Raw genomic sequence first — 243,793 nt, forward strand, 5'->3', positions numbered from 1 at the left:
CTAGAGTGAGAATGCTTCAGTTTAGATCCATTCTCTGCCCTTTTAATGACTAACTGTATGACCTTGAACAAGTCACTCAACCTCTGTACATCTCAATTTCACAACATGGGTTTGTGAAGAATTGTTGGAGGATTCAATGACATAATCTATATAAAACACTTAGAATAGCATCAAGGACTTATAAAGGGCTCAAATAATGTTAGTTATTATTATTATTTGTTCTCATTAATGAGTTATTACCAGTGGTATTCTATATGCAAAATATGAATGTCTGCTTTTTGTTTGTCCAAAACTGCTTGCTCATTCACTAATGTTAATTTTTGATGACTCCAACCAGTGGCTGTTAATATACATTAAATCATAATTATAAGTAATTACAAATCTAACTTCAGACTTCTACCCAGTGCACAAAGTAAATCTATTAATTTAAAGCTGTCAAACTGCCTTGACCCAATTCTTTGCTAGAATTATCAGAATCGGAACATATTCTTAGAAAAAGTATGGGATAGCAAGTTCCCTTACACATATACCTAAACTCTGAACCTCCCAACCATTATGCATTTTGACTTCTAATGATCTCTAATAATAGAAAAAAATAGCTGTTTTTGCCATGCTAATTAGCGTGGAATCATTACACCACAAACAACAACAATTACTCACAACATAGTGGCCTTACAATATTAGGAAAATGATAACATTTTTGGTTTTTTAAAAACTGTAGGTTAATTAAGAGTCAATAGGCTTGGTCAAGCTTGAAAGGATTTCCAAAGTATTGCAATATAGAGTAGGCAAATATTGATTAAAACAACACAGCCTCAGGAAATTTCGTAGTGATTAGTTTGAATGCTTTATATTTGAACAATGGAATAAATATCATAGAAGTTAATTGGTAGTCAATACATTCTATGCAATATAGCCCAATTTATTATGCACCTAACAAAGAAATGTCTATCTACATAAGTGCAAAGTATCCTCAATTAATACTCTTTCTTATTGTCCATTTACAATTTATACAATGTGCAATATAGTACTAATTGCATTAATAATTGATTAATCATGAATCACTCTCAAAGAATGCAGTGTTAAGACTCTTCTTGAACATTTGGAAAAGCCCACATGTACAACTCACAATCCTGTCACTATGAAGTTAAGGGATGAATCTACTGTAGATGCATTTACTGAAGTTCGTAAAATTTAGGTAATTTTCGTTATGTCAAACAGAATTTATTAGTGGTCAGATATAACAAATTCTTTGTGCAACTATTGCATTACAGAGTCATCCAGGCAATTCAAATGCAATTCACTTATATGCCAAGAGATACTGAGCTTTGAGAACTTCAATACGGATGACCTAGAATTTGGTAAAAGAATGCTGTGCAGATCATAGTTTGGGTTAACAAGCTCTTTGGAGTGGCTTTTATTATTCACTTTCAAGTTGCTTGTTTGAGTATTTCTAGTATTGGGCCAAAGAAAAAGAAATAAAGCCACATTTATCTCATGCAAAGGTTTATATGACCAACTGTAAATTAACTGTACAAATTGGGGGAGAGGCAAAAAGCACAGAGCTAATTAAAATACCTAGGTGATCCTTAGGTCTCATATGTGTTTCAGCTTATTCTCCTTCCAACTCCTTTGCAGAGATACAAAAATAAAACAAAAGGGATTGACTTATATATCACCATGACCTTTCTCTCTACATACTGATGAAGATAATGAGCAGTGAAACGGAAAGCATAGGCAGAAGAAGGGAAAAGAAGGGCTCAAGATGATCTGCTACCATGTTAGGCTTAGCATAATCGTAAATTGACTGCATTTGAATAATCCCTTTCCAAATTAAATGAGGATTCAGTGTCCAAATTTTACTTTGGAAAAAACTAAACACCCCCATCAAGCCCCACAATATGCAATCCCTACGCTTCCAAAACTGCCTGATTTCTTACACTAAATTATTCCATTAGCAATGAGGTTTTCATTGCCTTTGAGCAGGAAGGCAGAGAAGATTAGAGAATGTGGTCTGGTACTTATATACAACGCAGCTATGACTTTGCCTCTTGAGTACACAGTAGGAAAGAGTACTGCAATGGACTGTTTTCTTCAAACTGGTTTATACTCAGATGACACCAAGCCATATAAACAGGAAAAGAAATGTACTAGACATGTATGGGAAATGTACTAGACATTCCCCATCAAAAGTAAATGTAAAATCAGGGTTCATTGTAAATCAGAGACAGGGATTCTGAAATAAGGAGAAGGATAGAAAATAAAGATGATTTGTTGATGAGTCTTGTTTTTCTGTTCACATTCCTTTCAACTCATTTATGAGGGCTGCATTTTTGTAAAGGTCTTTTGTAATGTGCCTATTCTGAAATGGTGTGTGTGTGTGTGTGTGTGTGTGTGTGTGTTTGTTTGTGTCTGGTTGGTGTTGTATGTGCATGCTGTTTATTGTTGGTATATGTTATGAACTGCATATTTGCATCGCCCCAAGATTCCTGTGTTGAAACTCTAACCCTGATGAATGGTATTAGGTGGTGGGGCCTTTGGGAGGTAATTAGGTTTAGATAAAGTCATGAGGGTAGGGCCATTATGATGGCATTAGTGTCCTTAAAAGGAGAGAAAGAGACTAGAGCTCTCACTCTGGGCTGTCTGCAAAACAGGAAGAGGGTCCTCACCAGACACTGGATCTGCTGGTACCCTCACCTTGGACTTATCAGGCTTCAGAACTACATTTTTATTGTTTAAGCCACCCAGTCTGTGGTATCTTTCTCTAGCTTCCAGGACTAAGTATGTATGTTTGTGAATAGCAGTTGGTGGGGTGTTTGTGTATGTGTGGTGGTTGGTGATGTGTGTGGTTGTTGGTAAATATGTGTGTGTGAATGGTGGCTGGTTGTGTGTGTGGTAGCTGATGGTGTGTATACTTGGTGGTGTGTATGTGTGTGTGTGTGTGTGTGGTTGATAGGGAGTGTGGGTTTAACTTCTGCCAGGTAGGCCACTGAATTAATATCTGGCCATTTGAACAAATGAATCTTTAGCATCCTTAGTTTATGGGGAAGCACAGATCAATGCTGAGATACTGGCTATTTGCTTTACAGTCTTTATTGCTGGCCAGTGTTTGTTCTAGTGAGATTTTATAGCAGTCCTTGATGAAGTCCTGAACCTTCTCTAAAAGCAGCTGCCCTTGAGCTTAGCCTTCTTTAAAAGAAGCTGCCCTTTCAACTAGGGGAGATCCTCCTAGTTGAAAATCTTTTCAACCTTCTTTAGGAGGAGAAAGTGAATGATGAGAATGGAGTGAGAATGAGAAAAAATGGGAGGGAGAGGAAAAGAGGATTACGGAGAGACAGAGAACAAGAGAGACATCCTCTCTATGGAACTCTGTGCAACACTGACAACCCTAGCATGATCTTGGCTTTTTCCAAATGAGGTTCTCTTTTACCATCAGAGTCGGCTGGGTTCCCAAGGCTAACAAGAATATCTCTAGTGGTGCCTCTCTGATTATTTGCAACTTCTATAAATTAGCTGAGGACTAATGTCCTGGGTGATATCACAAACCAGCAAAAGACAGCCATCCCACCAACTTTATCTGGGACAAAATTAATCTTTTCAACTCTTTGACTAAAAAGACTTGATTCATACTAAGCCCTAATATCCCCTTTTGGACACATAATAGCCTCCCTTCCTTAGCTCTTATAACTTTTAAAAGAATCAAATGGAAAAGGGGAGAGTATCTTCACTACTCATTATCTGTTGTATATACAAGGTGACTCTACTTCAATAATTGCAATGGCCAGAGAAGAATTATTGCTTCCTTGATTCTGTGACTCTGTTTTGTCCTCAGAAGGTGTATCCAAAAAAAAATCAATGTCAGCTGGCTTTAGAATAAATGTTTTTAATGGGTCTGCTGCTGCCAAGTCTGCTCAGGATGCTTGATCAATGTCTCTGCACCAGTGATAGAGGCACTGCGACTTCAGCAGCCTTGTTCTGAGCAGACCTTCTCAGGGGCTCTTGATTTAAAATGCTTACAGGGGTCAGACAGGTATTATAAATAAGTGGAGCAATTAGGCATATGACAATAGGAAATATGAGAGACTGTGTGAAATTGGAGAGTGTATCTCTTATGTAAAGGAGGCAGCTGCCAGTCTCCCTTGTCAGTTACCATGAGGCAGTGAGGGCCCTGTGTTGCAGGAACATCTGATTTTTAAGATAAAATTTCTCATATGGTTTCTTTCTATATCTAGCATAATAAACAGACTAAGTTGGGCTCACATATGGTTAAACTTGTGAAGGGGTCATCTTGAATAAAAGAATTAGGGAAACTTCTAATATTAAAACTCCTTGTAGAAGCACATTTTTGTTTCCTAGGGCTGTCATAATAAAATACCACAAACTGGGTAGCTTACAATGACAGAAATTTACTTTCTCACGGTTCTGGAGGCTAAAAGTCTACTATCAAGTTGTCGGCAGGTTTGGTTTCTCCTGAGACCTCTCTCTTTGGCTGGCAGACGGCCACCTTCTCACTGTGTCCTCACATGGTCTTTTCTTGTACTCATGCATCCCTGGAGTCCCTTTGTGTGTCCAAATGTCCTCTACTCAGGACACCAGTCAGACTGGATTAGGCTCTACTCTAATGGTTTATCTTAATAACTCTCTTTAAAGGTTCTGTCTCCAAGTATAGTCATGTTGTGAGGTGCTGGGGGGTTAGGGCTTCAACATATGAATATGGAGGAGGGACACAATTCAGCTTGTAATGAGGCAACACTTCACTGTCTGGGTTCTGCAGAGGCAGGCAGCTCGGGCATCTGCACCCATTCTCCTCATTTGGACCAGTAGACAAGTACGTATTACAAACAAGGAGGGAACAACTCCAGCATCACATAGACAGTGACTTAATTAATGGTTTACACCTATCCCTAGACAAGAATCCCGAAAGAAACTTGTGATTAATGCAGATTATAAAGGCTTGCTAGAGAGAGTGTGGAAGTACTCAACTCCTGCAACAGAATCAACTTGTTTCATCAGTGCAAGGCATATTCCATTCTGGAGATGGCATTGTCCTTAAATAGTTAGTAATTGGTACTTCAGTGCATTCCAGCATTTGTTATCAAGCACAGATCCTATTCTGTAAGACAAAGCATCTGTGGAGAGAAGTGGTGGTTTATGCTCTCCATCTGTGTGTTGCCACAGTCTTAGAAGTCAATAACTGCTTAGCCTTCCAGATAGAGGCTCCCACATTAGTGATGAGAATAACTCCACAAACTGTTTTTTTCTGGTCAAGATGAGTTTACCTATTTTGGACAACAATAAAAAAAAAAGCACACTAGAAATTGAATATCCTAAGGAAGTGCTTGAAGCTCTTCACTTTACACAAAAGTTTATGTTCTTTTCGTTGGGTGGGAAGAAAACCAACAAAATAAATCTGGTAACTTAAGAATTTGATACTGACTTATACAACTCCATAGCATGAAAAAAAAACCCAATTGAAAAAAACAAGCAAAATACTTGAATAGAGATTTTTCCAAAGAAGACATACAAATGGCCAACAGTTATATGAAAAGGTGCTCAACATCACCAATCAGCAGAGAAATGCATATTAAAACAGCAATGAGATATCAAATTACACCTGTTAGGGAGGGCTACTGTCAAAAGGACAAGAGGCAAGTGTTGGCAAATGTCTGGGGGAAAGGGAACATTCGTAAATTGTTGTTGGGAATGTAAATTTGTACAGCCATTATAGAAGAGTGTATGGAGGTTCCTCAAAAAAATTAAAAACAGACCTACCATATAGCCCAGCAATTCCACTGCTGGGTATACAACCAAAGGACATGAAATCAGTGTCTCTAAGAGATATCTGCACCCCCATGTTCACTGCAGCCTTATTCACAATAGCCACGATATGAAAACAATCCAAGTGTCAACAGATGAATGAATTAAAAAAATGTAGTGCACACACACGAATATTATTTGGCCATAAAAAAGAAGAAAATCTACCATTTTTGAGAACATGAATGAACCTGGAAGACATTGTTAAGTGAAACAACTCAGTCACAGAAACACAGATACAGGATGATGTCACTTATTTGTGAAATCTAAAAACATCAAACTCATAGAAACAGAATAGAACAGTCATGACCAGGGATTAGGGATGGAGGAAATAGGGAGATGTTGATCAAATGGCCCAACTTCTAGTTACAAGATGAACAAATTCTGGGAATCTAAGGTATAGCATGAGTGGTGATGAATGTGTTAATTAATTAGATTGTGACAATTATTACATAATGTATACGTATATCAAATCATCACCTTGTATAATTTGAATATATGCAATCTTCAATTGTCAATTCAGTATTTTTTAAAAGAATTTGACTCAATGTTCTCATTTCACATGTCTATATCTCACTTGGTTACTGGCTGAATCAAAATGGTGTTGTAAGTGCTGCAGCATTTTTGCAATCCGATGAGTAGAGCATCAACATATGGTATTATATTTGGAGTCCTAGGAAGTAGGGTTTTCTGGAAAATTTCTAGGCATCAAACGGCTGTGAGTAGATTCTTGACTTCAGCTTTCTGAGTCAGTTTTTTCACTTAAGAGTTTGGATTTAGGTCTCAGAGGCTCTAGTTCATCCCCGTGAAGTGTGAGGGGATAGAAAAACAGGGTTGGGGTGAGAGTTGTCATATGTAGGCCATGTGTACCCCAAGACAGAGAAAGCTCATCTGCAGAGAAGGATACAAATAAAACAGACAAATCAAGAGAAGTAGAAAAGGGAGCCTCTTCACTCCTAAGGTAGTGATAAGTTAACCACCGCCCCTAATTCCCAATTCCTTGCTTCAATCTCTGGTGCAGTCCAGGTATATTTTCTGCCCTTGGGTTACATGGAATATCCATATATCTTTCTAGTAAATACCACTATTCACTTAAGATACATTGAAAGTTTCTGTTTATTGCAATCAAAATACATCCTAGATCAAATCAAGCAATCAATTAATCTTGAGAATCATTCAATTCTGAATAATCATCCCAGATCTTTTCATTTCTTCATTTCTAGATTGTCTTTGTAGTCAATTGTAGATTTTCCCACCAGTTTACACTCTTCCCAAGTTTTGAAGAAGCAAATGCGACATTTTTATTTCCCAGTTTATATTACTTCTGATCAGATTTTCTATAGTTTGAAAGTTTTACTTCTGAAATTCTTCTGAAATATGGAAGCCAAATATGCTAATTTTAACAATACAGTACTGGTCCACAATTAGCTTTCACTAAATAGCAAAAATTGATTCATTTTTACTTCTTTTCCCGTCTTTCATGTGGCACAAACCTTGTATTGTTGGGTAATACATTTCTGGTTTCTAGGTGGGTATTGATCTGGTCTGTGCTTCTAAATGCCTGTTAGAATTGGTGCAATAAATCTATCAATTACCTGAATTCAGATACCATCAGTATATATCAAATTTCTTATCTCTTTTTTTACTCATCTTCTGTGGAGAAGTGCAAAATAATCTAGTGCAGAAAAACGTAGGGCTAGATGAAGATTCATTTTAATGGGGAAGATGTGGGATGTGCTGTTTAATTAAAGGTATAGTTTAGATCTCCATTGCTCCTCTAAATTAAATGCCCTACAGTCACTTGGTATAAAAAGTCAATTGGATAAACAGGGCCAGACCTAAAGTAGACTGGCTGTCTCTGTCAGCTGTAAAGCCCATGGGGTTAACACTTCCTTTGGAAGAAAGCACCCTCCTGTTACTATGATTTGATAGCTCTGCCTTCAGCTCTAGAAGCTGTGGCCAGGTAATTAGTGGTACATCCTTAGGGTAGCCCCTGCATAGCTGTTACATGTAATTTAGGCAAGAATATGGCCTCCTTAAGTTAGAGCTTTCCTAATGCCTTTACGTGTTCTTTTTATTAAAAAAAAGACATAACACTAGTTTATACAATTAGAAGTGACTTATGTACAACAATGTGAATATACTTAACACTATTGAACTGTACACTTAAAATGCTTCAGGTGGTAAATTTTATGCTATGTGCATTTTACCATAATTCTTTTTAAAAATAATAAAAGTGGCTTGTGATCTTTTTCTTACCTGTGGTTTTCCTGAAGCCACAGGCAAGTGCCTATGTAGGCTAAAATTGTTCATTTGGTTTTAAATTTATATTAAAGGTTGTCTTAAATTAACTGCATTCTACCACTCACGTTAATGTTGAAGAGTCTCAAACATCTAGTAAATATCCCTGCCTTCCTCCTGTTCAATTTCTTTCTATGAACATTTATCAAGCATTGGTGTATCTGAGACTAGACAGAGGAATGAGAAGCAGGCTTTGCTCTCTGCCCTCAAGGACATGCAGACTGGTTGGGATAAGTGACAAGCAAATACTGGGCAACAATTCTGAGAAAGATGTCTGCACATGATGTTTAGGAAATCCAGGAAAGGATATCCAGCCAATTCTGGAGTTGGGGTAGAGAGCAGACATGCAGGGCTCACCAGACGTATTGTCTGAAGGAAGAGTTTGTAAGGAATAGCTAGATGAAGAAAGGAGAGCAGGGCATTGCAGACAGAAGGAGCAACATCTAAAAAAAATGCAAAGCATCTGGAGAGGGGGCATAAAATACTGCAAATAATTTCGTATCTTTGGTAAGTAGTATTTGTATGAGAAGGAACTGGGCAGAGGATAGGAAAGTGGGGGAAGTGGCAAGAAATGAGGCCTGACAAATAGTCAGGGTCTGATCTTGTATGCCATGTTCAAAAGATTGAACTGTGTCCTAAACCTTCCCCAAAATGTTTGAAGAAGAACCTTAGAAAGAATGTAAACAAGAAATTCCATCAGATTACGGTTTAGAAATATCACTTTGACAGTGCTGTTGAAATGAATTAAAATGAAAAAGCTGGATGACTTTCCAGTAATTCAGGAGAGAAGTGACAAAAGTCTGAACCAGAGCTGTGGGGCTGAAGGAGAGGAGAGGGAGTTGAGCAATACAGGGGTGATTAGATATGAGAGGAGTGAGGAGGGAGAAGGAAGGGTCAAGAAGAAGTAGCATTTTAAATGCTACACTGAAGATTTGTGCATTTTACTCTATGTAAATTCCCTTCACCCAAATAACTGTAGTTAATAATAGCTATGCTCAGTGTTGAGAGGTGAAGTGAACTGATGACTACAAACTACTTTGAAATAAGATGGATTAATAGAAGGCTAGATGGATTGATATGTGATAAAGCAAGCACAGCACAAATGATAGATGTAGAATCTATGTGGTGGGTTTATGGGTATTCACTATATAATTCTTTCAATTTTTCTATAAGACTGATAATTTTCAGAATAAAATATGAGGTAAAATGTTGCTCCTATTGTTCTTTATGCAGTGTAGAGGAGTTATAATATGCCTTATTTTGCAAAACAGTTATAATTTGAATAACATGAAAACCTCATCACATGCACTGCTTCAATAATATATAGCATTTCCATACTGTGGTCATATTGATAAACTAATGGATATTTTATTTCAATCTGTTGGATTTGTGAGCCATATTTTTTTCTTCTCCAAATTAGCTAGTATATTTGCAGGTAAATGACCAGAAAAACCATATATTGCTGTAAACATCAACAAATAAAATATATGCCCTACTGCTTACTCCAGAGTATGTTATTTCATTTAGAAACTGGTGTAGTTGACTTTGGGTACTATGTGTGGGGAATGGGGAGAGGGTGCTAATTATATCTGAGAAACAGATAAATAAACAAAGATTTCCTGATTTTTTTGTGTAAGCAGGCCAATGATTGTGTCCTTAAACAAAGTAGACAATCCAGGAAAAAAGAGTAGATAGGGAATGGGCGGGGGGAGGCAGAAAGGATTATTTTAGGTTTTACATGCTGAGCCTGAAGTGTTGCAGACAGTTGGACATATGGTTTTGGAACTCAAGAGAAGGTTCTGTGCTGGAGATGGGGAGTCATTAAAATATACCAGTGAGTCATTGGAATATATCCAGATGGTGATGTAGATGAGACCCTGGGAGAGCGGGGCAGAGTGTAAGAAAAGACGACACAGTTAGGACTCTGAGGAACATTTCAAAAAAACAGAGAAGTGGAACCTCACTTTGAGACTAGGAAGATATGTCCAGATAGGTAGGTAGGTAGGGAGAGAGAAAGAGAGAAAGAGAGAGCGAGAGAGAGAGAGAGAGAGAGAGAGAGAGAGAGAGAGAGAGAGAGAGAGAGAGATCATGGATCTGAGAGGAAAGAGCCAATCAGAAGGAGGGAGTAGGTAAGTGATTCGTAGTGTTAGGTGCTCCCCAGAGTTCAAGTGAGGTTAAGGCTAAGTAGTTACTACTGGGTTTGGTGGTTGTAAGTATTCAGAAATCATGGTGAGAACAGTTTTGGTGAAGAGATGAATTACAGCGTAATGAGGAGTTTACATGCAAATAGGACGTTAAGATGTGGATACAGCAACTATAGATTATTCTTTAAAGAAGTATGGCTATGACAGGTTAAGCAGCTTTTTTGTTATGATCAGAAGGACTCAAGTATGTCTGAGGGACAAGCTCCTTGGAAATAGATTAAATAAACAGAGGAGAAGGGGTAATAACTGGAATGGCTGTGAAGGGAAGGGACTCTGAGGCCAGGTGGAGGGTCTGGGGTTGGATGGGTTTAGGGAGACCTTCCTGCTCCTTCCACTGAGATGGGGGAAAGAAGGTGAGGATGGGTGTGACTAAGTTCCTTTTCCGGGTAGGGAGAGAGGATGGGCAGGAAGGTGAAGAAGCTCAGTTACGGCATCTTATTTGTTCCGTGAGGTACATTATGAGGTCACCAGGCAAAAGTGATAGGGAGAGTGGTGGGGTAAGGGACTTATGAAGAGAATAATATATGGAATTGTGAGCAGGAGCAGAATAGAACATGGAAGGAAATGCAGGCCATCAGAAGGCACAAGTTGCGTAGTGTTTTCCAAGAGCTCTCAGTTACCTAAATATAGAAGATGTCTACCTAGCCTTTTCCATTCTGATAAGCTTGTGAGCTCTCAGCTGCCTTCTGCTCTGGATTTAAGCCTCATCATAGGCAGAATGTACCTGGGGCTGATATCTTTTATTTTGTAAAGAAATTTTCCACCTGTACAAATTACAAGAAATAAACAACAACAACAACAAATGTGTTTAAACATGTTATTACTGGAAATCCCATTTGAAATACTGCCCATTTTAATGTTTTGATATTAGCATCATAGTCAGATTGACCCCCACACTAGTATGACCACCAAAGCTGGGCATGACCTAGTATGTATATTACATTTTATAGCTTGTCTCCTTGGGCAGGTTGTGTATTCTGCTTCTAGAAGGCTGAATGTTCCCTTATGGCAAGACAGAAGTTGCCAAGTCTAACCCTACCCCCTCGCTCCTATCTACTCAAGTGAGAGGCAAGATGTCACAGCTTTAAATCAAGATCACATTATTGACCTTTTTGTTTCCCACTGTCCAACTGTCATCTCAGTATTCTGCTTTCAGGATTGGAAAAATTGCCTCCAATCCTGATCTCTACTATTTCAAATGTGGTTCAAGTTAGGAATCAACCTATGGTCAGCCCCTCGTATGGGTCTTTCTGTGTGCAGCTCTAAGATGCCACATTTTGATATCATGTTTCTCATTCTGAATTGATCTCAACCTCAATTTCAGCAGCAAGTCTCTTTCTACAATCCCCAGCTTGTAGAGATCCTACAGGTAAGCAATTTCTTGTCTTCTTCAATGTTCATGTCACCCACTGCTCCTCGCTGGCATCAAAAAATCCTATCACTACATTTTTCCTGAGTCACTGCACTCACATGACAGAACTCCTTGGAAGCTAAACCAGACCTCACTCAGTTTCCCTCAGAGTAAGATAAGCAAATGTTTTCAGAAACAGTTTGTGAAGTATTGAGTCAATTCAGAATCAAGTTCCCATATTATTTCTAACATTTCCTCTCAACTTTGAAAATGGCATTTTTAATTTAATCCCGTTCTTTAGATTCAACTAAGTCATTCAGACTGAATGGCTTCACTTCTCTGTCTTCTGTTTATGTAATGGTGCTCCCCAGGGTCTTAGTCAACACATATTTATTGAGGACCAACTTGAGCTTGTCATTGGTGATAAGGAGGTGAATAAATTATAGTACCTGTCATCAGACACACTCATAGTTTGGCAAGAGACAAGATAACAGTTAATATATAGCAGCAATTCTCAAAATATAGCAAAGACATTAATCAACTGGAAGGCTAAATTCTTTAGCCCATCCTTAGATGTGGGGGAGTTGAGGATGTGCCAGAGAACGGTGGTGAGTTGATGCAAAAGATGTGAGAACTACACTTTGAGAACACTGAAAGACAACATGTAAGGGTTGCAATAAAGCTATTGACTCTGGGTGCTCTGGGAGCCACAGAGGAGCTGACTGTCTTGTCAAGGTAGGTGGTAGAGGTGGGGGAGGCTGAGGAGAGGTTTTATGGAATAACTTCACCATCTCCCCTCACATGGCCTGTGAGGATGAAGTGCCCCCTTTTGGCCCTTCGTCTCTAAAACCTCTTCTAAAGTATGTTCTACTTGATCTGTATTGTGCACCCTTCTGTCTTAACGTGTTTTTTTGTATTCTTGTTATTAAACAGTTATACTGTCGGCAACTTTGTGGGGTTTGTGTGTCTCTTCCCATTTCTAGATATGTTGTAATTAAGTGGCGGTTTCCTTCAAGACTGAGTTTCCCATACTAAGCTCCTTATTTCCAAATTTCAGTTGCTCCAAGTGCTTTTTGCCTTTAGCAAAGTTCTTTTTCTTAACCCCAAACTGAAAATCCCATTCTTACTTTTCCAGTCATTGAATGCATTGTTTGCTTCGGTCAGTTTGAAAGAAAGAGATGGGATATCATCTTGTGGAAGTGGACTGCAAAGGAAGTGTCCAACTAAGAGCAAAATATTTTCTTTCTAGGAATCTATTAGCTTTCATGGGCATGAGTTTGTAGTTTTTACTCTTGGAAATTTTGCTGAGAGAAGACTACACAAGCAGACCTGTTAGAGCAGTTGATGATAAATGTGTATGAAAGGTTATCAATAGACAACTTAGCACTTTAACATTTATGTCTTTGAATTTGCACTTTGATGTGGAGAAAGTGCAAAATGTATCACATGCAAATCTTTATGTAGCTAGTCTCTTATATAAGTCATCACTGAGAAATAAGAAACAATGTCAAGCTTTGAATTCTTTTTCTTTTCCTTTATCCAGTGTATTATTTCCCTCAAATTGAAATGTTGACGTATAGGAACAAGACTTGTGTTATGTTGTCAGGGGGGAGAGACATGAAAAAATTGTCATGCATTTTACAAAAGAAGATGCCATGAGCTTAATTGTGTCCCCAACAAAATTCATACGTTCAAGCCCTGACCCCCATTGTGACAGCATTTGGAGATCTGGCTTTCAGGAAGTATAATAATTGATGTTAAATGAGATCATAAGGGTATGGACATATCTGATAAGGTTGGTGGCCTTATAAGAAGATCTTTCTTTCCTTGAGCACATGCAGAAAAAAAGCCAAGTGAGCACACTGTGAGAAGGCTGCTGACTGCAAGCCAGAAAGGGAGCCCTCACCAGAACCTGACCATGCCAAAACACAGATCTTGGACTCTTAGCCTCCAGATCTGTAAGAAAATAAATTTCTGTTGCTTAAGTTACACAGTCTAATGGTATTTTGTTATGGCAGCCCGAACAGACTAAGACAAGACATGCTTATGAGCATCTGTGGATTCGGTCTCTAGTTCTGATTCTACCACCTTTAGCTCTTGTGGCTCTAAAAGTTTCAAGAGACCCCACTTGCCTTTCTGCAGAATGAGAGGGTCAGACTGGCTAACTCCTAAGATCTTTTCAAATTTTCGAAATCTTTGATTCTAGTTATATCAAATGAAGTTCTTTGTTGAAGATCATATAATACCAAGTCCGAAGCAGGCTTCAAGGCCTTTTTGCCTAACTCTGTCATTCAGTGGAAGAGGAAATTAAGGCCTCAATAGATTAAATGATATGGCTTTCCCAGTGTCACACAGATACTCCTGGCAATGCCTGGAAGTGTAGTTTTGTTTGTTCCTCTGCCTATTACACTGTTCAGTGGGTTGTCAGCTGTTAAATAAGAATAATATTTTCTATAATGGACCTATTTCACTGGGGAAATGTTAATGAGCTGGAAAATACTGAGCTTTTCAGAATAAAGATATTTTTATTATTGTGTTTGATTTATGATAAAAATATTCTGTAAATGTTTTCTTTTGAAGTTACGTATTATTACATCTAAATATTTTTCTCTAAATATTTATTAATAGTAGTGCCAATATAGATACATAGTAATATTTTGTTATAAATTCTGTATTTGAGAGTAACATATGAATATGGTAATCAAATAATACAGATGAGATGAAAAATTTCTTACCCACTCTTCTCCATTCCGAATTATGTTTTCCAAAGAAAACATCTTTAAGCTGTTACTTTAAAATTGTTTTTGAAGATTACCTTGATAATTTAGATAATGTGCTTATTCCTGTACTCCTCCATAAATCAATAGATTATACCCATAGACTTCCTATTAAGAAAGTCAAGACTTTTAACTCATTTACCTTACTCTTATATCTCTATCTTCCATGTCTAAGTTAGATACGTATATTTAGTTTTTCTAAATCTTTGTAACTTTAAATAATATAAAATTCTATTTTTTTTGTTGTTGCTGTTTGTTTTTGGAGATGGAGTCTCACTCTGTCGCCTAGGCTGGAGTGCAGTGGCGCAATTTTGGCTCACTGCAACCTCCGCCTCCTGGGTTCAAGCGATTCTCCTGTCTCAGCCTCCCACGTAGCTGGGACTACAGGTGCATGCCACCACACCCGGCTAATTTTTGTATTTTTAGTAGAGATGGGGTTTCACCATATTAGTCAGGCTGTTCTTGAACTCCTGACCTCAGGTGATCCACCCACCTTGGCCTCCCAAAGTGCTGGGATTACAGGCGTGAGCCACTGCTCCTGGCCAAAACTCCATTGTTTTGACAGAATTTCTTGATCTCTTTCTTTGTAAAATGAGTACGTCTATGTAAAAGTACAACCCCTACTCTTTTCTCATTTTTCCTTTCCTGCTTCTACATCCGCCTATCAGCTATACTTTTGCTATTACATTATCAAGGTTAGCATTTACGTTCCTTTCTGTAACCACATATGTTTCTCCTATGCTTGTTTTAGATTTTAAAAACCAATGAAACAATGCTTAACATTTTCTCTTTAAAGAATGCTTTGGGACCCCAGATATTCTGTGCAAATAGATGTTTTGTAAAAACAGAAGTTGGAAACTTGCCAGCTAGGCAATTTTGGATTAAAAATTGCGTTTATTTGAATTATGATGGGAGATAAATGCACTATTCTGCACTTTCTTTTTTTAAATGACAATATAATTAAATTGCCAGAAAGTATCATGAATATTTTTAATTTTTTAAAAAACCATGTTAATTTTTATTAAATCAGAATTTCTGGTTTGGTTCAAAAGATCTGATTTGACATTGCATTAAATTGTATTTCTTTAGGAGTCTTGATATTGACTCTTTAACTGTTTCACTCACTGCATTTGGTAAAATTCTACTTTTAATATGTTTCTGCTGTGCGATGCTTAAAATTATTCCATGTAATTAATCAGAACCTTATTGTAAATCATGCTAGTGTCACACCAAAAATATTTTATTATTGTTAAAAGCGTTAAGTATGGTAGTTGGTTTGTGATGAAGGGGAAATCTTAATCCTAGTATTCTCCCTTGTACTGAATTATGCTATGTCCAGTGAAGCTTGTTGGAGGTTTCTGTGGGTTTTGGGTCAAGTGTGTCAATATTTTAAAATTATTATAACACCTCTAATACATTGTGTGTTTTTTTGTGGTCATATTTTTCAGTATGGTTGCTAGGAAGTGTTTGTATAGCAGTGACTACAAGTCTCTATGCCTTTTTGATGAAAATATATTCTTGACCTTCCTTACCTATTTAGCATTTTATATCTCACAGACATAAATCTCGGAGCTAAGCTTAGCTCACATAGCTCTGTATATTTTCACTTTCCCAAGGGTAGCTATATCATGTCTGAGGTAAGAAGATCAATACAAAATAGGATTCTCTAAGTAAGGGCTAAACCAGCAGCAAATATAGCCCTGACAAAGCATTTAGTGGCTTCCTGTTTGTGATATTCGTCGACGCTAGAATGCTGACTAATACCAGGATTTGAGCTCCGCAGAGAACTATATGGGAGCAACATATCTGAGACAGTCTTTATACTTGTCATGGTGTCTGGAGGTTTTTATTTTTACAATAGATTGCAGTGGAATTCCCCTTTAAGGCTCTTAACTCCTGATTTAATCACATTTCTCATTATGACAAAATTTATTATGAACTAGTATCACTATAGTTTCATGGTCTCTCCTAGATTATGAACTCCTGAAGAATATTGATTATTTTCTTTATATCTTTAAGAATGTACTGCAGGATGTTTCTTATAAATGAGATATTTGGCAAATGCTTATTTTCTGTCTGATACTGTGCTAAACTCTTTATATGCATTATTATTATTATTCTTATTTTAATTCTCAGAATAACTCCATGAGGTTTAGTCCTATTTCACAGATGAGTAACTTAAGGAAAAGAGAGCTTAGGTCACTTGCCCAAAGGCATACAGCTAGTTAAATGATGCAGCTAGGATTGGTCTGTGTGCCTGAATTCTTCCAGATTGTCATGTAGTTGGACTCATACAGTATGTAGCCTTTTAAGATAGTTTCCTCCAGTTAGTAATATGCATTTAAGTTTTTGCCATGTGTTTTCATGGCTTCATAACTTATTTCTATCTAGTGTTAAATAATATTTCATTGCCTCGACGTACTACAGTTCATTTATTCACTTACCTACTGAAGGACATCTTGGATGCATCCAAGTCTTGATAATTATGAACAAAGCTGCTATAAACACCCAGGTACAAGATTTGTGTGGACATACATTTTTATGTTTTCTGGGTAAATACCAAGAGGTGAGATTGCTGGATCATATGGTCAGAGTTATATTTAGTTCTATAACAAACTGCTAAACTGTTCTATTTTGCATTGCCATCAGCAATGAATGAGAGTTCCTGTTGCTCCACATCCTTGTCAGCATTTGGTGTTGTCAGTGTTTTAGATTTTGGCCATTCTTAGATGTGTGTAATGGTATCTTGTTTTAACCTGTGGATCCCTAATGACATGATGTTGAACATCTTTTCATATGTTTATTAGTCATTTGTATATCTTCTGTGGTATCTATTCAGGTCTTTGGCCTATTTTTTAACCAGGTTGTTCATTTTTTTATTGTTGAGTTTTAAGAGATTTTTGCATATTTTGGATAAGATTCCTTTATCAGATGTGTCTTTTGCAAATATCTTCTCCCAGTCTGAGGCTTGTCTTCTTATTCTCTTGACATTGTATTTTGCAGAGCAGAACTTTTAAAATTTAATGAAACACAACTTATTAATTCTTTCTTCATAGATTATGCCTTTGGTGTCGTATCTAAAATGTTATTGCCATGTCCAAGGTCATCTAGATTTTGTCCTATGTTATCTTTCAGGAGTTTTATAGTTTTGTGTTTTACACTTAGGTCTATTATTTATTTTGAGTTAATTTCTTTGAAGGGTATAAGGTCTATGTCTCGATTGATTTTTTCATGTTTGGATGTCCAGTTTTCAACCACTTGTTGAAAAGACTATCTTTGCTCCATTGTATTGTCTTTGCTCCTTTGTCAAAGGTTCTTTGACTATATTTATTCAGGTCTATTTCTGGGCTATCTATTCTGTTCCATTAATCCATGTGTTTTATTCTTTCACCAATACAACACTGTCTTGATTACTGTAGCTTTATAGTAAGCCTGGAGGTTGGGTAGTCTCAGACTTCCAACTCTGTTCTCCTCCTTCAATATTATGTTGGCTACTCTGGGTCTTTTGCCTCTGGAACAAACTTTAGAATCAATTTATTGATATTCACAATATAACTTGCAGTGATTTTGATTAGAATTGCATCGAATCTATATATCAATTTGGGAAGAACTGACATCTTGACAATATTGAATCTTCCTATTTATAAACATGGGATAGCTCTATTTATTTAGTTATTTGATTTCTTTCATCAGAGTTTTGTAGTCTTTCTCACATAGACCTTGTACATACTCTGTTAAATTTAGATCTAAATATTTAAATTTGGGGAGGAGTTAATGTAAATGATAATGTGTTGTAAATTTCAAATTTTACTTGTTCCTTGTTAGTGTATATGGAAAAGTGATTGACTTTTGTGTGTTAATCTTGTGTTCTGCAAACTTGCTATACTTGTTTTTCAGTTTCAGAAGGATTTTTGTTGTTCTTTTGAAATTTTTCTATAGATGATGAAGTCGTCTGTGAACAAAGACAGTTTTATTTCTTTCTTCTTAATCTGTATACCTTTTATTTCCTTTACTTTTTTTGCATTTGCTAGAACTTCCAGTATGATTTTGAAAATAAGGTGAAAGGGACATACTTGCCTTGTTCTGATCTTACTAGGAAAGCTTAAGAGTCTCTCACCATTAAGTGATGTTAGCTGTAGGTTGTTTTTTGGTAATGTTCTTTACCAAATTGAGGAAATTCCCCTGCATTTTTAGTGTGCTGAGAGGTTTTGTCATGACTGGGTATTAGATTTACCAAACATTTTTCTGCACCTATTGATATGATCATGTGATTTTTCTTCTTCAGCCTGTTGATATGATGTGTTATATTAATTGATGATTGAATGTTGCCTTGCATGTCTGGGTTAAATGTCACTTGGTCATGATGTATAATCCTTTTCATACATTGTTGAATTCAATGTGCTAATATTTTGCTGAGGATGTTTGCATCTATGTTCATGAGAGATATTTGTCTGTAGTTTTCTTTTCTTGTAATGTCTTTGTCTGATTTCAGTATTAGGGGAATGTCTGCCTTATGGGATGAATTAGAAAGTATTCTCTTTGCTTGTATTTTCTGGAAGAGATGGTAGAAAACTGGTATACTTTCTTCCATAAATGTTTGGTAGAATTTACTGGTGAAGTCTTATGAGCCTCATGCTTTCTATTTTGGGAGGTTATTAATAATTATTCATTCAATTTCATTAAAAATATAGGTCTATTCAAATTGTTGATTTCTTCTTGTGTGAGTGTTGATGTATTGTGTCTTTTAGAAACTGGTTCATTTCATCTAGGTTGTCAAATTTGTGGGCATAGAGTTGTTCGTACTATTCCTTAATTGTCCTGTTAGCGTCCTTTGGACTCTTCAGTGATGTATCCTCTTTCATTTCTGATATTAGCAATTTGTGTCTTCTCTCTTTTTTTCTTAGTTAGCCTAGCTAGAGATTATTAATTTTATTAATCTTTAAAAAAAGAGCTTTTGGTTTTGTTGATTTTTATTATTAATGTCTTGTTTTACATTCCATCAATTTCTGCTCTAATTTTTATTACTTCTTTTTTTTGCTTACTTCAGATTTAGCTTGTTCTTTTTTTAGTTTCATAAGGTGGAAACTTAGGTTACTGGTTTTTGGATCTTTCTTATTTTCTAATATATACATTAGATGCTATATATTTCCTTCTTAGCACTTCTTTCACTGCATCACACAAATTTTGATAAGTTGTGTTCTCATTTAGTTCAAAATATTTTAAAATTTCCTTTTTGATTCATGTGTTCTTTAGAAGTGTGTTGTTTCTTAGTATTTTGAGATTTTCCATTTATCTTTCTGTTATTGATTTCTAATTTAATTCTATGATGATCTGAGACCATACATTACATAATTTCTATTTTTTACATTAATTAAATTAAACATTAAATTCTTTTCCTTTTAATTGTGTTTTATGGTCTAGAATGTGGTCTATCTTGGTGAATGCTCCATGTGAGCTTGAGAAGAATGCTGTATTCTTCACTTGTTGGATGAAGTAGTCTATAGAGGTAGATTATATCTAGTCAATTAGTACAGAATTCCAAGTTGATGTTTTTTTTCTCTCAACATTCCAAATATTTCACTCTGCTCCCTTCTTGCTTGCATGGTATGTGAAGAGAAGTCTGATGTAGCTCTCATCTTTGCTATTCTATATGTAAGGTGTTTTATTTTATCTCTGGTTTCTTTCAAGATTTGGTCTTTATTTTTGTCTTTTTTAAAGCTTCAATATAATATGCTGCAATAGACGGAATGTGTCCCTCCAAAATTCATATTCTGAAACCCTAATCTCAATATATTAGGTATTTGGATGTGGGAAGGTTGGGGTAATTTGATCATAAGGTTTGAATGCTCGCAAATAATATTGGTGTCCTCATAAGAAGAGGCCAGGGAACTAGCTAGCAGCTAGCTTTCTTCCGCTATGTGAGGATATAATGAGAAGATGGCAGTCTGCAATCTGGAGAGGGCCTTCGCTGGAATCTGCCCATGCTGTCACCCTTATCTCACTTTCAACAACCAGAACTATAAAAAATAAATGTTTGTTCTTTAAACTACCTGGTTTGTGGCATTTTATTATAGCAAGTTAAACTAAGATATATGCCTAAGTGTAGTTTTGTTTTTGTTTTTTGCACTTGTCCTGCTTGCTATTCTCTTTGCTTCCTACATCGATGGTTTGGTGTCTTTTATTAGTTGGGCGACATTCTGAGTCATTACTGCTTCAAATATTGCTTCTGTTCCTTTTTCTTTTTCTTCCTCTTCTGGTATTCTAGTTATGGGTATATCATACCTTTTGTAGTTTTTCCACCGTTTGAGTTTTTTCAGTCTTTTTTTCTCTTTGTTTTTCAGTTTTGGAAGTTTCTATTGCCATATTCTTAAGCTCAGAGATTCTTTCCTCAGCCTTGTATAGTCTACTAATGAGCTCATCAAAGATTCTTTATTTTTATTATAGTGTTTCCCATCACTAACCTTTCCTTTTTATTCTTTCTTAGAATTTCCATCTCTCTGCTTCCATTATCCATCTGTTTTTGCATGTTGTCTGTTTTTTCCATTAATACGCCCTTAGCATATTCATCATATTTTTCTTAAATTCCGGATCTGATAATTGCAACATTTCTGCCATATCTGACTCGAATGCTTATTCAGTCTCTTCAAACAGTGTTTTTTGCCTTTTAGTGTATCTTGTAATTTTTTGTTGAAAGGTGGACATAATGTAATGAAAAAAAAGAACTGTGGTAAGTAGGCCTTCAATGGTATGGTGTTAAGGTATGGAGTAGGGGAAGCATTCTATATCCTGTGATTCGTTTCAGTCTTTTGATGAACCTGTGTCCCTAAATTTTACCTGTACTTGTCAGTTATTTTTCCTCCATTAAGTGGGACAGGATGGCTAAAGGGGGCTAGGTTCGGGTATTTCCCTTCCTCTAGATAAGTTAGGCTCTGCTGAAACTCTTGCCGGTGAGGCTCTAGTAAACTAGTTTCACCTGAGAGAGGCCTCATTAAGAACGGAATGCTCCGGTATGTTTTAAGAAGTTTCCTTTTCCCCGCCCCCGGCCAGAAGCAAGGGATTTTCCTCTAATACCTACTGTGAGAACCTGCTCAAGCTCCTGGAGGTAAAACTCACAAAAATGTGGAGGGCCCCCTATGGCTGATTCCCCCTGGAATTTTTAACGCTCAGAGTTGTCTGCCCTGAGCCTCTGGTAATTTGTCAATTACAGTTTGTCATGGAGGTTCCTGCTCTAGTAAGTCACGATTCTCTATACTCGATTGTCTGTCTTTCCAATTTTTGGGGCAGCGGTTTGCCCTGTGACCTCAATTCTCTGAGGGATCTAAGAAGAGTTGTTTATTTTTCAGTATGTTCAGCTTTTTATTTGTTATGATGGAGTTGTGACTTCTAATCTCTTTACTTGCTGGGGAAACAGAAGTCTGTCTAAACTCTTGATAACCATTATGCCTCATGTCTTCCCACTGGTTATTTATCAAATTGAATTCTGTGCTGTGTGGTGTCTTAGCCTGGGTTCTTCAAGAAGGAAAGTCTGAGTTAAAGCTTTATGTGCTATTATTTTAGCAGGAAGTTCAATTCCAGCAAGCAAGAAGGAGAAAAAAAGGGAATGAGATAAGGAAAGGAGAGCCAATATTGTGTGCTATGAAACTGGCCACTTCCTGGTATTGAATTCAATTGACTGTTCATTTTCAAGAAGACTTTGAAAAGATTATATAAACAATTATTTTTCAGAATAGTCTGTGGGGTGGAGGTGGGACTTAAGACTATCTGATGTCTCAGTCTTCCATTCATCAAAATTTCACTCCATGGTTTATCTCCCTTCCCCTACATTTCTGGGTTGCACACATGTTGTTTAAAAAAAAAGGTCTTATGGTGTCTTAGTTTTGGTTTGCCTGGAAGCAGGGCATGAATAAGGGTTTGGTGCAGGTGCAGATAGTTTATTAAAATGGTGATCCAGGAAGCAGGAGTAAGGGAGTTGGGAGGAAGAGTGAAAGAGAAAAATACAATGTAAAAGTGCATTATTGAGGTTCCTACAGTAAGCAATAGGGGCTTCATTCCAGTACAGAATTCTTCTCAGAATTGTACATTCATAGGATGGGAGGCTGGGGCATTAATCCACTATCTCCCATCCCCCACTTATTGAGAGTTGCCTGTAGGGGCTATAAGTCTTTTCCCTTTCTGGGAAGTGCTTAAATATGCATTCACATGCTTACATGGACATCTGGGATTTTGGAGAAGGCTCCTAGCTTGAAAAGCAGAGACATTGAGATATCAGCATGAGTCTGTGCTTGTGTGCAACTGCCCACAACAGAGGTGGGCCAGAGAGATGTGACATACATTATCTGATGCCTCGGGGAACAGGGAAGCTGTGGGGTGGATTGTCAGAGCAGTATTTCTTTTGTGGGATGGTGTGAGATTATGTCTCCAGAATGGCACTGACATGCTGATTTCAGGTGACTCATATTGTTTGTATAGTCAGGGACCCTGTTAAAATATTTGCCTGCGACTTCACATACCCTAGGGAAACCCTGCCTGTGTGAGGTAGGCTGGAGTCATTCAAAGTTCACTGCAGTAGCTGCAGCTAGAACAACAGAAAAGTAAGACTCAGAGGACATATAGTGGCATATAGGAGGTAACTGATATCCTTGGCTAAGTGCTTCTTCAGAAGTTTTACAGAGGATTTTTAGAGTCTTTACTTTCTATATGAATAGAATAATGTTTGCAAAAATTTTACGAGTGAGTCCACATGTAGAGAGGATTGCACAATGTGGCTGCTGCAAATTCATGTTATTCTGATGTATATACTCCTCCTATTCAGAAGGTGGGGGTCTGTTTCTTCAGTCCACCCTTTTGAACCTGGACCAGCAGATAACTAGCTTATGAGTGTCTGTATAAGAGAAGGTGCACCACTGGAGCTAGCCTTGTGACTTCCTTTGACTAACAGAACAAGGCAGAAGTGATGTTTTGCGAATTCTGGGACCTGAGCCTTAAGTGGTTGTGCAGCTTCTGCCTTTATTGTCCACACTGAGGCCAACATTGAGGGAGGTCGTTCTAGCCTATTGTAGGATGAGAGGCCATATGGAGGAGAACTGGGGAACCCCCACTGATGGCCAGCACCCACTCCCAGCATGTCAATAAGGCTATGGTGAATCCACCATTCTGGCAGCCCCTCTCTCTCAATGCAGTCATAGAAGAAAGTCGAGGCAAAACTAGAGGTCACTGCACAGCCAAGCCACAGAATCGTGAGAAATACTAAATCGTTGTTTCAAGACACTATGTTTAGGTGGTTTGTTATACAGCAACAGGTAACTAATCTAACATGAGCAAAATCCTGATAGTCTTTGGAACCATTTTTATGCCTTAATGAGATAGATGACTAAATTAAATGATGTGTTAATAAGTTAGCAAATACTAATAAGGTTTCATGTTGAGTTTTGGAGAGTTCCTCTTCAGTATTTAGCCAATGAAGAAACCACAAACAAGGAGTTGCTGTTCTATGCAAAAAAGTAAACTTATGAAAATTACACTCAGTGAAATAAAATGGCAAATAGTGCTTTAAGTAGTTTGTGTAACTATAACTAAAAAGAACATTTTATATGTATGAACCCGTGGCTTATGGGAAAAGAAGTGACAGTCATAATGTCCTTGTGTAAATGGTGCAAGTTTGTACTCGAATTCTAAATTATTTTGTGGATCATAGAAGTTACTAACACTTACTGAAAGGGTTTGAGGGAAGGGGGCTCTGTTTTCTGAGTAGGAACTGAGTTTAGCCTGTGGTGTTGTGAAGGGGTTCAGAAACTGTCAATAATAGGAAAGGGGAGGAGAAGCCCAAGACAATAGATTCCTTATCTTTATCCCTTTGCTTGTGTCTGTAATGTCAAAAGAGCGAGAGATACCAAATTTCCTAATAATAATATAGAGGAAATCTCATAACCTGCCCTTTTAGCAGTAGAAATTTGAGTTTGATTATACAATGTAAAAAGAGATGTAGAACATTTTCATAGGATCCCTGATTGAAAGAAATCTTTCCTGTATAGTGTTTGGTACAGTAAGGCTGGTTCTTTGACCAACTGATAAACTATTTCTAGATTACACAAATTGGTAACTCATCTATCTAACTTTTCTTTAGCCTGCATTGTGTATGAACATTGTGTTTTACAACAATTGAGCTGCAATTGAAAAATTCAAGAGTTTTCACACAAAAATCTGTACTTTTAGCATCTCTTGAAATTTGGATGCTCTGACCATGGGTCTAGAGTGGGGCACAGCAACCGCTTTAGACAGATCCCACATTCTCCAATCAGTAGACTCCACTTACTACCCTATCAGTCTGGCTGCTGTAGGCATGTGCCAATTGTTATAGAATTATTTCAAAGGGGTCAAGAGTCCTGGTAATCTGGACTTGACTACTTAAACAACAATAAATAGCTTCATTTCTCATAGGTGGCAAATGACCAGAAAAAGTGATCTATTCATGAAATATCCATTTTAAAATCATTTCTCCTATTAAAAAACCTCAGTTCAGGCAGAAGATTAATGTGTTTAGATAAAAGGTCTTGTGTGTGTTCACAGCTGATAAAGAGATGCACTCAGTCTGAGGAGAAGAAGAGACAATGACAGTGAAAAAACACCCATGTTTCACTTTTGGTATCCTCTGGGAATAAAGATTTCTGTTGGGTCTGAGCAGAGAGAATCAGAGTCAGCCCTTTAAAAGAAGCAGCAAAGACAACTGGCTTGAAAAGACTTGTTGAAAACACTTGTGTATGTGTTCTCATCATTCAGCTCCTACTTAAAAGTGAGAACATGTGGTATTTGGCTTTCTGTTCCTGTGTTAGTTTGCTAAGGATAATGGCCTCCAGCTCCATCCATGTCCCTGCAAAGGACATAATCTCATTCTTTGTTATGGCTGCATAGTATTCTGTGGTGTATATGTACCACATTTTCTTTATCCAGCCTATCATTGATGGGCATTTAGATTGGTTCCATGTCTTTGTTATTGTGAATATTGATGCAATGAACATACGTGTGCATGTATCACATAGAAGGGAATGACACACACTAGGGTCTTTTGGAGGGTGGAGGGTGGGAGGAGGAAGAGGATCAGGAAAAATAATGAATGGGTACAAGGCTTAATACCTGGGTGATGAACTAATCTGTACAATAAACCCCCGTGACATAAGTTTGCCTATGTAACAAACTTGCACTAGTACCCCTGAACTTAAAAGTAAAAAGAAAAGGAGGATATACCTCAAAGACAACCTTTATGAATGATGACTAAAAAGAGGATACTCTACTCTCTACCCTCTCTCACTATACCTTAGCTTAATAGAACATCCTAGAACTTTAACAGAACCCTATTAAAGAAAGCGGGGAACCCCAAGAGAGCTAATATTAAGTTTTCCACCATCTCAGTGAAATGGTGCTTTAAGTTTGAAGCCACTATAGACAATAGACTTTAAAAAAATATACCTAGAATTTTGGACTGAGATTTATGTCCATTATGTTGTCAAATAATGTACTTATTTTAGGGAGTTAAATATATTCCAATAAGTACAGTTGGTTTATGTGTTAAAACTATTTTTTGTCCTCTAATACTATTAAGTTTATAAAATATGCCATGTGATTCTGAACTTGATTATTACACTGAATATTAGAGTCATGATCCCAAGACTTAATTGCCTTCACATGTGTTCAGTCATTTGCTGCCAACTCAGTGTCTTTCTTTTAAGAGCATCCTTATGTCCCTCCTCAGCAGCCAGAAATGTTTCCAGTGCTGTGCGCAGGTAATGACTCTTTAAATTACTGCCATTCAGTCATCTTCTGGACAGGTTTTCTTTAAGAGTCAGCAAATGAGCAGGACCTTCAAGGACTGCTCTTCAAACTAGTGGGTCTCCTACTTTGTATGGACATAGTTTCCATTGGGAAATGTTTCCTTTGGTTCCAGGTTTCTATTTCAGGGCACTGAAATAGAGACACATTGTTATTCTTTCTTAAAGCTTAGTTGAGAATTCCAATGGAAATTTTATTAATACGATAAACCACATTCATTCATTCATTTAGAAAATATATGTCAAATGGAAACTACGTGCCCAGGATATTAAATAAAATCCTCTAGCTTTTCTCTGGGAGTGCACAGTTTCCTGCATGAGAGATCAATAAATGCATGCTTATAAAAGCGTGTGAAAGTACTATAGTAAAGGTAGGAACTGTGTAACATAGGATAAAAACTGGAGGGAGTTGGGAAGTCAGATTATGAAGTGGGTCAGAAAGCATTCTGAGTGAAGTGACATCCAAAGTGTGTTTTGAAGTAACGAGCAGGAATTATTCAAGAGAATAAAGAAAGTGACCTGAATGCCATGTTAGGAAATTTGGACTTTACGTAGAACTGGGTGTAGTTCCATGTAACACCATTAAAGGATTCTAAACAAGAAAGAAGTTTGATATGAGTTCCCTTTTAGAATGAACACTTTGGTGACACATGTGGAGGATGAATTAGGACCAGTGCAAAGGCAGGAGAAAGGACATCTAGTAAGAAGTAGTTAAAATAACTTAGATGATACAGTATGAGAGCCAGAACTCAAGCACTAGAAATAAGAATATCTACATATGTCTATCTATATATCTCTGTGTCTATATCTACACATAAAGGAATAGACTCAAAAGATACTAAGAATGAAGAGGACTCATGCTCTGAGAACTGATTGTATGTGTGGGGTGAGGAAAAGAAAGGAGTCAAGGATGATTTCAGTTTTTCTGCTTGGGTGGCTGATTGTACAACTGGATTATCCACAATATTGATGAATAAGGTGGAGGGGCAGATCTTAGGAGACTGATGACGAATGAATCTTTGGACTTTTTGACTTTGAAGGGCCAGTGGAACACTCAGAGATTCAATTATCATTTGGATATTTGGGTCTGCCGAATAGGGAAATAGCGGGGCTGGAAATAAATGTTTTAGAGTCTTCAGCACATGGAAAATAGCTAAAACCTTGAGAATATATGAGATCATTCAGGGAGTGTTTATAGAAAGGAAGGAGAAGATTACCAATTACAAATGTATGGGGCACACTGACTTTTAAAGGATGATCATTTGAAGAGGAGTATGTAAAACCTTTTTCTAAAAACAACTACAAGGGCAAGAAGAAAACTAAGAAATGATGTGATCTGGGAGTACCAGTCTATAACAATCACAAAACCACTCTTCTTAAAAATTTTAATTTCTGTTTATTGACTGAAAAATAAGTTCTCTAATATCATCATGTTTTCCATTCAATTTTGTTTCAAAATGCACATATTTTATCATAGGCATATTTTTATTAATAAAATTATGGGCCAGGTGCAGTGGCTCATATCTGTAATCCTAGCACTTTGGGGGACTGAGGCAGGCAGATTGCTTGAGCTCAGGAGTTTGAGACCAACCTGGGCAACATGCCAAAACCCCGTCTCTACAAAAAATGATTTAAAATTAGCAAGGAGTGGTGCTGCGCAACTGTAGTCCCAGCTACTTGGGAGGCTGAGACGGGAGGATCACCTGAGTGAGCTTGGGGAGGTCAAGGCTACAGTGAACCGTGATCACGCCACTGCATCCCAGCCTGGGCAGCAGAGTTAGAGTGAGACCCTGTCTCTAAATAAGTAAGTAAATAAAGTTATGTAACTACATATGCCAAAAGAGGCATATTTCACTGATTTACTAGCGGGTACTGTCTAGTTGTTTTTTAAACTATGGAAATGATTATATAGGAGAGTAAAGACACCCCCAAATTCTTTGACACTCTTCCCATTGAGAGGTGGGAGTATGATATCAATGTCCCCCTTTTTTGAATCTGGGAGGGCTTTCTGTGTGCTTTGACCAAAAGAGTATGGCAGAAGTGAGGCTGTCCTCGATATTGGTAACTTCCACTTTCTATCTCTTGGAATAGTCTATAGGACCTCTGAGCTGTTATGTGAGAAGTCTACTACCCTGAGACTGCCATGCTGGAGAGGCTATTTGTAGGTGATTTGGTTAACAGTCCCCTTTCAGCCATCCTTGTTAAGGCACCGGACATGTGACTAAACCCATTTGGGATCTTTCATCTGCCACCTTAACACCACCAAGGGATCTTTGCTGATCCCAAGTGGAAGGTGATACTTATAGAAACATTTTCTAGATTTGATCTCTTGCAAATAAAAGCTATCAGTAATTTCAATGCAAAGAACTGCCTGAATGCATCTATACTCAAAATGAGAATGCTCTGTGTGAACCAACAAACTAGACCTCATTTTGGTTGTCACAGTTGTCATGGAATAATTGCATCTTAATCTAAGGGCAAAGATTATCTTTTATGCTTACAGTCATCCTATCCTCTAGTGTAAGAAAGAGGAAGCCAGTCTGTGGCAGATGGAAAATACAGGCACCCATGACACAGAGGCATCGCTAGATTTCTTGAATTGGGACCAGTATGCTTAGAGATTCTTATGTTTAAAGAGCCAATATTTACTCTTTTGCCTGTAACTTTTATTAATTAATTTATTAAGGATAAATGTCCCAATTGGATATCATAAAATATAGTTTTATTTTAGACTGTACATTTTTATTTCTCAACACCTGAAAAGAAGAGACAAAAACTGAAATTACCATTTTTACAACTATCCTTCCATTTATACAATGGTGGGCTCATAAGGGTGGAGTTTGACAATGATGTTTGACAACTGTAACAGTTCTGGTTCCTGTGATAAGAGCCTATATCTTCTGATGTCACATGCATATTCGCATTGATGCTTCACATGGGAAGCAGGAGAACACTGCAAAGGTATGCTGCATGCATTGCTGCTTTTTTGCAAAGTGGTGAGAAACAAATTGGCACTAGGAATGTTTTGCTGTGAATTTGGTGAATGAGAAAGAGAAGTAGAAATAGAAATGCGTGAAAAATATGTGAGGGAGTCAGTAAATAAAGGACTAAACAAATGCAATTTTAAAAGTGATAATCTTAGATACTTATGCATGTTTTGAAGAAAATAAGTGATATAACAAAAATGACAGGAGCTACTTGAGATAGGATGGTTGGGTCAGGCCCTCAGAGGATATGTAGCTGGGTAGGTAGGACCTGGAACTCAGCAGTTTGCGATGCTTTTCAAATATTTTTCTTCCCCTAGCAAGCTACCAACTTCTCCGTTTCCTAGGCACATGCATGGACATCTAGTTTACCAACTCTTGACTGGCTGCATTCCGTGGTTAGATTAACGAGACACATTCTAGGAGTAATGTAATTAATTGCACTGTTGGCTGACTCACTTTCTTTATTAATCATTTTTCAAAAAATAATGAATTTCCAAAAGATCAAATCAGAATAATGCAACAATTATTTTAGAAATGTAAAAAATAAGTTAATATTTAGCAAGCATTTACTGGATGTTTAGCACTGGCCTGAACACTCTATGTGTATTAATTTACTTTTTACAATAGTCCACAAGATTGGCGCTAACAATATGTTTATGTTCGAGACGAAACCAGTTAGGCCAAGAGAAGAAAATAATTTACCTCTTGTCATGCAGCTAGGAAGTAGAGGAACTGGGATACAAATGTCATAGTCAGACTGCTTTCCATCACACTGTGGATACTGTCTTCATAGAATAGCCATTTCATGTAGTTGAGACTTTGGTGGGATCATATCAGTTGAGGAATTTTTTGTATATGATGTGATTTTTTGAGGATGGCACTTTTTTTAGGGCAACTGATAATCCTTAACTTGACCTTGGGGATTCAAAAGAAAATACAGATGTGTTTTATTTATTTATTTTTTTCAGAAAAACTACACTGAGGAAAATGTGTTATATCCAAGCAATATTCTGTGTAAACAGCTAATCAGAAAAAAAAAGTTAACAGTAATTTAGCAACAAATGTGGTATTTGACCTGCAGCTCCCAGATGAATTCCCAAATGACATGAATAATTTATTTTAGGAAGATGAAATGATATGGGTTATGTAATGCTTGATGAGAAATTGCAGTCATAATTGGGGAAATTGCTTCTACTTACCAGGGTCACCAGTGGAGGAAGGAGCTGGTCCCTGGATGTCATTTTCCACCTTGAGAATCTTGGCAGAAGCAGTAAGTGCTTGCTGCCCAGCTGTGATCCAACTAGAGTAGCTCAAGTTAGTTCCATTATCCAGAGGCCTCAAAAGCCGTTTGAATATCTAGCACCCAAATGGCCTCTGTGCTATTTTCTAAGAGGTTTTGCTCCAATCACATCTCCTCATCTCAGAGCTGCAGTTACATTTCCTAGATTTGCACAGATCCAAGGCTCTCTTGGAACTAGGATAAGCTGTCAAGTTGTAAGGCAGCTCAGTTGCTTCTTGGAATTTATGTCCTAAGGGACAAACACTATATAGAGCATTTTGAAAGCTGACAGCTTAGTGTTGGCAGCTGAATTTTGACATTCATGCTATTATCAAAACTCTCTCAAACAGCTGAAACTGTAGGTATGTGACAGTTAAGCCTTCTGTGAGGCACGTTTATCTGGCAGGAAGAATGCTATCAGTTCCCTTATTATTATCCTGTGCATTTCAGTTGCGTTTTTGTTAATGAATTTAAATTAATGCATTGTTGAGATATCTAAAATGACAAGGCAAATGAAGGGTCACTGTTAAAATTTTAACCTCAATACTATCTACACTCGATTTAAAGATATGGCTTTCCTGCTTCAAAATATTTATCGGGAAAATTTACCATTGAGTTTCTGAAAAATGTAAAAAGCTATACAAGAATTCACACAATTGGTAGTCTCTATAAAAGCTTATACTTAGTCCTTCCCCTGTGGACTTACATGGAGGTAATGAAAAACAATATTTCTTCCCAGGCTAGAGCTGACATAATTGCTAATGTTGAAGTCTGAAAACATATTTTATCAAAATAAGGAGCTGAAAGTGGAGATTTTTTAAAAAAATACTACATGACCCTCTTAATTTTCATTCCATTAAATGCTGAAAAAAATCAATGTTTAACAAATGAGAAAGGACAGAGTTAGACCTATTTAGAGGAGGGCGTGTTAGAGTTGAGGGTTTTTTTTTTTTTTTGAGGAAAGAATGAATAGCACTCCTGTTGCTGTGCTTACTTCCTATGCCTATTTTCATTAGTAAAAACAAAAATGAAATTAGATTACTCATGATAAAAAAAATGGCTCTTTGGTTTCTAGAAAAATGGCTAAAAACACAATCCTTCTAGTTTTTGAAAAACCACACCTGTTAGCCTCAGCCTCTGAAGAAGCTTCACCAAAAAATGCAGCAAAGAATCCTCTCTTATGCTTAAATACTAGATGAGCACAAATTAAAATGTGTCATTAAAGTAATTAACCCAACCAAATCCCCCTGACTGGCACAAATAGAATGTGAAATTGTGAAAATTTTTGATGTCGTTTGATTTGTGGCTGGAACTGACTTTGATAGAACAGCTTCAAGGTGAGTCATGGTCATATTTCCCATGTGTGCACTCAACACCAAACAGTCCATTCAGTACATTAAACTTCCTCAAAACAATCCTCAGTGCAAAAAAATGAAATGTTCTTAATTGGGCTTTTCTCATAAGTTTTCCATAGACACAGATTTTGAATTAATCAGTGCCCCAGTCTGTTCCGTAGGCTAAGTTGTATGGTAGCTTTGTAATAATATTAATAATAAATAACAGTAACAACAGTATCTAACACTTAAAGAATGTGTATGATATGCTAGGTACCGTTCTAAGCCATTCATATACGTATATACATGCAGACACAAACATGCACATTATATATCCATATCTACATATATCCACACACATATGCGTATAGTCTTTAACCCTTGATGTTGGTAGATGCTATAGTTACCCCCATTTTGCAAAGAAGGAAATAGAGGATCAAAGATATTAAATTATTTGTCCAAGGTCACAAAGTGATGGGAGTGTTATTTAAGTCGGGACTATCTCTCACTGTAGTGCCTGTGTTATTTATTTTCTCATTATATTTCCCTTTGTTGGAGTCAACAGACCTTTTACATGTTGAAATATATTCATTTGAAGTTACCTGCACCACAAGAATTTCAAAATTCCATATGAGTTCCTTCAAAAATGTGGTCAATATAGTGAAGAGAAATAACCACAATAGAAGTGATATTTTCAAAGGTTCCATACAAAAATGTCTGGAGGCAGCCCCTCAATAATGGAAAAATATTGAGAGTTTAAAAGGTGATGAAATCAGGACCAACAGCAGCCAAATTTATATCCCTAAAGTTTCCCTCTCATATTTTCAAATTCCCCTTTCTACATTTGAAAAGCAAATTTTTAGAAGTGATGACAGAAGTATTACAGAGTCAGCCCTAATAGCAGCTGTCAGCTCAGATTAGCGCAAGTAAAAATTTCTGTTTCTTCTGCACATCTGTTGTAGCTTTGTTTTTTTTTTTTAAATCTGTGGATAGTGGGCTATAGCATGGTGTACGGTTTTTTTTCCCTATATTTAACGTATTTTCTGTATTTCCTTTTCATTCATTCATTACTTTCATTTCCTTTGCCTCATTTCCTGAAAGTTTTTCTATTAATGCATACTAAGTGATTGGCTCCAAGCAGGCACCAAAGAGTAAATAAAAGTATGAATGCTTGGCTTAAATAAAGGTTTATTGGGACTTAAAATATCTTGCCCTTATGATTTTTGTATATAAAAATTATTTTTTCTATATCATGCACCTCTGAGTTTTAGAGTGATTTATGAGAGCTATTAATTGCAATATTAAGATAAGCTAGTTTCGAGATGTAAATTTTGCTCTCTTTTTGTTAAGACATCTGTGTTTTTGGTCAGAAAACCATATCATCCTGTGTCATTTCCTTTATTAGTAGTTCGAAACAAATAAACAAAAACCAAGAACAATGAGCAAGCTAGTTGGGTGACAAAAGTTAAGATTTTTAGATTGCTTAATTTTGTCTTTGCCAAAGGGCTTTCAGTAAATGCTTTGAAGTGTGCGCACACTCGCACACACGCGCGCACACACACACACACTCAGTTCCTTATTTACATTTCTCACTATTGAGATAGAATGGAGCTTTATTTGGAATTTCTGCTAAAGGAGGTGACTGAATATTATCACCATCAGTTTCCTCTTAATTTCCTACTGGGATAGCTCTCTTAGGGCCAGCTGCAGCCATCATTCCACCACATGTGAGCTGCCTTGGGTCATGTGTGGTCAATATAGAGGAGGAATCACTTTAACAGAGGTGATATTTTCAATGTTTCAGATACAAAAATGTGTGGAGACAGAGCTGGTAATGGGAAAATATTGATTTGTGAGTTGAAGCTCATCAGGACTGATAACAGCCACCTTTACACCCCACGAAGCTTTCACAGAGTTTGGCTTCTGGCCAACTCTAGCTCTGTCTGGAAGGCAATCATAAGGAATGGAAAATAGAGGGGTTTATACTCAGACTTTAAAAGTTCTCAAATTCCATTCCAGATGGCACCAGTGATTTGAAACTTGTTTCTACAACATCTGAGCCTCAGTCTCCTTATCATTAAATTTGGAGTAAAGCTATGTATTTTTACTTTTTTCCAAGGACTAAAATGAGAAGATGAAAGCCTGTGAAATTTTCTGGGCCTCTCAGCAAATGTTTCTGAGCCTCTCAATAAATATGTCTGTTTCCAGTTTTCTAGTAGTCTGACAACAATTTCCATTTTTAGAATGACAATAAAAATAGAAGGGTAGATACCGATAAAAATATATCTTTCTTGGGTCAAGACATTTACGTTAGGACTCTTCCTTTTGGAATTTGTGATGCTTTACATCAGCAGTTTTCAAAGTGTGGCCCACAGATGGCCTATATCCGAACCACTTGGGGTGTTTGGTAATAAAGTCAAATCACCTGTCTCTATCCTGGACCTAGTGAATAAAGAGTCTCTCTGAGGAAAGCACCTGGGTGAATATGTGTTTAGCAACTTCCCCAGGAGAAATTTTCCCTACACTAAAGTTTGAGAAGGATTGCCTTACCTTATATACAGTGCTTAATACTTTATAAATGATAAATCACTTACACACTTATGCTGTCATTTGACTCTCACAGCAAAATTGTTAGATACAAAGAGCAGACACATTTCCTTTTTATAGATGGGGAATCTGAGACTCAGAGAAGTTTCCCCCACAAGGTTACAAAGACATTAAGAAGCAGGACTGTATTCAGGGTTTCCACCCCAGTTCTCTTTCTACCTCATCTCACCCATTCTTTTTCTACATAAGAAGATGCTAGCTGCAGATAATTTGGGGCATGCAGGTGAGTCTATACAATACTTTATTCTATAGGCAATAGAGATAGAACAAAGATTTTCAAGTAGTACAATGACTTAATCAGATCTATGAGGCAGCCTAGGGGATGGCTTGGAGAGAGGACAAACAGGAGCTAGGGAGTGAACTGGGAGACCGATGTCCTTTCTTCCACATCAGTAATGTTGACTAGGTTATTCATGCCAAAAGTTTTCAAATAGCAGTCTGAAAGGCACCAGAAATGAAATACTTTTCATGAACAATACATAGTTATGAAACCTCAGAAAATGGTTCTTTATGGTGCTTATTAAATTTTAATCACATTAACATGGCTCAATACTTTAACGGGTTGTGAACTCCCTGAAAATAGAACCATGTTTCATTCATCTTTGTATTCCCAGAATCTAATTTTGTGTTGGCTGTATAGTATCATTAAACATGTTCATTCTTTATTTAATGAACTTTAGTGAATAATAAAAACATTTGTTTTATATTGACAAATGATAATTATTTTGAATATACATAGTTCATATTTTTACATGCTTAATATATATCATCATATAGCCTTAGGCATGTTTACTCCTTTGACCATCGCAACCACTTGCTCTATTATTAATAATCTCTGTTTTGCACGTGAGAAGCACAGAGTGGCTAGGTAACTCCTCTAAGGTCGGTCACTTGGCCAAGTTCTAATCTTACCGGAATTTGAATTTGAATTTTGTAGCCTGCTTCCAAAGCCTTGCTATGCTACATTTTGTTCACAAATTTATCTGTATGTTTCAATTGCTTATCACTGAAACATTATTTCATGTTTGTATAAAGTTTAATAGGTATACCATATGCCATGCTAACTAACAACCCTAAAATATCAGTGGGTTGGCCCAATAAAAGTTTATTTCATAATTAAAGTTTGATGTGGCTCAAATGACTTTGCTGTGTGGCTCTCATCCAAGGCATGACTCTGAAACCTGGGCTTCTTTCAGCTTTTCCTATTCCAGATGGAAGAGGTGTCCTCCAGGGTTGAGCAGGCAGAAGAGAAATGATGGAGGCACTCCAGCTCTTAAATTGCCTTGGGCCATAAGGTCACATGTCACATATGCTCACATTTCATTGGGCAGCACTATTCACATGGCTCAATTTAACTACAAAGAAGGCTTGGAAATGTAGAGGAGCATATGGATCTTTGATGAGGATTACTAATTTCTGTCACAATAAAAAGGATAATAATAAATATATAAAAATAAAACATTGGGAGCAATGTATTTGCTTTCAGGCTCTGGCTCTATACTTAGTTCAACAAACTTGATAATGTAATTTCCCTGTTTTGAATCAGTTTCATCATGTATAAAATGGGTATAGTGAGTGAAATACAACTCATATGTTGTTGTATTAAGTGAGATGGTAGAAGTAATGATTATAACACAGTAGTGGGCACACAATAAGTACTCAATATAGGATAGCTATCACATTAGTCAGGGTTCTTGAGATAAACAGAATTAATAGGATCTATCTATCTATCTATGGAATTGGCTCACACAATTATGGAAGCTAGAAAGTCCAAAATCTGTAGTTTTGCGTCTGAAGGCCAGGAGCTGCTGTAGAATCAGGAAGAGATGATATTTTAGTTTAAGGGCACCCAGGTAGGAGGATTTTCCTGTGGGAGGGCCAGCCTTTTATTCTGTTCAGGCCTTCATCTGATTGAACGAGGCCTACCTACATTTTGGAGGCCAATCTGCTTTAATCAGTCTACTGATTTAAATGTTAATCTCATCCCACAGTCTCAGAAACACCCAGAGTAATGTCTGACCAAATATCTGGGTACCTCATGGCCCAGTCAAGGTGGCACATAAAATTAACCAACATAATAATTTTCATGATCATCACCATCATTAGATATAGTCAATAGAGTTTTCTCAATGAAGTTTATTTTTTCCTCAATGAATAATTGGATGTCTGTGAATACAGATAAGATTGTGGTGCCTAGAGTGGGCCGGTAAAGTTGGTAGCCCTTTTACTGGACTACCACCTTAACAGTCAAACAGCCACCCATGAGAAGTGAGCACAGTTAGATAATTTTAAAAGATGTTACATGGAAGACTAGACACAAAATAGTCTCATCGATATGGTTTTTCTCCTTTTTAGTACACTTTCTATAGTAATCATTTTGGTGTTATGTTTATTCAAATACTGTTTGTAATGTTTAGTTCAGTTTTAGCTAGACTTTCACAATCATATTAAAGCTAATCACATCTATAATTCTTAATTTTGCATTTCGTGAAGTCTTTACTGAAACAGTCTCCAAACAATCAGCAAGGCAAGGAGGAAGAAAAATCTGCCCAAATCACTCAGGTTGTTTAAATAAAACAATCAGCTGATTGACTTAATGTCTTACTTCAGCTGTTGTCATCATGGAGACACAGATGAAGAGACATTCCAGAGCCATGTTCATCCCTGAATCACATTGGACAGACACAGACGCATGGAAAGATACTGTATTCTTGTTGCCCAGAAGTCTAGCAGATATAGGCTTTGTTGAAATGGTGGAGAAAATAAACTCCAGACACATGGTTCTCTCCAGAAAAATGCCTTAAATTTTTGGAAAATCCAACAGGGAAACTTCCTTTGGGAGAGTTCATGCGGCCAGCTGTGCATGCTCAAGCTAGTCAATTTGTTGGACTTAAGTATTGGTCAATTAATAATTATTACTAACCAGTTGTTTGAACTCACGGAATGTCTTCCCAGTGAGTCACAGAGGCCAGATGAGTAGTGTAGACAAGAAGGAAGGATTAATTCCTACAAAGTCTTATTTCTTGGAGTATCTCCCAAAGTATATAGAATAATGACCCTAGATTGCTCAACTGATGTGGGCCTCGAAGTGCACATCTAGGATGTTAAAAAAGAAGCATCTATAATGAACTAGGCCAGAAGAATCTTATTTTTATTTTTATTTTTTATTTATAAATACGTTAAGTTCTGGGTTACATGTGCAGAACGTGCAGTTTTGTTACATAGGTATACATGTGCCCTGGTAGTTTGCTGCACCCATCAACCCGTCACCTACATTAGGTATTTCTCCTAATGTTATCTCTCCCCTAGCTCCCCACCCCCGCAACAGGCCCCGGTGTGTGATGTTCCCCTCCCTGTGTCCATGTGTTCTCATTGTTCAACTCCCACTTATGAGTAAGAACATGTGGTGATTGGTTTTCTGATCTTGTGATAGTTTGCTGAGAATGATGGTTTCCACCTTCATCTGTGTCCCTGCAAAGGACATGAACTCATCCTTTTTTATGCCTCCAGTGTAACTGTGGAATCAGGAAGAGATGCTCAGTAGCTCACCATTATAGGATATTCCCATCATAATAATAGATATAAACAACCCTGAAAGCATAAATAATAGTAAAATGTAATCAAATCTTAAGGAAGTGATGAGTTTTACATAGTTTCACTATGTTTAACCTTGATTGATTGATTTGAAGTTTAAATAACTTAATTTTTATGGTTGTGTTTAATTGGCTTTTATGAGCTAAGCCAGCTCTAGTGTACCAGTAGATGTGGGGATAACTTTCACCACCTCTCATTTTCCCATAATTGCATTTCTTTGACTTTTGAAGGCTTTAAAATCTCCAACAGTACTTTTTTGACATTGTAAATGAGATTGTAAATTTCATCAGGAAGCATGTACATTATTCTAATATTGGTAGCTAAGACAGCTCTTAGAACAATCATATAATATATATATACTAGGCACTTAGCAAATCCTTACTGAATACAAATAAAGATGCAGAGATATCTAAACTGAATTATACCTTAAACCTACCAATTAACAACTTAATTATTTTAGCAGGGGGTTCAGTGACAGCTGAAAGCAATGCCTATTGAGTGGAAATGGGGTGGGTGGGGAGGCGCAAAGTGTGGGACCCTTAAGGAAGAAAGCATTGACTTTCGCCATAAGCTGTTGCTTAAGTGGTGATCATAATAGGAATATTCACACAAACTTAGGATTCAGTGGCCCAATTCTGGTTGCTGAACTCTGGTTCATTCATTTATTCAACAATATTTTATTAAGCACATACTGTGGTTTAGACTATTCTAGGTACCATAACCATAGTACCAAAAAACCCCAAGCCTGTGCCCTCACAGAGCTTACCTTCTATTGAGGAGAGACAATTAACAAACAAGTACATACATAGTATGTTAGATGGCAAGAAGCGCAATGGAGAAATATAAAGCAGGAAAGGAGTTTAGGATGAGCCAGGGTAGGGGTGGGGACTTGCTAATTATATAGAATAGTCCAGGAAGACCTCTCTAATAATGGGACATTTGCGCAGAGGCCTGAAGGAAATGAGGGAAACAGCCATTTACATCATATCACTTATATCATGTATTTCCTATGCTTGGAAGGCTCTTGCCCCATATAAGATATATTTCCTGTACTTATGGGAGATAAGTACAGGAGTCTGAAGGTGGGAGCACGGTTGATGTATTTGAAGACAAGCATGAAGTCTACTATGTCTATAGTGGAGTCAGCAGAGAGGGAGTGGTAGGACATGGAGTCAGAGAGTAAGCAATGAGGCAAGACAAAGAGGGCAGATGTGTAAGCTGATCTGTGAGTCACCTTGCTATCAATCCAATCTCGGTCTCAGGCCCCTTCTAGGCTACTCCTCAGGGCCCTTGTAGGTTCCAGGATCCTGCCTTCTAATTTACCTTCACAACTCTTCTGCACACTAGATTTGGCTGAATCCTCACACCTGGACTTCTGCCTTTGCACTCATTTGGTCACACTCAAGTCTTGACAATCTTGGTCCAGTGCCTCTCAGGAGCATCTGCCACATTAGCGTGTTAAATGTCTCCCTTCATAACTGTGCACAGACTTTGCTTCCAGAAATGCCCATTCTCATAATATTTCATATATCTTGTTCTGCTTTATCTATTCACATGGTTGCTAACATGTCATAATAAAACATTTGAAAAATGTAAGTGATTTAAATGAAAGGAAACTTTAATTGGTTCACAGAGCAACACAAGTTTCAGGTATGTTTGATCCAGGGCTCAAATGATAACAACATGATCTGCTAATTTTCTAATTCCTGGCTTACCATAAAATTGGCTTTGGTTTTAGGCTTCACATGGTGGCAAGGCAGCAGCTCCAGACCTGTCTTTTCAGATAAAATCTAACAGAAAAACAGTATTTCTGTCTCTCTCTAGTGTCTCAGAAAAAGTATCATTATCTCTTTTCATCCTGATTACCCATCTCTGAACCAATCGCTATGGCTAAGATAATGTGAAGCCCTGATTATCTAGGCCTGAGTCACAGCCACTCCATGGAGGCAGATGTGGGTCATCAAACCCTTCCAAAGCATATGGACTAAAAGTGAGGGAGCAAGGTGTTTCCCAGAGGAATACTGGGGTATAGTAGCCAGAAGAATGAATTGATTTGGGTGGTAAAACAACTACATGTTCCCTAAACATGCTGCATATTCTTCTAGTGTGCTCACTGTCCCCATTCATCTAGAAGTAGTTTCGGTACTTAGGGCTATGATCTAAATTCCCAACTGGCTTTAATTACATTTATCCACTATAAGCTCCACATATTAGGGCAGTCAGTGGCTCATACATTGTAGTGTGGACTAGCACCATCAATATTACCTGGGAACTCATTAGAAATACTAATTCTTGGGCCCTATACCAGATCTGCTGGATAAGAAACTCTGGGGGTGGGACCAGCGATCTGTGAACGAGCCCTCCAGGTTTTCCTGATTCATGCTAAAGTTTGAGCACTTCAGCTTGGATCTATGTCTCTAGGTTCCTCTTTGTTATACTCTGTTTTAGGGCTCTTCTGGACAAATGACAGGGCTAAGGCTAGACCAGCACTCCATTCATCCACTAGGCAAGCAGGGCTGGTACATGTGTGCACATGAGTCCTCTTTCCTTCCTGCCTATTCCATACTGCCCCCAGGTCTGAATTTTTGCTCATTTCACTGCACCTGGTGGTAACAATTTTTGTCAAAGGGATGATGCCCAGTAGCTCAATTGATTCCGAAGGTAACTCTGTGATCTCATACTAGATTTGTAACATTTTAATCTCTTTAATGTTTTTCCATACATATACATGGAAATATATATATATTCTTAATATACATATTTATTCTTTTTATATATATTCTTAATGTTTTAGGGTTTACTTTATGACCCAATTCAGGCTGCCATATCTAAAATACCATAGACTAGATGGTTTAAACAATAAATGTTTATTTCTTTCTCGTGATTTCTGGAGGCTGAGGGTTCCAATACCAAGGTGCCGGTGACAGCCCACTTCCTGGTTCATAGATGGTCATCTCCTTGCTGTGTCCTCACTGGACAGAAGGGTCCAGGGAGCTCTCCGGGGTCTCTTTAATAAAGCCTCTAATTCCATCTTAAGGGATTATGATCTAATCACCTCCCCAAAGCTCAGCCTCCTAATATGATCACATTGGTGGTTAGGCTCTCAACATTTGCTAGGGAGTAAGGGAGACCAAAATATTCAGTCCATAACACTCTATATGTTTTAATTTATCAGAATCAGCTTTATATTTATACTAGTTTAATTCCAATGACATATAGAAACATTAGTCCTATATATCTCTATCCCCTTTCCCCACTTTTGGTGGTATTGTTATACATATTATATCTATTTATGTTAAAGACCCAAAATATATTGTTATAATTATTACTTTATAATCTGTAGTAATTTCCTAAGACCAATACAACTTTGTTTCAACTCCTTTCTGCTGTTATTGACATATATATATACATATTAAATATTCATTTTATTTTATTTTATTTTTTGAGGCAGAGCCTGACTCTGCCACCCAGGCTGGAATGCAGTGGCAGGATCTCGGCTCACTGCAACCTCTGCCTCCCGGGTTCAAACGATTCTCCTGTTTCAGCCTCCTGAGTAGCTGGGATTGCAGGTGCCCGCCACCATGCCCAGCTAATTTTTCTATTTTTAATAGAGACGAGGTTTTGCCATGTCGACCAGCTGGTCTTGAACTCCTGACCTCAGGTGATCCACCCACCTCGACCTCCCAAAGTGCTGGGATTACAGGTGTGAGCCACTACGCCCGGCCGATAAATATACATATATTTTATTTCTATGTCATAGAACATAATATAGCATTATATTATTAACAGGTCCAGGGCCATGACTACACCAAATGTCACACTCAGGGTCAGGTTCGGGGCCATGCTGAGGTCCGAGGGGAGTGGGTGGATGGGTGATAGCTGAAAGAACACTACGGATGGAGGAGCATAGGCAGGTGAAATGTAGTTTTATTCAGCAGCTCTCTCATTAGCAGCTCTCTCAACACTGTCTGCCTTTATCTTGGCTGTCTGCTGCGGCTCTGCGGATCCTCTCAGCAACCGGCTCACTGGCTCCAGCTGCTCCCACACACAGCTGCACCACCAGCCTGAGCAAGGCCACCTCTCCCTTGCCTTCAGGGTCAGCAGCTTAACTCTTTCTCTGAGCACGAGCATGAGCCTTGTCCAGCCGTGCTGTGCCCTGGCTCCCCTCTGTCCATCTGCAAGATGGACAGCTCTGGTACTCCCTCTCTTTCTCTGGGCACGAGTGCAAGAACCAAGTCGAGCCATACCCAAGAGCTGAGCTGAGCCATGTTCCCCATGCACAGTGTCAGCAGGGCAGTTATACCTTTTACAGACAATAGTGGCTCAGAGCCAAGTATGAACTTACACAAACAGATTATATAACAAGTGGTGTATGCGCCTGCACCCTCAACTTACTGACTCACTCTGGCCTGGATGTCCACCTTGGCCTATTCCTTGACCAAAGCACATCCATGTACCTTACAATTATATGTGCATTATTTTATACAATGCTTTTTAAAATCAGTTATTATATATATAAGGAGAAAGATATGCACTTACACTGCTTTTCATAAACTACCTTTACTAGTTCTCTTTGTTTTTTTGTGTATGGATTTTAATTACTGCCTGAGATTACACGCTTTCAGTCTAAAGAGCTTCCTTTAGTATTTCTTATAAAGGGGGTATGTTAACAACAAATTCTCTCAGTTTTGGTTTGTCTGGGAAAGTATATGATTTGGTTAGGTTTTGTGTCCCCACCTAAATCTCATCTTGAATTGTAATCCCTATAATTCCCATCCATCAAGGAAGAGACCAGGTGGAGGTAATTGAATCACGTGGGTGGTTACACCCAGGCTGTTCTCATGATAGTGAGTGAGTTCTCAGAGTTCTGATGGTTTTATGAGAGGGCTCTTCCCCCTTTGCTTGGAAGTTCTTCTTGCTGCCTTGTGAAGGTGCCTGCTTCTCCTTCACCTTCTGCCACGATTGTAAGTTTCCTGAGACCTCCTCAGCCATGCTGAACTGTGAGTGAATTAAACATCTTTCCTTTATAAAGTATCCTGTCTCAGGCAGTTATTTACAGCAATATGTAAACAGACTAATACAGTATTTCACCTTCAGTTTTAAAAAATAGTTTTGCTGGCCATAGGGTTTTTGGTTGAAAGTTTCCCTTCTTTGAGCATGAATATGTTGTCCCACTACCTCCTGGCCTCCATTGTTTCTTCTGAGAAATCACTGTTAATGTTATTGGGGTCTCTTGTAAAGAGCAGTCATTTTTCTCTTGCCGCTTTCAAGATTTTCTCCTTGTCTTTGACTTTCAGTACTTTTACTATCATGTGTCTGTTTGTAAATATCTTTGCTTGTATTCTACTTAGAGGTTATTGAGCTTCCTGATGTGCAGGTTTTTGCTTTCAACAAATTTGGGAAGTTTGTAGCTATTGTTTCTTTGAATATTTTTTCTGCTTCCTTTTCTCTCCCCTCTCCTCCTGGTTATCCCACTTATGCATGTATTCGTGCTCTTGATGGTGACATATATTTCTCGGAGTTTTTGTTCATTTTTCTTCATTCTTTTTTTCTCTCTGTCCCTTGATTTGCATATTTATCTGTCCTCAAGTTCACCAATCTTTCTTCTGCCTGGTAACATATATTTTTGAGTCCTTCTAGTAATTTTTTATTTCAGTTATTATGCTTTTCAATTCCAGAATTCTCAGGTGTGTTTTTAAAATAAGTTCTGTCTCTTTACTGATAGTTGCTTTGATGTAAATTTTCTTTACTTTGTTCATGATGCCTTCCTTTAGTTCTGTGAACACATTTATAAGTTTATAATGGCTATTTTGGAGTCTTTTTCTGTTAAGTCAACCTCTGTTGCCTGCTATTTTTTGTGTATGGGTTATGCTTGTTTCTTTGCATGTTTTACAATTTTTTTTTTTGAAACCTGGGCATTTTAGATAATATACCAACTCTGGGCTGTTTCCTCCCACCCTGAAGTTTGTTATTGTTACTTGCTGCTTTTAAAAATTTTTTTGCCACTGGCTGATTCTTTTAGGAAAGTGTATTTTCTACCTATAGTGTTAAGCCTCTGCTGTTGTGCCCCAAGGAGGTGTAGTTTTGGGTCTGCCTACAGTCACCCTGAGATAACAGTAGTATTAGTAGGGCTTTCAAGAAAGTCTATTTCTCTGAACTCATTTAGCACTGAAGCTACACTAATTGCCTGCTGGTTTCTCTATTGTTATCCAACAATACTCTGGAATTTAAATTGCTCCACAAACTAATCCAATCAAACTGTGGCTCTTTTGATGGAATATTTTCTGAAGTCCATGGCTGATATTTGTTCTGACCCCAGGAGAGCTCCTCTCTGTTATCCTATCCCCCTGGTTCCCTCCTGTAAACTAGCTGACCTACAGTCTAGGCTGTATCTTTATTAGGTCCACAAATCTCCAAATTGCCTTTCACCATAACCTTCACTGTTCTTGAGAGAGCACTTAAACTTGAACTTCTCCATGCTCTATTGCAAATGAAATTAATTCCTTTGGGGAAGCTATTCAACACTATCTGCTTTAAAGCCTGCTTCTCCCCTCAAGCAAAATCTCTAAATCAAGGCTGTAAAACTGGGGGTGGGAAAAATAGCAAGCTTTCCTTTGTGTGACAACCCTGCTCCAGGAGCTTAGTACTCAGTAAAGGAGAGAGATAGAGATCTGAGGTCCTCTCAGCTTGCCTCTTCTGAAGTGGAGCCACTGCCTCAAAAGCCAGGGGATGGCAATCAGGGTCCCAGTATTCTTAGTCTGTTGCACTCATTCCATAAGTGGGCACTTTGCAGAAGGTAGCCTCATTGCTCAACTGCTCTCACCTGGGACTTAGCCATGGCAACAGGTAGCTGGGGTAGGATGAGAAATACTGAAGTCCTGTTCTTCGTGGGAAGAAAACCCTCTGACTAGGTAGGAGCAGGGGTGGTGGCGGAGGGAACTCTGGGTTTGTGGCTGTAGCAGCCTGGAGTGGAGTCTCTGCCTCAGTGAACTGGGAGCAGGAAGGGAGGGAATGGTCTTGGCTTATATTCCACAGATTCTCATTTTTCTTACTAATTTTTTATAGTTTTTGTTCTCTCTCTCTCTCTCTCTCTCTCTCTCTATATATATATATATATACACATATACATATATATACACATATATATACATATACATATATATACACATATATATACATATACATATATACACATATATATACATATACATATATACACATATACATATATATACACATATACATATATACACATATACATATATATACACACACATATATACACATATACATATATACACACACATATATACATATACATATATATATATATATATATATATATATATATATACACACACATACATATATTTGTTTTCATTTGCTGTTTGTGCCTAGGAAAACATTCTAAGACTTTAAGTGGTTGTTTTTCTAAAAATAATTTTCTCCAGTATTACTGGGGAGCAGATCAGCAGAGCTCCTCACTCTGCTATGCCAGAAGTCTATGTCCTCTACAATAGATTTTAATCAATGCCAGTTGTTGTCTAAATGATGCCTAAAATTAATTGTGCACTTTGGACACCATGGGATCTGACTGCACACATCTAGAACATTACCTCTAGTCCCAGATCCAGATGCTTGGTCTCATGCCACATGTGACATGACCTGACAGTTCTGACCTCCCAAAAAGTTACATATTGCTATGAATGTCTTCCCATGTCATGAGCCCTTGGCAGGAACTGTGGTTTTAATTTTAATTACTGCCTGTAGGGATGATGCCAGTAGGGAAGAGAGAGGGATAAGAGTAGACTGCCTTTTACAGTTTTGTCCAACATCAACTCAGTCCTTGTCACTTGAAGTCAGCATGGATGCTACTTCTCAAATGTGTGTTGACTTCTTTTTACAGAATATGCATGTTTCTTTATTCTTGTTTTTCAGTAGTTGTGCAGAATTTTCTGTTCTTTGATAATTTTTTTAAACATCTATTATTCAAGGACACCAGCCTAGGATCACAACTCCCCTGAAAGGATAAATATTTGCTTCAAAGCCTGGGTGTTCTCAAGTGCAGTACAGGTGCAGCCTGTAGGTCATGGATATCTCAGAGGTACAGCCCTCAGAATGCCTGGGGCATGCCTTAACTGAATGGCCATTTGCTCATGCAGTTGGGAACAGGGACTATTTATTTATTCAGCCAACATAAATGGAATAACCACAGACTCTCAGATACTCTGATAGAACTGAGGACATTGGGGAAACATTCACAGTCTCTTCAGAGAGTTTATAGTCTAAGGGGAAGCAGAAAAGTAAGCAGCAGTTTTAATGTCATGTGACACTGTGACAGAAGGGGAGAAAGCACAGGCTGCCTGCCTCAGATACCACCCCCTCATGCTGGTATCCAGAAAGCAATGCCGAGATTTCATAGTAGGGAATGGGAAGGGTGGCAATGTGTATCCCTGTTTTGTTTTTTTATTTTTATTTTTTTATTTTTTTGTCGTCTTGAAAGCTGAGAAGTGAGAAGAGAGCTGAAAATGTATAAGAGTGTGCCCAGGCAACTGTTTTCTCTTTGCTTTTCTAATAAAAGCAGAAAAGGAAAGGTTTTATCATCAGCAGTGGAAAGCAGAGGTGCTGGCAGTGTGACAGTGGCTGTGACTTAGGAAGGGAGAGTCTCCAATCCAGGAAGACCTTCTCCTCAGCAATGTCCAGTTCAGGAATTGACAGCATTGGCACAGGCTCCTCTTGGCAGGATGGGGGTTAATTGTGGACCATGTCAGTTTTGCTGCTTGAAAATTTTGAGTGACAATACCTCTCAGGTGTGAAGAGAGGATGAGTCTTTCTCTTGGAAGGACTAAAAGGAGCCTGGATGTTATCTTACTGGAAAGAAGGAAACAGTGCATACCTTTGGGAATGGATCTACAATTTACTGTTTACCCCATCAAGCATGATATTACATTGAATCTGAGTAGCTGCAATGCTGAGCTGGTGTGCAGGAGGCCAACTCTGCAGGTTTACTTAGAAAGTGGGCAGAAATGACAGTAATCATAAAACAGATAACAGGCAAGCCCTCAGAAGTGGGCAGAGGCAGGAAAAATGAGCAATGGACATAGCGTGGCAGAGCCACCCAAGGCCAGAGAAGCAAGCTGGTTCCAGAGCATAGCCAGATATGGGTTGGTCTGGGCATTCAGAAAGTGTTTTCAGGAAGCACACTTAGGCAATTGGGGAGGCAATGGGCAGAGGGTGGGGGATGGATGGAACTTCCGAGCTTTTTCTCTTCTAGCTTCCATCTGCTTTAGGGGGACATTCCAAGGTTAGGTCTGGCACATTTTGCAATACTACATGGTGAATTCATTACAGTGGGTTAAAGGTTGATTGTGCACTATGCACAAATGGAGATGCTGGGGTTTCCAGACTGGATGGTCAACTATCTGAGGGCGCAGAAACAGGCCCTCATCATTATTTACCTTGCTTTTGAAATATACTTCTGTTTTCCCTCCCTTTAGTCTGGGTCCCATGAGCCCGCTCTCCCACACTGTTGCCAGAGTGGAAATTGATTGTCTCTCTCTTGCTCAGAGCTTTCAATCGCCCTCCCGTGTTTGCAGAATAACGCTCCTTAGCAGAGGTCATAGAGCCTTCCTTGACCTGGCCTCTGCCTGGCTCCCTGCTGTCTGGTTGCCATTACTGTGATGCACACACATTTTATGTTCCAGCACTAGCAAGCCACGCACACACATAGCATTTTACTTCATGATTTTACCTTTGCTTATATTTTTCCTTTTGCTTGAAATGCTCTTCCATTTATCACCCCCTTTTCTTTCCCAGGCATCACTTCCTTGAAGTATTTTTACCCATTTCATTCTGTCTCTCAAGACCCTGTACTCATCTCTAATCGTGCACTCACCATATTGTGTTATATGCATACTTCTCTCCCTTCCTTACTTACCTGTGAGTTCCTCCAGGCTATGTTTTATTTATATTTGTATCAGGCAGAGCTAGGTATAATGCCTGGGACATAGCTGGTACTCTAAAATATTTGGTTGTATAAATGAATGAAATGATATATATATATATATATATATACACGTGTGTGTGTGTATATATATATATACACATGCGTATATACGTGTATATATATATATATTTTTTTTTTGAGATGAAGTTTCACTCTTGTTGCCCAGGCTGAAATGCAGTGGCACAATCTTGGCTCACTGTAACCTCCACCTCCCAGGTTCAAGCGATTCTCCTGCCTCAGCCTCCTTAGTAGCTGGGATTACAGGTGCCCGCCACCACACCTGGGTAATTTTTGTATTTTTTTTTAGTAGAGATGGGGTTTCACCATGTTGGCCGGGCTGGTCTTGAACTCCTGACTTCAGATGATCCACCTGCCTTGGCCTCCCAAAGTGCTGGGATTACAGGCGTGAGCCACCGCGCTTGGCCCATGAAATGATCTTTAATTGTCTCCTAAGTGACTAATACTAGATAGCATCTGTTTGGTTTCCTACTAGAGTCTGGAAGCAATAGGTGCCTTCATTTAACCATTGGACCTAGAAAGGTAGCAACCCATAGCCTGCCAGGCTGAATGCACCTGAAAGCCTCAAGAAATCTTGTCACTGTGCATTCTATTATGTGACTACAACTTGAGCCGAATAGGGATAAATGAATCCTGGCTAGCACTGAGCATCGTGCCAGGAACAGAACAGTGGGGCCATTGCAGTCAGTAGAATGAAAGGTTACCATGGCGTTGTCAGGGAGTTTTCTTGAACTATGGCTGGACCATATTTCTCTTTCCACCTCAGCCACTGCTTCATGCTACTGAATGGAGAAGCCTTTGGCTTTCTGTACCCATGGAGGAATGCAGCATGCCTCTTATCTCCTAAACCTGTCCCTGCAGAAAGCTGCCTGCCCTTGGAGTTTCTCAGTAGAACAGTAAATGTGATCTCAGTCTCTCCCAGCGGCTCAGTAAATATCACGTGATACAGAGTGCCTCAGCCAGGTGACACAATGAGAGCTGAAAACACCTCGGGTCGTCTGTACTGTTGCATTCCTTATGCACAGCACATCCTAGTTGTCCCACTTAGAGCATCTCTCATTGTGATTTCCTTTTCTTTCTCTAAACGTAAGCTAGGTTGACCTCACTTAGTGGAAAGTCAAAGGTGTCAAGTGAATAATAAACTCTTTTCCTGTTCAGGTACAGTGTGGGCTGTTAGGTTTTCCACCCAAAGGGAGGATGGGGGCTGAGTAGGGCTGCAACAGAGGAGAGAGAATGCAGTGCACCTCGAAGATGTGAGTGACATGCTGCTTAGATGGAAAGTACACCATTTCCTTTCCTGTTCAGAGTGAGATATTTTTTACCTTCATACAAATGAGGTTGTTGAAAACCATGATATTTTAAAATACCCACATAAACAAAACCTTTGTTTTGAATGTAAACCTATGGAAATGAATACTCACAATCTGCAGTAAAAAGGACCATCTCTTGATCTTGGATGTTTCCTAGCAAAGCACATTCAGGGTGTCGTTGCTGGCAATGGAAAGCCCAGAGTGCCAGCAGCCTCCACACTGTGATTTAGGGAAGGGAGTGACTGAGATTATTTTAGTCAGAGGAACTGGTTCTCTGCTTAGCCTCGATATTTCATAAAAAGCTCATTGCAGCAAAATTTTCATTTGGCAGCATCTGCGGTGCTATCATCTTGATATCTTCACATTAAGTAACAATGGCACTTCAAGGTCAAATGAAAGTCAAATTGGCACGATAAATATTCATTGTCAGCCTCTGTTAATCCTATGTATTTTCTGTAAAGATACAGGCAAAGCATGTAATCAGTAGTGTTTGTAGGAAAATAAAAAGTTATAGAAATCCTGGGGTCATAGAGCAAATAAAACAGTTCAAATGTTAAGATATATATGGTATAGTGAGAAAATCAGTAGAATGAATACTGCACTCAATTCTGACATTGTCAGTTTCTGACAAATCATTTAAATGATATACCTCAATTTTCCCAACTGTAAAATTAGAATGAATTACATAATTATCTTTTATTCTTATTCCTATTCTAAGTGATAGCTTTTCTAGATGCAATTAGAAAGAACTTTCAAAGTGTTGCAAAACACTGAAACATATTAGGAAAAAAAAAATAATGTGTGTTTTTTTTTTCTTCTGAGCACTTAAATAATAGAATAGGTATCAGTTTCTTAAACAAATGGAATGAAAATCACAAATAGACTTTTAAGGTTAGGAAAGAAGCCTGCAATGTGAAGGGACTAGATTAAAAGAAAATTGACCTGTTTACATTTCTACTGTAGAGTATTGGATGCTGTAGCAATAATGGACCTTTATTGGAATTATTTTAGAGGTTATGAGATTACATAATGGCCTGTGTCACCTAGCGGCCAGAGGCTGGGATGTCAAGTGTGTGTACCTTTATCAATAGCCAAGCTTAAAATGACTGAGAAACAGCTACTTCTGAGAAGACTTGGAAAGTAAGGTATTCTATTTGAGGATAATGTAAGCATTTGTTTCTGGAATTCTGCCCAGTAACCCAGAGCACACAAAAAGGTCTTAGAGTAATTTGATCAGTGTTTCTGTAAAAGAACACCAAAGCCACAGATTCTGTTACTGGCAAGACAGAAAATGCATTATAAGGGAAGACAACATGTTTCATAGGATGATGGCTTGGCCTGGAGAGGGCTTGGGAGAGTTAACTGACAGCAGTTAGGAACAACGATTAATGCTAACCTGAACTTCTGGGACCCCTGCCTGAACATGCTTGTCAGGGTGTGTTGGTGTTTGCAACATTGCCTTTTGTTTTGTCTCTGGAGCCTGATGCAGTTTTGCTTGCAGTCCTTGTTACTGTCTATTGGCCCTGTTTTGAGCACTAACATGAGAAGATGAAAAGAAATCCCCAGAAACACCCTTTTTCTCACCTGGTCATCTTAGTATCCACAATTGCATTCCTAGAGGAATATTCATCTTCCTGGCATTATTGTTTTGATGTATTCACAGAAGTCTGTGGCCGTAATCCTTCCGTAAGCTGATCTGTTATTTAGCTCCTTGGATGAAATATTGGTAATCATTGTAAAAATGATGAGCCTATGTTGATATGTACATGGACCTTTCCCTGTTTGACTGGGGGATGGGGGGTAATGTGAGGGCTGGGGAGATTAAAAACAGATTCTAGATCCCTCCAGTGAGCTCCTTGGTTAAATATTTTGTTTACATTGGTTATATTGAGCAACTTTAGTAGAGGATATTGTTGAAGAGGTGGAGAGCAGTTTTCTGATTGGCGAGACCTGTAGTCATTAGGCTGCATTTATCAGTAGGCTTGCCTTGCAGTTCAAGGTTCATTGAGATAGATAGACTAGCAGCTTCTCAATGCTGGTTTCTCAGGCTACACTGGGTTGCTCAGGTTGAGTGGGCAATGAGGAACTTGGGGAGGTAGTAGAAGACAACCACTTGACTTCAGGACTAAACCTTTTTCTTTGGCTGCCTTTGTTGCTGTTGAAAAGTTGGGGTTATTTTGTAGTTCATGGGTTGGCAAACTATGACTTGAGCAAAAAAATCTGTCTTGCTGCTTGTTTCTGTAAATAAAGTTTTATCAGAACACAAACATGGTTATTTGTCTGCATATTGTCTGTGGATTCTTCTGCATGAAAACAGCAGAGTTGAATAGCTGCAAAAGCGAACCCTAAGACCTGCAAAACATAAAATATTTACTATTTGGTCCTGTATGGGAAAAAGTTTCCTGATCCCTGCTGTAGTTCATTGTAGGTAATCTGTTGCTAAGATCTTCTCTTGGTCTTTGGTGTTCTTTAATGTTGCTCAAATAAATTTAGATGTGAATTTCTTTTTATTTTTCCTGCTTGAGATTTGTTGTTCTTTCATCAATTATTAGCCATAAACTCTGAATATTGTCTCTCCCCATATCTTCTCTGCTCTTGAAACTCTGGTTGAATTTCTTAGAATCTCTCATTCTAGTCTCCATTTTTCTTAACTCTATTTTTCGTCACATAGGATCTCTGTGCTGCATCCTGGGTATTTCTACAGATCTGTTTTCTGATTCAATTTCCTTACTTATTATCAGTTAAGATTTTCTATTTCTTCGTGATTCAATCTTGGTAGATGTGTAAGTTTCTAGGGCTTTATTCATTTCTTCTAGGTTATCCAATTTGTGTACAATTGTTCATAGTAGTCTGTTTAGACTCTGTGTATTTCTGTGGTATCAGTTGGCTTTTTTATTTCTGATTTTATTTGGGTCTTCCCTCTTTTTTTTCTTAGTGTAACTAAAGGTTTGTCAATTTTGTTTTCCAAAAACCAATGTTTAGTGTTGTTGGTCTTTTCTGTGGCTTTTCTAGTCTCAATTTCATTTATTTCATCTCTTATCTTTGTCATTTTCTTCCTTTTTTTTTTTTTTTTTTTTTTTTTTGACAGTCTTGCTCTGTTGCCCAGGCTGGAGTGCAGTGGCGTGATCTTGTCTCACTTGCTGCAACCTCTGCCTCCCAGGTTCAAGCAATTCTCCTGCCTCAGCCTTCCGAGTAGCTGGGACTACAGGCGCCTGCCACCACACCCGGCTAATTTTTATATTTTTAGTAGAGATGGGGTTTCACTGTGTTAACCAGGATGGTCTCAATCTCCTGACCTCGTGATCTGCCTGCCTAGGCCTCCCAAAGTGCTGGGATTACAAGCGTAAGCCACCATGCCCGGCTATTTCCTTCCTTTTTTCCAGATCTAGAAGTCCTATTTAGCTTTTTTTCAAATCTGCCTAGTCATCTTATTTGTATTTTCATATCTCCTCTTTTGCTTCTTTAAACATATCAAGGATATTTACTTTAAATTCTATGCAATTAATTCTAGTATATGAAGCTATTGTAGGTTTGATTCTGCTGTTTTATCCTCATTGAATTACAAGGTACTGGTGTACTTGTGAGCTTTGTATTGTTTCTAGTGGTGAACTCAGGTTCCTTGGGTATTTTCTGTGGAAATTCTTTGAGTATTTTTATGTGGTGTTCAGGGTACATAGTGTACCATACAGCTAGAGAGTTGTTCTAAATCATGTTTGCCATACCATCTATACCCAGAGATCCTTCAATGTTAGAGGTTATTGAAAATTTGCCTGGACTATTAATAAAACTAATGCTTTGATGTTAAATTGTCTGTAACTTTCTGGAATCTCTTCTTACTTTTTATTTCTTGCTTATTGAAGGAAGAAAAGTGAATCTTACAGTCTCCCTGGGATCCACAGAGACATGATGAAAGCCAAGAATCATTTCATATCTAGAAATCTTATTTGGTTGTTTTCTAAATATAACTTATCACAATTGTCCTACTTCCAACATTCCTCAAAATTGGATGTAAAATCTGCATCACCTTATCCCTTCAAGCTATTCTAGATGATTATTCTTGCCCCTTCATGCAAATTCCTCTTGTCTTGAGGCAGATGACATTGGTATACCTTCTCTGTTACCTTGTCCCTGAAATCTACCCTTGGAATAATCATTCCCATTCAGTCTCTAAAGGCTCTGGGTCTGCCATGGTCTTTTGTTCTACTTTTAGTTCTGACCTCATCTTGGGTGACTTCAAAATCTCAGATTTCTGGCTTTTTCATCTTCAAAATAACCTTGTCAACCATTGTATAGTTCCATAGACACAAAAAACTTCTCCATCTTGAAAATCAAAAAACTAGATTTTCTTCCTTTTGACCACAACTTCCTGTCCATTTAGGTTACTTACTAAGCTGTTGCTGATATACCAATCCTTTGACCTCACTGAAACCTCCATTCTCTTTACCCTCTATTTTCAATGTTTCAAACATTTCTCATACTTTTATTCTCTTCTTATCCTTCTCATGTTTTATAATTCAAGACTTCAAACACTGCTGTACTAATACCCTAAGCTGACTTGCCACATCCTCTTTCTACTATTCTAACTTGGCAAAACCTCAGTCCTCGATGAAACAAAATGCCTATTTTTTTCTACTTCCATATCTGTGCTGATGAGAGAGTTCCTGAAGAAATATCATGATTTCCACTTTGCTAATGGTCGACTAGATTATTTGGACGCATTCCTCCTGCTGAAAATGACAAGAAATGCTGAATATAATATAAAAATGTCTCTTTTAAAACATTGAGGAATTAAAAATACATTAAGGAATTACCAAACCAAAATTTAGGGAAAAATAACTCAAAAAAGAATCTGAGCACTGAAGCCATGTGCTCCAGAGGTATTTTATAACATGGTAAAAATTACACTTTGGTTTTGGTAGCCTCATTGGGTAAGGGATCATAATTTAAGGTCCAGAGCCAACTCAAGTAGAAAAATTTAATAAGAGACTAACCCTGTTCCATACACACACACACACACACACACACACACACACACACACATACACACACATATACATACATATGTGCTTTATATCAATAATGAAGCTAGTCATGGGCTAGTTCTACTTCTAAGGGAGTGCAACTTAATCTATTCTGATTGGTAAAACAATATTCTTGGGAACAGAATTTACAAAATGCTTAGAAATAGTTGCATTAATTATTCCACATCATAAGCCCATCAAGTGGGTTATTAACTCAACTCCCTTGCTTCATCCCTTTGTCATACTTACCTGGTAAAACCCCACTTAAGTTCAACCCAACTCCTTGCCTACTACTATGCACAGGTTGAATGTGGTTTGAGAAGCACACATACCCAGGCTGACTGGCCACACTTCCCATCACTGCCAAGAGACCTTTACGCAATTCTTAAATATATATATATATGTATATATGATACTTTAAGTTCTGGGATACATGTGCAGAACATGCAGGTTTGTTACATAGGTATACATGTGCCATGGTGGTTTGCTGTACCCATCAACTCGTCATCTATATTGGGTATTTCTCCTAATGCTCTCCTTCTCCCTGCCCCCCAACCCCTGACAGGCCTCAGTGTGTGATGTTCCCCTCCCTGTATCCATGTGTTCTCATTATTCAACTCCCACTTATGAGTGACAACGTGCAGTGTTTGGTTTTCTGTTCCTGTGTTAGTTTGCTGAGAATGATGGTTTCCAGCTTCATCCATGTCCCTGCAAAGGACATGAACTCATTATTTTTTATGGCTGCATAGTATTCCATGGTGTATATGTGCCACATTTTCTTTATCCAGTCTATTATTGACGGACATTTGGGTTGGTTCCAAGCTTTGCTATTGTAAGTAGTCCTGCAGTAAACATACTTGTGCATATGTCTTTATAGTAGAATGATTTATAATCCTTTGGGTATATAGCCAGTAATAAGATTGCAGAGTCAAAGGTGTTTCTGGTTCTAGATCCTTGAGGAATAGCCACACTGTCTTCCATAATGGTTGATCTAATTTACATTCCCACTAACAGTGTAAAAGTGTTCCTGTTTCTCCACATCCTCTCCAGCATCTGTTTTTTCCTGACTTTTTAGTGATCACCATTCTAACTGGCATGAGTTCATAGCTCATTGTGGTTTTGATTCGCATTTCTCTAATGATCAGTGATGATGAGCTTTTTTTCATGTTTGCTGGCCACATAAATGTCTTCTTTTGGGAAGTGTCTATTCATTTCCTTCACCTGCTTTTTGATGGGGTTGGTTTTATTTTTTCCTTGTAAATTTGTTTAACTTCCTTGTAGATTCTGGATATTAGCCCTTTGTCAGATGGACAGATTGCAAAAATTTCCTCCCATTCTGTAGGTTGCCTGTTCACTCTGATGATAGTGTCTTTTGCTGTGCAGAAGTTTTTTTACTTTAATTAGATCCCATTTTCAATTTTGGCTTTTGTTGCAATTGCTTTTTGTGTTTTAGTCATGAAGTCTTTGCCCTACCTACGTCCTGAATGGCATTGCCTAGGTTTTCTTCTAGGGTTTTTATGGTTTTAGGTCTTACATTTAAATAGTTAATCCATCTTGAGTTAACTTTTGTATAAGGTGTAAGGAAGGGGTCCAGTTTCAGTTTTCTGCATATGGCTAGCCAGTTTTCCCAGCATCATTTATTAAAGAGGGAATCCTTTCCCCATTGCTTATTTTTGTCAGGTTTGTCAAAGATCAGATGGTTGTAGATATGTGGTGTTATTTCTGAGGCCTCTGTTCTGTTCCATTGGTCTATATCTCTGTTTTGGTACCGGTACCGTGCTATTTTGGTTACAGTAGCCTTGCAGTATAGTCTGGTCAGGTAGCGTGATCCCTCTGGCTTTGTTCTTTTTGCTTAGGATTGTCCTGGCTATACAGGCTCTTTTTTGGTTCCATACGAAATTTAAAGTAGTTTTTTTTTTTTTTTCCAATTCTGTGAAGAAAGTCAATGGTAACTTGATGGGAATAGCATTGAATCTATAATTTACTTTTGGCAGTATGGCCATTTTCATGATATTGATTCTTCCTATCCATGAGCTTGGAAGGTTTTTCCATTTGTCTGTGTCCTCTCTTATTTCCTTGAGCAGTAGTTTGTAGTTCTCCTTGGAGAGGTCCTTTACATCCCTTGTAAGTTGTATACCTAGTTATTTTATTCTCTTTGTAGCAATTGTGGGAGTTGCTCATGAGTGGGAGTTCACTCATGATTTGATTCTGTTTGTCTATTATTGGTGTATAGGAATGCTTGTGATTTTTGCACATTGATTTTGTATCCTGAGACTTTGCTGAAGTTACTTATCAGCTTAAGGAGATTTGGGGCTGAGATTATGGGGCTTTCTAAATATACAATCATGTCATCTGCAAACAGACAATTTGACTTCCTCTTTTCCAATTTGAATACCCCTTATTTCTTTCTCTTGCCTGACTGCCCTGGTCAGAACTTCCAATACTGTGTTGAATAGGAGTGGTGAGAGAGGGCATCCTTGTCTTGTACCGGTTTTCAAAGGGAATGATTCCACCTTTTTCCCGTTCAGTATGATATTGGCTGTGGGTTTGTCATAAATAGCTCTCATTATTTTGAGATACGTTCCATCAATACCGAGTTTATTGAGTGTTTTTAGCATGAAGGGCTGTTGAATTTTATCACAGGCCTTTTCTGCATCTATTGAGATAATCATGTGGTTTTTGTCCTTGGTTCTGTTTATGTGATGGATTATGTTTATTGATTTGTGTATGTTGAACCAGCCTTGCATGGCAAGGATGAAGCCAACTTGATCATGGTGGGTAAGTTTTTGATGTGCTGCTGGATTTGGTTTGCCAGTATTTTATTGAGGATTTTTAGATTGATGTTCATCAGGGATATTGGCCTGAGATTTTCCTTTTTTTTTATTATTATTTTTGTTTTGTTGTATCTTTGCCAGGTTTTGGTATTGGGATGATGCTGGCCTCATAAAATGAGTTAGGGAGGATTCCCTCTTTTTCTATAGTTTGAAATAGTTTCAGAAGGAATGGTACCAGCTCCTCTTTGTACCTCTGGTAGAAGTCGGCTGTGTATCAGTCTGGTCCTGGGCTTTTTTAGTTGGTAGGCTAGCTATTAATTACTGCCTCAATTTCAGAAGTTGATATTGGTCTATTCATGGGATTCAGCTTCTTCCTGGTTTGGTCTTGAGAGGGTGTATGTGTCCAGGAATTTATCTATTTCTTCTAGATTTTCTAGTTTATTTGCATAGAGGTGTTTATAGTATTCTTTGATGGTAGTTTGTATTTCTGTGGGATCCATAGTGATATCCCCTTTATCTTTTTTTGTTTGTTTGTTTGTTTGTTTTTGAGATGGAGTATTGCTCTGTTGCCCAGGCTGGAGTGCAGTGGTGCAATCTCAGCTCAATGCATGCAACCTCTGCCTGCCAGGTTCAAGCGATTCTCCTGCCTCAGTCTCCTAAGTAGCTGGGATTATAGGCATGCACTACCATGCCTGGCTAATTTTTGTATTTTTAATAGAGATGAGGTTTCACCATATTGGTCAGGCTGGTGTTGAACTCCTGACCTCGTGATCCACCCGCCTAGGCCTCCCAAAGTGCTGGGGTTACAGGACTGAGTGACAACACCTGGCCCCCTTTACCATTTTTTATTGTGTCTATTTGATTCTTCTCTCTTTCCTTCTTTATTAGTCTGGCTAGTGGTCTATTTTGTTCAACTTTTCAAAAAACCAGCTCTTGGATTCATGGATTTTTTTTTTGTTGTTTTTTTAAGGGTTTTAGTGTTTGTCTCCTTCAGTTCTGCTCTGATCTTAGTTATTTCTTGTCTTCCGCTAACTCTTGAATTTGTTTGCTCTTGCTTCTCTAGTTCTTTTAATTGTGATGTTAGGGTGTCAATTTTAGATCTTTCCCACTTTCTGTTGTGGGCATTTAGTGCTATAAATTTCCCTCTAAACACTGCTTTAGCTGTGTCCCAGAGATTCTGGTACGTTGTGTCTTTGTTCTCATTGGTTTCAAATAATTTTATTTCTGTCTTAATTTTGTTATTTACCCAGTAGTCATTCAGGAGTAGGTTATTCAGTTTCCATGTAGTTGTGCAGTTTTGAGTGAGTTTCTTAATTCTGAGTTCTAAATGATTGCACTGTGATCCGAGAGACTGTTATTATTTCCATTCTTTTGCATTTGCTGAGGAGTGTTTCACTTCCAATTAGGTTGTCAATTTTAGAGTAAGTGCTATGTGGTGCTGAGAAGAATGTATGTTCTGTTGATTTTTGGGGTGGAGAGTTCTGTAGATGTCTGTTGGGTCTGCTTGGTCCAGAGCTGAGTTCAAGTCCTGAATATCCTTGTTCATTTTCTGTCTCATTGATCTGATTAATATTGGCAGTGGGGTGTTAAAGTCTCCCATTATTGTTTTGTGGGAGCCTAAGTCTCTCTGTAGGTCTCTAAGAACTTGCTTTAAGAATCTGGGTGCTCCTGTATTGGGTGCATATATATTTAAGATAGTTAGGTCTTCTTGTTGCATTGATTCCTTTACCATTATGTAATGCCCTTCTTTCTCTTTTTTGATCTTTGTTGGTTTAAAGGTTTAAAGTCTGTTTTATCAGAGACTAGGATTGCAACCCCTGCTTTTTTTTTTTTTGCTTTCCATTTGCTTGATAAATATTCCTCCTATGTGTGTCTTTGCATATGAGATGGGTCTCCTGAATACAGCATGCTGATGGTTCTTGACTCTTTATCTAATGTGCCAGTCTGTGTCTTTTAATTGGGGCATTTAGCCCATTTACATTTAAGGTTAATATTGTTATGTGTACATTTGATCCTGTTATCATGATGCTAGCTGGTTATCTTGCACATCAGTTGATAGAGTTTCTTCATAATGTCATTGGCCTTTATATTTTGGTATGTTTTTTTCAGTGGCTGGTATCAGTTTTTCCTTTTCATATTTAGTGCTTCCTTCAGGAGCTCTTGCAAGGCAGGCCTGGTGTTGACAGAATCTTTCAGCATTTGCTTGTCTGTAAAGGATTTTATTTCTCCTTCACTTAGGAAGCTTAGTTTGGCTGGATATGAAATTCTGGGTTGAAAATTCTTTTCTTTGAGAAAGTTGAATATTGGTCCCCACTCTTTTCTGGCTTGTAGAGTTTCTGCAGAGAGATCTGCTGTTAGTTTGATGGACATCCCTTTGTGGGTAACCTGACCTTTCTCTCTGGCTGCCCTTAACAATTTTTCCTTCATTTCAACCTTTGTGAATCTGACAATTATGTGTCTTGGGATTGCTCTTCTCAAGGAGTATCTTAGTAGTGTTCTCTGTATATCCTGAATTTGAATGTTGGCCTGCCTTGCTACGTTGGGGAAGTTCTCCTGGATAATGTCCTTAAGGGTGTTTTCCAACTTGGTTCCATTCTCCCTGTCACTTTCAGGTACACCAATCAATCGTAGATTTGGTCTTTTCACATAGTCCCATATTTCTTGGAGGCTTCGTTGGTTCCTTTTCATTCTTTTTTCTCTAATTTTGTCTTCATGCTTTATTTCATTAAGTTGATCTTCAGTGTCTGATATCCTTTCTTCTGCTTGATCGATTTAGCTATTGATACTCGCGTATGCATCACAAAGTTCTCGTGCTGTGTTTTTCAGCTACATCAGGTCATTGATGTTCTTCTCTAAACTGGTTCTTCTAGTTAGCAGTTCCTGTAACCTTTTATCAAGGTTCTTAGCTTCCTTGCATTGGGTTGGAACATGCTCCTTTAGCTCAGAGGAGTTTGTTATTACCCACCTTCTGCAGCCTACTTCTGTCAAACTCATTCTCCATCCAGTTTTGTTCCCTTGCTGGTGAGGAATTGTGATCCTTTGAAGGAGAAGAGGCATTCTGGTTTTTGAAATTTTCAGCATTTTTGTGCTGGTTTTTCCTCATCTTCATGGATTTGTCTACCTTTGTTCTTTGATGCTGATGACCTTTGAATGGGGTTTTTGCTTGGATATCCTTTTTTGTTGATGTTGATGTTATTGCTTTCTGTTTGTTAGTTTTCCTTCTAACAGTCAGGGCCCTCTTCTGCAGGTCTGCTGGAGTTTGCTGGAGGTCCACTCCAGACTCTCTTTGTCTGGGTATCACCAGCAGAGGCTGCAGAACAGCAAAGATTGCTTCCTGCTCCTTCCTCTGGAAGCTTTGTCTCAGGGGGGCACCTGCCTGTATGAGGTGTCTGTCAACCCCTGCTGGGAGATGTCTCCCAGTCAGGAGGCACGGGAGTCAGGGACCCACTTGAGGAGGCAGTCTGTCCCTTAGCAGAGCTTGAGCACTGTTCTGGGAAATCTACTGCTGTCTTCAGAGCTGGCAGTCAGGAACATTTAAGTCTGCTGAAGCTGCACCCACAGCCACCCCTTCCCCCAGGTGCTCTGTCCCAGGGAGATGGGAGTTTTATGTATAATCCCCAGACTGGGGCTGCTGCCTTTCTTTCAGAGATGCCCTGCCCAGAGAGGAGTAATCTAGAGAGAGGCAGTCTGGCTACAGCTGCTTTGCTGCACTCAACACTGCCCCCATGTTAAGCCATAACCTCAAAAGGCTAGGCTGTCAAGGAAAAGGGGAATCAGAAAGAAACTGCTGGAAAGTTTGCTTTGGAACTATACAGTGGAGAAGAAATAAAGGAAAGGAAAAATTACTCTTTGAAAGTTTTGGACACAGGCTAAATTTTGTGCAGATTTGCAGACTGAGTTCATATATTTTGGGTGGTCCAGGGAAATCTCAAGCCATGAATTTGTTTCAGGGTGGTTCTAACCTGGCATTGCCTTTGGTTTCCAGACAGAAGTAAATTCACATTCTCTTAGGAGGAAGGTAACTATATTCTAGACCTCAGGGAATCCCCATAAATATTTTTCTGGACAAATGAAAATTATATTGTCAAAAATAAAGGCAAGTACATACGGCAATAGAAAATCATAAGTAGAAAACATTAGGACTAACAGAAACAATTGGTCTACAAAGATTTAACATATCGAAATAATTGGGTATAAATTGTAAACATCTATGCTTACTCTATTTGAAGAAATAAGCAGCAAACACAAAACTATAAAACTTGACCTACTAGACATGAAAAAGAGCCTAGTAATATTTCTAGACATAAAAAAAAGGTAACCCAAATTAAACCCAATGTCTGGATCTACAACTAGAGGGAAAGTGAATGGAAATATAGATGAAAAGAAAAGAAAATACATAAAATAAGTAATGGGGAGACAAAAAGGAGAAAGGTACAAAAGGAGAGGTTAAAATTCATGGAAGAAGGTATAAGGAGAGGGAAAATGAGGACAAAGGCAATTTTTGAGGAAATGATTGAGAGTTTTACACAACCGAAATAAACTAACCCAATTATTCAAAAATCAATCAGATTCAAAAACCAAGTAGATTAAATATGAATGTCATACCTGGTTATTTTACAATAAAACCTCACAACACCAAAGAGAATCATTTCAAAGTGGCTAGAGAATTATGTCAGTACTTTCAAAGGAGCAATATTTAGCCCTATTGCTGACTTCCACAATCAGCAATGAAAACCAGAAGTCATTGGAATGATATTACCAAATATTTGGGGGAAAAAAAACCCTGCCAAGTTAAAGTTCTATACCCAGAGAAAAATCTGTAAAAAATAAAGATGAAATAAGATCATTTTTAGACAAATAAAAATAGGGCACATTACCCCTAGCATACCATCACTAAAGGAAATTCACACTAGGAAAGGGTGAGCCCAAGTGAAAAACCTAAAATGAAAGAAGAAATGAAGAATAAAGAAAGTAATAAATACAGGGTAAATATAAATGAACACTTACTGTAGATAATAATGTAGAGTTAAAGCATAGTATAAAAATACATGATTAATAATGACATGTTAAATGAGAAAACTCAGTGAAAGCATTCTATGGTCCTTCATTATCTGGCACGAGTGTAAATGTATTGATAAACTTTAAAATATACATATTTATCGTTAAATAGTTATAACTTTTGGTTTCGGGGTACATGCGCAGGTTTGTTCTATAGATAAATTACATGTTGTGGGTGTTTGGCATACATATTGTTTTGTCACACTGGTAATAAGCATAGCACCCAATAGGTAGTTTTTTGATCCTTTCCCTCCTCCCAGCCTCCATCCTCAAGTAGGCCCCAGTGTCTGTTTTTCCCTTCTTTGTGTTTTCGTGTACTCAATATTTAGCTCCCACTTACAAGTAAGAACTTGTGGTGTTTGGTTTTCTGTTTCTGTGTTAGTTTGCTTAGGATAAAGGCCTCCAGCTCCATCCATGTTGCTGCAAAGAACATTATCTCATTCTTTTTTATGGTTGCATAGTATTCTATGGTGTATATGTATCACATTTTTCTTTACTCAGTCTACTGTTAATGGACATTTAGGTTGATTCCATGTCTTTGCTATTGTGAATAATGCTGTGATGAACATAAGCCTGTATGTGTTTTTATGGTAGAATGATCTATATTACTTTGTGTATATACTCAGTAATAGGATTTCTGAGTCAAATGGTAGTTCTGTTTTAAGTTCTTTGAGAAATCTCCGAACTACTTTCCACAGTGGCTGAACTAATTTACACTCCCAACAGCAGTGTATAAGCATTCTCTTTTCTCCATAGCCTCACCAGCATGTTATTTTTTGACTTTTAAGTAATAGTTGTTTTGACTGGTGTGAGATGGTATCTCATTATGGTTTTGATTTTCATTTCTCTGATGATAGTGATGTTGAGAATTTTTTCACATTCGCTGCATATATGTCTTCTTTTGAAAAGTGTTTGTTCATGTCCTTTGCCCCCTTTTTATTGGGGTTGTTTTATGCCTGTTAATCATAAATATATATGTACATACATTTTAATATGTATATTACATTTCATAATAAAGTTAATAAAATGTTTAATCCAGTGATTTGGTTCACTATAAATTGATGGTCTTCAACTTGAGTTAGCAGTACTCTCGATGCTACCTAGCAGTTCTGCCTGTTCTCAGTCGTCATATCCCTCACATTCCCCTTAGGAACTAACTCAAATATTCCCCACATTTCTCCAATCTCCTACTCTTCCCCTGCTCCCAGCATCTCCTCATCTTCAGCACCTTACCTTACCTCTCTGTTTCCTTTCTTCTCAATCTGCTAAAACAGTGGTTTTCAAACATTTTGATCTCAGGACCCCTTTAAACTCAAGAAAATTGACCTAAAAGAACCCTTGTTTAGGTGGATACTCACAAGGCATTACCTATTCTGAAATGCTGAACATTTTCAAAATGGATAGTCTGTCCTATTTATTTTCACTGAAGAGAAAACATCACAAGAGCAGAATTTATGTGTTACTAACCTTGAACTCCCTGGAACCTGACTCAGAACTTGATACTTTTTTTTTTTTGGTTATTATTAATTCTATAGGGTCATTTTTCTGTCCTCTCTAATTATTTTGGTAAATGTGAGAGTTAGCTGGTATTTCAGCTGAGTTTCTTCTAAGATTCTCCTTTAGGTGATTTGAGTATATTTAAAACAAAATGAAAGAATAGTTTATGAAACAAGTACAAAACCAATTCACTCCATCCTTAGGAATACTCAAAAAAGAAAAAAGATCCAATTTCACACTCCAGCTGAAGTCTGTCCTATATCTGAGAAAATTGCCCCAGGTGTCCACAATGGAACTTCTGCTTGAGATTCTAATATGATAAAGATGATTTCTCAGGAGATGTTATTTCTCTGAGAAGTGACTGAGAAAAAAGCTTTGTCAACAGCAAATTAAAATAAAGCTGTGGTACAATATTATTATTCTGGCCAAATGTAGTGATTTTATTCCATCTCTAGGAAAAGGAAGAGATCTGTAAGTATGCCCAGGAGGAAAGCAGGGCTGATCAGGGATGCACATGACCTGAAAGTGAGTGTGTGATGGCTTTGCTGCAAGACTGTCTGCCCCTTGCCTCTATTGAATGGAGATTTGTATTTTAGAATTTTAATCTCTCAAAGCCCTTAAAAAGACTACGTAAGACAATGACTTGCAGCAAATTTCATTATATGTGTGAATAGTGCTGTAGCCAGATTCTGGTGTCATTTCACACATTATATTTGTACTATTGCTAGGTAGGCTGCTGCCGGCCCTAAGGCAATGTGTGTGTGTTTCTGTGTGTGTGTGGGCAGGGGGCTGGGTTTGGGGAAGTCTTTAACAGGGAGGATGGGTGAAAGGCAGTGGGGAGGAAGAGGCAGGTAGGGGCAAAGCTGGGAAGAGGTATATGTGACTTGTCCTTGCAGATTTAATATCTAGGCCATCCTGGGAGACAATTGCCCACATTGAATTTAGATGTTACAAATGGGATGGCATAAAATGGGTTGGTATGTAGCTGGTGATGTCTTAGTAAATAAAAAATTGGTGCTTAATGCCACCCAAGAACTTACTTGCTTTAAAAAGTAAAGTTAAAGGGACGATTTCATTCTTCATAAGTACCCCTAGTAGAAACAAACAAAAAATAGAACATGTTTCACACCTGAGTCTACCATTAAATCTGAAATATGGTTTGAGAGGCAGAGAGAACCAGCTTCCCTGCAAAGCCTTAAGCGAGCCCTTTGTGCTCTCTAGCTTTCATTGAGTACACGGGTTGCCCTAGTGATGAATGTCCTGCTTTGTGTGGTCTCAGCATTTTTTTCTAGAGAGGCTGTTTTTAATGAGAAGGTGAATAGAGGGGGCTTCTTTTGAAACTAGGATAAGAGGAGGGCCACTTCTGAAAATGCAAGCATAATGGTGCCATTCCTTCTCACAGAGATCTGACAATCGCCCCCTCTCTTTCTGTCTGTCTTTCTCTCTCTCTCTCTTTCTCTCTCTCTTTTCTCTTTTTATTACTAAGTAGCTTTCAGTAGCCTGCTTCGGCTAAGTACTGTTTTGGATTGGCCTATGGTCTCAATACCCTGGGATCTTCTTTTAGAAGTAAAGAGTAACCAATTAGATCTCATTTTGTCACTCTGGCCTCATCTTCTTTCCTCTAAAAAGGGACTATTCTTGATGTTTTAGGGTAGGACACACCCCTGCTCCTTTCTCCTACCTATTTTAAAATGCTGTACTTTTTCAGATTTACCCACGCACTAAGAATTATGCTTCAGCCTGTTTGAAGCTTTCTTCTCCTTCAGGATCCATTGTGCAAGGCAGGAGTGGGAGAAAACCATGTAATTGCTATATTTTAGGACTCGCTTGAGGCTAGCTTTGATTGAACACACACAGTAAACTCTTGATTATCCATGCTAATGGAAGGAATAGTAATTCAGACCAGACACATTGTTTCTATCTGACTTTGAAATGTGTTGAGTGATTTTTTTTTGAAAGCAGTAGCAGGTGGTTTACTTAGACTGTATTAATAGTGAAATTTCTTTTGTGATGCCACTGTTTTGGTAGACAAAATTGTGAGAGACACCACTCTCCTCCTTCCTCTTTCTACTCCACAATCTTACCTGGCACAGACTCCCAGTGCCTTCACCTTACATATTCCTTTTTATGTCCCCCTTCTCTTATCAAAATGAACTCTTAGGAAACTGGTAAATTGGTAAGGCCAAGTAATTAATTAAAGGAGCGTAGTGTCATTTAAATAGGAGTGAAATCCCAAAACTAAGAAAACAAAAATGACTAATATTTGTATCATATTCAATATTTGCATTAAAAGGGTATCCAGTTTCATGATGGTAAGGTATTTGCTGTTTTGATGTTACATATTTTTATTTGTTTTGCTTATTGCTGCATCCCCAGTGCCTAGAATAGTGCCAGGCATGTAATATGCACATAATAATTTTTTGTGGTATAAATGAATGAAAAATAATTTTCTTATTTATTGAGACAGGGTCTCCCTGTGTCACCCAAGGTGGAGTGCAGTGTGTGATCATGGCTTACTGCATCTTTAACCTCCTGGGCTGAAGCAATCCTCCCATTTAGGCCTCCTGAGTAGCTGGGACCACAGGCATACCCGATGGCACCTGGCTAATTTTTAAAAAATTTCTGTAGAGATGGGGGTCTCTGTATGTTGCCTAGGCTGGTCTTGAACTCAAATAATCTGCCTTCCCTGGCCTCTCAAAGTTCTGGGATTACAGGCATGAGCCACCGTACCCAGCCATAATTCTCAAAATGCTTCTTCATGTACTTATTTTTTTTTCCTATTCCTGCAACTCTCCTAGAATATAGACGTCACAGCTATTATTAAAATAATTATTGATTTATCTTCCCTTTTGTTTATCGGTAACTAATTTACATGTAAACATATGTAATGTTCCTTATAAATTCTAATTCCCTATAAATAGAATATATAATAATGGAAGTTTTTTTTAATGGACAGTCTTTTTGAGCTTATGCTATTTTGCATTTTGCATTTTGCACTTTGCTGATTTGTCAGACAAAGTACATCATCACTTTGGAGACATCATCTTTGTGGAGACAGCTTTTCTTTGGCGATAAGTGACAAAGTGGTATGCTGCTCGCGGGCCATTTCTATCACCGGAACTAATCTGTCACGGTGTGGTTGTGTGTGATAAACCACTTACTGCACAGAGTAATAGGAATCCCACCCAAGCTATGCTCACTCCAGTCTATTTTTTCTTAATAAATAGAGTTAAGCAAAAGATCTTCCAGATTGTGCCATTTTAGTTGAGAGAAAATAAAACAGAAAAGTCAAAATGGAATGGCACTCCTTTTCCTTTGTGATCCTCTGTAAGGAATGTAAGATGGCAATGGAATATTAAGGTACATGGCTTCTGATTTATCCTGAGGTGGTGGGAATTGGCTTGGATTCAGGAACTCCCCGCATACGCATGTTGTGCTAGTGGAGTGAGTTAATTGCTTGGCTTTGGAGCCAGATTTGGGTTGAGTACCAACTCTTTTACCAACTTTACCAATGGAGCAATTTACTTAGGGCCTCTCAGCTTCTGTTTCTTCATCTTTAAGATGGTGATAACAATAGCATCTATTTCATTGGGAGAGTTAAATTTTAGTTAAATTTTTAGAAGTCTGCAAATAATTTCATACCTGGTGCACACACACAGTTGTTATGGCTTTGATGAACACTCCTTGAGTATCTACTGTGAGCCCAGAATCATGCCAGGTAATTTTCATATGCTCTGCAACTTCATACCTACATCAACCTACTTTTTCCCAGTGAGAAAACTGAGGCTTATAGAAGTTAAATAATACACTCAACGTGACACAGCCATTGGGGTGCTGGGAATTTGGATCTCTCTCTCTTTGCATTATACCATGTGGCCTTTCCGGGGTTTTGGTGCCCAAACAAGTTGAATCCATTCCACAGCTGTGTCCTCAATCATAAATACCTCACCTTAAGATATTGGGGAGATAAGACACAAGAGCATTTATCAAAGCACAGGTTTATCGAACTCTCTGGACATTTCTCCTCTTTCATGTTCTTTGGGGAGTATTTTTGGTGCCGAGGCTTGGCAGGGCTCAGCTGAAGTGACACTTCCTCAGAGAAGCTTTCCCCGACCACCTCTCTGGGGTTGTTATTAAACCATGCCACAGCTGCTATCGTGACATTTGTCATGGCCTGAAACTATATGTGTATTTGCTTGGGTCCTCGCCTGTTTAACCCCAATGCACTGTAAGGTCTCTGAGAAAAGGAGCTTTGCTTTGTTTACTGCTATATTTTCAGTGCATGGCACAGTGCTCAGACACTGGGAGGGACTCAATAAATATGCGATCAACTTACAAATGAAGAAGTGCAACTGCTGTGAAAAGGCTGCAGTCCTGGGAGGCAAGCTTTGTGTTGGAGCAATCACACTGCCAGGCTTTCAGTAATAGATAAAAAGGTGGGGGTGGGGTGAGTAAGAGTTGCCTGAATTCTCTGCCTGTAGGTCTGCTTCATGCCCTTTTGATGGCAGGAGGGAGCTGTCCTGATTTTTTTTTTTTTTTTTTTTTTTTTTTGGCCAGGGAATGAGGCCTTGAGGTGCAGCCTGTGGCTAAATATGTCACAGCTCAGCCTCTGCTTCATCCTCATTAACTCCACTTCATAGCTGGCCAGAGGCAAAGATTAATTTAGTGACCAAGCTTAATAAATAGTTGCTTCTGGTCTTACATTTCAGGCATTGCTTTCAGAGGCTGAGAGCTCATTGAAGTGCCAGTTTCAAGATGTCAAGGGCAAGCAGCTGGGCTTGAGGGAAGTGCAGAGATATTTCTGCTGAGCCTTTGTTCCCCAGCCCATCTTGAAATCATCAAAACTGCAGCGACGACAGGAAAAGCCTTCAACATCCATTTCCTGTGTAGCCTAAAAACCATGTTTCTCAAACCGATTGCCTTTGTAAGACATTGCTACATACATGATTCTCCACGCATGTCAAGCAACTCTTGCCTACAATGTAGTGTGGGAAAATTTTAATATTTGTCACCACATATACATTTTTATTTTATCACCACATGGCATCTGACACAGAAATCTCTAACCTCTTCCCTCTGGAAGGCCTTGGTGGAGTTTCTACTTTGAAGGGAGCTTGGCTCTGGGCAGCCATCTCTAGTGTAAATCAAGTCTGAGGTACTAGACAGTAAACAATATTGTACCCCACAGGGTCTGAGGTGACCTGAATAAGTTCCGCGGTGCGTCCACCATAGCGATGACATCATTACAGCATATGTGTATGCCCATATCTATGTGTAATTGTAATGTATAATTAATACGGAGCTAAAATTAAACTCCTGGGTGAAAAGAGATGGGCAGGCTGAAGAGGCTGAGGAATATTAACCTCTAAGATGCCGCTTGGTTGCAGCAGCTGTAGGATGGCAGTGCTCTTAGCATCAATGTGCGTGTGTGTGTGTGTGTGTGTGTGTGTGTGTGTGTGTATGTGTCTGTGTTCCTTTTTGTTGTTAATGTTTCAGCCTTGAGGAATGAGAATTTTGCAGTTTATCCACACTTCATCCCCTCCAAGCTCCCTAAGAAGCCTTTGTTTCATTTAATCTTGTCCTCGGGCCTCTCACTTACGTACTTTCATTTTTCTAGATAGTGTAATTAATTTCTCTCAAGTGGGGAGACTGACAAAGCAGGCAGAAATAGGACATAAGCATCGCTTTCCTGTGGCGGCAGTTCCTTCACTCTCTTTTGGCATTGACTTTGGACAAGAAAGTATGTGACCTGGAAAAAGTTCCTGACTCTTGTTTACAAATAGTGCTCACAGCACCCTTCACATTCTTTGACCTTGAAAAGAGGCGACCACGGAGCACAGTTGTTACCCTTGATTATGAATGAAGTTTGACTCTTGGAGAAGGTATTCTTTGAAACAGTTATCTAGGTAACGAAGTTTATTTTTGTTTATCAAACCCATACATCACTTCAGCCTCTGTATTATGAGTTGTGCTAAATGTACATTACTAAGAATATAGAGAAAGGTTATTTTCACTTCTTTTCTTCCCTAATGACTATGTTAAACTCGTGGGCAGGCATGGACTAAACAACCATCTGGCAAGACATGGCTCCTTAACTCCCACTTCCTGTTGTCTAAACATTGACTTCTATTTAGCCAAAGGCACTACCACGTTCTACCAGAAGTTATAGTTGTTTAAGTTCTGCATCTCTTGTCTACTCCTTGATCCTGCTTCTCTCCACTTGGACAATGATCTTATTTCTTATTAGTTTTAATAACCTCTGGTTTCAAAGGAAGTTTTCTAGTCCACTACTAGAGCACTTTCTAACAAGGCATACTACCTGCTTATCACAACATCTTACGATTCACCAATTCCAATGAGGGGTGTGTGTGAGAGAGAGAGATTTAACAAAATCATTCATTGACACTTGCTTGTCTGCAGCAGCAACTGTTACATGATTTTCAAGTTTCTCTGTGTTCTGCCTTTGTCACTTCGATCTCAAACAAGCTATTGAACAACTTTGAACCTTGGCCTCCTTATTAGTAAATGGGAATAGAGAAGCAAAGTTTAATTCTCACTGGGTGTTGGGGATTGGCAAAGCATCCAACATAGATGAAAATCTTCAGTATATTTTTTGTCTTTGCTGAAGTAGAAAAACCAATGCTGAAGTTGCAAAAATATGCATCTTGGAATAGATCAGAATGTATATTTAACTGACTGGAAAGTCCACTTGACAAAATTGGTTTGAATCCTACATCAAATCTGTTGCTATTAAATTGTTATTTTGACAATATAATTTTTGAACTATTTTAATTGCCTGTAATCCCAGTACTTTGGGAGGCTGAGGCAGGTGGATCACTTAAATAAGCCCAGGAGTTCAAGACTAACCTGGGCAACAGGGCAGAAATCCCATCTCTACTAAATATACAAAAATTAGCTGGGTGTGGTGGCACACACCCGTAGTCCCAGCTACTCAGGAGGCTGAGGTGGGAGAATCATCTGAGTCCTGGAAGTCAAAGCTGCAGTGAGCCGTGATCATGCATGGCACTGTACTCCAGCCTGGGCGATGGAGTGAGACCCTGTCTCACATACAAAAAAAAATTTAAATTAAAGTGACTCTTCTGAAAGATTCAAATAGAAAATAAAGCACTAAAAATAATACCACAAAATATATCACTGGCCAAGTATGGTTATTTTTATGATTCTTATATTATTGTTACATTATGATTATGGTGACAAAACTTATTTATATTTACTTATATATGGTTATTTAGAAAATTTAGAGAATTAAATGATAAATGGTAGTAGACCCAGAGTATCTATAAAAACAGGCTTAGAAGAACAATCTGATTGAAAGAGCTAGAGTTGGTATTAATGTTATGTTTGCATGGCAGGCCCACTGTTTTTGTGCAGTTTTCATGCTTATAGGGATGACTTTGATGCTGATGAAAATATGGCACTTGTGTTAAAGCTGCATTTGCATAGCAAGTCCAATGTTATTACTTAACTGGTATGCTTATTGGGGGCTTTGAGTACATTGATGAGCCAGTAGTGGGGCTGCAATTTGTTTTTGCCACCACTGTAGAGAGATTCTGTCCCAGATATATTTAGAATTTCTGTTTTAAGTAGAATTTGTTTAAAATATAGTGTGAAGAATAGACATGTAAAGAATTCAAATGTTGCCAATTTCACTCACCACTAATTCCTTGACTTGGAAAGATTTTTCTTTTCACAGAAACAAGGTGTTTGAGAAAAGTAGTTGAGAATTGCAAATGTGATATTGGAGTTATACACGTGCTGTGATTTTTTTTTTTTTCCTAAGACACAATATGTTTGCAGGATCTGTGATGTTTGCTCACTTTAAGTCTGGATGCTTGGATAAGCCGAGGGTTCTCTAACTCTATGTTGAAGAGACAGTAAGATTATAGTTTTTTTATATTTTCTAAAAGGCCACTTATTTTTTTTCATATTTTATGTTGGTATTTTAAAGGGACAGTAGTGTACATCAGGAATAAGGTAGATCTTGCATCTTGCACAGAAGATACACACTTTAGAAGTCATCAGACCAAGGTCTCAAAGCACTTATGTGATTTGACTTGAGGTCACTCTGTCCCCAAATATTTCATTTGTTACACATTCTACCCAAAACCCTAAGATATCTCATATTTTTCGACAAAATTGCTAAAATGATTAATCACTAAAAAAAAATCTGGAGAAATTGCAGTATCTATACTAACTTTGCAGACTCAAATTTATAAGACTTGTACATATGTGACTACCCCGGGAACTACATTTAACTTTGTAAATCAAGGAACTAATCTTTGCAAAGGCAAAAGAATGATTGACAGCACAGACTATACTACAGCACTTGTTACATCGTTTCTTATTTTATTCATTTCATCAATAATATTAATCAGTACTGTCTGTAAAAGTGGAAGATCTAAACACCAAGACTAGAGTAAAATTTGCATTTTTTACACCAAACATCAGCCATTGCAACTTCTATTGACCACTACTTTTGATCACTATGTAAATATAGTTACTCACTAAGAGTCTTGTTTTTAGAATAAGAACCCTTCTGGGACATTTACACAGAAGATACACAATCTAGAATTTATCAAAATCCATTCACAGATCTTACAACGACCAACATAATAACACAGTGTTTGTTCTTTTAACAGTCTTAGTTACAATTCTGAGAACACTGTCTATCAAGTCTGAGTTCTTATAACCACTCTTCCTTTTGATAAGCAAGAACAGAAGAAAAAATGAGAGATATTGTGACCATGACATGCTCACAGTCACAAAACAAGTATAATTAACTTGCAGTTGAAGCTTATCTCCCACTTGTCATATTTTTTCTGCCTAGATCCCTAAACACTGAATTTAGAATCACTATGTGAACATATTATGTATATTTCCCAGTCCATCATTATTCATTTCTGAAGTTTTCAGTTCATTTCCCAAATTTTTCCACATATTAAAAATGGCCACTGCTTTCTATTTGGGATTTGATGTGCCTAATAACACTATTCCCTCCCATCTAAGTTAGAACACACACACAACACACCATGTGAGATGTGCCACATGCCCACGCACCCCACACACGTACACGTAGAGAGGAGGGGACAGGAGAAAGAGACGGCGGGTCACAGGAGACGTGAAGAGAAAAGACTCAGATTTATTATGCAGATACAAAGTGGAGAGGAATGCTAAACTCATGGAAGCCACATGTGCTTGGTAACACTAAATTGAAGGGATTAAAAACACTGGTAGAGCTAAGACAAACCTAGGTCTCTCTTCAGCAGTACTTACTGCAGATTGTCTGGCTCTGAAGGAGAGAGGGACCCAGAAGCTCTGAGATGGGCATGTCAGTTCCTTCTCCCAGAATCACCAGGCAGATCGTTTACTTCATCAGGAGGATTGAGTGAGAGAGTGGAGAAATACCAGGGGTATTACTCTAGGGAAGTTTCCCATACTTTTACTGGAATGGGAACATGATTTCTAGTAATAGAATTTTATCAGTTAACAATCTTTATTTATAAAAAAGGAAAACTGACTCAGCAACTGAAGCCAATAAAAGGGAGAATTTAAAAACTGGATCCTATATAGGTGATTCATGGAGCTGGAAAGGGTGAACACTTAGGCACTGGGATGTGTAGACACAGGGAAGCTTCTAGAATGATGGCAGGAGGAGCATGGGAGCTGTCTCTATGGGTCTAGTACGGCTCTCCAAAGGATTCAGCCACAATTTCCTTCAGCTCTGTGTGTTTCTGCTTAAAATTCAAATTGTAGGAGTTTAAGCCTCATTACTCTAGTTTGGTTTAGATACCCACCTCTATTGTCAAGGAGTTTAATTATTGATAGTATAATTATTGATAATTTCATTAATTTCTCATTGTGTGGGGAGGAGTCATTCACTAAGGGAATTTATGCTGGAAAGTTTTTTTTTAAAGTAGTGTAAGCATTACATATTCTGATTAGGTTCTATTCTGAAAAAAGGATAATCTGTACATTTTATTAACATGGGATTATACCTATTTTCATTTAAAAAACAAAAATAGTATAATTTTTCCTTAAATTGTCATCAATATCACTTTGGAACGATAATTAAACTTATGCTCTAAGCCTTTTTGAAGGTTGATATAAAAAGGCTACATGAAGGACACCTTTATAGGAAATGTAAACATGTGAAGACAAAATCTTATTGTGTGGTTCAGAACACAAAACTGTTTATCATTCTAGATTAAGCATTTCAAAATTTGATAATGAAGGTTATCTAATCCATCATTTCTCTTTTTTGCCTTGGCTACAGGAAACTTGCAGCTTAAGTCTTTTGTTCAATTATTAAAGGTCTTAGCCTGGGTCTTTCTATCACGTGTCTCATGTGCTTTTATCCTTGATTAAATAGTATTTAGGCCTCTTACGTTATAGCTAATTTAAATTCCTTTTGGATGTAGGATGAATAGAGTAACTACAACTAGTTGATTAGCTGTATGACTAAAGTGGTTTAATGTATACACAGCTGAAACTTCACTGGAAAATGATATGGGACACTAAATGTGGATTGGTAGCTCTCTTGGCTGGATTGATACTTCACAATGCACTCAGTTGCTTTCCCAGAGTCCTATGAATTGAGTGAACTTCATTAACTTCTTCAGCTTAAGGAGGTGTGTGTGTGGTGGGGGAGGAGGAGCTGAGATCTGACACACAGAAAAGCTTTCCTGATAAGCCTAATGTTGTCAATAAGGAGCATTTCCCCAGCCCAGACCGTACTGTAGCTTCAGAACATAGGCCCGTGTATTCAGTAGTAAGGCTGTTCTTGGGTGAAAGAATGAAGTAAAGAGTTTCCATCCTCTGTTCTTTAGTGGTCCCACGTCTGCCCTAAGAGGTACTTTCTGCTATTGAGATGGTTAATTTTAGTGTCAACTTGACTGGATTAATGCATGTCTAGAGAGCTGGTAAAGCATTATTTCTGAGTGTGTCTGTAAGGGTGTTTCCAGAGGAGATGTATTTGTGAGTCAGTGGACTGAGTGGGGAAGATCTGCCTTGACTGGGGGAGAAGTGGGGGGTGGGCACCATTCAATCAGCTGGAAGCCAAGACAGAACAAAAACGGCAGAGGAAAAGCAATTTCCTCTCTCTATCCTGGAGCTGGGACACTCTTCTCCTGTGCTTGGACATCAGAACTCCAGTTTCTTTGGTCTTTGGACTCTGGGACTTGAATCAGTGTAGTATCCTGCCTCCTACCTCGACTCTCAAGCCTTCAGCCTTATACTGAGAGTTTCACCACTAGCTTCCTTGGTTCTGAACCTTTCTGACCTGGACTGAGCCACAGTACCTGCATCCTGAGGGTCTCCACCTTGCAGATGACCTGTTGTGGGACTTCTCAGCCACCAGAATCATGTCATCCGATTCCCCTAATAAATCCCCTCTCATGTATCCATATCTATCTGTATACCTATATTCTATGGATTCTGTCTCTCTGGAGAACACTGATTTATGCAATTATGAACTCTATCCAAACTCTGGCCTTTCTTCTGTCTGCCTCTTCAGTTTCTTTTTTGGGTGGCAGGAAAACAATGGCTCCTTCTTAGGAATACAATTGGATTTTTATGAAGGTGCCTTAGTGCCGATAAAGGATTATTGGTGTGGGACCTTTGAAAAGAATGAAACTGGTGGGAGTAGCTTAGAGGCCAATGTCTTTGATTGGGTCCCCACACAGCCTCTAGAGGAAGCAATGCAGGAAGGATTGAAATTAACCAAAAAAGAGGGACTGCTTTAGCATTTGCTATGATCTAGCACTATGTTCAGTGCTTGCCCCTTTGTTATTTTATTCAGTGGTGGAATATGTGATACAATATGTTCTCATGTACGTTTCCTGAGCCTGTCATGTCTTACATCATTTAGGTCCTTGGACATTCTTCTCAACTTGACAGTCTCATATTATGACACATTGGGTTTCCATGAAAGTAAAGTCTGAGACAAGGACCTGGGTGCAGGCAGTTTGTTTGGGAGATAATCCCAGGAAGTAGCATGCAGGAATGAGAAGAGTGAAAGCCAGCCTAAGGTTGTGGTATCAAGGGCATTGCTGTAGACAGTAGGGGCTCAATTCTGCTGGGATTGATGCTCAGAATGCTCCTGAGATTTGTTTGCCTGGAAGACAGGCAGGAAGCTGGGGCATCCATCCACTAGCCCTTGCCCCTTCTTGGCTGAGGATTTCTCTGAGAAGGTAACTCCCCTGCACTTGTGGACTATACCCAAGCAGACAAAATAGGCTCCTGCAGTATCAGAGAGGCTCTAAGCAGAAAAACACAGATTATGTTTGAGGTGGGGTGAGGAGAGATGGTTTCATCTAAGCTTTCATATATTATATACCACAGCTGTCCTAAAATCAGAGGTGGTTTGTGATACAAGGTACTTGAGGTGTCTGTCAATGAAATAATAGGAAATATATCTTGGTCTCTGCCCCCAGTTCCTGGCACAGAGCTCCTAAAACCCTTAGAGTTTCCTAAGCAGTAAGGGTGCTAGAAGTATCTTTTGTTCTAATATTTAATCTCTGCTCTGGTTACTGACACAGAGCTCAGAATTTCCTGAGTTATAGGAGCATCTTTTGCTCTAATGCAGAGACTCTTGGTGCGCTCCTAGATGGAAGCTTCTCATGAGAAAGGCGAAGCCATTACTATAAGTTTGGAGATTTCAGCCCCACCCCTATTCTCTGGAGAAGAGAGAAGGGCTGGAAATGGTTGATAACCCATCATGCCTATGTGATTAAACTGCTATAAAGATTCCTGAACTATGGTATTCAGAGAGCTTCCAGGTTAGTGAACACTTCTGAGTGCCAGGAAGGTGCTGCACCTCACTCAGTGGGGACAGAAGCTTCCACACTCAGGATCCTTCAAGATCTTGCCCTATGTATCTTCTCATCTGGCTGTTAACCTGGGTTTTTATTATATTCTTTATTAATAAACTAAGTATGAATAAAGTATTTCCCTGAGTTCTCTGAGCCACTCTAGCAAATTAGTCTAATCCAGGAAAGGGTTATGGGAATCCTGGATTTATAGCCCATCATAGGTCACAACCTGGGACTTGTGACTGGCATCTGAAGTGGAGGCAGCCTTGTAGGACTGAGGCCATAACCTGTGGGATCTGATGCTATCTCTAAGTAGGTAGTGTCGTAATCAGATTGAATTAGAGGACAACCTACTGGTGTCTGCTGAAGAATTGCTTAGTTGGTGTACGTGGAAATACTTCCACACATCTGATGTCAGAAGTGTTTTGTTAAGTGGTGTGTGAGTAGAGGGAAAACAGTTTGGTTTTTCCTCTTGCTGCTATCTTGCTTACTCTGATTCATTTACTACTCCTTTTATCCATCCATCCATTCAACCAAATGCACTTATTTAGCACCCATTCTATCCCAGGAAATGTGCTAAGCCCTAGGAACATAATGGAAAAGCAAGATATGATCCTCATATTTAAGGGGCTTATATGTTATTGAGGAAACAAATGAGTTCCTCAATAAAAAGTAGCAAGAGTCAATTTCCATTAAAAATATATCATGGACATTTGGTCTTGGAAGAGTCAGAGCAGGTTCTTCTTTCTGGAAGAAGCAAAATGTAAGGTGATGGAAAAGCTAGGTCAGGTATTACCATTAAGCCTCTTATGACTGGTCTTACGCTGTTGAATAAAAGTTAGCTGGATTGGTTGGAACTCTGATAGCTTTACCTATTAAAATTCAGCCTTTAGCAATTTCTGCCAAATAACTCATTAAGTATTAGAATTAGTTTTTTGCCATAGTTTGAATATTTGGCTGGGTAATTGTTGGTTAAGATAACATTTCCATTCTATGGCCATTTTTTCTCGATTACCATTTTATTTTTTTGGCTCTACATACACCTTTGCTGAAAAACCAAAAGCTCACCTCTGTGAATAAAGTGACCTGAGTGTTGCTGATTGTTAAACTTTTTGGCAACTTTGAAGTAAGCAAATGCCAGAGAGAACCCTTTAAGGAGGCGTGGAGTAATTAGGGGCTGCAAACTGTCAGCTACTAACAAGGTCCAAGAAGTTTCTTGCTGTGTGAGTGGATTTCCTAAGTTTGCCTGCATTGGAGTTTAAATAAAAAGCTGTTTTGGCTGCTGATGTCATGTTCCAGAATGCCCAGGTGTACTCTCCCACAGTGCAGTCACAAATGGAGACTGTTTAGCATCACTTGCTGCTGAGAGCAGCTTAAGCTTGCATCTGAGGTGTCACTTTCTGCCTACTGTGGGAAATTCTTCCCAAATGGTCCTTGGCTGGCATCTTGCCCCAGCTAAAATCGATGTAATATATAATCCTTTGAATCTGGGCATGGGGCCAGCATAGCAGGCACATAATTCTCATGCGACAGGGAAAGATGGACATGAGGGAGCTGTACAACAGTATTTCTACAGTCACTTACACACTCTAAAATGGCAGGATCGTACTATAGAATGGACATTCGTGTTAATGATCTTTCTTCTTACCTTCATGTGGAGAGAAGATTTCCTGGGCATATCGGGAGAAATTCATTCATTACTCAGTTCAACTATTCAAAAATATTTATTGAGTTCCCACAACCTGGTAGGCACTGCTGAGACCTGAACATATGGTAGTTAACAAGATTGAGAACATCCCTGCTCTCATGGAGATTATATTCCCATGGTAGAGGCAGGGAAGAGACATAAAACTATATAAACAAGAAAATGATCAGATTGATAAATGGCTATCTGTTAATAGAGAAGCAGGGTGATGTGATAGGTAGGGCATGGGTGGATTTTCTGAACGCTGGCAGGTGTGAAATGTTGGAGCCCATTAGTGGAGCTAGAGCACTGTGGGGCATAAAAGGCTGGGTGATGGTGGATGACCTGCATTGGTGACAATGATGTGACTGTGAGGAGTTAGGGGGAGGATCATCTGTTGGGAGAATGTGAGTAATCAACCTAATCTGGATGGGATGATCAATGGGTATGAAAGGCAAAGGGGATAAGTAAAAGTTACCTTTGAGCTGGGAGCACAAGCCTCTTAGTGGCCTGTGGTGTTGCACCTGTGAGGGCAGTCCCACTTGCTGTGAAGAGGCCAGGATGACCCTCCTCTCCTCTTATGCAGTGTTGTATGGACTGGGACACAAGATGCAGATGCTTATTCTCACTGTGAACTGGGTGACAGAACTGAGGGCTTCTCCAGTTTTCAGGACAAGAAATCCCTTCACACACTCTGTCATCATCCTTTCCTTCAGGGATCTATTCTCCTAACACTTACAGCATCTATGACTTTATCCCTTAGGGAGGATGCATGAGCCAGGAGATGATTTTTCCACTCTATATATATGCACCTGCTATGAATGGCAGGCTGGCAAGAAAATTTTCTGTCCCCTTCTATGGCACAGCAGAAGGCAAATGTGCATATAATTGATTATCAAAGATATGTTATAAATATCTTAAATTTTTCCTTCTTGCAAGTTTCTGTCCAAATGTCATCTCCTTAGAGAAGCTATTTCTCAACATCCTGTCTAAAATACCCACTTCATACCACCTATTTAGCCTCTTTTCTCTGTTATATACTTTTACTTCATTTGGGTTTACTTTTTAAATTTTATACTGACTTCTTGAGTTGAATGCTTAACTCATTATTTTCAATCCCTCTACCCTCTCTATATGTGAATTTAAGATTGTGAATTCTTCTGAAGTATGACACCAGCTGTATCTAATTCTGATATATCGTATTTTAAAAGTTGCCATTCAACTCCAATTTTTTTTTCAAATTTTCATTGTGCTTTAATATTTGAATAACATATTTAAAACTTTTAAGATTTTCAAATGCATGGAATTTGGGGGTTATTTTTTGCTGATTTCTAATTTAATTTTATTTTGCTCAGAGAATGAGGTCTGTATTATGTCAGTGTTTGGTGTTTGTTAAGTTTTGCTGAGTTGTGTTTTATTTGATTAGTTTTTGTAAATTTTCCACGTCTAGTTAGAAAGAATAGATGTTCTCTAATAGTACTGGATATTATATAAATCTATTGTGATATTTAAATCTTCTGTCTTCAAATTTTTTATACATTTGATTTCTCACTTTCTGAGAGAGTTGTATAAAATTCTCTCATTATGATTATTTTATTTCTCTTGAACATTTTTTTCTCATGTTTTTGTTTATGTATTTTCAAGCTGTCTCATTAGGTGCTTACAGGTTCAGCATTTACAGTGAATTCCTTTTATCATTTTCAAATGCCCCTCCTTTTCCCTGTAATACTTTTAAACAATCTTAAAGCTTTTTTTCCTAATATTAAAAATGTAACTCCATTTTTTTTTTTTTTTTAAAGATAGGGTCTGGTCCTGTTGCTGAGACTGGAGTGCAGTGGTGCCGTGATCTTGGCTCACTGCAACCTCCGTCTCACAAGTTCAAGTGATTCATTCTCCCACCTCAGTCTTCCAGGTAGCTGGGACTACAGGTGCGTGTCACCATGCCCAGCTAAATTTTATGTTTTTAGTAGAGACGGGGATTCACCATGTTGGTCAAGCTGGTCTGGAATTCCTGACCTCACATGATCTGCCTGCCTTGGCCTCCCAGAGTGCTAGGATTACAGGCATGAGCCACCATACCCAGCCAAAAATGTAATCCCACTTCTAGCAAGTATTTTCTTAGAATAACTTTCTACATAATTTTAGTTTCTATTCTGGGGGGGACCTTAGGGTTGAGTGTTTTCCTTGTTACCATATATAGGTGGATTTCTAATAAGCTATGTAATAGCCTCAGTTTAAATTACAGTTTTATTCTGGTTACTACTTTACTTGGATTTCTCTGCCATCTGAAATTGTGCTTTTTAATTTAGTTATCCTATCTTCTTCTTGTTTTACTTTGTCTTCTTTTATGCTTCCATTAAATTAAAAAACTTTATCCTTTTCTTCTGGGTTTCTAATTATACACTTTATTATAATCTTTAAGGATTTTGCCTTAAAATTTTAACACGCATTCTTAAGAAAATATAAATGTAATCAAACTCTCTGGCAAACTTTTTGCCATCATCAATAAAAGGGCTATTAGATGTTCTAATGTTGATTGCTCTCATATTCAATAATTACATTGCTTGGTTGTGTCAGTTCTATTTTTGTGTGTTTGGTTTCTCTAAGAAGCAGAAGCCATGACATGATTAGATATGCAAGAGATTTATTAGAGGAAATAAAGGTGGGGGGGAGCAGGAGTAGATAGGGTGAGCCTTGAGGCCATCATGCAGGATTGACAGTGGTGAAAGAAGAAATGGAAGGAAATTGAGCAGGAAGAACCTTGGACTTCAGTGCAGTTCTGAGAAGGTTTTGGTTAGGATAATGAGGAGTTCTGAGCAAACGTTACCCACCAGAAGAATTTCATATTGGACAAGAATGATCTGGCTCTGGTACCCCTGAGACTAGACCTGAGAGTAAAGGAAATAGTCCAAAGATTCAGTAGCTGGGGCTGTCAGTTAAATATTCTCTTCTCAACAAATTATCTTGAAAGGATATGTGAGTGGCACACCTCCATGGCTTCCACAGTCTTAGAAAAATATCTCAGACCCATATTCAAGCTAATTCTTTCCTCAGTTCTGTTTAACCTAACCATCAAATTTTTACTTTCAATGATTACATTTTTCAGTTTTAGAGGTTATATTTGTTTTTCAAATCTGTATAATACTCTTTTTCAGTATCTTAATCTCTTCTTATGTTTTCTATACTCTTTTTTAACCATTTTAATTGTTTATTTTATAATTTGTATACCTCTCACTCATCTTGGAAAGTTTTCTAACATGTCATAACTTTGTGAACTTATATTCCACTGGTATTTTTTTCTAAGGCAATACAGGGAAGATTTATTTGCTGCTGCCTGATTCTCTAGAGATACTTTTGGCTCAGAATGTACTTTCCTTAATTCTTAGCTTATAAATTATTATACCACTCAACTGGAACCCAAAACTCATGTGTAGTACAATCTTGAGCATATGGGATATTTATTTTTCCTACCCATGACAGAACCAAGCTTCCCTATAGTTTTCATTGGCAGATGGCTTAAGTTTTTCCAATCTTCCTTCCACTGAGGATGCAGCTCTTTTAGGATTTCAGGTTTATGCAGAGTCTCAGATTCAAGTTCTACTTCATATGGGCCTATCCTCTTTTCTCCTGTCCCTCTGTGTGTATTAAACCCAAAGCCCCTAGCTATCAAGTCCTATATCCAGGTCCAACTACCCTTATCTTGTTCCATGTCAGCTTGCACTGTTACTATTTTAGTTTTCAATTTCACCTTTGTTTCTTCAGTTTTGGGGTATCTCTTACTTTTTACAAGCTTAGCCATACTTTTAAAAGTAGTTTGTCTTTTTTTTTTTTTTTAATATGGCTTTTCTGAGTCTTTGCAGCATGAGGAATTTTTCATATTGTATCTCCTCTGGGTTGATATTCCAGACACTCTCTCTTTAACCTGCCTTATTTTCCTATTAGTACTTATTACTTTATCGTTTAGTGAGTTCTCCAGAAGCAGATGCTGAGATGGAGTTTATTAGGATTAACCTATGAAAGAAAGTGGGAAGCAGGATTGGGCAGAGGAAGAAGTCAAACTGCAATGTGGGCCTGCTGTAGCTTTTATCAACCCTTTGGGGAGCTCTGGAGCAAATACTGCCTGTCAGAGTGTCTTCTGGTGAGCTAAAATGACTGAGTCTCTACATCTCCTCTTCCCCACTCAGTTACCAGGTACAGACTTCCTTGAGAAAGGTACGACCTTGAGAAAGGTGGCTCTTTGCAGCTGGAGTGGATCCTGAAAGAGATAATAGCTGGAGCTGTCTGCTGACCACATTCCCTGCAGCTGGGAAGCAAGTCCTTCCTTGAAGAAGGATCTGGACAGCACCTCTCTGTGTTGACCGCACACTTTACAATTTATACTGTTTAGTCATTACTCACTTTTTTTCTTTTTCAAAGAATGTAAGCCCTCTGTACAAAGCAAAACCTGGCCTGGAAGAAATAGAAAGCCTCTGTTTCTATTTCTAGAGGGAAACTAGGTGGGATTGGTTGAGTAGACCTAGATTCTGATGGGTCTTGAATAGTAGAAGGAGAGTTTGGATTGATTCATTGGTGCAATCGTTTTCTATTGTTGTCATAACAAATTACCATACACATATCTGCTTAAAACAGCACATAGGTGTATCTCACAGCTCTGTAGCTCCAAAGTCTGAGTCCTCTGGATCTCACAAGATTGAAATCAAGGTGTTGGCGGGGATGGGCTCTTAGCTGGAGGCCTTAAGGGAGAATCCACTTCTAAAATCTTTTGGATTGTTGGCAGAATTCAGTTCTTTGCAGTCATAAGGCTGAGGTTTGTTTTCTTGCTGGCTGTCACCTGGTACCCTCTTTGAGCTCCTTCAGGTCCTCTGAGCGGAGCAGCAGTAGATAGGGAGAGCCTTCAGGCCATCATGCAGGATTGACAGTGGTGAAAGGAGAAATGTATTCCTTGTCACCTTGCCTTCCATCATTGAACTAGCAATGGTGAGTTGAGCCCTTGTCATGTTTTGAATCTCTCTGACTTTCTCTTCTGCTGTATTTCTTCTGCTTCCAGCTGGAGAAAGTTCTCTGTTTTCAAGGGCTCATGTGTTCCAACTGGATCTACCAGGATAATCCAGGATAATCTCCCCATTTAAAAATCTGTAGTTTTAATTACACATGCAAAATTTCTTTGTCATATGATATGACATGTCACACTATCTGGCATGGACATCTTTGGGAGCCCTTATGCTGCCTACCACTGCTGGAGAGCAGAGGCTTCAGAAGAACCTGACATGAAACACATGGCATTTTAAATGGAAGATTTATAAGCAGTCAGGCAGAGAATGGACTGTGAGAGGCTGCTAATCTAATAGAAACTGAAACCGTAAGGGTCTAGATGAGAGCAATGACAGTAAGAAGAAGAAGGATGTGGCCTTCAATTAAAACATCCCGAAATATCTACCCAGACTTGCTGGCAGATTTCCAGTGGTTGGGATTGGGAGTGGGTTACATGAGATACTGTGTTTGAAAGGTGACAAGTTTGGTGTTAAGCAAGTTCAGTATTCTCATCCTAGTGTTAGGCTATCCAGACATCAGAGATTTACCACAATTTACTCTCCTTGACACAAGGACAGCATTACATGGAACAAGACTTGATGTACATACGTCCATTTTTATTCTTGACACTAAGAACACTCATTCTAGAAAATGAGGGATGAGCAATAACATCCAATTATCTATCCAGATAGACAGTAATAAAAGTAAACATGATCCAAAGTAACTTTTTAAGGCCTAATTTATGTATCTTTGACTAGAGAATACAATCTGTAATTCTAAGCTACACACTTATCTTCTCCAGTGGATTTTACTTAGGTTGATGTTAAATAAGTTTGTATTCTCTTAGTATGAACTAATTGACTTGGGAATTTCCTTTGGATGCATGTTTAAAGAAAATCTGCTTACATAACAGTTTTTCAGGAGAATATACATAAATACAGACAATTAAGAATGTGCTATTTTAAAATCTTATTGTACAGTTGGTAGAAACAAAGATAAATCCTCCATGGGCTTAAGGTGAGTCTGACCAGGTATTATCTCAGATGTCATCTGCTTTCATCAATGAATTCCTGGCAGAACTGGAAAAAGTAGGTAGAATGAGTGATGTCCCAAAACAGAAAGGTCATGTTGCTTTGTTTCCAGTGCTAAATTCTCCAGAGTATCTGGATGAGCTGGCTTTTGGCAGCTTGCATGACTGGCAATTCTTCTTCTAATACCTGCAGGCTTTAACCTTCAGGTCACTCAAGTTAATGTTGTAGAAGGGTTAGAGAAAAGTATTCTGAAGTAGAAAACAGATGGAAAAAGGGCAGAAAACATTTGAGGGAAATGGACCAACCAGAGTGTCTAATTGTATGGAAATGGTATACTTTTCAATAGTTGATGAATTTGCTTTTTCATTCACTGTGCTTCTTTATCTCTCATCAATAAGTGCCAATTTTTATTCTGCTAATAGAGAAAAGCAGCATTACTTTCCAATGGGGTAGCCAGGTTAGGTTTTATGGTTCCTAAATTGACACCATGCAGCAAACTTACCTGCATTTATGGATAGAAATACTTTGTTTCATGGCTGAGACTGAATTTGGGCCAGTGGGAAGAAAGAAGGAGGAGGCAGTGTTGGATGTGTCAGGTGAGAAGTGTCAAACAGTAGCAGAGGAGAATAATTGATCGGCAAAGGCTGGGTGTAAGGCAGGGACCTGAACCTGGGGCCGAGGTGGGTATCAAGAGATCCACCATCCTTCTGATACACGTAAGCTGTCATCTTTGAGCACACAGATGCCTTTCCTGGAAGCTTTCATTAAAATTCTAGGTAGTACAGTGGGTCCAGAAGGAGCATTTAAAGAAGCAAAACAAATAGAAAACTAGGTCGATAGTAGGAAAACAATTCCTGAAGCACAGTGGTAGGACAAGGATGAGGGATGAAAGGAAAGAACTTCTTAAAGGCAACTTTCCTTTTCTGAAAGGATAAAAAAAGAGACAGGCGTTAGGGCAGTGGGGAGGAGTGTTAGCTATTGCACATCAGTGGAGTAAAAGGCTTTAGAAGATGAGCCTTATTTGCATATTTTCTGGAAATGTGTCAAGAAGAGTGAGAGCATCTCTATGCAAAACTTCACCCACAATAGATAATCTGAGTGAAGGAAATATTATCAAGGGAGCTAGCCTGCCTATTGACACTTATTTAACTCTTTCAGAAGAAAATACACTTTGGCAAGAGCTTTTTTGGGGAAAAAAGAATGTATCTAATTTCCAAACACAAGAAAAGGCAACAGATTCAAAGCCAAGGAGTATTCTTAGATTGAACTTTCATAGTGCCTTAATTTAGTCAGCTGGAAAAATGCTCTTTAAAGTATACAATTATTTAAATTTTCTAAAAGCTTTTCATTTTGGTTTTAAATCTGGAATTTATTGTAAAATTGCCCGTCTATTAATTAGTGATGGTGAATATATTACTGAGGGGACTTACTGTTGGATAGAGTAGTGAACTTGTCCCTATATACTTAGCAAGTAGCGCTATTCCCTTAGCAAGTCATGGCGCCAAAGATGTGGGGGCATTTTTGACAAAAGTATGAATGACAGTGCCCCAGATCTATATAAATCACTAGGGACACAGCTCAAAACTTATTGTTGAATAAAAAAGCAAGTGGCAGAAGGATATGTACAGTGTGCTATTTCTGGATACATATAAGTATAAAAAATTTGAAAGAAAATTATGTATATTGTGCTACTGTTTGCCTGGTGTGGGGGAGTTGCCTGTGGGACAGAAAATAAAGAGGAGAAATGAGAAACGAGGTTAGTGGTTGTTAAAGAAAATTTCAATTCCTTCCTTCCCTTTCCTTCTCCCTTCCTTCCTTAAAAGAATGCATGCATGAATTTCTTATGCAGTTTTATTTAAAATTATATGTGTCTGTGTTCTAGGGAAAAAGATCATTAACTGAAACTGTATTTGTATGTGTGTGTGTGTATGTGTATATATTCTGTCTGTATATAATATATATTAAAGTTCAGTGTATTAAAATGCCAGTATTATAACTCTGAGATGGCACTACTAATCTTCTATTTCTCAGCCATTCCTTAGAAGAAAATCATGATGAAAAAAAAGAAACCCAACCCATATTTCAGCAATCAAGGAAACACTTTGGGCAGAGAATTAAAAAAAAAAAAACCACATAAAGGGACAAATGGTGTAGGAGAAGACTGAGTGGAGAGAATATAGGCAAAGACAGCCATGTGGGACAGTCAAAAGCATATACATATACCTCCAGGCACACCAACTGCAGTATAAAGTAAGTCGACCCAGTTGGTCAGTATCTGGTAGGAAAACAAATCATTTGAAACTTGTGGATTTAAAAAAAAAATTAATTTGAACCATGTAAGTGTCATAAAAATTCATTAGGCTAAAGTGTGAGAAAATGAATCTGTAACATTGGGTAGATGTGAAGCATGTATATCATAAATTTGACTAAAACATTCTCCTGTGTGTCTGTGTTTTGTTTTAAAAGAGGGGCCAGAGAAGACAGTGACTCTAAGAGAGGGTGGGAACATGATCCACTAAGAGAGGCTTTGATCTGTGAACACAGACTTCAGCATTACAGGGACAGATACTCCTTTCTGGTTAAAAGACAGCTTTTGTCTGAAAAGTTCCCCTCTAGCAATACACAGACCAAAGCAAAAGATATTAATAGGACTGGTGTGGGCATGAATCTATCTCTCTTATAACTGATTGGTCTGTAATCTCATGCTATCCTGGGTCTTATAAATGAAGCTATGTAAGTGAGGCCATACGAGTAGAAAGTTGGTGTGGCAGGGAACACACATGTTGGATCACATTTCTTTCTTTGGTTTTGCATTTCCATGCTCTTCCTATTTCTTTTGGAACCTTTTCATCTAATCTTAAAGCTTCAAATGAAAATAGGCAGGTTAGCATTTGTAAATTGTCTTGGAGGCCTCTCCTTATCCACTTTGCACTTTAACTGGCCATTTAATTTCAGTGACTAATAAATAAATTGATATTGGATGTAGAACTGGGGGAGTTAGGGATAAGAAAAGACATACTCCAAAGAAAGGGAAGGAACTAACAGGTTTTGGTGAGAAAATTACCTTTGGTGCTTCAGTGCGTCCTACAGGAGGCATCCACCTCAGGTGGGTTTTGCATTGGTGACCTTGAGCCCCTCCTTCACTGTAGAAGCTGAGCAGGTATTCTGCTGAATAGAGCAGAAATAGAACTCCTCATGGAGAGTAGTAACCAAGCTGAATAAATCATGGTTTCAGAGCCTGACCTGACTTTTTTTTTTTTTTTTAGTAGAAATTTGTGCTCCTCTAATGGAAGGGTTTTGGAATACAAGGGCATATATAATTTTCTGAAAACAATTAGATCTCTGTAATACAGGCATGTCTAACAATAAATATAAATTCTTTGGCAAAAACAAATATGAAGTTTTATTGATAAATTGATGATTGCACAGGAACTCTAGGCCATATTGACTTTAATAAAACATTAAGTGGTTTAATTAAATCATTAATTCCACCCTAAGTTCCATTTTACAAAAGGCACTCAATATAAAAATAAAATGGTTTCTTTTTTTATCTGCTTCTCTTTCCTCTATAATTCATTAAGATGAGTCTATAGATTGGCTTATTGCTATTCTGTTATGAAGCAGTTGCTGCCATTTCAAGAATATCGCACTTTAAGCAGGATACAAGGAGGTATTGATCTGAAGGTGACATCTTCCTTCACTTTTCATAAAAGGGTTTTTTATTCCAGAAAAATCTATAAAATGTGTATGAATGCAGACGTTTATGTCACAACATTATTATAATACTAAAATAATTGTTAGTTTATTCCTCCAATCTGTGGGGAAAACTTATTGAAAGGTATGTGAGCAATCTAAAATGCATATAATGGTAGTTACAATATATTAGCTTTTAAATTTTTATTTAATGAAAGTAATATATGGCAATAATTTTTAAAATCGGGCTTACAATGGAAAGTAATAATCTACCTCACCTTCCCTATACTTCAGTTTCACTCACCAGAGCAGCCATTTCTTTGAGTATATATCTTTATATTTTAAAATAATCTGTCTTAGCTTAGATCCTCCAAAAACAGATACACTCAAGAATCAGCGTTTTGATACTTGTGTGGCATAAGCCCAGGAAGGTGAAGGTGAGGAAAAAGGGAAGTCGGCAACAAAAGCACAAAGCAATACCGTGTAATGTGTCACCATTGGAGATCAGCCATCACATCACCTCCGCATGTGAACTTCTCCACATGGCCTGTGATGAGGAACCCTGTCCCAAAATACTGTGGGGATGGGAAAAAGGAAGGATAATTGATCTGTTTGGCTTCCTCCTGTCTCCTTTTTCCCTTGAGTCAGAGTTCACTCCATGGGACATTCACTCTTTCATACGTGGGTATCATGTCATCTGGCCCCTGGTGGTCACTGGGGAAGACCTACCCCACTCCCTGTGATGTGGCATTCCACTGAAGTCCAGGAGTGGAAAGGTGACCCAGTATGAATGTGCTTCACATGTGGGGGGTGTGGGCCATACAGGTGTTGGACTTCATCATAACTCCAGTCATTTGGGGAACTTGACAAAATGGTGGAGGTGAGGATGGTGGTTCAGCCTGTGGGGAGACAATACCTTCAGAAAAGAGATGGTGGGGTAATAGGGATTGTACAATATACATACTATGTTTTATTTCCCGATTTACCAATTTATGACATTAAATATTAAAGTCTTGATATTGGCCAATGAGTATTTAACTCTCTTATACTTTCTTTCTTTTCATTCCTACTCCATTATAGTTATATAACAATTTTGTTTCACGTAACAGTCAGTGTTTGCATTATTATGACTACATAAATCGTTATTGCTAAGACAAGTGCTGAATATAATTATAATTTCTTTCTTATACAACTTTCACTTGAATATAACTATAATTTCTTTCTTATACAACTTTCATTTTTTGCTAACTACCACATTTTTATTTGCATTGTTTTCTAAGTACTTGTTCTATTTTTCATTACAACTGGAAATGAACTTTTTTTTCCTTAATCTTTACACATTTCAGACAGTCTATAAATTCCATTTTTTTTTTTTTTCTCCAGACCTCTTACTCGGAGCCCTCAGTCCTACTGCTTTAATATGGGCAGAATGTTTTTTTAGACCCAACGATGTGGAATCCTTGTTTCTGGATCTCATGTTTTACTTTTTCTTGGTTAACTTCCTTGTTTTGCTTGATCGAGTCCAGTCCACAGTGGTTACCTAAGCTAAATGTGGTAGACCCTTCCAGTGCCCCTCCCTAATCAGTTTTCCTCTTGCCCTGGAAAAATGGAGGGTGACAATTCACTGACTCCTTGCAGTCATGTAGGGTCATTGACCAGTTCTAGCTAATGGGCCCTGAGTAGAAGAGACCTGTGCCTGCCATAGGCCACAGCAATCTCTTTCCCAATGAAGGAAGCCTTGTGTTGAGAAGGTCACAGATCAAAAGCAAGCCTAGATTGCCAGATTGCCATGGGAGACATTTGCCCTGGGGCGTCTCCTGGATTCACACAAATTCTGAGCATGTGAGAGAGAAACTTGTGCAACAGTAAGCATTTGGCATAGTTTGTAACCTGGCCTCTCCTGACTGATACAAAAAGGCTTCACGGGAAATACAATTTTGAGTTCTTTCAGTCTGAAAACATTGTTATTCTGTCCTTACAGAACAGAATAACATTGACTGGATATAGAATTCTAGATTATAAAGAGATCCAATGTTATTCTAATTCTTATTCTCTTTTTGTATATAGCCTAGCTTTTCTTACTGGAAGCTTTTACGGTTCTGTTCTTTTTCTTCTTTTTTGAGATGGATTCTTGCTCTGTTGCCCAGGCTGGAGTGCAGTGGGGTGATCTCAGCTCACTGCAACCTCCGCCTCCTGGGTTTAAGCGATTCTCCTGCCTCAGCCTCCTGAGTAGCTGGGGTTACAGGCACCCGCCACCCCGCCCAGCTAATTTTTTGTATTTTTAGTAGAGACGGGGTTTTGCCATGTTGGCCAGGCTGGTCTCAAACTCCTGACCTGTAGTGATCTGCCCACTTTGGCCTCTCAAAGAGCTGGGATTACAGCGGTGAACCACCACGCCTGGCCAAGGGTTCTTTTCTTATCTCTTGTGTTCAAAAAGTTCACCATGTTGCGTCACGGTGCAGATCCTTTTTTCCTTTTTTTTTTTTTGTCTTTTACTTCACTGTGTTGGACACTATGAGGGTCAATTTAGAGATCTATATCATTTGTCATCTCTGCTAACATTTGTATTATATCTTTGATTTTCCTTATTTTTTTCTTTTTGTAATTTTTATTAGTTGGATATTATGTAGTCTGGAATTACTCTCCTTTTTCATCGTATTTTCTCTTATTTTTATTTCCTTTTCCTTTTTGTTCTACTTTGTAGAAGAAATCCTCATTTTGTCTTTCAATTCTTCTGCTGGATTTTAAAATTTAATTCATTCCATTTTTACTCATGAGTCTTTTGATTATATTTTATAGAATCCTATGTTTAATATAATAATACATTTAAATATATTTGAATTGTTCCTCCCTGTATTTCCTCTTTTTTTTCTGAGTTCTTTTGTCTTTCTGTTTTTTGTTTTTAAACCTTTCATTTTGGAAGTTTTCCTAAATATCTGGTACTTTGCTGTCCAATCATTCAAGTATTATGCACTAAGGTGCCAATTAGAACCTATGTGCCTGGGAGGTACTTTTTGACTAGCCTTTTTGGTGAAAGAGTGCTTCCAAATATCTGTAGATCTGTGAGACCATTCACTTGCCCCTGGGAAGATTCCCCTAATCACCTACCTCCTTAAGTACAAGCCTGATTGCCAACCTTTTTTGAAAAGAGTGGAACGAGGAACTCCCACTTATGAGTATGAAGACCTTCCCTCAGTTCTCCAGATGTGCAAATCTGGAGACTCCCCGGTTCAGTTTCTCAGATAATAAATGTCTGGCTTTCTATTGTGGGAAGAGAAGGTGGTTACTTAGTTGTAAACAGTGGGAGAAAGATGTGCCCATGGAAGGGTGGAATGAAATGTGTTTTGGGGCAAAAGAAGGGGGAAGAAGATGTCTGCAGAGAAGGGTGGTTCACAGGTGTGTGTGGAGGGGGAGTTGGAACCTAGATGGGGTGAGAAGAGCATCCATACAGAGCATGGCCCTGCATGAAAACAGTCTCCGCATGACAAGGAGGTTGTTCTCTAGAGGGCTTTGTACCTCAGGATGTTGGAACCCAGTGAGTGAGGGGGGCTTCACATTGGGTTGGGAAGGATCATTGTCTGATGTGGGATATTAGAGTCTGGGTTGGGTGAGGAAGGTTTCCATGTGGTAAAAGATGTTGAATTAGTTTCCTAGGGCTGCTGTAACAAATTACCACAAACTTGACTAAAACAATAGAAATTAATTTTTTCACAGGTCTAGAGACCAGAAGTTAAAAATTAGTTTCACTGAGTTAAACATCTAGGTGTCTTCAGGGCTTTGTTCCTTCTGGAAGCTCTGGGGAAGGATCAATTTCCACGATTTTTTCATTTTCTAGAGGCTGACGGCAGTCCTTGGCTTGTGGCTCTGCATCATTCTTCTATTTTTCTTGTCACATCTCCTTTTCTGATGCTGGTGCTCCTGCCTGTTTCTCATAAGGTCCCTTGTGATGATATTGGGCCAGCCTAGATAGTCCAGGATAATTTCTTCATCCAAAAAGCCTTAACTACATCTGCAAGGCTGTGCCTCTTCTTCTTTAAAAGCAAAACAAAACGTAAGGTGGTATTCACAGGTTCCAGAGATTAGAATGTGAATAACCTTTAGGGGGACATTTAAAGCCTACCACTGATATATACAGAAATATAAATGTTCATGTACACACACAGGCACACGTTAAGTAGTTCTGCCTGCTGAGAAGGCCTGGGAGGAGCAACACCCCAAAACCAACGAATACAACTAGTGACTAGGTCTTAGCTTCCACTGTATTTTGGGTTTTGCAGGAGGCATATTCAGGGCCATACTTTTACACCTGCCTTAATCGGGCTGCACAGGGTAGAGTGTAACCTTGAGCAAGGTGGCTATGTGTAGCTGGGGCACTCCCTGAAGTGTCTGACAGCTGACAGTACTCTTAGTTTCAACCAAAAGGAATCAGGGTTTTTTTGAAAAATGGCTGATTCCAGGACTGGGGAGGGAAAGTAGAGTGAATCTGGAACATCTTTTTATTCCAGAAAGTAAAGAAGCTCTCGAGGAATGATAAGACCATATCAAATAGGCACAGAAGACAGTTTAAAGGAACTCCCATTGACCAAATCTGAGATAATTTGAGCATCAAAATAAGTAATGATAAAGATAGATTATAATCTATTGAATAAAACCAGAAACCACTAATCCATACTGATATACATAGCAAATTGAAAATTTGAACTATTTACATAGTTCAAAAGTACCTCTGCACAAACTATTAGTTACAGGGGAATAAAGAATAACTTTGCATGGAGAAGCCTGGCAGACTTTAACTTAATCAGGTGATCAAAGTGTACATAAGTAATAAATAATAGAGAACATATGCCACCTGATGGGAAGCACAGAGAAGAATACAGCCCCACATCTGTGATATTTTTAATCTAATTATCAGTAAAATCAGAATAACCCAAATTGAGGATATTGTGATGCAATAACTGACCTGTAAGCCTCAAAAGTTCCCAGTTAATGAAAGTCAAGGAACTGTTCCAGACAGAAGACTAAAGAGACAACAACTAAATGCAATGTGTGGTTCTGAGGTGCATCCTATAAAGGACATTAATGGGACAATTGGTGAATGGGATCTGAGGATTAGTTGATGGTAATATATCAGTGTTAACTTCTTGATTTTGATGGTTGCATTGTGATTGTATAGTAAAGCATTCTTGTTTTTGGAAATACATATTAATGTATTTAAGTGTGATGAGCGTCATCCCGGCAACTTAAATTATCCAGAAATAAATTTCTTTTTTATAGGACTTGTAACTTTTATGTAAATTTGAGATTGTTTTAAAAAATTATAGTTGCCTCCCTGGTTTTTGCCAACCAGCTCATAGCATTGTTTCTAGATTGACTATTGATCCTCTCTAGGGGAAGGGAAGTATCTAAGAAGGCTAAAGTGCAAAATTAAAGAATAAAAAAATTTATGGGGAATATCTCATTGCCTCCTACCCACCCTGACAAGTGTCTCCCCAAGGTTGACATTTTTTCTAATCAGTCTTTCTTTCTCATTTCAGCTCCTCTAAATTCTCAGCATTAAAACTATAAGCTACTGATTTGCTTTCTGATATTTTATCCCCAGTCCCAGCCTAGTGCCAGGCACATAGGATGCTCAATGGACATTTAAAGAATTAATTAGTGGTGTCCTCAGGAAATGAAGTTAGCAACAACAAAGTCCTAGAAAATAACTTTTTTCAACCATCAATTAACTTTTTCATTAATATGAGAACTCAGCAGCAAAAGAAGTTTTTGTTTGTTTTGCTTGGTGTTATTTTTAATGAGATGATTCTATTTATGGCTCCTCCATCTGCACACATTTTCCTGAACAATCTCAGGCAATTAGCTTCCTGGAATATTGCTGTGTGGGAAGTTCCTCTATTCCATATTCTCTTACTCTTACCTGCTATAGTTACCATCTCTCGAATTTATGGAAGAAGATAACTCTTCAATTTCTTTTCAACATGTGACTCCAGATTAAGGGACTTTTCTTGGGTCTTCATAAGAAGAAAACTTAGTTTTATCACTGACCAAACAAACCTCCTCAATGATTAACTCTGGATTCAAATCCTAGTAGCCAATATTAAAATTCTAATAACAGCTAACACCTGATTCCTAGATTCCAGTCATTGTGCCAAGCCTTTTAATGTACCAGTTTAATCCTTACCACAAGTTTATAAGATAGACACCATTTTTTATGTACCTTTTGTAGCTGAAGAGACAGATATCAGTCTGAGCTTCTAGCAACAACTCCCAAATCTTCATGGCAAAACTGGGCTGCCAAGGAGCTGCAGTTCTGGCCACCATCAGAGAGCTGCCTGTCCAATTCAAGCTGCTTTCTACCTATCAGCTTGAGAATCAATCTTTCAACAGGAATACTCCTGCTCTGCTACCTTCCCACTTACTCAGTTCCAAACCAAGTCTTGTATTTGTGTATCTGATTGACAGAAAAATCATATCTGGAACCCAAGCTGCTAGGAATTCTGGGAAATAACTTCTTTAGTGTAGCTCTGTGGTATGGGAAGCAATACAAAAAGGACTTTGGAATAGATATAGAACAGGCTAATCCTCAGTATGTCACAGAGTGAACTTCACTTTTGGGATTGCTTTATTTTGATGTATGCCTACAGCAAATTTGCAAATGCATCCTGGAGTACGAATCACTTTAGTTTAAGCATCTGAGTTCACACAGCCCTCACACTGATTGCTTTTAGTATGCCTATCTGAATGAGATGTGTTTCAACAATTTTATGAGGCCACTTTTTCTTGTTCTCTTAAGAGTTCTGGTAGTTTCTAACATGAATAGTATGTTTCATTGATTTTTGGTTTAGTTTTTATAGAGTCACAGATTTCCTAATATCTCAGTCACCTGGAAAGTGTAGCCTTCCATCTCTCAGCTTCTTAGTGATACAAAGACTGTGAGGCACTCAATCTCCAGCCAAGACTTCTTGGAGAAGAAAACTCATGTTTCCATTGCTGTTTGTTTTTTCTCAGTACTGTATGCAAGTTATAGCTCAGCACTTTCCAGTAGAAACATGCTGTGATCCATGTACGAAAATTAAAATTTTCTAGTAGCTACATTAAAAAACTAAAAAGGAACAAGTAAGCTTATTTTTAATATATTTAATCCAATATATTCAGTATCTTATCATTTTAACATGTACCCAATAAAAGTTATTACTGAAATATTTTACATTTTTGTGGGACTAAGTCTTCTAAATCTAGTGTATATTTTACACTACCAACACTTCACAAACCACATTTCAAGTGCCTGATAGCCACATGTGTCTAGAGCCTACCTTATTGGACAGTGCTGCTATAACTAGAGAGAGAACTGCTGACTTTGGTTCAGAATGTGATGGCCACATATGTTTAGGTATTCATTGTCTTATTTCCCTGTAATGCAGAGATCTGTGAAAGGGGAATGAATCTATTAACATCCCTTCTTTTGGTGATGTAGAAATGTGGCAGGAGGCTGGTGGCACCACTGTGCCTTTATTCTGCCCTAAGTGTTTTTGGCCTTTTAACCATACATGGCTGAAATGTTCTAGTTAAGGATAAATTTATGACCTATATGATCTAGCCTCCACTTCTTTGTACCAGCTACCCTGGGAACCTTATTTCTTTCAAAGACATCCTTAGTTGGGCTGGATTTTGATGCAGTAACTATAAAGTGGAAAGTACTTCTTTTCCATTGCTCTATGGTGGTGAAATGGTGAAACTTTCAGACCCTTGGTATGGTGGGCCTGAATTTTCTTTCTTCCTAGGTAAAATAGTCCTTCATGATCTTTTGCTCCTCTTTTGTGGAACAGAAGGTCAGTGTTCACTAGAAATAGACATGTACTATTTGTCACATTCCTCGGCTGTATTGTCTTAACCTGTCATATCTCCTGTCACTAATGTCGTATGCAGGCACAACATACTTGCCATTTGGGGCCAGGAGAATCTATTCTACCCAAAATTTCTCGTGTTTTCTTGCTCTTACTTATTAGTGTCATTATGGGAAGCTCTCGATACAATGGTCAGTGGTCTTTAGGTTTTAGGAAAATTAATATTTGAATATCTTATGTGAAGGGATACAGCCATTCCTGTGGCATAATTCTTACCTCTGGAATTATGAGACCTGGTTATGAGACCAGAATTAGGTGACCTGGTTATTATGCCTTTGGGGATACATTTTCTTTAAACACATCAGGAACTCACCATCTTATGACTGAGCTCTCAGTCTGCCAAGGTTCAACCTACGGTTCTGTGTCAATGAACTGACTTCAATTTTTCAGGAGAGACTAGAAGGGAACCTAATACTTTTCTATGGGTCCCCATTGTTTCTATTCTCTATTTTCTACTTTCACTGAAGTTCCTTGCCATGGTACTGGCTTCTGAAAGTAAATCTTTGCCAGTCAGCTCACTTTCTATGCTATACAGGAGCTGTTGTCTCAAATTCCATTTTTCTTAGGTAACCTCCAGACAACAAGATCTTTCAGGTTGCAACAGACCAGTTTGTTTATCTTGAAAATGAGAGTAAAAATAATCACCAATTTCACTCCTTTTGAAAAAGAGGATGAAAACTTCAAATGAGTTGGTTACTTTGAACCTTTTCCTTCTTGTTCTATCACATTCACCTGTAAATGGACAGGCAGTTTCTTTCTGGGTCATGTTGGTAATCATTTCACAGGATTTATTTTTAAGGTAATTTTAAGGCAGTTTTAAGATAAAGCTCTTTACAGTCAGGGCTGGGTATTTATTTTCTTTTTATCACTTTTTTATGATCTCAGGAGTCATTTACTTTTTAAATTCTTGTTTTAGTACAAACCAAGAGTTTTACTATATGACAAGAGTATTGAATGTTCTTTGCATATGACACCATTGACTTATAATTTTGGGACTTATGCTTTGTGTTATTCTTGTATTGGCAGATGATTTTTTTAAAAGGCACCAAAACATGATTTTTTTTTTGAGAAAAACCAGCAGAGTTTTAGGGGTACAAGTTTAAGCCTTTGGAAAAGGGCAAAACTAACAATCATGAAGATGTTTAACCTATTAAAAGACCCATTACCACTGGCAATAATCAACTGAGCCAAATAATTGCAGAGTAAAAAAAAAAAAGATTTAGCATAAAGCACTTTACTATCTTAAAACTATTCCATGACTGTAGTTCAACTGTTCCATGACTGTAGTCCAAGGAGTGGTAGAGAATCAGATCCTTTAGCACCCTGTTCTACTCTCTCTCACTGAATGTTGACACAACAAATAGTTGTAGGGCTTTGGTAGTGTCAAGAATATGTCATGCAAATTTGCCATATTCATTTTTAAGCTGTTATAATTAGTTGAAAATAATGATGCAAATTTGAGTAGTGATGCTTTAATACCTAGTCAGTTTATTTAGGAATTGTCCTATCTCTTAGCAAAATGCTTGACTTCAATGCCAGAACAATGATTACTTTATGAGTCTATAACAATTAATTCAACCATGCCTCTCTTCCCAGTTCACCCCAGTGATGATATGAAGCCCAACCTTCTCAGGTATCCATAATTAGCTCATCTTCATACTGGGCTCAGTATGTTTGTTGATCTGGCTCAATCTCCTTTGCCCTTGGTGCCCTGGAGCTCCTGTAAACTCCTTTGCATCTTCAACCTCTTTTCTGAATTGTTCATTTGTTTTTATTGCTGCCACAGAAATCCAGCTGTTCCCAAAGAGGCTTCTCCTCTTCTGGGTCTTAATTTAATAGAACTTCCCTGCCTATCCTATATGACTAACATTATTTTTCTCCTCAGAATAAAGTGGTTATTTTCCTCCTTGTGTTCATCACTTTTTGTACTTATTTAATTAATTTTTTTACTGTATCATGAGTTTATTCCTAGACTCCTCTGACTAGGGAGAGATCCTCTTGGTCAGCTCCTCTATAAGGACAGACCTTGTTTACAAGGCAGCTGTTCTCCAGCACCTGGCACATGTTGAGAATGAATGAATCAGTAAATCATCCATGAGGCTAAAGATTTTAATACATTCTTAAAATCAATTTTATCATTTGGCTAAAAATATTAATGCTGTGGTCCTAACTTTTTCTCTGGTAAATTTAGTATTTATCAATTGTATTATGACCTATTGCTGTTTTTACCAATGTGCATGAGAAAAAATAAATCCTGCATAGTTTTATCAGGTGGCTACATTTATTTTATTTGGTTTCCGAAGCATTCTGAGTTTGAAGCAGGATATGATGGAACAATAATCTTAAATAAGTCATGACATGTTTGTTTATTCTCAGGGAAAAACCAGAAATGTTACCACTCTAGCAATCCATTGATTAGCACCTATATCTTCTTTAGCTGAACTGACACACACATAATTCTAAGCCACTCCTTTATTTGCAACCAAGTATAAGCAGTTCCTGAAGTAAAATGCTACAGTTGTGAACAGAAAAATGGATGTTGTCAGGGAAAAGAGAAACTTCCAATTGTTAATGATACTTATCTTTTCAGGACTGTAGTAGAAGGGGGACCTCCATTATTGCCAGTGCATTTCAAGGGTTTTTTGTCCAATTAAAACTCTGTCATGGAATTTTAAAATGTATTATCTCAGGACTTGAAAATGCCTAAGAAAGTTTTTTTTAAAAGATGATAAATACATACGTGCACACAAATTCCTCTAAAAAAATCAAGATGTTCTCATGAGAATAAGGAAAAAAAATAGCTGAAAACAATATAAGTATATTTTTGTGGAAACCTATAAATCACAATAAATGTTGAAAAAACTAGGGCTGTATGTAAGTATATTGGTCCAATTACTATCTGATTTCACATGCAATTAACATTCCAGAGAAAGATGAGAGAAGCTAGAACAAAAAGTCCATGTGAAAGTAGAGCAAAACTATTGGGTGACATTACCTCACCTTGCTGCAAAAGCTAGAGTGAAATTCCCAACAAATACATCCTAAATTATTTTACAGCATAGAAAAATATAACATGGATCATTTAAAGATAAAGTCATAATTACAGTGACTACAATTGAATGAATTCACTGAGCAAAACATTTTATTTATGTCTACAAGTTGAGAAACTGATGAAGCATAAAGGACAAATATGTATAATCAGTTGGAAAAATCTGAGAGGGCGATTTTAAAAAAATAAAGGATTTGGTGTGGTTCACTGGCATTTACCCAAGAGGGTTCCTGTTTCAAACTCACATTCACAATGTAACACTTCATTGCTTTTCTGCTGAATCAACACAGTAACGGGACTCTACAAAAGGTCAAGTTTTGAATCCAGTGTTATTTGAACAATGCCCACTTTATCTTGTTTTCTATTTATAACTTTAATTACAGATAACTTTTAATTACAGATACCTTCTTTATAATCTCAAACTAAATTGTAGTTTATTGTGTAACATAGTAACCTTTTAAATATGTGGGGTAATTGATTCTACTCTTATGAGCCCAGTAAAAATAATAGTTTCTCAAGAACTGTTGCTTAAAATAGTTTTGAAATCTATTTTGGGCCGTGTCTACCTAGTGCAAAAATAAAGGTGAGGACTAAATATCTGAAAAGCCAAATGACTTGTTGCAGATAATACAGCCAGTTGGTGTCAGAGCTGGAAACAGTGTTATGGGCTACAGCTTAGTAGTGGTGGGTAGTGACTGCTTTTGCTATGAGTAATAAAATTCTTTGTCTCTGACATAGGAACCTTGTGTCTTCTTCAAGCATCCATAGAATTGTGGCAAGCTAGCTCATTAAATTGTATAGTTACTTTGATGGGAATTCTTTGGCTTCTAGGTCTTCTCTACACCTATGTATTTAAACCTATGTAAGCAGGATAAAATCCCAACAGCTGGCTTCCTAAAAACTTATTTATTTATTTTTTTTTTTGGAACTGTAACCCTTCCTTCCCCACGCTATACTCCAAAAAACAAATACACACGGTGTTAGGGCTGCAGAGTTCCCAGGGTTTATTTATATATGTGTGTATAATATGACCTCATCTCCTTGGTCACAAGTAATTGGTCTTTTGGTTTGTTGGAATTGGGATTGAAAGAGAGAAATTATTGTCTCACAAGGACCTGGACCCGAGAACATACAAACTCGAAGCTATCAACTAAAATCATGTTACTCCATGTGGATGTGGAAACAGAGAATACCAGTTTGTGAATTATTCATAAAGTGACATATGTCCCACTTTGCCTGGGACATTCTCTGCTTACATCTGTTGTCCCAGTATAATTATTAATAGTGTCTTCTCTCAAAGTGTTCTGATTTAGAAGCAAAATTATATGGTCACCCTAATCACTCAAGATTCTTTGATGGCAAATGATAGTATTCAACTTGAAGAGCAGCTGCATAGGTATCAATCTGGGTCTCACCATCCAAGCCAAGAAACTCAACTTGTAAGAATTAGGAAAGAGTGGATTGACAGCATCTACTTCCATGAGGGAGAAAGTCCCTTGGAACTATGAAGGCTTCTATTTCTCATGTTTGGTAAAGGAGAGTCTCCCTTTTTGAGATTGGTTCTCCTATAAGCGTTACTGGGTAGGCCCTTGCTGTTGTTACTGGTCTTATGCAGAGTAACTGACCCTAACATGTTGATCCTAGATATGATTGCTACAAAGGTTTTGCTACCCCATTCTCTGGCCATAGGTTTTATGAATATGTGTGGGTGCTGATAAGAGGTTGTGACTGTCACTAGGATTTAACCCATTTATGCCTAGTGTTCCATTATTAGAACGCTAAGCTTGTGGGAGTTATTTATATCCTGCTCAAGGTCATCGTTAAGGTCTGATTTTTCACACAAAAATTTGCAACTTCCAGCATAAATGGCTCAAGACTCATGATTCATGTACTCATGCTCTGTATCAACTAAAGTCAACTTGCAGGGAGAAAGAATGAAGCAGATGCACAAAGAGTAATAGAGCAGAGAGAGAAGATATTGTGAGTTTCTTCTCATGCTCCAGTCACTGCTCAGGCTGCCCCTGCTGTGTATGCCACCATTTCTTCATAATTATAATATATTTAGGCTCAAGTTCTCCCTAAAAGCTTTCTGTAATTTTTCATCCTTAAAGTCCTGTTACAATTAGAATATAAACTCAAAGTTAGCAGATTCAAATTCCATCTGTGATCATATCAGTAACTATAACTGGAATTCATTTGTTTATGTTTTTACTAGATAAATATTTAAAGCTTAGTGTATGTTGTACATTGTGCTAGCTTCAGGGCATAGAGTAAGCAGGATCGACACATTCCTACCTCCCTGAAGATATTAAACCAATAATTACAAATGCCAAGATCCTTCCTAGTCTGCTTCAAAAGGTTGATCAAATAACCCACTAGCATATTTTAAACTAGTATGTTCAAAACTTTGTGCATCCTGAGTATTCCTCTGCTTTAGGCTAATATCCTGTGAAGAGTCACTGACATAAAAATTCTCTTAAGAATGGATTCCATTTTTAAAAGACAGATTTGGAGACACATGAAAGGATATTCATTCAACCAAATATATGTACATAAAATGGCATATATAAGATGTAAGTTTATTGTTATAATGAATGATTACTTTAAAAAATTGCTTGACATGTTGCTGAAATGAGTTTTACATGGTTCTTGGGCAAACTTGGATGGAAAACACAATTCTACTATGTTAGCTAAATCTCTCTGGAGAAAGTGGGGTTTTTTCCCTCAAAAATTGAGGGGATAAAAATTGTTCCAAACCCAGGAATAAGTTGGGAAGTGATTTGGAGACAAGGAGTCATTGAGAAAATTTTCTCAGGCTGAGTAGGTGAGACAAAAAACAAAATAGATGGATTGCTTTTAGCGTTCCCTTCTTAAGGAAAGAAATAATTGTGTTGTTTGATATTTATTCATTTATCCTCATAGAACATAATTCTACTGAGAAACCCAAACACCAAACAGTTGAGGGATTTTCCTTCTAATCTGCACGTTAAGTCAATAGATGAGGCAGAACAAGAATTAGAGTTACACCAGTACTACTTAGGCCCTGCAGGGACCTTCTGAGAACATTTTGGATTTAGGATAGGGCTTCTAGGAATACTGATGGAAAATCTTCCAAGTTTACCAAGGAGTTGGGCTAGCAGAATTTTGACAACCATAGGCTGTGGATTCTAAATGGCAAGATTATGTGGCATTTGACCCAGAAAGTCTGAAACTACACTTGGCCCTCTCTATTAGGTCCTCTTAAGACAGAAACCCTGATGGATCTCTCTTCCATCCTTTCTACCAGCAGACAGTGACATGAAAGAGACGAGATGTATTCCTTCCAAAGCTGTACACAGTGATGTGAGGTCTGTATATGGACTGACAAATCCTTGCTAATGATATTGAAAATAGAGTTCAGTGGGGCCACACACTCTCTCAGAGCTTTTCATACACCATTCATTTAATTCGTATAAGCATATGAGGCAGGTACTATAATTAACCTCACCGATGCATGAGGAAACTAAAGCAAGGAAAGTTAAAGTACCCTGCCCAAGGTCACAGCCGGGAAGTGGCAGAGCTAAAATCTGAACTTGGATGCTCTGGCTACTGAGTGTATGATTGGAATTTTTTTTCCTGACTCTCCTTAATGGTAGTAGGCTGGTAGCAGCCAGTAACTGTGGCCCACAGTAGTTGTTCAGTGAACAGTTATTGGCTAACTGATTATTGGGCTCATCAGGAGATCTCCTTGATTTAACAAAAGGCTAGCCCTAAAAGTGCAGTCAGATGCTGCCTATGTAGAAGACTGGTCTTGCACTTTTACCTTCCTATTGCATCTGTAGGAGATGGGAAACTTGTGGATTTTGGGAAATGTTCTTAAATTAGAACTAAAATTATTTTGGGGTCACATGTCTCTTTGAGAATCATATAAAAGCTAAGAATCCTCTTAACATAAAAATGCTCAATAACAAAATTTTTGCATAATGTCCGAGACTATTTCAATCTCTAGAACTGTCCAGGAACAGAAACAGTAGTTTTGGGTCAGTGACTCTGAACTTTGAATGTTGATACCTTTCACTTTTTTTTTTTTTTTTTTTTTTGAGACAGAGTCTCACTCTGTCACCTAGGCCGGAGTGCAGTGGTGCGATCTTGGCTCACTGCAACCTCCGCCTCCTGGGTTCAAGTGATTCTCCTGCCTCAGCCTCCCAAATAGCTGGGACTCCAGGCATGCGCAAGAACGCCTGGCTAATTTTTGTATTTTTTAGTAGAGATGGGATTTCACTATATTGAACAGGCTGGTCTCAAACTCCTGACCTCATGATCCGCCCACCTTGGCCTCCCAAAGTGTGCTGGGATTATGGGTGTGAGCCATTGCACCTGACCGATACCTTTCAATTTCAAGTGATTTATATGGATGCTTGATTCAGAGAAAACTGTATTCACATTTTCTGAGGTAGTTGCTTTGTTTTTCTCCTTCAAGGGAAAGCTCTGCTAATGTTACAGTTAGCTGTGGCCACTAACTGGCTGCCTGGTAACGGCACAGTTTGTGCATTCCATGGCCAGGGTCCAGAAAGGCAGAGCGCACCGCTGGGGAGCGGATGTGTGAGCCCCAGGTTTCTGACATGAACGTTACTGATGCTGCCTCTGCTGAAAGACCTCATTATTATCATGGCAAATACTGGGAGAACAAAGGGACCATTTTCAGAACAGAGGGCTATCTGTTGTTGTTAATTGAATATTTTCTGATTATGATATTAAGTTGGTCAGAGCATGACAGCATGCCTTTTTTGGCATCAGTTCATTTCAGCAGCTTCTCTTAATACATGAACTGAGTAGCACATCCTTACACACGCACAAGCCTCCTTTATCTGAGTTGTGGTGAACAACAGCTGCAAGCTGTAGCCATCTTTTTGAGGACTTCAGTCTTTTTGGTGGGGCAGAGGTGCAAAGTATAGGGAAAATAACATGCATTTCCATATCTTTTGCACATTTAATACTCTGGAAAAGTATATAATATGAATTAACATGAAGTCCTTCCATGAGATTGTAGAAATACAAGCAAGATTTATTGCTAGAATCGAGACGTGTCAGTTCTTACCTAAAGACTGAAAGTATTTGACAACTTTGGGTAGTGAGTGGTTTCATGATCTCTGTGAAACCATACCACATTGTTTTGGGTGCAATAAGGAGTAGAATGAGTATGAAAACACTGGAGGGAGTGATGAAGACCTGTTCAGTTTTGATTCTGCCATTAACAACTTTTTTCATCTTCAATAGACAAATTACCTCCTTGAGCCTCTTCTGCAAAGAAGAGGGGTTGAGCTATGAGGTCCTTGTGAGGTTTGAAACACAGTACTATTATTTTATAAAAAGACAAGTTTTCAGTTTTGTGAGTTTCTCCAGAGCATATGAATCTTACAGCTGAACTTCTTGAAATCTGTGATTCATGTTTCATTAGTTAGGCCATGGGACTTCTGAGTACATCACAATATTTTGGATACACATAGAGATTGTTCCACTGAGAAATGAAATCAATGGTTAGGGTTTCTTTTGAATTTCTCTGTATTTTACTTTCAGGATCAAGAGAAGAGTATTCTTCTTTTATATTTAGTTTGCACCGTGATAGAAATTCAGGTAGTACATAAGACCCATGTCTTTGAGTTTTCTTCTCTAAATTCAGCCTAATTCTTTATTTTATTATTTTTAGCAATAGCTATTATTTTCTTTCATCTGGGAAGTCTTGGGAGGAACTTGGGCCAGTTGATTGTAAATGGCTTGAGAGAGGAACGGCAAGGCATGGTGGCTCACGCCTGCAATCCCAGCACTTTGGGTGGCAGAGGCGGATGGATCACGAGGTCAGGAGATCAAGACCATCCTGGCTAACATGGTGAAACCCCATCTCTACTAAAAATATAAAAAATTAGCCGGGTGTGGTGGTGGGTGCCTGTAGTCCCAGCTACTCGGGAGGCTGAGGCAGGAGAATCGCATGAACCTGGGAAGTGGAGCTTGCAGTGAGCCAAGATAGTGCCACTGCACTCCAACCTGGGCAACACAGTGAGACTCCATCTCAAAAAAAGGGGGGGGGGGTGGCGGAAAGACGACCTTGTTTGGATGAATTATTTATCTTTTAAGCCACTTTATTTTCATGATCTTAATTTTCCCAAATATCAGCTTCCTGCATCATGGCCTAAAGACATTCTAGGAAGCAAAGAGCCTAAGCACAAAATGGAACATTTAGCAAGGAATGTAAAAGATAAAATTAGATAAGCTTTACTGTACTTATGCTCTCAAAAGAGAGAGTACAGTGCATACAATATTTTACTGCTAACATATGCAGCCTGAGGGGGAAAATATGAGGGTATTAGTGATGTTGATATAAGTTGTATACCTCAATGTCACATTCGATATTGCTGCGGTGCTTTGGTTCAAAAACAAAATTATAATCTCATCACACAGTTTTAATACATTGGAAGAACATTCATTTGAAAAGTTATATAATGATAGACATTTTGTTTGTTTCTACAAGTTGGTGATGAGTTTGTAGATCCTTTTAAGAGTTAGGGTCTCTTTCGCATTTTGGCTTGTCCGAGAGGTCAATTCATAAAGCCTTGAATAGCCTAATGCAAAGGAAGCCATTTTTTTTGATAAATGCTTTCAGAGCTGTAATCCAGCTGCAGAAAAAAATAGACACAGGACTGGTCATTACACAATTTGTTGGACTCTGGGGAGAAGAAATATTACAAAATCTTTTTATTTATTTTCTAATTGTTTCTCTTGGTTATTTAGTTTGAAATTAATAGGATAAACCATGCTCCTTAGATTGTTAGATTTAATAAAAATATAAAATACCAAATGTAGAATATGTTGTGGTAGTAATGAAATATGCTAATATAAAAGGATCAGAAGAGGGTATAATGTTTATAAATAGTGATTGAGCTATAGGGTTTTAAAAATTGTTATTAGTATTTTATTATTTCTATTTAACTTTAAAGCTTAATTGATCAAACACATAGTAAACAAATATTGCCATAAAGGCAAAATAGTTCTTTGTTAAACTCTTGACACTTCAGCAAACATGGGATGATGTTTTATGAAACATGCCTATATAACATTTACTCTAAGGGATGTTAATAGATGTTATTAAAAACACACACAAACACCAAAACAGTTTACCAGTATTCTTTCCGGAAGTCTGTCTCAGATTTCCTGGTTAATGTGCTTTGTTTCTCTGACAGGATATATGATTTGTGTCATTTCTTAAACTTACTTTAGGTGTAAGTGGGCTACTTTGTGGAACCAGAGTTTCATGTACTATGTGACACTCAGCTTTTATGCTTAGAAATATTTCTGTAATGACTCTTGTTTCTTATAAAATCCCCTATGGATTTGGCAGTGAGATCCAACTATTCAACCTCATCTCTTAGAGAACCCAGTGGATTTTATCAGATGGAAGTTAACTGTGTTTCATTGACCTTTTCTCTGATCTGCTGGCTGGATGGAGCCTCACCCTCAAGGGAACTATCATAATCTGTCACCCAGATTGTATAGCACAAGCTCTGGAAAGAAGATCCTGGCCACATATCTAGCAGTTTTATTCTCAAGATCCTCCTGCTGTAGCTCATCTTGAGAAATGAGTGGAACAGGCAAGGTTTATGCAATGGGAGAAGGCCCAGAGAGATCCTTTCTCCATCCCCCAAATGATCACCTGATGGAAATTCCTGAAATTCCACTTTTAGAGTGTTATTTCTTTGGGTTAGTATCTGGTTCTCACAAATATCTCTGGAGGTTTTACCATGTCATGTGTTTTAACAAATTACTGTGAATTTCTTTATTAGATCCTTTTTACTGGATGGGGTGAGGGATGGTCATGAAGCAGTTGCAGGTACGGATGGGAGATGGAGGACGCTGGATGTCTCGGGGATTAGAGTTAGGTCAGGGAGACTTGAGGGATGGAGATCCTCTAGGTACCAAAGAACACTTGCTTGGCCTCATGGCTTTGTCTCTGTGAACTTTACTGCCCTTTTTTATTTCAGTATCATTATGAACTAAGTGCCCATTTGTACATGACAAGCTTGATACTGAACATATCATGAATTAGACAGGTAAGTCCTGTGTCCTTCAATGGCTTATAACAAAACCAAATAACTGACCAAATTCAGATAGACATTTTAGTAAGAGTTGTGTGAAAAGAGGTGAAACAGCAAATCTGTGAATTAATAAATTATAATATTTACAGATTATGGCAACAGTGGATTTTTTATGTTGAAGCCTGAGTCAGCCAGTGCCTTGGGAAGAATTGTGGACTATTTTTCCATTTGAAAAAAAAAAAAAAACACTTCTAGAAGAGTTATCTAAGGATGCATTGACAAAAATCCTGGAGAGTATTAGCTATGAAGACTGCAAAGGAAGAGGGAGAATTGAACTGAAGATGTGAAGTTGGAGCTGGAAAGTAAGGATGAGAGTTTGCTAAGAAGGCCTTCTCAGGACTGGTAAAGGAGAAGAAATACAAAGATCTTGACTTACCGTCGGTTTTCTGTTTCATTTTCCGCACAGAAATAGAAAGTCTTGAACTCTTCGGATGGAGGCTAGAGTTCAATTACTAATTGTTTGGAACTAAGGGTCTGTTCACTCACCCTATATCCTTGCAGATATAGACCACCTAAAAAGGAAAAAAAAATGAGAAGAGGGAAAGAATAAGAAGGAGAAAAGATGTCTGAAAGGATGTCAAGAAAATTTTGTGTCTGAAGGAAATGCTAGTCCAGCTGTCTCATTTTACAGATGAAGAATCTCAGACTCCAAAAGAATATGTAATTTAAGGTCACATGCTAATGATTAATGGCAAGACTGGTAATGGAATTTAGATTTCCTGGTTTCCATTTTTGCAATCTTCTTATTTCATTTTCAGTGTTTAGCTTTGGGTTACTGTGTGCCCAAACTAGCTTCTTTACCTGAAGGACACATTTTGAAATACAATTTTCTGTATCAAAGAATGATACCTGCAATATCATATTAAAAGGAAAATTAAATAGTATTTGCTTGGGCAGAACCACTAAAGCATCCTTTATAATCCATGAAGAATTATAAAGATTTCTGGCCATTTCTGCAACATACATGATTTCTCGCCTTACTTGTGCATATGCAAAGCACATTTAAAATATGAACCCATAGAGTGATATGAGAGAGCCAACTGAATTAACAATGAAAAGAAATGACTGGCTTTAAAAGATAAGTTCTCCCTGGTGATCCTTTGAATCCATGTTAGTGGTTATAAATTGCTTGGCCTGAATCTTGTTTCCATTGTTTGGGGGTCAGGAGACAGATCTCAATCTAGGAGAAGATTCTGAAAAAATCAAAACCCTTGTTTGCTTTTCATAGTGTCTTCATGCTCTGAGGCCAGCCTGAATCTCATGCACAGGCTGTAGACAATATGAGTAATGGCGATGATTAGATGTTTAAAGCCCTCTTGCTCACTCCTATTCTCATCCCCCACATCCTCCCAAGAGCCACTTCAGTGCACTACTAACAGACAAAATATGAAAATGCCATTTGGATTTTTACCACTTTACCTGATAACTATTCTATGCTAATGCATTAATAGACTATGCAGGGAAAATGTAGTCCCTTTGAATATGGCTGGCTTTTGTTTTCCTTTTACTTACACTTGGTAACAAAGTACACTGTCAGAAAGACAGCAATTTTTCTTTTTAAACAGAATGAATGGCTTTTTGACTTTAAAAATTAGAAAAAATTGCTTGCTTTATTGGCAGGGGTGGGTGTTAGATGCAATATTAAATTTCTTTACTATTTTCATTTTTTAAAAGTCCATTTTAGAACCAACTTCAGAAAAAGCATTCATTTTAGAAATGAGATTTTTTAAAAAAACTTTAGTAGGCTCCAGTAATATGGTGTTTACCAAAACAGGGAGTGATTTGTTTCTTTGAGCTAGATGTCTGTATCTGTCTATATCTGTATCTATATTTGTATTTATATCTATATAATAGCTTTATTGAGATATAATTTACATACCATAAAATTCATCCATTTAGAGTGTACAACTCAATGATTTTAGTTTATTTATGGAATTGTGAAACCATGACCATAATCTAATTTTAGAACATTCTCATCACTTCAAAAAGAAACTCCATACCCACTGATGGAAGTGTCTGCTGCCCTCATGCCGGCTGCAGCAGGGAAGCACGGCAGGGGCTGCACACTTCATGGAGCCAGTGGGAGCCCTGCCCCTTCTGAGATGGAACAGGAGCTCCCTGTGCGGCTGCAGCCACCCAAGCTGTAGCTGCAGACCCAGGCCTCGGCCTCTATGGAATAAGCAGGAGCCCCACCCTCCTGGGCGGGGCTATAGCCGCCCAACCTTAGCTGTGAATGGAGCCTCCCTGTGCTCTTGGGGAACCCGGGAACAGGCAGGACCTGTCTTCCTGGGTGCAGCTGCAGCCTCCGCATTGGTGGCTGCAGACCTGGGCCTCCTGCTCCAGGAAGAAGGCAGGAGCCAGGGACAAGCGGGAGACCTGCCCCTTCCCATGGCGGGGGCGGGAGCTCTGGGGTGCAGCTGCAGCACTTAATATAAATGAAATCATGTAATATGCGGTCTTTTGTGGCTGGCTTCTTTCACTTACTATGATATTTTCAAAGTTCATTTACGTTGTATTATATATCAGTAACTTCATTCCTTTTTATTGCTAAATGATATTCCATTGTATGAATATACCACATTTTATTTATTCATTAATGATAGACATTTTAGTTTTCTCCTTTTTTGGCTATTATGAATAATATTGTCATGAATTTTTGTGTACATGTCTTTATGTAGATGTATATTTTCCTTTTAGTATATACTAGAAGTAGAATAAGCAGTAGGCTAGATATTTTAGGACTATAGGATACCTAAAGATGTATCAGAAGGTTATTTTGATATCATTTAAAGCTTTTTTATTTATTATTTTTTAGATACAGGGTCTCACTATGTTGCTCAGGTTGGAGTCAGACTCTTGAGCTCGTGTGATCCTCCCACCTCAGCCTCCTGAGTAGTTGGGACTACAGGCACACTTTATCATACCTGGCTGGTTTTGCTATCTTAATTTTCTACTCCAGACTATAGAATACACAACATTAAATGTTGCTGCACTAGTTTGTGGCTTCTTCCTACTTCTGAGATTTTTTTCTCATGTGTCTGAGGAGATATAAATACCCTCATCTATCATTATTCTTTTTAAGAACAGATAGGTTTGTCCAAGAAGTGTTTGCTACAAGGATTTTCTGACCATTTTTCTAACCAGTTCTAGGGAAGAAATGATTGGCAGTAAAGATATCCAATTATAGCTCCATTACCTCATTTGAGGTGACCTCATTGAGCTGATCTCTCTCTGTTATGAGATAGCAGCAGTAATTAGCAAGCTAATTTGGATAGAGATTTCTTACAAGAACTGTGCAAGTATTACATGTTCCATTTATTTTAATAATGTAAAATATATCTTTCTGAGACATGCACACAGACCTTGATGTGATTTATTCAAGAACGGTAGTCAACAGTCACAATTGGTTACTTCTAGTTTTATTCTGGAGAGAGGGAAAAGGAAAAAAAAAACCTCATCAAGTGTATAGTGAATGAAAAGGGGCTTCATGCTTAAATAGAAGACTAAGGGGCTTCTGGCATACTCATGCTGTGGCTTTTTCATTAGCAGGCACAGGCGAGCCAGCAATGCATGTTGTTAAAGTACGAACCCTCTCCTTGACAGTAAGGAAATCCTCTAGGGAACTGACGAGGCTATTTCTCCAACTCCCTCATTACACATCAGAGGTATATTTATCTAGCTGAAAGTAAAATGTGGGGTTAGTGTCTAATATAGTTTTTACAGGAAACCTGCTGTGTTGCTTCTTACATCTTGCTTTTTCCCCTTATATTACTTTTATCTTTTCCCTGCCTTACTTTGCTGTCCTCGGTATTCTCTCAGCATCTCAGGTGACTGTTACAAGACATAAGTCATGCCAACAATACTACAGATACCTCCAAAAATAGTAACTGTCATATAAGATCTCCCAGATCTCTAATGAAGAATATAAGGAAATAGACTAAAATACAAAATAAAATAAAAATAAAACAGTAAAGCATCTGAGATACTGCAGTCAAGGATCCAGGTCTCTATGTAGCAATGACCACAGAAGCCAGGATCTCAAGAACAAAGCAACTAGTAGCAGACACATTACAAATATAATTAAAAGGAAGTAACCATCTAAATACTGTTTCTAAGATTTTGAACATAAAACTGACCACTTGAACAAATACATATGCAGAGACTGTTTTTGAATAGTTTTTCAAATTTTTTGGCTGTGATCCAAAAATTTAATATGTACAGACCTTGACATATTTTCATATTAGAGCAAAAGCTTTGTGAAACATCATGGTGTACCATGACATTTTCGATTCAAACTCTATTCTGTTGTCATTAAAATCCTGGCCACAATGTACTATGTTCATTGCTGGACTTACTAGTGGGGGTCAAAACCTGTAGTTTGATAAATATTGATATAAGTGGTAATTAAGGCCTGCTTCAAGATTATGACCTCTGTAGGGCAGGAGATCAAAGAACCAGGCCAAAGTGGAATGTACAAGAGTTAAGCAGAGATTGAGCAATATAAGTAAAGGAATTATGGATCAGACCAGCATAAAGGTCGTTAGTTACTTAGCATCAGCTAGAAGAATTGAAAATTAGCATTAGAACTGCATAATCTTTGTGAATATAACAATGATTAGTATTCCTTGTATATCAATATGATTAAGTTAAACTGAGTATTTTAGTGCCTGTAGTGTTCATGGCATAGCATGGGTTCAGCCATTCTCAACAAATTCTTCGGCTGTCCTCATGACTCCTGTGGTTGTTATGACAACTAGCTGGACTGAGTAGACCCTGTCTATTGCAGTGAGTGTGCTGATATCCAGGCTGCAGAGATCAGACAAACAGTATTACTGACCAAGTGCTACTTTAAGAAGACAAATTTCTGCCAGGGGGTACTATACGTAACATTGTGGGTAAGAGTTTGGGCACAGGATTTAGGCATCATTTGTTTACATTTTGTCTCTAATCATTTAATTGCTGGGTTACCATCAGCATGTTAGGTAACTTCTGTAAACCTTAGTTTCTCACCTATGATAATATAATAACAGTGGATGTTTTGTTTAGATTAGACTTAGATAACAAACCTAAGTGCTTATCCTAATCCTTGACACATAGGAAACACTCAGTACATGCTAACTTTCCCACTCCCACCCTGCCTAAGCAGGATGATCCAGCCCTTTAAAAGATGTGGCTTATCAGGGAGTGATTCTTAGTGGAGGATGGAGAGGGCATATTTATTCTGAGAATTTCCCGCAGGAGATTTGAATATGCCTCCATGAGCCTCAGGTTGTAATTCAAGTGAAGAATGTACAGGAAGGTTGATCAGAACACTTAGAAAAATGATATAAACCTCAATTTATTCAAATCAAAAGAATGGTAAAGGGCTTCAGAAGAGCTCTTGCACAGACACCTTAACCCTAAAGAAGGGTTAGCAGCTGATCAGCCTTGGGAGAGCTTCCATCTGGACCAGTAGCAGTCAGAGTGGGAGTGGGGAGGGGGTGTGGTAAAGTTCACCTTCTGGAACAAGGTACATCCTCAGGCAAATGGTATTTTTTATTCAAGAGTAGAATCAGGTAAAAACAAAAATCACAGGCTTCTATTTTAGAACATGGCCTAGATATAAATTTTCTGTTGGAATTTTAGTAAAGGAAATGTTTTTTTAATCTGTATTTGAGATAATTTGGGCTAGAAAGTGAGGACCTGTGGAGATAGAAATATTCAAGAAGTAGGACTGGGAAAGAATGGATGAGTTTGGATTAAATATTTTTATTAACCACAAAATAATATATTTTCAAGAGAGGAGCTGAAAAAAAAGAGGGAAGGTCTTCAACATGTCAACAACAGGCATCTGGTACTCACCTTCTCTGCAAAGAGGAACCAAAATAGTAGATAATTACACTTCGAATAGATAACCCAAGAAGAAACAGTGGAAGTCAACAGAGAAGTGAAAGGAAACACCTAAGGCAAGGACGGAGCAGAAAAACGAGGCAACTTTCTCAGCCCAGAGCACTATTTCTTTCTGATTTAGGGTTTGGTTTATTCTTGCTTTTCTAGTTTTTGAGGTGCATAATTGTGTATTTGTTCCACTTTTCGATGTAGGTGTTTGTTGCTATAAACTCTACTCTTATCAGAGCTTTTGCTGTGTCCTCTAGATTTTGGTATGTTATGTTCCCATTTTCATTTAAGACACTTTTTGACTTCCTGCTTAATAAAGAGTTAATAGTTGCTCCAGAGCATGTTATGTAATTTCCATGAATTTGTACAGCTTCCAAAGTTCTTTTTGGTATTAAATTTTTAGTATTAATTTGGTATTGGTATTCTGTTGTGTTCTGAGAAGATATTTGATTTGATTTTAATTTCTTAAAATTTGTTGGATTTGTTTTGTGGCCTAACATATGCTCTATTTTAAAGAATGCTTTATTTTAAAGAATATTTCCTGTTCTGATGAGAAGAATGTGCTGTAGCTGTTGGATGAAATGTTCTATAAATATCTGTTTAGTCCATTTGGTTTAAAATGCAGATTAAGTCTAATGTTTCTTTGTTTTCTGCCTAGATGTTCTATCCAATGCTTAAAGTGGGATGTTGAATTTTTCAACTATTATTGTATTGGAGTCTTTTTCTTTCTTTAGCTCTCATAATATTTACTTTATCTTCTGTGTGCTCAGTGTTGGGTGGTGTATATTTCTATTTGCCATATCCTCTTGCTGAACTGACCCCTTTATCGGTATATAATGAGCTTCCTTGTCTCTTCTCACATTTTCTTTCCTTAAAGTCAATTTTATCTGATATAAATAGAGCTATTCCTGCATGCTTTTGGTTTCTATTTGTGTGGAATATTTTTTTAATCCCTTTACTTTTACTTTATATGTCTTTACAGGTCAAGTGAGTTTCTTGAAAGGAGCATATAGTTGGGTGTTTCTTTTTTATTTTAGAATATCTTTTGTTCTTTTATCTCTCTTTTATGGTTTACCTTTATGACTTTGTGGTCTTAAAAACTGATACAACTTTATATCTTTCTCTCATTTGTTATCTGTTCTACTAGTGACTTTTATACTTCTGTATCTTTTTATGATAGCTATTCTTTCACTTCCAGATTAGGGCTCCCTAATGCTTAACAGCTTGAGCATTTCACGTAGGGTCAGTCAAGTGGTGATGAATTCTCTCACCTTTTGTTTATCTAGGAAAGATGTTATTTCTCTTTCATTTCTGAAGAATAGCTTTGCCAAGTATAGTATTGTTGGCTAGCAGTTTTCTTTCTTTCGGCACATTGAATATATCATCCCATTCTCTCCTGGCCTGTAAGGTTTTCTACTGAGAAAACTGCTGTTAATCTGATAGACATTCCCTCATATGTGACTTGAAGTTTTTTCTCTTGCTGGCTTTAGAATTCTCTCTTTGTCTTTTACTTTGGACACTTTCACTATTATGTGCCTTGCATAAGACTTTTTTGGATTGAATTTATTTTGGAATCTTTAAGCTTCCTGTCACCTGAATTTTTATATCTCTTGATGTAGACGTAAAAAGTTTTCAGCTGTTGTTTAACTAAATAGGTTTTTGTCTGCCTTTGTTCATTTCTTCTTCTTTGGAACTTCCAAATTTTAAAAATTTGTTCACTTTTTGGTATCCCCCAAGTCAAACGTAGGTTTTCTGCAATCTTTTTAATTAGTTTTTATTCTTTGTCTGACTGGATTATTTCAAATGGCCTGTTTTGAAGTTCAGAAACTATTTCTTCTGCTTGATCTATCTGTTGTTGAAGCACTCAATTGTATTTTTTATTTTATTCATTGAATTCTTTTGTTCTAGAATTTGTTTGGTTCTTTTTTATATCTATGTCTTTATTGAATTCTCATTCATATCCTGAATTGTTTTTCTGACTTCTTTGTTTTATGTGTGTTCTCATGTGTTTCACTGAGTTTCCTTAAGATCATTGTTTTACATTATTTTTCATGCATTTCACAGACTTCTTTTTCTTTGGGATCTATTTGTGGATCCCAAAGATGTTTCTTTGGAGATGTCATGTTTCCCTACTTTTTCATGTTTTTTGTGCATCTGATATAACACTTTCCAATTCTATGGATTGGCTGTCATAAGGAAATACATTTTTCTGTAGGTCTACATATTATGTTGATTAGGTATGATGCTTTGGCTTTGATTCTGAGTGGGTCCAATAGCATAGTCTTTGTACAATTTCTTCAGCCCTGATAATATCATTGGTGTCTGTGAACTCTTCAGTGACTTAGGCTGAGGTTGTTCATAGAGGCTGTGGTGCAGCTTTGCTGGGAATGGGAACACCAAGTGGGATAGTCCTTTGGTCCCTGGATGGTATATGCTAGTGCTGGCAGTTGCAATGGGGTAGGATATATTTGCAGGACTGCAGGTGGCATGCATGGGCTCTGGAAGCAGGCAGCATGCCAATTCTTAGTCCTTTGGATGGTGCATCTGTCTTCAGGTCCCCAGATGCTGTGTATTGATTCCCACACCTGGGTGGGTGAGTGTCAGTAGTGGTGGTGGGGTGGGATGACCATAACCTTAGAGCTCTGGATGGTGCTTGAAGAAATTAGATAACTGTTTATATCTGGAAAGAGTGTCATATGGAAGAAAGGCCAGGCATGTGGTGAACTGAGTTCTAGTTTTGCCTTTGAACTGGCTTTTCAATTTCCTAATCTCCATTATTAAATGAGGGGATGACAAATTACTCACAATTCATAGCAATCATGGTCAGTTAAGTTAATTTGAATATTCTTTCATTAAGTACACATAATGTGTCATTTTTGGAGCATATAATACCTTAGAAAAGATAACCATTAGAAAATAAAACACAAGGTAAAGGATGATAATTGTCAAACGACAGTTAAGTTCAGAAAAGAGAGAAGGTTTATTTATCTAGGACCATCTGAGATTGCTTAATAGTAGAGATGGACAGCCCTTGAATAGATGTTTGAAGGACAGCTAGAATCTGGACAATTTATATTGGGTGATCAGTAGGTAGGAGACAGTTCAGGGGAGGGAACTAGCACAAATAAAATCATTGGGTCAGAAAAATATTAACAAGGTGGGGTGTGGTAAAGAAATAGAATGCAGCCCTGTTTGGGTGGAATGTAGGGTACTTTAGCAGAAACAGCGGAAGATAAGGCCAGAAACAGGAGCTTCTGGACAAAATATAAGGCCCTGGCGTGCTCTAGAGGCAACAAAGAATGATAGACATCTCTAGAAAGAGTTATGCAACGATAAGAGCTGAATATAAACAGGAATTTCATTTTCTTCTTCTTCATCAATTTTTTTCTTTTTATTGATAAGTTAGGCTACCTGGGTTCAAATTCTGTCTTCACCATTTACTATTTAGGAGAACTTAGGCAAATTATTTAACCTTGCTAAGCATCAGTTTCTAAACCTGTAGGTGGGATAATAACCTATAACCTACCTTATAGGGTTGTTGTAGAAATTAAATGAAATAATAAGTAAAAGCACTCAACAGAGTGCCTAGTACAAGAGCTGCTCTCACTGAATGACAGCTGCTGCTTTTGCTGTTATTATATTTAAGCTATTTAATAGACCAGTTTTTGCAGCTCTTTAATTAGGACTTTTCTGTTCAAGTAGGGCCTCTGACCTTTTGGGATAAGAAAAGCCACCTAGTGGCTGTCATTACTATTTTTAACCTCTTGTAATCAGTGGCAGTCTCTGGGCCCCAGGGGTTTAAAAGCACTTTGCTAACAGTTCTGAATTTGGAGTAATCTGTGGATTCGATCCCAAGCATTTTCTTTCTGTCTATGAAAACAGTCCCTTGAAAATTAGCTTAATTGATTTGGTAATTAAAGGAGTTCAGACGTTTATAGTGATATTTTATACTAAAAGTCCCAGTCAGTGACTACTTTGGAGGTTTAATTGTTTTGTTTACCTTAATTCCCATCCTGCTATCAGCTGTTTAAAACTAAGAATTTGGGGTTGAATAGAAACAGCCTGTTTTGTAAGGGCTTAGAAAGACTATCTCTTCATAGTGGAATGATGTTAGGGTCATGTTTTAAAATGGAAGGGAGGGTGGAGAAGACTCATTTCATTGTTCATCTTGAGTGATGAAAAACGGGCCATGGTGTGTTGCTCACTTTGTACCTCTTGTACACTTCCAAGGTCAAAATGGTCACTGGATGCCTCCTTCCAATTTGGCATGTCTACCTATCTAAACATAAGCATTAATCCTAAAAGAAGAAATTAAATGACTGAGATTCCAGGATGTTCACAATTGCTAATTACTGCTAATTATTTAAAGATTATTCATATGGGAAAAATTTAACTGCAAATAGAACACCAATGATATATTTTGTCAAAAATTATAAGAAAGTTAAGTAATTTATTTTGTGGAAATCAGGTGCAATTATTTTATTAAATTATATTATTTGTATGATCATTTGTACATATAACTTTAAACTATTATATATAATTTAATAAGTATAATACATAATAAAATACATACAGTAAAACATAAAATATATCTAATAATATATGTAAGAAAACTTTGTATAGAGCTTTCTTAAATCACTTTAATAGCAATGACTCATTTGATCTTCACAACAGTTTTGTGGAAGATTGATAGCTGTTATTCCCATTTTATTAATGAGGAAACTAAGTTTTAGGAAGTTAAGCAATTTGCCCAAAGAAAATAGTTAATATGTGTTTTTTTGTTGTTGTTGTTACTCACTTGTCCAAATTAGGACTACTATGTGCTATAATTTGAATATTTGACCACTTTAAACCTCATGTTGAAATTTGATCCCAATGTTGGAGGAGCGGGGCTAATGGGAGGTATTTGGGTCACGGGGGTGGCAAGGGATGATCGTATTTTGCAATATGAGAAGAACATGAATTATGGGATGTCAGGGGTGGAATGCTATGGTTGGATATTTGACCCCTCCAAACTGGAAAGATCCCCAGTGTTGGAGAAAGGGCCTAATGAGAAGTGCTTGGGTCATGTGAGAAGATCCCTCATGAATGGCTTGGTGCCGTTTTCGTGTTAATGAGTGAGTTTTGCTCTGTTAGTTCCTGCAAGAGTTGGTTGTTAAAAGAGCCTAGCACCTCCCTGTTCTCTCACTTTCTCTCTTGCCGTGTGATCTTTGCATATGCTGACTTGCTTTCCCTTTCCACCATGAGTGGAAGCAGTCTGAGGCCCTGACCAGAAACAAATGCTGGCACCATGCTTCTTGTACAGCCTGCAGAACTGTGAGCTAAATAAACCTCTTCTCTTTATAAATTACACAATAACAATGACTTAGGCATTATGAGAAAAGAGAGAAGTCACTACCTAAGAAAACTATTGGTATTGACTCTGAATGCATCAATGACAAAAAGAATAAAGGAATTTACTTTTCACTTTTCCAGGCAATAGAATGTGAGGTGAAGGGTACATTGGAGTTAGCCTGGCTGTCTTCAGATCCCACCTTCATTACTTACTACATGTGATCTTGTCAAGTTATGTACACTTTGCAGCCACTTTCCCATTCTAATTTGTAAAATGGGAACAGTAATAATACCTCTTCTCTGGAGGACTGATGGAAGAATTTAGGTAAAGCACATGGCACAGGGCCAGGTAGAAGATCAATAAAACTAATATGTTGCTACTATTATTATTGTAATTACTATTATTTCAAGTGAAATTTGAGTCCATACCTGAGGCTTGGGTAGAGCGATTGTTATCATAGAAATACAAGCCAACCATCCTTTCAAGATGCAATAGTGCAGGACCCACATGTCCGTGTTTATATCCAGCTGGTGCAGAAGACCCAGACACCCTGGGTTCTTGATAGCCAGAGGTGGGAGGCTACTGTTGTGCAGAGTAACATCTTCCCAGACATGGCTCTGCAGGTGTAACATAAAAGGGTCAGCTGAGTGGTCATCCTGTGCCAAAAGTCTTCAACTCCCAGACCAAGTCTGTCTGACACTAGGGAAGCCACTGCCCTACGTGGTTCTTGCTAAGACAATCTGAATACCCGAGCAACTAGCCAGAAAACCTAAACTTATCCATTGTCTATAGGGAAGTACTCTTTTTCCTTCTCGTGTCCATAGACATCCCTTCTTTTTGGCTTCTATTTTATTCTGAGGAAATCAAAAGTATATCAGTCAAAGAACAGGGAATCATGTATAGAAAGGCAATGGAAACAAGCACCTTAGCAAAGACTGTTTTTAATGCCCCTGTCTATAAGCGCTGAGCCTGATAAGTTAGGTAACATGTCTGGGAAGATGTTACCTCACTCACCATTGGGATTGTCTTCCTAGCCCTGTTCCTGGTATGTCCACTGTGACGAATAGCAATCCTTGGTTCGTGCTTTTCCTTACCTGTAACTCTCCTTTGTGCAATGGAACTAGTTAAATGCCCCAGGCCAACTCAGGTCTTAGGCTTTCACAGTCAGTGACATGAAGGCCAAAGATAAATTAAAATTCTCTTCTCTGGAGGGCAGCCCTTCCTCCACAGGCCTGGGAACTGGGAGGGAACTCTGGGAACTGTGACCTGAGGCTGGGAGCACTGTGCTTTATCTCTTTATCAGAATGCCCTGCCTGTACTTGCCAGTTCCTCTTCTTTGTTTGGTTTCATTTTTGCTCTTTAGTTTTAACATGGCAGGGCAAATGATTTCAGAAGGCAGAGTTTGCTGTGTTCTTTGCTGCGAAATGGGAGCCTGCTGGGAGTTTGGGTGTTCATTTTTTCCACTTTGCTTCAGACTCTGAGTGCATTAGCAGAATAAATGCCTCTTAAAAATATTGAGGCTCATTAGGATGACACATTGGAGAGATGAATGTGTGTGCTCAACGTTGTGTTCCAGGTAAAATGAAACACAAGTCCTGTTGTTTGTCAATGATGATGCTTGTTATTGTTCTGAAAGGACAGTTACAGGGTACCTGGCAGTACATTTAAGCTCAAACAATCCAAATTTTCCCAAAGGCACAGAGCCAAAATATGTAGAGAAGACAATTGATAATTACTTTTGCTTGTATACCATTTTGTGAGGAAATGAGCATATTTAAAGGAAATCTATAATCTCATTAGAAATCATATCTATATCATAAAAATGAAACAATTGGTATTAAAGCAATTTTTCCCCTAACAGTTTGTAGAACAAGTTCAGAAAGAGAAATATCAAATGCCTTAGACATTGAGGTGATGACTCGCCTGTTGATGTTATAAAGTTATCTATCAGTTTGTAGGTGAAATTTAAATTAAAAACCATCTTGCTCCAAAGCTTGGAATCATGAATGGGCAGGAATTGTGAAAATTGGCCTTATATGTCTACAGAACAAGGATGCTAACATAAAGCACTGTATTTCTGAATTATAACACACTCATTTTCTAGTAAGCTGCTCAATCAATAGCACCATCCTGAGATATCCCTGAGATCTTATATTTGGAGAGTAAAAAGAAAACAGCAGCAGTGGTTTGTCATCCATGGGGAACTACTGGACTTCTTCATGTGAAACAGAAATTCCACCCCAGTTTGTGACTCCCCACTGAGTCTTACTGAGAAGGATGGCATACAAACTCCTGAAAATGAAAAGAGCAGCAGGAATGCAAGCTCCCCCATAGGAACTGAGCAAAAAACCCTGTTGTCTTAAGATCCTCTTTCCCAGCTTTTAGAACACATCTGAGACGTCCCGGGGTAGACTGCATGACATCTAACATGTTCCTTTCTCCCTCTGAGAAGAAATGCAAAATGAAAGAAGAGATAAATATCAAGGAAATTTTACCTGGCGGACAAGACGGGCCGCTTTGTCCATTGCCTCAAGCCACCTGAAAGACAGTAAAGTGAGAGGAGATGTCCTTGGGGAACTGGATAAATATCACTTGGAGGAGCTTGTTGTTTCTACTGAACCCATTGTTGAGGCAGAACAGTCTTGAGGCTCAGATATATTTCATTGCTCTAAGTTTATAGTTGAAGGGTGACACATTTGCAAAATTGGTGTTACTAGGTGGCAAAATCGCACTTCCATTTGGCATATTTGAAATATTCTTATCCTTCTCCTTTACTATAGTTTACTTAATGCCTGAGAATAAATGTAGTCAGTCTTTACAAAGATATATGAATTTATTAACACCAACAAAGTTAATAACAATTGGTATATTAACTGTAAGGTACTGACTATTAAAATATGGAAAGACTGGTAAATAATCATTGTCCTGAGTCTTTCCCTAAGTGTTCCTTGGACATAGAGGCCTCCTTTAGCACACCATTAACGCCCCTCCCTGAGGACTGAATTTTCTTAGTTTTGCCTCCTTAGCTAGGCACCAGCCTATTCAGCCCACCCTATCTTGCTAATCTTTTTAAATTTTCTTTTAATCCCCTAACTTCCAATCAAATTATACTGCCTGCTACTCTCCCCAAAGCTTGATTTATTCCATTTGCCATCCTATGTTCTACTTCTCTGTTATATGCTTATCCAATCCTATACCATACCCTTTATAAACAACTCTTTCATACCCCCATCTAGAAAACCTCTCTTCCTACTCTCAATTCTTATGCCACTTTGTCTTTTCCTATTGCACTTCTCAATTTTTATTTTGGATTCAATATATTGAAATAAATGCCCTATCTTCTTAGTTAAGAGGGTTTTTTTGAGGGCAAGGATTGGCTCTTCACTATACTAATAATCTTTAGAGATCTTAAGACAGTGTCTTTGGACATACTAGATGGCCAATAAATATTTTGTGCATTAATTGAAGTACAATCAAATTGTTATCATGTTTTCTTGTTTGTCTTTTAGAGTGCCATGCTTTTGAATATTACAATGTTCCACAAATAGAGATGGTGTATTGTTTGCCTAATATGTTTCAGCCTAGGACTACCTTGAAGATTGGAGCTGGGCCCAAACGTTCTTCAGGAAATGTGTCATTGATACTAAACACTGTTGACCTGTGGCCTTTTTGTCATTTACTTTTTGTCCGCCACTATATCTCACCCCTCACTCTAGCATTACTTTCAATAGTTTTCAGTCGACTCATTGGATTGACCTATGATCTCCATTCCCTCAGGGACTGAGTAATGATTATGGTGGCTAAATGATCAGAGCTCATAGGCTACCCTCTTAGATTGTAAGCACAATCCTCCTCCATTTTGGTTGTATGTGAAGATATCAACTAGTTTCATTCCTCTGCAAAGCTACATTATTATGAGTATTTTGCTTTTCTCACTATATTTTATTAAGTTGTGATCCTGATAAATTATTTTTATACCTACAACTATTTATTCATCCAATTAGCTTAAAATACATACACTTGGCAAGTTTTGGAAATGCTAGATGAGATCTGCAGTAATAATTACATTTTTCAAGAAAAAATGGAGACCTAAGGTGAGTTAGCGTATGATCCTTACGTTCTTTGGAAATAGTTAGAACAAATCTGGAGGGAAAATGAAGAATCAAACTTTTCCTACCTAAGGGGGGTGGGTGGGAAAAAAGATATTTATTGACTCATACTGTGAATCTGTTGTTTCCTGCTTCCGATCTTAAGAATCTGTAAGTTTGCTGTGGAAGAAGCATTTCCCTCATTCAAAGTGAAACTATGTAAGATAAAAGATTAGTGAATTACCTTTTCATTTCTTGGTTTGAGGTTGCATAGAGGCAAAAAGTCCTATTTCCAGACTGAGGCACACAGTTAAACACAAATGGTTTTCCCAAGCTGCTATCAATGCTAACTTCTGCACCTTCTAATTTTATTACTTCTAGAGGTGGCCATTTTCCTTCATCCTGTAATTGATAAGAAAGATGTTCAATATGGGCACTGTCAGCAGATAAGGGAGAAAAAGAGAGAGGAAAGGAGGACTAAAATGATGGTTTTGATTGATTGTTTTTTGGATCTGAAATGAAAATAAAACCAATAAGATTTTTTTATGGATTATGTTCCATGAAACTCCAAATTTTCTAGCTATGATATTTTCCCACATCCGTTTTAAGTAGTCTATTTATGTGAAATTTTTTTTGTTTTGTTTTGTTTTGTTTTGTTTTGTTTTGTTTTGAGACCGAGTCTCGCTATGTCACCCAGGCTGAAGTGCATTGGCGCGATCTTGGCTCACTGCAAACTCCACCTCCTGGGTTCATAATTCTTCTGTCTCAGCCTCCTGAGTAGCTGGGACTACAGGTGCATGCCACCATGCCTGGCTAATTTTTGTATTTTTAGTAGAGACGGCATATCACCATATTGGCCAGGCTGGTCTCGAACTCCTGACCTCATGATCCGCCTGCCTCGGCCTTTATGCCAACTTTGGAGAGTATTATTCATTATTAATGTCCATTTTTTTCCCATCAGAAAAAAAAATCAAAAGAAATCAATATCACAAAATATATGTGGTTGGTAGTGACATACATCTCTAGTTAGTACCTATAATAAAACATATATTTCATGCTTATTGTATATCAGGCCCTCTTCCAAGTTCTTTACATCTATTAATTGATTTTTCTTCACTAATGCTCATGAGGTAGTTACTCTTATCTCCATCTACAGATTAAGAAACTGCCACATGCAGAGAATAAAAAGTATTTTTCTTTAAAGGACAGTAGTTTAAAATATCATACTATGTATGAAAAACTAAATCATTTTATAGGTAAATATTTTATTTGGATTTATTTTACAACAGTATGTCAAAACATCCTGTCCATTTTTCATGTCCTAAGAACATCTGCACTGAGACTTAGCTTACCGCAAAGTCACTCATTTTACATGTATAATTTAATGACATTTTAATAAATTTATAGAATTAGGAAACTATTATCATAAACTAGTTTCAGAACTTTTCCAATATTCCCCAAATTTCCTTTGAGTCTGTTTGTAAGTCAGTTGCTACTGCCTCACACCTCCCAATCACAGGCAACCAAAAATACGTTTTCTGTCATTACATATTTGCCATTTCCGGACATTTGATGTAAGTGGAATCATACAATATGTGGTCTTTTGTGACTGGCTTCCTTTACTTGTTATAATGCTTTCAAGTTTCATCCATGTTGTATCACTTATCAGTACTTCATTACTTTTCATTGCTGAATTATATTCTATTGTACGAATATGACACATTTTGTTTATCCATTTGCAAATTTATGGACATTTACTTTCCAGTTTGAGCTGTCTTGAATAATGTCTCTATGAACATTTGTGTACGGGTCTCAGTGTGGACATATGCTTTTATTTCTCTTTGGTAGATTACTTTGGTGAAATTGTTGGGTCAAATGGTAAATTTAACTTTAACTTTATAAAAAACTGACCAACCATTTGCCAAATTGGCCGTGCCATTTTAAAGCCCCATGGGCAGTATATGAGTTTTTCAGATTCTCCACACCCTCACTAATACTTGGTAATGTTTGTCTTTTTGATAGTAGACATCCTAGTGGGAGTTATCTCATTATGGTTTTTATTTGCATTTTTCAAAACACTCACTATGTGGAGTACCATGTAATGTGCTTATTAACCACTGATATGTCTTCACTAATGACATATCTCTACTTTGGTGAAATGTCTTTAAAATATTTATTCTATGAGAAATAATTTTCTGGGCAATCAAATGATATATGAAAAGGGTACAAGTTGGCAAAAAAACACCTTTTTTGGGTTTCTTATTAGTGTTATACCAATAATTGGGCACTAAATAAATACTTGTTGAATAATAAATATGTTCCTTTGAATCTAAGTGTCTTAGATTATATATCTTAGATTACATAGATATTGTAGACATCTCTGCATATGTGTATCACAAAGAGATGAGTCCTAACTTAAGTTCTTAACCAATTTTAGGTAATAAACTCCTTTAAGATGCTGATGAAAGCTATGAACCCTTTCCCTCAAAATACACATATATGTATATATGCCTGTACATAGACACATATGAAAAAATTTCTTGCAAGTCACAAGTACAGGTAGATGGATAGAAGAATATTATTCAACTAAAAATAGTATCTCATAGTAGTATGGTATTTTCATGGGCTCTTTTTTATTTTTCATAACAACTCTATGAAGCAGAAGCTAATATATCCATTTTCTAGAGGAAGAAACAGATTTGATGAGATGGTCCAAGGTTTAATGGACAGAAACACAGAGATAGAACTTATGCCCTGGTCTCCTAGCTCTGTCTTCCCACACTGTTTCTGTTGAATGTCTGGCTTCTTGGGCCACTGGAATTTGGAGAACTGCTGGATTTTAAAGTCAGCATTTGAAGGCTGTGATATTCAACATTTCAGTAGACAGAGTATTTCCAGACATCATCAACTTTCCTGGAATAGAGACAGAGATCTAGAACTTTGATCTGTTTAAATAAATATCCAGATGGGAGCACATCTTATAAAAATTGTATATAGCCAATAATATGACATTAGAAACCAGAATAATATATTTTCATTTGCTTTAATAAGGCTATAGATGTTGTATGCCTGCACAGAGTGGCTAATTATATGTAATTTTCCCAGAAGCATCTTAAACGATAAAAAGAAATGAGATAACATAAACAAGGCCTGGAGATTTTATTCTGTTGGTAAGTGGCAGGTATACTTATTTACTAAAAGCAAATACTCACTGGGCCTGCTTTCCTGTGGATCCATTATACTGATAAGATGACATAATATGTTGATCTCCCAGTAGCAATGCTGTTAGGTTACTCTGGGACTACCAGTGTTCTCCCACATCCTTTGCTGTAGGGAATGCAAAGGAGTTCTTTCATATGGCACAGACATACCAAAAATAGTATGAGGATCTTTCCCTTATGAGTCACTTATGAGGATCTTTCCCTTCTGCTAAAGTTGAAACTATGTGAGAAGAATGAATAATTACTGAATGGACTGAATTTAAAAACGAGGCCTATGATCTCCTACGTGGTCTACATCATGGCCCAGATTCCATTTTTACCAATCTCAGCTGCTGCCCCTGCTTATAAGCCTGCTATGGCCCTGGGAGCAGCTGCAATAAACCCATGGAGACAGATCCTGTGTAGCACGTGTGGGTGCTCTTACAGCTGTGCTTACCCGTCTTACTGTTCTTTCTGTTTCCCTCTCCCAAGCACCTCTAACCTCCACTCCTATGGATATACAGGTGTTGGAAAAGATTCCCCATTTAGTCTAATCCTAATGCTGCTTGGACTATGGTGCCATATTCCCCACTCAAATGTTTTCTGAGGATAAAGGACAATTAGAATCCTTCTATCTTACTGCCATGTCCTTGGGGTTTTTAACTCCTCCCTTAAACAAGCCCAATCCCTCAGTTTGGCAATAATTTTTAAATTGCTTCTGATTGATTCCTTCCCTCCAGTTCTGCCAAAAGTCTCTCTTATGTTGTTGCTGGAAACAGTGAAGATTTTTAAGACTGGTTTCTCTACAACTTTAAATTATCCTTTCTAAGGCACAGAAAAGCTCCAGCTCCATTTTTCTAGTCCTGAGCCAAATTGTAGAACCAGCTGTGTGCAGGATTGATTAAAATAACAGAGATGCTGAAAGGATTTACCAAGGAATTGTTTAGTGATGTCCAGAAGCAATAGACTGAGAATAAAGGAACCTGGGTTGTTTGTGCCAGACAGCCTTGGATAATGTTGACATTGTTTGTTATGGAAATAATACTTTCACAGAAATCATCCCAAAGGTCACACAGCTCAGAAAAAGGAAAATAGTAAACAATAATAATGAGAAAAACTCAACCCAGAGTGAATACACTTAATTAAATTATGTATATAAAGAAAAACACAGATAAAGGCATTTGTGACTCTCTGTAACGGGTTCTCTGCTAAAATAAAATCACCTACAAATGTTTTAAAATTATTGGCTGTGGTTAAAGTTTTGTTTTGAACCTGCTAGGAAGTTTTTATTGTTGTTGGTAGGGCTTCCTGTTTAAGAAAAGGGAAAAGTCTGGGACCCTCTACCAATATGTTTCATTTTATCTGGAGGCACAGCCATGAAAATCCATATACTAAAGAGGAGCGAAAAGGCATCTTTAGCCATGAGAAAGAACTAATTTTCAGTGGGGAAAACAGAGCCAGGATAAAATTTAGAGGGAAAGAAAGCATGTCCTAAAGCAAAACACCACATGAAAAGGTGCATGAAATACACATCTAGAGAGCTATATTTAAAGCTGGGAGTTTGAAGCAAAATTGAGGAATGGCTGTCCCTCAGAGGTTTATTAATGATGCTGAGAGCTTTATCTCTAGGTGGCAGTTTGGAAGCACCGCCTCCCTGTCAGTGACTGGAAACCATCACTCCTCAATAGCTATGAGAATGATGGCCTCTGTCCATGTCATAGCTGATAGGATCAGGGAAGGAAAGATACAAGAGAGCTTTCACTGGAGTGATCTTTGTTCTTTGTCCTGTGAATAAATAGAAGTCTCGACGTCCTAGGGATTGTAAGCCCCTCACTATACCACTCAAGAGTATTTATGTATGCGTGCATTTCCATAGGTATGTATATATGTATTTGTTTATTTATGCATGCGTTCCCTTTTTCCCTCCAGGTAGGAAAGAAAGAATGGACAAAGGACAATGAACAGAAAGTAAAATGAGCATGCAAGTCAGACCCTTGTTCATGGGTGGTACTGGGTTCCTTGTGTAAGCTTTGAGAATTTGACATTTCTCATATTGCTTTTATCAGGAAATTGAGACAATCTCATTGCTCCCAAACTTGCAGTGACTCTCTAAATAGAAGCACCTGAATAAGACACTTCATCTTTAAATATGGTCATGGCTCTTTCTTTGCTTTTATAAGGATGCCTGGCTGCAAACTCAGAATTTTGTGCATTTCTTTTAAGTTTGTCTGGAATGAGGAATCATTTTTTAGCAGTGATAAATTCATGCTGGCTGCACCGTGTCATTTCCTGGCACCAGGGAGACTCTAGGTTCCAGGAAACACAGGCAGCTCTTGGGGCTGAAGGAGTTCATGGGTATCAGACCAGCATATTACACTGTGCCCAGACAGGCTTCCTGCTGGAAAGGTAGCCAAGGGGGAAGGATGCTGATGGTATTGGAGTCTGAGTTGCCTAGGCTCTATAGCTTTGAAGAGACATTTCTGGCCTCAGTCACGTGGCTCAATTGTCACCTTTTTCCTTGGCTCCTAAATGATCCCTTAATAACTACCACCCAATACTTTCATCATGACAGAAAGACTATGAAATAATAAAACAATAACAGTAATGATCTTGTTAGAAGTTGTCAGAAAGTTACCAAGTGAACCTTAAAATCAAGACATTCTGCATCTTAAGCTCTGCAATTAGATGTTTGTCCCCCCTCCTCTGTCCCCAGAACTCATCATGTTGTTCATTTGTAGGTAGACTCTACAGCTAGATGATCTGGGTTGGAATTCTCACTGTACTGTTATTAGGTCACCTTTGTGACCTTAGGCTTGTGACTCTCTGTGCCTCAGTTTCCTTACTCGTAAAGAAGAGTTGTTATAAGGATTGAGTTAATATATGCATAAGGTGTTCAGAACACTGCCTGGCATGTCATACAGGATGTATAAATACTAGCTTCCATTATTATATAGAAATTTGATGAAAGTGAAGAGTGAGAACCTAGAGAAGAAGTTAACAGAGAAGCTTTAATAGGGGTGCCAAGGGTAAATTTATTAAAAGTAAATTTCTACATCTGCATTTTTTTCTCCAAGAATTAGACTATATGAAGAGTGTGAGGGCTTTCTCTCTGAATTTCAGTGACTTCATTTATAATGGAGGAAACAGCACCTTCCTTTGTGAGGATGAGATGAGATTACTTACGTAGTGTTTGGCCCATAATGACTGTTCAAGGAAGGTTTTTTCTTTCCCACATCTGGGGTCTGCTTTCAGTTTAAGCACAAATGAAGCATCACTACAATATCCCTAGGAATCAAAAAAGCTATGGGAGAAAAGATCCTCCAGAACCAGTGATGATCATTATTGGGAGGGCGGCTGGGCTGGAGGCAGGGCCAGGGCTAAGGTTGGGGTGGGATGGACAGAGAAGGCAGAGAGGTGAACTAGGCTGTGCATCATTTTTCTATTTGGAAAGGAGTTGCGATGCTCTGATTGGTTGGCTCCTGCGCCTGAATTTCTGTAATTCAGGTGGCAGAGCCCATTTAATGCTTAATCCTACACTATACTCAGAGATTTGGGGATTTAGTACTTGTCTCTGGTTAAACTTGGACTTAGAATCTCCCATAACCCACAGATAAAGGCTGACTTTCCTGCAGACTGAGTCTTCCTTCCTCTGTGATCACATTCTGAGAGGCTGCCTTTGGGCCTTGACCAAACTCTGCCCCTCCCACACCTGAAATAGCACCCTGGGCTCTAAACCTTCTCTCCTTTCCTTTCACCAGAGCTTCCTAAATATGTCTGTACCTTCTTGCCAGACACTGTACTAGGCACTCAGGTTCTACCTGGCCTTAAGTCTTAGATTGATTTCCTACATTTAGTTCTCTCTCATTCTTGACAAAATTCCTCAGTCCTCTTTCCTTGGATGCTCTTAGATCCCTGGATTTTTCTAAATCCAATGTGTCCATTATTACTTGTGGCCCTTTCCTTGCCCATTCTGCCCCTCATTTTGAAAGGAGTGACCTGGTTTTCCTGAGAGGAAGTGTTCTGGTTCTCAATGGACCCAGATGTTTATCTATCCGCATGATGGCTTACTCAGTGCTTCTGAGTACAGGAAGAGTGGTTCTCTTTCTCTCATTTGTTTTTGGATCCCTCTACTTTTTAGATTTTTAAAATTGAGGTAATAAACTGGAAGAAAAATTCTGTTTTTCCTTTGAAATATCACCCTTCTTTTTAATTCTACTGATACCACTTTGGTGCACAGCCTTAACATCATGCCTGTGTCAACACGGCAAACTCCTAGCTGAGTTTCTTCGATGTCAGACTCAGCAATTTAATCTAAACAGTCTGATAGTGCCCACCCAAAGTCTACTTCCATTGCACTGTCCATGGTCCTGGTTGCCACTTCTCAGCTCCAAATTCACTCTTTGTGGCTTGATTTGTAAAAATAGATCTGAACCCTTCAAATATTTTTCCTTCACCAGCAACATTCATCATCTAGTGGGCTGTAACTAAACTTTTCTAATGAGGTCTGAACCCTCACTTACAAATTTGTCCTGCCTTGGGTACTCTCTCTTTTTAAAGACACCTTTTAGAGTTCTCTTTTTATGATTATTCTCCTATCATCGGTTAATACTTCTTTATATTAAACTTCCTTCCTCTGTTTACATTAGTCTGCGTATGTTAACTTGGCTACACTGTGGTGTACAGATATTTGGTCAAACACCATTCTAGGTGTTGCTGTGAAGGGTTTGTTCCCACCCCCCACCCCCGAAAGGAGAGATTATAGTTTATTAGGATTTTCTTCACTTCCTGGGTTTGTCATTAATTTGTGTGAAGTAAGTATTTGGTTATTTTTTCCTTTTATTGATACATAATATTTTACATATTTATGAGGTATATGTGAGTGTTTGTTACCTGCATAGAATGTATAATAATCAAGGTAGAGTATTTGGGGTATGAATTACCTTGCATATTTATCATTTCTATGTGTTGGTATCATTTCAAGTCTTCTAGTTATTTTGAAATATACAAAATATTGTTGCTAAGTATAGTCACCTTGTTTTGCTAGCACACATTAGAATTTATTTCTTGTAACTGTATGCTGTGAAGGTATTTTTAGATGTGATTAACACTTAAGTCAATAGATTATGAATAAACCAGATTACCCTTCATAATTTGGAAGGGTCATTCAATCAGCTCATTCAATCAGCTGAGGTACTTAAGAGAAAAAGACTGAGGTCTTCCGGAGGAAGACAGAATTATGCCTCCAGGAATTCCCTTAATCTTTCCCTCTCCCTCTCTGTATATATATTTATTTATGTATGTGTGTGTATATATACAGATGACCCTTGAACATCACAGGTTTGAACTGCACAAGTCCACTTATATGCTAATGGTGTTGCTACTGTGGCAAGCTCAAGTGTCGTGAACATACTTATCAGTAAGCCTTTTGGTTTATGGTAGGTTATTAATACAAGTTGACTCTTGAACAACACTGGGCTTAGGGGTCATTGATCCCCTACACAGTCAAAAGTCTTCATATAACTTTTGATTCCCCCAAAACTTAACTACTAATAGCCTACTGTTGATAGAAACCTTGCCAATAATCACATACTTGGCAACACTTGAGCTTACCACAATAGCAAAAGAAAAATCCAGGTAGAAATGGACCCACACTGTTCACACCCAAGTTGTTCAAGGGTCAACTTGTAGTTAAGTTTTTGGGGAGTCAAAATTTATATTCGGGTTTTCAACTGTGAAGGCAGGTTGGCACCTCCAACCCCCAGGTCAATCGTATACAGACTCAGACACACACACACATACACACACGTACACACACACACACACACACACACACACACACACACTATTGACTCTGTTTTCTCTGGGAGAACCCTGTGTTATTTCTATCTCCTGAATGGACCCACACTGACAAACTAATGAATTCTTTAAAAATATCCAGTCAAGGCTCTTCTGTTGATTCTCAATGTCCTTTATAATCCGGCTCCACCTTAACTATTGAATTTGAGTAACAATCATCAGTGTCCCAGAACATTCCACAATCCCACACTCATTTCTCCTTGGCCTGTGCCCAAGTTTCCCTCACCACTCATGCCCTCCCATCACTCCTCCTTCCATCCACACCCTAACTATCCTTCAAGGTGCAGCCCAAACTCCTCTTCCTTCCTGAAGTCTTCTTTGCCTCCTGTAGTCAACACCAATCTCTCTCTTCCTATAAAGCGTGCCTGTGTCACACAATTCAGTGCACAATTATATAATACCTTGTGTGGTTCTTTCTTTCAGTATTCATTGAGATTAAATTCTTATGTACCAGGCACTGTGCTCTGCACTTTTTCCCCCCAAGAGGACTTTTGGGTGGGAAACCTGATGAATGATGATGCTGATGATAGTTTCTGTTTCCTTAGTGTCAATGACTTTCTAGACATTTTTAATGTTAATTCTCATGATTTTGTAAGATAAATTAGTCTCCACATTTTATATATGAGAAAACTGAGGCTTGAGTGTCTTATCTATGGGCATGCGAGTAGAAAGTCTTTGGCAGAGCCAGAATTGAATTCAAGGTCAGCCTGAAAACCTCTTTTTACTAGATCATAGCTATCATTCATGGAAATGTTTGAGATGGCAAGCTTACTCAGATCAACCATTAGAGAGAGTAAATATGAAAACTTCTTTTAATTTTAAATTTTAAAAATGTGGTAAAATATGTACAACATTAAAATTACTATTTTTACTATTTTAAAATGCAGCCATCACCATCATTTATCGCTAGAACTTCTTACATCTTCCCAACTGAAACTCTGTACCCATAAATAATAACTCCCTATTCCCCTCTGCCCCTAGTCCCAGACCACCATTCTACTTTCTGTGTCTATGAATTTGACTATTCTGGATACCTCATATAAGTGAAACCATAAAGTGTTTGTACTTTTGTTACTGGCTTTTTTCACTTAGCATAATGTCTTCAAGTTTCATCCATGTAATAGCATACGTGTTATAGCAGAATTTCCTTCCTTTTTAAGATTGAATAATATTCCACTGTATTCCATAATTTGTTTACCTATTCATCTGTCAATAGACACTTGGATTGCTTCCACATTTTTGCTATTGTGAATAATGCTCTTATGAGCATGAGTATATAAATATCTGTCTGAGTCCCTGCTTTCATTTTTGGGGGGTATATACCAAGTAGAGTTGCTGGATCATATGGTAATTCTATGTTAAAGTTTTTGAAGAATGGCCATACTTTATTCCATAGTGATTGTACCATTTAACATTCCCACTAGCAGTGCATGAGGGGTCCAGTTTCTTCTCCTCCTTGCCGACACTTGGTATTTCCTATTTTTGATAATAGCCATTCTCATGGGTGGGAAGTGATAGCTCACTGTGGTTTTGATTTGCATTTCCCTAATGATGAATGATGTTTAGCATTTTTTCATTTGCTTATTGGCAATTTATACATCTTCTTTGAATAAATGTTTACTCAATTCCTTTGCCCATTTTTTAATCAGGTGGGTTTTTACAATTTAATAGACAAATAAAAGTTGTATATAATATTATGTACAACATGATGTTTTGAAATATACATATATTGTCAAATGGCTAGATCAAGCTAATTCATACATGCATTACCTCACATACTTGTTTTCATGGTGACAACACAAAATCTACTCTCAGCAACTTTAATGATTTAGTCATCTCTTCAGGGAGATTGTTCATCAAATACTCTATGTATGGGCCTGTGTGTTTCCCTAATAGTCATCATGTAATTAAAGATTTTTTATATTTCTGAGGAACCAAATGAGATTAGCAAATTGGGAGTATGGTCTGTTATTCTTAGGTAAGACACCAAAAGATCAGGGTACTCCCTTTTCAGAAGGTGACCAGCAGGCATATGAGCAGGGCGAAAGAACATGTAATATGTGCAAAATATCTTTGGGCATCTGAAAATTATAGTTGTCAGGTGGTTTAGTATGTCTAGTAAATAACAGACAGAAGCCTTCCCACTGAGCCTACCTTAACTGACAGAACCCATCTTATGATCTACTGTGGAAGCCCAGGGACGTCATAAAAGGAGTCAGAACACCTCTCCCTCTCTGCAGTAGGTGCTGTGTCATACCCAAAGCAGTGACTGGGAGTTTCTAGTAAACTTCTTTATCTTTAAAATCAAGAAATGTGGATGGTTCAGACATTTGAAAAAAGGAAATTTTTACCTGCATAGTGCTAAAAATAGTTTAGGTGATTTCTGAATGCTGTTTAGCTTTGTCTCGAGGGAAAATGAACTCTGGCTCTGATTCTTCATGTCCATAAGGGTTTGTCTTGCTGATTTTGGCAAGGTTATAAAAAAAAAATCCACTATGAGGGCTACATCACTTACATTCTCCAAATGAGGAAATGGAAGCAAGTGAAGTTAAGTAATTTGACCAAGGAAATGCAGCTAATAGTTGGAAAATCCAGGATGTGAACTGAAGCTTTCCTAACCACAACATAGATTGTCTCCATGAAGTGAGACTTATTTCAGAAAGCCTGGATTTACTAAATGCCACACTCACTTTAATTCCAGAGGTCACAGACGTTATTATCTCTACCTTATAGTGGAGGGAAAAGGCTTCGAGAAGCTCCTTGAATTGTCCAGGTCCACTCAGGTAGCCAGAGCAGGGGTAGGGCCTGGACTCATCTGTAAAACTCATTTCTAATCTGTAATCTCTTCTTAGATGGACTATCTCATGTAGGTCTTATGGTCCCAGGTAGAAACAAGTTTCATCTCAGAAGGATTACATGTTTTTCTTTGAATAGTAGCTAGAACAGTGCTGGATCCAGGGGAAGAGCTTCGTGAAACACACGCTGGCCAAGGTGGACAGCTGTGAAGGAGCCTGTGATTCTGATACCCGGCATAAAGGTTTCTTCTGGAATTATGTTTCTGGTGTCTTGCTATGTTTCTTCATAGCTAGCCATAATGTAGCCTGTACAGAGAGAAGTCTTCTAGTTCTGTTTTTAGTAATCTCTTCCTCTCCCTGTAATTGGGTGAGGGGCACTTCTCTGGTGGCTTTTGCCTTCTTTCAATCCTCAAGGCTCTACTAAAGTAGACTGGCCCTGCAGGGTGTGCTATTCAGGACAGATATACTGAGGATGGAGAGAACCAAAAGGAGGCCTAACTTCAGATCGCATGAAGATGTGGAAGAGTTATTCTAGTCACTGGCTAGACCAGTGCTTTGGAATGATGTGTAGGTTTAATTTGTTATTCTATTCCACATTTACACAGAAGCAGAATAATTGACTTGGTATTAATTTTTTTCCCTTCAGTGGAAAAAACATGTAGAACCTCAAAGCTAAGTGGTATTTTCTTATAAAATGTTTTAACTCTATAAATGCTACTTTTATTCTACTCATAGGATTTTTAAAAATGGATCATTCCCTGGCTTTATAGCTCAGAGACATTATTCCTTGGGTTTAAAGTCTGTGATTTTTGGAAATATTATTGAATATAATAGCAATAAGAATAGCTACCTTTCATTTTCTGCCTGTTTTGTTCCAAGGATTGTGCTAGCTGCTTTGTATATGTTAGTTTATATAATCCCAATAATACCGCTTTAGGATCTGTATAGTCACCTCTAATGTCAATTTGAATTATGCAAATTTGGCATGGTATTATATAAACATCAGGCACAAAATCAGAAATAAGGTGAATGCCCCCAAATCAAATTAAATCAACAAGAATTTTAAAACACATGGGCCAAGAGAATTTTGTTTACTCTATTTCCACAGATATTACTTATTTAGCTGGTAATTAAAGTACATGGCTGAGGATGTGGAGAAAAGGGAACCCTCATGCACTGTTGGTGGAAATGTAAATTATAATACTACAACCACTATGGAGAATGGTTTGGAGGTTCCTCAAAAAAACTAAGAATAGTGCTATCATATGATCCAGCAATCCCACTGCTGGATATATCCAAAAGAAAGGACATCAGTATATCAAAGAGATACATGGACTCCCATGTTTGTTGCAGCACTGTTCACAATAGTTAAGATTTGGAAGCAACCTAAGTGTCCATCAACAGATGAATGCATAAAGAAAATGTGGTACTTACATGCAATGGAGTATTATTCGGCCATAAAAAAGAATGTGATCCTGTCATTTGCAACAACATGGATGGAACTGGAGGTCATTACATTAAGTGAAATAAGCCAGGCACAAAAAGACAAACATCACATGTTCTCACTTTTTTGTAGGATCTAAAAATCAAAACAATTAAACTCATGGACATAGAGAGTAGAAGGATAGTTACCAGAGGCAGGGAAGGATAGTGGGAAGTAGGGTGGGAAGTGTGGTGGGGATGGTTAATGTGTATAAAAAAATAGAAAGAATGAATAACACCTAGTATTTGATAGCACAACAGGGTGAGTCTGGTTAATAATAATTTAATTGTACATTTTAAAATAACTAAAAGAGTGTAATTGGATTGCTTGTAATACAAAAGGTAAATGCTTGAGGAGATGGATACCCCATTTTACGTGTGATTATTACACATTTCATACCTGTTTCAAAATATCTCATGTACCCCATAAATATATACACCTATATACCCACAAAAAAATTAAAAACTAAAGTACCTGCCATCCTTCGTCAAGTTTAGCCTTGAATTCCATCAGCACTTGGGAATGCACTTCTTCCATAAAATGCTATTGTTTTGTATTGTGACCCCACAGAGCACAGGACAGTGCATTCCTTGTGCATAGTGAGCCATCAGTAAATGACCATTTGATGGACTTGGACAGGGTAAAAGGGAAGTGTGGTCAGAAAGAAGCTGATTCATTTTTCATCTTTGGAATGTGAGCCAGACCACTCTCCTTTCATCCCTTCCTAGCTCATGAACACGGTTTGCATTTCCAGCTGAGGTTGCATGATAAACTTGTGATGTCCAGCTGAGTATCACTAAGTGGTTTTAATTTTATCTTCTTAACCTTGCTCACACATTTCTTTCTTGCTTTCTTCCTCTCCCTCTGTCCCTCCTCCTCCTCCCCCCTTTCTCTTTCTTCCTTCCCCAAAATGACATGCATGAGGGTTTTTTGTACATAATGTTTCATTTTGAAATAATTATAGATTCACAGGAAATTTTAAAAAAATAATACGGAGAGGTATCATGCACCCTTCACTCAGTTCCCCGCAATGGTAACATCTTAAATAGCTATAGTAGCACATGTGTTGTTTAAATGTAGTAGTAGCTAACTGAGTTTAAGTGCCCAGGAAAAATCTATATTGAAATGCAGTTACCTTCTCCTCTGGCCTAAAACCAGGGCAGGTGTCATGAGTGTGCTACTAGTGTCATCAAGTTCCTGCAAGTAGAAGGATGCAATTAGCATCTTGAAATTTTTAGTGATTGTATCCTTGAATTTATGTTTTGTAAGTAAAGCGTGATGAAGCCTCCATTCATCTACCTGCCCGTTACATCCCTTTCTTCCTGGGACAGGGTCTTGGCCTCATGCTACTTGGCTTCCACCCAGTGACCAGCACTGCCCTCTGCCTCTGAAAGGGTGCTGGGTTTGGGTGCAGGAGTGTTTGGGTGGGGACAGTGCACCAGGTACTTGTGATGGTCTGCACTAGCCCAACAAACCTTGTGCTCTAAGAAGTACAACATTAAATAACACATACAAAACACTGTAACAAATCAAGACAGAGATGGTGGGCAGAAGAAAGGGGAAAGCTTTCAAACTGTATTTTGAACAAGCAGTCAACAGTTTCATTTTGCACTGGACCCCACACATTTCAGTGTCAGCCCTACTTAAGGCTATTTTATAGCCCAGCCTCTTGCAAGAATCTTAGGCATAAAGATTACTGTTTATCAGGAAATAGGAAGCCTCAATAGAAGCACAGAGGAATACCTGTTTGTCAAAGTCTAAAATAATTCCCACTAATGCCAGAAAAATCCTCCTAAAACGCATTCTTATTAAATCATGGACGGCTCTAAACCTGCAGTGCTCTTCACTTACAGAACGCAGTCCATGGCCAGAGCCTGGCTCTCAGGGACTCTCCATGAATAATCTACCCTCATCTTATCTTCTGAATTTCAGGTTTCACCAGACCTTGATTCAAATCCATGCTTGCTTCCAACTAAATACAGTTCCTGCTTTCCCAGTTCTGTGCTTTTGCTTAGGCCATTTTATTTTTCCTAAATGCCATTTTTACTCATTCTTTGGGGAGGAACTGTCACTTCTCTCCTGAAGTTCCCAGACTGTGCCCACCTCACAGCATTCACACTGGTTTTCTCTGCCTATATTGCTCTTCCTCTAGGACTTGACTGACTACAGTCGTCATCAGAGAGAAGGTCGCCTCTTCAAAGAGGTCTACCAGAATAGCTGCTCTAAGCTAAACTCCCTCCCATCCATTCCTGTTCTATTAATTGTATTTATCATTTCTAAAATAAACTTTATATATTTAATTTTTTACTGGCATAATGACGATCTCTCCCTAACAGAACAGGGCCCCTTTTTGCCTTCACTTCTGTCTCCTGAGTACTTCAAATGGTGCCTAGCATATATTTATTGAATAAAGGAAAGGACTTTTCCCTCCTCCAAACACAGGATCATAGAGTATGTCATATTTTGCTTACATGTTCTCTCTCCTCTTAGATACTGTTAACTTCTTGAGTGGGGAGAATGATTCATTTTCATTCTTCACAATGCCTAGAAGAGAACTAGGTAGGCTTCAATAAGTCTTCCTGAATGAATATATGAAAATAAATGGTGCTGACGAAGAGCTTTTTTTTTTCTCTTTCAGAACAACTGAACACAGCATTAAGCCACAGAGATCAAAACTAATTGCTGGAACAAAAAGCACATGCCATTAGCATTCACTGCATCTGTACCAAGGACGGCCTTGGAAAAGTGTGTAATTAACTAACGGCATGCAGTATTCAGCATGACCTCTGCGCTCATCACAGTGCCATTCTGTTCAAGAAATTGGTTGTCTTTGTGGCCTGTGAGATGAAAAATTTCCCAAAATAGAGACCAGGGATGAGGTTTAGTTCTTACGGGGGAGATCAGAGAGAAAAGGCACCTTCTTTATAAGCACTGAGTATCTGTTATTCTTTTAGCAAAGTAATTTGTTTTTCATCATATATATTAATAAAATGGAGATACACACCTACAAATCATTTGGGGTATCTAGGAGGTATGAAGAAGGTAAAATGAGGCATTAATGTGGGAGTGGCAGGTTTCAGGTAGAAATGAGCTCATTAAATCAAAGTGGTGTATATTAAAAAAAAATAGAAGAGTGATCTGTTCTGGTTATTCTGGGCAAGGAGAACATGAGACTTGCTGACCAGCTCAGCTGGGTTGAGATGAGGCTTCTTCAGTGTTTTGATAGAGCCTGGAGTCACAAAAGACCACACAGGCACTGGAGAAGACAGCAACTATGCACAAGGCCAGGAGATTTGGAGGACAGAGAGAGGGGAAATGAGTGTTCTGAAACGTATTTGCACAACTCCCTTTTCCCTTACCCTAGAGAAGAGCGTCTCACTGGTCGACTCTGAGTTTCGTGGCTTCCCATGGGCATCCCTACTGTGCTGAAAACATGGTTGGCTCCTCTTTTTCCTTAACCACAAAGAACTTTTGTGATGGGAAGCCTCAGTGATGAGACCACCATGGTTTCATTCTTGTGGGGAGTTAGTGGGTTCAGAGAGGGCTTCTTGAGAGGGAGAGGCAGCGTGTGGCACACACAAAAAAACACAACCGTGCGAACTGGCAGAAATGAGAGTCATGCCGCAGATGCTAAAAAATGTCTGCTGGGGTCAGATACCTCCATAGGAAGCCCAGGTGGGCCGCAGGTGCTGACAGAGAAACGTGTGACACAGGTAGTGAACGATGGGTGAAGCAAGTGATTTTACGGCATCCTTGCAGGAAAGGTCCTGGATGGCTGATGTGTAGTCTTCTCTCCAGGAAAGAAATACCCATTATGTGATAGGGGCAGCATTGCTGGGCTTTGATGGACTTTCCCTCCTCCTCCTGGCCTTGTTTCTCTTTAGTTTTCCAACTGATATTTTGGACAGCTTTGGGCTGCAGTGACAGGAACATGGGAAGAGGCCAGAGCCTGAAATCTTGCATATAGGAATGCCTGGAATTGTAATCATGCCCCCTAACCTACACGGGGCATGAAAGAGGGGGGCAATAGTGTTCAGAGCAGTCTGACAAATAGTGCTGAGTGAGAAAGATATTACTTTTCTTCTCTCTTCCACTATGAAGAAAATCATTCTTATTTCTCGTAAAGAGGAAATTCTGTGTAGCCTGGAATTACCTCCCAAGCACACTTTTTCCTTTCAAAGACATCCACTTTTGTGCTTACTGCCATCTTTGGCCTTGCTTCTCCACTGTATGGCAGTACAGAGCAGTCTGCCTTTAGACTAGTTCATTTGGGAATCTGAGCTGGGTTTTTCCATTGGCTAGATGTTTCTGGCTAGTGAGTAAATTATTTATTTGTCACATCAGTCACCTAGTAAAGTAGCACTTGCTTTTTAAGACTGATAGCTTCAGTGTGCCAAATAGTACCCAGGGGTTCCAGCTCCTGCCAAACAAAGAATAGTTTAGGAGCAAAGGGAATCTGGCAGATCCGATCAGCCCTACCTCCAAAATTCATCTCTGGTATGTCTCCTTATTTCGGGTCTGTGCAGTCACTGCTATGATTGGACAGGCCACCTGTGTCTGGATTGCTGTGACTGCATCTCTACTGGCCTCCCAGTTCCACCCTTGGTCCTCCTCCAAGCTATTCTCTGCTCGACAGCCAGGCATTGTATCTCTTTCCTATCACTGCTGTATTAAATTTGCCACCAATTTAGTGGCTTAAAACAACATAGTTCTCGAGGTCAGAAGTCTGCAAGTAGTTTCACTGGACTAAAACCAAGGTGGTGACACGGGTGCACTCCTTTTGGAGGCTCTAGGAGACAATCCATTTCCTTACCCTTCCCAGCTCTAAGAGGCTGCCTCATTGCCTAGGCTCATCACCCTCGTTGCTTGCTTCAACCTCTGTCTGAAGGAACCCTTAACTTGGCCACTTACATCCTAGAACTTCATAGCACATATCATACTCTGTAGTGGATTATCTATGTGTTTATTATATCTCTCATTAAAATATAAACCCGATGAGAGCAGGCATCATTTTGTTCTGTTTACCAACAGTATTCCCAATGCCGGCCATGATACCTCGCAAATATTTGGCATCCACCAAATATCTATGCATTGAAAAAGATAGCATGAGGATCTTAGGGAGGTCAGCATAAAGCATCTCTCTCTGCTTTACATGTCATTGGTTTCTGCATCCAAACTTGGCTATAAGAATCATAATTGGGTCAAATTGGCAGGAGTTTCCAGTTATAGAATCCACCATTTTTTTCAAAGAAGCCAATGTTAATCATGTGACTGCTGGTAATTGGACTAGGACCTTTTATTACTTCATTCTCAAATGCCCTGGTGAATCAAGCATTCCAGCTCCCACTTAATGGAATATACTAGGGCTTGTGTTAAGTAACTTCTTAGATTTACAGTGCCAGCAAATAGTAGAGTGGACTCTGAATACAGGTTACATGATACCAAGTGCACACACTATAGGAGTATATACCCTTGAAGACATGAAAATACTGTTTAAATTTTTTGACATCCTGTTATTTCTTAGTAATTTTATGTGGCCCAATTATACAAATTCCATTTACATATACTACAAAAGGGCTACTTTTATAGCTGTTTGTTATAGTCCCCTAATTTTATACTATCAGCTTCATAAAAATCAATTAATATCCTAAATGTTAAAGGCTAGTGTTTTCATTATTTTAGTCCTTAGATGTTTGTTTCAGGCTACTTGTCTTAGTAATCCTTAATTAAATTTTAGTTTTTATCTAAATTCAATCAAGCTTTTGAGTAATGATAACATTTTGATAACAGTGATATTAACAGCAATCAAATGGATCCTTTTTTTTTTTTTTTTTAATTCTAGGGAGAATGCCATTTAGGCCTTCTTTGTGAACCAGAAAAAGCTATGCCTAAGTTCTTCTTGTGAAAACTCAAGATACACAGTGCCAAGGGCTGTGTGTCCTATGAATCAGCAGGAAATTCTGGCTCCAATCCCATGTTGTAATATGGATTTCCTTTCATCTCAGGCAGCTTAATACTTTAGAAAAAGATCTCTAGAGGAAGATTTTTTCATAATTTCTTTTTAACAATTTTTTAAAAAAAATCCTTATTTTAATTCAGTTATTTTCTAGACTTTGTCATTTTATTTTTAATTTGTTCTTTGAAAAATTAAAGAATTTGTATACACAGTCTACATAATAGTTCATAAAAACAAGTGAAAACGCTATTGAGTAAACATTGCCATTTAAACTATTGGCCTTTGACAATCAATTAGAAATAAAAAGCACATTATCTAAATTGATTAAAACTTTGATATCTATGGTATGCACACCTCAGAGACTGAGCTATAAGGAGGCAATTATAGAACTTCTATTTTTAGATCTTTGTCTCAAATATAATAATAAATTAAGCTTTATGAGTATTTCATATATAGCATGTCCCTGGCATTGTCATGTAGTTTGTATTTCAGAGAGTCACAAGTTAGGAACTTGTACCTGAGGCCTCCATCTGCTGAAGGACAGAGTATGAGTCCCACAATATGAAGGTATTGTCTGTACAGCCACATGTTCACTTTCACCATTATTGCAATGTTAGTGCCTTGTTAAGTGGATTAAGAAATTATATTACCTTATGTTTTTAAAATCCCTACAATACTTTCTACTGATATGGGACAGTGATCACAAAAATGTTTTGCACAACACAGAGGTCTGATGGGTATGTTACAGGAATGTCAAACTTAAAGATGAATCACACACACATTGCTTTCTTTAATAATAATAATAATAATAAACAATCAAACCTCACCTACCAAGTTTGCTGACCTTTTTCTGCGATAACAAGTAGCTATCCATAGTGTGCTACAGAGCAGACAGCTGAAAAAATAAGGAGACTTATATGCCCCTTCCAGGTAAAGGTCACATTTTAATAATGGATGAGAAAGGAACTGCTTTTGAAAGAAATTCATGTTATAAAAAAAAGTATTTTGGGAATATTTCAATCATTAATAATTTAGTTGGCATAAATAGTGGGTTTCACCTATAAAAACATATTTCTACACACTTAAAGAGCTTGAAATTCTCAAATGTTTCAAATAACATATTCTGAATCCATTTCTCAGAAATAGTAAAACGTACCACTGCTTGGTTAGTTTGCTTGAATGAATGGACATCAGAGAAGATGGAAATTTAGTAGCCAAATTTAAATGACAAAAATGTGTTTAATTGGTGGATGGTATTAAAAAATGAGTACCACGATTTAGGAAGTGTAGCCAATAAAGCACTTCCATGTGGATGCCTGCATCTTTGGAAACTGTTTAGTTATGATAGCTATTAAAACTATGTAGGAAAAGAAACTAAATTCTGAACCAAGCCTTTAAATTCCTGCCTGGCAAAATGTTAAAGATGTAAAAAGTAATGAGATGTTTAATCAGTTGGTTTCAATTACAATATTTTTAGAATGAGAGACAATATGAAGGGTTTTTTGAACTTCTAATAACGTTTTAAATGCTTTATTTCATCTTTTAAAATTTATATTTTTGTGTAAATTTAGTAATACCAATATATATTAGACTAGCATATGAATGTAATTTATAAATAAAGTGCCATATATTGGGGATGCAGGCTAAAAATTTTCTGAAAGATATATATGTAATAAACAACCTCAGGGATCACTGGACTGGACTCCCCACTCTTAAACAATTAAACTGGGGAGATGGGATACACCTTTCAATTCTTTCTTAAAAAACTTTTCCAAAAAAAGAATGTTTAGAAAAATACTACCATTTATTATTTGTATTTAAAAAAGAAAAGACAATTTGATCCCAGAAAATTAGGAAGGATGTAATTGCAAAAGAAAGAATACACGATTGAACTGAAAATAATATGCTTATGAACAACTTAATACAATGCCCTTAATTATTTTTATTCTTATTTTTGCTGTGGACTCTTTGAATATCATCATGGAAGAGTATTGATCTGCACACCTAATTCTATTTTCTCTTTTCCAAATGTAATAAGGCAAGTTCCTTTTCTTTTCTTTCCTTTTTACTCTGCCATTAGTTATCCTAACACTGTATGCATTGTGACCTATTCTATGACAGTCATGCTCCATCTCCCTGGGCACAGGGCACCATAAGCCTCCCTCTCCCCTCCTGATCCTGACCCCTGCACCTCTCACCCCAAAGCCCCTCTGATACTATTGCTATTGAAACAGTGACTTCATGGTTGCCAGAGAGTGAGCATTTTCTCATATCCCATTTTACTTTTGCTTCCTGGATTCTTTTGGCCCACTCTAACCTTTTGACATTTTTGGTCATACATGAATATCCATTTGGCTCCTCTTCCCTTAGTATATATTTGTCCCCCGACACAACTACTTTTTCAAATTATGAAAGTCATTTGAATTCTAAGCCTACCTTTTGTGATACTAAATATCCTTGCATCTGTGGCTGTAATCTTAATGATCAAACTTCACCTTCTATTTTCTTGGTTATTACTGAAAATGTGAAGTTACAGATTTTCAGAAATAACGCCTCAAAACCTCACTGATGTATCTGCTTCCAATAATGTGAAAGAATACTGGTAGAAAATTTTGTGTACATTTTCTTAGCTAATTATTTGTTCATTAGTCATTTGATGTCTATGTTAAAAGTAAAAAAAAGACCTAAAAAAAAAACCACATTGAAATCTCCACAAAGTTCTGCAGTACTCATAGTTGCATAGTATTTTTCCTTAATCACCAAAGCCATCTCTTAGTCATGGGAAATGAAGTAAATCGGAAGGCACCTTCATGAAAACAAAATTTTTCTAGTTTTCCTCACACTGTCAACAAAGAGAATATTTATTGTGCTTTCATTTTCAGTGTATGGCCTAAGTCTGTGCCCTTTGAAAAGTTATATAACATAGGTTATCCTTTTATGCACATGTGTCAATATTCTCAACAGTGGAGCAGTTAGGGTTAACCCTAGGCAGAGTTCATCGTTGGTGCACTCCCTGTTCCCCGAAATACTACATTTCCATTCTTTATTCAACCATTTCTTTCATGTATCTCTCCCCACATTACTGGATGGTCAAGGTGCCACACACAGCATTAGTTCTTATCAGGAAATTCCTCTTTTACCTCCTCCTCCCACCTATAAGGAAGTGAATTGATGGAGAGTTGGCATTCACCTTTGAAAGTTATTGGCTTCTAGTATACAGCAACAACAAATGGACTTAGATCCAGGAAGAGTACCACATTTTATTTGTCATGGAACTCCCCAGGAAAAAATTTAGAACAAAATGGATATTGAGATTGTGCTTAGTTACAGAAGCAATGATATTCTGAAGGTGTTTCCAAGAGGGGTCATACAATAGAAGTTTTTTTTAAAAAAAAAAAAAGGAGAAAAGGAAAAACAAGGGAAAAAGTGAAACCAGCAAGAGGTGGCAAGTGAGGGGATACTTTTCCTTCCCGGGTCTTTGAGTGATGAACAAAGCAAGGCTGTCTTCAGGACTGCGTGACGGGGGTATTATCTCTCCTGGCATAGACCTAGACTTGGAGATGGTCAGAAAATTATGAGCTCAGCCACTGTCTCAAATGATGACCTGGACTTCTACAAGGCTTCTTGGTGGTTGGTAGTCTAGAGATTTCAGGATTATAAAGCAAACCAATTATATTAAAATACCATTACCTAACATTAAGGGAAAATTTGTGATATGGTAGCATCTGCTTTTTTTTTTTTTTTTGAGATGGAGTCTCGCTCTGTTACCTAGGCTGGAGTGCAGTGGTGCGATCTCAGCTCACTACAACCTCCACCTCCCGGGTTCAAGTGATTCTCCTGCCTCAGCCTCCCGAGTAGTTGGGACTACAGGCACCCACCACCATGCCTGGCAAATTTTTGTATTTTTTTTTTTTTTAGTAGAGGCAGGGTTTCACCATATTGGCCAGACTGGTCTTGCTCTCCTGACCTTGTGATCCGCCTGCCTCAGCCTCCCAAAGTGCTGGGATTATAGGTGTGAGCCACCGTGCCCAGCCACATCTGCTTCTTTAGTAGTATATTAAACAATAGGATCAAGTAATGGGACTGGGCGCTACCTTAATTTTGCAATAGTGATGAATATAAACTATGTGGTTCAGTATATGAATAACTGTAGTATAAAATATCTGCAATTCCTGTTATTAAACATTTGGCAGAACAGCCAACTTTATGGTGGTTTGCTGCCTATTTTATAATTAAAGAAAAGTTTAGGTTTCAGTTGAATATTAGTGATAAAGAGAGAATATTTCTCCCTATCCAACTGAAAGAAACTTTTAATACTATACCCTAAGGGGTATTTGGACCCCAGGTTAAGAACCTCCATATCTACAGGCTGAAGTGTTTGGTGAAAAACCGTAAAGGAGGGTGTCTACAGTGGTATGAGGATTCAAGACTGGTAAAAGGAGCACAGGATAGCAGGAAGACGTTTAGATTAGGAGATTCACAACTAAGATATTTCTGAGATAAATTTTCTTAATTCTTAGCACCATCACCCAAATTCAGCCTCTTACCTCTTGTCCGAATTAATACAATGCCTCCTGACTGATCTTACAACCCAAGCTCCCAGCACCACCATGCAGTCCTAAAGAATAGCTTTATTTATGTTTCAGTTATGCTTCTGTGTTCAAAAATCACTCAGTGCATCTTCATTGCCCCCTAAATAAAGTACAACTCTTAAGTCTGAATGTAGAGTTCTTTATTATTTGGCTTTGGTGTACCTTTCTAGTCTAAGTCTCCATTAGTCTTCTCCACATATCCCATGATACAATCAAACTGGCCCACTTTTGGCTCCCTAATTGGATCCCAACACCCTCCTGTGTAGCCTTTCATCAGGCTTTTGCTTCCATCTGGAATTCTCTTCCCCACATTACATGTGCAGAAATCCTACCCATGTTAAAAGTTTAAGTTCAACAGCCACCCATTATGAGAGCAGAAATTTTGTTTCATTCAACTTGGTTTCTAGAATAACGATTAGCTGTATCCCTTACATATAAAAGATGGTCAATAAGAACATTTTAAATGAACAAGAAGGTTAAACATGGGATCTTGGGGAAATCTCAAGATTAGAAATTGGTGAATTTAAGATGGAATTCAAGGTAGCATATTTCAGCAGCATGTGTGAAAGACTGGAAGGAGTCCTACCATTTAGAAGAATAGGGAGTTAGCCAGTAATGAATTGGAGCTCTTGTATCACTTTATTTGGATATGTTTTTATTTTATTTGGCTTCATTTCTTTATTTTGTTTTTATTCTCAATATCTTCTCAATGATGAAAAGGAGGAGAAGGTGGTGATGCTATAAGAAAGGGGCCCTGCATATTGGTGCCAGCCGATTCCACCATGGTGGTATGAATATCAGCAGTCCTACATGTGCCATGGTGGTTTGCTGCACCTATTGACCCGTCCTCTAAGTTCCCACCCCTCCCCTCACATACATCCATGTAACAAACCTGCATGTTCTGCACATGTATCCCGGAACTTAAAATGCAATAAAATAAAATAAATGAAATCATACAAAGAAAAAGAATATCAGTAGTCAGGTGGGAGGTGTACAGAATATCCTTTACAGTGAGAGTATTTTTTTAAAAGGTTCCTTCCTATATAAACTCAGACTTTTCCTTTCTTAAATGTTGCCTGCCTTTAACTTACACGAGATTCTGGATAGAAATTCTCATGCTAACCAACTCCAGCTTTCCAGTTCCCATAGTACCCATTACAGAACAATGCAATCTCAAGGCTGCTGATGATATCAGATCTGATGAATTCTCTGTTCTCTATAAATTATTCAAAGCAATTTCAGCTTACCAGAAATGAATTTCCCTTTCTATGCAAAAGGCAAGTTTTGGTCATTTTCACCTTAAAATAACCTAATGATACTCAAGAGTAAATAGATGGATACAGAATATTTCTCAAGAAATTTGTCCTGTGAAGGCTAAACTGACCTATATACATATCTCTTTGCCAGATTCAAATGCAACTTGATATCTGTTAGATTAAAGAACTGGGGAGAATTAATATTAAGTTGACCTTGAGCTCTCTCAATTTCTGATGAAAAGTTTCAAGTTGCAAATGTTCCTTCTGTGCTTTCAGAACACATTTTTTCGTAGCTAGATAAGGCATTCCATTTGCAAGCTTTTTAAGATTTCTTGGATAGAATTTTATGCAACTTATTCAGTATTATAATTCCCATGATATAACAAATGCATCTGACCACCACACAAAATGGCAGTGATTACAAAGAGATTCAATGACCACAGCCTAGCTTGCCTTGTCATTGTGTTTGGCCCAAGGAAACAGGAGATAGCAGTCTGTGCCATTATGCAATATTTAGGACAAGGATGACTCAGTTTAAATGGAAACATTATCTTAGTTCTGAGGTAAAAGGGCAGCTCTGCAAGGAAATACCTTTTATGTAAACAAAGATGACAACCTTATCCCAAAGGGAAAAATGCAAATGACATATGTACTTCATGAATAATTTGTCTTAATTGTCCATTCTTGGAATCATACTCCAAGAATTCCTTGTGAAGAACAAAGAGACAAATTTTCATTGATTGATTCTCCCATTGCTGCTTTAGCAGATAATTGACTCAAATAAGGTAATTCCAAGAAAAAAATTTATGTACTAGGGAACCATAAAATAGTTTCCACCCTAATGAAGCCTCTGACATTTTGGTTAAAACACTTAAAGAAGTGTGAATAGTGGTTTAACAGTCTTTGTGCAAACGTTGTCAGGTTTCTGGAACACCTTTTCCAAAGGCTCTGCTGCTATAACTGCTGCTGCTGTTGCTAATGTTAGGCATTATAGCCTACTGGAAAAATCTGTGGAAGAAAGAGATCGTATGCTTTCTTTTCAAATTTTTGAGCATAAAATGTAAATAATCAAGCATTTATCTGACTATAATATATCAGGCAGCTAGATAATCCTGCTGTTCTGTTTGGTTATTGGAGTTGGGTTAGTGGAAGGATTATTTAAAAACCCAATACCTAATTAAGGATGGAAGGTAGGTAAGGAGTCCAGATTTACTCTTACTGTTCTGGGCACAGTTTTCTAAATTGAATACAAAGATACCAATGGATATGAAGAACATACAGATTTTCTCCATCACTCCAAATGCATTGGCCATGTCATTGTTTGCTGCAGAAGTTGAAATGGCATCCTCCCAACCCACAATTTCACCAACAGAACTGCTTCTGCATTGTGTCCCAACAACAGGATGAGGTGAGGGCTCAATGTTCTTGAGATTTAGAGAGAACAAATTACTGCCCACAAAATTACAACATCCATAGAAAAAACAATATTGTATTTTTGAAGGATGGCCAATGTCCTTTTTAAATTCAAATTTAGAAGGAAACATACTCCTTTATATTTATATATTACAGATTAAAAATAGCAAATTACCAAAGACCTATGTCTTTTTTTATAAAGAGCAATATTAAAGATCTCATTAAAAACTCTCTAGTATTTTGCAGGTTTTTTATGATACATTAATCTTTTCTTTTCTCTCAGAGGTGTTTTAGCCTCTTTCTACTTTGAACAATTGACCCTGTGCAAGGAGAAAGACGGCCATGTTGAAGAGCTGATGCACTGATACAAATATGAATTTACAGAGCATCAGTTCTCAACTTGAGTGTGCATGACATTCATGATCTGTGTGTTTATTAAGATCCATATTCCTGAGCCCCACTGCATAAATACCAATTTGGTAGACCCGATGTGATGCCTGGAGTATCTGACAACTGCCTCGGTGGTTCAATTTGAGAAACACTGAGATAGAGAGGTAGGAATAGGCTGGTTATTTTAAGTGCTCTTTCAAGAACTACTTTTATGTACCTACAGTTTGCATTTGGCATCCTCAGTTTGTCCTTAATGGGTCTGTCTGTGTCTTGTGATGTCCGCCTCCCCTTCCAGCACTCCCTGACCTACCAGTGCCACGCTGCTGCACTCAATTGCCCCTTCACCCTAGGGAAAGGGGATATATCTGATGTGGTGCAGAAAGACCCCTCTCCTCTTCCTCACTTGAGCTTTATTTCCTTTGGTATTTTTCTTTATACCAGGTAGCAGCACTTAAGAAGCAGCCTGATAAACTGTCTAATGCTTGGTAGGAATATAATGATTGAAAACAGTTTAATGCTCCCTCTTCAGGTCCTTTGTTTTAGCTGTTTCATTCTCCCAGATCTTTGTTTTACCTTACATCATATCTTCTGAGACAGACTTCCCTGACTATACCTTGAAAATAGCCTCCCAACCTCATCCCACCCTTTCAGCCACTCTCAAATCCAAATATTTACCGGTATCTAAAATTGTCTTCTTTCTTTTCTGTCTTTTCCCATAGTAAAGCATAACTTCATGAGAACTGTAGGCCTTGTCTACCATTTTTGCAGCTCTATTCCTGGCATATAATAAGTTCTCAATAAGCATTTAGTAAGTAAGTAAATGGATATGGATTTCTCCCAGGAATATATTTTAAAAGCAGACATGAAATGATGGCTTTGCTTTTATCCCTGGGAATTTCAGGTACTGGGCAGCCTGGAAAGGGAGCTATTTTTGGATACTAGCCTTCTAATTAACAACCTGAACATACCCTTGGCAAGTGGGATTTGGTTTTAGGGAGGAAAGCAGAAGGTGATGAGAGAAAGTCAGAGAAGCAAAGGGGTGGATTTCTTCCCATTCTAAAATGCGCTTTTTTGAGGGGTGGTGGGGGACTTCTTAATACTTGGAAGATTGCTCCAACAAAGTATTATCCTAAGAAATGTGGTCATCCTATAACAGACAACATTCCCCCCACATACCCTAACACCCTAACACCCTCCTAACCTAGAACTAGCTGCTTAGTGCCATTCCTTTCTTAGGGGAATTTGTCCAAAGTCAGAAGCTGGTGACCAGTATCAACAGGAGGATTTCAGATGAACATCAGCTACCTGGCTTAAGGGCTGTAAATCTATTGTAAATTGCATAATTTTTAGTCCTTGTTTTTCTATTTCGGAAGAGAGGGTCTAAATTATTTTTTATGTCTCTTCCAGCATTAACAGGAATTTTATGATTCAAACGATCCATGGTCTCTGAAAATAATCATGCATGAGTAAGCTGCTCCATCTACTGGGCATCTCTTAAATTACAAATAAGATTCCAATGAGGTATGGGAACTTGGAGATGACCTTAAGATCTCAATTATATTAACCACATGCATATATTGACTTGTTCTCTTCTTTCTAAATGCTGCAAGCATTCTTCTATTAATTGGGCATTTCTCTGCTTTACTCTTGTGATCTCCGCAAATGATGCTCACAAATCCTACTTAATAGTTCACGTATTTGCCTCTCTGTAGTCTTACACCTTTCTCTAGGGTCTGACACAGTTAGGATGTGGGAACAGGTGAGATCTAGAGTAGAATCAGATTGTCAGGGAGAGGTCAAGACCCAAGATGTAAACCTAGGAGCTGAACCTGGGGTGTGGTCTCCAGGAGCAGGTGGTTTGCAGTCAGGCACAAAACTAGGGACACAAGCATTAGGAAGGAAACTCAATGTAGTGGAAAGAAAGAACATCATCTTTTTAGGCAAGCAAACCTGAGTTTGAATCTGTACTACTTGGCTACACAACCACGGGCAGTTTACTGAGAATGGGGTAAAAACGTGTCAAGGGGATGGAATATAGTATCTGAAACTATGTCCCAGGCCCTGTAATCACTGGTTTACATACATTACCTAATTTAATCCTCATAAAAGCCTTATCAGGTATTATATAAACACAATTTTCTATTAAATGTTGGTGGCTCATTGCTTTTTTTATCCCACACATTCTTCCTGGATAATCTGGCCATGCTTGTGATTTCAACAACAACCTATACAACTCCAGCAGACACTTGATTGTTGCAGGTTAGAAAAGATAGTGGAGAATGATAGCATTCGATGGCTTTTTCAAAGATTTTGCATTAGAAAGGGAGGAGAAATATGGAAAGTTACGAGAAACGTGCATTCAAGGTAGCTCCCCCCACCACCCCCTTCCCCAGGATGGCAGAGACAAACATGTTTTTAGGTTGAGAAAAAGTGAGATCAAAGATATAGATAAGTCAAGTCCAGACAAGGTGAGCCCACATCAAGACAGGTCCACTCTCCCACTAAGATGCTTTTGTCTAGCAGACAAGTACTTCAAAGCAGCATTTGACTCTACTGACCACTTCCATCTTCTTGAAACACATTCCTCTTTGGGCTCTGGGAACAAAAGACTCCCTTTCTTTTCCTCTTGCCCAGTTCCTGCTCAGGCTTTATTGCGAGATCATCCTCCCGCGCCAGACTTCTGACAGGCTCTGTCCTCCACCCAAGGGCTTTGTCTTCAGCTCTCTTCTCTTGTAACCGACATTCTTCCTAGGTAACCTCATGGCATATAATACCATCTCTAAATGCAAATGATTAACATAGCTGAATCTCTTTCCAGGTTTCTCCCCGGAGCTCCAACATTCTGTCTCTACCATATAGTCACCTGAATATTTAACAGGCATGGGGCCATTTGGGTTACAATGGGACCATAAGGTGCCATCAGAAATAAACAATATTGTTTCCTTTCACCATCCATTCAAAGTTATTCTTTGGGCCTGTTTCTCTTCTGCCTCTTGGTTTAATTCCAGGGTAAGTCCCAAGAGTTACCCATTTTTCTGGTAATTTTTAGTTAACCAAAAGTTGTAGCATAAAATGATTATTCTAAGGTTTTGGGCTGCAGAGCCAAACTGACCTTCAAAGCTCACACTCTATTCCACTTCTCCACCCTATCTCCATTTACTTTTAGAGCTTTACAGCTTTTAAAAGTGAATTGTTAGCCTCTTGGCAATTTTGGAAGGGAATATCGCTCATTTTTCTTTGATAAAAGGAAATAAAGATTAACAGGCCTTAGCTACAAAAGACATTCAGGATACATGCATAAAATATTTAATCTTATTTCATGCTCCAAATTTTATTCTTTGTTCAAAATGAAGTCTCCTGTCACTATTGTGTGCCATGCCATCCCCTGGACTCCTCACCCAGCATAGCAGAGTAAATATGCTGCGATGATCAGAATTCCTGAAATAGAGACAAGTATTTCAAACATAACACTGTGTTTTTCTTTGAGCATGTGTAAAGCCCAGTGTGTGAAGTGCCTCCTAGTCCCCCCCACACTCCCACATTTGGATTCTTGCATATATACAGATTCATAGAACAGAACACAAACTGGCTTGTTCTGCTACAATGTAGAGGGAATACTTCCTTTTGTTTTTAACCTGGCTGAACATTCAGTCTTATATAAATTCTTTTGCTGGAACCTATGGGCTAGATATATGTGATTTTGGGGATAGATGGCCTACACAGTACATGTTTCCATCATTTATTCCATTATTTATCAGTTTTTTTGTATCTTCAAATTTTCTCTCTACTTGTTACTACCTCCATCAGGCATTCACATTTAAATTGGTACTTCACATCTTAAAAACTATGACAAAAACAACTCTTCCCTCATACTACCTTCCTTTTCAGCTGTCATTGGAGTTCTCCTTTTGGTAATGGCAGACTAGTTAGAGCAACAACTGTATTGCTGAAAAAAATTTAAAAATTTAAGTATGTTTCTCTTCGAATATATCAGAACTGGTAAGAGAGTGAAGACCAATGGGGCTAAAGTCCAGCAAAAGATGAGCCCAACATTGGAGTCACTTCCATCTAAAAAGGCTGAGAAGCTGAGCAGAGCTTTCAACAGATTCATGGAGTCAAGACCTCGTCAGAGAGGTGGTCCTGTTATGTAAGACTGAGTTAAAACCTTGAAGAATAATACTGGAAATTAGGGCAAATTGGAAAAAGACTAACTCTCACAGGGACTGAAGGTTGACTCACAATCATTTCAGCACTGATCACATTAAAATGACCTTGGATTATGAATATTCTTATTTTCCCAACAGAAACAAAATTGCAGAAATGGCAGGTGATAGAAACAGACTATGGGGGATCCAGATAAAGAAACCATTAGACATGGACTTTAACATGGCTATGATTAATACGTTCAAGGAAATAAAATCATTTGAAAATTTCAGCATAAACAGAAAACTATAAAAAAATGGAAACTATAAATGAAAATATAATTATTGAAATTAATGACTGGAGTGAATCTGCTATTAAACTATAGAGTTGGAAGTATGTCAGAAGAATATATGCAGAATAAAGCACAGAGAGACAAAAATAGTATTATTTTGGCTTTCATTGTTCTATTGAGAAGTTAGCTAATGATCTTATTATTACAATGAGAGCCCCCCACCTGCCCCCAAAAAACTGGAAAGACACATTCAAAGTTTTGAATGAAAACAACTACCAAATCTAGACTTCTATATCCAATAAAACAATTCTGAAAGCATTAAGGAGGTATAAAGATATATGCAAGGATAACTGAAAACTAATCACCAGCACACCTCTGACTAAATAGTTTTCTACTGGAAGAAGGAATATAGTCTCAGGTTTAAATCTGAATATGTGGTAACAGGTGAATATCAATAGAAGGTAAATATGTGGGTACATATAAAAGAATGTTGATTGTATACAGGAATTCTAATGTAGGATTTGCAAACTGTACAGAATTCAAATACATAACACAAATACATTACTTAGGACATGGTTAATTAGATGCTATAATGTCCATAAAATAAGTACTAATTTATACTATAAGAAGTCACAGTGGATATGGTAATCTTTTGAATAGCTATTAAAATTATAGCAAAAATTAGTAACTACCAAGATACATAAAGTAATAAAACTATTTTAGAACAGAACGGACAAATCGAAAGCAAAAATAATAACATTTAAACTCTATTATATCATTAATTACATTCACTGTAAATGGACTAAATGTTATTCAGTTTCCCTATTTCTCTAGTCTCTCTCACAGCCAAGCTTTTCAAAAGACGAGTCTTCAAATGTTGTTTTCAACTTTCAGTTGACATTAATGAATTGGCTGTTTCTGAACTCACTATTGATAACTAAGACTGCCTCTTGCCAAAGTTATCAATGACTTCCATGACACAAAACCCACTGGATGCTTTCCAATCCTTGTCATAATATGGTCTCTCCATAGCACTGGGAAACATTAATCACTCTCCTGCTTGAAACCTTTTATTTTTTTGTTTTGTTTTTTTGCCCTTGGCTCTATGACACAGTTTTTGGAGTTTTGCTTATACCCTCTGGCCACTCCTTCAATCACCTTTTTATCTCCTTTTCTGTACACCCTTAGGACTTAAGTTAAGGACTCTCTTTTAATCTCACTTTATATTCTCTCCCTTAGCCATCTTATCAATTTCTGTAGCTTTGAACACTCTATATATTCTCTACATACCATCCTGTAACATATACTGCATACAATGTATATAATATAGAATAGCCAGGTACCTACATAAGAATATCAATCACATTGTCAATCACAGTATTACAATAGTTCAAACTGAACTGAGGATCTTAACTCTCACTTTACACCCTTATAACCTCCTATTTCAGTAAATAATACATTATCCAATCAATTACTTTTGCCAGAAACTTCCTTCTTATTTACCCTTTCACTGTGCTATAAATGGAAAGTTTGTCCCCGCCCCAACCTCCCCCAATTTCATTTGTTGAAACCTAATTGCAAAAGGGAGTACATTTGGAGGTGAGGCCTTTGGTGCTTAAGTCATGAGGGTGAAGCCCTCATAAATGAGTTTATAGCCTTTATAAAAAGAAATTCCAGATACTCCCTTGACCTTTCCACCACGTAAAGACACAGTGAAAAGACAGCCATCTATGAACCAGGAAGTGGGCTCTTGCCAGACACTGGATCTGACAGTGCCTTGATCTTGGACTTCTCAGCCTTCAGAACTGTGAGAAATAAATTTCCGTTGTTTATAGACCACCTAGTTGATGCTGTTTTGTTATAGCAGCCTGAAGAAACTAAGACATGCTGCCACATTTAATCCATCACCAAATCCTATTGATTCTAGCTCTTAAGTATATCTGGACATCTATCTACTTTGTTTGTTACTCTTACCTGGGACCCGACTGCTATCACCTCTTGCCCATACTGGTACTAGCTTTCTAAGTAGTATTTCCATTCCACTCTTGTCCCACTTCAATTGATTCTCTACATAATGGAATGATCTTTTGAAAATTCCCTTGCCTAAACCATTTTGGTGGCTTTTGATCATAGTAAGAAGAACACCCAAATGTCCCTGTTATTGCCTCAAGGCTCTGTGTAGTTGGCCTCCCACCTACCTCTTTAGCCTAATCTTTTTCCTTCTCTGGCGTCCCCCTTGTACTCTGGCTTTAGCCACATTGACTTTTTCTGAGTTCCTCAAACATACCATGCTTTTTCCAGCTGAGGAATTTCACACATGTTGTTTCTTCTGCCTGGGGAGTTCTCATCCCAATTTTCTGTCTGGGTAACTTCTCCTCAACGCTCCCCTCAAGCCTGTTATATCGTTAAAAAGGGATTCATTATATCTCTTCCTCCTCCTAATTTATACCAGACCCTCCATTTTGCTTTTCTGCCACTTGTCAACTTATTGCTTCTCAGCTCCAAATTCACCCCTCGATATATACTCTGCAATAATAGGCAGAATTATTCTACATAGTTCTTCTTAATAGAAAGCATGATGCTAAGATTTCTTAGCAGAGGAGGCTAGAGGAACATTGCAAGTGGGAGGGGTGCTCCTGCTCTTTCCATCTGCTGCAGGGTGGATGTGTGGACATTAAGGGGTGCTTTGTCCCAGCCATGCACCCAGAATGCACAGTCTCTCTGAGACCTTGCGCCTCTCACATGGTCTGGAAATCATCTTTCTGTGACCCTTTCAGTATAGGCATTCTATACTCCAGGTCTCCTGCCTGCCAGTGCAGGTGGAGTGATTCTCTCTGCTCATCTCTTGTCTCTCCTATGTTTTTCTCTTGCAGTCCTTCCTATACTACCACCTCCCAACAGGGCCTTTCTAACAGGAACACCTCATCTTCCAGGCCTCTTGCTACATGGACATCCTCATTCTCATTGCAAACCCATGCACCAGCCACCAGCTGAGGTTTGCCTGACCCATCTGTGCCCTAACGGATTGCTTCTTGTTTGCCCTGTGACTGCAGACTAACCCTGGCCTGGAAAATCTGCTGCCCTGCCATCCAGTGGATTCAAGGACAGCTCTCCCATGAGATCTGAATTCCCAGCCTCTGAGAAGTATCTCCCTTCTAGGTCTGTCCTTTGGACATGCTCCCTTGGTACCATATACAGTTTCTTTTATATTTTATGGTTATTCTTTTATTATAGTTTAATAACTCTTTATATGAAATTCTCCCTGTTTAAAGCACTGAGTGATTCTAGTTCTTGATTGGATCTAGATTGCTACAATTCTCTTTTCCCTCCCTTTAATTTTACTTATAGTACTAATCACAACTGCATATTTTGTGAATCTGTTTCTTAATATCAGTCTCTTCCATGGAATTATAAGCACAAACAGGGCAGGCACTGTGTCTGTTCTGTTGTCTTCCCAGCGCTTAACATAATGCCTGGCTTTTAAAAAGTACTCAATAAATATTTGTTGCATGACTGAATACTGTATGGTTGAGTTCATTTTCTGCTCATTTATTCTGTTATCTTCTTCTTATGCACCATTAACTACTCTCAGTCATTGCTATCTATTCTGATGATCAGACATAATGTATTCTGAAACCTGTAGCCCCAAAGGGTGTCTGATTTTGGCTCTTTATAAACAAAATAAAGCTGTACTTTTATATTCTCCCATCTCTGCATTAAAACCTCATGTGTTTCTGGGTCATAATGGGGACTTTAAATGAAAATAAAGGGCTAGGCATGGTGGCTCATGCCTGTAATCCCAACACTTTGGGAGGCTGAGGTGGATGGATCACCTAAGGTCAGGAATTCGAGACCAGCCTGACCAATATGGTGAAACCCCATCTCTACTAAAAATACGAAAATTAGCCAGGCGTGGTGGCGTGTGTCTGTAGTCCTAGCTACTCGGGAGGCTGAGACAGTAGAATTGCTTGAACCTAGGATGTGGAGGTTGCAGTGAGCTGAGATCATGCCACTGTACTCCAGTCTGGGTGACAGAGAAGGACTCTGTCTCAAAAAAATAAAATAAAAATCACCACCACCACCACCACCACCACCACAGCAGCAGCAAAAACCCTATAGTGGTAATGATGGTCTCAACTGCAGTTACTCACAATAGTTTTTTTCTTAGCTATGTTCAAATCATAAGATCCACATCTCTTTTCCAAAAAAGACTAGCAGCTAAAAACTATATATTTTAACTCCAACTACTAATACCACTACAGTTCTAATTTTTCACATAAATTCCACCCCAGGATTCATCCGCTCAAATCCCTGCAGGGCCTGGTGGGTAATTTAAATGACTGGGCTCAGTGTAAGGAAATGAGGAGTAGTAGGGATTATGGCAAATTGGCGAGCACATGCTTCACCTGAGCGCATTTAATTAAAAAATGTATAAAAACACTGTGCTAGCCAAGCATAACATCTGCAGACAGCACCAGTCCTGTGACTGCCACCTGGCAAACCCAGACCTAAAACACTGCTCCAGAAACCCTTCTGAGTTTCAAGAACCAGGAATCTTAAAATATGGGGTGCTTGACATAAAGTTGCCATATATATATATATATATATGTGTGTGTGTGTATATATGGAAGGGCTTTATTTATTTATTCATTTATTTATTTATTTGAGACAGCCTGGCTCTGCCACCCAGGCTAGAGTGCAGTGGCATGATCTTGGCTCACTGCAACCTCCACCTCCCAGGTTCAACCAATTCTTGTGCCTCAGCCTCCCAAGTACCTGGGATTACAGGCATGTGCCACCGTACCTGGCTAATTTTTGTATTTTTAGTAGAGAAGGGGCTTCACCATGTTGGCCAGGCTGGTCTCAAACTCCTGGCCTCAAGTGATCCTCCTGCCTCAGCCTCCCACAGTGCTGGGATTATAGATGTGAGCCACCAAGCCCTGGCCAGCATCTACTATTATCACCATTTCACAAGAGGAAACACAAATTATCACCACAAGTTAGGAAGGACGTAATCTCAGAATAAAGAAAAACCCATTCCAAGAAGAACAATTGGCAAGATTACGTTAGTTATTTTTATTTTTATCTTTTGACTATAAATGGGAATAAACTTGGTTATGATACTCACCCAAGTTACAAATTAGAATTACTTTAAAAGTTTGAAAAAGATCCTATAATTTCCAGGACCCCACTCTTGGAGACTCAGCAAGTAAGGGAGAAGCAAACAGCTTGCATGTGTACTTTGGAAAACTCCTCAGGAGGCTTCTGAAAGCCTACCCAGGTGGAAAACTTCTGGTCTGTTCACTTTAATACTCCGAACACAGAGACCAAGGACAGACCATCCTTTCGCATCCTGATTGGAGAGAATCCTATTCTCCTGCCCTGGAGGCAGACAAAGTTTTTCAAAGTAGCTGTATGGCTCACATTGCCATGAAAGGGAGAACACTTCACGGTCTATGTCACAAGTAATTCATAATCTAGAAGTAGAAAGTTTTCACAATAATTTCACAATAATGAGGAATAATAGGCAAAATTATTCCTCATTTTAAAGAAGTATCGATTTCTTTATTGATGTATTCCTTCCTTTGTGCCAGAAAGGAATTAAGGTTATTTATATACGTGTGTGTGTATATATGTGTATGTATATATGTGTGCGTGTGTGTGTGTGTGTATGTATTTATCTATATCTTTATTATATCTGCAGCTTAAAATTAAGATACTAGGGCAATGCAAAATAAAGGCAAAAAAAATAAGATTGTATCATGAGTGAGGTAAACAATCAAAACTGCTGTGAACACTCATTAGAGGTGGGTCACAAATGTGACCCAGAGTTGTTAGATGAGAGAGGAGGAGGTCCTGGAGGAGGGAGTCTACTCAGCTCCCATAAGCTGTTGCTAGGGAATTTTTCAAGAGAAGTTAGAAACTGAGATTTCTATGTGAAAGCTCTGTTTTTTATAATGTTTGCATCTAATTAATCCCAGCACTTTGGGAGGCCAAGGCAGGCAGATCACCTGAGGTCAGGAGTTCAAGACCAGCCTGGCCAACATGGTGAAACCCCATCTCTACTAAAAATATAAAAATTAGCTGGGTGTGGTAGCAGGTGCCTGTAATCCCAGCTATTTGGGAGGCTGAGGCAGGAGAATTGCTTGAACCTGGGAGGCGGAGGTTGCAGTGAGCCAATATCACGCCATTGCACTCCAGCCTGGGTGACAGAGCAAGACTCCATCTCAAATAAATAAATAAATAAATAAATAAATTAGACACTGTGTTGCACAGAGCAGAGAAAACACTTGTGCTGACAAGATGTGGCTTGCAGTTTGATAGTTTGAACTGCATGTTAGAATCACTTGAAGCGCTTTCTCCAAATACTCAGGCCCCAGCCCCACCCTAGACTTGCTGAATTAGAAACATCTAGGAGGAGAACTGAGTCTGCATATCTTGAGAAAGCTCTCTAGGAGATTCCAACTTTTACCTGTAGTTAGAAATCACTGCTTTAATGAAATCTGGGAAATGAAAAAAGGTATTTCAGGCCGCTTCTCTGGTACTCTGCTTCAGAAGCTGTAATGACATCCAAGCCCTGTTGCTTGGACAACAGTGCCCAGGTACTGATTGTGCCCCACTTTGATTTCTCTAGGGTACTAGATATGTAGTTCAGTTCTTAGATTTTGGCTTTGATAAGAAGTTTTCACAGAGGATCTGAAAGTAAGAATAAACAAGATAGAAATGCACGTGCCAGCCTCGATTTATGCAGCAGCAGAGAAAATAGATTACAATTCTCTGAGCTTCTAAAGAAGAAAAAGTTCCTGAGAAGTCACAGGAGAGAACACTGCTTTCAAAATCCTAGAATATGGTACCTTACAAGACAATACTTTGGTCATGGAATGGTCTATGTGACCAGTACTTTCTGAGATTTCTTGTTCTTACTCTGTCAGCCCTCAGCCCTCCCCTCAGTTTACCTTGTTATGTTTGTAATAGTAGAGGCATCCATCATACTTCAGCACAAACCACCTCTTTCTCCAACCCTTCACGATCCCGGAGTGAGTCCTCTTATATAGGTAGCCGTGGCAGGTGGGCCAAGGGGTACTGGGACAGCGGCTGATATCAGATCCTACCACCAGGGTCAAGATGTCTGTACCTAGAGGCATGCATTTGGAATAGTTCAGTGGCTGAAAATCTTACAATCAACTGGAAAGACTGTTACTAAAGAATGGATGAGAAAAAAGTTATAGTTTTTTATAAGTGGAATGAAATAGAATCCTACAGTTGGAATGAACCAAAGAGTTCCTCAGTAATTCAAATGTTCAAGTAATGCAATGTTTGAGGAAAATGAAAACTGGAGAGGTAAAGTGACTTCACTGAGGACCCCTAGCCCATAAGGTGATGAATGAAATCTGGGACCCAGGTTTCCTGACTTCTAGTGCAGAACTCTTTCCATTCAACCACACAGCCATGTTTGTTCTGGTTATGAGCTCCTTAAGTCTGTTCATTTTCACCGTTTATAATAATCAAGCTAAATCTTTAAACAGACTTTGATTTACTTCCTGAGGAGAAGGATGAGTGATGCTTAGCTACCTTTCTACCTTACTTTTGACTTAGGTTAGCCAAAGGCAGGATCTAAGTCACTGCTTATAACTATTGCCAATATTGTCTCTGATAAAAATCAATGACAAACCTTTGAACTTGCAAATAGACAGAAGTTCTAGGCAGGGCAAGCTACAAATGTTTCTTTTTCCTTTTCTCCCCCTTTTTCTTGCCTATTCAACATAGTGCCAAGGGTTAAACCTTGAGCTTCCTGATTCCTGTCTTGTCTTTTATAGAATGCCTTATTTGGTGCCTGGACACTAGTGGCACCCCTTTCCCAAAGGATCGGCATGGTATAGCCTGGGGGAAAATTGTCCCTATCCCTGTTAATATGAGGTCACTGTTTACCCACTATGCTTTGATGCTGCAGCGTGGACACAGGCTTTTATTGTACACCTACTTCTTGATGCTTCTAGAAAATTCTCTGAATGTCACTCAGACAGATAGCAACCCTGACATGCTTTGAAGACTGCAAATGGGATATGACTTCATTTACAGTTCCTCTGAGAGGACGGCCACATCCCTGAAGGAGGACAGTTGGCCTTGGCAGTGCTGACTTCATCATGATGTCTGACATTGAGATTACCGATCTGTTTAGAGCTGTCTATGGAAATGGGGGTCAGCAAGGAGACTCCTCTTCTATAAATGACAAGCTCCAACCCAGGGGATCATTCCTGGCTGAGCCACATGGCCCTGAAAATAAAGATTTGTCCCAGAAAGGCTGACACAGTCTTAACTTTAGCAGCACGCAAAGCACCTTCGTAATTAAATAACTCTCTGTGTGTCAAGATAATTCTTCATTGCCATGTAAATACATTTTAATTTATTGAACTGCCCTTAAGCTCCTGTCAAAAACACATGCAGAAAAATGAGAAGAAACGCTCCAGATTGACCGGCAACCCACAAATGTCTTTGTCTTTGGACTTCAGTCCCCAAAGAACTGCACGCCTGGACTAATATGCATAGCTGACACATCTGCCAATTTATTTATGTACTGCTGCAGTGGGCTGCCCCTTGAGGTCGTTTTCCTTTTGCTTACACAGACTGCCTGTGGGTTTCTCTGATACTGATCAGGCTAAGCTTGTGTTTCAGCCCGGCCATAAACATAACTTAGTGCACCACAAAACATTCTCTCTGGGGCAGGGATACAGATGGCCCTGCTGAAGCATGGTGTCATCATATTAGAGGAAAGTTTTTCACATTCAGAGTTAAGACATGATCCCGATGCATGGGGACTTGCTGGCTTCTAAACAGCTGTCGGGAATAGTGGTTTTATACTTATAAACAGGTCCTATCGGGGGCCCAGGGCACTTGGGCCTGACATTCACAGAGAAGTTTGATTTCAGACTTTAGACTTCTGATATTATCTTCAAATGAGGTTATTTGTATAGTCATTGTAATTTCTGTGTGTTAACCAAACTGTCAAGTACAAACATTTAAAACCTCCTGGTTTTGTTACTATTTATTAACTTACTGGGACCCTAACATATGGAAGTGCCTTAGTTTACTGTTTCTCAAACTAAATGTAGATGCCAGTTAGCTGATGGGTCTGTTGAACTGCATATCCTCATTCTGTAGGCCTGGCATGAGACCTGAGAGTCTGTGTCGTAACAAGTTCTCAGGTGATGTCAGACCACAGTTTCAGTCCCAAGTCCCTAGGCATCCCTGTTTCTGAGAGCCTCTGCTCATTAGCACAGTCTTTGCCACCAACCATATTTCTTCTTTGCCTTAACTGTGATTTAGTTTCCCATCTGCTTTCATTTTCAGTTGTAGCATTTTTCAGCAACAGAATTATTAGGTTTTCCCCAACCGGCACTTTTTTCTCTAAGTATCTCCCCACTTTGGAGAAAAGAAACATATAACCATTGCCTTTCTCTTCTGGACATCCCCAAAATCTTGCTTGCTTTTGCAGGGAGCGTGGGAGGATGTGGGTAGGTAAATGTCTACAGCCTGAGGTGAAGGAGTCAAGAGAACTATTAGTTTCATGAGATGAAAGAGTTTGAAAACCCACATTTTTAGAGAATCCAGTTATTTGGTGATGATGTCCTTAAAAAATAAAAGCTGTACAGCAAACTCTTCTTCCCTAGCACTTTGGTCTAGAGTTTTGAAAGTAAAGAATTGTGGGTGAGATTATTTACAGCTACAGGAAAGAGAAAAATGATTTCTTTTTCTAATTCACACTTTCTCCTTGGATCATAGTCTTCTTATTATGTCACCAATCTTAAACTGTGTCACAGTCTCACCTCTGCTGTCAGGCAAACTCCACCACCGTCGCAGGTGCAGGTGAGAAATGTACAAGACGTGTACTTTCCCGAGGGTTTGCACTGTGCTCAGTAGCTGAGGACCTGCACTCCAGAGGTGCTTCTGTATTTGGTTTTATTAAAGCCTGCACTTAGTGAAACAAGGAAGCCCTATGGAAGCAAAGAACTTCCAGGTTGATTAAACCTCACTGTTTACCATTACTCTCTTATTGGTGATTAAATCTTCCATTTGATTCTGCAAATAACCAGCCCTTATAAAAGCCAAAACCTGGATCATTTGAGGTCAGGTGTTCGAGACCAGCTTGGCCAATATGGTGAAACCCCATCTCTACTAAATATACAAAAAATTAGCCAGGTATGGTGGTGGGCGCCTGTAATCCCAGCTACTTGGGAGGCTGAGGCAGGAGAATCGCTTGAACCCGGGAGGCGGAGGTTGCAGTGAGCCAAGATCGCACCACTGCACTCCAGCCTGGGCAACAGAGCGAGACTCCATCTCAGAAAAGAAAAGAAAAAAAAAAAAGCCAAAACCAGAAACTAAAAGAGACCTAATTAAAATAAAAATGCACATGGAGAATGCATGCCTCACTCACAATGTGACACCAAGTGCTTTTTTAAGTCTCCAGTTTAGCTTTTCCCATCTGCAAAACAAAGGTAATTTGTACAGGTATGTGTGACTAGTATTTTTGAATAGTATTTTTAATTATAAAATTAGACTTTTACACATCTAGTAAATCCCCTTTTTAATGTGAGGCTAGGGAGGTAAGATAACACTTGCCTCAGAGGCTAACAAAACAGATTTCTAATCTTAAGGCTGTAATCTTTTGGCCATGCCTCTAAGATGTGGAGCTGTGCTGGGTTGGGTGTGAGAGAATTGCCAGGGAGGGTTGATTAAAATTACAAATGTGCAATCACCACCAGGAATTCTGCATTTAAAAGAGTTTCCAGGCGAGTCTGACATACAGCTGAATTTAGGATTCAATGTTCTGGGAAAAGTGATTTGCTGTTCATAAATCTAAATCAGTAAAGTAGCAACCAGTAGTAGGATAGGATTTTACCGAGTTTTAAATACATAGGAATGAGTTTGTACAAAAATATATAGTGGTCAAAAAGATATCAGTTAGACTTTCAGGACGTTTATGCAAACAGAAATGAGAGGCAGGTGGAAATATTTAGATTTCTAAATGAGCTCTTAATAAATACTTCAAAATTTGTATTCCAAGACCTCCATATGACACATGAATTTAACAAAAGATTCTATTCATTGTGTCTTGATTATTGCTTTCTTCAGACAAGTTGATAGCTTTCCTTCCCAAAGAGAACCCTCAAAAGTTTGTTTCAAATTCTGTATTTTCCGGAAAATACCCTGACCATTTATAGAATTGTTAACAAAATTAAATATGTAAAGAAAGCACTACATAAAATTTTAATTATTCCTTTTATTTCTTCCTTTTCTCTTCCTCCTCAGTTTCATAGTCATGTATATTTTTCTCAGAGGCCCAGTGCTTCTCAGTAATCCTGCGATGTTTTTCCTTTTTTTCACCATTACTGCCTATAAATTTTAGAAGATGGAGAAAGCTAAAATCATGTAGGGTGAGTCCCCATCCCTGGAGGCATTCCTTTGTTGCTTTGGACTCAGATGCAGATCGTTGAGTGAATCATAACACTGGGGCTTGGCGCAGGATAGCCTTTAGAGTACAAGTCTCCCTTTTTGCTTTGTTTTACTCTATTTTCTCCTCACATGTTTTGTTTCCCATAATAGGCATTCACAAAATGTATTTGATGTAGAAATATGGCACACTATTTTGTGTATCTTTTACTTTTATGTGCATGGTATCATGCTAAGACCAACCTCCCTCCTTCCCTCCTTCCCTTCCTCCCTCCCTTCCTCCCTCCCTTCCTCCGTCTCTCCTTTCCTCCCTTCTTTCCTCCCTCCTTCCTTACTTTCCTCCCTCCTTTCCTCCCTCCCTCCTTCTTTCCCTCTCTCCTTTCTCCCTCCTCCTTCCCTCCCTCCCTCCTTCCTTCCTTCCCTCCCTCCTTCCTTCCCTCCCTCCTCCTTCATTCTCCCTCCTTCCCTCTCTTCCTCCCTCCTTCCTTCCCACCACCCTTCTCACCACCCACCTTCTCTCTCCCTTTCTCTCTTTTTCAATTCAAAAATCATGTTTTAAAAATCTATCCATGGTGCCAGCTAAATGCATATCTTGTATATTGTTTCAAAATGAGGCACAGAAGTTCAGAGTATGCATCCATTATGGCTTACTTATCTATTCCCCTAGAGATGGGCACCTAGATTGCTTCTGATTCCTCTCGACCACAGAGAACACTGCAATGAATGCCCTTATATGTGGCCACTCAATGGTTTCTTTGGGCTTATCTGCCCCAAAATGCAACTGCTAGGACATGATTTATAAGTGCTTCACTAGATGCTACCAGATTGCTCTCTGAAATGCCTATAACCCAACAAGAGTGTATGAGTATACTTATGTACTTATATCTGTATATCCTTGTCAAAGCTGGCTGTTATCTGATTTTCTAATATATTTTCTTTCCTAATCTAGTGGATCTAAAATATTATCTTGTTGCTAATATGCATTTCTCTGATTACTAACAAAGTTATTCTCCAACAATTTATTTTACTGACACTACGTTTTAACTTTAAAATTGAGGTCTTTAATATAGTTGAATCCACCTTTGTATATGGTATAAAATGGAAGGTACAATGTATGAAGGTATGAATTCAACTTATTTTCTATAAAAAATCCCCATTGTATTATGGTGCTACTTTATCATATGTCATTTTAGTAAACATTTGAGTATGTTTCTGAGATTTCAAGTCCATTCTATTCCACTGGGCTATCATCTGTTCCTATGAGAGTGCCATATTTTTTTAAATTATGGTTTCATAATATACCTTAACATCTGGTATGAAAAGTTCCTTTGTCATTGTTTGCTGTATTCACAAATGACATAGCTATTTGAAGACATTTATTTTCTACACATGTTTGTGGATAAGTGTGACAAGTTACTCAAAAATTTATAAAATGTTATTGGAATTCAACTGAATTTTTAGATTAATTTTGTGAGAATTAAAATCTTTACAGATTTTTTTCACCCATAAATATACTCTACATTTCCAGTTATTTAGATCATCTTTTATGTACCTGGATTAAGTTGAATTGGTCAGAACTTTTGATGTTAGGACAAACAAAGGTTGTTATAATCAGCATTGTTCTTCTGAATCTTAAAACAAGTTTCTCCATTAAATGTTTTTGTTCCTGTTTATGTACTTTTATTTATGATTAGGTTTTTAGTAGATAGTCTTTATCAGGTTATGAAAGGAACCTGTTGTTTCTACTATTTAGGGGATTTAAATACAAACACACACGTACATACTGCACTTTATTAAATGATTATTTTGCACTATTGAGACAATCATGATTTTTTTCTTCATACTAACGAAGAATTGCATTAAAATTTTTTTGTGATTATATGGGTATAAACTTTAGTTGATTATGATATACTACACGTATTTTTAATAAAAAGTTTGATTTAGGTATTTACCATTTTCATTAGAATTTGTATATCTATACGTAAATAGAATGGATATATTATTTTTCATAATATGTTTATCTGGTTCTGAAATCAAGGTTACAGTAGCCTCATAGAGTTAGCTGAATAGTCATTCACTGTTTTCTGGAAAAACCATATAGAATAGGGGTTATTTGTTGTTTGAAAGTCGGATAGGTCTCCCCTATAAAAATGAGGAGACTAGTATCCTGGGCTTTTGAATGGGAGATGGGGTGGGGATGGAAATGGGAAAGAGATGAAGTGGTGTCTTTGTTTATTCTATCAATATGTTTAATTATGATAGCCTGCAGATTGTCTATTCTTGCACTAATTTAAGCACTCTAAATGCTTCTAGAAAATGTTTTTATTTATCTAGCTTTAAAGTTTATTATTCTACAGTTGTTCAAAGTAGTATTTTATTATTTCAAAAACCATGTGTGTTTTTCCCTTTTACTTTGTTATTCTCTATTTTGTCTATTTACTTCTTTTTCTCTTTTTCCTATTTATCAGTGATGCAAGAGATTTATCTGTGTTGTGAATCTTTTGAAAGAACCAGCTGTTAATTTTATTAGTATGCTGTATTTTTCTTTTAATTCCCGATGTCAGTAATTTTATCCTGTACTTATTTTTTATTTCTTTTTGATTTCTTTGTGTTTATTCTATGGCTTTTTTCCCCTAACTTATTGAGTTGAAACTTCATTCACTGAATTTAAATTTTTCTTGCTTTTGATGAAGATATTTTAAGTATAAATTCCCTCTAAACACTATTCAGTTATATTCTATAAATTTAACATGTATTGTTTTCACTGTTACCCTGTTTTAAATGGTATAATAATTCTCAGAGGCATTAACAAAAATTTAAGCCATGTAACTTTAAAGACAGTTATTCTTTTATTATTTAATTTTAATTTAATTGCATTATGGATAAAGAATATAATCTGTATGATGTTGAGTCTTTGGAATTTATTGGGGTTTCATTCATAGCCTGATACATTGTCATCTTTTATGAATGTTCCATTGTACTCAGAAAAAAAAATATGCTTTGTGGGATGTAGAATCTAGTTATTCTCTCCAAGTTCAAACTTCTTAATGCTGTTTTCAAGTTTTATATACTGGTACTTTTTTAAAAGTTTTATTTTATTGTAGTAGGAACATTTAACATATCTACCCTGTTAACAAATGTCTAACTGTACAATACGCTATTGTTGACTACAGGTACAGTGTTGTAGAATGGATCTCTACAACATATTCATTTACATAACTAAAATTTCTTACTGGTTAGTTAGCAACTCCCCTGTCCCAGTTTACCCCTGTACCTGGCAAGCACCTTTCTATTTTTTGCCTCTATGATTTTGACTGTTTGAAATGCCATACATAAGTGGAATTATGCAGTATTTGTTCTTTTGCAATTGGCTTACTCCACTTAACATGATGTCCTCAAGTTTCATCCATGCTGTCACATACTGCAGAATTTACTTCTTTTTAGGGCTCATAGTATTCATTTATATGTATGCATATTTTTTTAATCTATGTTGATGGACACCGTGGTTTCCACATCTTGGCTATTATAAATAGCGCCACAGTGAACATGGGAATGCAGATATCTCTTTGAGATAGTGATTTTATTTCCTTTGCATCAATACCTAGAAGTGAGATTCCTGCATCATATGGTAGTTCTCTTTTTAATTTTTTGAGGACTTTTTCTGCTATTTTCCACAGTGGCTACAACATTTTGCGTTCCCACCCTCAGTGTGCAAATGTTCCAATTTCCCCACATCCTCACCAACATTTGTTGTCTATTGTTTTTTTAATAGTAGTCATTCTGGTAGGTGTGTGGTGATATCTCATTAAGGTTTTGATTTGCATTTCCATGATAACTAGTAACATTGAGTATTTTTTCATATACCTATTGGACATTTGTATGTCTTCTTGGGAGAAATTCCCTAGCCTATTTTTGAATCAGGCTGTTAGTGTGTTTTTGCTATTAATTTGTATGAGTTTTTTCTATGTTTTGGAGATTAACCCCCTCATCACAAGTTTTTTTAGTTTGATGTAGTCCCACTTGTTTATTTTTGTTTTTGTTGCCTGTGCTTTTGGTGTCATATCCAAAACGTCATTGCCAAGACCAATATCAAGAAACATTTATCCTATGCTTTCTTCCAGGAATTTTAAGGTTTCAGGTCTTACATTTAAGTTCTTAATCCATTTTGAGTTGATTTTTGTGTAGAATGTAAGATAAGGATCCAATTTCATTATTTTGCATGTGGATATCCAGTTTTCTCAGCACCATCTGTTGAAGAGACTATCTTCTTCCCATTGTGTATTCTTGGCACCCCTGTCAAAGATCAGTTGACGATATATGCATAGATTTATTTCTGGGCTGTCTATTCTGTTCCATTGATCTGTCTGTCTTTATGCCAATACCATACTGCTTTGAATACTATAGTTTTGTAATATATTTTGAAATTGGGAAATGTGATGCCTCCATCTTTGCTGTTCTTTCTCAAGATTGACTTGGCTATTTGTGGCTTTTTGTGGTTCCATGACAATTTAAAATTTTTTTTATTTCTTTATAAAATCCTATTGAGGTTTTGATAGAGATGACATTGAATCTATAGCTTGCTTTGGGTAGTATGAATATTTAAATAGTATGATGTTTTCCAATCTATAAACACAGGATATCTTTCAATTGTTTGTGTCTTAATTTCTTTCATCACTGTTTTCTAGTTTTTAGTATACAAATCTGTCACTTTTTACTTAGGTTTATGCCTAAGTATTTTAATTTTTTGGTTACTATTGTAAAGGGGATTGTTTTCCTAATTCCCTTTTCAACTAGTTTGCTGTTAGTGTATAGAAACACAATTGAATTTTGTTTGTTGATTTCCTATCCTGCAATTATACTGAATTCAATTATTAGTTCGAACTGTTTTTGGCATCTTTAGGGTTTTCTATTTATAATATTGTGCTGTCTGCAAACAGGGATAATTTAACTTCTTTCTTTCTGATATGAATATGTTGAACTTGCCAGAGCTCCAACATTACCAAGACACTTTTTTGGACATCCCTGGAGAAGGTAGTGAAATGGATACACAGATCAACCTTCTCCCTCCCAAGGGTAGCAGAGTGCTGGGAATTTTTTGTCTTTGCTCTATGCTGAGCAACAGGAAGGATCTATGGTGCTTAACAGCCCAAGCTGCTGTCTGTGTTCTCTATCAGAGCTCCACGGTCAGCAAAACAGAATCTAGTCCCTGCTGAGGTCCCTTGGAAAATTTGGGGTGCTGGATGTACAAATTACACTCGCTCCCTGCCCTTAGAAAAGGTTGTAGCTTAGGGGTTCCCTTCTTGATTGTACAGTGCTGTGCTCGGTGTAAGGATTCTGTCAAGAGTGTGTCCCAAATCTCCCTACTGGCTTCGGTGAGTCTAGCTTAGTGTTTGCCTGGGATGTGGAGCCTTTCAGTAAGTTTCTGGATTTCTTACAAAGAGAATTTGTCTATGAATTGTTGATAAATTCATATGTTTGTAAGGGGGAAAAGGGTGTTCCTACTCTGGCATCTTGCTGGTATTATTTCCTACTAATGCTTAATTTTTATTTGGTTGTTTTACCACTTTATGAGATTGGTAAGTTCTGAGTTAGATAAAATTGTTTGTACTGGAGAGGGGTTGATATAGACAATAGGAAACTTTACTAAGTTATTTCATCACCTTTATTTCCCATGATTACTATAAAAGCATTTTGGATTTGTATTTCTTTTTGCTACAGTGTTTCATTTAAGAGTATTTCAGACAATCTTTTATAAAGCTAAATGCTCACATATGTCTTTGCACTTACATTTAAGTAATAGTTTAGCTGGATATTACATTTGAGTTATAATGCTAATTTTCTTTAACATTTTGAAAATATTATTGCATTGTATACCAGTACCCAGTGCTGTTAAAAAGTCTGATATCAATCAGATTTCAGTGGTTTTCTGTCTTGAAACTTAAAAAAAAATCTTTATCTTTGATGTTCTTAAATTTCACTACAATATGCCAACATGAGGGTTTTATTCCTATCTATGTGGCGATCTATAAGTGTTTCCTGAGTTCTCTCTTCTTTCTTTAATTCTAGAAAAGTCTAATTTTTTTCTTCAAAAATATTTCTCCTTCCATGTACTTATTTACTTTTTTCCTTTAAGCACTCTTGATTGAAATATTACCATATTGGCTTTTCTAATTGTATCCTATGTATTTCTTAACTCTTCCTATATATTTTCTTTTTTAAAAAAACTCACCTGATGCGTTCTATGAAAGTTCTTACATTAAATATTTTGGATCTTTAAAATTTTTCTACTGTATTTTTTCTGTTATTCAGCTCACCTACTGCATTTTTTATTTAAACAATTATTTTCTTTATACCTGGTGCTGAAGATTGGTTTTCCCTTATGTCTGCTTTTTCTGCTTTATATTAAATATCCTACAAATGTCCTTTTTCACCACTTTTATGATATTTATTGATCTTATTTTAAGTGCTTGTTCTCTCCGATCTATTAATTTATTTTGGTTTGGTTGTTACAGATTGTTCCATATATTATCTTTCTCTTATTGCAGTTATGTTTCTCAGATGTCTTGTTATTTTTACTAGACAACTCTTACTGCTCTGGGATTATTAAGTACTTTGGCTGAAAGTATGTACTGGGAGAAAGTTTAAAGTCCAGAACATGGCTGACATCCCTCCTGGTGAGTGTGGTGGTGGAGACAGGGTACTCCTCAGGGCGGTAAGCCTCTTGGGTTGCTATATTGGCTCAATCACTATGTTTGCCTCATTTGCTTTCTTACAAGATGACCCTGAATCTCAGGCACTCTCCCTTTTCCTTTGCCATAAACTCTACTCTTCCTCAACAAAAAGCTGTGCTATAATTACTTAGTCCTAGGATGTGCAGGAGATTATATCTGGGTAAGGAATGATGGGCCACCCTGATAATATCCCATTGACTCCATTATAGGTGCTGCTGTTTCTCTGGCTTTCAGGTGATGTGGAGAACTGGCCACCTAGGTCTATATGGAATAGAAAAAACATTAAGAAGCAGTTCCTCAGCCTGTTCCTTACATGAAGTGTTCAGCTGTCATCTGCTACTGCCTGTAATTCTCACTGTTTCTAATATGCACCTGCACCAAATGATCTTGCCTTTACTTTTAGCATCTCAGATCTATAATTCACTTTTATGTTTTTGATGTATCTCTGATGTTGGGTTTGAGAAGAATTGGAACAGACACAGAATTAAGGTTTCCTTTGGGGAGAAAAGTGAAGGTGGCAACCAAGGAGTGGTTGAGCCCAGATTATATCAGCAGATAAGTCCATCCGCCCAAGTAACTTCCAGGAATGGCTAGGATGTTGAATATAGCTTTTCTCTCAGTATCAGTGTTAGTTCCTTACCTTGTCAGAAATCAGAAATCTCTCCATTCAAGTTTTAGAGATGATTTCTATTTATTTCTATTAGCTGATGTAGTGAGGCTGAATGGTTTAGTGCTATAAAGAACATTAGGCCTCTTGGAGAAAAATAAAAGAAGTACTAAAAGTAGCAATATTTCTAAAAGTAGGTTTTATTTAACTCAGAAAATTGGAAATGTAATTATCTGTGAGGAAGAACCTAGGAACAGCTAAATTCAGATGGGTAAGATTTCCTTATTCTATGGAATACTATCAATTCATTAGCATAATCATTATATTATCTCCATTTCTCATCTGTACTCCATACAAGATAAATATTTGTGCAAGACATATAAATAGCTGTTGCATGTGCTAACTGACAATGACCTTGGATTCCCGGTGCAGCTAGTCCAAGTCCCACAGAGCAGCAAAACACCAAGCCAAATCCTACAAGTTTCAGAATCACTTATGAAGACACAGCATTTGTTAGTGGGTTTTTTTTTTTCTTTTTGTGCTGCTCGTCTACGCTAGAGAAGTCTCAATGTTGCTAATCATCAAGCATGGTTTCATCATGAGAAAAGGGCAAATGATACTTACTGCTCAGCCAGTTACACTTACTAATTAGCACATGTGACCTATCCCAAATGCACACATTTTTAATATCTCATTGCCTGCTAATAACCTTCAGAGGCACTGAAGTACTCATGGAGCCTTCAGGAAGCCCGGAACAGGAAACCACACCAAATAACTCCATGAGGGAACACAGCATTTACCAGCTGGGTATTTTTAGGTCTGCAGGGAGGTAGGGTTTGTAACACTGTGCCAAAAAAGTAAGCTGTTTTGCAGAGAGGAAGATGGTGTTACCTTTCCACAAAGTGAAATGTGAGAGGATGCAAGGGTGTGGGGCATGTATCCTCACTGTTCTTGTGGTGATTCCATCTGCAACACAATTGCTTTAAGGGCCTGGGAAAATCTGTAGAAGCTTTAGATCTGTGATTTCTTCATTTCTCTCTCTCTCTTTTTTTTTTTTACATTAAAATCCTGAGGCTGTTAACTCTCAAAACTGATGGAAAGAAAGGAAAGGGAAAAGGAAAGGAGGGAGGGAGGAAGGAAGGTGGGACGAAAGGATGGTAATAGTAAATGAATTCTTGTAATGAGAATTTTTCTGTGCATGTATAAGGAGTTTAAGTAAATATTTTGATAATAATAGGGTATGTTTTACTTACTGCCATTTTCTCGCTTCAGTTTAGTGGCTAGCCATCAATACAGAAGGAAAATGGGAGGGAAATGTGATTTAATTTCTATGAAAACTCATGCTGATGACAGGGCATTAAAGGGAGCTTTGGGAGAGAAGTGCACTTACACCTGTAGGTGTCCCCTCCCACATTGGAACTCTGTATGGCAGCTTTCTGCTCCTTCAGATGAACTCTGGATTCTGTAACTGGCCCACCTACCTTTCATTGCAAGGTTCACAGCTTCTGCAAGCTCGACACTGGTGACCTCAGTGCCATTGACAGCCAGTACCGCATCTCCAATCTGGAGCCCGGCTTTCTTGGCGGCACTGTCTGTGAGTAGACAGACAACAACAGTCTCATTGAGGGAGGGTCCCAAATGGAGTACCCTGCTATTTGTCCTCTTTTTAAAAGGCTCTTTCTCTGAAGGGCCTTTCTTTCCAACTTTAGACAATTGCCGATGTCATTAATAAGAAGGAAAATGCTCTCCTTGCAGCCTCCTTTTCATTTCCAGGACGCGGTTTCCTCACACATTCAGCCAGGCTGCTGCGTGGCCTCTTTGCAATATAATAGCAAAGCTGCTCAGAAACTCAATCTATTCATCCGGCAGAAGGTTGAACTGCTAGTTCTCATTCCCTCATTGCTGCTAGGTTTCTTTGTAACCCTGAGAAAATCATTTAACCTCAATATCTCCATCTATAAAGAGGGGGGTGGGAGCAGAGCTTCTCTGCAGGATTGTTGAGAGAACAAGTAATTGAAATACTTATGAAGTTGTGGCAAAAACAGATCCTGGAGTAGTGAGGGGAAAAAAGAAATCAAGAGCTGCTTTTACTTTCATTGTATAGGCTCCTTTCTGAGCCATCTCAGAAAGGAAACCAAAAATAGCCTAAGCCTAAGGACTTAGGCATTGGAAGATGGGAGGGGCCTTTCCAGAGGTTATTTATTTTATCCCATAGTTTTCTAGCACCTGCACTTACTGCAAAATACCTAATATTCTTAAGGCCTAAAAAAGGATCTAATAAACCATTTCAAGGCTAACTCATTTTTAATAAGGTCTCCCATATCTTTAACCAAAATTCTTCCTGCTGCAGTGTAAATCTATTTTTATTTTTTGCTTCAGTTTAAACCCATTTCCTCTTTCTTAGGACTCAGTGCTGGTTATATGTGTACTATTCATGGACTTCAAGAATACTATGCAGTAATATCAGGCTTTTAGTATTTAGAATGTCATAAGCCTTATTAAAGAATTTTATTTTCAAAGTATGATTCAACAGATAGTGACTTAGAATATTTACAGTAATGACTATAGTTTGTCTAAATCTATCCATAGTAGGAGTCTTCTCTGCTTGGATAAGCAATGGCCCATCAATGTAGGAAGGTAGATAAAAAGTAATAAATATTATGAATGATATTTTCATTCATAATATAATCCTCATAATGAACTAAAGTCTCATGGTGTGGTTGATCAATTGAATATGTTCTTCCATAGTGTTTTTTAGAGATAAGGTTTCACTATGTTGCCCAGGCTGGTCTCAAACTCCTGGACTCAAGGGGTCATTCTGCCTTAATCCTAGCACTTTGGGAGGCCGAGGCTGGTAGATCACTGGAGCCCAGGAGTTTGAGACCAGTGTGGGCAACATGGTGAAATCCAGTCTCTACAAAAAATACAAAAACCCGGTATGGTGGCATGTGCCTGTAGTCTTAGCTACTTGGGAGGCTGAGGTGGGAGGATCATGTTAGCCCAGAGTGGTTGAGGCTGCAGTGAGCCATGGTTATACCACTACACTCCAGCCTGGGTGACGGAAGTGAGACCTGGTCTCAAAAAAAAAAAAAAAATAGAAATAGATTGAAGATTCATAACCAAAGGGTCAAATGTTAAAAGAGAAATGTAGAGCACTGAAGAAAAAATCTTGAAGAATAATTACCTTTAGGGAGAGACGGCAAAACAGGAGACAAAAAGCAACACAAAGAAGGAGCAGACGGACCTTACAGAGCATAGATGCAAGAGTATAAAATCAACAGAAGGCACGAGAAGCATTTCAAGATATAGGGAATAGTCAGCATTTCTATAGCAATGCCATAAAAGTAACCATAGCATAGCATTTTTAATACTAGTTCATTCAAGAAGTCAAGAAGAATGAAGACTGAGGAAAGGTGATTAAATCTGAGGTGGGAGAGTAAATGATAACTAAAGAACTTCAAGAAGGATTATGGAAGTGGAAGGAAAATGTATGAGCCATTTGTGCTGGTGAATATATGTTAAATGATTGACTAGATTGCCTTTCTAGTAGATAAACTACTATAATTAAAGGTATGTATCTAATAACAAATTGTCTCTCCTAAGTAAAATGTGTTTTCAAACAACAATCTTTTACTTAAGGAATCTATCAATATGAAAGTAATTGTTTTTTTTTTTTTAAAAAAAACCTTTATTGAGATATACTGCACATACCATATACTTCACCCACTTAAAGTGTACAATTCAATGGTTTTTAGTATATTCAGGGAGTTGTGCAACCATCAACACCATCTATTTTAAAATAGTTTTTTGTCACTCTAGAAAGAAACTCCATAACCAATAGCAGTCATTCTCTATTCCTCCTAACCCCTCAGCCCCAGACAACAACTAATCTGCTTTCTGTCTCTATTGACTTGTCTATTGTGGACGTTTCATATAAACTGAATCATATATATGTGGTCTTTTGTGTTTGGCTCTATTCACTTAGCATAATGTTTTCAAGATTCAGCTATGTCATAACCTGCACTATATTCCTTTTAATTGGTGAATATTCCATATAAGGACACAGCACATTTTGTTCATTCATTCGTCAGTTGAAGGGCACTTGGGTTATTTATACTTTACATTTTTTAAAAATAAAGCTGCTATGGAAATTTAGGTACAAATTTTTCTGTGGACATATGTTTTCATTTGTCTTGAGTATATACCTAGGAGTGGAATTGTTAGATTAAAAGGTAACTCTACGTGTAACTTCTTGAGAAACTGCCAAACTGTTTTCCAAAGAGGCTACACAATTTTACATTCCCGCTAGCAGTGTATGAGTATTTTTGATTTCTCTACATTCTTGCCAATATTTGTTATTATCTGACTTTAAAAAAGTATGAAGTGGTCTAGTGTATGAAGTGATATCTCATTGTAGCTTTGGTTTGAATTTCCCTGATGACTACTGATGTTGAATGTTTTATCATGTGCTTATTGGCTATTTGTATACCTTTGGAGAAATGTCTATTCAAATCCTTTGCTCATTTTAAAATTTGTGTTACTTTGTATTATTCAGCTGTGAGGGCAAAAATGATTCTTGTTTGTAGAGGACTTATTTCTAGGGTATAACCCTTTTGAATAGTTCATTTTATTGTTTTTACCTTTAATTATAAAGGGTGCAGACTATATTCATTTATTTCATAGTATAACTTGCAAATTTTCCCTTTATGTATTAATCATGGTGGGAGTTTGGGGCATTAGGTCTTCTTCAAAGAGGGAGATATTTTAAGGTGACCCTGTAATATACTACACACATATTTGCCCTATTTGATTCTGGTCTGGGAACAGATGGAAGTATTCAGCTTACATTGCACAGGAAGGTATAATATGAGGTGGTGGGAAAATGAGACTGATTTTCTAAATTTACATCTCCCTCCAATAGGATACTTTACTACACAGTTCTGTATTTATTATAAAGAGCTAAATGCTGAGTTACTTCATCCTTTTATGCATATTTACATACAATACAGAATCTGAAAACCTTATAATTTCAAAGGGGGCTTGTATTTTTTATTTTAAAAATTGTATTATAACAGCAGCATTTTAAATTCTAGAGCTTTCAGAAAGATGGGTCTATCCATAATTTCCTCTACGGTTTGCTCTTCTCTAAATGTATAGTTTTCTTTTCAAATTTACTTAGTATCAAAGTTGGAACATCTGTTTCTTTTGTTTATGCCAACAGATCTCAGAAGCATTTAGGCTTTCATAGAAAATGTTCATGCAAATGCCATCGGGTGTGGGCAATTCGTTATGCAAGCTACTAGCAAGCTCAGTTTCTGTATACTTATGGATAATCATTTCCATCCCACCTACAGGTCTCTTTGCTTTATCTTTTTATCTTCAGTGTGTAATTAAACCTCTCTAGTGCATCCAGAACAATGTTTTGTGGTGTGAATAAGATTCTCAGAAGTGCTGAAAATATGTGTAATTTTAAAGTCCCTCAACCCCTCATTTAGTATATTTGACTAGACAATGGATTTCAGAGGGTACTCTTCAGCACAGAGGAATACATTTTTTAAAAAGAGAAGTAGACTCAGCAGCCACATGAATCCCTGCCAGGGCAGCATTTTCTATGTTGAATAAAATCCTAGGTTAACTAGGTATTGTACCATTTCTTCTATAGTAAAGTTGCCTCAGCTCTTCCTATTACAAAGCCTCAGGGCCTCCTAAATATGAAGTCATCTGCAATGCAAATATTTGTATTTGTTTCACATTGAATACATGAGATACAGTTAACTATATCAGTTGAACAGTTGCAAAGGTATCAGCAATTAAATAAGTCATAACATTGTATTAAACTGCATTTATTTTATCTAGAAAGACAGGCACAAAAAGGTGTGTCAAGATTTTGGATATTTTGAAAAAATCCAGTGAACTTATTAAGTCAGACCAGTATGACTTTTAAAGGGTAATCATTATTTATATTCCTTCTAAATTTCCTCGTTTCTTTAAGACTGATCTTGTGAAGTCAGAAGTTGAGAGAGGAAAGGAGAGAAGAGGTAAATATAGAGAAATGGGAAAGGAGAGAGAGAAAAAAACAGGAAGAGAAGAAGGGAGTGGGGAAGTGTGAAACATACATTAATAAAGTCTCCATGAATAAACATTTATTTTGTTAAAGCCAGATTCCTTTTAAAAATTCAGAAGCCCTATTATGATTTTAAAAATTTGCCTGTCTTTGTGTCTTTAAAGAGAAATAATATGACACACAATTGTTTTTTGTTCTTGTTCATTCAAAAGGTATTAAGGGGCCAACTAAGGTTGACCTTGGACAAAATTTGCAATCTTTATCTTCTGTCATCTGAGTCCTGTTACCAAGTTTCTCTTCAGCCCTCTTTCCCCATTTGTGGTCTACACTTCTACTCCTAAATTTCATCATTTGGGAAATTTCACTGACTGCCCTAACCATTTAAGAAATTATTTGCTAAATAATCATCTATATATTTGATTAACTGATAAAACTTTAATTGAAATTCATTCACATCAAAGTAAAAATATACCCATGTACTTGCATTTTAATCTAATTAGAGAGTAAAAGGCTGTTTATCTGGATAAAATAATTATCAGCTTAGTAACTTGGCCCTTTGCTTTCCTATAAATATTTTAGAATCAAATTGATAATTTTAAAAGAATGAAAAACCCCAAAGCTTAAACGAAACACGTACTCTCCTAGAATACAGATTGAAATGTGAAGAATTTACATCTTTAAATATTAAGATTTAAGAACAATGAATGTATTTTTCCTGTTGTTAATTTAGGTATTTTATTTTAAAATTTATTTCTATATTGTTTTATTTTCAAAGTAGTATTCTTCACATTTTAATTAGAATTATTCCTACCAATTTGCTTCCCCCTCACCTCCCTATCCTCAGGGCTTTCTATTCTATACCTTTTGTGGCAATCTTAGATGTCCACCATCCAGCTCTACCTGCTGCGAGGGCTGAAATTGACTCAAACCCTTCAACTGCCACCCTTATCCATCTTGCCTCACACTGAGGCCATGTTCTTCCTGAGCTGCTTCCAGCCAGTGACTGAATTTGGAGGGGCTGTTAGAGTCAGGCTTTTGCTGGCCAGTCTCTAAAGGACCCTCTGTTCTGGGACTCCCTATTGGTCTGTCTCAGAATTTCTCAGGGCCACACTGCAGTTCAAGGCTCTTGCCCAACCCTGTTTCTTTTCTCGTCCTCTTTTGCAGGTACCAAAATGACATGCATCGGGGTCCGAAGGTTGTTCTGCCCATTCACACTCTGTTCCCTTTGCTGGGCACAGTGATTTCCTCTAATCTCTTGTGCATCTATTTTCATCTGGATGTCTATTTGTCAGATGACAGAAATTAAGAAAAAGTAACTCCCTCTGCTACTTTAAAGAAGTTTGTAATTTCCCAATATTTTTGTAAGTCATGAGAAGAGCAAAAGGGATCAACAACACATGAGTAGGGACTGCCTTTCAATAGGAGAAGGAGAAAGGGGGACACAAGTACAAATTCAAGTACATTTGAAGGTGTACAGGTGGGATTTCTGATAAATAGAAAATAGAGACAGGAAATAGTCAAGAAGATAATACATGCTTGCAAGTCTGAGGCAGGCTCAAGCTGGGGAAGAAAGGAAGCTTTACATTGGATAAGGATTCAGAAATTTTGATTATTATACTAGACTGACCTGTAGTTCTATGATTATTAGACTGGACTGGACTTCTAATGACAAAACAAAGGGTGATGCCTTTATTGTCTAAGAGAGACTACAAAAATCAGGATTCATCCCAGAACTCACACAGAGAGGGAGGAATGGATTAGCAAGGCAAGTTAAATGGAGAGATTTGAGAATAAGTTGTTTTATGTAATACACCAGCTGAACCCTGCTCATTCCATAAACAGTTAAATATTTGAGACAATGTTAGTTCAGCTGTGTAGCTAAGAAGAGCTCATATGCTATTTATTGTATTTAATATTTTTCTTAATAGTTGAGAATAAACTAGGTCAGAATCAAGTCATAAAAAATTCAAAGGCAATTCTTTGATAGGAATGACAGGATTTTTAAAGAAAGTGATTAGCCTTCAAGTACTGTTATACCAAGAAGAGGCAAAACACTTCATTTGTAGACACTAGGTGGTGAGTTGTTCGTGTGAGTGTTGTTTATTACTCATTTGGTGCAGAGTGTTACTGTGTCAGTATGGCTTGAGTCTGAGAGGTCAGAGGTCTTCTCCCAATACCCTCTTTTCTTCCCCATTATGTACTAACTCATGGAAGTTAGTACATCACTCCACCCTCAGGTCCAGGGTGGGCCCTGGTTTTCTGGTAACTCAATCAGGACAATTCTATTCCCCCTGTATTTAGCCTAAGTGAAATAGCTCACAGTGGTCCCCAAGGGACATGGCAAAATGATGACATCTGAGGTTTGAAGTCTGTCTCCACTCTCTTTCTGACTCTGTGATTTGCGATATGAAGGGTGAAACTGCTGAGATTGTTTTAAATCCAGATGGAAAGCTTGCAACACCAAGGAAGGAGGTGAAAGAAATTATGCTTTTGATGAAAAGTTTGAGCCACCCAAACAAAATAAAACCCGTGCTATTTCCAAGCCTTCAACTTTTGTGAGTCAGTCCATCCCCTTCATTGCTTAACACACTGTGAGTCAGATTTTCTGTTGCAACAGAAAATCCTAACTGATATAAATCATAGCAAAATAACTAGTTGTAGAAATAAAAATTCTGAGATCTGAATCCTGCTATTCCCATGATTATAGCTATATAACAATAGGCTAGTTTAATTACATAATGGCTTAATATATTCGTCTGTTAAATGGAAGTGATAATATCAAGTTTCGAGTTCTATCGTATAAATTACATGGACCAATCCTACTCAAACTATTCCAAAAAATAGAAGAGGAGGGAATACTTCCAAACTCATTCTACAAGGCCAGTATTACCCTGATACCAAAACCAGACAAAAACACATCAAAAAAGAAAACTATAGGCCAATATCACTGGTGAACATTGATGCAAAAATCCTCAACAAAGTACTAGCAAACCAAATTCAACAACACGTTAAAAAGATCATTCATCATGACCAAGTGGGATTTATCCTAAGAATGCAAGGATGGTTCAACATATAAAAATCAATCAATGTAATACATCATATCAACAGAATGAAGGACAAAAACCATATGATCATTTCAATTGATGCTGAAAAAGCATTTGATAAAATTCAACATCCCTTCAAGATAAAAATCCTCAAAACGCTGGGTATAGAGCATACATCAACATGATAAAAGCCATACATGGCAGATACATAGCTAATATCATACTGAATGGGGAAAACCTGAAATCTTTTCCTGTAAGATCAGGAACATGACAAGGATGCCCACTTTCACCAATGTTATTCAACATAGTACTGGAAGTCCTAGCTAGAGAAATCAGAGAAGAGAAATAAATAAAGGGCATCCAAATTATTCTTCTTTGCAGATGATATGGTCTTATATTTGGAAAAACCAAAAAACTCAACCAGAAAACTATTAGAACTGATGAACAAATTCAGTAAAGTTGCAGGATACAAAATCAACATACAGAAATCAGTAGCATTTCTATACGCCAACAGCAAACAATCTGAAAAAATGAAATCTAGAAAGTAATCCAATTTTCAATAGCTACAAATACAATAAAATATCTAGAAAATAACCAAAGAAGTGAAAGATCTCTACAATGAAAACTATATAATACTGATGAAAGAAATCGAGGAGGACACAAAAAAATGAAAAGATACTTTACATTCATGGATTGGAAGAATCCATATTGTTAAAATGCCCATACTTCTCAAAACAATCTACAGATTTAATGTAATCCCTATCAAAATACCAATGGCATTCTTCATAGAAATAGAAAAAAAAATCCTAAAATTGACATAGAACCACAAAAGACCCAGAATAGCCAAAGCTATCCTAAGCAAAAAGAACAAAACTGAAGGAATCACATTACCTGATTTTAAATTATACTAGAGAACTATAGTTCCCCAAATGGCATGGTACTGGCACAGAAACAGACACATAGATCAGTGGAATAGAATAGAGAACCCAGAGATAAATCAATATGCTTACAGAGAACTCATTTTTGACAAAGGTGCCAAAAATGTACATTGTAGAAAGGACAGTATCTTCAATAAATGGTGCTGGAAAAACTGGGTATCTATATGCAGAAGAATAATCTGAGATCAGTGCTTTGAAAAAATTGGAGCCAGAACAGTGAGGTTGGTAGAAATATAAGATAAAGATATCCACACCCACCATGGTGCCAGAGGGGAGACCTAACAAAGTTATGACAAAGAGAACCCAGGACCACCAGGGTGTTTCTGAATTACATTATAGTCAGTTATTTGTTTGTCTGTCTCCTGATCTGGACTGTGAGTTCCCAGTCAGAAACTGTATCTTACCCATCATTTCATCCTCGTGCAGTATCCCAGAGGCAACAGAGTAGATACCCTAAAAATGCCTGTTGAGTGACTGTGAGAGCCCTGTGTACCTGAAAGCTGAGACAGCATGGGGCAGACGGAGGGGGGAGTACGACCTCAGGAGGATTACAAGCCTTCCTGCTTTGCCCTTATGCCCCAGCGCCTTATCTGGCCTCATTGTTATCCAGGGTCGCATTTCATTTTCCTTTGTTGTCAGATTCAGGGTTCCTCTGTTGCATGCCCTGCGATTCCATTAAGAATCTACTCTCATATCCATAAATTATTTGGTTTCCCACTACATATAAAAGTTAGGTTTACATTTATGTAGTCTATTAAGTGTGTAATAGCATTATGTCTAAAAAAGCACAATGTACATACTTTAATTTAGAAATATTTTATGGCTAAAAAATGCTATCGTAACAATCATCTGAGCCTTTAGCCAGTACTCATTTTTTTTGCTGAATACTTTAAGTTTTAGATTCAAAATCCCATGCTTATTTTTCAATGAATGGCTAAGGTTAATTCATTCATATTATGTGACTATACATAAGTATTCTAAATGTGCAAAATACAAACCTTGTATTCTCTTATGTATGTGTAGAAAACTCATTCAGATTTACAACTTTTCCTAGATAAAATCCTCCACTGTTGAATTTCATGTTTATAAGAAAAAACTAAGGTTATATTTTACTCTACAGTTAAATGATATTGTATATAACAATGATTACATCTTAGCAGTACAAGTGAGGTTAAGATTAAACTAAGCACATATTGATGTTTGTACTGAAAGTATTATGTACCTCTTCATAGAGCCTGTCATATTCTCAAACATCTTTAGCAACTCCCCTTAGTGCCTGGAACATATTAGGCATAGTGTTTGTTAAATTCATGATTGTATAATTTAAAGTATGCTTTTCAATCTGAATCCACGATGTCTTGAGGCAAATTATTTATTATTTATGTCACTGCATATTCTCACTTGTAAGTGGGAGCTAGACTATGGGTACCCAAAGAGAGACCTAGTGGCATAATGGACTTTAGAGACTCAGAAGCAGGAGGTTGGGAAAAGATCGAGGGATAAAAAGCTACATATTGGGTACAGTGTACACACTACTCGGGTGATGGATGTGCAGTCTCAGGTTTCAGCGCTACACAATTCATTCGTGTAACCAGAAATGACTTGTACCACAAAAGCTACTGCAATAAAATATATATTATTTAAAAAATAAAATAAATAAGTTGTTTACTATTTATGAAGGCAATTTATACCAATAAAACAGAAGTTCACAAAAGTTCAAATTTTGTAGTAAAGATTGGACTGAAATAATAATTTCACATGCTGAAGCTTGTAATTGAAGCATAAGTTTGCTTTTTAATCATAAACCATTATTGCCTTAGGGAACTATATATAGCTATTAATTTTTAGTTCACTAAATTCATCTTATAAGAACATCATGGAATTATTAGAATATCAATGAAGTGTGTAAAAATACATAACAAATACTTATTAAATAAAGGTATAGTTATTAAATATATTAAATGTAAAAAAGCTGTAAAATCATATATAGTACATCAAAATAAATACATTATAATACCAAATGAGTATTTCATATATGTTTAGAAACCAGGACTAGACCTAATTGTAATAACAAGACAATGCAGAAGCAATAATATAGTTACACTGTAGAATTGGAATACTAAGTGGTAATTTGTTACTTCTTTATACTGTCTGGTGCATTTTTTCAAATTAATAAGTATTTTTTATTCATAGGATGAACCCAGACTCTTGACTCTGTCTACATTAATCTTTATTCCAACTTTGGAATTACTCTTCAATGCCTGAATGAGCTATTAATAAAGCTTTTATTTTAATAGCTTCAGATTCTTTCATGATGTTAAGAAACACATGGTACATGTATAGTCTTATGGGACCATACGTATTTCAGCTCCCCAAACACTTCATCTGGCGTTTACATTCGCTGACTTCAAAGAGCCTGGAGGCTGGCTACAAGTTCTCTAAGACATATTCATTTTACCATAATTGTAGAGTCCTTACCAGCTACTGGGTGAGGTTTTTTACTAAGACATCTGGGACCATCCTCAAGATTCACATCATCCCCTCAGAAAACCCAGGCTGCTGAATGAAAATTCTCTGTGTAGAATCCTTTTTCCTCAATATCAATTGAAAAGCCAAGGTCCACAGAATGGCCCTCTTCTGAGGTGACTGAGGAGCAAGCAGAAAAGTTGATAACATCAATTACGTTCTGGTAAGAAGATCCACGCACTGATGGTTAAGGTGGGAAAGTAGCTGAATGCATGCAGGGGTGAAGTCTGAATTAATGAAGAGTGTTCTCTTCAAAAATAAGTCGCTAACTTTGCAAGATAGTTCCCCTGGGAATAACTTATATAATGTCAAAATATTGTAAATCAAGACAGGTATCACTTCAGGGCCTAAGGTGTGGTAGCCTGTGCATTAGAGGAAGCACTATTTCCTTTTGTGAAGAAAAAATACAGAAAAAATAATTGGCAAGAACCATGTATTAGTATTTAAGGGTCAAGATGAAATCACATAAAAAATTAGCTTTAGAGTCCCTTTCAAAGTTTCAAGTTCATGAGAAAGGATTATTGAAAAAAAAAATCACTATTTTTTTCTCTGTGCCCCAAAGAAGACAATGCAAAACATTCATTCCTAAAGCACTCACTGTGGTCTTATATGTAGAGTAGAACACACAAGGAGGCATGTACAGCTGTATTTAACAGTTTCTTTCATGGCACTTAGGGTTTTCTGTGTATTCAAGAGTGTTTTGGATAGTGTGGAAGGCTGTGATAGAAATGAAAATGAGACTGAATTTCTATATTACTTTCCCAGCGTTTCTTTGTGGCTCTGTTGCTGAGGTTAAAACCTGAATAAAGTCATGCCCCAAGCCTTTCAGTCTTTCAAGAGGGCAGAATATAGAAGCACTATTGAATAACCAAAATATACTTTCAAGAAAAGCATACATCACTTACTTGCATTTCTCAAATACCATGAAGAGGGTGGGCTTTGAAAACCACAGCAATGCTTTTTAAAGAACAACAAAACATTCTGTCCTTATTCTCCTCTCTTTCCATTGCTTCTCTTACACCACATTTTTTTTCCAAAAAAATTCTAGATAAAGACATTTCCTTCTTCCCTCACCCTGTCTGCTGTAGGTCAGCTATAGAAAGCCCATGGAAGAAATGGTTTTCTTGCTCTCACTGATTTTCTCAGGAGAATCATTCCTAATCTTAGTTCTGTTTTTTTGCCTCTACCTTTCCACCTCTGCTTTCCTGGCACTGGACTGAAGAGAGTAAGTGTTAGTCATTGTCCCAACACACAGATGAATGCAACAATAGGTTCCTAACTCAAACCTTTGTTTAACTTGTGTCAAAATGGTCAAGGGTGGTATATTGACAAAGTATCCAAGAATACAATCTCTTGCAGACAGTCAAGAACAAAGTCCAAATACCTTTTTTTCCAAACCCCAGATATCTGTAATGTTAGCTCTTGTATTTTTTATTTTGTGCACCAAATGAGATTGCACTGCTCATGTGAAAGCTAAAGCAATTTCAGATACCTTCATTACTCATTTATTGAATTGAATTGATTTAAAATAATTCTTGTCTCATGAGTAAGCCGAAATTATAGGCACAGTTGGGACAGACTGATGAGTAAGACAAGGGACTCAAAATGAGGTAAGAAAATTCACAGGAAGTAGAGTGATTATGGCTGTGGGAAAGAAGAATATAATAAGACTGAACTTTGAGAAGTAGATAATCTTTCTATGGGGTGGGAGAGAGGTGGATAAATACGGTCTAGACAAGTGGCCAGGCACAGACAAACAGGTACTGGCAAGATAGACTATGCTGATGGAGTAACCAAGTTTGTGAGTATATGAAAATAACGAGGGATGACATATGGGAATATTACACAATGATAAAGTTGGAATGTAAGTTATATGATTATTTTATGGGACATATTATTTATTGGAATAAAAATTATAAAAACTTTGTAATGGAATACTTCAAACCAGGATATAGGATGCCTTCTTCCACATGTCATATTTCAAAACTCCTTAAGAAGTTTTTGCTTTCATTTGTTGAGTAAGTCTGAGTGTGACATTTGACTTTGAAGGGAAGGGGGAATAAACTCCCAAAATTATAGTAATTTATTAACCTATCTTGCTGAGCTTTAAGGCTAAATCAAAGCTTTGTGTTACAATAGCGTTTGCTAAAGTTACAGAAGCCCTAAAGGATTTTAAAGTATTAAAGTATCTTTGTTTGTTTGATTTATGTCCTATATCCTTGGCCTTAAAAAATTCAGCTACATTTTATATTAAAATATTCATAAATATTTTATGAATATAACTTACACAGCTCAGCTTTCTGGGCCTGCTGATTTATCTACATTTTTTTTTCCATGAGCAATAGTTCTCCACGGTGGATGTGTGATCATCTTCCTATCATGTAAAGGTCTGAGGGTGGGTTTAAATTATAGTGATCTTTGTTTTTATCAGCGTGCATGAGACTGTTAATACATCTCACTTACTTACGAATAGATTTGATTATATGGATGAGCAGTTCTCTGTTCATTCAGTTACCAAAACAGAGCTAATCAACACATTCTTACATAAACTGAGACATAAAATTTGTGTTAAAATCCAATGGAGCAGCAAGCCACAAACCTGCTGCAAGCTTAGAGCTGCTAGATTTCTCAATAACTGTCCCTGTGGAACTTTGAGCCAAATAGAAAGCAAATCCAAATATATCTTTGTCACAATACCTTTGTCACCAAAATTTGGTTTGCTAGATGAACCTTTTAATAAATGAAACTTTAAGACAAAATGAGCTCTTAAACATGCTTATTATTACTGAAATTATGTTTGTTTTTGTCCTTGAAAAATTTAAATACTAGGCTTCCTTTTAATTATTACTTTTTGACTTCAGAATAAAAAAGATAAAATACTTATAACAGTTCCGGTGTCTTTAGACATTCTCATACCTCTTTCATTCCATTGTATTATTTGAGGATAATGAAAAAGTGGCATATAATGAAGTGAAACCCTGATTGGACTTTCCCAAAGAGAGACCAGGGCTAGATTTAAAGGTCCAACTGGAGGCAGTGTGTTGTAGGGTTTAGGTGCATAGACTCTGTTCAGGCTGTATGGGTTTGAAACTCAGATCCACCATTAAAGTTGAAACTCAGATCCACTCACTACAGCTGAGTGACCTTGGACAAGTCATTTATCCTCTCCATGACTCAGATTCCTCATTTAGTAAAATGAGGATAAAGATATAGTATTTATCTCTTAGTGTTGTTGGGAGAATTAATAAGCCAATACATTGAAAGCACTTAGAATAGTGCCTGACATTTAGCAAGCACATCATAATTGTTAGCTCTTATAATTAGAAGCCAGAATTATTTTGCCTTTCTTTATTGTCTTTCTCTGTTTCTGTCTCTCTCTCTCTTTCTCTTTCTCTCTCTTCATTCTTCCTATTTCCATGCAAAGTAATATTTGGAAAATACATTTTCATGATAATTTAAATAGCTGAATGAAATCAGGAAATTGCTATCAAGTATCCTTGCATGATTAGACCCAAATTCTTTCCACATCTGTTTGTGATACAGGAACCATTTGAGATTATAAAAATCAGAGCTCCATTTTGCAGGCCTTTCTGACTTTAGTTTACAGCTTTCAAGTTATTTACCTGGTGTACCTTAGTCAGCATTCCCCACAGCCTAGATGGATTGATCAACTGTGTCCACACACATAAATATGTCATTCTTAATGTCTTTTCCAGTTATTATGTAGGAAGTCAGAGATGAGTGAGATTAACAGAGTGAAAAACACCAGCTGTAATGATGCTCGATAAAGCTGTCAGATTTTAAGTCATGGGTTAGTAGCATATCCTGACTCTATAAATGAGATAAAATTTAAACCACACATTAAACAATGCTAGCCCCAGCAGCTCTTAGTGAATTGCAGTCTCTACTGAAAAGTTTCTGAAGAAATACAACATGCCTTCAGTGTGTTGTAGCTTGGATAAACTGAAAAATAGAAATGGTAGACATTTCAATTCTCTTTTGCCTAAGGTGAAACAAATTGTTGATATGTATAAGTTTTCATTCAAAAGAGAATTGACCCAAAAGAAAACACAATCATTATTTGAATTACAATGATTGTGTTATTTTGGCATGAAATTAGAATTTGCATAAGTTATACAGCTGATTCCTGTGTTATTTCAACTGGGGTACTAGCAAATTATTTAAGTGACTTTCTAAAAGGAAAAAATTCCCTGATTTGCAGTGTTTGCCAGTTTCCATTGTATAAACACTCCCACCATTGCCAATGTCAGCTACTAACCTGCTGTTGCTGAATTGCAGGGTTAGAAAAATGTGCATAGTTGGCCTCTGTGGGCCACTGGAGCTGCCTCCAGCACACCTGTGGTTGTTTCTTTTGCTCAAGAAATGCAGAGCAGACATGAATGTCTAAGAGCACCAGTAATGAAGAATCTGGCCATAAAACAGCAGACTTAAACTGAAACAGAGTCCAGGTAGCTGAATGATTCAGTGAACTAGAAGAAACTGGTCCTTCTGTACTAGAAAGAAATCAAAACTAGGGAAGCGGATTCCATTCTCTATGACACATGAAGACAGTCTACAGTTAATCAAACTAAACTAAGTTCCCATTCAATCTAATTTATTACTTTAGATCAGTTTAGATCAATCATAAATTGTTCTAGGTAATATGGAAGCTATTACTATGTGTAATAAGTTTTTATGACTACATATAACATTTTGTTTTTCTTATAACAAAGTTGTTCATCCCTCAGTTTCCTTATCCTTAGTTCCTAAGGTGGGTAGATGGTAATTACTTAGTGTTGGAGTTAATTGCTGAACACTTTGATCATTTTGGTTGCACAGGTTTAGGGGTACAAACTGCAGTTGAATCTCTCTGCTTATAACAAAGAGGAATTTTAAGGATCAAAGGAAAAACTCCAAAAAAATAAAAATAAAAACCAATGACTATCAGTATTATATGAGGGAAGCAGTGCTATAACAGGGCCTTTTTAACTGGCTATAAGGCAGCTCAGAGGCCTTTGAAGCAAAGCAATATATGAAGGGGATTTCAAGTTGTTTACTGTGAGGTGTGTAATATAGAGACTCCCTCTGTGTCTCATATGATGTCTTCAGTAAATTCTGTATTTCTCACTATTGCTTTTGTATGAGTATATTCTTTGGTGGACCTGGAAGCGAAGAGCCAATCATAGACAACTGATACTGAATTTACATCCATAAGAGTTGTATTCTTACATGAAAATAAATAAAATTTTCAAAGACTGCAAGTCTGTGAAACAGAAGGTCAAGAAAAACATAAACGGTAGTTCAGGTATATTGCTGTCTAGGAAATACAGTTTGAGGAATCCATCTTAGTGAAACTTCAGGTATTTATTCACCTCCGACTAGGGAAAATTACAGTACATGGAAAAAAAAACCTCTATCCCCTTTTGTAGCTTGGACACTGAAGACTAAAACCACCTACAAGCATTATTTTTTCATGAAAATTAACACGACATCATTCCGCAGCTGTTAGCACAGTCTTATTCTTCATGGATACCCTTGACCAGGTAAATACTTTATTATTCAGTACTTCACCCCAAAACATCAATTCCTCAATAGGAAGCACCAACATATTATTCTCTTAAACTCTTTGAAAACCTCAAAATCCTTACCTTGCCATTTCCATTAGTCCTAAACTATTAAATCATAATCCTTATCCAATTCTAAACAAGCTCTCACATTGAAAGATCTGCATTAAACCAAATTTCTAATTCTTAATAAAATCCAACTTTTCCTTTCCCTGTCTGAGATACTATCAAAGCTCTATTGAGGGTAAATCGTCTCTGTCTCTTATCTCTGTAAGCAATAAATAGTTGTGTCTTATCAATGGGCTATATTGGTGATATTTGATGATCTGGCATTCAACAACATCATTGCTGTAATATGAGAACAGAGCACTGGTTTATCATAGAGCTGTGACATGAAAAATATGACACCCTCAAATGAGTAGTTTGAGGAGAATGCAGTAGAAATCACTATTTACAAAGTGTGGACAGGATTTAATGAAATCAGATGTGATAGAGTGGGATAAAGACTAGTCCATCCAACACTAAAAGGATAACAGGATGGAGCAGGTACCATTTACTAGAACACACAGCCATAGAAGGCAGTATGGAGAGGGCCACTTTATGGGAGTGTGGCTTTAGGGACACAGACAGCCCTTGGCACACAGTAAGAGACCAAGGGCAATAATAGCAGGGCCTTACTCTACTCACTCCTTCCAGGCGCCTCCTGATCATCCCCACTGGTCAACTCCAACAGGATGTCAGAAGGTAAATTAACCCCTTGATGTAGTCCAAATAAATGAGACTCCTGGGGCAAAGAGAAAGGTGGAGAAGGGTGAAAGAAGAATCTAGAGGGACAAATGGAAGCTATTCTCAGAGATGGTTTCAAGATAGTGGAGTAAGCATGAACCAGTCTCCCATTTTCATAAAAATGCTGGAAAACACATATTCCCTATGACCTATTCCTGCAATGTCTCTCATTTTACATATACTGTGACAAGTTCAATTACACATATTTTGAGACAGGAGTTGCAGCTAAATTTTTATGCATAATAAAAAAGAGGCACTTCAAAGTCCAGAGAACTATGAGGAAGGATATAGAGGTTGTGTCTGCATGTGGTGTGGTATGTGTTTTAACATCCACAGATACATATTTGAAAACAAGAAGGTAATTCTCATTATGTCAGAAACTGGGAAATACCTGAAATCTGGAATCAACCTGTAGACCATGGAGTGAAATCATAGCAAAAAATATATATGTGAGCATGTTTTGATGCAGAATAGTGGGAGCATCAAGAATGCTCCATGCCCAAAGAGTGAGAAGCCAGGGGCCAGAGAAGTCTCAGGTGCAGACAAGAGGGTAATTAATTAGGGTATTATGGCAGAAACAGCAAGGTAGTCTGATGCCTACACATCGTCCACTTTGAGCTCCACCATGGATCAAGTAGCAATAATGATTGTACCTGCCTCTAGCCCAAAACAAATGTGTGCGTGAAAAAGTCAGAGATTGATGTCCGAAGACACCCAGATGGGATATGGACTATCCTGTGGCAGAACTCAGTTGTTGCAGCCTGAAGCATTCTTATTCACACCATTGAATATAGCAAAAACCATTGCGGATACTTTGCTGCCTGCCCATGTGAGTTGCTCAATTGGAGACAGCAATCAAGTGGATAGAGAAGGAACCAAAGAATAAGCACCCAGGTGAAAATCACAGAGTATTTGGGAAAAGCCAACACTGTGAAAGAAGGACAACAAACTCAGCAAATGCGAAATGCATATTTGAGGAAACAGTTGATAGAGCAATTTGACTAAAACTTTATATAATATGCTTAATGTTCTCAGAAGTATAAAAAATAAGGACAGTTCGATAAAAAAGAGCCACTTAGAGATTGTTGAAATTAAAAATAGAGTTGTTGAAATAAAAAAGTTAAAAAACAACAAGCTGAAGAGCAAAAAGGATTTAGATGAGGAATGAATTGCTGAATTGCTAAGCTGGAAGATGGCGCTAGGTTTTCTCAGAATATAGCACAAAGAGACAGAGATGCAAAAAAGGGAAAGTTAAGGCATATGGGGGATAGATCCAAAAGTTTCAAAGTCTATCTGAAAAACATGACAGCAGAAGGCAAATAAGAAAGGAAATTCATAGTTGAAAAAAAAAACCTAACAATTTATGAGAGTTGAAGAAAGAAATAATCAACCTTAAAAAGCCAAACAGGAAAAAATATTCAAAATATAAACACTGAGAGTCCCAGTAGAAAAAAATTTTAGAAAACCAAGGATATGGAGAAAACCCTGAACAATACCAGAGACAATATTGGATTAAAGACAAAAGAATCAGATCAGATTCAGACTTCTGATCAACACCACTGGTTACAGGAAGACAATGAATCAGTTTCTTCAGTAATTTGAACCTAAAACTCTATACCAAACTATCATTCAGTATTAAGAGAGAAATGAATACATTTTCAGATATACAAGAATTCAGTTTACCTCCCACAGAATCTCTGAAAAAAATATTAGATTACTATAGTTAAAAAGGAAAATAAAATAAGTCCTGTTAGAAATAATTGGTAAAAAAGCAAAGGTGATGAAAACTTATTGAAATATATTATTAAAGTAATTGTTAAAAATGTACACTAAATCTAGAATATATAAATGTAGCAGTTGTTAAGGGGAAGGGGAAATAGAAGTGGAAGAAAATGAACATTAGAACAAATGTTTAGCAGTGGGATTATTTTATTGGAAGTCTAATGTAAGAAGTATATTCTCCAGGGAGGTATTTCAAGGACATATGAATAGTAAAGGGATAATAAAACAACTCTATAAGGTAGTATTGTTAAAATAAAAATACAGGATTCCATATTTTCGGTCCTTGCTGCCAAATAGAAGCCATTGGAAAACTAAGACATTGATTGAGGAACAAGAATAAAAATTATCAGGACAAAATGGAGCATTTAAATTGGATTCTTCACTGTTCATATGAATGTAAGAAGGCTGTGGTGGTGATAATATAGTACAGTGTTTAATTATTTAAATTACTTATAATCTTTGTCCACACATTTACAGCTACATTCAATCCCTAACCTGTGCCAGCTTTCTAACTCGCTCTGAATAAATTATACCACTGCCTTCATGAATTGTACTTCTGTCATTGGCACAACCTAGGACAATCACTGTTGTCTTTTCATAAAGACATTTTTCTCGGCATCATGATACTGTCCTGTGCTTTTCTCTCTTTAATGAAATTTTCTCATTTTAGTATCAGTGTTTTCCTGAACAACTGGGTTACTTTGGTAAATAATATGCAAATAGCAAATGCCTATTTGTTGGATAAGTATCTTTTAACAACTTTAGCTGTTAGAATCTTAGAGCCAGATTAGTGGTAGTATGTGCTAAGTGTACAAATCCCCCTTCTATTTCTTTAACCCATATTTTCCCTTCAGTTGGATTTCCAATTGGCAAGCTATCTTTCACTCTCAGTTGCCACTGACTGTGGGGCTGAGATTTAGACTCTCAATAGAAAGAGAAACATTATCAGGAACACATCCATTTAAACAGACTCCCTCATTTCAGAAATTTTAAAATTAGAGGAAAGAATGTTGCTTAGAATTAAACACATTTATCTTATTCTTTTATATGATACATATTTTTGTAAACCAGCTCAAATTTCTAGAAATAGGATACAAATTTAATTCAATAAAGGACCCTATCGCTAGTTTTTTTAGTATCAAGAGAAAAGCAGCCCTTAGCAGGCAGTTATGTGTTTTCAAGACAGTAATTTACCAAGTTGAAATTCCTTAGCAGATAATAGTTGATGATTCCAAAAATATGTTTTATATAAAAGCTTATAATCACTATATTGCCGTGTTCAAGCAAGAGTTTATGTTCTGGAAATATAGGGATGGGAGATTGGTTACGTTTCAGTAAGTTGTCGCATTTGCTATGGTTTTGGAAAAGAAGCTGGCTGTCTACTCACTGGATTCTTCTGTGATATTGCTGGCAAATAAGCTCCCTGCTGCTGAACCGGGTTTTTTGCCTTCTTTGTATTGCTGCCTCCTTCTGGCCCACTGGTCAATTGCTTCTCCCTGGGAACCATCACTAGCTCTTCCACCTCTTGGAACCAATTCCTGGGATAACTTTCAGAGACTATTTATTTCCAAATACCAATCTAGATTAAACCACATTAAATATGTAAGTGAGACAACATTTTCAAGATAGATAAATCAAGATAGAAATATCATATAGTCCAATCATTGAAACATATAATTACAGTAGACTAGGACTAGATAATTTCATTCAACTTTTTTATGGTTCACTTTCAAATTTGTATTACTTAACAAAAAGAGCCATGTATCTTTAAAAAAAACACTTATGTGGAGAAAAAGGTGGGGAGGGTGATCACCAAGCATTGCCTCAGTGGATTCAATTCAACAGGTATTCCTAGGGTATTAGTAGTATGCTTGATACTATATTAGTTACTGTGGAGAAATGCAAGTAAATTGTTAAGTATGTCCCCTAAACTCTCAGTAAAGAAATAAAATGTTATTACCTGAATAGCATGTGTAATTATAATCTATGATATTGAATTTTCTATGAAACTCAAGTACTTATGGTTTTAGTTTTATTAATCAGGAGTATACAAATTTCATAATACTTCTGCTGCATATGCTGGCTAAAAATGAAGAAAAGTAAAAAAATGCCAAAATGCATGAAGGCTTTGTTAATTTTATATCTGAAACAATAGCAGCTTGAAATACTTTATATAGTTCCAAACTGCTGCTTTCTGTCATCACAAACCATGACATCATGAAACTGTGTATTAGGAGGAAGAAACCCCAAACTACTGCAGTACAATCAAACTTTTAAAAAAGTAACTGAAAAAAGTAAAAACAACAACAACAACAACAAAAATAGGAGAACATATAATACCTAGAAAGTAATTTAATGGGTTAGAATTAAGATTTTATTTGATGTTACCTTTTGATACTGTATGAAAGGCAGGCAATATACATTTTAAAAGAGGCCAACTCTTGACCTTTACTTTTATTCTATTCCCAGCAGCAAATGAGTACTTATAATTGGATCTTTGCAAATTAAAATCTAATTTATCAATATCAAAATTTATTTTCAGAACTATTTAAATAACAAATGGGATATATCTATGAAGAAATAAGCATCTTTATTTTTATATATATATATAATTATTAATGATCCATTTATGTAACAACTTAAACTTCACTTGTCAGAGGCCTGGCAAGGTGGCTCACACCTGTAATCCCAGCATTTTGGGAGGCTGAGGAGGGAGGATTGCTTGAAGCCAGAGGTTTGAGAACAGCCTGGGCAACATAGCAAGACACCCATCTCTAAATTTTAAAAATAGCTGGATGTGGTGGCATGCGCGTGTTGTCTGAGCTACTCGAGAGGCTGAGGTGGGAGAATCGCTTGAGCCCAGGAGTTTGAAGCTGCAGTGAGCTATGATCACACCAGTGTACTCCAGCCTGTGTGACAGAGTGAGACCCTGTTTCTAAAAAAAAGAATAAAATAAAATTCACTTGTTAAGGTTAAACAGGTGAGGAGAAAGAAGAATCATTACCTAATTCATTTTCCATTACTTTGCGGTGGACTCCTACCTCTTATGAGGGTGACAGGAAAACAACATTCATTCGATAATATTCAGTGTTCACTTTCTACATACTAATTTCTGTCGTGTTGGTTATTGGAGCGGTCACAATGAGCAAGATGGCTTTTGCTCACTAGAATGTTACAGAGTGGTGGAACTTTTAAAAATAATATAGAACTGATCTCTGGCCATTTCTCCAATGCTTGTTCTAGTTCCGCTATTTTTTGAGATTGAGAGTGTAGGTTAACTATGAAGGCATTCATGAGGAGGATAATTTTCTGATATCAAATACTTTACGTGTAACAGCAATTCTTTTTTGAAAGTGTGGAGTATAAAAGAAATCTTATGGACCTAGGAAACTGTGTATGATAATATGGCCCTGGGATATGGTGGGAAGACTTTTCCTCCAGGATCTTTTCATATACTTTTGATCTTTTCAAATTAGGGGAAAGTATATGTTCTACAGTGTGTTTTAAAATGTGATCTGAAAACGATTGAAATGCCCACCAAGTACAAAGTACCACTTCCACTGTCCTGCTTGGTATTTGTGGACTCTTAGGTTTGCAAAGAATATAGAAGGTGATTTGTTCTAACGAACCTCTCTATGCTCAAAACATTTCTACCAAATTTCTACCAAGTAATCATTCAATATATGCTTGAACACTTCCCAGACTCAAATTTATTCCCTATTGAGTCAGTCTAATCCTTGTATACTACAATATGATAGAAAGTTTTTATGTGATGCATTGAATCTATGTCTCAGTAATCTTCCTTCACGTGTGAGCCTCCCCTTTATTCCATGAATACCCAGTAGATATTTATCAAGTCTTTCAAGGAGTCAGGCAATTTGTTTGTACTGAAATGAAGACATTCAAATCTCTTGAGGGACTCTGTTAAAATGCACACTTATCACTTTGTAGCAACAATATATTAATCCACTAAAAAGCACAAATGTTTTATCAGTTGCTATGGTTTGAATGTATATGTCCCCCAAAATTCATATGTTGGAACCTAAGATCCAATGTGATATTATTAAGAGGTGGGGCCTTTAGAGATAATTAAGTCTTCAGGGTTCTGCTCTCATAAATTGGCTTAGTACTCTTTAGAAGGGCTAGATTAGGCCTTTTTGCCCTTCTGTGTATGCCATGTGAGGACGCAGCAACAGGGAGCCATCTTGGTAGCAGCAAAATGCTTAATACCTCACCAGACACTTAATACTGGCACCTTGACCTTAGACTTCTCAGCCTCCAGAACTGTAAAAAACAAATCTATGTTCTTTATAAATTACCCAGTCTCTGGTATGTTGCTGTAACAGCACAAATGGTCTGAGATACCAAACATGAGTGTGAAAGTGGAAAGCTACCACCTTGAAAGCCAGAGCAGGGCCTGGGAAATGAATGGGAAGACCACAAAAAAGAAGCAGATCTGGGAGGAGCCCTGCTGGAGAAAAGCAGAGCGTTGCCGCTGAAACTGGGATCTTGGAATGTGCGTCTGCTGAGAAATGTTGAAGTGGGCACGGGTGTTGAAAGCTCCTGATTTCACCAGAAGTCAGTTTGCTGGAAACTATCCCAACAGTTGTATTCTGCTACGTGAAATGAAATAATTTTTTATTCATCTTTTTATTCCCAGTGCTTGGTGCAGAGCCTGGGACCACAAACTTTCTCAGATTTGCAGTCCTCTATAACTTTGTGCCTTGATGTGAACTCTTAGAATCACTCCTATTTTAAGAGAAATAAAACATTTCACACATTGTATGTAAGTTTTGTGTTATATTACATACAAAGGGCTGTTTATGGCTATTTCTATGCCATGTAAAAATATCATCTAATCCTTCTCATTGTCTGTAATTTTCTCAGGCTAGCCTACTTTTGGTTTCCTCATTACATTTTTTTATGATATAGAATTTCTGGTTCTTTGGCAGAGCTCTTAAAGATATATTCACACCATTAACAGCTGAATAAATGAAGCCTTGAGCAACTACTTTTTTAACCCAACAACGTATAGCCCTTACCTGGCAGAGGAAGAACTTAGTGTTTAGTTATTAAAGGTTTGACTGGTATCTGGTATCTTTCCTTTATAACATGATGGCTGTTACTTCCTGCCACACCCCCCATACCACACCCACCTTCTCTTGTTTATCTAGTTCAGAGGTCACAGATTGCTTACTTTGTACTGTGTCTCCCAAATCTCATGATCTGCAGACTCATACATTAAAGAATCCAGGTCTCCTGCTATTTGGAAGTCAGAAGGCCTGTCTGTACTGGACCTGCGTTTTCCTTCCCTTAGGACACACTCGCTAGTTCACCAACACTCCAGACTTGCTCACATACAGCCTGCTTTACTCATTTACATCACCTGCCTGGCCCCTGTAGACAGTTCACATTGTGACGTCTAATCTAGTTGATTCCTAAACGCACACACATGGTGGAAGGAACTACACAAATATTACAGTGAACACTCATGTCAGGGACTCCGAATCTGAGGCACATGCATGGATGTTAAGGGGTTAGAGGATCGCTTTTCAAAATGTAAGTGTAAGTTTGTGCCTATATCAATTTTATAATTTTCTGGTAAAAACAGTCCAAAAGTATCCCAGTTTCTCAAAGCAATACACTCCCTGAAAAAATTACCCAGTTCTAGCCTGAGATATCAGTAATATGAAGACAATAATGTTGAATAAAGTATAAAGATATTCATAGTTCTAGGAGAGTTAAATCTATGCAAACATTTATAGATTCAAATATTTTGTATTAATATTATAACTGCTGAACTATGTTCCTGGTTTTGTTGTTGTTGTTGTTGTTGTTTGTTTTGGTATGTGAACTATTCAAAGAAATCTGATGTGACTTCCCTGCATTTATTTTTGCATTCAATAAATATTTGAGCACCTATACTACAGGACAGGTACTATCTAATTTTATGAATATAGCAATGATCAAAACAGGAAAAATCCATGCCCTCCTGGAACTTATATTCTAGTGAAAGAAGACAGAACAAAACAAAAATAAACCAGTAAAATATATAGCAGATTAGAAGGCAAAAAGTGCTATGTATAAATGGAAAAAGGATAGCGTTTGCCTGGGCTGTAATGAAGATGGTTCAGTTTGCAATTTTAAATGGAGTGGTCTGAGAAGACCTTCCTGAGAACATGCTGTGTGAGCAAAAATCTAAAGGAGATGAGGAGATGAGAATGAACCATGTAGACATATAGGGGAAGACTGGTCCAAGTAGTGGGAGCAGTCCATGCAAAGGGCCTGATGTGGATCTGGGCTGGAAGGTTCTAGGAAGTAAGTCAATATGGCTGGAAGAGTGATCAAGGAAAAGGATACAGGGAGAGAGTTGTAGGAATAGCCTTTTGATGAATCAGTAACACAGGGAACCAGTAGCTGGAATTGTTTACCAAATGGGACAGTTTCAAACTCTGATGTGTAATATCAGCTTTGAGAGAATTCTGACTTGAATTATTGATTTTCTTAAGAAATGTTTCCCGCTGGGAGAGGTAGGACAGGGAGGAACATGCCTCTGGGGGAAGGAGAGTCAACTTGGGAGATATATTCATCCAGGTGAGCATGTGTTTCCTTTGGGAGGCACAGTTGTTCTTACTGCAGGTTCCCTTGCAGTTCCAAATAACTATAGACTGAAGTCAGTGTTGGGATTAATGTCATTGATGCTGATTTCTGGATGGATGTTGGCACCAGGAAGCAGTCCCCATGACTGATGGTCCTTGCTTTAGGGTGTTCATATCAAGCAGATGACCATAGAGTTTTCATACTGTTTTAGGGCATTTACTCTCTACAAAACAAATTTCACATTTTATTCTAACAGTTATGTAATTGATTATGCTTTTTGTATTTTATTTCTACTTCTAAATTTTACTAATTTCATTCAAAAATCTAGAGACAGAACTACAAAGAAAATATACCTTCTCCTTTAAGTTTCATCATTCCAAATATAATTTCTGAAGCTATTAGGATTATTACCAGCAGTTTAGAAGACAGTTTTTACTCATTCAAAATGTATTTTAATTTACAATATGGAATAATGCTAACATTAAATATAAAATAATTTGGACTCATTTAAAAAAACAAGGGCCTTCTATGAAGTGACAAAAATGATATAGTGCTGATTTGAGATTGAAAGCAGACAGGCAGAATTATGTACTTAGGAAAGAACTTCCATCTTGGCCCTACTTGAGGTCTGGAGAGCTTCTGGGTTCTATCAACAATTTGGTCCAAGTAATGCACAAGGGAGGTCAGAGGTCTGCTGGAGGTCAGAGGCCCCATGGTGGCTCAGTGAGGATTAGGCAAGGTCGTTTCTGTTTTTTGTCCTTTGTTGTAATTACTATTCCACATGGCCTTCCAAGACATACATACAATGCCTCTGTAACACCACAGCAAGATTTAAAAATATATTTTATTACAAACATATTCTTCCTATTCTTCTGAACATGCTTAGCTTGCAAGAAGGAAAGAAATGGTGGATTATTTAAGAGTGGCAAAGACTAACATTTCCTACAAAATTGATTTGGCAATATATCAACCTTTTAAAGAGAAATTGATTTTTTTTTTTTTTACATTAAACTGCAGGCTTGAAGATGCACTATTTATGGGTGGAGTGGGTGATAATGTAAAGAAACAGACTGATATATGCTTGCCCGTGTTCATCTAACTCTAAAATATATAATATATCTTTAGCAATAAAGAAAACATCCCAAGCAATTTTAAAAAAGCCCTCATCTTAAGACTTTCCAAAGCTAAAATATATAAAAAATAATGAAAGTTAATGATTCTGTATAGCCCACCATACCTTTCAAAGCTTGCTTCTGAGGTGGCATCAACGTGTGTATTTGGTAACAGTAATTTTCCTTTGAGTCATTTTTGTTCTCATCCTCTTCAGTATTTGGCCCTGTTGATGCAATCCTTTGGCACTGTGCTGGCTCCTGTTTAAAACTAGTTAGTCCAAGGTTTTCTTTATCTTGGTTACCATGTAGGTCCACATCATTGGTCAGTGTTTTTTCAATAAGAAACAGATTATCTGAAGCACACACTGCACAGTTGGACTCAGCAGTGTTTGCTGAAAAATGCATTTGAAAACAGACTTTGTCACGATTCTCATTTGACAGGTCTTCAAAATCTCTGTGGTATGCATTATTCACCACGGGTATTATCTGGCATTTGTCTTTTTCAACATTTTCCAGAGAGCTGGGTGACTCTTTACGGTTTTTCATTCCCATGGGACAATTAGAAACAACTAGTTTCTTTATCATCTTGAATAATCAATTTTTGCTCTAACTCATCAGTTATGAAGGTCATAACTAGTGCTTTTGTTTTGGTCGGGGCTGCTATCTCTGGATGACTTGCTGTGACTCTGTTTGGTTCCATTCCACAGTGCTGTGGCTAATACCGTTGCGTGGGCTCTTAGCTGCTAGGCTGCTGCCAGAAGCAGGCCTGAGATTAAGACACAGTGTAATCTTCCTTTCCAGTAGTTGCTGTGCTTTAGCATGAGAGTCACTATGTAAAATGGCTTTGTTAAAGTCTCTGTCAGTCACATTAATCTGCTCCTTCTCATAATCTATCACACACTCAGCACAATGATTAAAAGAAAATGTACTCTCAGGGTTTTCCTTAGGTTTCAAATGTCTGGTGGCCCAGTGAGGTGGGCTGAATGAGGTGCAAGACTGCAGAGAAGTTTGAGTGGGAGGGAAAGATACAGAATTTGAGTTCTCACAGCATTCTGCAGGTGGAGTCTTGCTTCCTTTGCAGTAGATGTTGGCTACCTTTGCTTCTGTGAGCTACATACTCACAGAAGATGAAGAACTAAAGGTGAAGTTTTTGCCATCTTGAGTGGAAAGATGTCAGTAATGGTACTTGGCAAATAATTTATTCCTTCTGTGCTTTGCTGTACATGTGAGTCTGATGTGATATTTCCTGGGATATCAAAGTTGATTTTTCTCTCTTTTTCCACATCCTTAGAATCCTCGAAAGGCATTTTACTTAAATCTGCAGTACTTAAACTTGTGGTCTTTTGGGTATTATGTGAAGTAGGAAGAATTTTTTTGAGAAGAGTCTTAGACTCAGAGAAATGTTTCTTTCTGGGGGTGTTCTGACTAATTTTAAAGACCTTCTGCCGAGAGATAGCAGATTCTACCTCACAGTCTTCTAAGACTGTAGATAGTGTGTCAGGCTTATTTTTCTTTCTCTCCAGAGTCGAGGTTAGATAAATCACCACTGTATCAAAATTCTTCTCCTTCTCGACAGCACACATGCCAGGAGAAGAGACACACAAACAATCTCAACTCTGATGCTTGTTTTCAAGCTGCCACATTTCAGGATACCTAATACCAGACTGTGAGGGAGACCTGAAAGTTTCTTTAGTGGTGTGATTGGAGGAAATGTTTCTGTATTTAGTTACTTTTTTCCTTTCTTTTAGGATGAGTTATATTAATTAATATATTCTGTGTCTTAGTCATGTAGTTGACTTTAATTTCTTTTCTTTCAATGGTTACTTTCAGCAAGGGTCTGTCGGTTCTGGCAATTTCTCCTTCATGTTTAGACAGCACCTCAGGTTTTAGTTCTTCCACCAATATATTCTTATGTTTAGGAAAGCAGCTCCTAGAAGGGTAGCATCTCTGAATGTGTCTGATAGAGCAACGCTGGCAACATTTTGGATGTCTCTTTTTTTGTTGGGAACTGTATTCCTGGTTTACAGACAAAGTTTTTCTTGATTTCTATTTGCACATTGAAATCCCCACGTTTCACTTCTGTAATAAATTTGCCTTTTGCTGGCTTAAAGTCTTCTACTGTGCCTAGGAGATTCTGTAATGTAATGTTTTCTGATAATGATTCTCCATAGTCATTAAATGTGATCATAGGTAAGACTTTCTCCAGTTGATGAGAGACAGCCAAAGGAGGATCATCATTTCCCTTCTTCCTATGTATTTTGCTGTCACATGGATGCTGTTTCTTATCTTTAGGAAGAAAAGAAGAATTCTGCTTTTCATTCACAGAAGCAGACATACCCTCATCTCCATTTTCCTTAGATTTCCCTAATGTCCCAGTCTGATGAAACACAGGCTCCAAGGTGTCTCCTTTGACTTCCTTTTCAAGAACTTTTATATTTTCTTGGCATGCTCAGCCAGCAGGCTGAGATACACCTAAAGAGGAAGCAAAAAAATAAAAATTGGAAAGGTTTACGTGTTCATTTAGAGAACAGATGTTCCAATTTCTAGAATAAAATGCAATGCAAATCCTTTGTAAGTATTTTGGGTATCGGTTTTCATTCATTTATAGCATGTCAAAATGTTTTTCACAAAAGTTCATTTATAATAAATACATCACTTTAAATCAACCAATTCTCTTAGAGTGTAGAAATATCACCAGTAGTTTTATGAAGTAAGAATTTAATTAAGCTGTACTCTAAAACAGCAACTTGCAAAAGTGGGTGAAATGAAAATTTCACAAGAAACATATGCAACTAAATTTTAAGTGCAACTCTTGAAAAAGAACAGCTTGCTATATGATCAGGTATTTGAACATGGCATTATACTACAGGCTAAGTCAAGCTCAATACAATTTGAGATGGTACTACAAATGAAGATGTGGGTAAAAAGAATGGAAGAAACATAAGTATGCTTTTAGACAGACTTTCAAACATGTCCAGTAGTATCCTTTGCCCTGGGCTTTTTATAGAATAGGTTCACAAACTCAAAGTCTGTGGCATTTAAACAGGTAACATAAACAAGTGAAGCAGGCTGGGTATACATATTCTCTGCTAGTCAGCTCCAGCCACGTGAAAAGGTGTCCTGGTGTTACTGGATCATCTCATTTTTCCAGAAGAGAACTAGAATCTGGATTTTTTCCTATACTGTAAAATTTCTTAATTTCTAAGGATTAGTTCAAAAATTTAAAACAACAACCCTCTATAGGTGGAGGCCAGTATACTTAGGGACCAGCTTTTGCCCAAGAACTACCAGCTTGCAACCTGCACTCCTCTGTTTTATATTAAAATACATTCCTATGAGAAGCTTGTGAACCTGAGCATGAGGCACCAGAGCTTGTGTAAAAAACAGTGGACAAAAATATCTCAAATTCTATTTTAAACTACATCTGAGATTATTTGTTAAGAAAGAAGAATAGGCAACAAGTGAATACTTATATCATAAAGATTGATGAACCAGGTGTCAAAAAGGACATTTTTAAAAAGTTAAGTTTAAAATTGGAATGGATTATTTATACATTTATTTTAAATGTTTTTAACTTAAAATGATTTTTATTTATACTTATAAATTTTTACATAAAATGCTTATAATTATATAAATACTTATATAGAGAATAAATTCTCTTCAACAGGAAAAAGAACAGCATCGAGCATACTGAGATCACTTGAGGAGTCTAACCATTCCCATTTGCCTCTCTTCTAGCCTGTAGGAAGGTCTCTCTTGTCAGGTACTGAAACAGTTTCCAGTGGGCCTGGTCACAATCTGAGCTCTGTAATGTGGAAGTCATAAGAGAAAAGACATGGAGACCTATCTCTCTAAAGGCCATTTACAATAGACCATGGACACAATAACAGTTTATAGACTGATGGACTGCCTTCCAGAACTGGACTTTATTCTTTAAATAACATCTTCATGCCAAGAGCCATTCTGTTTATACCCCTTTCAATTTTATAATTTTATATTTTATAGCCCCTTTGAATTGACTACATTTTAATTTCTGCAAAAAGGGATATAGAGCAGAGAAAGTTACATAATAATGCATTGATAACAGATTCTAAGAATAATGGGTCCTAATAGTCCATATCTGAATATTTTTATTTAGATTTTTATTAGTTATAATACATATCATTAATGCAGAAGTATATAAATAGTAACTATAGACCAAGCTTCAAAATCATTTTATATGTTTTTATCTTCCTAGTTTTATAGACAGTCCTGTGATAAAGAAGAAAGTACATAAACTAAGCAGTTCATTTTTTACATACTTAGAAAATCATTGAATTGGACTTACATACTGTGGTATTCAAGATTTCCCATTTTTTACAGCCTTTTCTTCTTTTCCTCATCATTTTGGGGAGTTGTGGGTCTTCAGTTTTCACTGCCCTTTGAAAACAGCAAATAAATTTGAAATTATTTTCCCATCAGAATTTAGGTTTAGTCAAATTACTGAGTAACTCAACTCACTTGCCAACTTGATAGCATGGGTATCTGTCTGTGGTATCCCCACATGCTTTTCCTTTAAATATATTTTATTGTTGTAATTACATTAACCTTTTTTGTTTAGTTCCATCTCAACTATTTAGTGCATTGTTAGATATATATGTACATGTGCATATAAATGAATATTCAAACATATAGATATGTAAAACATATACACATATATTCGTATTTGTAGACATTTAGGATGCAAGTTGATGCATATTGTTTAATTATTTTTATGTTTCATTGTTTCCTATATTAATAGAAACACACAATTTTTTGTAAAGTTAGCCTAAATCCAATATTATGAAATTTGTAGCCCTGCTAAAAATTAAGTGGGGTAGGGAGATGGTTTGCCTTCATTACACTGTCATTATATATAACCATATTTAAATATTATGACTGAGTAAACATATTGGTAGAGTTGGTAATTCATTGTAGAAGACCAAATTCTTTACCTTAACTGTGAAAGAAAGGGTTATATTCTCTGTTGATGATGTCTTAACTAATAGAAGATGTTGGAGAAGGCATCTGCGGGAAGGCCATCTCCTAATTTCCCAATTATCACCTCAAGCAGGCACCTGCCTGTGCTCAGAGCTAAGCCTGATTCTAATTGCTTTACTTTAAAAGAATTAATCTGTCTGTAAAGATGAAAAGGAAATAGTTTCCCATGGAGGCAGTTTGCTTTAGGTGTATTTGGCCAGGCTGTGTCTTTGGACACCTCAGTCAAAAAGCTTGACTCTTATTTGTTTTATGTAAAATCAGGTTGCTTTGCGGCTAGTTTTGGCAAAAATTTATTAAAATTCTTCATAACTCATCTCTCTCCTCCAAGTCATAATATCTGTTGATTTAAAATACTTTTTATTCCATAGCCTCTCCAAATCTCTTAATTTTCTGAAAATTCTGCTTCCCTAGGCTGCCTTTCTTATATAGAGCAATTGATACTCTCTTGGCATCTTTCAATTAACCTGTCTACATTCTCCTGCAATAAGCAAAACTACATTCCTGTGGCTGATGAGGTGAGCAGTAATCCACTCTTCTTAGAAGGCCAATGTGGGGATTGGGTTGCGCAGAGGATTACAAATGCACAATTTAATATCTTTCTTTTTTTATCCCTGTCTTACACATATTGGGTTTTCTAATTTAAAAACGCTTCAAAGGCATTTGACTAGGTATAGATAGTATAGAAAAACGTATGGAGGTTACTCAAAAAATTTAAAAAAAACACTACCATAGGATCCAGTAATTCAACTACTGAGTATGTATCCAAAGGAAATGAAATAAGTATTTCAAAGAGATATCTGCACTCCCATGTTTTATTGTATAGCTATCACAAGTCAAGATATGGAATCAACGTAAGTGTCTAACAACAAATGGAGAAAGAAAATGTGGTATATATACATAATGGAATATTATTCAGCCATAACAAATGGAATCCTGCTATTTGTGACTACATGGATAAACCTGGAGGACGTCATGTTAAATGAAATAAGCCAGACACAGAAGGACAAATACCATGTGATCTCATTCATATGTGGAATCTTTAAAAAAAAAAAGTTGATATAATAGAAGCAGAGAGTAGAACAGTGGTTATCAGAGATTGGGGAGAAGAAGGGGTTAGGAAGGTGGGGAGCAGTTGGTCAACGGGTTCAAAGTCTCAATTAGATTGAACCAATGAATTCTGGTGTTCTGTTGCACACTAGGGTGACTGTGGTTAACAGGAAAACATTGCATATTGCAAAACAGCTAGAAGAGAGGCTTTTTGAATGTTCTCACCACAAAGAAATGATAAATGCATGATGTAATGGACACACTAACTACCTTGATTGGATCATTACACAACATAGCTATGTACTGAAATATTAAATTGTACCTTATAAATTTGTACAATTACAGGGCCAAATAAATAAATACTTTTTTTAAAAGCACATGACTAGGTTAGTGATTATTTCTCAATGGTTTCACATAGTTTAAACAGAAAAATGTAGCCTGCTGCACTGAGTTTAGTTGAGAGCACTTGACTTTGACTCAGAATATCTGGGTCTGTACCATGGCTCTGCTGCTCACTCAGCAGGTTGTGTCATATCTGTGAGGCTGAATTTCCTTTACCTCTAAGATAGAAATGCTAACAAAATTTAACTTACAAAGTTGTCTTGAATAAACACAACTGAAAACATTATCAATGGTTCCAGTGAAATGGTACTTGCTATTAACCTCCGTTACAGTATATATACATAACAATTAAAATATACCCTTAATTAGAGCTGAGCAGTGGCTGGCTTTGGGAGACTTGCCATCTTATCAGAGCTGCAGGTGAGGGCTTCAATAAAGCTGACCAAACCATACATTATTTTTGCGCTAGAATGTCTAGAAGTTTTCAAGATTATCTCATCCAAAGCTCTCAATTCGGTATGTGAAAAACTGGGACCCAGACCATCCGTGCTTCCTGAATCTCACTAATGGTGGCAAACCACTAATTAAGTAAGCTCTCTCTTTGAGCAGACACACGTGGTATAGATGCCTTGGCAATATGGTTAGGCTTTGTCAAATTCCCCACCCAAATCTCATTTTGAATTGTAATCCCCAGATGTTGAAGGAGAGACCTGGTGGTAGGTGATTGGATCATGGCAGAGGGGGGCGCTGTTGTGGGAAGCCAGGAACCCCAAATGGAGGGACCGGCTGAAGCCATGGCAGAAGAACATAAATTGTGAAGATTTCATGGACATTTATTAGTTCCCCAAAATTAATACTTTTATAATTTCTTATGCCTGTCTTTACTGCAATCTCTGAACATAAATTGTGAAGATTTCATGGACACTTTTCACTTCCCCAATCAATACCCTTGTGATTTCTTATGCCTGTCTTTACTTTAATCTCTTAATCCTGTCATTTTTGTAAGCTGAGGAGGATGTATGTCGCCTCAGGACCCTGTGATGATTGCGTTAACTGCACAAATTGTTTGTAAAGCATGTGTGTTTGAACAATATGAAATCTGGGCACCTTGAAAAAAGAACAGGATAACAGCAATGTTCAGGGAACAAGAGAGATAACCTTAAACTCTGACCGCCGGTGAGCCGGGTGGAACAGAGCCATATTTCTCTTCTTTCAAAAGCAAATGGGAGAAATATCGCTGAATTCTTTTTCTCAGCAAGGACATCCCTGAGAAAGAGAATGCATCCCTGAGGGTAGACCTCTAAAATGGCCCCCTTGGGTGCGGCCGTCTTCTATGGTTGAAACTGTAGGGATGAAATAAGCCCCAGTCTCCCATAGCACTCCCAGGCTTATTAGGATGAGGAAATTCCCGCCTAATAAATTTTGGTCAGACCAGTTGTCTGCTTCAAACCCTGTCTCCTGATAAGATGTTATCAATGACAATGCGTGCCTGAAACTTCATTAACAATTTTAATTTCGCCCCGGTCCTGTGGTCCTGTGATCTTGCCCTGCCTCCATTTGCCTCATGATATCTTATTACCTTGTGAAGCATGTGATCTCTGTGACCCACACCCTATTAATACACTCCCTCCCCTTTTGAAAATCACTAATAAAAACTTGCTGGTTTTATGGCTCAGGGGGCATCACAGAACCTGCCAACATGTGATGTCTCTCCCAGACACCCAGCTTTAAAATTTCTCTCTTTTGTACTCTGTCCCTTTGTTTCTCAGACCGGCCAACACTTAGGGAATATAGAAAAGAACCTATGTGAAATTGGGGGCAGGTTCCCCCGATAGGGGGCAGTTTTCCCCATGCTGTTCTCATGATAGTGAGTTCTCATGAGATCTGACAGTTTTGTAAGTATTTGGAAGTTCATCCTTCATACACTCTCTCTCACCTGCTGCTATGTGAGACGTCCCCTTGTGCCATGATTGTGTTTCCTCAAGCCTCCTCAACTATGTGGAACTGGGAATCAATTAAACCTCTTTTCTTTATAAATTACCCAGTCTCAGGTAGTGTCTTTATAGCAGTGTGGAAACAGACTAATACGCTTGGATTGCTTCTGACCATACAGAGCAAATTTTATAGTCAGTTTTCACTTTAGCATTGAGAAAGCACAACTTTGTTCCAGAAAATTGAATGTACTGTTTCATATGAACCTAGTATCTAGCACAGTGCCAGACACATAATAGGTACCTAATAAATATGCATGAATAAATAAATTAGATAGCACCAATCTGTACCTAACTATAGTTTTAATAAAGTGCCTTCTTGTATTTTTAAATATACTTTCCTTTTACATTGTATTTAATTTGTCGATAGTTAAAATTCTGTTTTTAAAGAAATAAATTGCTCATATTTTTTCCTACTTGTTATCTCTGTTGCTCTGTACTTGCATAAGAGGCATCCATATCAGCTGATGGCAGTGTCTGAAATCACTGGCTATAGGGGTACTATCAATTCTATTTTAATTGAATGGCAGCAAACATTTCTTCCTTTTTGCCTGTTAAACATGGCATGGCTGTAGCTGCATTTTCTAAATTGATCCTAAGCAAAATGAGGAGTGGGAGAAGGTATTCTTTAAAATATCAGGCTTCTGTTTCTGTACCTCTCTTGTCCTGTATGACCCTCTTCCTTCAATATGGTTGACCATTTTATGCTCTCTCCAGCCTCTCTCCCTATTTTAGAAAGGCCTATATAAAGATATAATAAAATGCTTAGAACATGAGCAATGTAGCAACACCAAAGAAAGTTTTGGACTATTAAATAATTTGATATTTGATTTTTCAAAACATTTTAAAATAGTCACTGTTAGAAAAAGTAGAATATTGTTGAACTTCCTCACACATGGTTTAGAATTTGTCATTTTAATTTCACATGGAGACACCAAAATTATTTTAAAGCTTTTCTACAATGATTTCATAATATTTACATATTTTCTATCTCTAAAACTATTTTACACTGTCTCTTCTCCAACCTCCTATCTGTCCTCCTCTTTCCACACTCTCAACGATGGGCTTGACACATTCCTCATAGGAAACAGAAGCTGAATGAAACTCTTTCTGCTTTCCAATACTAATTAATTATTAATTAATACAAACTGATTTCGTTGAATTTATATCATAGTCTATGAAATCTCTTTTATTTTGTGGAAAAAGTAAATGTACCTGAACCATTTTAATGCAATTATCCTCTCCTCTCCTGCAATATCCATTTCTGTCTTTCACTGCATCACTCCATCTACCATCACATGTCACTGTTCACCTTTACAGCAACACATCTTCATGGATTTGTCTATATTTTCTGAGTCTACTGTCTCTCCCCACAGCTTTTCTCAAGCCCACTCCAGGAACTACTCTATCACTTATCCCTACCACTCCACTGAGGGTGCTCTTACCCACATCGACCAGTGACATCCATATTGTCAAAGCCAAAAGTCAATTCTGTGTCATCTTAGGCACACTCTCAGCAGAATTTGACACAACTGATCACTCTGTTCCTCTTGCATCACTTTTTTTTTCTTTTAATTCCATGGTGTCACACTCTTCTGATCCTTATCCTGCTCTACTGGGCATTCCCTCTTAGATTCTTTCGCTGGATCTTCCCTTGCTCAGTCTCTAATCTTTGACATCTTCAGGGTTCCCTTCACTTCTTCATCAACTCCTTCCCTAGGAAATCTTGTCTGATAGCTTCAAAATAATATACATAGGTGATTCTAAAATTCATAATTTTACTCCTAAAATTCATAATTTCTTAAGGCCAGAAGTCCAGGCTTAAATATCTGACTGCCAAATTGATGTGTCTAGTCATATGTCTAATTGGAATCCCAAATTCATAAGATCCCCATCTGAGCTCTTAATGTTGTCTGCCTTCAATTCTTTTCTTCCCTAAATCTTTCCAATCTCAGTCAACAGCATCACCATCTATCTAGCTTAAGTCAAACACCTAGATGTTGTCCTTGACCCTTCTCTTTAACCTGCCTCATCCAATCCATCAGCAAGTTTGCCCTACTCTGTTTCTAAACATCTTATCCCAAATATGTCCATTTGTTTTCTACTCCATAGTTACCACCTCAATCCAAGCCACCAGATATATTTTTAAAAATCTGGACTAGTGCAATAACTTCCTAGCTGTTTCTCTTACGTCTATATTCATATCCTTTGATTATATAGCAGCCAGATTGATTTTTTAAAAGCATAAATTAAATCATGTTATCCCACCCCCTGCTTAAAACTCTCTAATGGCCTCTCATTTCACTTTGAAAAATTCTAAGCACCTCACATTTTTATACATATACATAAAATATTTTATTCACAAGTAAAATATATCACTACTAGACCTTTGGATATACATTAAGGAATCCATTTCACTACAAATTCCTTGGGTTTATATTTTTAATGTTTATTTTTTCTGTGCAAAATTGGCAATAAAGCTCAGGAAAGTTACTATGATTGCTATTATATTATCAGCTGAATCCTATCACATCTGATGTCTTTATATCAGATTTTACAGGTCTTTTTTTTCCAACTGGGCTTTAACTCATTACTATAATTTACAAGAAGAAAGAGGAAAAATGTAAACTGGAAATACTAACAATATCTTTTTACTGCAGAATTACACAGTATTACTGTTATACTCAGAAAATTATTGGATGATAAAGATTTTTTTGGGGGGAAAGATATTGTTATAAAATTTTACTGGTGTCATTTTTCTGACAAATTACCTAAAATTTCAATTGCTAAGTTGAAACATTTTCCTTGAAACAGTCAAAGGAAATGTGCTATTACCAATAAAAAGAGAAAGACTCACAAAAGAGTAGATAATGATATAATGATTGCTATTAAAATTCTAGAAAGAGACTAAATATGAAATAAATTCAGAAGGTTAAATGCTTAACTTCCAGGGTAGCACAGCATCTAGTACTCTTTGTAATTCCCATTGGCTTCAGTTTTCTATAGAATCTGAAAGAATTCTTATTATGACTTCATTTCCCCAATTTTAACACTATGTCTATGCTCTCTGTACTCTCTCTCTCTCTCTCTCTCTCTATATATTTATATATATATATTTATATATATATATTTATATATATATATTTATTTATTTATTTATTGAGACGGAGTCTCGCTTGTTGCCCAGGCTGGCGTGCAATGGCGAGATCTCCACTCACTGCAAGCTCCGCCTCCCAGGTTCTTGCCATTCTCCTGCCTCAGCCTCCCGAGTAGTTGGGACTACAGGCGCCCGCTACCACACCCAGTTAATTTTTTGCATTTTTAGTAGAGACGGGGTTTCTCCGTGTTAGCCAGGATGGTCTCGATCTCCTGGCCTCGTGATCCGCCCGCCTTGGCCTCCCAAAGTGCTGGGATTACAGGCGTGAGCCACCGTGCCCGACCTATGCTCTCTGTACCATATTTTTAAGGAAATTCATATATGTAAAACAGGTTCTGAAAAGTTCAAGTGTAATAATATTTGGAGAAAATTTAAAATTTCCATTTACTTTTAAAAGTATGTTTAAAGTGTATAAACTTACCCATTACTGTCAATTCTGATTTTAAACGGCATGAGATTTAAACTATATTTGTCCTTAAGTTTAAAAAAATATGTATGAGCATAAGAAGAGTTATATAGGAAAACAGGTGTTTCAATAATGCCCATATATCACTTCAGACTTGCTCTCAGCTTCTTGTTTACAAACCTGGGACCTGATCAGTAATTCTTAGTGAATAGTTTGCCAGTGTCTTGAAAGTATGAAGCCTTAGTTAAGATCACTGAAGGCTGTTTCAGTGCCTATTGCAAATTGTTCTTTATACTTTTACCTCCTTCTCTCTGTTGAAAAACACTGATGAGTAAATGTATTTATATCTGTATTTATATGCATTCGTGTGGATAAATGTTTGAATCCATTTGTTTAAATTTTTAATGGAGACATTCAACTCTCATATGTGATGAAACCAATTTTTACTTTCCCCAAGCATATGATGCACAGGTTGTTGAGGCATACAGGGAGTATTTAAGTCCATCTACAGAAGAGGCCCTTGGTGATCATTGGAGCATAAATTGCCTAGGGTCTTGAGTTTAGAAGAATAGGTATAAAAAACTTCAATACTAAAATAACTTTAACCATAAGCTTTGTTGGAACGCCATCACTCCGTTTGACTCACAACTGATCAAATGTAACTTAATGGATAAAGATAATCCTTGGAGAGACAAGAAGCCCATTCTATAAACATTTTTTTTTTTTTTTTTTTTTTTTTTGGGGACGGAGTCTCGCTTTGTCTCCCAGGCTGGAGTGCAGTGGCCTGATCTCAGCTCACTGCAACCTCCTTCTCCTGGGTTCAAGCAATCCTCCTGCCTCAGACTCCAGAGTGGCTGGTATTGCAGATGCTCGCCACCATGCCCTGCTAATTTTTGTATTTTTAGTAGAGACGGGGTTTCAACATTTTGGCCAGACTGGTCTCAATCCCCTGACCTCAAGCGATCTGCCCTCCACGGCCTCCCAAAGTGCTGGGATTACAGGCATGAGCGAATGCACCTGGGCCCACCCTACAAACGTTAAGTCAGAGTCTCTGAGGAAATGCAGACAGAAAAGAGGATTGTGTAGTGTAGAATTTACTATATCTAAAGTTTAAAGAATTGGGAAAGAAAAAATTGATATTAGTAAATGAAAAGAAAAGTGAGCTTAGTATCTAATAATGTGTGATACATTCAGTAATACCAGAAAATCTCTTAACAGTTCCAAAATGTCTGTTCTTTGTTTGACTGTCGATATGTGTGAGATCATCTATCCAAATCCCCCATTTCTTATTGGAGAAAAGTGGGAGAGATGTAGCAACTTGCCCAAGAATCATGGTCCTGAGATGCTGCTTCATTTTCTCTCTCCACCATGGTAAGGTTCTGAAAAGCGAACAATTTTCTTAAGATTTTTGAAAGATTTTCATTGTTTTACTCTGTTAAACTTAGAGGCTCTTCCTGACATGCTTCATGAACAGCCCCTTTCCTCTTTCACTTTATTATGGAATGATAAATTAAAATTGGGAAAATCCAGTGTACTTAACAACAGAGATAGCCTTTGAATTTGGCACTGTGCACTGTGGGCTTAAAGTTCCGAGCTGAACTTGATGTAAAAATGTAAATATAATGTACATTTCAAGGAGTTTACTGTTTAGCACAGGAATTCTCAAATTTGAATGTGGTTGAGAATCACTGAGCAACTTGCTGAAAATGTAGATTTTGACCTTCACTTTAGAGATTTGGAGTCTGATTGGTGATCCAGGTGTATGCAATTTTAATGAGTGCCCACTCTCCCACACCCTTATACACACACCAAGCGATTTTGATTAGAAATCCCACTGAAGCAGATCCAATTGAATAGGTAGAATGGAACTTCATTCAAAAAATCTTTGAAAGCCTTAAGATTTTAGGCTAGGGCTGCCCTGAGGAAACTTGCTATGAATTGTTTCACTTTATTCTATCTCATTTCTCATCTCTCTCAACTGCACACACTAAGGCTTGGATTTTTTGTTTTATTGTTTTGGCTTAAGATTCTCTGTTTCTATATCAACAAGCTTCTAGGAAGAAAATTCAGTGATAGATTGCTTTTTATTTTTTTCTCAGCCCAGTGTGAAGAGGCTGTACCCAAACTGTGTTCTAAATCAATCTTATGTTAGCTCACCAACATCCTTTTTTCATCTTGTACTAACTGGAACTTGTGATAAAAATCTAGCAAGTCAGATTAGCAGGCCAGGGCGGTTGGAGTAAGACAAATCATGTTGTCTTTTTGATTGCTTGCTCTCCTGTGTTCACATTCAGCTTCTCAGAGGCAAGGGGTTCCTATAGTTTGGGTACAACTGTAAGAGCTGAAACAGTTGGTAAGTACATGGAGAATAACAGTGTAGTGGAAGTGTTTGGAAGGAGGGCACTTGGCAGGATGAATGAGGTATTTAGTTTTATCTTCTTATTTATGATGGAGGATATATCTGCTCATCTCCTTAGTGCTGCAGCATCTGTGGGGCATATTCTTTATTCTGGAATTGAACCAGACCCCTGGCCGCTCCACAGTTGACTTGAGCCACATGAGCTTCAGAGGAACTTTATTACTGGGTTCACCAAACATATACAAAACACCTCAGTGTATACAGCCTTAGGTTATTCCAGTCTTCTGTGGAACCACTAGCGGTATGACCCAAAATGTGGGATCCACAAGGGCTAAGACCTTGACTATCTTATATTTTGATATCTTCCTATTCCATATGTGTGGAGGAAACACAGTATTCAATAAATATTTGTTGGATGAATGAACACAACTTTATTGTTCCCAATTTCAGTCATTTGCATACTACCTTCACGAGTTCTACAACATTCATAAAATAGCTGTGCTGTTATTTGCTTAATAGTTTTTTTATTCATTTTTTTTTACTTTAGCTTCATGTTCGGCAATAATATAGGTGAAATCCTGGGTTATATCTAACACATATTAAAAACAAATAATAAAAAGGAAATATCTCACCTTGCACCACTCCAAACCATTGTGCATTCCAGCAGTGGTGTGCGTCCCTTGCTTTAGAAGATTTTAAAGATGCAGTCATACTCTGCGTGCTATCATAATGACATTATTAGACTAGAAATCCCTGAAGAACTGTATTTTGCTTTGCTCCATTTCCTCTCTGGCTTTAGAATGACTATTAGACTGGAAGTTTAGCTAATCCCACATGCAGAATGATGTACGAATTAAGTATCACTGTATGAAGAGAAATCACCCTATCCAATTACAATTAGAACCTTAGCTACTCTCTATATTTTTTGAATTGCTAGGTCTGAGAAATCTATAATTATGGTTTTCCCCTACGCTGACCTTGACCAGCACAGGGAGTTTCAGAATCTATCTTGAAAAGCCCATTTTCAAAATTGACTCAGTCCTATGTGACATTTTACATTATTCCTCTTTGACTAATTATAGTCCACAATAAGAAGTGATAACTTCATTTTAACACATGTAAGTATTTCAAATAATAAAAAGTTTACTATGAAGGTGTAGTTCCATTAAGATAAAGAAAGAAAAAATAAAGCACACACATGTACTTAAATATATGATTAGATGCCTTGTAAAAGTTAGCAAAAGAATAGGCACAAAAGGCTAATTGAATACATCTCAGGGACTACTTTTTTTCTGCTCAAGACTTTCCTTACCTATTAATTAAATAAGTAATGCCTTTGAGTTTTCTAAAGAGGAATGCTGTCTCTTTTTTTGCTTATTGAAGTGGAGCCACACTACTTCAATAACCATGTTACAGAAGAGCTATGTTTCTCTGAAGACTTAATAATTGCTGAATCGCCAACTGTTGCTGGGTTTCAATGACGTCTTCCTAATTTTGAAATATTCAACCTTAAACCTCAGTTTGAAGTAGTATTTGAATATACCTTCAAACAGAAACCTCTGTATATAATTCCTCCGAAACATGAAATCCCTGTAACTCTTTCAATGAAGTTGTGTTGGTGTTCCCCAGGGGCAGAGCTCATCAATTCTGCTGACACCAGAGCTTCGGATTCCTTAAAGCAGAACCCCTGTGACATCTTCATTCCTTTCCAGTCTAGAATCAAGGAAAACTGATGTATAACCACCATTCTAAATTCTAAAGATTAAGAAAAATCTCAAGTAAATATTTAAAATAAACACTCAAAATATATCTTATCCCTAAGCAAAATTGTGCTTTGCTCATGGTAGCCTAAGAAATGGCTGCATGTTCATTCTACTTCAAGTCATTCAGAAGAAAATAATAAATATGACCTTTAAAATATTTTAGTGGCAATGTTATCCATTATTAAGAGCCAATTATCGTTAGCAATATTTAGGGCACTTTGGACAGTGCTAAATCTCATTATTTGTTCATAAATCAAGGTAACTTGAATTACTCTGAAATTACTGTGTTACCTCAGAAAAATAATTTGATAAGAATATTAATGCAAACAAGATACAAAGGCTTCAAAGGGGCTTTAATCGAAAGATTTAGAGGAGAAATCTCCAATCTTAGAATCACCATTTTAAAACATTTTCTATGCTTACTTATTCACTTAAGTAAATACATTTCTGTAGCTTAATCCAAACAAATGCATGTTTTTGAAAGCAATAAAAAGGCATTTATTTAAAAATGTTCTATGCTTACTATTTCCTGCTGACCTTCTTTTTATATAGCTTAAGTCACTGACTGTGCTGTATTTTTGCCCACTGTCATAAAAAAAGTATGTAAACTGCAGTCTGGCCAATGATGAGGGAATGAGAAATTATGCTTAGAATTAATCTGTCAGGTTAATTTAATCACTTTATGACTGGTTTTAAATTGGGCAGATAATCAGTGCTAACATCCCATTCCATCTCAAATTCACTGAGGTCTCTACAGTCTCATGGGATCAGAATAAGTTATCAGTGGATTTTGGGTAGTGTGTGTACATCTTCACAAATCAGATAACATTCAGAATTTTTATTCTACTTTTTGTAAAAATAATCCGGGACCACGAAAGTGTCGTCACATCTAGTAAGAGTTGAAGATCTGAAACAACACAGTGAAATTCCTGGTGTCATTTTAAAGATCTTTTTGAAAACTTGGTCAGTGGATGATTTTTTTCCCCTAGAGAGAAGATACCAAGACTATCTTATAAGCATCCTAATTGTAATTTCATCACATGATTAGTACAGATTTATTTAAGAAGTTAGATGACTTTACATATAATTAAATGGTCAGTTGCTAGCAACTAAGAGAATTATATCTTAAAACAAATATAGATAATAAAGGTTTATTTTTCAATTTATTTTCCAAACATATAATTTAGGAATACTTATTTAACATCATTTTAATCTGACATTAGATAAACGAGCTAAAATTTAAATTATCCGAGAGGAAAAGGAGATTTAAAAATATCTAATATTTAAATTCTGAGTGAGCACGGAGAAGGTAAAAGGAGCTGGCTGAATTCTTAATGGTGAAAAGAGTCTTTCATAGCAAGTATTAATTTCCATAAAAATCATAGTAAGTGGTCACTGAAAAAATCTTGCTTTCCAAATGCACAATTTGTTTGAAATAACCAGATGTAAAGATTAAGTAACAGCAAGATTGTAAATAGGCTGTTTTGCAGTTTGATTTGGGATTATTTACAAAAAGATGTTGGCCAGAATATTTTGCCTATGAAATTGTTCTAAATCACAGAGTAACTGCAATTGTAATAGAAAAAATTTCAACGTCCTAAATGTCTTCTTTCATGAAATCAGATCAAAATGTTTTAAGTAATTAATATAAAAACAATTAAATATAAACATTTATTTAAGTAAAATTAAGTATAAAATTAATGAAGAAAATTCTACTAACTTAACCAGATGAAAAAATCATTTTGGTGATTAACAAATCTAATGCTGCAATGGATACAAAGCAGAATATAGGAATTCAAAACAAGGTCTACTGCTTTGAAATGAAACTGACCCTTCCTGCATTCAGAATGAATTTCAATTATGTTTAGAAGCCTAGCTTGTCAGTTGCATTTTCCTTGCTTTCCAAATGTGCAATTTACTTGAAGTAACCAAATTAGGATATGGATGGTGCTTATTCAAATGTGCACATGATGTCTTTCTTAGCATAAATAAAAGAGGCCTAAACACATTGATTATTTAGAATTTTCTTTGGATGTATCCATTCTCTCAATTTGGTAACAAAGTAAGTTACAAACAGCTGTTGGATATTTTGTGACAGGAAAGAAATGTTATTAAATTGTCTTCACATATAACATTCAAATAATATTCCCTTTGCTATTATCCTTTGCCAAGGAACTAATTTAGAATGGCAAGGATTGAAATAGAGAATATGGCATTCAAAAAGGAAGAAAAAAGCATGTATAATCAGCTCACCTGGGTAAAGCCTTCATAAATTGCTCAGTTCTGAAGGAGACATGGATAAAATGCAGTATGTATTTTCGAAAAGGAAGAAGCTGAAGATTTGAGTACCTTTTCTTGCTCTACTTTGGATTTATCTGGGTTCTCTAAATCCAAAATCTGATTAGCATATTTAATCTTAAGCAGCATCAGGCATGATCACCCATCCTTTAACGAGTCTATTATCTGTCCTAACCATTCCTAACAGTCTGTTTATATTCAAATATACTTTTAGTAAACAATGATGCACTGTGTGCTTTTGTGGCTTCAGAATTTTGATAGTGGTATTTATTAAACACACCTATGACGTTCACACGGTGCAGATGAAATAGAGGCAAGCCAAACAGAAACAAAAACTTAGATGATCTAGTTCAGCTTTTCACATGGGTTGGGCTAAATATTAGGTAATTCATTTACGTTTGTGTAGTAGACTGGGGCAGAAGCAGTATGGCATATAGTATGGTAGAGGTAACAGACTTTGATTCAGAAGACTTAAATTTCAGTCGGTTTCCATATCCCATGTTTACCTTGGGAAACTGACTTGACTTCTCTTAGATTCAGTGCGCTCATTTGTAAAACTGGGATAAGTATTATAGTTCCTGATATAGAAGTTTTTTAATCCCATGAGATATGTAAATGAAAATATAGTTTAGAAGTACAGTTTAGAATATTAAATAAATGAAAAATTATTTCTATTTATACTAGTAACATATGGAATTAGCCATAATTACTCAGGTGGTCCTAAATGAATGTTAATGCATAACAAAAATTTAGGCTTGTCTATGGCTCTGCAAGAACATAAGTCATAGTATAGTAAGAGGTTGAAGGAAAGGAAAATGATGAAAGTTGAAATGGAAGAGGTAAATTGCCATGCTAAGGAAATTAGACTTTTCCTTTGTCCAAGGACAGTGAGGGGCATTATTTTGAAGAGTTTTAAGTAAGGCAAAGACTAGATGACATTGTTCCTTAGCAAGATCTCCTTGGCTGCAGTGTGAAGAACTGATTGGGAGTGAAACTGGAAAGTAGGGAGACCAGTGTAGGAGGCTGATGCAGAAACCAGATGAATGATCTTAAGTAGGATGGTGGCAGAGGGAGAGACAGAAGATGGAGAGGGAAAGAGAGGGAGATATCAAGATTCAAGAAGTATTAAGACATTAAGAAGACAGGATTTAAGAGATTGTTTGGCTGAGGAGTAGAGTGGGGTAAGGGATAAAGCAGACAAATTAAAACAGTGCCCAAACTTCCATGTTAGGCAATATTATAATAATACAGGAATATAGAATCAGGAAGATGCTTGGGGAAAGATAATTTAATTTTAGACATGCAGTATTTGGGAGGCTCTGGGACATCTAAGCAGGTGTGTTGGACAGTTGGACAGAGAAATGTGGGATCCAAAGAATGTCCTGCAGAAATGTGTAGAGTAACAAGAGAAGACTCAACCTGAAAAATAAGCAAAATTTAGGAGACTAAAGAAGGAAACTGAGACTGGAAGTGCTTTTGTCAATGCAGTTATTAGAAAACGTCTTTAAGATAGCTCTGGTAAGAAAGGAAAGGATCTGGAGTAAAGTATTTGGGCTTAAGCTTTGGCTGTCCTATTAACACCATGACTTTGGAAGTTACCCCATCTTAGCCAACTGTAAAATGGGAATAATAATACTAATATTCATTTTATGGGGTTAAGGATAAAATAACTGTCAACCTTCTATATATAGAGTCATGTGTAAAAATTACTAGTATTATGAGAATAAGCTAAACAGTTATGCTTCCTTAAAAGCTTGTTGTAAATAGAGATCTGTAATTCTTAGAAATATATTGTAAACAACAGGTAAAAAATAACTTTTATAATGTCCAGAAGTCTAAGTTTGCAAAAATTACATTAGTACTGATGTTAGATATACTGAACAAGGAGAATGTATGTACTATTTTCACTGTATAAAACAAAACTCTTTATATGATAAATTTACCATTATAATAGAATGAAAAATGTGTTTATTTTTCATGAGGATGTAGGAAGTGGCTGGGAACTAAAAAAAAAGATTGGTATGGCAAGCCTAGTAATTTGTAGAAAAAGATGGTGTTTTTTGGAAATAATAATTATTAGACATTTCTACAGCCATGAAAACTTTGAGGTCCACACAGATACATGCATATTTTCTCCTGTTACCCCAGAACACACAGAGTTCCAAGTGGCTTCCCACCTGCGGATACACTCCCATGGAAGCTCTCAGTATGATACAGAGAAGGGATGATGGTTGGGACCAACAAAGCACCTTAGGTTTGAATTTGCACACATCCTTGAGCATCTTTTCTTTGGAGTTCTAGTTCCAAATTCTCCAAACTGCTTGGTACTACTCAAATTTGTTCCATAAACACAAGTAAACCTAACAAAAAAGCAAAATAACTCTTAGCAGTAAAGCTGTTGCATAAATGGCATTTTAAATCGTTACCCCCACTGATAGAGATGACTTCAGCTCACTGCTACCTGAGAGTAGTAACAAATATTTATAAAGTACTCTACTGAGACATTCGGAACATCACACTGCTCCAACAGACGATTTCAGGCTAGAGTGAAATGGGCAGGATAAAAGTAAACAAAAATAAAACTTCAGACTGGATCAGCTGTCCACTTACTCTGTTCTAAAATAAACAAGAGTACCATTTTCAATTTCTACTGCTGGGTGGAACTTCCACATGACTAAAAATAAAACCTCCTCACAAGTTAAGTGGTTAGAAGAATGTTCTTAATCCTCCACAGGTGAAGCAAAGAGTTTGTCTGGTATAGTTCCCATGGGCCAGGAATGGAAAGTCAGGGCATTTTTTCATTCTTTATGCTGAGTTTGTCTGTCTCTTATCAGACTTCTAGTTAGAAAGAAAAATATTTCCATTAGGAGAAAGTTTCCCCCCCTCCCCAACTTAAAATCTGTTTAAAATTTCACATCTGACCCACTATTCTGCAGAGTTATCACTATGCCAGGAGTTGCAAAAAGGAGGAGTATTTGTTGTCTGGTGCTATGGCTTTGACTGCTTAGCAAGAAAAAAAAAAAGGAGTAGTCTTGAAGAAATAAAGTTAAAAGTGTCACTTCCATCAATGAATACAACTATATATATGGATATCCTTCAGTAAAAATAGAATGAGTAATTTGCCTCTTAGGCCAATTAACATGCCCAAATATTCATCCTATAGTTGAAAATTCATTATTTTCTCAAACAAGAATTCAGGTTGCTGATTACCTGTCTTCCCTATGCCATCCTTATTTTTTAAATGACCTTCCTTTTGACCATTTCTAGTTTTGGGCAAATAAATGGAATTATTTGAAAATCTATCATATATAATAAAATTCACTCCCTCTTTCAGAAATTCTTTTGAATTCTATCCTGATTGTCCTGGAAGGATGGTAGGGTATAGTGTAGGAAAAAAATATTTTTTTAGTATTTAGTTTATGTTCACAAGTAATTCCTCTAATCAATGACTCATTTTGAAGATGCAGGTACTTGGCAACATTATTACCCCTGCCCCAAAATACAGCCTGTCTTATCTGCTCCTGTGGGCTTAAAGCTCTCAAGCATCTGCCCCCACTTTATCAAGCACCCTCCCCGATCTGCACAGAATATCAAACTTCCCTGCCTTTTCCAACCTCTTGGCAACTACTCTTGCTTTGCCTCAGGACCTAGATCTTATATATTTGAAGATAGAGACTCCTAATTTTGCACATTGGATTTATTTTGTCCTACATATTTTTTTTTCTAATAGAGATAACAGCCCCTTTTAACCTCAACAAATACACAAATTTCACTCAATACCCACCACCCATCTCTCTCTCTCTCTCTTTCTCCCCCTCCCTCCCCCCCCCCAGAACCTAATAACTGGGTCTCAGCCCTAATAAAATTTTCACTGTGAAAATTTTACTCTAAATAATTAATGGATTTGTTTTATAGAACATCTTCACCTAATATTTTGTTGTATCCACATTAGCAACACAGTTCCAGGACCAGCTATCTATTGTTGTTATGTGGGATTAATTTGGCTTATTAACAAACTTATTCTTCCTCCTTCCATCTTGGTCTCTCCCTTTGTTATCCTATTATTTTCTGTCTTCAGCCAAATCCCTAACTGGGTCTTTAAAAGAATTTCTCATTTTTCCAACTAAATAAAATATGTGGGCTTCTAACTCTTCATGTTCCATCAACATGTGAAAATATCAAAATCCAACAATTAGCAGTATTAGACAAGTAATAAAAATTAGATATATCGCTTTAAACCTGAAGAACAAAAATTATTGACTTTATATATGTATGTATATATGTAAGTCTGTTTGTATTTGACCCCAAACTATACTTTAAGATTCAAATCAAAGTTTTAAGTCTCCCAAACACAGACACTTTTAAAAAGGCTTTTGCATTTCTTGTACATTATCAATTCGAAACAGGTTAACGACTGAAATCCAGCTTTTCTCATTTTTCAGGACACTTGTCAAAACATGTTAAACACACACACAAAACAAAATAGATTTTAAAAATTTAATGTATTATTACATTCATTTCCAGTAGAATACATTCACGGCACTATCACATCTACTATTCTTTTGAACTGGCCATTCCTTCTATTTACATAGCTTTTCACCTCTCAGAGGTTGGCAATTTAAGAGTTGTTATTAAAATAATAATTTACCTAGATGCTGATTTTTTCCCAAGTAAGGATTAAATATCCAAAACAAAATGTATAACTACACTTGTTGATACTTTATATTCTACTTTCCTATTTTAACATTATGAAAACCTGGAATTTTACAATGTAATCTTAGAATCTGCAAGTATTAAAAGTACATTTAGAGTAAAACTGAATTTCAAGATGCTCTATTTCATAATAATCAAGGTACATTATTTTCCATATACTTATGTAGCTCGAATTTTATTATGTATCTAAATGTCCTCTGTCAGTTTTAATTTGGTTTAAATTCTTGATACCAATAAGCCTTCATCAATTCCTAAGAAAATCACTGCTCATTAGTAAAATAAAGTTTTATCTGACAGTTATCTTTTATTTAAGTTAAATAAATGTTAAGTATCTAAAATTTTAATTAACAATATTTGGTAAATTAAATTTATTCTTATCATTCCTTCTTTTAATTTTGTCTATATATATTTTTAGTAATAGCTTCTAGTTCCTTTTACAGGGAGAATCGTCCTCTGCATTATATAGTACAGACTGTTGTAATTAGTTATGTAACTTTCACTAATTAGGTAAATTCACCTTTCACAATTTCTTTTTCCTTATCTATAAAATAAGGAAAGCTAATTTCATATATTATCCTTAAGGTCTCTTGTAGCTCTAGCATACATTAGTAAAGATGCAAATTATACAAATTTTGATATTCATAAACTATAATAGCTATTAAATCAATTTCAAAATAGCCTTTCAAAATGTGACTTTCTATGTTGCAAAATTGTGAACTACTATGTTTTGCTTTCTCTAGAATCTTACTGATTCAGCTCTAAAATATACTTACTTTGTCAAGGCTTCTTAGAATGTGTTGAAATAAGGTCAAAGCCAAGATATATTTGAGCATAATAAATAGTATTGGTAATGATTATACAATTTTTTGTTAACACAGATACATCACTCATCACAAAATGAAATAAAGCCAATGTTTTAAATTAAATATGTAAATCTGCCTGGGACTTATTTAATATCCGACCTTTGAGGAGAATTCCTTTCAAGTTTAATTTCAGTGCAAAAGCAGAGAATCTTGGTTTGTCTTAATAACAGCTTTAGGTATAAGTAACATATAAGTAGATATGTTAATTAATTTTAGGTCTAAAAGAGAGGTCCCAGATATAATAGTATGCTTTTCTCCTTCCATGAGGGTGTGGTATTGAGATCACTATTAAATTATTAAATTAGAAAATTCTTAACACTGGTCAAATTAGACGAGTGGCGACACTATAACACCTCCACTGCTAGAACAATGGAACCCCCAGGAAAGAGCAAGTGGGACTACAATGGGGAGATGAACAAAAACCATATATTGACAACTTAAAGGTAACAAAAGGACTAAAAAATCAATGCCAGCTAACTCAAGCTAATACAAGCTAAAAATTCATTAAAATTACTTTGATTCATTTCTCAAATCAGGAACTTTCTTCATCATCAGTTTAATGCTTACAAGAGGCACTGAAATTTATGCACATTTCTAGAACATCTTTCCAACATGATGTCTCTTATTAGAAAAATGGTTTTGTGAGATAAAACTGTGAAGGAAGAAAAGAAACCAAGAGAGAAAAAGTTCAGAGAAGACTGACCCAAATTTAACATAATCTGAGGCAATATTGTAAAAATGTGTAAAAATATGAATTTGTGATTAAGACAGAACACTTTGAAAATATTTCGAAAACCCAACATCGTATTTTGTGTTGTGACACTCTCAAGAGTACTGAATAATCTCTAATATCACTTGAGGAATGAGTGTTATTAGAAATTATTAAATAATACTCAAAGCTTAGTTCTTAGATTTAGAGATTAGGATTTATTCTAATCCAGTGTTTGATTAATTGATGTGCAATAGCTCGGCTTGGTGGCACAAAGAATGCCTGCTGCTTCCCTTTGGTCAGAACATCCAGGACCTAAAACACACCATAATAGAATGCATTAGGATTTCAAAGCTGTCATATTTAAATACTATTCCCATGTTTACATAATTCAATTAAAATGTGATGAGTTTTACAGTGAATAACAACAGTAGAAAGTGACAACATCCATATTTACATGCAAAGTTTTTTTTTTTTTGGAAACAAGGTCTTGCACTCTGCCACCCAGACTGGAGTTGCAGTGGTGGGATCATGGCTCATTGCAGCTTTGACTTCCTGGGCTCAGGCGATCCTCCTGCCACAGCCTCCCAAGTAGCTGGTACCATAGGTGCACCTGGCTAACTTTTTAAAAATTATCTGTAGAGACAGGGTCTCCCTATGTTGCCCAGGCTAGTCTCAAACTCCTGGGCTCAATCAAGCTTCCTGCCTTGGCCTTCCAAAGTTCTGGGATTACAGGTATAAGCCACCACGCCCCGCCTCAACATGCAAAATTTAGGACAGCATTTTTAATTGCTTCACTGAGTAAGTGATTCAGTTTCTAAAATGTTCCAGAAAGACACATTCCCTTATGAAAATGACATCACGAAAAAGCAAAATGTACGCTCCACACTTAATTTCTAAGCAAAGCCAACTTTTGAAACAGATTCTTTTTTATAAAATTCATAAGCAATAATCTAATTTCCATCTTTTAGGATTAAGCATAGAATAAAATTAATTTTATGCAGGCAAAGTCAGAAAGAATTTCAGGTCAGATGAGTAATTTATCTTTTAATATATTATTTAGGAATGACATTTTAGAAAGTTATTTTAAGTGTATGTTTATTATACAGTTATGTCATTCTTGTCCTTAAGTACATTTTAAAATGAATAAAAACTTTCTGAAAATTTTAAGCACTTACTGATGTTTTTTGAGAGCTACTTGTTTTAATGTTATAAACTAAAATATAAAATGTATAAGAATATTCCTGTTTCTCATCTATGAATTAATGTTTTTCTAAACCCACTGATAGGTATTATTATTTATGTGAAGGAATGGAATCTGAAACTCGAAATGGTACAGAATCATCTCTACTAGAAAAATCTCATAGAATAAGTTAATATAGATCACATTAGTGAAACATACTCCTCCTGTATGGAATTACTAATTACCATGTAATCCATGCATAATGAGAGGGCCAAAGGCATCATTCAACTTGCTGAAAATATGCATCCTTGCTCTGTGACCAAACCAATACAGTCAGGGAACAATCAATAGAAGAAGGAAATTAAATTGAACTTTACCTGTTCTCTAGTGAACCAGCGGGCATCCTCTATTTCATTCTTGTCAACTTTAATTTCTGTAGACACTGCTAGAGCTAAGCAACCAATCATTAAGGAGGAAGGCATTGGCCATGGTTGACAAGCAACATACTGAACATGGCCAACTTTGACTCCACTTTCCTCTTCTACTTCTCTCCTAACAGCATCTTCTATTGTCTCTCCTAATGAAATGGAGCAAAAGAACAAGTTGCTGATGAACATGCCCGGGACACTTTGTGTCCTGAATGGTTCAAACATCTGGAAATCACTTTGGACAGAAACCCAATGCAAATAATCAGAAAGCAGAAGCCTAAAACTAGACTGTAATTGAAGAAAACAATTTTTTTAAAGTACATGACCACATATAGAATATCAAAATGCCAACAATAAACTTTTCGTTTTTTTAAGGTACAAATTTGTCAGTTACATTTTAAAAATAATGATACCATCTAAAAATATCCAATACCTAATACTGGTTAAACACTATGCAAACACTTTATATCTTATCTCATGTATATATTGTCCACGAAATAGTTATAAATTACATGATTTTTACAAATAGCTCTTTCACACTAAAATTCTGAAACTTTTTTTTATTATGTTGTCAAACAATTATTGCAGGTAACTCTTTTCAGGTCATTACAAGATTACAAACTACATAAGATGAAATTTAATACTTTTTCTAAGCAATTATTTTCCTCTAGATGACTGCTGACTCTGCTATGGTAAGTGATGCCTATAAATGTACTTTATATTTCTAATTTGTTGGAATTAAGAATTAGAATAGGGGAAATTGTTTCTAAGTAAAATCATTTCTAAGTAAAATCTGGAAGTTTAGAAACATTTTGCTAAATATTGCTGTATTTAGCAAAATATATTTTAAATATAGCTTTCTATTTCAAATAGATTGATAAATTTCCTACATGAAAATTAACTTATAATAATCAAAAGAACACATATAGTAAAAATATAATTATAGACTAGTGTAAGGTATTTGCAAAACCATAACTAACAAAAGATTAGCATATGCTACATATTTAAGAATTCTTAAAATGAATAAAAAAGGATAAACAATGAAAACAAAACTAGGTAAAAGATAAACATCTAAAATTCAGAGAAAAGAAAACTGAATGCCTAATACACATTTGAAAAAAGATGTTCCATAGGCAAGAAAATGAAAATGAAAACGAGATACGATTTCATTCACTCCTCAGAATGACAAATTTAAAAGTCTGAAAATCCTAACTTGGTGAAGATGTGGAATAATGGAACATTTCATGTTCTGCTGGAGGAAGTGTAAATTGGCAGAAACACTTCAGAGACAACTTGGCAACATACAGAAAAGGTTAAGATGCTCATAACACATGAGCTGGTCGTACTACTCTATGTATATAACCTAGATAACTCTTGCAAATGTGCACAAGGAGAAGTATAAAAATATTAATTGCAGTGCTGTTTGTAATAAGAACTTTAAAATAAACTAAATGTCCAATCAGCAGAATGGATAAATAGTGGAATATCCATGAATGGATTACTACCCAGCAGTTAAGACAATGACCTAGAACTACTAAAGACAGCATAGTGATTTGGAGCAAGAACTCAGAAACCAACATGCCCAGGCTTAAATCCCTTCCTTATCACTTATTAGCTGTTTGATCTTGAGCAAATTATTTAGTCCCTATGCCTTAGTGCCCCTACCTGCAAAATCACTGTAATAGTGTATTTTATAAGGTTGTATAAGGATCATACAAAAAATATATATAAAGCATAGCCTGATACTGTTTTATATATATGATATGATCCTCCTCCAAAACACAGCCTGATACTATATGTTTACTGTTATTATCTAGCAATGCAAATATTGGAAATTGAAATTGAGATAAAACATATTAATTAGATGTATTCATTCACTCCACAAACATTTACTGACTTTCTACTACATGTGCTACAGGCATGTGCTATGAGGGTTTCAGATACAGCAGTGGATAAAATAAAGTCCCTGTGCTTATGAAACTTATATTCTTGAAACATAAGATAATAAATTAGTAAGTACATATATACATACTTACATACGGTATTAGGTGATGATGAGTGCCATAGGGAAAAATCAGGAAGGATGATAGGGATTGTGAATGCAGGGTATGGGGGCTAACTAATGTATCTGGGGCAATCAAGCAAGGCCTCTTTGAAAAGGTAACAGTTGAGTCTAGTACAGAAGGAAATGAGGTGGAACCTAGATACCTGGGTCAAGAGCAACATATCAAAGAGCAAATACTGAATTTTTAACAAAGCAGACCAAATTACTAGGAAAAGTAATTTATATAATTCTCATATAAAACATGAGAATTACATGTTTATATTATTAAAATTGTATCATTTTTAAAATACCTTAAAATAACCGAGTTTTATAACATGATAATTTATCAGAGATTATTTCTCAAATGTTACCTAAACTTTGTATTTTAAAATTATAAATTAAATATAAATTATTAAGAAATGGCTTACCAGGCTCAATAAATCCAGCAAGGCAAGTAAACATGCCTGGGGGAAATCTTTTCTGCCTGCCTAAAAGGCATTTGGTCCCATCTGGATGAATAACTTGCATGATTACTACTGGATCTGTTGAAAAAAAAAATCAGATACATGAATGGCAGGAAAAACGAATTTAGATTCATTGTACAAACACTGTCTGATAGGATAATATAAAGGTATATCTCCTATAGGGATAGAACTCTTGTCTGGTTGTAAGAGATTGCTTCTTTCTGCCCTAATGTAGCTGATAATAGAATATCTCAGGGAAATTGTATAGAATAGTGTCAGTAAGCTAAAGGAAGACCATTTTTGTCCTTCTTCCCCCAATCTTAACAGCAACATTTATTCTGTACTTATGGATGTTAGGTGTATTATTACTTTTTAATGAGAAAAAAATTTGAGTAGGTAATACATGGAAATAAGGAAAATTCAAATTTTACCACGGTAAATAGTTAATTTCCCTCTTCCATCCTAACCCTTAACAAAATGTTTTTAAAAGCTAATGTGATTCTATGATTAAAGTCATTAAATAAAATTTAAATAACAGTTCATCTCTCTAGAAGTTACTAATTCAGCAAATTCTTCTCACTATATCATGACCAAGAACTAGGAATTAAATGTAAAAGGCTCTTGAGCAACAAAAATAGATGTCACTAAGCCATGTATTTTTCTCCCCAGAGGCCTCCTCAGGTGTTGCTGAGCCTATCTATTCTTCTTTCACACAGTTTTAAAGGTCTGGGTTACCAGATTTCCAAATCTACAGCAGACTCAAGGCAGCAATTAGAAGAGAGAATACAGGCAGACATTAACAGTAATGAAAAGCTAGGGCCAGGCTGTACTGCTTTAGTAATGCCTCAAACAGGCAATAAATTGTACTTAGTGGGGCTTTTTCTCCACTAAGTAGAGCCAAATTGGTTGGCTTTTGAAATCATGTATCATAACATATCAAATTATAGTGAGTAACCCAAAGTTAAGAAATGGCTATTGATGTACCATGTTTTTTACTTAAAAATCATGAAAGTGTGTAACACTTTAACACATTCTTAATGGTTAGACATGTTTTCCATAAAAAGGAAAACTCTTTAGCTCCTCACAAATTTTCTCTTTCCAAAATATCTTATTCCCCAAGATCCAGGTGGCTGAGATATAAAATAAAGGGCTTACCAACTCTTGGGTATGAGGTATTATGGACGCCATTGAGACTAGGACAGTCTTCTTTTAAACATAATCTCTTATAGCCACCTTCTTCAATTTTAGTTGCATTTCCACAGGTTGGGCAAAACTTGTATCGACTGTGCCAGGCAAGAACAGATCTTGCTTGAGCTACAACCCCTTCAAAAAAAAGAAAAGCACAAAAATTTTAATTCTGTAAGAAATTAAAATCAATATATAAGTAAAATGTTCTCAAGCTACAATAAGAATAGCTGTGTGATCAGGGGTTTTAGTATTTCTATTTTTATAATGCGTATTCTTCTTTTAAAGTAAAAGATTTAATTTTCTGGATTACAAAAATTAGATTTTTTTGTTTGAATAAAATATAACTTTCATATAAGATAGACATACTGACATCTATCTTACATCCTATATTAGATCAGGCTTTTACTGTAGGTGATTTTAAAATTTGGGGTATTCATGATTCTAGTGTAGAGTAAGTTTACAAACAGTGATTTTACAATAGTGATTTTAATAAAAATATACCACAAAGTCAGTTCTTAAGTGAGATTTGTACTCTAAAGGAAATATTACTAGGAAACTGTAGGAGGCTATCACCACTCTCTTGGTGACTATGCCATTGATGGTCCAAGCCATGTGGAACACAACCTGTTTTCAACTGGAGACTGCATGTACACAGTATAAAACACACTGCATTTACTACATTCATGGTTAACTTTGTTTACCAAAAAATGCCTAATAGGATAAATCTTAAAATATATACACTTTAGCTATAGGTTTTACTCTGGTAGTTCAAAAAAAGTTAATATGGCCTGGCCAGAAATATTACAGTTGAGGCAATAAGACTAGAAATGCTATATGTTAAATGCTTGACAAAGTTACCCTCCCTAAAATAGATTATTTGGTCTACAGATTTTTGAAATGAACAAAATAATAACAAAAATTCTAACATCGTTTAAACTGGGAAAAATAAATAAAACAGTTGTAATGAATAGACAACATTACGTTTTTGCCTGCTACGTAACCTTGTAATATGTAACTTACACTAGGGTATTTACATTATTTCAGAATCATCACAATAAGAAAAGCTAACATTTATTGAGTACTTACAATGTGCCAAGCACCATGCAAGGAATTTTATATAGATTATTTAATGTTTAGAGCAACCCTAAAGAAGATAGATACTATTATTATCATTTTCTTTAGGAGTAAACTGAGTCACAGAAAAGTTAAGTAACTGTGTAAACTTATAGAGCAAGTGAGTTAAAAGGCCTCAGTTTTCCTACAAGGGAAAAAAGCAAGCAACTAGCTCATTTATCAGATCTTTTTGATCTTAAAATGATATATATATATATATATATATATGTCTAAAGAAAATAAATTTTCTTAAAAAAGTTTGATGATTTCTCCACAGGTGTGGAGAATAAAACATACCACACCAGACTTTGAGGAGGAGATATTTAAGCAGTCTCTGGAAGGACCTCTATCACCTAAGGGAAGGTGGTCACTGACAAGTGACCTATTCCTAACTTCCCAGTAACTCATCAGTCTACCATAATCTGGTTTCTGTTCGTTTCACTCCACTGACGTTTCTCTTGTCAAGTTCATCAATAGCTTCATATTACCAAAGACAAAGATGCTTTAAAAAACAAAACAAAACAAAAAAACCACTTTGCCTTCATCTTACTCAAGTTCATAACAGCATTCAATACATTTGACCACTCCCTCCTGGAAATACTCTGCTGTCTTGGTTTCCCTGAGGCCTCTTGCTCTCTTCCTACCTCATGGCCACACTGTTTCCAACTCCTTTGATGGCTCTCCTGCTTGCAGCTTACCTTTAAATTTAGGGGGATTCAGGTCTTATTCTGAGTTTTTCTTGCTTCCTCTCAACTCTCCAAGTAATCTCAGTAGTTTTTTGGGATTTAAGTATCTGTGTGTTGATGACTGCCATATGGGTATTTCCAGTTCAGACATCTGATTGTAATGTCCATTTCTAAAACTTAGTATGCCCAAAAGTAAACTCTTGATTTTTTTAATCCAAGTCTGTCCTGCTTTCCTTGCTCTAACCATCATCCTATATTATTGAGAAATGGTATCACTATATACCAAATTATTAAAGTCTCTAGCCTAGCAGTCATTCTTAATCTTTTCCTTCATTATTATATATCCCATATCCAATTCAATAGCAAAGACCAGTGATTTTCTCTCCAAACTTTATCTTGCATATACCCTCTTTCCTCCATTTCTACTATCAGTACCTTAATTCATGCCATATTACCACCATCTCTCACTTATAAGGGTCTCAACCTACAGATCAAGCCCTATCCCTTCTACCTCGAGAATACCTCAGATTCTCCCTTTGTCTCCATCTCCACTGCCTCCATTCTAACTCAAGCCATTGCAATCTCTTACTTGGGCACCTGTAATACTCAATTCCCTCTTAACAAGACTCCCAACTTTCACACTTACTTACTTACATGTGTACAATTTATGCTCTATGATGCAGCCAGTGTGCAGTGTCTTTTTTAAAAAAATATTTTAAACACAGGTTAGGTTACATTTAAATGGCTTTAGAATCAAACCCCAATTTCTTACCATGCCATAAAAAGCCCCATCAACAGAATACAAAACAAAACAGTCAAAGTCTTTGCCATCATGTTCTACGTGTAGCAGGAACTAAGAATTATTCAATGAAGAATCAAATGAGATCATCATGCACCAGGGTTAATTCTCAGGAAATCAGTCTGGGCTGATTAGAACTACTAACTGCCCAGGAGAGTAGTCCCCTAGGGTGAGAACTTTAAGAAGTTTCTGATGAAGACAGTCTAATTTCACTGCTTACTGGAAAAAGAGTGCCCCTGGAAAGTGCAAATACATACAACTCCAACTCAAGTCTAAAAACCAGATTTTACCAATGAAAAGCAGCATTCATTTCTTACCAGCTTCTTTTTCTTTCAATTGCAGAAGGGCTGGCATAGGAGGATGAAGAAAGTAACAATTTTCATGTCTTTGCTTGAATTCTTCAGCAGCAATAGGATCTATACCTAGAGCAAACCAGGCAACCAATCCATCTTCCTCCTCTCTCGGGACTTCACCAGCATAATTAAGTAGTTTGTCTTTTATTTCAAGTTCTACTCCAAGAAAAATCAAGGTGATCTTCTCAGGCTGGGCCAAATAATCCTTTATATCTGTGTAGTTCAGCTGACAAAGCCTAACTTCTGGCTGTTGGAAACTTTCTTTATTGCCACCTAGAGTAACCAAGGGATTTAAATCTGAGAAAAGAATAAAAACTGTGGCTGGATGGCTTTCTTTAGCTAGCAGCCAGTCAGAATTATTTCTCTTTTCACTTTTCCGGTCCAGTAGTGTTTTGCTAAAATAATTTTCACATTCTTCCACTTCATTCGTTAGGAACCAAGGCTTCTTCCCACCTTTAGCAGTAGCTAGTAAATTAGCTATATGCTTATAACCCCAAAATACAGCAATGTCCAGTGCAGTCTGCCTTGATTTATTGACAATTGATCTGTCACACCTATAGATGGAAGAAAAAATTGGGGAGAAAAAGTAAAATAGGAAGTAAACACTTTCTCCGTATTTATTTCACTAAAATATTTCCAGATACATATTAAAGTCCTTCTTTTTAATGATTACATAGATTTTTTTTCTTTTGTTACATAGTTTACTATTGGGAAGGTTAAAAGAACAATCATAAATGACAAAAAGTTAAGAGACAGTGGATACTTACACTTTCTGGATAATTACTCACAAAATAAAACAGTATTAAGCTTTATGCACTATAAAGAGATACCAAAATTCTACAAGAAGTCCTTGGTAGTCATAGTGAGATCTGCATTTTCTATTTGGGAGGAAAATTTATAATTAGACTCCTCATAAATTTGCTTTGCTATAAAGAAATAATTTCTCAATGAAAAAGGTTACAAAGTTTTAAGTTAGAAAAATTGTGCTACATTTTTACATAAATTAGCCAATGAGTTATTTAGTAGTTCAACAATATAAATATGGAAACAAGCAAAATTTTAAAGTAAATATGTAACAAAGAAATTAAACCACAAACCCTTTCAGGTGGTACAGCCTAAAATGTTTACCCTTTCTCAAGCAGAAATTGGACTATCTCTGGGTGCCCATTCCTTGCCGCATACATTAAAGCAGTCCAGCCATTTTCAGAAGTTTCATTGAGAAGAGATGGAGAATGACTGAGTATTCCTGTTAACTTGGCAATATCTCCTTCAGCAGCTGAACAGTGAAACTGAGTAACTATTTCTTGCTTCAGACTTCTTTTTACAGAAGACATTTCTTCCTTAAAAGAAGGAAAATCAGGGGAAAAAGCTTATTTGCAACTGCTTTTTTATCAATGAACAATATTGATAAATAGCAATAGAATAATAGCAATGGTTTCCAAGGCAACATACTATTCAACAGGCAATCCTTAAACAGCATACATTTCAATTTCAAAATGTTATCAGTTTAGAATTATAAAATGCAACGCAATTTATATGCCCATGGGAGTTACACAAAATAATGAATAAAGAGCTCTGACAGTACAGACGAGGGGGCCATATCCTTGGGAGGGGGAACCAGGTAACATATTACATAAGGAGGAGGTATTTAGGGTAGACCAGAGGGGACTTCACGATGGGTGGGGACATGAGGGGGAGAGCATTAAAACAGATGGAAGTAAAGGCAGAGACTTTATAAGTTTCACAGGAAAACAGTTTATTGTTTGACCTTGCACAATTAATTCTGTAATCCATCTAGGATCTATTTTTGTTCATGGCATGAGGTAGGGGTCAAGATACTTTTTTACCCAATGCATAATCCATATTACTCCGTATTATTCTTGAAATTACCATCTTTGTCCTACTACACTGAGACAAATATTGTCACAAATCAGATGATCATATATTTTTGGTTCTATTATTGGACAGTTCTGTTGGTCACTTTGTTGTCCTTGAATCAGAGCAGCTTTTAAAACTCATTAACTTTATCTGCTTTGTCACCTTTTTGTTTCGGTGGGGTAAACCCTGAAATAATTGTTCCATACCTCTTAAATATTGCCTAATCATGGACTGCAGATGATAGAGCACACACTGAGCTTTTTTTGTCTTTTTTTTTTTTTGGCGGCGGGGGATGGTGAAAATGGTTCATGATTCAACTGTCTGTGAACTTCTCAAAGTATTTTTTTTTAAGGTATAATTCTTCTTTCTATGAAATGCTATTAAGAAAAGATTTGGGATTCTAACAACATTTCTATCATTCTAAGCAATAAGATTTTTAAGCTAAAAAGACAGAAAGGTTATAGCCCATAGTTTTTGATAGCTGCTGTCTCCTGGGTTCTGAAAGGGCGATCTGGCTGATGAATTGCATAGCAGGAATAGTATGAACAAAATTTAGGGAAAACAAGGAGTAAAGATTAATTGTCTCATTTTGGAGCTGTTCACCTTTCCTATTTGTGTCTTTCTGCTACTTATAAATAGGTTAAAACTGCTCACAGTCATGGAAACACTTGGATGAAACCTAACAGTGGAAATCTGTTTAGAAATTAAATTACCAGAAGTAATATCTACATGACAGAATAATTTTTGATTTATTCTAGAATTTACTTCGCTGTTCCTTTCATATTGAAATTTCTACATACGTTAAAAATACTATGCATAACAAAAGCTACAAATTTTCAGGACTTTATTTTGAAGCACTGCTGTACAGCTCCTGTACTGATCTCCCTTCCAAATTGTCTTTCTCTTAAGTTTATTTTCCAAAAACCCATATTATAGTTTTTTCAGCTAGGTTTAGTTTGAATAATATTTCACTGTCTCATGTTCTGGGGTCACCGTCACTCCCTCACATTCTCACAGGCCGCGCCAGGTAACTGCAAAATTGTCCTTCAAAAATACAGCGTCATTCACTACCTCCAGGGCAATGCTTATGCATATGCTATTCTGTGGAGATGGGAAGTGGAAAGTGTACACTTTTCCCTCTAGCTTTCTCAGCAGAAAAGCCATCTAGAAATAGTACCATTATTCATTCCAGAGAAGCACATAAAGTCTAACACCCAATTCTACTGTTTGATTTACTTTTTCAATTCTCATTGACAGGTTATAGAAGGTAAAGATTTGAAGGCAGAATAAAGTGCTGCCCTTGTTTTCCAAGAAGCTCAAGGACTATTCCGAGAAATCATTTAAAAGAATATTAGATGTAAAGGGACATAAATTTTTAACAAACCAACATCCACTTTTACTGACATGTAACCCGGGGCCCATGACTTCCGCATGCTCACACAGACCGAATGGGACAGGACAGGACCTTAAATATCGCTCTGTCACTGAAATCACTGACCATCAATTAACGAATTTCATCCACTCCCTGGGCACTCAAGACCAATTAAGTGCCACCCGTGCACGGTCTCTGAAAATGGTAAAATGCCTTAAGATATTTTACTTTCTTGCCACTACTGTGAGATTCCTTCTTTCGAGGTGAAATCACACCCTAAGTAGCGCTTCCTTTTCCCCATCTCAGCTTGGGCAGGAAACTCTACGACCTCAGTACCGCCGCACCTCCGCCCTGTCGCGGGAGCCCCTGCAAATGCGTCCGTGGCTCCCGCGCCTGCGCCCACCAAACCACTACGAGGCTCCGCCACACAACTCAGCAGGGCCACGCAGGGCAGCGCGGGAACCAAAGAGCCCAGGGAAGTGGTCACCGCCCCCAGAGGAGGCAATGAGACGACTAACTCCCCACTGCTTCTACTAACCCAAAGGTGACCACAGTAGAGGCAACCAGGATGCAGTCCAAAGATTGGGATATCCCACTCGCTTTTCCTGGAGCCGGATGCAGTCTTCCCGACTTCCGGTGGAGATCCGGGGGTGGGGGGGGGGCGGGAGGGGGGCCCCCGCGGTTTTATGGGAGATGTAGTTTGAAGCCCACAGGTTGTGCGCAAGGGAGAAGGGGTGGAGATTGGGGGTGGAAGTGTTTGGGAGCCGGCGCGGGAGAGATCGCGGTCTAAAGGATTGGAGCTGAATGAAGGGCTGAAAATCCTTCTCCTGAGACTGTGATGTGTAGATAGAACGTGGTGCAGGCGATCGGAAAACTGTAGGCCTAAGGAAACGATTTTAAATTTTCCAGCGTCTCCCACCCAACTCCTAGCCCTCTCTCCAATACAGTCCAATGCAATTGAGTGCTCAAAGCATTCTTTCCTGTTAAATAATCCTGGACTATTGACTAGACCAAGTCACTCTTAAACGAGATATTCGGCCTCTGTAACACCTTAATCATTCACCCCATGGGAAAACTGGTATCATATACTGACGCCTAACTTATTCAGTAGTCCTTTAAAAAGTATGTATCAAGCGCGCAAAACACCTCCTTGGGTTGTGAGGTGTAAATAGGATAATGTATCCAAAGCTCTTAGGATGTTGTGAAGTGCAGAGTGGGCACCCACAACAAAATTATTGTCGTTATTTTTTATTTCAGTTCCTGTGCTTTTATGCTCCAAAACCTACAGAAGTTATGAGTCCGAGATTACAAAACTAGGTGTTGGCGGTCTTCTAACTTCCAGACCAGGGCTTTTTCCTTTACTAAACTCTCTCCTTGGTAATCAGCAACAGCTACAGGGGTCTCTTACAATTGATCACTGTTTCCCACCCAGATTTTACCCTTGGAAGCTCCTTCTCACTGTGAAGCTGTATGCACCAGTTGACATTGATCATGAGGGCTTCTAACGCCCTGTGCTGCTGTTTTTTTTTTTTTTTTCTTTTTTTTAGATGGGTTCTCACTCTGTCACCCAGGCTGGAGTGCAGTAGTGCGATCTTGGCTCACTGCAACCTCCGCCTCCCGGGGTTTCAAGTGATTCTCCTGCCTCAGTCTCCCGAGTAGCTGGGATTACAGGTGTGCGCCACCAGGCCCAGCTAATTTTTGTATTTTTAGTAGAGACAGGTTTTTGCCATGTTGGCCAGGCTGGTCTGGAACTCCTGACCTCAGGTGATCCATCCGCCTTGGCCTCCCAAAGTGCTGGGATTACAGGCGCGAGCCACTGCACCCGGCCGCCCTATGCTTCTTTATGTGACTAGTTGTTTTCAGCCTTTAATGATTTCAGTGACCAGACAGGTGGTCAGAAAGGATTAGTTACTTCACTTGGAGTACCCAATCTTTGCATTCAAACATATGTTAGATTAGTATAGTGAACCCTCGTGTATTAATGATCCAGAGTCAACAACTATTAATATATAGTTCTCCCAGTTGTTAGGATTGTTTTGAAGTAAATTCCAGACCCCATATTGTTTTGATGACAAATATTTAAGAGTAAACTTTTTGGAAATATGTATTATATCTAAAATATAAGGGCTTTGAAAAACAACACAACTTCAATATCCCTAGTATTACAAATTTAACAATAATTCTGTAATAACATAAAAGAAACATTCAATATCAAATTTACTCACTTGCCTCAGAAGTTTTATATGTTTTTCAGTTGATTCATCTGAACAAAGTCTCCACATCACATTTGATTTTTAAAAATCTATGGATTCCTTCCTCTTCCCCTTTTTTTCTGGCAGTTTATTTACTAAAGAGTAATGATCATTTGTTCTGTAGAATTTTCCACATTCTGAATTTTGCAGATTTTATTCCTGTGCTGTCCTTTCCCCCTGTATTTCTTGCAAACTGGTAGTTAACTTTATAGAATTACTCAGATTAAAGTTTGATTTTTTTTCACAAAAGACTTTATAGGTGTTACAGTTTACTTTGTATTGAATTACTTCAAGAGGCTTACAACTTCTGGTTGTCTCTCTTTTTTTAATGTTATACTTGATCATTGGGTTCAGATGTTGTCAACCTGATAACATGTATGATAAATAATAATATAAATATTATAAAAATATGGTAAATGTTTATGATAAATATATGACATTGATATATAATTATGATAAATATAATTATATTATTTAAATATTAAATTTATGATAAATATATTATAAATTTTTCCATCAACTTTTCAGCTAATAGTTTTAGCAGCCATTCATGATTATTGCCTGCATCCATCATTTTGTTATGAGTTGCAAATAGTGATATTCTAATTTGATATTCACTCTACATTTACTAACAAATTATTTTATAATAAAGAACTTCATCTAATTAAATATCTATACAGCTTATATGGAAAGATAGGATAAATGTGCGATTTTCACCATTATTTCCTAATCTTCAGAATAATTAGTTAGTTCCCTAATATCCTTCAGGTAAGTATACAAACGTGCCTTGTTTTATTGCACTTTGCTTTACTGTACTTCACAGATAGTACATTTTTTACAAATTGAAGGTTTATGACAACCTTGTGGCAAGCAAGTATATAGGTGCCACTTTTCCAACAACGTGTTCACTTTGTATGTCTATCACATTTTGTAATTCTTGCAATATTTCACACTTTTTCATTATTATATCTGTTATGGTGATCTGTGATCAGTAATCTTTGATGTTACTATTGTAATTGTTTTGGATTGCCACAAACTGCACCCATATAAGTTGGCAAACATAATCAATACACGTTGTGTGTGTTCTCACTGCTCCATCCACTGGCTATTCTTATCTCTCTCCCTCTCCTCAGGCCTCCCTATTCCCTGAGATACAGCAATATTGAAATTAGGCCAATTAATAACCCTACAGTGGCCCCTAAGTGTTCAAGTGAAAGGAAGACGCACACATCTCTCACACATTTTAAATCAGAAGCTGGAAATTATTAAGCTTAGTAAGAAAGGCATGTCAAAAGACAAGACAGGCCAAAAGCAAAGCCCCTTGCACCAAAGAGTTAGCCAAGTTATAAAGGCAAAGGAAAAGTTCTTGAAGGAAATTAAAAGTACTACTCCAGTGAACACATGAATGGTAAGAAAGTGAAACAGCTTTATTGCTGATATGGAGAAGGTTTTAGTGGTCTGGGTGGAAGATTAAACCAGGCATAATATTTCCTTAAGCCAAAGCTTTATCCAGAGCAAAGTCCTAACTCTCTTCAGTTGTATGAAGACCGAGAGAAGTGAGGAAACTGCAGAAGAAAAGTCGGCATCTAGCAGAGGTTGGTTCATGAGGTTTAAGGAAAAAAGCCTCCTTCATGACATAAAAGTGCAAGTTGAAGGAGCAAGTGGCGATGGAGACGCTGCAGCAAGTTACCCAGAAGATCTTGCTAAGAGAATTGATGAAGGCAGCTAAACTAAACAGCAGACTTTGAATGTAGAAAAAAACAGCCACCTATTGGAAGAAGATGCCGCCCATGACATCCATATCAAGAGGTGACAAATCAATGCCTGGCTTCAAAACCTCAAAAGACAGGCAGACTCACTTATTAGGGACTAATGCAACTGGTGACTTGAAGTTGAAGCCAATACTCACAATTTTGAAAATCCTAGGGCCCTTAAGAATTATGGTAAGTCTACCCTGCCTGTGCTCTCTAAATGGAGCAACAAAGCCTGAATGACAGCACATCTGTTTAGAGAGTGGTTTACTGAATAAGCCTACCGTGGCCACCTACTGCTCAGAAGAAAAGTTTCCTTTCAGGGCCAGGCGCGGTGGCTCACACCTGTAATCCCAGCACTTTGGGAGCCCGAGGCGGACGGATCATGAGGTCAAGAGATGAAGACCATCTTGGCTAACACAGTGAAACCCTGTCGCTACTAAAAAAAAAATAAAAAAAGTAGCCGGGCATGGTAGCGGGCACCTGAAGTTGCAGCTACTCAGGAGGCTGAGGCAGGAGAATGAGGCTGAGGCAGGAGAATGGCGCAAACCCAGGAGGCAGAAGTTGCAGTGAGCCAAGAGATCGCACCACTGCACTCCAGCCTGGGTGACAGAGCGAGACTCTGTCTCAGAAAAAAAAAAAAAAAAAAAAAAAAAAAAAGATTCCTTTCAAAATATTACTGTTAATTGATAATGTATCTGGTCACTGAAGGGCTCTGATGGAGATTTACAGGGAAATTAATGTTGTTTTCATACTTGCTGGCACAACATTCTGCAGCCCACAAATCAAGGAGTAATTTTGACTTTCAAGACTTATTATTAAAGAAATACATTTTGTAAGACTATGGCTGTCATATATAGGGATTCCTCTGGTGGATCTGGGCAAAGCAAATTGAAAAGCTTGTGGAAATGATTCACCATTCCAGATGTCATTAAGAACATTTGTGATTCGGGCCATGTGTGGTGGCTCACACCTGTAATCCCAGCACTTTGGGAGGCCGAGATGGGCAGATCACCTAAGGTCAGGAGTTCAAGACCAGCCTGGCCAATATGGTGAAACCCCACCTCTACTAAAATTACAAAAATTAGCCAGGCTTGATGGCGGGTGCCTGTAATCCCAGCTACTAGGGTGGCTGAGGCAGGAGAATCGCTTGAACGCAGGAGAATTGCTTGAACCCAGGAGGCGGAGGTTGCAGTGAGCTGAGAGCACGCCATTACACTCCAGCCTGGGCAACAAGAACAAAACTCCATCTCAAAAAAAAAAAAAGAACATTTGTGATTTGTGGAGGAGATCAAGCTATCAACATGAACAGGAGTTTGGAAGACATTGATTCCAACCCTAATGGATGACTTTGAGTGGTTCAAGACTTCAGTGGAGGAAGTAACTGCAGATGTGGTGGTAGTAGCAAGGTAATCCAGATTAGAAGTGGAGCCTAAAGATGTGTCTGAATTGCTGCAATCTCATGATAAAATTTGAATGAATAAGGAGTTGCTTCTTATGGGTGAGCAAATAAAGTGGTTTCTTGAGATAGAATCTACTCCTGGTGAAGATGCTGTGAACATTATGGAAATGACAACAAAGGATTTGGAATATTATAACAATTCAGTTGATAAAGTAGTGGCAGGTTTGAGAAAATGGACTGCAATTTTGAAAGACATTCTACTATGGGTAAAATACTATCAAGCAGCATCACGTACTATAGAGAAATTTTTTGTAAAAAGAAGAGTCAGTGATGTGGCAAACTTTATTGCGTCTTATTTTAAGAAATTGCCACAGCCACCCCAGCGTTCAGCAGATCAGTCAGCAGCCACCAACATTGAGGCCAGACCCTCTACCAGCAAAAAGATCATGACCTGCTGAAGGCTCTGATGATCATTCGTATTTTTTTAGCACTAAAGTATTTTTAATTGTTATGTACATTTTATTTACACATAATGCTATTCCACACAATAGACTATAGAATAGTATCAACATAACTTTTATATGCACTGGGAAACCAAAAAAACGTATGGGCATCACTTGACTGTGATATTTGCTTTATCGTGGTGATCTGGAACAAAACCTGCACTATCTCTAAGATATGCCAGGCTGGGTGTGGTGGCTTACGCCTGTAAACCCAGCACTTTGGGAGGCAGAGGCAGGTGGATCACGAGATCAAGAGATCGAGACCATCCTGGCCAACATGGTGAAACCCTGTCTCTACTAAAAATACAAACATTAGCTGGAGGCTGGGGCAGGAGAATCGCTTGAACTCAAGAGGTGGAGGTTGCAGTGAGCCGAGATCACACCACTACATTCCAGCCTGGCAACAGAGCCAGACTCCATCTCGGGGGAAAAAAAGAGAGATGCCTGTATTTATGAACACATTGATGCTAACATTTTTAATGTATTTCAGGTCATTGACATTATTTTAAAATATTTTTATAATATTTATTACTTTGATCCTCAAATTGTTTCTTACTTGACCAGTGGGAACCACCTCAAGTGGGCTTCTGAGTTTTTTGGACCAGACCCCTGCAGTGTTTGATAGCTTACTTCCTTTTTGGTATGACAAAATGTTTTAGGCTAATCTTGTAAATATTTTGCTCCAGACCTGGAGTCAGCCATTTCTCCAAAGAGCCTTCGTTCCTTTTAG

The 243,793-nt window shown here is 37.4% G+C and overlaps 1 protein-coding gene, 1 long non-coding RNA gene and 1 pseudogene across 5 annotated transcripts, besides 4 other annotated features; all 3 read right to left on the reverse strand.

Annotated features, from left to right (window-relative positions):
• PDZPH1P (PDZ and pleckstrin homology domains 1, pseudogene) lies at positions 105,524-201,609 on the reverse strand (annotated as a pseudogene).
• Positions 117,971-118,189: a silencer, noted in NCBI's record as "fragment chr5:102778681-102778899 (GRCh37/hg19 assembly coordinates)". NCBI's record gives its function as "represses an EF-1alpha promoter that drives an FKBP-Casp9 reporter gene in an ReSE screen in HepG2 liver carcinoma cells and K562 erythroleukemia cells {active_cell/tissue: HepG2 | K562}" and the evidence as "EXISTENCE:reporter gene assay evidence [ECO:0000049][PMID:32094911]".
• Positions 162,999-163,338: an enhancer, noted in NCBI's record as "active region_22861". NCBI's record gives its function as "activates an Ori minimal core promoter by ATAC-STARR-seq in GM12878 lymphoblastoid cells {active_cell/tissue: GM12878}" and the evidence as "EXISTENCE:reporter gene assay evidence [ECO:0000049][PMID:35858748]".
• Positions 203,425-216,976, reverse strand: LINC02115 (long intergenic non-protein coding RNA 2115). Its single transcript, NR_104670.1, has 5 exons — positions 216,845-216,976; positions 215,934-216,022; positions 205,308-205,399; positions 204,695-204,785; positions 203,425-203,452 (listed from the first exon to the last, which is right to left on the reverse strand). It is a non-coding gene; the product is annotated as a long intergenic non-protein coding RNA 2115 (long non-coding RNA).
• Positions 216,977-223,845: 6,869 nt separating this feature from the next.
• NUDT12 (nudix hydrolase 12) lies at positions 223,846-237,780 on the reverse strand. 4 transcript variants are annotated; one of them, XM_005272097.4, is made up of 7 exons: positions 237,694-237,780; positions 235,088-235,241; positions 233,870-234,459; positions 230,922-231,089; positions 229,731-229,844; positions 227,208-227,407; positions 223,846-225,962 (listed from the first exon to the last, which is right to left on the reverse strand). In XM_005272097.4, exons 2-7 carry the CDS (start codon positions 235,237-235,239, stop codon positions 225,852-225,854), a joined length of 1,335 nt encoding a protein of 444 aa, XP_005272154.1. In that variant the 5' UTR covers positions 235,240-235,241; positions 237,694-237,780; the 3' UTR covers positions 223,846-225,851. The 4 variants fall into 4 exon arrangements, with proteins under 4 accessions (XP_005272154.1, XP_005272152.1, NP_001287670.1 ...); XM_005272095.2 differs by having other exon boundaries at positions 235,034-235,241; NM_001300741.2 differs by having other exon boundaries at positions 235,088-235,245.
• Positions 237,020-237,552: an enhancer, noted in NCBI's record as "H3K27ac hESC enhancer chr5:102897730-102898262 (GRCh37/hg19 assembly coordinates)". NCBI's record gives its function as "activates a minimal SCP1, AML or CMV promoter by ChIP-STARR-seq in primed H9 embryonic stem cells {active_cell/tissue: H9 hESC(primed)}" and the evidence as "EXISTENCE:reporter gene assay evidence [ECO:0000049][PMID:30033119]".
• Positions 237,553-238,083: an enhancer, noted in NCBI's record as "H3K27ac hESC enhancer chr5:102898263-102898793 (GRCh37/hg19 assembly coordinates)". NCBI's record gives its function as "activates a minimal SCP1, AML or CMV promoter by ChIP-STARR-seq in primed H9 embryonic stem cells {active_cell/tissue: H9 hESC(primed)}" and the evidence as "EXISTENCE:reporter gene assay evidence [ECO:0000049][PMID:30033119]".

Source organism: Homo sapiens, chromosome 5 (genome assembly GCF_000001405.40).
Source record: "Homo sapiens chromosome 5, GRCh38.p14 Primary Assembly".
NCBI classification, from domain to species: domain Eukaryota; kingdom Metazoa; phylum Chordata; class Mammalia; order Primates; family Hominidae; genus Homo; species Homo sapiens.

Coding starts and splice junctions, on each gene's coding strand:
- NUDT12 (XM_005272095.2), bottom strand. CDS start 235,239: ATGTCTTCTGTAAAAAGAAGTCTGAAGCAAGAAATAGTTACTCAGTTT. Junction 231,090..233,869: donor ATTGAAAGAAAAAGAAGCTG/GTAAGAAATGAA, acceptor TTTTTTTTGAAG/GGGTTGTAGCTCAAGCAAGA. Junction 225,963..227,207: donor GCTGGTTCACTAGAGAACAG/GTAAAGTTCAAT, acceptor GGTGTGTTTTAG/GTCCTGGATGTTCTGACCAA.